This window comes from Canis lupus, chromosome 31 (assembly GCF_048164855.1).
Source record: "Canis lupus baileyi chromosome 31, mCanLup2.hap1, whole genome shotgun sequence".
Classification (NCBI taxonomy): Eukaryota; Metazoa; Chordata; class Mammalia; order Carnivora; family Canidae; genus Canis; species Canis lupus.
Window position 1 is genome coordinate 20,967,176 of NC_132868.1, and position 288,358 is coordinate 21,255,533.

Here is a 288,358-nt window from a genome sequence, read left to right on the forward strand (position 1 = left end):
ATGAACAGCACAATACGCAGTAAAGGAAATACATATAACTAATAAATATATAAAAATATAACCTCATGCATAATCAAGAGATACAAATTAAAATAAGATACATAAAAATCTAATAGAATGTCAAATATTTATTTATTTTTTATTTTTTTAAGGAGGGAGAGAGAAAGAGAGAGTTAAGATGTGCGTACATCTTGATCCTGCAATTCCACATCTACATGTTTATCATAAGTATTTACTTACACTAATGAGCAAAGATATATATGTACAAGTTTTTATGTGTAGGTATTTTGGGGGGATGAATGCATGGGAGTGTGGCTGCTGTTTAATTTCTTAAGAAACTGCTTAACTATTTTCCAGAGTGGCTGTACCATTTTCCATTTCTACTGGCAGATTATGAGTGATCTATTTTTATCATGTTCTTTTCCAAATTTAGTATTTCACTATTTTTTTATGTTAAAAAAATTTGTGCTCTTTATTTTTCCGACCTTTAAAAAAAAAATCATTCAGTGATACTTAGGTGGCTCAGTTGGTTAAGCATCTGCCTTTGGCTCAGGTCATGATCCCAGGGTCCTGGGATCAAGGCCTGCATCAGGCTCCGTGCTTAGCTTCTCCCTCTCCCTCTGCCTGACACTCTCCCTGTTTGTGCTCTCTCTGTAAGATAAATAAATAAAATATTTTTTAAAAAATCATCCAAAGTCCATAGCTTATATTAGAATTCACTCCTTGTGTTTTTTGATCAAAGAGAAACCACTTTTTCATGGTTTTTGATAAATGCATAATATCTATCCACCATTATAATATTTAATATTTTTAATTTTAGCCATCCTAGTTGGTGTGTAGTGATATCTCATTGGTGGTTTCAATTTGCTTTTTCTTAATGGTTAATAAGGTTGAACATCTTTGCATGTGCTTATTTGCCATCCATATATCTTATTTTATGAAATATTTTTCATATATGTTGGGTCCATTTTCTAATTGGATTTTTTAAAAAAAGATTTTATTTATTTATTCATGAGAGACACAGAGAGAGAGAGAGAGAGAGAGGCAGAGACACAGGCAGAGGGAGAAGCAGGCTCCATGCGGGGAGCCTGACGTAGGACTCGATCCGACGTCTCCAGGATCACGCCCTGGGCTGAAGGCAGCACTAAACCCCTGAGCCACCCAGGCTGCCCTCTAACTGGGTTTTTTGGTTTATTTTGAGAGTTCTTTATACAATCTAGATACAAATGCTTTTTCAGATATATGGTTTGCAAATATTTCATCCCAGTTTGCAGCTTGCTTTTTTAATCCTCTGAACAGGGTCTTTAACAGAGCAAAAGTTTTAATTTTGGAGGCATCTCAATTTCCATTGTTTTCTTTAATGGATCATGGCTTTGGTGTCATATGTAAGAAATCTTTCCCTAGCTCTATTCCCTGTATTATTTTCCTAGCATTGCCATAACAAATCACCACAAACTTGATGACTTGAGGAAGAGAAAATTATTTTCATCTCCTATTGTGGGAGGATATTCATTTAAATTATTTTTATCTATGCCATGGCATAGGAATAGATATATTCCTAAATATAACAATTATTCTTAAGTTTTGCCCCCTTTTTTAGGCAATTAGCTTTGATTTCTTGGTGTAAATTCTTCTGTTTGTTGAAATTGTGGCCTATGTCAGATTATGTCTGTTGGTACTTAGCCCCATATCCACTTTTAAATAATCCCCTTTATTCCTGAAGCTGTGTGTCTGAAATAACATATTCTAGTCTCCCTTGCCGGATGAGCTCCAATTAGATTCTGCAAAGGCAAGACTGTTGTGTAAGATTGACAGGGAGTAAAAGGGAGAAGCTATTGTGTTTCTGGCCATATCCCTGGCAGTGTCAGTGGCCCTGGCTGCCATTCAGTACAGTCATGGAGGCTCTAGCACTACAGACTGAGTGTAGGCTAATAGGCTATGTCCTATGGACAGAGGCACTTCTGGATCTCTGGGCATCTCCTTTCCTTTGCTTCTCCAGCATTTCCAAAATTATTGTGGGAAATTCTTTGACTGATATTGGGTGTGGTCCCAGGACACAGGTTCTCAAAGATACGAATCTAGGGTTGCTTATTGGAAGTGCATTACTATTAGTCCACAGCCTGAGTGGCAAAACATATACTTAAATTAGTATCTGAGGTTGCCTTAGGTGAAGTGCAGTTATAGCCAAATCTTTTTCCTTTTATAGCCAAGATTTTTTTTCCCTTTCTTGCCATTTCTAGGGATTTGGGGATGGAGCAGAAGTTTCCAGGGTGTGCTTACTCTGCTGTCATGCTCCAATATTCTGGATTCTTTTTCAAAACACAGTAATGATGCTTTATTATTTCAATTAAGATTATGTTTTAGAAATCACAATTAAGCAAAAAATGTATGGCAATATTTAGCCATACTTATGGGAAACTTAATCATGTGCCCTGTTGTTTCAATATCCCAATTCACAAGCTGATGGGAAATTGAACTGCAGACATCATACCCTAGAGGAAATGATCACATTTATTTGATTATTTCACTCTAGGTAGTAACAGTTCCGTCCTGGGAAAAAGAGTAGCCTCGAGGCATTCCTGGCTGAATGCTTTTCAGTTACGGTCTCTAAGCCAGTATGCCACAGAATTGCCTCTTTCCACACAGTGACCTTTGTGGTGGATGGCATTTTTCCCTGAGGTTTCAAAATGACAGGCTTTCACAATGTCATTGGCTGACAACCAGACCCAGCCCAGTCCTGGTGTGTTTTTGGGGCTAGAGGCATTCCACCTTGTGCAACAGTTAAAGCCTGCTGTAACCAGCTGCATTCCCATAAAGCCGGGAGAAAATACTTTTTTTTTTTGCCAAAGCTACACTGAAGTACAAATGGGGATCTTAGGGTCTCACGGTCCATCAGGAGGAGTGAGGAACATGAGTTATTAGAAAGCATACTGGTTTTCGACTCAGATCTGGGTTCAAATCCTAGATCTATGCCTTGGACAAGTCACTTAACCTCACTGAACTCTAGAGGCTTTTTTTTGTAAAATATGAGACAGCCATAGCAATCCTTAAAGGGAGATTAAATATGATCACTTACCTATCCATTGATTCAACACTTTGTATTGCCTACCTTGTACCAGATCATATTCTAGGGGCCAGGGGATACAACACTGGACAGGTAAAGCGCCTGTTCTCATGAAGTTCCCAACGTAGTGAGAGACAGAGAGACAGATAGTAACACAACCAAAAGTAAATAAGCAAATGCCACAATAAAAACAAAAACAGTGATTCAATTGAGAGTAACTGCAGCTTCTCTGTTTTCTGCTTGGTCCTACCTACCTGGTAAACTCTATTAAACCTTGTTTCCCCTGGTCCCTATCTAAGCCAGTGGGCCCTTGGAAAGGGATTCATGACTCCAATCCCAATGGCCTAAAGTGACCTCTCCAGAAAATATGTATATTAGCCAAAGGCAAAGGCCTGAGATCAGACTTTTACTTGACTTTGCTGTGTACTTTTAGGATCTGTGGGGCCAGCAGAGATGGTGTTTGGGGGCAGGCAGACACTTGCCCAGCCTCTGCCTGAGAACATTGTTTCCTTTTTTTCTTTTAAAGATTTTATTTATTTATTTTTTTATGAGTGACGCAGAGAAAGAGGCAGAGACATAGACAGAGGGAGAAGCAGGCTCCCTGCGAGGAGCCCGATGCGGGACTCAATCCCACGACCTGAACTAAAGGCAGATGCTCAACCATTGAGGCACCCAGATATCCTGAGAACATCCTGTTTCTGACTGTCTTGTAGAAGTTGTTACTGGGATCTTGAGCCCTTGCTGGGGTCACGATTTAGTGCCCCAGAATTTGTGGCTTGCAGGAACCACTCTGATCTTGAGTTTCAAAAACAGAACATGAGTTTGCCAAGAAAGAGTCCAAGGTGATGAATGTTGCCATTTCAAGCCTAAGCCTTCTAGGAACACCTACATGGGTGGCAGCTGGTGGTCCTCCAGGCTGCTCCCAGCCTAGAGCTGGGTTCCCCAATAGGTAAAGTCAGAAATATGCTTAAGGGACTGGCAAAATAAGGGCTCACATACCCACAAAAACTTAGTTTTCAAAATTTATTCGGAATTTTGGAACCAGAAAATCTTGAGAGATTGTATTCTATTATCACATTTTAGGAAAGTTTTCTGTTATGTTGAATTTGAGTTACATCAGGTTCAGAGCTCTATAACCTTTTGCAATGCGGAGCCTCTAAAGGGCTTACTCTGGCTCTGCCCCACACCGTTCCAGAAACTTCCCTTCACCTTGGTTCTCAGAATTAACCCACAAAGTTTTCCCCAAATTTGGGGTCTAGCCCAGAGAGGGGAGGATGTGTTCTATTTCTTGTTTTATTGTAACCCCTCTGACTATTCCCCCTTCTGAAGTGCTCCATGTGCACCACACAATCTCACACTTTGTCATGCACAGTGGGCAGGAGTGAGGTGGTGGTAATTGGTGTCCCTGACTTATTACGGCAAATTGATGGGGGAAAGGGGCATCTCCTGGATCACCGGGCAGTTCACTTTATAGGAGGAAGTTTCTCCCTCAGATGTCGAGATAGCTTATTTTCCTTTTTCTGGTCTTGAACCTTGCCCTACCTTCTGTTGAGGTTGTAGGAAGCAAACATAAGAGCCAAGAGAATCTGAGTGTTGTGACTGAGGATCCACTTGGCTTCCCAAACCCGAGAAGGTTTGCAGCAGGTTCCCCAGAGTGGAGACCTGAAGCAGTTGCCAGGGGCAGGGTGCCCTCCCATTGGCCTCTACCCTGACAGGGCTGGCCAATGGGAAGGGACAACTTTGGGGTGGGGATTGCCTTCCCCCTTGAGTACCAGACTGCTGAGGCTGGATCATTTCCTCATTTCCATCCCGACTGCAGTTTGTGGGTCTGATTCTACACCTGAGGGTAAGAACAAGTCGACTACAGTTCCCAACTGGGTCGGGAGGTGTGTGTAGGGGGGCTGCCTTGCAATGGAGCCTCTGGCTGGGGTTTCCGCAGGCTCTCTTGTCATAGCAGGGCACAGATGGGTACAGGCAAAACTCTGGCCAGGGCAGCACTGGCGGAGGCAGATAGGCCTTGGGCTTCTTCCTTGGTTCTCCCACATCTGTAAGAGAAAAGGAACTGTTCTTCTGATCAGAATGCCTGGGGCCATCTTGAATTTTGCCCAATTCACTCTGTGGCAAGATGCTTACCCAGAGAAAAGGTTGGGGTCAGTGAGGAAGGAGGGATGGCCCGGTGATAGAGTTCAGTCAAATAAGAAGGGAAGGAAATGACGAACTTCTCAGGTTGACCAGGTAGGCAACGAAAGAAGCACATGGAAAGGCAGCTTGGGGAAAGCCAGCGCTCAGGCTGAGTCTGGAACCCAGCTCCGCCACTTGATTCTTCTCAGCAGATACTGATTGAGCAGATTCTATAAGGCCAGACACCGGGTAGAGTTAGTGAAGAACAAAGATGAGTGAGACATAATCACTCCTTGGATTTGAGGGAATCTGTAAATATGGAGATACCTACACAGATGTGGAGATAGTTCACAGGATGATTGAGACACTCAAATGAGATACAGTGCGCTTGGTATATACTGAAAACCTATGACAATCTTATAGAAGACATTTTCTGACAGAAACCAGTGGGTCAGCCTGGCCTTTGCCAAGCCCAATCCTGCTGGCCCCCACGAGCGCTGCATCTGAGGCATCTGGTTGTTTTCAATGTCAAGGCAGAGGTCAGAGCGGGAGGGATTTTAGAGATCAGCCCAGCCCTCTTGTGTCAGTGGGTGCGGGCCCCGAGTCTGGAGAGGTTCTGGGTTTCAGATCCAACCTCAGAGGGGCTGCAGCGCCTCACTCCCGGTGACTCCTCCCATTAGGTGTAAGGCTGGCTCCTCCACGCAAGGTAGGTGAGTGACGGGGCCCTTGTTGGTAGAATGTGCCCAAAGGAATGTGCCCAAAGGACCAGGAGGGGGTCAGCTTTGTTCTGGAAACACAGAAGCAGAGAGAGAGCCCTGCAGTTTAATGGGCAGTCCTTGCAGTCTCCCTCCCTTAATTCTTGAGGAGTTGTACAGAGATACACAGGACTTGCTTCTTGTCCTTTCTAAGGTGGTTAAGGGGACAGACTTTCCATGGACTCCTTGTCAGGACAGGAGATTAGTGTCCCCACTTAGCTGAAGTCAGGAGGTAGAAACTTTGGAGAGCAGACGTTTTCAATCAGGAATTTTTTCACGTGGAGAGTGACTGGATCCTAAAAATGCATTGGAGGGATGTGCTGCTATGCTAGTTCCTGGAGGGTGTGTGTGTGTGTGTGTGTGTGTGTGTGTGTGTGTGTGTGTGTTGGGCGTGGAGATGCGGTTTCCAAGTAATCCTCCTAGGAGCCAGCCTGAACTGAGTTGGTTCCTGCTTCTGTCATTCATCCTTAGGTTGTAGCAGGCGAAACCATTTTTAACCTTTAAAAATGGAAGTTTCTTTTTTTCTTTTGGATTTTTTTTTAACCTATGAAAGACGCAGAAGGAGAGGCAGAGACATGGGCAGAGGGAGAAGCAGGCTCCCCACGGGGAACCTAATGCGGACTCAATCCCAGGACCCTGGGATCATGACCTAAAAGCCAAAAGGCAGATGCTCAACCACTGAGCCACTCAGGTTCCCCTAAAAATGGCAATTTCACAGAACCCACAAGAGTTGCTCACATGATCTTTTTTCTTTATTTTTTTTCCCCTCCCAGCTGTTCAGCACTTTTACTAAGAGTTGTGTGATCTTAAAGGCAGCATCTTGGTCTCTTCAAGTCTCCGATTCTTCTCTATAGTGGAAGCAAGAGCAGGGCTATGGGGGAAGTTACATGAAATAAAAGTTCCTTATCCAATTTCTACTCCAATGTACCCTTGCCGATTTTAAAGTATTCTCATGTCCCTCATCTTATGTGATCACAGTTTAGCAGGTTAGGAAGCTGAGTCTGAGAAGGCTTTTTAGAGGCCTTGTAGCATGATGGGAAGCTCACTGGTTTGGAAGTCAGAACAGGAATGTCTGAGGGATCATGTCCTTAATCTCTTGGTTTCCCCATCTCTAAAGTTGGGATTATTTTCCTTGCTTCATGGACCTCTTGTAAAGATCAAAATACATAATAGATAAAATAAATAATGGGTAAAAGCTACTAGTGTGGGAGCTGGCCTCTATGAAGATCTAATAAATGCACCCTTTCCCTTCTCGTTAACCTCCCGTTTGTAAAAGGAGGACAGGGGTGAGATGATTCTGGGGTTCATTTAGGCTCTCAGTGATCTGTGCTTTAGTGCCCTTTCCTACTGGAAGAGTTGGCACCAGATTTGGTGGCCTTTCCCCCCTCTACTATTTCCTGTCAGTCCCAAAGGAAACCCCATCCTGCATTTCACAAGATTCTGCTGTTGTTATTGAAGTTTCAGCAGGTCAAAGTGGAATTTCTTATATATTCTAAATATGAAAAGAAGAGATCATAATATGGCCCTTTAGGATCCAGAAAACATCGTGGCCATCCCCTCATATAGTTTTAAAAATGAAGAGATCCATGCCTATACACGGTATACTGTGAAAGCCAGGGCCACTGAAAGAACCCAGGCTTTGGGTTTTAAATTGCACCCCTGTACTCTTTCCCTTTTCATGCATGGGCAGAAGTTACTAATCTTCTCTGGTCCTGGGAGTTCTCTTGTGGCAGTTGTGTCCTACCTCCTGGAGTAGTAGGGATGGAAAGAGATGAAGAACAGGTGGCCGTACAGTGGTGGTCTATAGCAGGTGGTCCATAAATATTTGCTAGTTTCCCTTCTCTTCACTTATATGTGTGGAAGCTTATAAAATACCTCATACTTTTAGTCAACTGATACAATAAGATTGTGAAATAGGATAGGTAAGGATTAATATCATTAATAATCACATTTGCAGGCAACGAGCATGAGATCTGGGAGGTGAGGTCACCCAGTGTGTTAATGGTGGAGCCTAGGCTAGAAGCCAGGGCGCTTGCATTATAATCTGGAGGGCTTTTCAAGCCATTTTCTCTTATGTCCTCCATCCCATGGAGTGGAATATAAAAAGGCAGAAATGTGATCCTGATGCTTTTTTTTTCTCCTCTGAAGTATGCCCAGGGGTCCATTTTTGGGGTTTGGAAGACCAGAATTCAATTTCCAGCTCTTTTTGCATTTAAAAGCTCTAAGATCTTGGACAAGTCACTTAACTTTCCTGAAACTCACTTTCCTCATCTCTAAAATGGGTACAGTCATAGCCAACATTTATTAAGCACTGACACGTGCCATGTGCCATTCTAGGTACTTTATATGGATTTTATGCCCTTAATCCTCCAACAAATATATGACTAATACATGTTACAGGTAAGAACAAATCATTCTCACCCAAGCCCCAAGATCATAGAGCGTGTGATCCTGTTCTATTTCATACTGTTTCTCAAAATAGTTGTGAGGATTAAATGAGACATTAAGTGACACATGGAGTTCTGTAGAAACAGAATTATAAGTGAAACTTGGGGTCCAGCTTCATGATCCACATAAATGCTTTCTTTACAGGCACCATTGGGTCTTATTTTATGGTTTCATTAATTAATGTTTTCCCCTGTGGAATTAGAAGTCTTTCCAAATGTAAGTGTAACAACTGCCATATCTAAACAAAGAACACAAATAATTTTGGAATACATTTTTTTTGAGAGTAGTGTCTCTGCCCTGACCTTCAATTGTTATCAACTGGTGACTTTTCCACCCAGAACTAAGGTTAGAAGACAACTTTCTTCTGCAATCAGAGTCTGTTCTAGCATCAGAAATTCCTGAGGATCACGTACCGATCTTCACCCCACTTCTCTTCTCAGTACCTCCTCCTCATGCCACTGTCATGGTATCCGGACTGCTTGTCCCTGTTAGTGGAGAAATCCACCCATAATACTGAAATGTTGAGAACAGAATGCCTTCCCTTGGGCTGAGAGAAGAGAATCTTAAACCAGAGAACTCCAGAGGCCTTCTGACTTTACATTCCCCCCAACAGTTTGGAAAAGCCAATCTTCTCCTATCTTTGGGTCCTCTGTAGCTGTCCCCCACCAGTTCTCATGTTCTGAGCTCTCTCTTCCTATTTCTTTGTGGAAAAGAGCACAGCCTCCTTGTTTCAGGAGAAAGCAAGCACACAACCTTTCAGAGGTCTTCTCGGGACTTGGAATGCTAATTCCAGAAGAAGAAAGGATGAAAATGACAAATAGTGGGAAACTTTGAATGCATATTAAGTCTTATTCATATGAGGTGTTCTTCCTAAATACGAAAGCGGGCTTGGCTGGTCTCTCCTCCCTGCCTTCTAATCTAACTCACCTTTTCTTATTTTGGGACCAGCCAAGCCTAGGCTGTATCTCATTTCATTTCCAGCAGCTATGGACTACACTCGCCTGAGCCCTTGAAATCCAGTAGAGGGCGACAAAGGTGTACATAGATGGTAAGGGGCGCGTCGGCTAGAGATTCACAGCTACAGAGGACCCAAGGGGCAGTGCCTGCTGCTGTGTGGTCTCTCTCGGCCCCTTTTTCTATCAATCTATCTCCTTCTCAATTCTCACTTACTTATAAGATCATAGTAAAACTTGATATTTACTAAATAAATGATGCAGCAGCTTAATAAAGAGTGGAAAGATGAACTAAAGTTGTCTTTAAACAGCTAGTCTTCAAATAGAAATCATTTGAGTTTTTTTAGATCACAAAACAAAATATTGAAGATGAATTAAAGAATGAAATTAAAATATATCAAACAATAGAAGACAAAAAGTAGAATATTTTCCAAGACCTACAAGGGCTAAGAACTGTTTACAACTTAGAAGCAAAGAAAAATAAGAGTTGACTCTAAAAATGAAAACTTCCATCACTTAGAAATCAGGGTAGACAAAAGAATAATCTACAGAATAATCACCAGAGAAAACAGGTGTGGCATATATGATAAAGTGTCTGTAAAAAGAGGCCACACAAATTGATTCAAAAGCACAGTGTGGGGAGCTTGGGTGGCTCAGTTAGTTAAGCATTTGCCTTTGGCTCTGGTCATGGTCCTAGGGTCCTGGGATCAAGTCCCACATCGGGCTCCCTGCAGAGCTCTCTTTCTTCCTCTCCCTCTCCCCCTGCCACTTCCATTGCTTGTGTGTGCACTCTCTGTCAAATAAATAAATAAAATCTTAAAAAAAAAAGAAAAAAGCACATTGTGTCCCTAATAAATTAAGTAACCCAAAACACTAAAGGGTGTATCATGAATGAGGAAATTAAGTTAGGAAATAGGCCTTTAATAAAATGTGCAACTCACTATTGATCAAAGTAGCAAGATGCCATTTCTTTTGTTCATTAAACTAGCAATAACAGAAATAGGTTTTTAAAATTTTGCTGGTGAGAGTAGTTAATAGGCTTTCTTAATAGCACACTAACACACTACCTAGTAACAGTGTAACGAACTGCAGTTTGGAAATACACATCAAGAGCCTTAAAAATGTTCATAGATTTGGGCCAGTAATTTTACTTCTGGGAATAGGTCATAACTATATAACTTGGGGATAAGCTATATGACCAAGGATAGTAGTTATGGATTTTAAAATAATACTTTGAAATGGAGGTAAGTTAAAAGTTCAACAAAATAGGAATGGTTAAGTATATTTTAACTGTTTCCATTTGATGAACTAGCACACACACATTTAAAATGAAGATTATGAAAAAAAATAAAATGAAGATTATGGGCACCTGGGTGGCTCAGCTCAGGTCATGATCTCAGGGGCCTCAGATCGAGTCCTGCTTTGGGCTGGCTTCTTGCTCAGCTGGGAGTCTACTTCTCCCTCTCCCACTGCCCTTCCCTCCTGCTCATGCTTTCTCTCTTTCTAATAAATAAATAAAAACCTTTAAAAAATGGTGATTATGAGAACCAGAAAGTGACAAGGCAAAAATGGGGGAATAAAATTTTTATGTAAAATGTGTTTTTCATTATGTTTAAAAATAAACGGAGAAAGCCTTGGGACTGGGGATCGTTTTGTTTTCTGTAGTTTCCAAAGTGTTTATATTACCAATTTTTAGTGAATACATGTGTGTGTATGTGTGTCTATATCTACATCTACATCTACATCTATCTATCTATCATCTATCTATCTATATGAAAGGTGAATTCATATATATATAGATATAGATATATAGACATATATAGATATATATAGATTCATGTTTATATGAATGAATGAATGAATGATGAGTTGGTGCGTTGCATTGAGGGCACTATAGAGCCTAGGTGATGGGGCATAGAGGTAGGATTCTAGACACCATGCATATCTTGGAGGGTAAAATTGTCAATCAGAGACTTTCTTGCCTCCTGCACACAGGAGCTGTCCCCTGAACCCAAGCCCAATTCTGGAGACTTTGGATAACTCTTAAGAGACAAGCAAACTGATGAAAATTGGTTAAGTCCTTGGTGTAAAAAAATACACGTGGACTGTGTTTAACTCAGAATCAGGTTCATGGGATTAAGCACCTCTCAAACTCCACAGAAGGTTTTAGGGCTGCCTTAATCCAGGATCCTAGGACTTATTCCCCTTTCTGTGGTGCCTTCTCTCAACTCCCTGGTGAAAGAGGGCTGAGGAGACTAAGACGTATATATATAAAGGACCATCTTCTGCGGTGGGGGTGGGATATGGAGGAACGGTGTTGAGACAGGATGTCCCCGGCCACCTGTGCCACTTGAGCTTTTTGCTAGGGCTCCCAGAACACATATTTCAAATATACTCCCCTCTCCATCCTTCTTTCCGTCTTCCTTTCTCCTCCCTCACTCCCTCCTTTCTCTGACTCTCTTGCTCTCTCTTTTCTTCCTTAGAAAGACATTTATTGGGGATCCCTGGGTGGCGCAGCGGTTTGGCGCCTGCCTTTGGCCCAGGGCACGATCCTGGAGACCCGGGATCGAATCCCACATCAGGCTCCCGGTGCATGGAGCCTGCTTCTCCCTCTGCCTGTGTCTCTGCCTCTCTCTCTCTCTCTCTCTATTTATCATAAATAAATAAAAATTAAAAAAAATAAAGTTCGAAAGACATTTATTTAGTCCCTACTAAAAAGTAGATAGTGTGTTAGGCTTTGCCTCCTGGTACCTGTAGTTTAATGGGTGAAATGAATGAGCAGATCGGGGAATCACTGGATCGTGCAGGAAGTGCAATACCAGTGGTAAGCGAGGGCAGAGTGTGTGCAGGGGAGGAATGAACAACCCCGACTGGGGAGAGAGGACTTCCTGAAAGAGAAGACATCCTAACTGTGTCCTGAAGGCTGCAGAGGGATCCGGCAGGTGAGGAGGTGCAGTTAAGAATGGCCCAGGCAAAGGGTCAGCAGCGGAGGGTCATCCTCATGGGACAGTGTGGCTCTGGTTGTCTGACTAACACAGGGAGAGGCTGTGTGTGTGTGCACTGTGCGACTGTGTATATGTGTGTGCAAGCATGTGGATGTATGCCTGTGTGTGCACGTGTGCGGGCGCATGTACAATAAACCAAATGGTCTAATATGTGATTCAGGAGATGGGCAGAGGCAGAAGAGAAAGAGAGAGAGAGGGGGGAAGGGAGAGAGAGAGAGAGGGAGAAAGGAGGAGGAACAGACATAGAAATGAGGGAGAGATGGGCAGCCCAGGTGGCTCAGCGGTTTAGCGCCACCTTCGGCCCAGGGCCTGATCCTGGAGACCCAGGATCGAGTCCCATGTCAGGGTCCCTGCATGGAGCCTGCTTCTTCCTCTGCCTGTGTCTCTGCCTCTCTCTGTTTCTCTCTGTGTCCTTCATGAATGAATAAAATCTAAAAAAAAAAAAGAAAAAAGAAAAAAAGAAATGAGGGAGAGAAGTAAAGAAGAAAAAGGAAGGAGCCAGAGAGAGAGAGAGAGAAGTTGGTTAGAGTCGTCATCCTTGGAAAACTCAAGAGGTAGATTCTTGACAAATGGACTCTTGGAACTTGGTCCAAGGAGCCTGGCCCTGTGCCTATGAGGCAATTGGAAGAGTGTCGTTCTGCCCTCATTGAACTCACAATCTGTTGAGGAAAGGAGATTACACACGAAGAATAATGCTAAAATTGCAAATTTCAGGGCAGAAAGAGATCAAGCTAGGTGGAAATAGTCAAACAAGTCTTCTAGAATAGGTGAGTGTTGAGAGAGCAGGTCTCAGAAGTGGACACTGCTGAGATGGCCCGAATCCTGCTTAGGTCCTGATGGGGTGTGCTGTATGAGGTCTCCTTGCGTGGCTGACAATGCAGATCTGGGTTCCAGGGCTCAGGATGCTGTTGCTACGAGCTGTTCTACTGCTACTAGTCCTGCCCGCTCACGGCCAGGACTCCGTGGCAGAAGGGCCTGGAGTCCTGCTTCCCCTGCCGAAGGGGGCCTGCCCAGGTTGGATGGCAGGCATCCCAGGGCATCCTGGCCACAATGGGACCCCAGGCCGTGATGGCAGAGATGGCACCCCTGGTGAAAAGGGTGAGAAAGGAGATCCAGGTAAGAACAAGTTTTTTGGCTTCCTCCATCATAGACTTCTTCTGGATAGAAGAGGGCTTCTGGAACTATACAAAGTCATTAGCTATTGACAAAGGCCTAGACACAGGAAGGGAGCAATTTTTTCTGTGACCCATAAGCAACCTATAAAACCAGCACCTCCGACTCTGCTCTATCCACATCACGTTCCCTGTACTCTTTCCCACCCCCACACTATCCATCACTATTCCCAATCTGTTCACATTCATGTCTCCCTTCATTTCCACTTAATTCTCATTCCACTGATTTCCACTTAATTCCCATTCCACCCAGTGGCATTCATACTTAATGCATTCTTATAGCTCACAGTCCTCCTCCTGGGGAACTCTTGTTTCAGTTAAGAAGATAAATTTAGGGATCCCCGGGTGGCTCAGTGGTTTAGGGCCTGCCTTCGTCCCAGGGCATGATTCTGGAGTCCCGGGATTGAGTCCCATATCAGGCTCCCTGCATGGAGCCTGCTTCTCCCTCTGCCTGTGTCTCTGCCTCTTTCTCTCTCTCTGTGTCTCTCATGAATAAATAAACAACATCTTTTAAAAAAAAGTCTAATGCATGAGGCTGTTAAAGATTACTACAAGGAAGTCTATTCCAAATATGCCAGATTGAATGTGGACAAATGCCCAAAGTATGGAACAGAGAGAAAATGCAACGCTCTTAATGAAGATCTGGATTAACAAGGAAGGCTTTCAGGAGGAGGCGGGGCTTGAGTCAGGCCTTGAAGGATGGGTACACAGAATAAAGGATGGAGTGCATCCCAGATAGAAGGGATAGAAGAGCAAATGTATGGTTGGTTGAGCCAGCATATAAAGGGTTCGCAGGGTGGAGGGTCTAGGATGCAAACTTATAGGAAACAAGGCTGGAGATGAATTTATGGAAGTCTGCTGGGGGATGTAGAAAGTATAACTCACCTCTTTGGGAGCTCCCATTGGTCCCTTGCTCTGTAAGTCAGGCAGGCTGTGGGTAAGGGCCAAAGAGACAGTGTTTCAGGCTAGAATTCACCTAGGCAGGAGTGTTCTGTTCCTTATGGTCACTGAGGTCTTTTCATTCTCTAGGTCTTGTTGGTCCTAAGGGTGACACTGGTGAAACTGGAGTAACTGGGGTTGAAGGTCCCCGAGGCTTTCCAGGAACCCCAGGAAGGAAAGGAGAACCTGGGGAAAGTGCCTATGTACACCGTTCGGCATTCAGTGTGGGGTTGGAGAGCCGGATCACTGTCCCCAATGTTCCCATTCGCTTTACCAAAATCTTCTACAATCTTCAAAACCACTACGATGGCACCACTGGAAAATTTCACTGCAATATTCCTGGGCTGTACTACTTCTCCTACCATATCACAGTCTACTTGAAGGATGTCAAGGTCAGCCTCTACAAGAAAGACAAGGCCATGCTCTTCACCTATGACCAGTACCAGGAGAAGAACGTGGACCAGGCCTCTGGCTCTGTGCTCCTTCATCTGGAAGTGGGCGACCAAGTCTGGCTCCAGGTGTACGGGGATGGGGACTCCTATGGGATCTACGCAGATAACGTCAATGACTCCACCTTTACGGGCTTCCTTCTCTACCATGACACCAACTGATCACAACTAACTTAGAGCCTCCATCTGGCCAAACAACCCCAAAGTGAAAAAACAGTCAACAGGTGTTCAGTGGAGTTAGAAGACTAATTTTGAAAAAGACGACGATGACGAAGAAGAAGAAGAAGAAGAAGAAGAAGAAGAAGAAGAAGAAGAAGAAGAAGAAGAAGAAAGAAGAAGAAGAAGATTAATTTTTGTGTCTAGTTGGAGAGCTCTGAACATTACTCATTATTTACTCATTCATTCAGCAAGTACCTTTTCAAAAAAAATCACATACTATATTCCCTGTCCTAAAGAAAACATAGTTCTTGGCCTCAAGGATCTGTTATGTAGTAGCAACGAAAAGTTAATAATATTTCTGGGGGTGCTTCACATATATGGTGAGATAGTGGACTACCAGAAAGTATTTGGCAGTGCTATTCTGTGTCCACCCTTTTTCCTCATGTTCATGCCAATCCTGGAAGGTGCACAGGAAAGATATTATTCTTCTCATTCTACTCTTGGGTCCTGAGCCTGAGAGAGTAAGGGAATGCCTAAGCTCACACAGGTATTAAGTGGCAGAGTTAGTAACCAAACCCAGGTCTGTAGGCCTTCTCCACTAGACCCTGGCCTTTTTTTAGGAGTATACGGCCTCTTGAGAGTGTTGGTAGGGGGTCTATCACCCACCTCACCTGAGGGCCTCTAAGTTGGTCTTCATGGTGAGTTAAGCCTTTCCCCAGTAGAGCTCCCTCAGAGAAGGTGATTCTATGACTAGGTCCCATCCCGGCTGGACCACTAATTACTCTGTACTTCTGCTTCTGTGTCTTTCCTCATGCTCTTCTCTCTAGCTCAGAAAGCTACTTCCATCTCCACATGGTGAAATCCTCCCTGTTCCTCCAAACCACCTAGTCAGGAAGCTTCTCTGATGTGATAGCTCTTTCCTGCAAATTTTCCTCACAACACCGTGCCCCTGTGTCCCTCTACATATTAAGCTGGATGAGAATCCTGGGTTGACATTTTCTACCAGCCTGGAGACAACTGCCTGGAAAGGACTGTGCTTCTTTCACCTCTGAGTCCCTTTACAGGTCCTTGATAAATGCCTCATGAAGACCAAATCTCTTGAATCTCACCTCTACCCAGAATTAACTCCAGTTTAGTCTCTTCATATAACTGATCCTTATCTACAAACTGATCCTTATCTTAAAACATTTTCATTTTAGGAACTCCCTGAATTTAATCCTTTCCATTGAGTAGTTTGAATTTTTTCCACTAAGGTTTGGGTGTATTTTCCAGAATACTTAAAGAATTCTCCCTCAAGGGGGTAGCTTGAGCCTGCAATGCAAAACCCACAAAGGAATTTGGAGACGATTCTTTCCTTGAGTACCAACAAGGTCTGGAAAGACCTGGGCCTTCTGAATCTATTCTTGTTCTTTAAGAATTATAAAAGGAAGAAGAGTAAAGAAAAGAACTATCTGAGGTGATGGGTATGTGAACTAGCTTGATTGTGGTGATTATTTTACCATGTTTATCTATAATACATCACATTGTACATCTAATTATATACAATTTTTAGTTGTCAAATATTTCTCAAAAAAATAAAGAAGTATAGAAGTAGTCGATAATGATAAATATCCTCCCAGGAGACAACAGCTTGAGTAACATTTTTCAAAGTCTTTAGCAAAAGCAGAGTTAGTAGCATTCTGTATAAACAGACAGGGGAAGCTTTTTTTTATTCTCCTCCCAGTTTTATCATTCTGAATGATTCCTTTCTGTTTGTGTATTGCTTATCATTAAGGGATTATTATTTCTACATACAAAGCTTCATTTTTTAAAATGTTTGCGCATCGGGGCACCTGGGTGGCTCAGTGGTTGAACATCTGCCTTTGGCTCAGGGCATGATCCCGGGGTCCTGGGTTTGAGTTCCACATCGGGCTCCCCGCAGGGAGCCTGCTTCTTCCTCTGCCTGTGTCTCTGCCTCTCTCTGTCTCATGAATAAATAAAATATTTTTTAAACATAAAGTAAAAAAATAAAATGTTTTCACATCATCATGTTATACAAATAAAAATACTGTTTAGCATTAAAAGTAGAAGCACTTGAATCATATGGCTTTTGTTTTCATTTTTGGAGAAAGACATGGGGCTCAGAGGAGGGTGAAGGGGTAAGGGGACATTGCATGTTAGGCCTCTGTGTTATAAATGATGGAAAACAACTCTCAGTCAAGATGGGGGGAAAAAAGGATTCCTTTGCATGATGGAAACTACCAGAGCAGCTATTTTGTCATTGGGTAAGGCTTGAACCAGAGGCTCAAGTGATATCCAAGACTCTTTTCTATCTGTCCTTCTCTGCCATCAGCAGTGTGGACTTAACTCTCAGGCTCTACACAGTATACTTCTAGGCCTTTCCTCACGATATCAAATAGACTGACTGGCAGCCTGCCAGCTCTGGCACCCGCCCACCACATCATGTGGCTAAAGGGACATTCTCTTTTCTGGTGATTCCCACGGAGGCGGGAGGAAGTTCTCTTTTCCAGAAGCCCCAGCAAGTATGTTCTTGCATCTCATTGGCTCTCACTGGGTTGTTTGGCTGTCTCTGACCAATTACTTCAGTCAGGAGGATGGAGTATACTTATCGACTTAAGTTGATTATGGCTCAAGCTGGAGAAAGGGTATTTTCTCTAAGGCAAAACTGGACACAGTTGCCAGAAGTGGGAGAGTGGATAATGGATGCGAAAGCACCTGTTCACCATAAACTCTTAATGTTATGTTTGAATTTTCTTAGGTTTCTTAGATATTGCTGGAAGATTACTATTGGTTTTCTCTAAAATTTCAACAAGTGGTTGATATCTGGTCATGCTCACAGTCCCACGTCTGGGTGGGGGTGGGAGGATCTTCACAGCACTGGACATGGAGTCAATCTCACTTTAAGCTCTCTGGAGCATGGCCAATTCTTTGTGGAAACAGAGAGACCCAAACTGCATAGCCCCTCCTGAGAGGAATTGTGGCCAAGATTAATGGTCCCATGACATCTTCATGGTCACATCATATCTTCAAACATAATTATGGATTTATTCCTTTTTAGTTCTGCCAGCTTTTGCTTCCTGTATTTTGGAGTTCTCCTGTTAAGTACATACTCATTTAATATTATGTCTTCTCAATGATTTTACTCTTTCATCATTATCTAATGTCTTTCTTTATCCCTGGTCATTTTCCTTATTCTGAAGCCTACTTTGTCCGAAGTTTATATAGGCAGTCTAACTTTCCTTTGATTACTGTTTGCATCATTTATCTTTTCCCACTGTGTTGCTTTAAATCTATCTATATAGTTGACTCTTGAACAATGTGGGGTTTAGGGGCACACACCTTCCACATAGTCAAAAATCTGTGTATAACTTTTGACTCTCCAAAAACTTTTCTACTATTGAGCGGAATCCTGAATGATAACATAGTCAACTAACATGTACTTTGTATATTACATGTATTATATATTTTATAATATATTCATATAAATATTATATAATATTCTATTATTTATATTATATTTATATTTAAATATATTTTATTCTCTTTTGTATTACTTGAATATTCCATAATATTTCAACTTAATTTATTTATTGGATTTTGGCTGTGGTATTTTTAGTATTTTTTAGTAGTTGCTCTAGGAATTTCAATGTGTATACCTAACTTTTCAGAGTATACTTAGAATTAATATTTTACCACTTCAAATAAAATATGCATGCCTTAGGATTCTGTGTCCTGATCCTTTTATGTTGTGGTTGCTGTGTATCTTATATCTATATCCATTTAAACATTACAGATAATGCTATAATTTTTGCTTTCAACAGTCTTCCATATTTTAAAGAATTTAAGAGGCCCCAAATACTCTATTTAGCTAGATATTCATCATTTCTCTTGTTCTTTCTTCATTCCTAAAGTTTTATGTTTCCCTCTGGTATAGTCTCCCCTCATCCTGAAGAACTTTCCTTGCCATTTCTTTCGGAACAAGTCTGCAAGTCATGAATTCTCTTAGTTTCCCTCATCTGAGAATATCTTTATCCTGCCTACATTCTTGAAGGATATTTTTGTTGGCTATAGAATTCTGAGTTGGCAGTTCTTTCCTCCCAGCACTTTTTATTTTTAAGTAATCTCTATATCCAATGGAGGCTTGACCTCACAACACTAAGCTCAAGAGTCACATGCTCTACTGACAGATCCAGCCAGGACTTTTTATGATTATTTATTTATTATTTTTTCTTCCAACACTTTAAAAATATTCTCTCTCTGTCTTCAGGCTCTGAGGTTTTTGATAAGAAGCCTGTAGTCATAGTTTCCCTTACTTGTAACTTATCACCTTTTGCTTCCAGGTGCTTTTAAGGTATTTTCTTTACTTTGGCTTTGAATAGTTTATGATATGTCATAAACTATATACATATATACATATACATATAACTATATACATATTTTTAACCTAAGCTGATGGGATTCATTGAGCTTCTTGAGACTGTAAATAGGTGCTTTTCACCAAATATGGACTGTTTTATGCCATTATTTCTTCAAATATATATTCTGAGTAATCTTTCGCTTTTTCTGAGATCCCAATGACATGAATGTTAGATTGATAAGCACCTAAGGTTGCACTAATTTTTTTCTATCTTTTTCTCTTTGATCTTCTTATTTCTCTTGATCTATCTTCAGGTTTTCTTTCCTCTGTCATTTCCATTCTGCTATTGAGTGCATTTGGTAGAACTATGAATTCCAGATATTGTATCTTCTAGTTTAAATTTTTCCATTTAGGTTAAAATTTATTTTTCTTTCTCTGCTAAGAACTCTATCCTCTCATTTATTTCAAGAATGTTCATCTTTACCTCATTGCTACAGTGGGTATTATAAAGTCTGTGTCTGGTAATTTAACTGGGGTCACCTGTTGATTATCTTTTCTTCCAAGTTATTCTGAATTCTGGTCAGATTTTTCTGGTTCTTTATACATTCAGTAATTTTGACTTGTATCCAGAATATTTTTAATATTATATTATGAGATTCTGGCTTCTGTTAAAATCCTCTAGAGAATGTTGATTTGTTTGTTTGTTTGCTTTTGTTAGCAGGTAATCAGTTGGCTTAGGTTCAGACTACAAGTTGTGTCTCACCTTTTGTGGGTTATGATTCCAATGTCAGTTCAGTTTTCAAACCTTTGCTATGGTATTTGGGTCTATCTATCACATGCACAGCTCTGAGTTTAGCCTCGGACTTTGGTAGTTCAGTTCTTGAAGCTTTACTACACTTCTTTGGGTCTGCCATGCATGTGTACAACTAGGGTATTTTAGTTATTTGTTTTTTTGCATTTTGCCTAGAAGTTTTGGTTGTAATCAGTGGGAAAGATAGACTGTTGTTGACTCATTGCATCTTGGCTGGCACTGAATATCTTATGTCCCATGATACTCCTGAAGAAGGAAAAGGAGAAGGCATTGAGAGATTGCAGGAACTCCAGGAAGGCATGTAATTTACTTTGAAGTTGATGGAGGTCAAAGAAAAAGTCCAATCTTGAGACAGACTTTTGTTAGAGGGAGAATCTTGGAAGGTACCAAAAATTCCTCGGGGCCAAGTAAAGTCTTGATTATAACCCGAGTCTCTGAATTTTACTGTACATGGAGTGGTTGATAAGAATACATTAAATGATGTGCAGACACTAAAGAAGTCAGCGTGACCCCAGCAACAGGGACCAAAGCAGAAATATTTACCTCCAAATTCAGAAATTTTATTCTACATATAGTGGTTTACTTAGGAATGTTTGGAAATATCCAAGCTTTTAAGAACATTTAGAAAGAACTAGATTTTTTTCTTTTAATTTTTTAGTTTTCACTCAGGTATTTTACAGTAAGTAAACATGATTTCGAATAAAATCTATTATATAAAAACCACATTTTCCCAAAAGTAAGTGAAGCAAGCTCTCTTCACTTTATCAGCTATGTGTGTGTCACAAGCTCAGTTAAGCAGAATTCCTGGACCAAGAATAAGGTTAATGTGCAGTTCAGTTTGTGGTTTGAGTTAGGGCTGCGAGATGTTAAGGGTCAGTGTGTGGTAGGTGCTAGGTGTTGGGGACACCTAGTGGATGTTCTGCTATTTCTCCACTCAAGGTGGGTTACCCCTGGCCCTTCACTTCAAGCAGTGAAGGTGGTCCATTCTGTGGTGCATTCTGACCCCTTTCTCCTGGAGGCTACTGAATGGATGAGTGTAAGTGCTTGATCTAAGCCGAGCCAACCAGAGTCCTTCCAGGAATATGAATTAGGATGGATGCAAAACACGGAGATTCAAGACTCATAGGTGGCCTTCTGCCGTGCAGTCCAGAGAGAGAAGAGACTCACCTTGGAGAAAGAAATGGAGAGAAATAGAACTGAAAGTCAAAAAGGAGAAAGAGAACTCTACTTCCAAAATCTTGCCACTTTTTGGTTCCATTCCTTCTCAACACTCAGCTATATCCCTGTCCTTGGGTCCCCTGAGACACCAGTTCCTAGATCTTTGTACAATTTCTCTTTTAACTTAAACTAGCTTGAGTTAGTTTCCACTACTTGCATCCAAAGAGTACAAGAGGTCAAGAATTGGTTTGTGAATGTGCTCAGGGACCAGGCTGAGATCAACTTAGGAAGAATACTTAGTAACAGAATTAAGTCACAAGACTGGAATTTAAAATAATCTTTTTTTCAGATAAAAAAGTCATTAGGCCCCATGAAATCAAACTTAGAAGTCCAGCTTTATTTAGATTTATTTTATTTGCAATGAATTTCCTAGCTGGCAAATCTCCTGTGGGCATAGACTTTCTATTTCATCTCTGAATTTTTCAAAATTTTGTTTATTTATTCATGAGAGATACACAGAGAGAAAGAGAGAGACGGGGAGGGGGAGGGCAGAGACATAGGCAGAGGGAGAAGCAGGCTCCCCACAGGGAGCCTGACATGGGCCTCGATCCCAGGTCTCCAGGATCACACCCTGGGCCAAAGGCGTTGCTAAACCACTGGGCCACTGGGGCTGCCCATCTCTGAATTTTTTATAGAGATCATTTAATCACTCAATAAATATTTACTGAATATCTATTATGTGTCAGGCATGTAATAATTTTTTTAAAAAATAACAATGATAATAGCATAAATAATCATTTTGAGGTACCTGCTTGAAATGTATCATTTTATTTAATTTTTGCAACACCCTGTAAATTAAGTATCATAGACCCAACCATTACGTGAGAAAATTGGTGCTTTTTGTGAAAGCTAAATTGTGGTTCAAAGCCATGACTAGTAAATTGCAGGGCAGGGGTTTATACTCAGAGCTGCTGAACTCCAAAGCTCACGTTTGTAGAAGGAACGAACCCCAATCCCACCAGCTTTTCCATCTTTCTAGTTTCAAGATGTTTGGGGGATAGGGCGTTTATACAACCTGTATCCCTGACGTCAGCAATCCTGTAAATACTAATGATGGAAAAACTTGCCTTTGTAAAATGAGTCATTAAATTTGCTGTATGACAGAAAGTCTGGTTGTTAAAAGGAAAGATGATGAAATGTCTCACTCATCATTTATATGGACAAGTTCTGAGGACTGCACTGAGGTTCTTTGTAAGTGTGGTGCAAGAAAAAAAGCACCTTGCAAAATAGCTTCTTTATGCCAGCTGAAATAGGTTGAGTCAGCGTTCAACCATCGGTTACTGAAACATTTTGTGAATTAGAAATAGAATGCTATTTCCTTAACATGATAAAGAATAACACGCTCGAAACAGTGTCTACACTATAATAAATAATGCACACCAAATATGTCCTTATCAAAATTGGGTACAAAACAAGGACAACCACTTTTTCCAGTCTTACTTAACAATGTTCTGGAAGTTCTGTTGCTCTATCTTTTTGTCATTGAGCTCCCTCCTATTTTATTCAGGTTTTCATCACAGTCTTCCATAGAACACATACTCTTGGGAAGTTTTGTTTTGTTTTTACTTTTTGCTCGGCTTATATTGTTTTCTCCCAGCCTGGGTCCTTGGCTCCTCCTTGGCATGTTGTACCAGTTTCTTTTTGTTCTTCCAAAGTATATCTGATGAATTGTAGCTTGTTTGTGTTGAATGTGGGCAGCTCTTTCCAGACCTTCAGCTCTCCCTGAGACAGTGAGGATGAGTTCTCTATGACCTCCATCCCTGACATGCATGTCTCACCTTCAGGCTACAGGGCGGAGCTAAAGTCTTGGGTTCTATCTGCTCTTCTGAGATTGAGGACAGAAAGGGTAGAAATAGCGTTCTGCCGGGGCTGCGTGCACCCTTTGTTAAGTAATCTGGATTTTAATCTCTCTTCTGAAATGATGTTAAATATCTGGTACCAGGAATTAATCTGTCACGTTGGCCATGCGTGCTGTCCTCATGGTAGGATACCTCTGTGTTCCTGATGGTTTCCTGTATCCAGCGAGAGCTGGAGTTGGGGCCTTCACTCTGATGAGTGTTTCCTTGGGCTGCTTACTTACCTCTGAGTCTATTTTTCTCTGGGTTGGGCAGCATTAGTGAGAATTCTCAGGAATCTGTCCAGCTCTCTCTCTCCTCAGTACCATCATGGTGGGTAGCAGGCTGCAGTGGGACTAGAAGCCAGGCTTTGCTCTGATAGAATGTTTCGTTTCTTTCCTCAATAGCCACATTTTGAAGCTTGTGACTTGTAGTTATACCCCTTTTCTTATTCTGTGGCTGCTGGTGAATTTTCAGAGGTGTCAGTTTTTTCCTTTTGTGGTGATCATCTGAAAGAGCAGACAGATGAGATGATATAAGAATAAAACTTTAAAAATAAAAACTTACAAGTGGGAATGGCAGCTAGCCTTACTAGTTGTTGGAGCACATTACAAAATCATAGCAATTAAAGCAGAGTATTCCTGGCATAAGAAGAGACAGATTAATGGAAGATAAGATTGCTCAGAATTAGACCTTAAGATATATGAAAGTTTAACATGTGATCAAAGAAGCTTTATGCATTTCAGTTGTTTACAACAAAAGAGAAATCCTGGCCTTTTCTTCATACGTGCTTGAAAAAGATTGCACACAGATTAGATAGTTAAATGCACTTAAAGTAGAAAGTAAAACTATTAAAGATACTCTGAAAGTCTACAAAAGTGACTACCAAGTCTCTAAATGGGAGAGAGGAGACTCTTGAGTTTAAAATGAGAGGAACAGGGGTGCCTGGTTGGCTCAGTCAGCAGACTGCTGGACTTTTGATCCCTGGGTTGTGAGTTAAAGTCCCATGTTGGGTGTAGAGATTATAAATAAATACATACATAAATAAACAAATTTTTAAAAGAGAGAGCGGTCAAATTGATAAGAAAAACACAATGTCCCCAGTAGACATTTCGGTAGGGATGTGAAGAGACAAGCAACAGAAAGGAAAAAATAAATGACTTAAGTTTATGCAAATGCAATGCTCTCTAATAAGTACAAATTAAAACAACAAAGTCATGCCATGTTATTTTCAGCCATATAACTAAGGAAAGATTGTCTTAAGTGGTAGCACTTAAAGTGGTCATAAATTTAGCATCTTCATGCACCTTTGCTGAGGTTATAAATTATACAACTCTTTGGATATAAATTTGTCACATTTTATCGTGGACATTTAGGATGTTCACATGTTTTGCCCAGTAATTGAATTCCTGAGATTAAATATGAAGGAAATAGTCCTAAATTCAAGGGGAAAAGAATCTCTGGGTACCAAGATATTTATTATAGTATAATCCATAATGGAGAAACATTGGAAACAAGTTAAGTATCCAATAATGGAGGGATGGTTATAGTTAAAGCATGGTTGCATGATAAGATACCTATGAACAATGATATTTGCAAATAATTTTGAATTACCTGAGCAAAGCTTACATAATTACATTAAGTTTTTAAAAAAAGGATAGAAGGGTGCCTAGGTGACTCAGTGGTTGAGCATCTGCCTTCAGCTCAGGGCATGATCCCAGGATCCTGGGATCAAGTTCCGCATCAGGCTCCCTGTGGGGAGGCTGCTTCTCCCTCTGCCTCTGCCTCTGTCTCTCTCTGTGTCTCATATGAATAAATAAATAACATCTCTTAAAAAAATAAAATTTAAATTTAAAAAGGGTATAGAATTGTGGTATATGATTGTAAGTATGCAGAGAAAACAACTGGAATAAAAACTTATAAAAATGCTACAAAAATCCAGTTGTCTTTGGGGGGTGGGATTAACAGTACTTGTTTTTTCCTTTTATACTTCTGTTTTATTGTCAACTCTCGGTTACAAGTAACAGAAACCCAACTCCAAACAGTATGAGCAAAAATAAAAGTTTATCAGTCAAGTAATCAAAAATCTCAGGGATAGAGCACATTTCAGTCTAGATCCAGAGGCTCCAATGACATGGTGATGAGTCTAACTGTCCTATTATTTCATCCCTCATCCCTGCTGCTTTTAGTGCATCAATAACATTTTTCCTTGATACAGATGGCTTCTTTTGTGAGACCAGAGAAGGCGGCTGAAAAAGACTTCTACTTCTGTCATTCTGTATCCCAGAACTGAAGAAATTTTCACTCTTCTGATGTCTGTATTTCAAACCCTCCTGAGGACAAACTGGTGGTTGCCAGAGGGAAGGGGGTGGAAGGATGGGCAAAATGAGGGAAAAGGGTGGGAGGTAGAGCCTTCCAGTTATGGAATGAATAAGTCATGGGATGAAAGGCACAGCGCAAGGGATATAGTCAACTATATTGTAATCCTGTTGTATGGTGACAGATGGTAGCTACACTTGTGGTGAGCACAGCATAACATAGAGTTGTGGAATCACTATGCGTTACACCTCAAATTAATGTAACATTGTGTGCCAACTAGATTTCGTTTAAAACAAAAACAGTCGGGGAGCGCCTGGGTAGCTCAGTCAGTTAAGCATCTGCCTTCGGTTCAGGTCATGATCTTGGGGTCCTGGGATCAAGCCCTGTGTCAGGCTCCCTTCTCAGTGGGGAGTCTGCTTCTCCCTCTCCTCCCCACTCATGCTCTCTCTCACTGTCTCTGTTGCTTTCTCTCTCTCTCTCAAATAAAAAAATAAATAAAATCTTAAAACAAAAAGAAAACCCCAGAAAGTCTGGCAGTCTGTGGTTAGCCTTGTCAGGTCACGTGGTGACCTTGATCTAATAAGCACACCCCCCCCCCCCGTTCTGTTGCTAGTTATTAAGGAGTGGGGGAAATGCATGCATGGAGTTAGTCCTACCTGAATCACTTTCGATGGGAAATCTGCAGGAAAGCATGCTTCCAAAATGTGGAGAAAGAGGGAAATACAGCAATCTTCTATAACAAACAGGTATTGCATATAAACTGAAAAAAAAAAAAACTTATTTTTTTTAAGGGGAAGGGAAAGGACAGAGGAAAAGAGAGAATCTTAAGCAGGCTCCATGCCCAGTGTGGAGCCTGACCCAGGGCTTAATCTTACAACCCTGAGATCATGACTTGAGCTGAAATCAATTCAGACGCTTAAATGAGCCCCGCAGGGGCACAAACATTATTATTATTTATTTATTTATTCATTTATTCATTTATTTATTTATTTTAGGGGGGATGCAAGCAGGGGGAGAGGCAGAGGGAAAGGAAGAGAAGAATCCTCAGACAGACTGCCCACTTAGCTTGGGGCTAGATCTCAGGACCCTGAGATCATGATCTGAGCCGAAATCAAGTGCCAGAAACTTAACTGAGTTTCCCAGGTGCCCCTTCCAAACCGTATTATTTTTTGAAGATTTTATTTTTTAAGTAATCTCTACCCTCAATGTAGAGCTTGAAGTCACAACCCTGAGATGAAGCATCACATGCTCTACAGACTGAGCCACCCAGGCCCCCCCACAACCATTTGTTAAGAAAAATACACTATTTTGCTAGCAATAGTAATGCCTGTTAAGTGTTAGGTTTGCCAAATATTTGGTGGTGACATGTAATTATTAATGGTGTGTAATATATGTGGATGATGGGGCCATCAGGGAAATAGATTCTTTACAAGACCAAACCTTATTTTTAAGAGCAAATTGCTACCATCCACCCACCTCTCCCCAACCCTTCACCAAGAAAGGAAAAAACCCAGCATTCTTCAAATTTGACTGGTTAAAGTGTGTCATTTCATTTAGATACTAAACCAATGAATTAAATAACCAAAAAGAAATAATTCTTAAAATTGAAGGTGATACACAGTTATAAATTATTAGAAGCATCAAACCTAGGAATAAAGTGAAAAGCTATTTTGAGAGGAAGGAAGCTCATACTATTGGAGAAACATATTAAGTCCTGAGTTATGACATCGAAAATCAAGTTTTGAGTTAAAATGTTGACCCATCCCTCAAAAGACCCCAAAAATCAAAACCTAAAAAACAAGTAAAACAAAACTAATAAAGACATGAGAATGGGCTTCTCTCTAGCTGCAAAGAGTTAGAGACTACAATGAGAATTCGATGACCAAACCACTCATAAGGCTTTCCTCATAACATTTTCTTGCAAAGGCAACTATTCTCATGGGAACAATAGCTGAGGGCTTCTTAGGGAAATAAGCAGAGCTGAGGCTAAGACTCAGGATCTTACAAAATGTTGTTTTGTGCATCGGCAGCTTGTCTTCATGGCTCAGTAAGACCCCATTGTATCGATGGAACACAATTTGTTTAGCCATTGATGGACATTTGGGGATTTTCCAGTACTTGGTTATTATGAAAAAATCTGCCATGAGCATTTTGTACAGCTCTTTTTTGTGGGCATATGTTGTTATTTTTCTTGAATCAATACCTAGAAGTAGAATTTACGGGCCAAATGGTAAAATTTAAAAGAAGCTGTCAAACTCCTTTCCAAAGTAACTGTACCATTTTATATTTCCACTGGCAGCATATGAGAGTTCCAGATGCTTCACATCCTTGCCAACACTTATTATTTTCAATCCGTTTTACTTTTAGCTATTTTAGTGCATGTGAAGTGAGATTTCATGCTGGTTTTGATGTCTATTTCTCTGATGACAAATGAGGTTAAATTTTTTTAATGGGTATTTCTTTTTTTCCCCCCCAAGATTTTATTTATTTATTCATGACAGACACAGAGCGAGAGGCAGAGACAAAGGCAGAGGGAGAAGCAGGCTCCTTGAATGGAGCCGGATGTGGGACTGGATCTCAGGATCCTGAGGTCAAGTCCTGAGCCGAAGGCAGAGGCTCAACCACTGGGCCACCAAGGTGTCCCTTTAATGAGTATTTCTATATATTCCTTTGTGAAGTTCCTGCTCAAATCTTTTGTTCGTTAAAAAAAATTGAGAGGAAGGTGCAGAGAATTTCCATGTACTCCCTGCCACAATATTACACGGCTTCCCACATTATCAACATCCTCCACCAGATGGTACATTTGTTACAATTGATGTACCTATGTTGATATATTAGGTTAGGGCTCACTCTTGGTGTTGCATATTCTGTGGGTTTGGATAACAAATCTATAACTATATTTGCTATAATCCTTTTACAAACAAGTCACATTTGGGATGTCTGGGTGGTTGAACTGGCTGGCTCAGTGGCTGAACATCTGCCTTGGGCTCAGGTTGTGATCCTGGAGTCCTGGGATCGAGTCCCACATTGGGCTTCCCCATAGGGAGCCTGCTTCTCCCTCTGCCTGTGTCTCTGCCTCTCTCTCTGTGTCTCTCATGAATAAGTAAATAAAAACTTAAAAACAAAAGAAAACAAAATGCAAGTCATATTTGTTATGTATCATTATAGTATCCTACAGAGTGTTTTCACTACCTTGAAAATCCTCTGTGCTCCACCTATCCATCCCTTCACTCGAATCCTGGCAGTCACTGTTTTACTGTCTCCATCATTTTACCATGTCCAGAACGCCATATAGCTGGAATCATCCAGTATCAGGCAGCCATCTCATATTGGCTTCTTCTACTTAATAATATGCAAACCGTTAACCAGTTACTTTTTTATCCTTTATTGCAAAATTGCCTTATGGCCATTAGTTATGTGGCGAAAATGCTTGCAGCAAAAATGTCTGTGGCAAAGATGCTTGTGGCAAAAATACCTACGACCAAATTTTCATTTCAGATATTGTGCTTTCCAATTTCTAGATATTCATTTGCTTTTTATACTTTGCGGTTCCTATCTCATTGTGTTGTTTTCCTTTATGTCCTTGAGAATATAAAGCTTATGTATAATGGCTGTTTTCATGTCCTTGTCATCTTGCTCCACCATCTCTGGCATTTCAGCATCATTTTATATTGACTAATTTTTCCTCTGGTTATGAATCATGTTTTCCTTCTTCTTCATAGACCTACTAATGCTTGGTTGAATACTGGACATTCTAAAATTTAGATTGTTGAGCTTTGGCTTTTGTCGTGTGTCTTTAAAGAATGGTTCCTTGTGCTTTTTATGGGTTTGTGTGTGTGTGTGTGTGTGTGTGTGTGTTTTGTTTTTGTTTGTTTTTGCTGTGCAGTTAAGTTTGAGGACTCATCTCCTAGGGAGAGTCTAGAGTAGGCTATACTGTGAGGTTAATTTATCCCCACTGTTAAGCCTGGACTTTCTGGAGTCTCTCATTAAGGTTCTGTGTGTACAATACTGCCTCTCTACTCTGACTAGCTGGGATTTGAACAATTCCTGGTGCTCTCTGAATTTTTTGGTTTCTGTCTCTGGAAATCATTCTTTGATATTGTGGGATTTCAGCCTGCCATGTACAGACTGGTTTGTAGTCAAACATGAAAAGGGATCCATATTCAGATTTCTGGAATTCCTTCTTTGCTCTGTTCTCCTTTTCAGGAATTATGCCCTATAAATTCAGCCTCCTTAGTATTCTTCAAATCCAATCTTTATCTCCTCAGCTCAGTTTGTATGCCCCCATCTGTCCCATAGCTTGGACATTGCATCTAGGCAGAAAGGTTGGGAAAGTGTAGGGCTCACATCATTTTTTTCCCATTTTCTCATAAATCATGAGCCTCAACTACCTATTGTCCAATATCCAAAATTTGTTTTTCCTACATTTCCTCCAATTTTCTAGTTGCTTGTGGTGGGAAGATAATTGCAGACTCCATTACTCTGGCATGGCTGGAAATACAACCCCAGAGTTTAATGATACTGGAGAATTATCAGTTACAGTTCCAGCTTATAAATTTGGGGCTCTTTTGTCTTCTCTGTTTTATGAATCAGCAGACTTTGGGGCACCTGGGTGGCTCAGTGGTTGAGTGTCTGCTTGGGCTTGGGTAGTGATCCTGGAGTTCTGGGATCGAGTCCCACATTGGGCTTCCCTGTGGAGAGCTTGCTTCTCCCTCTGCCTGTGTCTCTGCCTCTCTCTGTGTGTCTCTCATGGATAAATAAATAAAATCTTTTTAAAAATCAGAAGACTTTAAAGACTTTAAAAGGTTAGTAATGTTATTATATATTATATATTTGGTATTTCTTTGTTAAGGAAGTATAAAGGCACTTGCTTTTATGTAAGTTGCTGATCAAATGATCAGTGGCCAAAGCATTTAACAACATATTTGGATGTTTTTCTTCCTGATTACAAAGACAATGAATTTTCATTGCAAAAAAATTGAAAAGCACAAAACAGCTTAAAGAAAAAAAAATCATAGTTCCAGTTCTCAGAGACTATTACAGTAAATATGATTCTACCAGTAATTTTGTGTGTGTGTGTGTATATATATATATATATATATATATATATATATATATATGTTGATAGTGATCTCTTAAGCTCCAGTACTGGGGAACAGGGTAGGGTGTCACAGATAACCTCCAAATTATAATTTAAACAAAAATTGTCACAATATTTTAGAATATAATTTGGAGGTAAAATAATTTGGTTTGAAGTGTATTTAACATTTAAACAACCTATGCAACCTACACATATAGCAAATCAGGTTGTACTCGTGAAACTAGTATAATGTCATATGTCAGTTATATTTCGATTAAAATAGAACATTGCAATAGAAGAATGAGTGTTAGCTTTTATGCTGATACAGAGGTTGATAATCTTTCCTAAGGACACGTTGAGTTTTCATTGGTTCACTTGCTCAAAAACTGAAATAATTGTGGGCTTTCTTTGTTCTCAAGAAATTTAACTACGTGTGCTGAAAAGATAGCTGATTCTTTTTATAGTGAGCTTCGTCCCTCTGAATTGAATGTCAGCACATCTAATAATAAAAGAAATTCACATTAAGATGGCGAAAAGGAACTGCACCCTAGGCTGTGTTCTCAACGTTTTTGGATTTATCACATACGTTTTATTCTGGGAATTTGGCAGCACTCCAGAAGGGCTTGATAAACAAGTCAGAAAGCTCCTGCAGTAAGAGTGCCTCCCAAAAATAAATAAATAAATAAATAAATAAATAAATAAATAAATAAATAAGTAAGTAAATAAATAAATAAATAAATAAATAAAAAAGAGTGGCTCCCACTGTGTATGAAAGCACCTTGGGTAGCATGCTAGTTTGGTTACCTTCCACACTGTTTGACAGTTTGAGAACTCTGAGTTCCATGACTTTGCTCTCACATATAGTTTCCAGTAAATGGATCTTTGGTTAGGCAGTGGTATTTTCCAAAATGCATAATTTTTACAGCAGAGACAAAAGGGAGAACTTTAGGACAAGGGAGTCAGGTTAAGAATGGAGTTATTCCTGCAAAGGGATTCCTGTGCTGGGATTAACTTTGGAGGCTTGCTTTTGGACTCTGGCAAAAGTCGTATTGTGAGCATTTCTTTAGGTTTGTTCTTCCTACAGTGTTATAATTTCCTTAAATTTCTTGAACCCTTCGTTACAGTCTTGTGGTGGGGATGGGGATCAAGGAATAGGAGAATCAAATAAGGCAAGGCTTGCCCCACATCAACCACTGGTTTTCATGGAGAGGAAACAGGGAACTGTGGGAATGGTTTTCAGCAGAGTCTGGTAGGAAACAGGTGGTCTGTGGCAAAGCTGGGAGAAGCTGTAGAGCTGCTCCACTCATACAAGGGCCACCCGGAGTGACCAAAGACAGAACCTTTGATTTTGCAGTATTTTTCCTGGAAGAAAGAGACACTCTAAAAGAGATAGGAGGAGGGGCATCTGGATAGCTCAGGGGTTGAGCATTTGCTTTTGACTGAGGTCAGGATCCTGGGGTCCTGGGAGTCTCACATCAGGCTCCCCACTTGGAGCTTTCTTTTCCCTCTCCCTGTGTTTCTGCCTCTCTCTTTGTGTGTCTCTCATGAATAAATAAATAAAATAAAATAAAAAAAAGAGAGAGGAGGAATAGAAAGTTGGGATACACAACACATTTGTTAAAAAATTGGTATCATAATGATACCAATATTAAAATCCATATTCAGTGTTTGCTCTGCTTTTTCGGATAAACTGAATGTCATAAAATATAGTTCATAAGTGCAATTTTTTCCTTAGAGACAGCAAGAGCACGAGGGGTGGGGGTGGGGTAGAGGGAGAAGGAGAGAATTCTAAGTGGGCTCCATGCTGAGTGGGATTCAATCTCATTACCCTGAGATCATGACCTAAGCAGAAATCAAGAATTGGTCACTTAAACGACTGAGCCACCCAGGCACCCCTGTAAATGTGATTTTCATATGGATGCATAATATTCTGTAATATGGATGTTCCTTTGTCAATCTGGGCTGCTCTACTAGAATACCATAGACTGGGTGACTACCACAATAGAAATTTATTTCCCAATTCTGGAGGCAGGGAATTCTTAGATCAGGGTACCAGCACAGTCGGGTTCTGGTGAGGACCCTCTTCCTAGTTTGCAGATGGCCTCTTCTGGCTGGGTCTTACTTGGACAGAGAGTGATCAAGAGACCTTGGGTCTCTTCTTATAAGGGCACCGATCCCATTCACGAGGGCTCTAATTATCTTCCAAAGGCCTCACCTCCAAATACCAACACATTAGCCATTAGGCTTCAATAATAAATAAAATTTCTGAGTGAAATCAATCAATCAATCAATTGGGGAAAGACAATTATCATATGGTTTCACTCATATACGGAATATAAGAAATAGTGAAAGGGACCATAAGGGAAGGGGGGGGAAACTGAGTGGGCAAAAATTAGAGAGGGAGATAAACCATGAGAGACTCCTGACTGGGAAACAAAGCGTTGTGTAGGGGGATGGGGTCACTGGGTGATGGGGACTAAGGAGGGCACTTGATGGGATGAGTACTGGGTGTTATACTATATGTCAGCAAATTGAATCTAAATAAAATATTTTAAAAAATAATAAATGAAGTTTGAGGAGGGGATACAGCCGGGTGTTATGGTGATTTGTTTCAATAATGTTTACACCTAGAAATGAAACATGTTGGCAGATATATATAAAGACAGGGCGAAAGAAATGCCTGACTACTGACTATTTTGGAGAATGGTGTCAGAGCCCAGGAAACTTGGAAATCTCCACGCTGGGCTAGTTGGCTGAGTATTAATGATGGCTGGAGGATGGAGATGAGAAGGCCTCACAGACTCACACATGAGTTTGAACAATGTTGCTAACAGGGTAAAACCCAGGCTTTTGAAAGCATAATTGTTTTCTGTAATTTGAGTTTGTAGAAAACTTTCTTAATATACCAGTCCTGTGTGCTGAGGTCTAGCAAAGGGTAAGCCAGGGCTCAGTTAAAAGGTGAAGTAGAAAAAAAAAAAAGTTGAAGTAGCAGCTCTTTCTCAGATTCACACATTCCTTTTGACTTATTGGCAGTAAGATATCATCTGGTTCATAGTCTTGTTTCCTAGGCACATTTATTTTGGTAAATAGGAATACATTACATCTGAATCCTGAAGACAAAGATCTTACTGTCTTCCTTACTCATGACACAATCATAGCCACAAAAAAGGAAGAATGAATCCTGGTATTCAAATGAAGAAAAGTTCTATTCAGCTGCTTTCCCACCCTGGAAAACTTTCTCTCTGAGAATAATTTCATGATGGGTAATTCTGTGAGGAATGATACAATGCTGGAAATGTCCACATGCCAAACTGCTTTCAACAAGTGACTGTTTTCTCTGGAAACTGGAAATTGTGATGCATCCCAGTCAAGAGCATACTCCCTGTCTTCAGTAATAAAGAGAAGGAGCATTGAGGGGATCTCAGGTATAACAGAGATTTAAGATATTTATAAGTAGTAACCTGATCAAAAATAAGATAAATGTATGTTAGGTTGCCTGAGTGACTCAGTGGTTGAGCATTTGCCTTCAGCTCAGGGCCTGATTCTGGGATCCTGGGATCTAGTTCCGCATTGGGCTCCCCACAGGGAGCCTGCTTCTCCCTCTGCCTATGCCTCTGCCTCTCTCTCTGTGTCTTTCATGAATAAACAGATAAAAAATCTTAAAAAAGAGATAAAGATATGTCTTGATTTCCCATATTTAACAAAAGAACCTATCATTCCACCCCATCTTTTCCTACAATAGAGTAGTCTCACAAAATAAAATCCACATTTATTGAGAGAGATGTTTTCAGAATGTGTAGGGAATCATGGTCCCTGCAGTGAACACAAGAACTGAAATGTGAACCTGTTGTTTCCTTCACTGTTCACTTACCTTTCTTAGATGTGGGTTTCTCCCAAGGCTGAGTATTATCCGTTCCATAAAAATAGATATTTTTCATTCAACATATCTACTAATGGCAACTGTTTTATGTATGCTCAAAATTCTTAAGAAGGATTGTTAAGGGCAATTCTAATAAATTCTAATGGATTCTATTGCCTTAAGTATTGTGACATAGACTACTGGAACTCCCTGCTATTTGCATGCTCCTCTATATTTCCCTGTAGTTAGGTTGGCCCCATAACTAGGTCTGGCCAAAAGAGCAGAGATGGGTATCACTTCCAGGCTGAAGTAATGAAATATCTGATGTGCCTTCCCACACACTGTACTCTCCTTCCACGTGGGAAGCCAAATGATGGGCAATGAGAGTCACAGGATGAAAGGACCCTGCATCCCTGAGCCACCTTTGGAGGAGAGCTTCCTTAGGGAACTCCCCAACTGACATCAGACTATATAACATGTGCAAGAATTAAGCCTTTGTTTTGTTAAGTTTATTGTGTTGTGCAATGTCTGGGGTCATTTATTATTGCTGCTAACATTTCTTACCCTTTAGAAACCATCTTCCCACCTCCACTGTCAACTGTCAGATGAACTCAGTTCTCCACTCAGGTTTTCTTAGGACAGAGCACAGCAGTCCTTGCAATAAATATGTGTTTGTTGAAAAATACATCTGATATCAAGCTTTTTCATTCAAACTCAGTTTCAAGTTTTTCATAATTTTGTAAGAGGGTTTATCCTGATAAAAAGTGATCTTTAAAATACTTCATGTATGAGTTAGGGATATAATATGATAACATTTCCTAGTTCTTGAGTTATATAGTTAAATTAAATACAGCCATTTCACTGGGTTCTGAAATGAGTACTATGACTTTAAGGTGCTCCTAGATACATTTGGGAAACCTTATATACTTCTAAGCTACAAGGAATATATAATAATGAGATGGCCTTGAAATGTAAAATATTGATATTGTTTCCATCCATTCATTTAGCCATTCAACAAAAAGGTATTGATCACCTACTGTTAGGCAGGATCTGTGGGGGGTAGAGTAGAACTATGTTATCCAATTTTGTAGCCATTAGCCACATGTGGCTTTTTAAATTTAAATTCAAATTAATGTAAAAAAAATAAAATAGTTTTGTTCTTCTGTCACACTAACCACATTGCAAGTACCCAATAGCTAACATGTAGCTCATAGTTACCTTATTGGACAAAATGAAAGAACATTACCATCATCCAGAAAGTTTTACTGGAGAGCACTTACCTAGAGGGAAGATAGACGTGTAAGCTCATAATTTCCCTTTATCTTAATAATTGTTTCCATAAAAAATAATAAAATATGGTTCCAGGTTAAGAAAGAAGATGCTTTAGACCTCCAGAAAGGTCAGGAAGTCTGTGCATTGGGGATAACATTTGAACTAGGTCTTAAATAATGAGTAGGAATCTACTAAATTGAGGAACAAGGGAGGACACCTTCCAAGAAAAGTGAAGAGCAGATACAAAGCCAAAAAAAGCATAAATAGGCTGATAAGGCAAGATGAGAAATTCAATATGACTGGAAAGAAACATACGTAAGAGAAAAGACCAGAGATGAGGTTGAGTATAGCAAACTCAGGAAAAGAGACTAGTAGGGTAGAAAGGGTTTGGACTTTATCTTTGGCGATGGGAAGCCAACAAAAGTCTTTTAAGCAAGAGCATAACATGATCAGATTGGCACTGTATTAAGGTCACTTGCTGGCATTACTGCTGTCCAAAGACTACATTAGAGGCTCTTTGTTATGAGGCCTAGCAAGTAAAGACAAAAGCAGTAGTGATTGTGTTGAGGAGCAAAGACTCAATTCTAGAGATATTTCTACATTAGAATTATAAATTTAGGATATAATCATAACCTAATTTTTGCTATTTCATTCAGTTGGAGTATATGATGAGCCAGGTAAAAGGAGAAGTGGGAGTGTGTGTTACGTGGGTGTCTCAGCCCCTGCTCACAGAGAATAAACAGACATAAGGTTAACACGCATCTCTATCCTATCACATTAAGGCTCTATTTCTTCAATAGAGAAAATCATTTGTGACCTTCTTCACAATTGGACACTTGAAGTTATCAGAAGCTCACTTCTCCCTATGAAATCTGTTTCATTGAAGGGATTCTGAATGTTACCTCCATATTGAAAATTGTTGCCTTTTAATGAATTTATTTTGTCAGCTTGTATTTCCATAATGTACTCTGAGTTATTTTAACACAGGGTTATCTATATATTGAGGGATGATGTTATGGTTAGTGGGTGGTGAGGTATCTGGAATTTATATAAGTATGAGCCTTATGAAAATATGTTCTAGGAGCACCTGGGTGCCTCAGTTGGTTAAGCATCTGCCTTCGACTCAGGTCATGCCTAGGATTGAGCCCTCATCGGGCCTCAGCGGGGAGTCTGCTTCTTCCTCTACTCCTCACCTTGCTCATGCTAGCTCTCTCTCTCAAATAGATAAATAAAATCTTTAAAAAATATCTTCTAAGGCTGATAGGTGCCTGTTTGTGAGGAGCATTTAGGAGTGGATCACAGTTGATACGAGCCTGATTTTTCCATTATAAGGAGATTTCTGATTTGTTTTTTAGTTTATCCAAGTAAAATTTCAGGTGACTTTTAGTTTCTCAGAAAGGAACAGGAAGTATTTATGATAGAGTCAGTTGGCCAGATTAACCAGAGGCACCACTTCCCTTTGTCCGTTAATCACTGAGCCTGGTTTCCTTCTCTGTTGGGTCAACGTCCTTTTTATATCCCTGTTTTCCCTCCAAGTCAGCACTTGCTTCATGATTTCCTGTTTCTGAGCAAAATAATCTTCCTGAAACCAAACATGGAATCAAGCAGAAAAAAATTGGTAAGCCTGCCATGATGAGAGAATTTGAAGTCCTAGAATTTGGGTTATAGGATGTTCAAGAATTAGAGGGTGGAATGTTTGGGGTCCTCAGCCTGCTTTCCATGCCCTTCCCAAGGGGCTGTCTGCTGTGATAGAAGGCACTGAGGGACCCAGGGCTCCCTATGAAAGCTTCCTTATGTAGCTCTGTGGTAAAACAGCATTTAAGCCCCTCTTTTTTTTTTTTTTTTAAGATTTTATTTATTTGAGAAAGAGCAAGTGAGTGAGCATGAACTGGGGAAGGGGCAGATGCAGAGGGTAGAAGCAGACTCCCTACTAGGGAGTAGTAGGGAGGCCGATGTGAGGCTGTATCCAGGGACCTCGAGATCATGGGACTCCAAACCAGGGCCCCAGTATCACGACCCAAGCCAAAGACAGACGCTTAACAGACTGAGCCACCCAGGCATCCCTTAAGCCTCTCTTCTTAAATGTAAAAGGATTAAGTGAGAAATAAATGTTTCTGAAGCTTCTAATGTCCTGAAGCTTCTAATTAGTGTAATGCTTATCTCTAAGGTTGAAGGTTAAAAATGCCTGGAAGGGAATATATTTCTGTTGTCTCCTCCTTTTTTAAACATTTTATTTATTCATGAGAGACACAGAGAGAGAAGCAGAGACAGAGGCAGAGGGAGAAGCAGGCTTCCCACAGGAAGCCGGATGTGGGACTTGATCCCGAGATCTTGGGATCACGCCCCGAGCCAAAGGCAGATGCCCAACAGCTGAGCCACCCAGGGGCCCCTTTTTGTTGCCTTCTTTTATGCTGTGGTAATTTTTTCTGAGCCATTAACAATGTTATTAGGGGAAAGAACCTTCTCTTAAGTGATCATAAATTTGATAGCTTATTTTTCTGATATGCAAAAAAGAAGTCTTTTTTATTTTTGAATGCTTTTGTTACATTGTTTATATTATTATGCCACAAATCAGTGTCTAGTAGGAAAACTGATGATGAATTCACACTATATTCATCTATGTAAAATGCTACAGGATAACTTTGCTAACCCTTTCTTAAAGCTGCCGTGTATTAAAACCTATAAAAGCTCAATTTGTCATAGGGTTCAGATGAATACTTTACTTGGTCACCTTCTAACAGGGGAAACAAAAGTGATTCTGGTAGCTTCCCTGAATATTATATGCAATGGAAAACCTTTGTTTTGTTTAAATTGTTTTGACAGCCCACAAACCATTCTTTCCTCAATTCCTATAAGACACAGTAACTGAACTGGTCTGCTTGCTGAGACAGGCTTGTTACATGGGTAATGCACAAAGGCTGGCTAGTGTAGGCAACATAGATGCTGTGTTGCAAGAAGCTCCTGTGGGCATCATCTGGAAACCTTTACCCTTTCTTCATGCTCTCTATCTGCTCACTGAGCTACTATATACCCTTGTTGGGAATCCTGGAGATGTTGCACTGCAAACCACCGGGTAGCAATGCAGTGGTGAAGACCAATCAGAGATTTTAGGCATATTTACCTCCATTCTTTAATAATCAATCTATTCAACAAAATATATTGAGTTTTGGGACAACTGGATGGCTCAGTGTTTGAGCATCTGCCTTTGGCTCAGGGTGTGCACGATCCCAGGATCCTGGGATCGAGTTCTGCATCGAGATCCCCACAGGGAACCAGCTTCTCTCTCTGCTTATGTCTCTGCCTCTCTCTCTGTGTCTTTCATGAATAAATAAATAAATAAAACCTTTATTTTATTTATTTATTTAAAAGGATTTATTTATTTATGATAGACATAGAGAGAGAGAGAGAGGCAGAGACATAAGCAGAGAAGGAGGAGGGAGGAGGGAGAGCAGGCTCCATGCCAGGAGCCTGACATGGGACTCAATCCTCGGACCCCAGGATCGCGCCCTGGGCCAAAGGCAGGCGCCAAACCACTGAGCCAGCCAGGGATCCCCTAAATAAAACCTTTAAAAAATATTGAATTTCTCCTCTGGGTCTGGCATTGGGTTGCTTGATAGAAATCAAAAGACGAGATTCAAAATAAGACATGGTTCATGCACAGAAAGATAGTATTATAAAGATCAAAATTATAAAAAATTTATTTATAAGGTCTCAAATTGATGTATAGAATCAAGGCTATTTCAATCCCAGTAAGGTTTTCAGGGAACTTGACAGGCTGATTCCAACATTTTTATGGAAGAGCAAAGGGCTGAGAAGAGTCAGAATTCTCTGAAAAAAGAACATAGTTGGAGAATTTGTCCTTCCAGATAATAATACTTATTATAAAGCTATAGTAATTAAGACAATAGGGTTTAATTTAGGAACAAAGAAATAGAATCAGATATGAACCCATGCATATATGAAAATTTCACTCATAATGAAGGCTGCTTCACAGATCAATGGGATAATAATGGATAATTCAATAAGTGATGCTGGGATACTTGGTTATATATATTTTAAAAACCATGACATTGAATCCCTTCCTTGCATCATGCACATAAACTTATTGCAACAAAGTTAAAGACTTAAATATGAAAGAGAAAACTTCAAATTTTTAGAAAAAATATATGGATAAAAAAGGATTGTATAAACAAAACTCAAAAGGCATAACCAATGAAGAAAAACATTTCTAATCTTATTATAGTAACATCAAAATCTTCTATTAATCAGAAAATACCCCTAAAGAAAGTGAAAGGGACTAGCCACATATTGGAAGAACTTACACCACATATCTCCGATGACAAAGAATTAGTATTCAGAAGATATAAAGAACTAAAAAAGAGTCCTATAAAAATTGAACAAAAGTATGAAAGAATACATTGTTGGTTAATTCATGAAAATTATTAATAGATTATATTATCAATTATTTGTATTAATAAAATCAACTTATATAAAAATACAAAATTATTAATATATTAACATATGAGAATTATTTTATTAATAATCTAGGAGATTAAACTAAAATCACAATGAGATTCCATTTTAAAAATACAATTTGTAATACATCAAGCTATTTAAAGCCTCTATGTTTAAAATCATAAAACATATTGGAGCGCTTGGGTGGCTCAGTTAAGTGAGAGACTCTTGGTTTTGGCTCAGGTTATGATCTCATGGGTCATGGGTTCAAGCCCCATGTTGGACTCCCCACTCAAGTAGGGAGTCTACTTGAAAGATTCTCTCTCTCTGCCCCTCTCCAACTTGTGTGTGTGGACACATGCTCTCTTTATATAAAATAAATAAATCAATCTTTAAAATTATAAAACTTGTGTGCATTTTGTTGCATATAAGTTATACCTCATTAAGCTTGATTAAAAATGTTATACTTCAATAAACACTGTGAAGGTACTTAATGCCACTTAACTGTATCACTTAAAAATAATAAAAATGGTCACTTTTATGTTATATATATTTTTCCAAATTAAATAGTACAAGGTATATTTTTTCTAAAATTATAATATTTAAAATTTCAAACACACACAAAATAGAACAGTATAATCAGTCCCTCTATATCCTTCGTGCATTATCTAGATATAACCATCATTACCACAAATATGGCAGATTTTAGGGCATTTGGGTGGCTCAGTGGTTGAGCATCTGCCTTTGGCTCAGGTCGTGATCCAGGGTCCTGGGATGATGCAGAACTCAATCCACATCAGGCTCCCCGGAGGGAGCTTGCTTCTCCCTCTGCCTATGTCTCTGCCTCTCTCTGGGTGTCTCTGATGAAAATAAAGCAAATATGGCAAATTTTAGCTACATTTGTTTATATATAAGCACCCTAAAGTAAGCTTAAATTTATAATCACATCATTATTATATTTATTAATATTATATTTATTCTACCTGAGTAAATTAACAAGAATTCATTAATATCATTTTTCATCTAGTCAAGTTTCAAATTTTCCCAATCATTCCAAAATTCATCCCCAAATTTCTCTTTTGTCCCAATTAAGATTTAATCAAGGTGTATGTTTTGGTTTGTAACTTTAGTCTCATTTAATTAAAAATGAGACTAAAGTTAAAGTTCCTCTTCCATGATGCTGACTCGCTAAAGGCACCCAGCCAGAGAGGGAGAGTCCCATATTCTGGATTTGTCTATTTCTTCAGAGTATCACTCCCTTTGTCATTCAATTCCCTTTACTTCTTGTAAGGTGGAAGTTTTGCCAAGGGCTTGATTAGATTCAGGTTAATATCTTTGATAAGAATTATTTATAGATAAATTTATATATAGTTAATACTGCATCGTATCATGGGACTCATAATATCAGATGGTACTGCTGTTAGTGATGCCAAATTTGGTCACTTAGCTAAGGCAGTGACAGCCAAATCCTCCATTGTAAAGACGTGTTTTTTCTTTTTACAATTTACAAGGAGTGGTGTTAGTATGCACTAATAGTCTCTGGTGATTCAATTTGTTCAAATAGTATCATACTATTTGAAATCCATTATATTGGCAACATTTAAAAATCTGGTATTGCCAAAGGTTAGTGGGAGTGCAAAGGCACTGGCGCTCTTACCCACTCTTGATGGGAGGGAGTATCCACATTGATATAACCACTTTAGAAATCAAGTTGGCATTATCTGATAAAGCTGAAGAGGTTGATGATTTATAAACTATACTCTTTTCCTGTTTGTCTTTCTTAGGAGAAATCCTTATCTTGGTGTACAAAGAGACATATGCAAGACTTTCCACAGCTGTATTGTTCTGTAAGAGCAAAACTTGGGAGCAATCCAAACATTCATTAAAAAAGAATGGATAAATAAAGTGTTGCATAGTCAAAGAATAGAGTAGCATCAAACAGTGATAATGAATCACGTAATGCTATGAGTATCAGTCTGATGTATCTCACAATCATTACACACACATACACACAAACACACACACATTTTCGGAGAAAACACGCAGTACTTTTTATTAAAGGTGGTAGATTAGCATATATATTTATCTCTGCTATTTCTCCAAAATCCATTAAAACAATAGCAAACATTTTTTGAAAATATTTTATTTATTTATTCATGAGAGATACAGAGAGAGAGAGGCAGAGACATAGGCAGAGGAAGAAGCAGGGAGCCCAATGTGGCACTCGATCCTGGGACTCCAGGATCACACCCTGAGACGAAGGCAGATGCTCAACCACTCAGCCACCCAGGCATCCCTAGCTAACATTTTTATTATTTATTTATTATTTTTTTTTTTTCCTAGCGAACATTTTTAAAGCCAAGTTTGCACAAGGACAAGTAGGAGTGTAGACAGTAGCAATAAAATCCATAAGGCATAAAAAGAATGGTAACTGATTTATCAAACTGGAAAACTTACTCTTAAGCTGGTGGAGAACACAAAGGAGCATTTGACTATGTGCTCCCAGTGGGTTAGAAATTGGTGGAACCAAGTATCTTTTCAAGTCTGACATGGCACTGCCATGCTGACGAGGCCAGGTGTAGGGCTTCTGGTAGACAGTCCCAGCTAAGCCCAGCTTTCTAGCTATCCCAGCCAACTGGCTAGACATATATGTTGAGAAACCATACTGCAAGTGAATTCTCCAACCCAATATGTTGCAGTGCTCAGCCATTTGAGTCACTCCCAGATGTCCAAGTCATCTCAGCTGAAGCCCTAGACCTTGTGGAGCAGAGCAGAGCCCTTCTGGCTATACACCCATTTTAAACTCATGATCTACAGCATCTGCAAGCATAATAAAATGTTTTATGCCAGCCACTAAGCTTTGGGGAGGTATGTTATACAGCACTGGCTAACTTGAACAACCATCTGGCCTGCAAGAGATTTAATACAACAAATGACTACTAAATTTCCATGGTGGGACTCCATGCAAATCCAGTGGAGAGCTGGTCCAATAGGAGAGGCAGGCTGTGAAAGTGAACAGAAGGGTCTCCAGAGTACAGGGAAATCAAGCCAAGGCAGAAACTACCTTTTGTTCCTTGTAGGTCAGAACTGACTCTTAGGAGCTTTTTTGAAGTGACTGACACTTTGAGAAGGGTGGCTGTACATGAAACCTTGAGAATCAGATGTCATGAGAATCAGAATTGCATATCCTTTGGTAGTCTCTCATTTTTCCTAAGCCCACCTTCCTGAAGTCTTTGCATGATTATAATATGAGGTACAAAGGAGAAGGTGAATTCCAGCCCAATCAAGGTAGGGAGATCTGCTGAGTAGAGGGAAGGGTGACAGAGACAGGCAATTAAGATATGGACACGGTGATCTGAGGACAGGGTACTGAAGAGAAGAGTCTGGGGAACCTGAAACCTTGCAGATGTAACCAGAGACAGGATTCAGGGTAAAATTTCCTCCTCGTAAATAGGCTGAGGCTTCCTTTCTCTGGCTACCTCTGACCTCTTTAACATCTATCTCCTTAGGGCTCCTATCTACTGTGCTTATTGTCATGATTACTCAAGATGTCCTTGGAATACTCCTGCCACTGTGGTCCTGAGCTGTTGTTGGGGTAATAAATTGTTGCTTTGGTATCCCACTAAGTCATAAGAAGATTGCCTTCCAGTAATATGCTCATTCATTCATTTGGCTTAGTCCATTCATCAGTACAGCCTTAAGTGCAGTAGACACCTCAGAAATCTTCTTGCCTAGCCTTCTTATTTTACAAATAAGGAAGTTGAGGCTCAATTTATGATGACATACAGTAGGGCCTACAGGGGTAGATCTGGTACTCTGCAAAATGTCAATTACTGATGACATCGAGTAGACTCAATGTCCTTATTGACTAGATGAAATAATCAGTGTAACTTTTTCCAATGACAAGAATCTACAGGACAACAGAGTAACTTCACATACACACTGCAGTCACTTACGTGGAGTAGCAGATGAAAGGGGTGTTTTATAATGTACACCAAACCTGGAGGGAAGCCTTAAGTCTTTGGGGACTCAAGAGGAAAGGTCTACATTTCAAAGAAAGAGCCCAAGGGAAACCTTTCAGACCCTAACTTCACATAAACTCAGAGAGGCCAGGAAACATTAGCAATGATCTTCTTAGCAACGTCCCCATTTTTACCCACTGGGGGGTGGGGGGTGCTGTCCATTCTGCATGAGACAAACCTGGGAGATTTGGGGATGAGGATGATATGAGGAATAAGTTCCTTAAATTGAAAATCGTGCCAGAAAGGAGGGAGGCAAATGGGTTTAAGGCAATGACTAGAAATTGTCCTTTTGCGAGAAGACTTGGTCAGCCTGAGGTCAGTCCAATAGCAACTGATCAAGCAAAAATATCATTACACCAAAAATATAATAATCTTGATGTACATAAATAGACAAGGTTGTTCAATGTAGCAAAGTTTGTATAATAGCTTAAGTGCCCATAAAAGAAAATTAGTCGATGAATTCTGGTAGCTGTAATAGAATAAAATACCGTGCAGGCAGTAATCAGGAAGATGTAGTTCTATGTTCATTGGCATGAAAAATTTCCATAATCATTTAGTGAAAAATGTTATATAATTTATATGAAATATATATAGTCAACCTTATATGTGTGTGTGGGATGTGTGTGTGTTTGTGTCTGTATGTGTATCTGTGTTTAGGGAGACCTCTACAAAGATGTCCCACAAAACTTCTGGGAGTTAGTATTTTTGTTCTTTTTTAAAAATATTTTATTTATTTATTCATAAGAAACAGAGAGAGAGAGAGAAAGAGAGAGAGAGAGGCAGAGACACAGGCAGAGGGAGAAGCAGGCTCCATGCAGGGAGCTCAACATAGGACTCAATCTGGGGTCTCCAGGATCAGGCCCTGGGCTGAAGGCAGGCGCTAAACTGCTGAGCCACCCATGCTGCCCAGTATTTTTGTTCTTTAAATTTTTTTTTCATATTGTTCTGTATTCCTTGAATTGGCTACGTAAGATTTTCTACTGTAATCAGAAAAAATGACACAGGTATTTTAAAATTATGAGAGCAGGTTGCTTGGAGAGAGGAAACTCAGGAGAGGAAGTGGAGTGGAGTGGAATTAGAGGCTCCTGTGGATGCCAGTGAGCAGCCTCAGCTCTAAACCATGGTAGGTGTGGTTATTCGCATTCACAAACCTGCACAAGGGAGAGGAGGCCATTCAACCATGTTCTTCTTTACTTTGTGTTAGATGTCTTACCAGAATACTTGATGTTCCAAGTATGCAGCCTCTTTATTTGCCTAGAATGGCTTTTTTAAAAAATTATTTATTGATGAGAGACACAGAGAGAGGCAGAGACACAGGCAGAGGGGGAAGCAGGCTCCATGCAGGGACCCTGATGTGGAACTCATTCCCAGGACCCGGGGATCACAACCTGAGCCAAAGGCAAAAACGCTCAACCACTGAGCAGCCCAGGTGTCCCAACCTAGAAGGCTTCCTACATGGCTGACTTTCGTAAGTCCTTCAAGTATCACTTTGAAACTGTCCTGGGTTCCTCCAGGTAGCTATGGAATTGTAAATATTTGTTTATATGTCATCTGACTGAGCTAGATTGCGGGTATCTAGTGACAACCACGGTGATAGTGATCATCCTTTGTGATGTGCCCTGTGGTATTAAGAATGGTAAATGCTACAGGGAAACAGGATTTGAAATACCAGAGTCATAAACACCTGGGGCCAGATTAGTGGTTATGGTACCCAGACTTCCATGCAGAGTGGGAGAAGAAAAATGCTGAAATGTTCAATTCTTAAGTTAAATAAAATATCTAAACATGTGAAAAGTCATTTAACTTGTTCTATAATAAGAACAAGATACTGTTTTTCATCCATTACGTTGGCAACAATCAAATAGTTTTATGACACCACATATGGATGGTGTTATGGAGAAACAGAAACGTTTGCTGATTGGAGGGCACATTCATAATTTTGGAAGATAATTTGGCAATATCTGCCAAAATTTTAAATTCATTTATTTTCAGCCAAGTGGTTCTACTTCTAAGAATCTATCCTACTTATATTATATACAAGTATAAAATGACATTGTATACAAAGTTACTCATTGTGGCACTTTTTGTAAGAGCAAAAGTTTTTAAACAATTTGAATGTCTATTAATAAAAAATGGTTAAATTAATCTATGCTTGGGCACCTGGCTGGCTCAGTTGGTAGAGCATGTGACTCTTGATCTCAGGGTTGTGAGTTCAAACCCTACATTGGGATTAGAGCCTACTTAAAAAAAATCCATGTGGTGGAAAACTTTGGAGTCTTTAAAAAGAATAAAGCAGTTCTACATATACTGGTCTGGTGTGATCTCTAAGATGAAGTTTTATTTTTTAAAAGATTTTATCTATCTACTGAGAGAGTGCTTGCACACGTGTGCGCACACACACACACACACACGAATGGTGGGGGGAGGGTCAGAGAGAGAGGGAGAGAGATAATCCCAGACTCTGGGCTGAGCAGAGCGTAACGTGGGGCCTTATCCCACTACCCCGAGATCATGACTTGAGCTGAAATCGAGAGTCAGACGCTCAACTGACTGAGCCACCCAGGTGTCCCTAAAATGCAGCTTTAAATGAAAAAAAGCAAAGTGCATAATAGTATACATAATCTCTTAAAATTGTGGAAAAAATACATAGTTTAGTCAATTTGGACTGCTATAACAAAGCACCATAGATTGGGAGGCTTATAAGAAACAGAAATGTGTGGGATGCCTGGCTGGCTCAGTGGTTGAGTGCCTGCCTTTAGCCCAGGGCGTGATCCCGGAGTTCTGGGATCGAGTCCCACATCGGTCTCCTCATGAGGAGCCTGCTTCTCCCTCTGCCTATGTCTCTGCCTTCTCTTTGTGTCTCTCATGAATAAAATAAAACCTTAAAAGAAAAAAAGAAACAGAAATGTGTGATTCACAGTTCTGGAGGCTAGAAGTCTGATATCAGGGTGCCAGCATGGTCATGTTCTAAGAACACTGTTCCAAGTTGCAGACTACTGACCTCTCATTGTGTCCTCACACAGTCGAAAAGAGTGAGCTAGCTCTTTGGTCTCTTCTTATAAGGACACTGATCCCATTCATGAGGGTTCCACCCTCATTTTTGACCAATCACCTCCCAAAGGCTCCACTTCTTCCTAATACCATCACCTTGGGGGTTAGATTTCAACATACAAAATTTGGGGAGAAACTATATATATGTGTCTCCCCAAGATATACAGAAGTGTATTATTTTGCTAGGGCTATGGTAAAAAGTACCATAAACTGACTACCTAAACAGTAGGAATTTGTTTCTCACAGTTCTGGAGGCTCCAAGTGTGAGGTCAAGATGTCACAGGATTAGTTTCCCCGGAGGCCTCTCTCCTTGGCTTGCTGATGGCCACCTTTCCCCTATGTTTTTTCCTGGTCTTTCTGCCTGTCTGTCTGTGTCCCAATCTCCTGTTCTTATAAGGTCACCAATAGGAGTGCATTAGGGCCCACCCTAATGACCTCATTTAATCTTGGTTACCTCTTAAAGATCCTATCTCCAAATGCGATCATGTCCTGCGGTACTGGGGTTGGGACTCTAACATATGAAATCGGGGAGGGGGATGCCCCAGTTCGGTCCCTAACAATGAGGTACATGCAGGTACCTCTAGGAGGCTATGCAGCCAACGCTGATTGTGTTTGCTTCTGTGGGAAGGAAGTGTTGGACAGACAACAGGTAAAGGAAAAGACACTTCCATCCTTTTTAACTTTGAAGCATCCTATGCAGGTAATACCTATTTAAAAATTTAATTATGTAACAACAAAGGAAAAGTTTGCCTCTCAATCTTTCTTATCTGCATTTTCTTTTCTTTGCTGAAGATGAATAGTTCATGCATTAAAATAAGCCTGAAAAGTCTGGATCTGCGTCCTTTGGAGTTTCTGGAACCGAGGGAAGCACTAGCTTTGTGCAGTCTCAGCCACCACCTGCTGGGACTTGTCCTACATAAACTATGTAATCTATCTGGAAACCGATTCCTTTACATCAACCGTATAGAACTGTTGTCGTAGAAATTCCTCTTATGGCTCTCCCCCCACAGCCGGTATAATCCCTCTAAAGTTAGATACTGTCACTCTTCTGTTCAAAACCCTGCAAAGGCTCCCATTTCACTTGGAGCAACAGCCAAGTCCCGAGAGCAGCTGCAAAGCCAGTGAGCTCTGCGTCTCATCCTTCAAAGTGACCCCTCCGTGCTCTCTGCCCCTTGCTCCCCGGCCCTGCTCTGGAAGGCTCTATTCCCATGACCTCCAGGGGTCCTGGCCTTCGAAGGTTTCGCTCTGGCCCACTTCCTCCAGCATCCCGCCTACCTTGCCCAATGTATTTACCTTCACAACCTGCTTCTACTCCCTCTACTCCTCAGTCCTGATTTCCCATCATGCTTGATTCTTTTTCTCTAGAGCATTCATCAGCTCTTTATATACTCTTTTTTTTTTTTTTTTTTTTTAATGGTCTGCCTCCTCCGCTGGAATGTAAGCTTCAGGAGGACTAGAATCTTTGCCTGTCTTGTTCACAAATGAATCCCAAGCACCTGGAATCCACTGGCACTCAGTAACTGTCGTGAAGGAATGACTGAATAAGTGACTGGTAACCACGTGCCTTTCTTTTGTGCCTGAGGAAAGGACCTCTCTGTTCTAGACTCCTCGCCCCTCCTCCCCTGCCTTTCCTCCTCTGTGGAGAAACACCAACCTCTGTTCTGATGAACAACTAGAGCCACCTCACCTCGAGGGTCAGGCTGGCCAGGCACTTCACCTATCACCTCGATCCTTACCACACTTTGTAATTTAGGTATTAAGAATGTGCTTGGGTGGCTCAGTGGGTTGAGTGTCTCCCTTTGGCTCAGGGCATGATCCTGAGGTCTTGGGTTCGAGTCCCCCATCCGACTCCCCACAGGAAGCCTGCTTCTCCCCCGCCTATGTCTCAGGCTCTCTCTCTGGGTCTCTCATGAATGAATAAATAAAATCTTAAAAGAAAAGAACGTGCTCCTTTTGCACACTTATAAATGATAAGTCACTAGCTCAGGGTTATCAACAAGGAAACAAGAGCCCCAGAGCTTCTACGTAAGCCTTTCTGTCATAAAGTGGGATCAGAAGCTATCTTTCTGGAAACGCCTCTGTTCTTCCCCCGTCCTCTCTCAGTTACCAATTGGTCGCCTATCCATCTTCCTGAAAATAGAATCTGCTTTCCCTTTAACAGGAATTTAATGAGTGAGGGCAGCAGAACAGTTGACTGAGAGCTGTGTCCATCCCAAATACATTTCACGGTAGACTCACATTCGTGAAAAAGTTCCCTCCCACAAACATCCCGGGGCTCCTGCCTGGCACCCGGCAACATGCCAGACTCTGGATTCTTAAAACGACCCTCAAAGTGACTTGCAGGTAATCATACAAATTGCTCCTCAGACTCTGTCTCTAGTTTAATGCACAGTTTCCTGGGCAAGGGCACACCTGGTCAGTTCAAGTTCCAAATCCACATGAGCAAGGGCATGTCCAAGGCTCCAGAAGCTGCCATCTTCCTGATGCTCAGTACTCCTGGTTTTAGATTATCTTAGGTGAGGGTGGGAGTCAGATACGATTTAGCACAGCAGAAAAATCCCTAAAATACCTCTTACCAAGGAACTGCCAATCCATTTCTATAGAAGTAAGTTTGCCTTCCTAACTACGGGTGCCTGGGGCTACAGGTACAGGTAAAGAGCCTTTCCAGAACTTAGAGTCCTTCCTGCTTCCTTCTGCAAAGCCTTGCTGGCAAACTTCCTGGGCTGTCAGATTCTGCAGAGGTGGGAAAGGCCGGCTGGAAGGTGGCGGCCTGACCCAAAGCCCTGAAGCCCCAAAGCCAGAGGGCAGTGAGGGGGGCTGTCGTGGAGATGCACTGTCTTATAGGTGTTGATTCCTAAGAAACACAATGCACCCTCCAACTCCATTACAGTGTCTACTAGAAAACCCAAGCTGTGATGATGCGTCAGAGGATGAGGGTAGGCCCAGCTGCAGACACAGACAGAGGAAGGTTCATGACCAGGTGAGTCCACCATTGGACCTTCTCTGAGGAAGGGGTGTTCCAACTGGTGGGCAGAGCATAGCAGTGGTACACAGACATGGCCTCAGTGCCCTGAGCCCCCAAGGCCTGTCCCTCCCACATCTTTACTCCATGAGTGCAATTCCTTTCACCATCACTCTGAGGACACACTCTTGCCATCTCTCCCCGGATTCCTTGTGTGGGCTCCTAATTCCTGACCTCCCACCAGATTGATTGCTCTGAACCCTATATCTGATCATGCTAGTTCCTTGCATGAAACTCTTCAAAGGCTCTCCATCCACCTCAGCACCAGGATCACTTGAATCAGCAGTGCTTGGAGGTCTGGCCCGGTGGGCCTCCCTAGGCTCATCTAGCGTAGCTCCCAGCTGAGCCAGCACCTCTCCTACTTCCCACCAGGCTGAGGGGGCTTCCCTGCTGCTTCAGGCCCCAGGGCCCAGAACTGAGAACAACAGGCAGTAGAATCTCCCCTTGTAAAGAGAGCCACCAGTGTGCGTATAGCCACCTCCCTACAGAGCCAGCTCCACCCCAACCCCCAGCGATCACCACCATCCCCTAAACACTTGCTCACGCTTGCGGAGGAGGGAGGGCATTGGGGACCTCAGGGGATTGTCACAGGCAAACAGCAGAGTATCCTGCTCCTGATGGTGACGGTCAAGGGGACGCACCTTGCTGACACCTGGCCTTGGAGGGCAGAGTGTAGGGCCAGATCACCCAGCAGAGGGGCAGGCTACTGGGTACGAGCAGTGGAGGGGTGGAGAAGTCGAACAAGCTCCGAGCTGGGGTCCCTCAGAAGTTCCCACATGAGCCCGTGGCTGACTCAGCCCTTGGACATAGGCCGAAAAGGACAAGTAGGCCGGCCAGTGTTAGCCAGAGACGCAGCTACCACCGGAGAGGATCAAGACAAGGGTGGGATGGGGAGAATGACATTCCCTCTCCTTCTTCTCCCTCCTGGATGCCCCTCATTGGAAGTGCCCATCGTCGCAATCCCAGCTCCAGCCTATAGTGGCAAGTTTCAAGTATTTTTTTTAAGATTTTATTTATTTATTTATTCATGAGAGACAGACACACAGAGAGAGGCAGAGACACAGGCAGAGACACAGGCAGAGACACAGGCAGAGGGAGAAGCAGACTCCATGCAGGGACCCTGACACGGGACTCGATCCCAGGACCTCGGGATCATGACCTGAACCAAAGGCAGCTGCTCAGCCACTGAGCCACCCAGGAGCCCTGGTGAGGTTGAAGTTTTAAACTACCTTTTAAGAAACTGGAAAGGAGGATTTGAAAGACTGTGGTTGAAGACAGTAATTGAAAAAGAAAGCAATTTTGTGTTTATGTCCCATTGAATCATATTTCAGAACTCTGCTGCCCTCCTTACACTCGGACTAGACCATCTGCTGCCTCCTAAGTGCTCCAGAAATGAGGAGAGTTATTGGGCAGGAGCCATCTCTGCTCCCACCCTCCAACCTATGGACTTTGACGGACCACAGACATGGTCATTGCCTCACCCCCTCTGTCTCAGCAGTAGCAGTGATTGGTTAAGTAAATTCCATTTGGTAAGCAGGATTTTAAACTTTTTTTTTTTTTTTAAGATTTTGTTTATTTATTCATGAGAAACAGAGGCAGAGGGAGAAGCAGGCTCCACACAGGGAGCCCGATGTGAGACTCGATCCCAGGACCCCGGGATCACAACCTGAGCCGAAGGCAGGTGCTTAACCGCTGAGCCACCCAGGCACCCCAAATTTTAAACTCTTGATGTGTGTTAACTCATGCTGCTTTGTAAACAGCTCTTTGAGGTATATACTATTGCTTTCTATATTTCTGATAGAGGAAATTAAGGCACAGAGAAGTTAAGCAGCTTGTTGATCTCTTATCTAGTGGCTCAGCCCCTACTGCTAGAACAAAATACCATAGACTGGGTGGCTTACATAAACAAATGTTTATTTCTAGCCAATCTGAGGCTAGGAAGGCCAGGAGCAGCGTACTGGAAGATTCGGTGTCTGGTGAGAATCTGTTTCTTGGTTTGCAGACAGCTGGTCTTTTCATTGTATCTTCACCTGGTGGTGGGAGCGATAGGGAAAGAGAGAGAGAGAAGCCAACTCCCTGGCCTCTTCTTTAAAAGGCACTAGTCCCATTCAAGAAGGTTTTGCTCTCCCTCACCATCTAATTCCCCCCAAAGGCCCATCCCCAAATACCATCCCACTGGGGACTCGAAGGGGTCAGAGTTTCCAGGCACGCCTTTTGGGAGGTCACAGACACCCAGGCCCTCGCCTGTAAGACCTGAATCAGTCTGGTTCAGAAGCCTTCCTGGGCTTGCCTGCTCCACCCCACTGTCTCCTGAGCTCTAGAAAGTCCCATCCTCTGGACTTCCTGGGGAATCTTGTGCTACTGTCTATGCTTCCCCTTTCTGAACTTTGAATTGCTACATGTCCTCTGGCCTTCTCCTCACTCACCATAAGCTATGACTCTTTTTACTTTTGCCTGATTTCTGGCTTGTCACTTATGAACAGACCATCCCAGCTGCTTCCTTGACTTCCCTTCTTCCTCTAGAACTGCTCTCAGCTCATCAGGAATGACGCTGCTGAATTCCTTTAGAGCTTTTGCTGCTACTGACCCCTTCCCTTCTTGAAAATTCTACCTTGCTTGGCTTCTGTGACATCCTTCCCTGCAAAGTTTCTCTCCCCACCTCCCCCATACCCTTTTTCTGAGTCAGACTGGTCTCTAGCCTGCGCTCCTGCTCTGCCTTCATGCAGGTGTAACCCTAGAGTCCATCCTGAGCACTCTTCTTAGGACAATTCTCTCCCTTCACAGTAGCGTTCTGGAGGCATTCCTTAGACAACCTACACTCAACATTTGCCCGACTGAAACACCTCCTCTCCTTTAAAGCCTATTCTTGACATAATCCCCATCAGGAGGATAGTTCTGGAACTAGACCAAGACTGCTCACTTCATCTCCCCCAAACGTTTGCTAAATCCTGCTGTTTTTACCTTGTAAACTAATAAAATTTGGGGGTCTCTGGATTCTTTGAGACTCTTAAAAATCATCATGGATCCCCCAAAGCTTCTATCTACATGAGTTATATTTAAAGATATCTATTCAATTTGAAATTAAAAGAGATTTTTGAAATATTTAAAATAATAACAGACCCATCACATATTAGTATGAATACAATATTTTGTGAAAATGATTCCATTTCCAAAGTAAAAAGAGAGAGAGAGAGAGAGAGAGAGAGAGAGAAGAGTTGCATCGTTTTACATCTTTTTGCGAATCTAATGACTGGCTTAATGGAAGACAGGTAATTATCATATCTGTTTCTGCACTCAATCAGCTGCAATATATTATTTTGGTTGAACTATATTAGGAAAATCCAGCCTTAGACTGGTAAGTAGTTGGAAGAAGGAGGGAGGTTTCAGCAGCCTTTCCAACTAATTGTAGATGGTTTCCTTTGATGCTACATCAAAGCACAAGTGATAGTTTCTTAAAGGTTAGCTGCAACATGAATTCTGAAACCTGACACTGAATTCTTTGTATTCTGATATATTATGATGTATCAGTCTACTTCACGCTTGGAATGGCTCTCTTACATGCATGATTTTAGGACATACATTGGGCTTTTGGAAATACTGGTTTACTGCACATCTTTCAAACGCTGACACACTTTCCTTTACAGTATCAAGTAGCTACATGTGGGGTGATCATCACTGTATTAGTTTCCTAGGGCTGTTCTAACAAAGCACCACCCACAGCACAGCTTAAAATCTTTGTTTTTACCAAGGTGATATATCTTATACAGAAACTTATTCTCTCATCTCTCTGGAGGCTCAAAGTCTGAAGTTAAGGTTTTGGCAGAGTTGGTTTTTTTCTTAGGGCACTGAGGGAGATTCTCCTTCATGCCCATCTCCCAGCTTTTGGTAGTTGCCGGCATTCCTCGACATTTCTTAACTTGACTTGACCTCAATGTCAACGCCATCTTTACATGACACCATTCCCTGTGTGTGGTTGTGTTTATGTATATAAAACTCTTTTTACTTATAAGAACACCGGTGATTAGAGTTGGGGCCCAATCTAATCCAGCATGATCTCTTTCAAGTTGATTACATTTACAAAGAGCCTATTTTCAAGTAAGGTTATATTTACAGACACCAGGCATCAAGACTTCAACATGTCTTTTCTGGGGACATGATTCAACCCATAGCTATGACCTCATCTGAGAAATCTCTAAGAACTGATAAATATAGGGGCACCTGGCTGGCTCAGTTGGTAGAGCACGTGACTCTTGATTTTGGTATCATGAGTTTGAGCCCCACATTGGGTGTAGACCTACAAAAAAAAATCAGTAAGTACAGTGGTGGGCAAATTTTCCAAAATTCTATTTTTTTAATTTTTAAAATATTCATCTATTTTTAGAGAGAGAGTGTGTGTGTGAATGCAGAGGAAAGGGGCAGAGGGCAGGGAGAGTTTCTCAAGTAGACTCCATGCTGAGCTCAGAGCCCAATGTGGGGCTTGATCTCATGACCCTGAGATCATGACCTGAGTCGAAGCCAAGAGTAAGATGTTTTAATCAACTGTAACCAGGCATCCCCCAAAATTCTAATTCTTTTAAAGATTTTATTTTTAGGGCAGCCCCGGCGGCCCAGCAGTTTAATGCCGCCTTCAGCCCAGGGCGTGATCCTGGAGACCCAGGATCGAGTCCCACGTTGGGCTCCCTGCATGGAGCCTGCTTCTCCCTCTGCCCCCTCTCTCTCTGTGCCTCTCTGAATAAATAAAATAAAATCTTAAAAAAAAAATAAAGATTTTATTTTTAAAGAATCTCTACACCTAATATAGGGCTTGAACTCACAACCCTGAGATCAAGAGTCACATGTTCTATCAACTGAGCCAGCCAGGCACCCCTCAAATTCTAATTTTTGCCTGAAAACTCAAATTTCATTACTGGTAACAGATATAACTCTTAACAAATACCACAACAAAGATAAGAAAAAGTTGTTTTCCTTCAAGTGGTAGATTCAGTTTGTTCATTTTTAAGAAAATGTCTCCTAAATATTCAGATGTGAATAACCTTAATCAGTCCTTTTTATTAAGGTAAAGATGGAAAAAAAAAAAAGGTAAAGATGGTGTTCTGCGAAAAAAGTGGTCAGTGCAGCTCATAACTCATTGCAAATGTATTTTTCTTTGAGACAACAATTGTACTTCTCTCTGTGAGTAAAATGCTTTATGTATCTTTCATATAGAGCATTAAAAAGAGGTGTTCTCAAGGCCAAGTTTCAATGAAATTAATCCTCTTTATTCCTTCATCAAGGACGTTTTGAAAAGGAATTGATTTTTTTTTTTTTTAATGAATGGATGGAGGTGAAGAATGCAAGACTATTAATGGACTTTAGTGGCTTCTTAATTGAGCTAAGGCACCAGCAGTTCTATCCGCCTTAATATTATTGCAAAAATAATTTTGACCTTGCAGCCCACCTGAAAGAACTTCAGGGACCCCTTGGGGTCTGTGGAGCACACTTTGAGAACCACAATACTAGTCAGCTCTCCACCGAGACTCTCTTTGCCTTAGGGCCCATCAGTTCTTGGGAGGACTATGACAATAACCAGAACGGGTAGGCCATCTCCAGAGTCATTCCTCCCAACCAGTTCTCCACATAGCAGCCAGTGGGCTCTCAAAAGGACTACGTTCCCAGGACACTAGGTGCTTCAAACAAACCCTTCAGTGGGTTCCCATTGACTTTAAAGAGCCAACTCCATGTATATAGCACAGCATGGCACAGGAGGTAATCTCAGATCTAACAATGACTTACCTTTCCCCCCTCTTCCCCAGCCGCATTTCCATATGGCATTCAATCTAGTTATTTTAATCCATCACGCTTTCTTTTGCCTGGAATGCCCTACTCTTCTTGCCTCTTACCTGGCTAAACTTTATTCTTTAAAAAGTCAACTTCTCTCCCCTCTTCCAGGAAGCCTTCTTTGTTTTTTTTTGTTTTTTGTTTTTTGTTTTTTTCAGGAAGCCTTCTTTGACTGTCTGTTTGAATTAGCAGGATTTTCTCCTCTATGTTCCCATGCCATCATATACTTAGTTCTATGGTAATATTTCTAATAATATACTGTAGTATCAGTGATTAATAATACTATTTTTTTAATCACAAATACTTATTTCCTACTTATATTTGCTGGATGTGATGTTGGCACTTTAAAGGCACCATAATTTCTAGCATATGCAGCTATTACTCACATTAAGACTTGGAGTTCATTAGCCCTACCCAGGGTATAGGAGGTAAGAGAGTAAAGTGGGTATGTGCCTGGTTCTTTTTTTTTTTTTTTTAAGATTTTTTTTTTATTTATTTGAGAGAGAGCATGTGCACAAGAGATCACAAGCAAGGAGAGAGAGAAGCAGGCTCCCTGCTGAGTAGGGAGTCCACGTGGGGCTGGATCTGGGACCCCAGGATCATGACCTGAGCCGAAGGCAGACACTTAACCTACAGAGCCACCCAACAACAAGTGCATGGTTCTTAAAGTCTATGAGACTTGAGTTCATATCGCAGCTTCAAACTATGTGAACTTAAACAAGTTTCTCATTTTTTTTCTCGAAAAATCTTTGTTTTTACCAAAGTGATATAGGTTATACAGAAAAGCACAAGTGAGAAAGCAAAGATGACCCCCATATCTCACCATTCGGAAATAAAATTATTATTTGTAAGCATGGTTATAGATATTTCCAAGTGGATCAGGATGTTAGGATGATACATCAACAAACAAAAAATGATAACCATTGGATGATAGTCCATATTCTGTTGTTTCGAAGAGGAAAAATACAACAAACAACAACAGACTAGTGAAATTCAAGGTATTGGGGCAGCCCAGGTGGCTCAGTGGTTTAGTGCCGCCTTCAGCCCAGGGCCTGATCCTGGAGACCCGGGATCGAGTCCCACGTTGGGTTTCCCGCATGGAGCCTGCTTCTCCCTCTGCCTGTGTCTCAACCTCAGTCTCTCTCTCTCTCTCTCTCTCTCTCTGTGTGTCTCTCATGAATAAATAAATAAAATCTTAAAGAAAAAAAAGAAATTCAAGGGATTGATGAAATTGAGAAGTGATTCTTTACCACAAGGAATACTGGGGTACAGGGAGTTCCTTTAAACCCCTCATAGAGCAGAACCCTCTCCTGGGCCCAGCAAGCTGCACACTGACCCACACAGGTGCTCTGTTTGCATGCACTCAGTTTATTTAGAGAAATAGAAGCTAAATATCTTGGCCTGGCCACCTCACATGCTCACTGGGCAGTAAGTACATGGGCTGGGGAGCCAGACTATCAGGGTTTAAATTCTGATTCCATGACTTGTTAGCTTCGGGTGGTTAGTTAACTTCTCTGTGTCCTATTTCCTCTTATGTAAGATGAGGCTAGTAATAGACTTAACCCTACGGACAGGATTAAATAAATTAATCTCTAAAGAGTTTAGGGCAATAAGCATATGGTAAACATCAATAAATGTTTGCTATTTTTACTTGCTATCTGGCTCCTGTGCTCAGATTAGGGGGAAAAGAGGATGATAAAAACCATTAGAAGCTGGAGTTTTTATGCTTTCAAAACTGTCATATTTTAATTTTAGATACCACCAACTGATGGCTTCCTAGAAGATATGAGACCAGCACCATAGCACTTCTTCCTGTCTCTTTTTCCCCTCCTACTAGGTCTTGCTTGTCTGTATTATTTCTTTGTAAAGGTTATGACCATTCTGTTCCATTCCATTCTGTTCTATCACTTCTCTGTTATTTAACTTCGCTTTTATACCTAAATGGATTTCATGGGGCACCTGGATGGCTCAGTGGTTGAGCATCTGCCTTTAGTGCAGGTCATGATCCCGGGGTCCTGGGATTGAGTCCCACATCGGGCTCCCTGCATGGAGCCTGCTTCTCCCTCTGCCTGTGTCTCTACCTCTCTCTGTATGTGTCTCTCATGAATAAATAAACAAAATCTTTAAAAAATGGATTTCTTGCTCACCACCAGGGTTTTTGCCCCCCCCACCCCGCCCCAAGTTGTTTAATGCTTATTCAACTCTTGATTAGGTAAAGCTTGTGTTTCCAAGAAGGGCTCAAGTATGCATGCTTCTTTCCCTGAGTTCTTGCATGTTTGAGAATGTGTGCCTTTTGCATTTATAGTTGAATGACATTTCAATGGGATGTAATATTTTGGGGATACTTCTTTCTCTTGGAAGTTTGCAGATGTTATTCCACTGTCCTCTTCCATTGAACACTGCCGTGGAAAATCTGAAATTTCACCCTTCTAGGTGATTGGATTTTTTTCCTGGATATCTAAATACTTCTTTTTTTTTAAAATCCTTCAACTTAACAAGCGTATATCTAAAAATCTCTTTTTTTCCACATGTTATTGGAACACAGCATATCTTTTTTAAAAATTTTATTTATTTATTCATGAGAGACACAGAGAGAGAGAGAGGCAGAGACACAGGCAGAGGGAGAAGCAGGCTCCATGCAGGACGCCCGATGTGGGACTTGATTACCGGACTCTAGGATCATGCCCTGAGCCAAATGCAGATGCTCAACTGCCGAGCCACCCAGCCGTCCCCACGGTATATCTTTTTGATTAAAAACTTAAATTCTTACACTTTGGAGAAGTTTTTCTCCATCACACTTTCCTATATTACAGTTTCTTCCCTTAATTATTGCAAATCTTCACCTCTGGAACATCAGTAATTTTTATGTTAGATTGTCTTTGTCACCTATTCTTTAATTGCTTCAAATTTCATGTCCTTTCCCTCGGTATTCACTATGATTATCTCAAGTCTTCTGTCCAGTAAAATAATTTGCTATCCTGCTGTATCTCTTCTGCTATATGTTTATTATTATTATTATTATTTTTTAGATTTGCTAGAGCTGAATGCAGATTTGGCTATACACTTTGCCGCTGTAGCACTATAATCTCTTTTTTAATCTCCCACTGTTACTTAATCCTTTTGTCTTTGTGCTCTGATTTTGTTATAGTCATATTCTTGGGGCACGTGGGTGGCTCAGTCTGTTAAGCCTCTGACTCTTGGTTTTGGCTCAGGTCCTGGGCTGGAGTCCTGAGTTTGGCTTAATGCTCAACAGAGAATCGGTTCGAGATTCTCTTTCCCTCTCTGCCTCTTCCCTGGCCCATGTGCATGTGCGTGTACTTGCTCCCTCCCTCTTTCTCTCTCTCATAAATAAATAAATAAATAAATAAATAAATAAATAAATAAATAAAACCTTAAAGAAAATAAAATCATATTCTTTATTAGAATATGTACGTCTGGGGGCACCCAGGTGGCTCAGCAGTTGAGCATCTGCCTTGGGCTCAGGTCATGATCTTGGGGTCCTGGGATCGAGTATCACATCGAGCTCCCTGCAGGGAGCCTGCTTCTCCCTCTGCTTATGTCTCTGCCTCTCTCTGTGACTCTCATGAATAAATAAATAAAATCTTAGAAAAAAAAAAGAATATGTATGTCTGAAGAGTGATGAATCCACAGAGTATTCTGTTGCTTGGTTTTGGCTAGGTTTTCTTGCAGACTGGATTGATTTTTTTTTCTCTATATGGAATATTTTCAGTTTCTGTCCTGTTTCTTTTTTATTTAGCCTGAGAACTAACATGAATTATTTGGTTCGATATAAAAATATGGGTGAGTTCTTAAAACTCTTCCTCTGTTATTTAAAACTCAGTTGCTTTGCCATCAGAGCTCTGGCTTGAGGGCTGCGGCGAGTTGCCTGCTGCATCTACTTTTCTGTAGTTGCAGGACCTGGGGAGTGGACGGGGCTGCATGTGGCTCTGCTGCGGGGCCGGGGACCTGTGCTGTTCTGAGACCCATTAGAATGTCCAGTTGCAGGATGCATGCCAGCCCTCTGGCTGTGTCTACCACTCCTGTGGGCATGCCTCCAACCTAGCACCATGATCTGGGAACTGTCGAGCCCGGGGCACCTGTCCTCACTCCCTCATGGTCCTGCAGTGGAATACAGGGGCTTCTGCTCCCAAGTGTTTTCTTGCCATGTTTCTCCAAGCTGACTTTTCATTTGCTCAGTCCTATTCTCTCCCGATGGCTACAGGGGTGGGCCAGTGCCTGAATGTTACCAGGATTTTGCCCTCTCACCTTTTCCCTCCATGCTGCTTCTTGGGAGGGAAGTAAGAGATCGCGATGCATGAGGCACCACCTCCAAACTCCTTCCTTTGTTCTTTCTTTTCAACATTCCGGGCATCAACGTGAATCTCTTTCCTTGTTGCTGCTGGTGGATTTTTTTTTTAAATGTCTTTATTTTGGGCAGCCCAGGTGGCTCAGTGGTTTGGCACTGCCTTTGGCCTAGGGTGTGATCCTGGGGACCTGGGATTGAGTCCCCACATCAGGCTCCCTGCATGGAGCCTGCTTCTCCCTCTGCCTGTGTCTCTGCCTCTCTCTCTCTCTGTGTCTCTAATGAATAAATAAAATCTTTAAAAAAAATTTAAAAAATGCCTTTATTTTGCCTCTGTTTTGGAAGGATATTTTCAATGAATATAGAATTCTTGGTTGCTACGGGCTGCTTTTCTCCTTCCCCTCGATGCTCCACTGTCTTTCTGGTCTCCAGTATTTATAATATGAATTCAACAGGGGCTCACATGATTCTTCCACAATGGGATGTATCTTTCCCCCTTGCTCTGGCTGCTTTCAAAAACTTTAGTTTCTTGACTTGGATACCCCTCTGTGTGTCTTTATTTATACTTAATGCTGTTTGGGGTTCACTGAATCTATAAATGTATGTCTTTCTACAAATTGGGAAAAATGGAAACCATTATTTCCTCAAATATGTATTTTCTGGCCTCATTCTCTCTTTCTTCCACTTTTAGAATTAAAATTACATATATGTAGACATTTTTACATTATTCTACAGGTCCCTGAGGGTCTGTTCATATTTTTCAATGTTTTTTTTCTTTCTCTTCTTCAGCTTAGAACATTTCTATTGAGCTAACTTCAAGTTCTTTGACTTTTTGTGAAGTTTATCCAGAAATTTTAAATTTCAAACATTGTATTGTTAAGTTCTAGCATTTCCATTGGTTCTTTTAAAATATAGTTTCTAATTCTCATCTGTGATTTCCTGCCTTTCATTCATTAAGTGTATTCTCCTGGGAGTGCAGCGCCTGGGTGGCTCAGTCAGTTAAGTGTCTGACTCTTGATTTTGGATTAGGTCATGATCTCAAGATTATGAGATAGAGCCCACCCTCCCCTTCCACGCTGCCTCCTGGCCCTATGGATCTCTGTGTTGAGCATGGAGCCTGCTTAAGATTGTCTCTTTCCCTCCCTCTCCCTCTGCCCTTTCCTCATACCCTGCTTGCACAAACACACACTCTCTCTTTAAAAAAAAAAAAAAAGATATATTTTCCTTGATTTCACTGAGCATAATGGTAATAGCTGCTTGACACTCCTTATCTAATTGCAACATCTGGATCATATTGGGGTTGGTGTCAGTTGGTGGTCTTTTCCTTTCAGCCTGAATTATATTCCCTGGTTCTTTGTATGTTGTCTCATTTTGAATTATATCTTAGACATTATGAATTTGATGTTATGGAGAGTCTAGGCCCTATTGTAGTTCTCTGAGAGAATTGATGCTTTGGTTTAGGAAGCAAATAAACTCAGGTGGATCCAAACTGCAAAGCTGCCCTTTGGGGAAGCAGCTCAACCCAGTTCCTCTCCCCTTGGCGTGGTTACTTTCAGTCTGCTTTGTGCTTGAGTGGTTTGGGATCTCACAGCAGCCTGGTCAGAGTTTACACACAGACTTTGGGGCTCTCTGTCTTTGGATCATTCATTTCCCATATTTCCTCCTTTCTCCTTGCTTTCCAGCATATTCTGGCCTCTGGTTCCTTAGGCCAGAAAGAGTGTGGACTTTTTAAAATTCAAGTTTTAGCTGCTGCATGTGGTGCTGATTTCAGCCTGTTTGCAGGCTGTTCATTCTCTTATGCCTTCAGGTTGTTGTTATTCATAGTTTATCCGGAGCACACAGCCGTTATCTGTGGGAGAGCATGGTCTGGCAGGTGCTTATTAGTAGAAATTACTGATAATTTCTTTTGCTATTTTGCTGTTTTGACTTTTGTTGTTCATTGTGTTAACTGTTGGGAGAGAGAGATGTTCTCATCTACAGTTATTTTACCACCTTTACCCAGAAGTTCTTCTGTGCAAGTGTCTTATTCTTCTTGAGCCTCAGCTCTGTAATCTGTAAAATGGGGGAACAGTCCCTTCCTTGTGGAGTTGTTATAAGGGTTAAACGGGATCATGCAGGTAAAGATTTTAAGCACAGTGCTTGGCAGTTTATAAGATTATCGCCATTACCTTTGTTAGCAGTATCTCATGCCTAACATAGTCCCTGGTGTATGAAAGAGGTGAATAATGATTGTTGAATAAATGAATTAGACTCATGAAAACAGCAGAGGAAGAGAATGGATGTAAAAGGTGGTGGAATTATAGGGAAACCGAGGAGCAATTTCAAGACAAGCATTTTCCCGTTGGACGTGGGCACGTCGCCGACACACAGGCCTGAGGCCAGGAAGCTCTTCCCTCTGGCCAGGCTTCTATTTCCCAAGGTATTCTAACTCTGGTGGTGATTCATTATGCAAGCTGCAGCATGAGGCCAACCCTTGAGAAGTAGGCGAAGAGGCTCCATATCCCCACCTTGTATCCTTTCCAGGAGACACAAAGGAACTTTTGGGGATTCTGGAGCCTGAGGGGAACCTCCCCCCACCCCATATGGGTGCATTGGAGGAAATGGCTGAAAGTTGCATTCGTGTGGAGCAGTATCAGAGACAAAATGAAGAGGCCTGGGGATGGGGGAGGCCGCTTGTTGTCCAGACATGACCAGCCTGTGAACACCCTGACTTTAGGGAGGAATAATTCCCCACACAGGAGACCCAAAGTGCCAACTCTCAGCAGGCAGTTACATGTTCCAGAATCATAATGTTGTTTTCCAGGGCAAAGGGGTCCGTTGGGGTGTTGGGGCACGAGCGCTGGCCATGTTTTTCCTTTGGCATCTGGGGAGGCCACTCTGACGTGATGGCAGTGTGAACATGGCCCTGGGCCTGGGACTCTTGTTCACCTGGGAAAAATACAAGTCTTCAAAAACATTATTAATTGAACTGGACACATAAAAATGGTTAAAATGGCAAATTTTATATTTTACCACAACTAAAACTAAACACAATTATTAAAATAATACCTGCTTATTGTAGGCAGTTTGAAAAGCTAGGAAAGATTTAACAAAATTATCCATATTCCTCTCTTCTAACATTTTGATAATTATCTGTCTTTCCTTTTATATGCAAATGTATATTTTTATTTAGTTGAGATTATACTGTGTATGGTGTGTGGTGGGTTTTTTTTGAGTTTTATAATATGAACATATTTGTTATTCACTATTGTTTGAAAATATTTTAATGGATTAAAAGAAATTTATTTTATAGGCTTATCAAATTTTATTTTTCTCAGTGGCTATTTAGGCTGTTTCCAAACTTTACAGAAAAAAAATAACACTTTAGTAAACATCTTTAGATGTTAAGTCTTTGCCTAAGAGATCTTCTGGAAATGTAAGAGTTTTTCTTCTCTTTCTGTTTCATCCTGCCCAGATCCTACACTTTCTTAAATGCCTGGCTCAAGTCAGGCTTCTGCTAGGACACCTTCCCCAAGCACTTCAGTCTGCAAAAATTCCTTCCTTCTCTGATTTCAATTGCATTCATTCACTTCATCCCATCATTCATTTATTCATCAAGTATCACTTGATAGCACAAGTATGCTTATATATAGATCTTCCCTAATAATGTGATTGCTTAGAATAATAATTATAGTTAATATCCTTTGAATATTTACCCTTTGCTGGCACTTATTTATTTATATATATATTTTAAATTATTTATTTATTTATTTGAGAGAGAAAGATTGAACACAAGCATGGGGTGTGGTAGGGTAGGGGATGAGCAGAGAGAGGAGAAGCTCAGCAGGGAGCCCAACATGGGGCTCGGGCCCAGGACCCTGGGATCAGGATCCAAGCTGAAGCATCCAAGATGCTTAACCGGCTGAGCCACCCAGGCGCCCCACCTGTCCTGGCACTTTTAAAAGTACTTTATGTAGATTATTGCATTTCATCTTTATAGTACTATTCATGCTTTACTTTGGGAAAGTTGAGGCTCAGAGAGATTAAGTCACTCACCCAAAATTGCTCAGCTATTCCTTGGGTGATGTGGGAATCAACTCCAGCCCCCGCAGCTCCAGAGTCCATTAACTGCATTAACAATTATATGTGCTGCCTCAGTTGAACTATTCTAGGGACTAGGGATGGAACAGTGAACAAAACAAATATCTTCCTGCACCATGGAGTTTGCTTAGGCCTGGGTGCCCCACTTAGCTCTCGATCATAAAAGTCTTGAGCTGTTCCCTCATGGCCGTGACTCTTTTTTTCTTCATCCTGTGAGCTCATGCAGGGCTGGAGTCCTGGCCCCTGCTGCCTGGCACCCCTAAGAGCTAGTGTGCAAGGAGTACTCAGTAATGTCTTCAAACCGATGGTTGGAAGGGCGAAAGAAATCTGATTTTGCTTGGGGCTCTGTCACTGTGCAACACAGGAGAGGTTTCTCTACCACTCTGGTGCTTGTTTCCTCATGAGAAAAATGAGAGGGCAGCCTGGGTAGCTCAGGGGTTTAGCACTGCCTTCAGCCCAGGGTGTGATCCTGGAGACCCAGGATCGAGTCCCACGTCGGGCTTCCTGCATGGAGCCTGCTTCTCCCTCTGCCTGTGTCTCTGCCTCTCTTTCTCTCTGTGTTTCTCATGCATAAATAGATAAAATCTTAGAAAAAAGAAAAAAGAAAAATGAGATAATCCTTGACATTCTATGAATGTAGGAAAATCTCCAGTAATACCTGAGGTTTTTCTCACATGATGATGAGCAACTACTAGCACAAGAGTTCCTGTGGCCTCTAGCTCTCTGATTCAGTCCAAGGCCTATCATTGTAGGATTGAACATGAGAATGTTGTCTCCATATTGTTTCTTTTTCAATATGTCAGATATGAGCAATGAGCAGCAATCTTTTAGAAACTAAAATGTAATGCTAATTTTCTCATGGACATGTGTCCATCTCATAAAGTAGGTATCTTAATCTGTTCAGGCTGCTATAACTAAAATACCAGAGGCTGGGTGGCTTATAAAGAACAGAAATGTATTTATCACAGTTCCGGAGACAGAAGAGTCCACAATTAAGGCGCCAGCAGGCTCAGTGTCAGCAAGGGCCAGCCTCCCGGTTGATAGATGGGTCATCTTTTTTGCTGTGTCCTCACAAAGTAGAAGGGGCAAGGGAGCGTCCTCAGGCAGCTTTTATAAGGGCACGTATCCCGTTCATGAGGGCTTCAACCTCATGACCTCATTACCTCTCAAGGGCCCACCTCCAAATACCATCACCTGGGGCATTAAGTTTTCAACATGTGAATTTTGTTTTTTATTTATTTTTTATTTATTTATTTATTTATTTTTATTTATGATAGTCACAGAGAGAGAGAGAGAGAGAGGCAGAGACACAGGCAGAGGGAGAAGCAGGCTCCATGCACTGGGAGCCCGATGTGGGATTCGATCCCGGGTCTCCAGGATCGCGCCCTGGGCCAAAGGCAGGCGCCAAACCGCTGCGCCACCCAGAGATCCCCCCCAACATGTGAATTTTGGAGAGACACAAACAGTAGGTAATTGCAGTGACAGTGTTTAATTTTCAGTGGGATTAGAAGAAAAGAGAAGAAGGAAGCATTTTAGGCAAGACCAAAAACATTTAAGGTTTTTTCTGGATTGGCCCTAGGGAAATTAGTTGTTTCTCTCCATTTGATTGGGGTCACATCTAATAATCGTAATAGCTGCCATCTTTTGAGTACCCATTTGATGCACATAATCGTATTATTACTGATCCTGACTCTGATCTTTCCAATGCTATAGTGCTCCCAATTTATAGATTCAGCGTGGTTAAGGGTCTTTCCTGAAGCCACCCAACCAGTAAAAAGCAATGCAGGGGCCATACTCCATTTTGCTTGACCCCAAAGCCTGCTGAAGTGCCATTACCAAACAGTTTGCTCCTGTCTCATTAGTTATTTAGGGAATGAGCTGTGAGTAGCCTGCTGGAGAGGCACACTGCAGAGGCATGGCCTTCCTGGAATTTTATTAAAGACCTTGGAGAGGATCAGAGAGGAAACTGTCAACTAAGTGGAGTAAGTCTGTTTCCTGGCCATGGATGAAGCCAGAAGGGACCCCCACTTTCACACCTCTGTGGTTCTGGGTCCAAATTTGGGGAAAAGCTTAGAAGAAGATTCTGAACTGAATCAATTCACGTCTCTGAATCTGTTAAAGCAAATTTTGTCCTAATTTGTGGATTTACTTATATAAATAGATATTTCCATAAAATATCTAATGCATATTTATTTGAAAATATATAAAAACCCAAATCTCATTTAGTTATACATTTAATGAATGAAAAAAAATACAGTCCTGAGAAATTCTGCAAGTGTTTCTAAGACTTTAGAGAAGGAAGAAATGATTTTGGACCCAAGGCTTCCTGCAGAAGCTCAGGGTTGAATTAGACATTAGAGGAGGGCTTGTGTTCATGCAGGCAGAGTGAGGTGAAGAGGGCAGTTCAGAGAACTGAAAAAGCATAAGCAAAGCCCAGTGGCAGAGATAATTGGGGATATGAGTCAGACCAATCTCACATCACTTTGCCTCCAAGGAAAAACTGAAGATGAGCACAGTTGTTAAAGAATGGCTTTGAAGTCATGCACAGGTTGGTTCAATCCCCAGCTCTGCTGGTTACAAGACCTGTGGCCTTTGGTCAATTTTTCAAACTCCTTAAGCCTTAGTTAGTGCCTCTGTAAATGCTTTAATGACGCACACGTACAGGGTCTCTGCGAGGATTAACTATGGCACAGTTCAGTTGCCGGTTCAGTAATTTGCGGAAGTGATACTTATCTCTCAGATCATTCTGGAATATCCAGATCCTAATCTTAACATGCTCTATTTCACCTCAGTAATCAATAACTGAGAATTATTATTTCTTCCAGCTCACCAGATCTCAGAAGCAGTAACGCCGCCTCATCTTCTGTGCCAAAAACACTGAGGTGAAGGAAATGAACCATCAGGGGTCTAGGCTCACACAAAGCTATCTCAGATGGAGTGACTTCCTCCTTCCCAGCAGAAACAATAACATTCCACCAGGCATCTGGCTATTCTCTACCATCTCCATTTATCACTTTCTATGTTTTTCTTAGCCCTTTGAAGAGACAGGCTGAAAACCCAGCCTAATGATCCCTGACCACTCTGTAAAGTCAGAAAATAATGAGCAGGGCCTGATTCCTCTCAAGGGTCTCATTATGGGAGGCTAGCCCACAACAGTTTCTGCTTTTTAAGTCTCTGGTTCTCTCTCTACTTTCTGGGCTGCCCTGCAGCCCCTTATTAACATTTTAACAGAGTCAGAAGATGGAGGTTGTAGTCCAAACTTTGCCACTTATTAGCTAGGTAATCTATGGCAGGCCATTTGAGTTTCTAGGCCTCAGTGGATTTATCTGTAAAATTGAAAGATGTATAGGAAAGCGCCTTGGGTGGGAGTCCTCTAAGTGAGGAATACATTTTATTTTATTTTAATTTATTTATTTAAAAATATTTTATTTATTTATTCATGAGAGACACACAGAGAGAGGCAGAGATATAGGCAGAGGGAGAAGCAGGCTCCCTGTGGAGAGCCCGATGCGAGATTCGATCCCAGGCCCCCGGGATCATGACCTGAGCCAAAGGCAGACGCTCAACCACTGATCCACCCAGGTGTCCCCTCCCTTTTTTTTTTTTTTTAAAGATTTTATTTATTGAGGAACACATTTTAAAGGGGATAGATTAAAATGAAGCGGGTGTACTGTGCCCCCTTCTTAACCCAACCATCAGATGAGTTTCAGATTCTACAAATAAAAATCTCTCCTGTATAGTTCACTCTCGGTGTGGACTTAGGAGCTTTGGATCTGTAAAGGGCAAGGGCAAGGAAATGAGTTTCCTACCCTCTATCCTTTCTGTGAGTTTGAGAAAGGCCTCACAGAGGAACTGGCCAAAGAGGTATGATGGTATCCCAAGCACCCTGGAATTATAGCTCATTTGATAGGACCCCAGGCCAACTTGATATCACCCTTTTAATACAATGGTATATATTTAACACAAACGCCTGCACTCCCACTCCTCCCTCAGGGACACAAAAATCTTTGGGCTAAGTGGCCCTGCCCTGATGTCCCTGCTTTCTGGATGGAGTTATTCTGAGGCCTTCAGGTCATGACTCTGTAGTGCTCTGAGCCATTTAGGTTGAGAGATACAGACTGTTATTCTCATTATAGACCACCTACTTGCTAATTGAACTTGACAGTTGAGTGCTTTATGATATCAGCGAAGGAAGACTGTAATGGATAATGCGGCATTGTTCAGGGGCTACTTCCTGTATGAGGCTTGTCGGTGCTCCTCAAATGCCTATCTGTGCACATACTTAGACCTTAGCGGAGCTGGTTATAGATTAAATTAAATCACCAATCCCCATACCAACTCATGACAGGGTAATGCTGCAGCTGTACATTTCAGGTTTCTCCTGGGAAGCTACCAAAGGTTTTGTGTTGTACCCTACACAAGAAGGGCTGGAAAGTTGATGCAGCTCTCCGGGAGACATTTGACCCTTAGGAGCTATGCCAGTGATGGGAAAATATGACCTTTTCCAAAGGTTATCGTCCAGCTGTTGGAGGCCCATTAACTATTGGGGACGATGGTCAACAAGAATGTGGCTGAGGCTGCAGCCATGTCTAAGCCATTCAAAGTTCACAATCCCTTGGCAAAGGGTCCCTCACTCAGGATGCTGTTGGGAGAGAGGGCTCTTCTGGTCATGGGGTGGCGCCATGCTTAGGCATTGTTGGTGGCTTTTTATCCTGTTGGAGGAACTTCTCTGGGACAAGTTGGAAAGAGCCTTGGGTGAAACCTCGTTGACTCATCTGCCAATCCCACTGATCATCAACACTGCCTGGGGACCCATGTTAACAGCTACAGATACCCAAGGTCCAACCCCGGAACCACTGAAATGTTGGGTGGAGAATAGAACTTGTATTTTAAATGATTTCTGCATGTGATTTGAAAGGTCCACTAGGTTGGGAAACAACTAATTTAGTCCAACTGTCCTCATTTCACAAAGTAGCAAAGAGGAAGTGCTTTGTCTGGTTTCTGCAGTCTGGAACGTGAATGTTGAAGATAGAATTCAGGCCAGCTGACTGACAGGTTGGGGCACTCTGTGCTGTGCAGCTTTCCTCATGAAATGTCAGCTCTCTTTGGGGAGACGTGTAAAATACACATAGGTAAAGCACAGTAAGCAATGGCATGATCCTTTGAATGCCTTAACCACCAGAATTAGCCCTGGCTATTAGCTTGCCCTAATTTAATCAAATACCTTGGTTAAGGATCCAGCTTCACCACTTTTTCCTTGTGTGACCCTGATTAGGTCCCTAACTTCTTTGTTTCCTCATCTATAAAATATGAGCAATAAAATTGGTAGTCTCTGCCTAATGGGGTTGTGGTAAGTGTTCCGTGATGGAATGTTTGGAGAATACTTAACGCAGTGCCTGGCACTTGGCAAGTGCTCAGGAACGAACAGCTATTACTTTTTTTGTTTTTAAGATTTATTTATTTATTTATTTATTTATTTATTTATTTATTTATTTATTTATTTATTTATGAGAGACACAGAGAGAGGCAGAGACACAGGCAGAGGGAGAAGCAGGCTCCATGCAGGGAGCCCGACATGGTATTCGATCCGGGGTCTCCAGGATCACACCCTGGGCCGAAGGCAGGCGCTAAACTGTTGGGCCACCCAGGGATCCCTATCCCGAATTTCTTAATTCGTAATGCCTTATCTTGGCATTCAAATATTTTCACAGCAGACTTTCAATCTGCCTTTTCTTCCCTGATGCATGCAGTCAATGGTTTATAGGACTATTTATAATAGTGGAAAAATTGAAAGCAGCCTTAATGTCCAGCTGCAGGAGAAGAGTTGAATAATTTATGACGCTACCACATACAGCATATATTGCTAATAGCTCCTACTTAGTGCTTACTGTGACATCTCTTATTCTAAGCACTTTTCATGTAATTAACTCATTTCATCTTTAGAACCACTTGGTGAGGTAGATACCACTATCCTCATTTTATAGGTTAGGAGGTGGAGCCAGAGAGGTTAATGAACCTGTCCGAGGCCACGCAACTAGGATGTAGCAGAATCAGGATTCAAACCCAGGCAGCCTGACTCCAGAGTCAGTAACTACTCTGAGTCCCTAACTTGTCCCTCCGACAGCCAACAAATGGTGCAACAAACCGTAACAACTTGCCTGAGAGTGTTTGCCTGGCATCTAATAAGGGCTGACGTGAATGAAAAAATTTATTACGACATACATATAGGAAATGCTTATGCTATCCTCTGCATGGGGGAGAGAAGCTGGATATCATTAAACATCTTATGATCTCCACTACGGAAAATTGTAGGAAAACATATAGCAAATAACTAGAAGAAAACAGGCCAAAGGTTAATTCTACCTGTAGCAGCTGGGCTGACGGTATTTCCCCCTTGCTTCTTTAGACTTGTCTGACTTTCCTAAATTTCCTAAGGCAAACTTAATCTGTAAAATTAGAAAACAACTATTAAAAATAGCCTTTTAAAAACCGGAGGCCCTACAGAGGCAGGTTTGGGCAAAATCACCAACAGGCATCAGACACTGATTCTTTTCCCCTCAAAACATTTGTTCGTTTCAGAGACCTTTCCTTGGCCCACACAGCGTCTTGCACAAAGCCTGACCATCACTGTGGGTGGTTCTGAAGGTCATCCTCAAGTAATAAATACTCAGGAGGCAGCTTCCACTTTGGTTTTGATAGGAGTCCCTCGAGAGAAGCCAATTTCCTAGATCTTTTTGAGAGAATTTATGACAAGCATCTTTGGTTTCTGAGTCCCTTTGCCCCTGCACTTCCTTGCATTGCTGGGGAATGTGGTCTCCTGGGCATAGCTTCTGAGTCCTGCCCCGGAGCACCAGGGCAGCAGTTCCCAGCAGCCTGTGAATTATTACTGACAGCTTGATGCGCTCCTTCAGGCTTTTGCAGCCTTGAGCCACATGTGGTATGAAGGAGGCCTTGGTTTCAGGACATGGCTCAATACCCAGTGATGGAAGTTAGGCAACTTGCTTTACCTTTGAGTCTCAGTTTTGTCATCTGTGGGTGGGGATGATAAGGAGCCATACCCACACCTCACAGGCTGCTGTGAGTCCGAAAAGACCTCGAGTGGGGTAATGCCTATGCAAGCCACTTGTAAATGTAAAGATCTATATTCATGTGCATTGTCTTATTGTTTTGTAGCTTCCCACTCTTTTTTTTCATACCTTTTGGAATCACTGAGAGAGGCTGGTTCAAACTAAGGGAGACCTCCAGAGGGTAGGACTTGAGAGGTGGGAGGCAGCTGGAGAAACAACGGGAGGGTGAGGGATGCTGAGGAGGCAGGTGGAGAACTCTGAAGGTGATGTCGGGAGTAGAACATCAAAGAAAGGGATGTTGTAAGCAGATATCTAGGAAGCCTTGCGTCTTGACGTTTGGTGTGACACCATGCGGTCTCCTTAAGAAACCTGCAGGAAAGACCTCTCTCACTTTTTAATGTTCTTGCAGTGAGATTTGTAGCCATCCCCTTGCCTCCCGTACATTAATTTCATGCTAAGATTGGCCTTGAGGCAAGAACAAGAGGGGTAGCATAAGAGGACTTAGGTGCACCAGGGTTCTAGAATGATACCCCCTTCCCCAAGTGAGGATTAAATGAGAACACGCACATAGATTGTCTTGCACATAGAAGATGTTCAGTACATGGCAATTATTACTCTTTATGAGCCAAAAGATATTTTACCAAAACAGAAATGATTTGTGAATTGAGACTTGGTTTCTCCTCATATCTCCTAGGACAGGGCTGGACAGTGAAGTTGTTTGGGTGAAGCGCAGTCCAACGACACCTGTGCCCACACAATATGTCCATTTCTCTGACCATGCCTGCTCACACTATGCCCGGATCATACTCTGAGGTCTTGGGGCCACAAGGTCACTGCTTGCTGTACCAGGCGCAGTTGGGGCAGCCATTTCCCTACCACCTTGTGGCTGTGGTCCTCCCAGGAGGCCTCTCTCTAGTGTCCAGCCTCTGCCCCCTAGTGTGGTTCTTTTAGAGATGGTGCTGCTCTATTCCTGTTTTCTGACTTGGGTTCCATAGACTTGGCTTCTGTTTGGTATCTTTATCCTTGAAGCTGAGGGCACTGAGACCCAAGGTAGGGGGTGCAGACAGACCACAGGGCAGTTCCTGTCACCCTGAGCCCACCCTTATCTTGGACAATGGGTACTGAAGGTGTGCAGAAAAGAACCGTGGGGGCCGCTGAAGGTTCTATGTGAGCATCTAGAGTGGGATGAGGAAGAAGGGTTTGGGAGGATATTTTCAACCGCCTGTGCTTTCTTTGGTCTCTACAAGACTGCGTAATAGCACCACCTCCAATTCAGGAGTGCTATGAAAATACTGTCTGTGAGTGGATTGTTGCAAATGAAGGTTATAAAGTAGGGCGTTTTTTGTTTTAGCTGGTCATCTGCCTAAAACAATGACCAAGAAAGGCATTACCTAAAGTATTATTCATAAGCAGAGACTGAGTTCATGGGGGGGGGGGGGAGCTGGAGATAGTGTCCAGAGGGAAGTTAGATTCCTGTACTTTAAAGAAAAATAGTCTGTCAAGGTAGGAGCGCCAGAGACAATATCTGGGGAAGCCTTCCAGACAGGACCACGTGCCTCCTGCTTCTCGCTGACAGGTTGGAAGGCCCCAGCTGCAACCTGGAGGGAGTGGCCCCCAAGGGGAATGGCTCCACAGATGCTCCCACCCTGGACATCTCCCAGAGCTACCTCCCCACCTGCCTGCCCATCTGCCTCATAGCCCCAGAAACTTCTTGGGCTTTTCATGTCCTTTCTGGTCACCAGGATTCTGTAAGAATCCAGAGTGAGCTTCTTCCATCATTTGGCTGTAATTCTCCTTGTAAAGAGTACTGTGGGGTGGGCCCTGGAGAACCTTCTAGAAAAAAGCCTCTCCCCTGTTTCTTGTTCTTCGTTTCTTTTTTTCTTTTTAAGTTTATTTATTTATTTTTAGTAATCTCTATAGTCTATACTCGCGGGGCTCAAACTCACCAGCTCCCCGCTCAAGAGTCGCATGTTCTTTTGACTGAGACTATGAAGGGCTCAGTTGTTGTTGGTACTTAAGTTGTGTTGACACAAAAGTGATACGGAGGAAGGAAATGATTAAGGCTTTCCATTAATGTGGAAGAGGATTCAAATTCTAGCTCTTCAATTTTTCTTGGACTTCAATTTTCTCATGCATACAATGGGGCTAACACCATCGCATATCTTACAACAAGGAGAGATGATATAATAAGGCAAAGCGCTTTTACTCCCCAAATGGTGGGTATTATTTGCATGTCTTTTGTTCATTCCTGCTGTCATTGCCTCAGCTCCTATTATGTCTCCCCTGATGGCAGCTTGCAAGCTGGTCCCTGTGCTCTGTGCTCGCAGTCTCTGCTCCTGCCATCCATTTTCCAGTAAGCTGTCAGAAAAATCAGCATAAAACACAAGGATGCATGCCATGCCCCTGCATAAAATCTTTTTAAGAGTTTCCAATTTTCTGAGAATAAAGTCTGAAATCTTCAATATGGCATCCTCCCAGAAACAGTCTTCTGAGTTTGCCTATTTGCACTTATTCACTCATACATTATACTGTTATGAGCACCTTCTATATGCCAGATACTAGGCTAAATGCTTCCTAGTGATGGTTTCACATAATCGTGAGAACAACACTGTCATTAATATCTCCATGATACAGAAGAGGAAAGGGGTTCAAAGGGATTCAGAGGTTGAGGAACTGCAACCAATACACAGCGAGTGGGTCATGGAGATTTGAATTCACCCTGCTTGACACCTCCTCCACCTGGAGCTCTGTACTGAGCAGTAACGCTCCTCAGCAGCCGAGAAGGGGGCAGGGATCTGGGAAAGAGGGAAGCAAGCAAGCAAGCAAGCAAGCAAATTTGGAAGAAGGGTGATGGGGTTGAGAGGAGGATGTGAGCTCCCCTTTCTCAAGTTGGTGGTGGGGAGTGGTCACCTCGATCTGGAGAGAGAGGGAGTTCTGTGTCTGGGCTTCACCCACGGTACATCGTGTCCCCAGGGGACCCAGCCTACCTTCCACTCCTCCCTTCCCTCCAGCACAGAGCCTGGTGCCAAGTGGGTGCCCAGAATCCACTTGGGTGATGATGACTGCTGTTGGGAGTCACACCCTTCTTTCTAGGGGACTGGAGAGGCGGCAGGGATGGTTAGTGTGTATAGAGCGGCGACGCTTGCTCAACCTGCGGTTTCCTCTGGCCTTCCCCGCGCAGCCCCAGATCAGCCTCTGTGAAAGGAAAGCACCCCGCGGCCTCCCCCCGCCCCCCGACCTCAGGCCTCGCGCCCCAGCCCGCAGGCAGCTCCCGGCCCACGTTCCCTTCTGTCTGCGGGGTTCCACAGCACCTGGGGCGCGCCACGCCCGACGTCGGCAGGTTCTTGTCAAACCCCGTGAAAGGGATCTCGTGGCTTCATATTCTACGTGACAATAGTTCCGAGAGGTAAAGCGACTCGCTCAGGGTCACGCAGCCGGTCGGTAGCAGAGCCAGGATTTATAGTTCGCGCTGGTTAGGACCAACCCGTCGGGGACCCGCGGGGCGCGGCGGGGAGCGAGCCCCGGGGTCCCCGCGCAGGCCTCGCCCCTCCCCCGTCCCTGCGCCGACCTCCCCAGCCCGAGGCAGGGTCCCGGCACCCCGCGCTGCGCTCACCCGGCACCCCTAGCCCCGAGGCCCGCTTCCTAGCCCCCCCCCAGGGCCACGCCAGGGGGCTCGCGGCGCCGTGTGACCGGGGACCCACCCCGTCGGCCCGACTATTTGCATAACGGAGGCCGCCGCTTCCCCCGCCCCTCCGCCGCGCTCTTCCCCCTCCCTCGCGGGCCCCTCCACCCTCCGCCCCGGCCCCCCCCGTCCCAGCAGCCCCTCCCGCCGGACCCGGCGCCCGGCTCGCAGCTGCCCGGCTCCCCTGCGGCCGCGGGGCGCGAGTCGGGCGGCACCTGGGGGAGGGGAGCGCGGGGCCGGGCCGGGCTGGCGAGGACGCCTGGGGCACTGCCCGGCGCTAACAAAAGGAGCGGCCGCCGGCCGGCGAGGGCGAGGGCGCGGAGCGGGCGGAGCGGCCGCAGCGGGTGAGTCGGGGTGCGCAGGGCGGCCGCGGGGCCCGGGCCGGGCGGGGGCGGGCGGCGGGGCGCGGGAGGGGAGCGGAGCCCGGGACGCGGGGAGGCGCGGGGTGGCGGGGCGCGGGGCGCGGGAGGGGAGCGGAGCCCGGGGCGCGGGGAGGCGCGGGGAGGCGCGGGGAGGCGCGGGGCCCGGGGCGCGGGAGGGGAGCGGAGCCCTGGGCGCGGGGGGGGGGAGGGCGCGGCGTGGCGGGGCGCGGGGCGCGGGAGGGGAGCGGAGCCCTGGGCGCGGGGAGGCGCGGGGAGGCGCGGGGAGGCGCGGGGTGGCGGGGCGCGGGGCGCGCCCGGGGCGCTCGGAACCGGTGCCCAGCGCCGCCTGAGCGGTCTCGCTGGCGGGCCGGGGTGTGCGTGCGTGTGCGCGCGTGTGTGTCCCGGCCGGGGACCGCCCTGCTTCCCCCCGGCTCCGCCAGCCTGCGGACCCACAACAAACCCACGTGCGCTCGGCCCCCGGGAGCCCCGCTTCTCCGCCGCGCCCCGGGTCAGGTGTGGGACGCCTCGCAGACTCCGCCCCCCGCGGCTTCCGGCTCTGGCCTTACAGACCGGGAAACTGAGGCCTGCGGCGGGGGCGGGGGCGGGGGCTCAGGCGCCACAAGTCGCACGTGCGCCCAGGCCGGGGACCCCCCGGGGGTCCCCCTGCGAGGGCCGCCCTGCGGAGCCCGGGGCAGCGAGCCGCGCTGGGGGCGCCGCTTGCGGGAGGGCCGCGGAGACACCGGAGAGGCGCCCTCGGCCCTCCAAAGAAAGGGGAAGCGAAACGCGAAAGCAGTTACGGAAAGCTCACCCCAGGCCAAGACCTGCCCCGGCCGCGACGCGTCCCTTGATGTGACCCGGACCGCCCGTCGCCCCCACCGCGCGTCGGGACCAGGGTCGAATTAAGGGTCCGCAGGTCCCGCCCGGAGGCAGGACGGAGCCCAGCGCCGCCTTGGCCCTGCCCTCGGGCGACGGCCCCGGGGGGAGACCGCGAGCCTCGGCCCGCGGAGGGAGAGAGCGAGCGCCCCGGGAGGCAGCGGCGGCGGCGGCGCGGGCTCGTCTCCTCGGCCTTGTGCTTGCGCTGAGCCTCGTTGGTCCCTTCCTTGCGAAGAGCCAGCCCGGGTGTCCTCGGCCCCTTTAGGCTCGGGGCTTCTTAGGTGTTTTTACAAGCGAGGCTCGCCGAGGCCTCCTGTTCTGGGTAGGGACGCTCGCATCTTTCAGTTCTATCAGTTTGAGCGAAATTCTGAGGTCCTGATAAGAGAGGGCTCTTGCTGGTTTTGCTTTTTCTTTGCTTACACACATGCTCTGCTCAGCTTGGCAGGTTTAGTTCATCAGACCTGTTCTGGCAGTGGGGACGTGGGAGGGAGGGCGAACTGGCCTCTTAGGTGAGGGTGTTGGTGCAGAGGTGAGCCCCTCGGGTTGTGGGAGTGGGGGAGTGGGGGTGGTGGGTGTGCGGGAGTGGAGGCACCCCTGCCAGACGGTGCTCCGTGCTCGGTGGGGCTGCCGGTACCTATGGGGGTTCAGCCCGGCCCTGGGGAGAACCCGAGGGCCATCATCCCTAACCCACTGTTCCTGCGGATCTAGAGGGGCATCTGGTGAACCCTCTTGTTTTACAAGCAGGAAATGGAGACCTGGAAGGTGCAGCCGCTTATCTGAGTTTAAGACAAGTGAAATCGGAAACAGGGTTTGAGTATGGGTCTCCCAACTCCCATACTGCCCCTCCCAGCCTTGCCAGCCACGGAAGGCAAAACCAGGATTCTGTGGTCAAAAGTCAGTGGCCATAGGCAGAACAGAGTTAAACAAAGAAAGTAATTCAGATTGAAAGCTGCACCCTTCCATTATCCCTTTCAAGAGTGTTTTATTCATTTGAGAAAAAATAGATTTAATAATTCTTGACTCTCCTCCTAGCCTTTCATAAGGTTAGTTATTTTTCTCTACCCGCTGCCCCTTTGCCCTCAGATTGGAATGGGGCCAACTGTGGAGACTTAGATGTTTTCGCCTCTCATCCCTGTGCCAGGAGGTCTTTGTTTGGGTCTAAGCATGGGGCTGTTGACATCAGCCCCGCAGGGAAGAAAGTGTTTCTTAAGGGGGCTACTCCTGAGCCACTTGTGGGAGAACAAAGCATTGTTTTCATTGATTTTATTTAATTAAATTCTTTTTGAGAGTTCTGTGGAAGTTAGCTGCCTATTTTTATATTTGGCAGTGGGAAAGTTGGAAAACCAAAAAAAAAAAAAAAAAAAAAAAAACCCAAACCAAAAAACCACTTCGAGTCCGGGTTTCCCCAGAGCTCATGTCCTGTCCCTGTTATCTCCTGGTTACACTTGTTTCTTTTCTTAGGGGTTCTGGAGGGTTTCGTGTTTGTGGTCATTCCACAGGGCCTGGGAGTATAGTTTTCTTATCAGGATGCTCGCCTAAGGAACTTCAGAAATCATTTGGCCAGACCCTTTTCTTTTCCAGATGGGAAAAGTGAGCCCCAAAGAGGAGAAATCACTTGCCCCAGGACATGCAGCCAGGTGTCTGCTTTTAGTGTTTCTTTTTGTGTAAAAGGAAAACTGTTGCATCAAATGAGTTGTTGGCACCCCAGAGTAAAGTCAAAGTTATGATGGTTGTTATAACAACACCCTCTAAGTCAGAGAATGAGTTCCTTAAGGATTTAAATAGGTATTGGTTATTAAACAAAGCCCTGGATCCCTGTGGTAGCTATGGTAAAGAAGATTATGGTTATCATCACGTTATCATCATAGTTAGCATTTACTTTACCCTGGTCCTGGCCTCCTCCGTGTTTCCCTGTCTATTGCTTGCTTTCCCAGCAGGGAGCTGCCTTGAGCATAATCCTAAAGCAAAAGACAACAAGAAGCCAGAAAACAGAGACCCCACTTAGCGGCTGCAGTTTCCTTCCTTAGGAAGTGCACTGATCGTCCTTCCTGCCCAGTCTCTGCACAGACTGTGCTAGTGGGATGGAAGATGCTTACGCCTTAGAATCAGAGGAGCGGGTTTGAGTCAACCCTTCTCTCCTGTGTTCTGTGAGGATATGATTGGATAATGTGAGGGGAAGATTGGGTCTGTGTCTCCTGGACTTGTTTTGGGTATCAAGTCATGTGACGCATGCTTATAACCGCTCAGACCTCTTGGCAGGCTTGGGTACTCACCGGCTTTGTAGGTGGTAGAGAATGTTGGTGGGAGAGTAACCCCACAGGGTAAAATAGGAGACCCTGCTTAAAATAGGAGGCCCTACCTAGTTAGCAAAGAGGTATGAATGTCTGCCAAATTGTAAAGGGGCCGTGAGTGGTTGTGAGGCATATGTGATTCTAAGGTAAATAAACCTAGTAAAAAAACAAACAAAAAAGAAAACTATAACGTTCATGCCCAGGTTGTGCAATCTGAAGTGATTCCATTCATCCATTTCGTATTTACTGGTAAGCAGGCAGGCTAGGGGTGGGGTCCTTTGCTGACCCGGAGTTACAAAGAGGCAGATCCATTCTGTGCCCTGTCACTCTTGCTCAGAACACATTTGGATCTCCCTTTTAGAGATTGTCCTCAGAAACCCACAGAAAATAGATCTAATTCATCTCAATATTGACCTGTGGGGGTGGGGAGGGGTTGCCCTTTTCTTCATGAGTCAAACCAAGAGCAGGTGGTAAATGAGCCAGTAGAAGAGGGAAGGCTTCAAAGAGAATGTAACTTTCTACCAGTGTGAGGATGTGGTTTCATTAAAAAATGACAAGAATAGTTCATTAGTGACATTTGTAGTAATCTTCTGGAACATTATAATACTGAGAATTTGCTTAGACCTGGTATCAGTGATTTGTTCAGTAAAAGCCGAGTTGGGGAAAAACACCTTTTTCTCGCTTGTATGCATGTATACTGAAACTACATGATGTCGTTCTGGTTCCAATTGATGGATTCTTTCTAATCTTAGCTGTAACAGTAACATAGCGATTCAGTTTCAAGTCATTACTACGGTAATGGGTAGGGTTCAGGGTAGCCTTCAGAATCCATTTGGTGACTTAAATTTTATTTATTGTTCAGATTATGAAAATCAGGTATGCCCATGGAGGACAATTTGGAAAGTACAAAAAAGTATAGAGAAACAGAAAAAGATTCCATTATTCAAAGGTAACCACTGTTAACATTTGGCAATTTTCCCTCTGTTCTTTTTTTTTTTCCTAATGGATTTGTTTTCTCTAAATGGTTGAGAACATGCTGTATGCGCATTATCACTTGCCTTTCTTGCTCAACCTTCTCAGATACACATGTCATGGTTGACATCAGCATCAAAGCTACATTTTTCATTCATCACCCGTATCCGCTGCTCAGCACATCTGAGGTCACGTGGCCCAAGGGCTCTGATCACTTCAGTGATATTTCAGCGAGTGCCTGTGGAGGGAGGAGCCTCCAACATCCTCCTTCTATCTCAATCTGCTTCGAGCATTCAAACTCCAGCTATTTTTTTTTTAAGAGAGCGAGCGAGCACATGTGGGGGTAGAGGGAGAGAGAATCTTAAGCAGGCTTCACATCCAGCCTGATGTGGGTACCACCCTGAAATCATGACCTGAGCCAAAACCAAGAGTCGGCCAATTAACTGACTGAGCCACCGAGGCGCCCCCAAACTCCAGCCATTTTTATGTTACTTGTTATTTTAGAAAAAGTTTAAAGTCTAAGGTGGAGGGAGAAGGGCCCTGCATGTGACTTTGGGTTCTAGTCCTACTCTTGTGACCTCCAAACAACTTGAACAGTTTCTGTGGGTATTAAGTAAGCAACTCCATGGTCATTTACTAATTCAGTCCTCATGTATTCTAGTGCTCATTCTAAACCAAAGATATATGAGAAGAACTCAGCTTTAAAGAAACTCATGGTCCAGGGGAGGACACTGGGGAGCAAGAGACTGGTTCAGGGTACTACGGGAGCACAGAGGAAGCATTAGGAAGGTTTCTGGGATGGGGTTACCCCAGCCACTTCTAATTTGCCGTATGGTAATTGATGCTGTGATTAACATGCTTGTGAATAAATCTCTGTTTATATTTCAAGGTACTTTCCATAGGATAAAATGCTAAGGTTAAAATAACTGGGTCACATTTTAAAGGATATGATCATTTAAAAACTTTATAGGGATGCCTATGTGGTTCAGTTGGTTAAGCATTTGACTTTGGCCTCAGGTCTTGATCTCAGGACCCTGAGATCAAAAGAGCTCAGCTCCATGCTCCCTGCTTGGTGAGGAGTCTACTTGTCCTTCTGCCCCTATCCCCTCAAACAAATAAAATCTTAAAAAAAAAAAACCCTTCATAGGTTCAGTCCCAATTACATATGAAGTCTTCCAAGTGCTAAAGTATTACGTATTGGGGGAGCAGTAGAAGTTTAGAGCACAAGTAATTCAGGATTTGATTCGTTTTTACTGAGGTGTAACTGATATACAACATTGTATTAGTTTCATGCATACAACTTAGTGATTTGATATTTGTGTATATTGTGAGATGATCACCACAATAAGTCTAGTTAAGGAGTACCTGGGTGACTCCGTCAGCTAAGCATCTGACTCTTGGTCTCAGCTCAGGTCATGATCGCAAGGTCATGAGATCGAGGCTGGAGTCAGGTTCTATGCTCAGCACAGACTCTGTTTGTCCCTTTCCCTCTGCTTCTCCCCCTCCCCCACTCTCTCTCATACATAAATTAAAAAAAATTTTTTAAAGATTTTATTTATTTATTCCTGACACACACACACACAGAGAGAGAGAGAGAGAGAGAGAGAAAGAGAGAGAGGCAGAAACATAGGCAGAAGGAGAAGCAGGCTCCACACGGGGAGCCCGACATGGGACTCAATTCCCAGTCTCCAGGTTCAGGCCCCAGGCGGAAGGCGGTGCTAAACCTCTGAGCCACCTGGGCTGCCCTAAATTTAAAAATCTTAAAAAAAAAAAAAAATCCACCACCACACGTATAGAATTTTTTTTTCTTGTGATGAAGGATTTGAATTCTTGCTCATCATTTATCACGGGTGTAGACCTGGACAAGCTAGTTAAGCTCACTGAACTTCAGTGTCCTTCTCTATAAAATGGGCAGCACAGCCCTTACTTCACTGGGCCGCTGTAAGGATTAAATGAAATCATAGCTAAAGGGTCCAGTGCAGTGACAGGTACACAGGAAGGACTCACTAAGTGATGGCTATTATTGTCGAGATTTTTCACAACTTGCAGAAACCGTGGCCGTATTTTTTCTTAACATGAGAGCAGGCCATTGTGTGGTTTTCTGTGCTGAGGGAAGCAGAAAGTTCATTGAAATGGAACGCCTACTAGGTGACAAATTGAGAAGGAAATGATCACTTGCATGATGCATTATAAAAAAGTCTCCTTCTTCCTCTTCTTCTTCTTCTTCTTCTTCTTTTATTTTTTTTTTTATTTTTATTTTTTTTTTAAGTAGGCACTATGCCCGGTGTGAAGCCCAATTTGAAGTTCAAACTCATGACCAAGATCAAGATCTTGGAGATCAAGAGTCAGACACTTAACGGACTGAGCCACCCTGGCACCCCAAAAAGTCTTCTTATGGACAATTTCAAATATGCCAAAGTAGAAAGAATGGTGTAATAAACCCCTGTAAACAATCACTTATCTTCAACAATTATCACAACTTAGAGCTGATCTATAGCCCCACATGACTTTGAAGCACATCGCAGATACCTTATCAGCATGATGCATATTTGAGGCATTGAGTGGTGCTGCTCTTAGAGCCAGTGTCTGCTGTGACTGTTATGGGACTCTGTGTGTGTGTGTGTGTGTGTGTGTGTGTGTGTGTGTGTGACGGGGGGGGGGGGGTGCCAACTGTAGAACTTCTGGAGTTTTACTGCTCAAGTGAGGACGCCCTGGCTGCTTCATCCCACACTGACAGGATAGAAAGAACGCTGAATTTAGAGTCGGGAGGCCTAATTTTGCAGAGTGTCCCCACCTTTTGCCAATTGTCTGCGCTTGGCATGTGACTTGTGAATTTCCTCGAGCACACTCACAAACGTTTGGCAAGTACTGAATGAGGTAATCCATATGATAGCCCAAGCAGCTCCACGTTAGGTCACGGAGTCAGGCTTGAACCAGCCTTCCCTTCCCGAGAGGCAGTTTCCCTGTGGCAGCGAGGTCACAGCCTGGTGGCCCCACCACCAGAGACGCATTCAGGGAGTGTTGCTGCCAGTCTCATCCTGAGGAGGTGGCGACTGCTTCAGGGGAGCCCCTGCCGCACACTGCACCCCATGCCCGTGAATCTCTCCTTGTTCCCTTCCGCTCAGCTTTTCCCTCTGACTCACAGATGGGTGCACGGAGGCCCGGGAAAGGTAGGGCCTGCTGGCTGTGCCTGAGTGACGGGCCCTGTCTGGGACCCCTTTTCCTCCAGGTGTGATGAGCTTGGTTTCTTCTATCTGGCTGTTCCTCCAAGTAGGAATTTCTGACTCAACTAAAAGAAGAAAGTTGATTTGTTTTAGTAATTAAGTTGAAGCCCTCTCTTTAATCCTCTTGGGGTGCCACTATGTCAGCACTATGCCTAGTGCTTTGGCTTGTGGTCTCCGGCTGTCACTAGCTAGCTATATGTTAGGCAAGGTGCATGTCACCCCTCCTGAGGGACCCAACTCTGAGCTCTCCAGGCCACTTCCAGCTCTGAGATGCTCGATGACAAAAGGAGAAATATATCCCTAAGGTCAGGGGGCTTCTTCATACACACAGTAAATGAAACCTGTTTCCTCTTAGAATATTCAAACAGGGTAAAACATTAACCCCCTCACCTTTTGCCATATTCCACAATCCCACTTCTCTCTGAAGTGACTACTCTTTGTATTTTGTGGGTCCTTCAGCCCCTTTGGTATGTACATTTATGTGTGTATTCATGGTTATGAATAGAATCCGTGTGGGGGATCCCTGGGTGGCTCAGCGGTTTAGCGCCTGCCTTTGGCCCAGGGTATGACCCTGGAGTCCTGGGATCGAATCCCACATCGAGCTCCCTGTGTGGAGTCTGTTTCTCTCTCTCTCTCTCTCTCTCTGTGTGCCTCTCATGAATAAATAAATAAAATCTTTAAAAAAAGAAAAAGAATCAGTGAATAGATTCCATCTCATTCCGCCCATCCATGACAAACCTGCCTTTTCCACTGTACTATATGTACTGAAGATCTTTCCCTATCAGCGTATACAGATGCTTTTTCTTTTTCATAGCTACATTATGCTCTATATTGGGATGTTTACTGAACCATAAAAATGTTCCATAAAAACGTATTTCGAACTGTATTTAGACCCTCAACTTATGGGACAAAGGTTGGAGATGTCACTGGTTAAATGAAGCCAATCCATTAAGCTCTGGAAAGGGTGGTGAGGGAAATGGGCACAGGGATACTGGGGACCACACCCTGGAAAGCTGGAACGAAGGGCTCCCGGGAAATTACTAAGAGGTTGACTGTTTGGATGGGGTTATTTTTGGAGATAGCCTGGCTGTTTGGGTGCCCTAGGCTGCAAGGGCAAGACACTGAGCTGCGTCATCACCGTCTCCTCCTCCTTGCACTGTCCCTGGCACTGCCAAGTTTGTTTCTGTTCCCAGGGCCCGAGGAGACCCCGTGTGTGTGTGTGTGTGTGTGTGTGTGTGTGTGTGTGTGTGTGTGTGTAGGGGGTGGGGGCATGCAGGGAGTGGGGAGGGCGACTAGAACTGGAGGGATGGGGATCGAGGGGGGAGAGGGAAGGAGGGGGCATTTGATGCCAGGCCTAGAGGAGGGAGTGCACCGGGGCTCTCTGCCCTTTCTGCTTGATCAGACCCTTCTGGAGTGTTCCTTGGCTCCGATGCAGATCGTGGGAAAATGCAGCGCACCCGGAGACGGGCCACTTAGAAGACAGAGGTGTCTTCTGTATCGGAGGTGGGATAAATGTGGAAACTGGATGTTCTTGGCTGCAGGAGATAATTAAAGGCACCTTCTTCCTATGGAAAAAGGCTACCAAGCACGCAGAGCGGTTGTTGGGGAGGGGAGGACCAGCGCAGGTTGGGGCAGATGTTGCAGGGTGGCAGACTGGAAGGACCCTACAGAGCCCACTTGGCCAGCTGTGGAGCAGGCAACGTCCCGGGGCAGGTCGTGGGAGTACTGGAGCCAACGTCGCACATGACCTTGTTGGCCATCAGAGGATTGGGGCTTGGCTGGTGAGTTGACCTAGATGCCTGCGAAGCCCCTTCCAACTTTGGGAGTCTAGGACCGTGGGGCAAGAAGCAGAAAGAGGCAAAGTAGGGCTGCAGGGTTGGGGCAAGTTCCATAGGAAGGACCCGGAGCAGGTCTCACCTGTTTTGTGCAGGTGGCATCGAACAGACGCCTTCCAGGGAGGCTTACACGTTGTTTCCCTGGATCTTGGCAACCCTCCTCCTGTTCTGTCCTTGGCTGCAGCTCTACCTGACTTTATATTCATAAATTATTTCCACAGTAATAAATATATCACATACACTTTAGATGACCAGGAAATCTGGCAACCAGAAAAGAACTACATGTCCCAGGAGGTTGATTGTAAATTTTTTTTTTTATTACAGTCTTTCTAAATTTGCATCCATCTCCTGGTTTCCCTAGCAGTGCTGAGACGTCATTCAGCTTTAATTTTAGCAACACTCTACCCTTTGCAACCTCTTGAAGGTCCTCCGGGCTAGAGTTGACAGTACCAGCCATATATAATGCTCGTCGTCCTTTTCCGTCGGCGGAAAAGGAAGAGCCTCTTGGAGTTAAGCTTTAGTGGAGTCTTGTGAGGGCGACCTGGCAAGTTCACTGTGTTCTGGGCTTTTGCTGTGCTCTTGGCCCTGATGAAACACTATATGTTCTCTCATACATGCAGTCCTCACAGCCACACTCCATGTCTGGGTATCAGTAGCTCCATTTTGCAGATGAGAAGGCTGAGCTTCAGAGAGGGGTAGAGACTCACCCAAAGGTTCACTGCTGCTAAGGACTGAGGCTGGCATGGGGCATAGCTTTTTCTCTGTGTTAAGTTACAGGATTTTTCTACTGCTAATAATTCTAAGTCCTTTGAATCTGAGAAGTGGTCTCACCCTTAGTTTCACTGGGAGCTTGGCTGAAATTCTCCCTAGAGGGGCTGATGGAAGTTTTCTATCATTCCCCTGAGAACATATGAGGGAAAGAATTCGTGGGACAGTCATGTGTGGATAGCATTTGCTCATTCCCCTTTTTGGTAAAAGTTGTTTGCGTCAAGCCTGGTTTGGCCTTTATTTATTTATTTTTTGCTTGCCTTTTAAAGCTAGGATACCCACCTGATTCATTATCTGTTATGACTGGGAATAAACACACTAGTGGTGAGTATGGCCACAGATTGGTGGGTGCCTTCCATGCTTTTAGCTTTTAAATGCAACTCAATAAAGACATTGTTAAGGGCTTATCTTGCACCTGTTGTTCTTAAACAATTTCTTCTCTTTTAAAGTTTATTCAACATTAATTTATTCATCAAATATTTTTTGAGTGCCTATTATGTGCTAGTTGTTGTGCTAGGCATTGGGAATATTTACATAAAGAGCATGTGTTGTAGATAACGTGCCCACATGTATTCAGTGTAACAAGCAGGGCCTTGGAAATTAGTGGCAGACAGACCTCCCATGTCACCCTCTTCCTCTTTTCGGAGGCCTTGCTTTGTTCGTTCATTCAACAAACATTGAATGCCTGCCATAGCCCTTGTACAATGTACATTTTTAGAACAGAGACCCAGACATTCCCACAGTTCTGTTCTTCAGGAGCTTAGTTGGAGGAGGGCATGCAGATGATAGTTACAAAACTGTATGAAAAATATCATGAAGCAAGGAAGAAGGTACAGCATGGTTGGGAAAGCTTTCTGGAGTAGGTGACCCCCTAAGCTGGGTCTCGGAGGGCAGTAGCTTTTAGCCCTCCAGGGAAAGGGTATTTGGAGGAGAAGGAGCTGTGGGAGCAAAGGTGTGGGGGGACCACTAGCAGGTTGGTGTTCCTGGAGGAGAGCACATAAGGCAGGAAGTGGTGGGCCTGGGTTGGGCCATCACTTGCATTCCCTATGATTTTCACAACTTCCCCATGTGGCAGATACCATTATCACCTCCGTTTAGCAGGTAAGGAAGGCATCAAAGGCTGAAGCAGGTTCCTCGACTTGCTCAGAGTCAGCCAGGAAATGAATTTCGGTGCTTGTACTTGGACTAATCCCACAGCAGTGCCTGCAGAGGCAGGGTGGGGAGGTCTAGCTTGCTGGCTAAGGTGCTTGTGCCTTCCCTTTTGATCTTTTAAGGGTAATATCCTACTGAATCTTCTTCCTTCCACCCGCATCATGGTGTCTTCCAACATAGAGTTAAATTGGGATTAGTGGGTTTGGTGTTGAAGGCATCTCTTCTGAGTATTGGTTCTAGTTTTTGCCCTCCTTTTCATTCAGAAAATCAGGACTCCAGAGGCCTTCCGAGAAAACCTTTATGTGCCTAACCATGTGTGACAGGGGAGAAGAAGACTCTTGCCCTTTCTCTTAAGTTCCAGGGTCACTTAGAAGCCCATGTGTTACCTGTGAATGTTTAGTTCAGAGAAACTGTTGGGGGCTGGAGAGGGTGCCATCAATCTAGGCTGGCAGAGATTTGAACAGGTGGGTCTTGAGCTGTTCCTTTAAGAATGAGGATCAGGATGGTGGATGACCACAGATGACCTATGAGTAAAATTATTCCATCTTTCCCAATGAAAAGTGGGATCCCTTTGGCCTGTTCTCCCCATCTCCCAAGCTAGTTTCGGGCTTGGAGTCGGCTCTTGGGTTGGAGAGACAGTATCCATTTGAGCATTCAAATACAGTTTTTTGAAAAATAATCAGTGGAGAGCTCAGAGACAAGATGAGCAAACTGTGGAATGAAACAGAGAATAAGGAAACAAATGATACGGACATCACCGTGGAGAAGTTAATAAAGGAACAGAGCTGTACGTACTGAAAACCAAGTTGTTAGGGAAGGCTCGAGGAGAATCACACTATATGCTGGGAACAATGATAAGGAAATTAATCAGGGAAAATCAGAGATCTAAAAGGCCTGCAGAGGTGATCTCTCAGAATGGCCATTGGGGCATCTGTAGAGACACATGTCACTTCTGCGCACCGTCAACTGACCAAAACACAGACACACCTGACTGTAAAGGAGGCTGGGAGAGCATCTCCAGCTGGGGGGGGCTGAGCACCCTTTTAGAACTCAGGCTTGGGGAAGGCCTCCTATAACAAAAAGGAAAAGGAGGAAGGTGTATATTGGGAGCACTTCAGCTCTGCCCAGAGCAGAAGCCTGGGCCTCAGGCTTGATCAGCAGCAGGGGAACACTTGAGAACGCAGAGAAGAAATACTCAGAGGGTTCTGAGGGAAAGGCAGTGTGACCGAAGACTTCAACACTGATGCGACTCACTCTGCAGGGATAAGGCAGGTGGCCAGTTGTCACGAGAGCAAGAATTCTAAGGTAGGACAGAGGAGCCCTTCTTGGGAAAACCTACTTGCCAACGAAAAGGATGAACCCAAGGTGTACCTAGGAAGGCAGGGTTAAGGGTCATTTGGTGAATACCCCCTCCTTTAAAGATTTGTTTATTTATTTGAGAGACAGAGAGAGTGGTGAGCCCTTAATCCACTCAAATAGAAGTGAAGCAAGGGTGGGCAGGAAGGCTAAGGAATAGAATGTGAGAAGTACCAAGAAGGTCAGGGAAGTGGAAGACTGGGCGAGGACATGGGAGGATGCGGATGTTGCTAACTTTCCCGCTCCCGTCCTGTCTAAAGAGAAAAAGTCATGGTTCCAACCTTTCAACTCCTTCTTTTCTTAAGCTCGGAGGCATCTTTAAGGAAATAATATCTGTTTTGGTGGAGAAACATTCATGAAAAGTTCAGCTCTTTAAAAACTTAACCTTTATGTAGAATGGAGATAAAATAACATTCAAAACTAAAAAATAACTATTTTATTTAGTAGTTCCAGCCATCCTTGTTTCTTGCAGTCTTCCCTCTTCCACCTTTCTATCCACATGCAAATGTAGAGACATGTGAAGAATGATACTCATCTATTTTTTTTTTTTTTCTGGGTGGTGGGATCTTGGGTGGCTTTTAGTTCTGTATAATTTTGTATGAGGTTGTCAAAAGGTGTTGTTGGGGCGCTTGGGTGGTTCAGTTGGTTAAAGGTCCGACTCTTGGTTTCAGCTCTGGTCGTGATCTCAGGGTGTTGAGATGGAGCCCTGCGTGGGGCTCCTCGTTCAGTGCGGAGTCTGCTTGTCCCTCTCCCTCTGGCCCTCCCCCCACACCCCATGCTGCCTCTCTTCCTCTCAAACAAATAAATAGAAAAAAAAAAGTATTGTTAAGTACTGATGCTCAGGGTATGGAAAGCAGATGGGAGATAAAATAGATGAATAAAACATTGTCTTTTCATGGGAAAGTTGGTGAGTCAGTTCTGTGAACTCTGAACTCTAGGCAGGCTGAGATGCTGTAAACCAGATGATCCAGTGGGTGCTGGGGCGCAGAGGATGAAGGGGAAGGTTTCACCAAAGAGATAGGGTTTGAACTGGGTGCTGAAGAACGGGAAGAGTTCTGATAGGTCTTGAACGGGAGAAGGGCATCCCTGGCCTACGGGGGAGCAGGAGCACAAGCTTGGAGCAGTGAAGGTTTGGCATGTCTGGGTAGCCGTGAGTACTACTTTGCGATGGTTGGAGAACAAAGGATGGATGAAAGCGTAGACACTGTTCATTAAGCGTGCACCGTGTGCCAGGTGTGACACACCGTATCTCCACTCCAGGCTGCCCATCAACCCTAGAGGATGGGTATAATTATCCCTCTGGTACAGATGGGAACCTGAGGTTGAGAGACAGATTTATTTGCCTGCACTTCGGCTTGAATCCCCCGAGCTGCCAGCACGCCAAAGGCCACGGTTTTCTACTGCTCTGTGATTTGTGGTGCACGGAAGACCTTCAGTGGCCACCTTTGTGAAACATAAAAACACAAATAGATATAAAAGACATTTTTTATAGGTAAAGACTTTCTAGGTAACTGTACATAATTTACCTACATACAGACTGATGAAATATAAATCTATCTTACATGTAAATTTTAGGTAAATATAAAAACCTAATTGTGGTCCAGACTGTAGCTGTGTGTAGCCTCAAGCTACTTAATCTTACCCCTAATTTCCTTACCCATAAAAGGAAATGATAATTGTGGGGCTGCCTACCCTCAGATTTGTTTTTATGTTCAAATTAGATCATTGATGTGAAAAGATGACAAAGTATAAAAGAGCTACACAGAAGGGTTTGTTATTGCTGGCACACCCCTTGCCCTTCTGAGAACTTAGAGACATGTGTTAGAGCACCCACAGGGGGCCATAAAACCCGCCACAGTCCCGGACTTGCTCCCTGCAGGCCTGCAACACGCAACTTGGTCACCAGGCAAGGAGCTGTGCCGCCCTGACTCAGACAGGCAGCTGGAGGCTGTGATGGGAGGTAGCGGAGAGGGAGGGAGGCAGGTCCTCTGTCTGGGTGTCTCCCGTCGCCGGGCGGGCGAGAGGAGGCCCCTGCCTTCCTGGTTGCTGGCAACGTCTGGGCCAGTGTCGAGGCGGGAGGGACAGCTGTGAACAGCTTGGTGAGTTACACAGGGCAGAGGAGGGTGTTCCAGACGTGCCAGGCTACGGGAAGGAATGTCGGAGCTGCCAGGCAAGCAGGCCCCCCCGATGTCTGTCTGGTGGAGGCTCGCGGTCTGGAGGAGGGACAGGAAGGACAGATGCCAGGGGCCTCTGGAGCGGTCTTTACTTTTCAGGAGTGCTGCTGAGAACAAGGCAGGGCCCTGGCCTCTAAGACATCGGTCTCTAACACAGCACACCAGGGTGGGCTGGCAGCCAGACCTCAGGACTCCGCTAGTGTGGTCTGGAGGCAACTCTCATTTGCCCCAGGAAGGATTGGGATTGTTCTAGGGTCTGGAGTGGGGCCTAGCATGCCACTGGCAGTTGGTGGTGGTGGTGGTGGTGGGGTTCCAAAAGCCCTGTTGTGTGTGGGGGTGATGGGGTGGTTTTAGAGAGCCAAGCTACTCTGTACTGCTGAAGGAACCAGTTCCTCATCCTGCTGGTCTCTCTGCTATTCTGAGACAGGCCTTATAGCTCAGCATTAAGTCAGGATGGGCCCCTCAAATTGCTGGCACCTACAGCAAAGAGAAGAACCTTCATCTCGTACACACCATACTCCCGCTATGTGTTAGCTCTGTGAGACAGCGGCCCCCTGGATGGCAGGATGCTGACCCGGTTCTCAGCACAGTGCCCCCCACTCCCCCACTATGCTTGCCCTCTGCTTCCTGAGACCAGGATGCAGTCATTCCCAGTGAGCATGAGCAGGTGCTTTCCAGGTAAGGTCAAGGCAGTGGGAGATGCAGCAGCCCAGGGTAGGGAACACTCGGGGCAGTCCCTTTCCACTCGTCACTTCTGGCCTTCGAGGTGAAACACAAGCAGCAAGATGAGTAGGGAAAGTTCTCTGGGCTGATGCATGGAGCTGGGCCCTAGGGTGGGTGGAGTCAGGTTCAGGACCTTGCTCTTCTTTTCCTTCTATTGGGAACCAGGGTCATAGGAATTTGTCCCAGGTGAGAGAGGGAGCAGGGCAATAAGGGAACTCTGACAAAAGCAGTGGGGTTGGACCTTCACTTACCCAAGCATGCTGCTGGGACAGCCTTTGTCAATTGTATGGTGTTGGGAGGATGCTGGCCCAGGGCCCGAGTTGGGGGTGGTTAATGACAGTGTTAGGAATAAATCCCCAGAAGATGCTTCCTGCCAGAGGGCTTGTGGCGGTTCCTTTTTTGCTCTACACAATGAACATTTTATTCTGGCCTATAAATCCGGAGGAGAGGAAAGATCAGGTAAGCAGGAGAGGGATGAAAGGCACCTCCCGGGGACGTGCTTCTGCATTTGGAGAGTCCTACTCTTGTCCCCCAGGCCTTCCAGGTGACGCCCAGAGTGGGGGCTGGGAGGCAACTCCCTGGCTTCCCCTCACCATCTGCAGGGTCATCTTTCTCCGAGAGCCTATCACACTGGGAAAAACACCACATGCTTTGCAGCCACATAGACTCGGGTTTAATTCCAGATGTGCCACTTCTTGTTCTTATTGTTGTTGTGTTGGCCACTTCTTCACTGTATGAACTTGGGAACTTATCTTCTCTGACCCTCAATTTGTCATCTGTAGCAATTAATCATTGCTACCTCATGGCATTGGTGCGAGTCCTGTGCAGTGCTTAACCCAGTGCCAGCATGTAATTGGTGATAATAAATGGTAACTATTTTTTTTAATGGTAACTATTTTTCACGTCATAGTTATTTTCAGTTATTGGCCACCTGATGGGCCTGACACTCTGCGAGGCACTGTAGGTATGAGGTTATGTGAGGTCCAGCCTCTCCCTGGAGGAGCCTCTGTCTAGGAGGGGAGGTGGGTCTATAATCAGGACGCAGATGAATGTGGGTTGCACAAATTGCTGCTAGAGCACGAGGCAGGGGTGGGGCCGGGTAGGGTCAGAGTAGAAGAGGTGAGATCCCCGTGGAGGCGTTTGCCTGGGCGGTTAGGGTAGGGTAGAAGGAAGTTCACAAGCGGGATTTGGCATGCGATCCACTGATAAGGGAGGGCAGGAGCTGACCATAGGGGACACTGGGGGGCCAGCAGGGGACCCCACAGGGCTTCTGCCCTCTGCTAGCATTCGAGCTCACACAGTTTAGGCTCAGGATAGCACCTGCAGTCTTTCTCTGGCAGTTGGGTAGATGTGGACAGGGACCTAGCCAACAGTGGCTCGGGGAGGGAGTCTTGAGATGGCACTTATCACCACAGAGATCTCTCCAGGCTCAGGGCTGGGATCAAGGGTGGACGTTCCCAGAGGGAGTAGTACAGGTCACCAGACAGACATCGCAAATGTGGAACCCTGAAAGTGCAGGCTCCCAGGGTTGTGGCCTGGAGACGGGCTTCACAAAACTTTGGCGCAGAACTATTGTTATCAAATTGGGACTCGAGGAGGGTGGGTGGGAGAGATGACCTGTGAATTCCCGTGATCCCATATGTAGTGTTCAGTGTCACAAAAGAGAACCACAGGACACTTTCATGTTTAAGGATATACATTTGTGATTTTAGTTACTTGCAAATGACTTCGAAACCCTGTGATAGACACAAATTGAGTGAATCATTTGGGTGAGATAAAAACAAAGTTATATTTCATATTGGCTACAAGGAGCCTATATGTCATCTAGCAGGTGATAGAAATACGGCAGCTTTCATTTACTGGACTCTAACCATGTGCACTTTACAGGAATCTCACGTAATCCCGGTTAACACAGGCTCACTCTCCCCACCATGCCTGCCCCCACAGCTCAGTGTGACGGTAGAGAAGCAGACCACTGTCCTGACTGCTCCCACTCTAGTTCATGACCATGATCCTTAAGTGGACTTCGGTGTTGTCAGGTCATGTCTCTATTCCCTGGGCCCAGTGGTTCTCAACTCTGGTTTCCAGTAGCATTACCTGGGGAGATCATAAAAGGTAGTGCTGCCTGAATTCCATCTAGAACAAATGAAACCAGAGTCTTTATGGAGTGGACCTGGACATTAGTACGCTTTTTTATTTATTTTATTTTATTTTATTTTATTTTATTTTATTTTATTTTATTTTATTTATTATTTTTTAGTACCCTTTTTTAAAGCCAAGCTTTAAAAATTGATTCCAATGGACAGTCTTGGCAGAGAACCACTGCCATTCTCTCTAATCCAGGTGACTGTTCACACCTCTTTCTGTCTGCAAACCTTTAACACCTCCTCTCCCATCCTTACTCGCCATCAGAATCTTGTTTCCCACTTACCTGAGAAAGTAATGGTAATCAGAGAACTTTCACACCCTTCTGCCACCAAATGCATGCCCATTAATTCTACTTTCTGCCTGTTACTGTGGATGATGAATTATTTCTGCTCCTATTTCCGACCAACCCCTCCACTCGTGTGCTGCATCCTGTTCCCTTACTTAATTAAGGACACGACTCCGGCAATAGTCCCTTCTCTTCCCAATGTTTCTGTCTCTCTGCTGGACCATTCCCATCTGCCTGCCCCATCTGTCGATCTATGGCTGTTGTTTTTCTCCCACTGAAACCCACCCACACGCATATGCACATGCACTTCTTCCCCTGACCTCATCTACCCCTCCAGCTGCTGCCTCATTTCTTTGTTCCTTGAAAGAATCATTTGCTCCCTGTAGTCCTCTTCTCTCATGACTTAAGCCCACGCGAATCAGTACTTTGCCTCCATGGCTCCACAGAAACCACACCTGTCAGGTTCACCAGTACCTCCATGTTGTCAATTCCAATGGTTAAATCTCAGGCCTTATATTGATTTACCAGCAGCATTCGATATGGTTGGTTATTCCATTTCCCTTGGAAATGTGTTTTCTCTTGGCTTCTGGACTATCACACCCTTTGGTTCTCCTCTTCTGTCACTGGCTTCTCAGTTTCTTTTGTTGGCTCATCTTCACTTGTTCACTTTGTAGCACCTCAGGGAGCAGCCCTTGGACTTGACCTCTTCTCTGTCTCCTCATTCCCTGGTGATCTCCTGCCATTCGTATGCCAACAATCCTCCAGTTAGAACTCCATTGCAGACCTTTCCCTGCACGCCATATTCATATATTCAATCATCTACTCACCACGTTTCCTTGGGTGTCGAATAAACATCACAGTGATGACCGGTCCAAGACTAAACTGCTTTTTCCTTCAAAACTGCCATCCCCACTTCAGGAGACGACAACTTCCATCTTTCTAGTTGCTAGGGCTTCAAACTCTGGAGTCAGTCTTGACTCATTTTCTCATGCTGCATCCAGGCTATCAGCAAATCATGTCAACTGTCCTTGCAAAGTAAGTCAAAGAGCTGACTACTTGTTCGATCCTCTAAATTCACACCAGTCCAGGACAGATCAATCACTGCTTTTAATTTTTAGAATAGCTTTGTCACTGGGTCTTCTACTTACATTCCTGCTCCTATGGTCTCCTCAAAATAGCAACTAGAGTGATCAACTATGTTAAAAGATGTACCATTTCATTTCTTTTCTGCTCAGAAACCAACAAGGGCTTCCCATTTCACTCAGAGCCAAAGTTCTTAGAAGGGTCTGCAAGGTTCTGCATGACCTGGTCTTCAGGTCCTCACAGACTTTAGCTTCTACAATTTTCTGCCACTTCATTCTGTTACTTCATGTCCCTTAAACATAAAGCACATATTTATATATTTTTTTACTCAGAGCCTTTGCACTGCTGTTCCACTCAGTTGGAACACCCTTCCTTCTTACACTTTCATTATGTTCCTCTTCTTTTCCTTCAGGTTTCTAACTAAACATCACCTTATTGGAAAGGCCTTTCTGACCATTTTATATAAGATAATTCTGGTCCCAGCCTCCTGCCTCATCCCCCTGGCTCTCTCCCCTTTATCCTGACTATTGTCTTTAGTGGCATATAGGGCCATCTGATTTATTTACTTTATGTCTCTTCTCACTAGGAAGTTGTTTCTATGAGGGCAGGGACTTTATCTCTTTTGTTATGATTATTTTCCTAGGACCCAGAGCAATGCCTTAGGAATAGTGGGCACGATACATAGTTGTTGGCTGAATTTACCTTAATCCTCACAAAAACACTTCAGAATTAGTTGAAATTACCTCAATTTATAGATGAGGAAATCGAGGTTCAAGGAGCTTAAATAACTTATTCAGAGTCACAGAGCTTGCTGGCACAGAAGTGGGACACACACTTTCTAAGTGACTATGCCCCTAGACACTCTTTCTGTTGAAGCGGGCCTCCCCCCAACCCCCACATCCTAACTTGCCTCATTTTGTTCCACATCTCATTGCAAGCAAGCAGACCCACAGAGTGACAAAATCCGTGTGAAAATGCCCCAAGTGTGACTGGAGGTGTAGGAGGTGCCTAGGAAAAATGCATGCACCATCTCTTATCTGCAATTTCCAAATCCAAAAATCTGTGAAAACCAAGTTTTATTTTTAACCTGCTAGGTGGCAAAACCTGTCCTGGACTAGAATGAGCCTATTTATAAATCTTTAACCTACTTAGTATAAACATTCATTTGTCCTGCTGCAGAAATATTAATCCGTATCATTAGAAAGAGCTGCCTTGAGCTGGCTGCAGGTGTTACGCAATATATAGTTTGGGCCACATGTCACTTTTCCAAAAGATGAAGTATTCTAAATTCTGACACTTAACAGGCCTCGGCGATCCCTGATAAGTGATCCTGAGCCTGTGTTAATGCTTTCCTAAATGTCTGGCCTTTGAAACTATGCCTGGAAAACAAGTTTTTTTTTTTTTTTTTTTTCTTTTCCTGGTAACTAAAACTTCTTTTAGGGATCTTTCCAGGAACAAACTCGATTTTAAGACCTGATTAAGATCAGGCACAGCAGGCGTGCTGAGAAGGGCATGCGTGAGATGCCTTTCTAAAACAGAGGGAATGATCTTGGCTAATAGCCCTTTATCTGATATGTCATTTGCAAATATCTTCTCCCATTCTGTAGGTTGTCTTTTAGTTTTGTTGACTGTTTCTTTTGCTGTGCAGAGCGTTTTATCTTGATTAAGTCCCAATAATTCATTTTTGCTTTTGTTTCCCTTGCCTTCATGGATGTATCTTGCAAGAAGTTACTGTGGCCGAGTTCAAAAAGGGTGTTGCCTGTGTTCTCCTCTAGGATTTTGATGGAATCCTGTCTCACATTTAGATCTTTCATCCATTTTGAGTTTATCTTTGTGTATGGTGCAAGAGAGTGGCCTAGTTTCATTCTTCTGCATGTGGATGTCCAATTTTCCCAGCACCATTTATTGAAGAAACTGTCCTTTTTCCAGTGGATAGTCTTTCCTGCTTTGTCAAATATTAGTTGACCATAGAGTTGAGGGCCCATTTCTGGATTCTCTATTCTGTCCCATTGGTCTACGTGTCTGTTTTTGTGACAGTTCTACACTGTCTTGACCACAGCTTTGTAGTACAACCTGAAATCCGGCATTGTGATGCCCCGGCTCTGGTTTTCTTTTTCAATCCCTGGCTCTGGTTTTCTTTTTCAATATTCCTCTGGCTATTCTTTTTTTTTTTTTTCTGATTCCATACAAATCTTAAGATTGTTCCAACTCTGTGAAGAAAGTCCATGGTATTTTGATAGGGATTGCACTGAATGTATAAATTGCCCTGGGTAGCATTGACATTTTCACAATATTTGTTCTTCCAATCCACAAGCATGGAACGTTTTTCCATCTCTTTATGTCTTCCTCAATTTCTTTTTTTTCTCTTCCTCAATTTCTTTAGAAGTGTTCTGTAGTTTTTCGGGTGTAGATCCTTTACCTCTTTGGTTAGGTTTATTCCTGGGTATCTTACGGTTTTGGGTGCAATTGTAAATGGGATTGACTCCTTATTTTCTCTTTTTTCAGTCTCATTGTTAGTGTATAGATTTCTGTGCATTGATTTTGTATCCTGCCACATTGCTGGATTGCCATATGAGTTTTAGCAATCTTGGGGTGACTTATTAAAACTCAACACCTGAGAAACAAAAATCCAATTATGAAATGGGCAGAAGACATGAACAGAAATTTCTCCAAAGAAGACATACACATGGCCAACAGGCACATGAGAAAATGCTCTGCATCACTGGCCATCAGGGAAATACAAATCAAAACCATGATGAGATACCCCCTCACACCAGTGAGAATGGTGAAAATTAGCAAGACAGGAGACAACAAATGTTGGAGAGGATGTGGAGAAAGGGGAACCCTCTTGCACTGTTGGTGGGAATGTGAACTGGTGCAGCCATTCTGGAAAACCGTGTGGAGGTTCCTCAAGAAGTTAAAAATAGACCTGCCCTACGACCCAACAATTGCACTACTGGGTACTTACCCCAAAGATACTGATTTAGTAAAACGCTGGGACACCTGCACCCCAATGTTCATAGCAGCAATGTCCCCAATAGCCAAACTGTGGAAGGAGCCTTGGTGTCCATCGACAGATGAATGGATAAAGAAGATGTGGTCTATATATATATGTACAATGTAATATTACTCAGCCATCAGAAGAGATGAATACCTACCATTTGCTTTGATGTGGATGGAACTAGAGGGTATTATGCTGGGTGAAGTAAGTCAATCAGAGAAGGACAAACATTATATAGTTTCACTCATACGTGGAATGTAAGAAATAGTGAAAGGGATTATAAGGGAAAGGAGGGGAACTGAGTGGAAAAAATTAGAGAGGAAGACAAACCATGAGAGACTCATAACTCCAGGAAACAAAGGGTTGTGGAAGGTGAGGAGGTTGGGGGGTTGAGGTGACTGGGTGACTGGCACTGAGGAGGCTACTTGAGGGGATGAGCACTGGGTGTTATACTATATGTTGGCAAATTGAACTTAAATAGAAAAAAATAAAATAAAACAGAGGGAATGAATAGAATTCAACATACTGAACAGTGAGACCATCCCAGCTTTCTTTTTTTGACAGTTCCTACAATCCTGGGAGCTAGGGTTAGATCCCCTTTTCCCTAGTAGTGAAATTAGAAGGGACTCTGCATAAATTTAACAGTCCAAAAGAAAAGGCCTATAGATATTGATATTTGGAGTTCTTTAAATAAAATGGGGAGATCACTCTCAACCCTCCTCTCCTAAGATCCACTGGTCCAGCAGCTCTGCCCCTGTACGTCAAGCTTCTGGTCAGCCTTTGTTGTCTTGCTTTTAAATTTTATTTTATTTATTTAGTTTATTTATTCATGAGAGACAAAGAGAGAGAGGCAGAGATATAGGCAGAGGGAGGAGCAGGCTCCATGCAGAGAGCCTGATGTGGGACTCAATCCCGGGACCCCAGGATCATGCCCTGAGCTGAAGGCAGACACTCAACCACTGAGCCACCCAGACACCCCTCACTTTTAAATTTTAAAAGACCTCTAAGTATCTCCAGATATTTGAGAAAAGTTCGAAACATAAAACATAGAAACCAAGAGACAAACGACCACCACATAAAAAGAAACTCTCAAGAAATAGAGACAGTGTGGGAAGAAAAGCAAACTTCACAAAAACTATAATTACTGGTGTCCTAGAGGCCAGACAAGATAGCACAGTAATAAAATAAAGACAACGTGCAACAAAAGGGGTATTCAAAGAATAAGAAAGAACCCTTGGAAATTAAAAGTATGATAGAAATCAATGACTCAATAGAAGATTTGGAATATAAAATTGGAAAAATCTTGGAGAAAGACTAGAAACCCAGAAAAAAAGAAAGAAATAAAAGGGCTATGCAATGAAAAATAAAAAGGATCATTCTAAGAAGTTCAACATCTGAATAGGAGGATGTACAAAAAGAAAAAGAAAATAGAGACAATGGGAAGAGTTATCAAAGAAATAATACAAGGAAAATTCTGAGCACTGAGGAACATAGGCTTCTAGGTGAAAAAACTCACTTGAGTGCCCAATGCCATGAATGAAAAAAGATACGCATCAAAGCACATCACTGTAAAAAACCCCACACAAATCAGAAGCAAAGCTTGAAGACACAAGAGAAAAAAAAAATCCTAAACTGATTACATGGAAATCTGATTTTACAGCAGCACTGGAAGCAAGAAGGCAATGGAACCATACCTTTAAAGTTCTGAGAGGGATTTATTGCCAACTGAGAATTTATATTCAAACAAATTATTAATTAAATGTGAGGGAAGAATGATGGCATTTTCAGATAAGAGCAATCTCAATTATTCTATTCCCTGTATGTCCTTTCTGAGGAAGCTACTCTAGATATGTTCCTTCAAAATTAGAGGAGTTAATTAACGACAGAAGAAAAGAAGTCTTCTTTAAGCCCAGAGAGCAACCAGCTTAGGTTGGAGTAGGAGGACAAAAGATTCCAGAAGGGAGAGCTTCCAAGAAAAAAAAAAAAAAAAAAAGGAAAAGTTGGAAAGTTGAGGGCTGAGTTAGTGGTAGGTATATAGCATATTAAGCAAATAAACAAGAGAGACACTAATGGACTCCAGAAATGAAAACGAAGGAATATACACGAAAGGAATGAACCGTGGCACACCACAGAGCTTGGCTGTGAACCGTCACTTATGTGGATGTAACATCTAGTGTTGACTTAATAAAAAAAAAAAATGGTTTAACTATGTTAGCAGAAGTAGAAGAGGGACGTGGGATGGTGGTAAAAGCAAGCTAAATGCTCATTTTCTGTGGTAGGAAGTAATGAATAAAAGCCATATAAGTATGCTATTTAGATACACTGAGATCATTCTAGAATTAGACCAGAGAGCTGAAAGTCCTTGCATTTGGGCGGCAGAGATCAGAGGTCTGTAGGACGGGGGCAGGGCCTGAAACCATGTCTGTGTATGGCTCGGACTGTAGGAAGGGCTTATGTGTCTCTGTGCATATCCAGATTGGCAGCTCACATAGGCACAGTCAAAACTGAGGGATTGTTTGCCTACAACAACATGTTAACAATGCAAAGAAATGAACAGGAGCTCCCTTATTTTGGGTGTTGTGCATACGGCCGAGGCAGAAGGGCTTCCTTTTTCTGGTTGTCTGGAAATAAATTCTTTACACCATTTCTTTTCTTGTCCGAACCTTTGTATTCAGGGTTGAACTCATCTTTATTTTTTTATTTTATTTTATTTTTTTTTGAACTCATCTTTAATTTCAGCTTTTGTTGAGAGCACTTGGCGGAGCTCTGTCCTAACACTGGGGGAAGAAGACCTGGGGGAGGCAGGCCGGTGTAGAGAATTCCGGCTTTGTCATTTATCTGTCAGCTTTGGGCCCTGGCTGGTTACTAAAGTCCTTTTCCTTGTCTGAAAATGGAGAAAACACTCCTTGCCTCATAGGATCGTGTGAGGAATAAATGAATAATTTAGTATATTAAGTGCCTGGCACATAGTAGTTGCCCAAAACATTTAAATAAAAAAAAATATGCAAAGGAACATTGTGGTTAGCCCTTGGTCGAGCACAGGAACCCTATAATGTTGGGTCTGGGCCATACAGATGAACCGTCCAGAAGAAACAAGAGCTTGGAGGGAAGGGGAAGGCAGAAATAATCCAGGAAGTCATCCGATTTTAGCAGAAATTCTTATTGCATTTTGGGTACAGTGTCTTCTGATCTGACTGTAGAGCTCAGCAAATTTGTGGAGACCTAGATCCTGGAAAGTTTTGTATACCAGGATCGATAAGAGCTCTTAGCTAATTTAGCTTCCATATCTAAACAATCAGAAAAGTCACTCATATTCCAGATAATGTGGAATAATGGATGCAGGGTTAACAGGGCTATTTTTTACCCACGGCTCCTGTGTGCCTTATGGTGATTGCTCATTTAAGCCAGGGAGCTGGGGCCTGGGCCCTACCCCTGGGATAAGCTAACCCATTCTCTCACCAAGCCCATTAGTAATGGCCCTTGTTTGGAGGATGCTTGTATCAGCAGATGCTGGGCTCCGAAATTCTTATGTTCTTGGCTCATTTCATGAACTTCTTTGGGTTCTTTGGTTCTTTGTGGGCTCTCTACCTCCTGGCTGTGGTCTATGGCCAGTGTGCACACATTGCATATGTGAAGGTAATGCCTGTATGAGGTATGAGGGAGTTAATGAGGCCAAGGCAGCCTCTCATTTATCTGCTCTCTTCCTTAGATGATTCATCTTCTGTGGGCACCTGGGTGGCTCAGTGGTTGAGCTTCGCCTTTAGCTCAGGGCATGATGGGTCCTGGGATCGAGTCCTACATCAGGCTCCCTGAAGGAAGCCTGCTCCTCCCTCTGCCTATGTCTCTGCCTCTCTCTGTGTGTCTCTCATGGGTAAATAAATAAAATCTTTAAAAAAAAAAAAAGAATCCTCTTCTGCTGCCCCTGGGGCTGACTGAGAGCCTTAGCTGAGGAGCTGCCAGGGGCTGTAAGGTGGGAAAATAGTGCAGGCAGGAGTGAGGGCAGGAGCCGCAAATAGGCCCCAAGCATGAGGAAGGCACGGAGTTAAACTTTGGCTGATTAGCCCTCAGGAGAAAAGTAGTGAAGCCAAATCTAGATGTCAAGCCAGTGACCCTTGTGGAATTGGAGCAGAAGACACACAGATTATGGGAGGCTTCAGTTCGGTGGGTGCTATATTAAAACTGCAAGGAAGCACATGAGTCTATATAGGTGACTTAGGGGCAAGGGAATGCAAGAGGATTCTGTGGTCAGCTGAATGGATCACACTGGTAAGGTGACAGGAGGAGTAAGGATAGGCCACTTAATAGTAAAACCATATACTAGAAACATCTACTGTCTGTTATTATTGCTCTATTATTTTTTATTTCCCATGTTTCTGCAAAGTACAAGTTGTACTTGCAATCCAAGACTGTCCCATCAGGTTGCCTCATCTGGCAAAAATCCAGCCATAAACTTGAGAAGGAAGTTAAAAAAAAAAAGTCTTTTGAGTAGCCACAATGGATGACTAAAGCCTAACCACACAGCCATGCACTGGGTGTTGGTGGGAGAGCTTCTCTGCTCTCAGACCAGGCCCTGGAAGACTTTGGTGAGCTGGAGCCATCTGGGACCCCAGAGCCGGTCTACACCCAGCTCTTCAAGGGCTTCTGGAAGGGATTCAGGGGATGCTTATAGGAAGAAAAAGGAGGAAGTACCGATGATCTTTGCACTTTCTAGAATATCACTAAGCATCTGTTCTCTCTGGGGCTGCACAGTTTCCTGTCTGCTTCAGCTCTGTTTTCTTTGTGAGGCAGCTTCCTCTCCTGCAGGGCCACATGCCCCCATCACTTGATCTTGCACAAGCCATTCACCTCTTCTAGAGCCCTGGCTACCTTCCCTTTAAGCTCTGGGTCTACCACTAGCTGACTGTAGTCTTTCTTCAGAGTTGCAATTCACAGAGTATCTAATTAGCCCAGCTCCCTCATTGAGGTGAATTGCTTTTTTTATTTTTATTTTTATTTTTATTTTTTATTTTTTTGAGGTGAATTGCTTTTAAATGCAAGTTCCACCCTTTGTCCATCAGAGAGGGCTCAGGTGTGAGTGCGGGTTGGGTAGCAGGGAGACAGGTAGGATGACTTGCCTATTGGAGCAATTGGAGGTCTGCAAGCCATCTGCCAAAGGATTTGTTAAGCACAAATGGAACCCCACCTTTCCTCACCAGTCTGCAGATTGCTATGGCTGGAGTGCAGGGTGCAGGGGGTGGAGTGGCAGGGGGCACTTGTCAGCTGGGAAGGGGCACAAGGCTTGGCTTCCCAGGGTCTTTGCCTGGGTCACAGGGCCACAGAAATCCAGTAAGTCTGTTTAGACAGATTATGCGGTGAACTATGTCTCACTGAAGGTTTGGCCTGGAGCAAAAGAGAGGCTAGATAGAGAGAGATGGATAGAGGGGGCCTCCCCCCGCTGTTAGGGGGGCAAGTGAGTCAGTGGCTCCAGAACCCCAAACCCAGGAGCACCTTGCTTCCGGGGGAAGGCAGCTTGCTGGCAGGCTCCCAGGTGGCCACCAGTTCAGCTGCATTTGTGAGTAGCCATCTCTTTCCAGCCTGCCTCGGTCTCCCCACCGTGACTTTGGCCCCTGGTATTTTGTCACTATTAATTATAGACAGCAGCAAAGTGCCCAAATGCTTCAAGTGATTTTTTCGTTTTCCATGTCACCAGATGCCTTTGTCCTTTGCTCTGCTCTCCCTGAATCATTGCAAGACCTTGACATTTCCACCCCCTCTTCACTTTCATCTGGTGACACTCCGTCTCAGTGTCTGCACTCTCCTGGCCTGGCTTTTGTTTCTCTTGGCATCTCAGAGTCTCTTCCTCCCGGACACCGCACTTGTGCATTACTGCTCTCGTCTTATCTATTCCTCCTAACCAGCTCCTTCTCGTGCACCGCACCCCAAGCTTGACTAGGGAAGCTCATTTAATCATCAGGTCTTAGACTTGGGCTGAGCTGATTGTGAACATAAAAAGTGACAACCCAGACGGCTGGCTCTGCACGCTCATTTGCAGAGAAATGTTTCACGCGGTGAGCAAGGGTGTGGGTGAGAGAGGGGCCAGGTGGAGGAGAGCAGGGGTAGAGACCCCAAGCACCTCTCTCCATTGCTGGGAGCAGTTGATAGGGCACAGAGGCTCCGGAGGTAGCATGCCAAGACTGAGACATTTGGAAATTCCTTGCTGGGTCTTAAGGAAATAACCATGGATTTTCCCAAAGATTTAGTTTGAAGGACTATTTGTCATTAACAACAACAAAAAACAACATTGGAAATGGCCAGTTACCATGGGGTAACTGTTCTGGTATGGCCACACAGGGGCAATTTATGTAGCCACTGCAGGACAACACTGGTGACCCAGCACTAAGCCATGCCTTGCTTTACTGCATCTTTGTAAAAAAAAATTAAAAAAAAAATCCAATAACCAAATAAAACCAGGAAGGGTGTGTTATCTGTAGTTATCTTGGGGGAGAAAAGAATAGGTAATTTTTTGCCCCTTCTGTGGACTTAATTATATTTTCTAAAATTTCTAGATTGAACATAAATTTCTTTGACACTTGGAAAAAACAGTTACTTTAAAAACAAATGCTGTCCACCCAGACAGCCATAACAATATATGGGTTGGAAATTCAGTTTCCGTTAAAAATGCTCCCAAAATAAATTAGGGATTGAATTCACATTTGTAACATTACAAACAATACACCGTAGGTCAAAGGGAGACTGAGCGAGTGTGATGTGTTTGTTCACTGAAATCAGCTCTCCATAGCCTTATTTAAACATGAAACTTGAGACCAGAACTCTCGTTTACTTTTTCTTGGATTTCTTACTCATAGCAGCAAGTAGCACAGGATTAGGTGACTGTGGTAGAGTCTGCTTTGCTTCATCTACAGCGCACCGAAATGGCAGAAGGGGTAGGTCTGGGGGAACAGATGGGCAGCTAGAGTCCTGGGAGAGGGCCGGCTCTTTCAGGTGGCGCTGTCGTTCTGGAAGGGGGCCCTGAAGTGTCAGGAGTGACCAGGGCCGGGAGTGGGAAGGAGGCAGGGTGCTAACCCGCTTGCATGTATTAACAGAGTGCTTTCTGGGGCTCTGTTGGCAACTCTGGTTTGTATGTGTGGTTGTTTTTTTTTTTTTTTTTTTCCATCTCTGCAGGCGAGGTAGAGCCAGCTGTGCAGAGCTCTGCAGCGAGCAGCCCCGAGATAAGCAGTGAAGTCCTGGAGCCCAGCTGAGATGAACTGGCCTCCTTGAGCGTGCCCAAGCCCTGGCGCCAGGCCTCTGTCCCAGCCCTGAGGTAAGACCGCCCGAATGCCAGCTCGGGGACCAAGAGGGCAGAAAACGCCCTCTCATCCATGGAAACCTCTTCCTCTAAAGGCTCAAGGGAGAAGGAGCAGTTGTTTCTGGTACAAACCATCTGCTTCCACCTTTGGCCATTTGATGGCCAAGGAGGCTTTGATTTTTCAGAGTGCGACTTTTGGAATCTTAACAGGGAGTTGTGTTTTCTCAGCCGCTTGTGAAATTTGAACTGCAAAGGGGTTGAATTTAACCTCCACATCAGACTGCACCAGGTTCAGGTGAACACCTGCTCTGTCCTGCGGGGGAAGTTGAGTTCCTTGGAGACTCTCTCTCACACCCAAGGGAGACAGGCGGACAGAAATTATGTGGGGGCGGGGGGGAGAGGGCCGTGATTGCAAAGCATTCCACTAAGCTCCCTAAAAAAATGACTCATTACCTAGATATGTTCTGATTGTAAAGGTAATATGTGCTCCAGGATATTTGGAAAAATACTGACATGGAAGAAAATAAAACCTGCCTGAAATGCAACCCCTGTTAACAATCCTTCTGGGTGGGTTTCATTAAGGTTCCTCAGTCAGCCCCCAGTTAGCAGGTCAACGTCCTCCTGCCTGGAGGTAGAGAGGTGAGGCAGGAAAACCCCCCAACCAGGAGCCAGGAGAATTGGCTTCTAGTCTGCGGGCTTTCAGAGAGCAGATTTTGTAATCTCCAGGAATTTTGCGAGCTGCTTGTTAAAAATTGTTGACAGCCGGAAATTGGCCACGGTGGGGAAGTTTACAGCATGGGCAATTAGCCAGGGCTACAAACAGGGCCTTTGGTTTGGGAGATTCAAGTTGCCAGCTCGCTCTGCCACCGACAGGGACAGGCCGGGACACTTGAAGCAAGTGGCTTCCCCTGCGCACCCCTCTCCCTCTGTGAGGAGCAGGGGCTCAGGCAGCATTAGCCAAGTGGCCAAAGGAGTGAGACCTCTGTTCTTATCCAGTAAGACGGTTGTGAGGCTCCCTGCCCGCGGGGTTTGGGGGGGGTGGACTTGGTAGATGGGTAAACCCCAGGCTTGTCAGTGGAGACGGTCGGCTGGCCCTTCCCGCCTTGGCGCTCGCTTCTTGGGAAATCTGTGAATTACTGACACCCTTTTATAAGGGCAGAGAAAAACTCTCCTTTTCCTGACAGACATCTGGGGCATGTTTCCTTCCTGGAAAAATCGAGGAGTCGGTCAGAGAAGTGTGAAAAGGAAGCCCGGGCGCTGCTAGATGGGAGAGCCAGGACTGAAATGGGAGCTTTTGACTCTGGAACTCTCCTGGGGGGTGTGGGGGGTGGAGAGGGAAGGAGCACTTCCTGCCAAATGTGAAATTTAAACAAAAGCCTCTTTCTTCAAGGCCCTGCTGTGGGCAGATTAGAGCTAATTAAATTAGCATAATGGAACCCCAGCCTCTGCCCTTCCCCCTCCACTTTCAGAACCTTTGGGTTCCCTACCCCTCCCTCCTTTTTGTATCCTGGAGAGGGGGATGGGGAGAAGGTGGGGCATCATCAGTTCAGCACCCCCTCACTTTGTAGAAGTGTAGTTCAGAAGGTGATAAAGGTGGGAGGGAGGCCATTTGGTCCCACACCCTCATTTTAAGCCAGGTCACACCACTGGTGACAACTGTGGCTGAGGGGATAATAAGCACATGCTCCCGGGGAGGCAAAGAATGAGGCTGGTGGGATGGGGCACTGCTCAGGAAGCCTCAGGATCCTGGAGCCCTTTATGTGACTGGCCCAGGGACCTGGTGGATGGTCTCAGGGGCTGGCCCCGCCTCCACGCTCCCCCAGTAGCTGCCGCCACAGCTCCAGTGCCCTGGTCCCCGGGCCTGCTTGCAGTTAAGACCCCTTCCTCATCGGGGCTTCAGTCTTCCAGGTCGGTGAAACCAGCTGGACAGATCTAATTCTGAAGACTTTTAGGTGTGTGTATAAGGAAGGGCAGGGAAGGGTAGGGAAGACTCAGTGATGGCTCTAGGCCTGTGCTTTGTGCTCTGTTTGCAGGACCTCCTTGAACTCTGCAAAGGCCTAACGGGGTAGGTTTTTCTATTCTTAACGAGGCAGATGTGGAAGTGGGGTCTCTCACAGAGGTAAAGAGACTTGTCCAAGATTGGACAGCCCACAGGCAACAGAGCTGTAAACGGAGCCTGGCTGTGACTCCTTGGCTTCTCAGAGGTAGTGGGTGCTCTTCACAGCAAGTACCGCCTACACGGGTGGGAGTTCCCAAATGCAGTTCCAGCCAGCAGGGTCCCTTCCCTCGGGGTACCTCATTCTATCTCTGCAGCTCTGTGAACAGTGGCAGCTGTAGTGCTTGGAGCTTCACAAAAGGCCACATTGTTCCTTTCAGATACCAAGGACTCTTCACTCTACAGTAAGATAGTGTCAGAGCCGGGAGCATCCATAAGTTCTTTAGCATAGTCCCCTCACTCGCGTGACACCTGGGGGTAGTGAGTTGGGGTGCTGCTAGCCCCCGGTCTCTGAGTCATCTGGAAGCAGAAACCTCAGCCTCTGGACTCTCGGCGTTCTTGTCAGGGGGATACCGAGATGGACCTGTTTGGTTTTCGTGATTGTTCCTCTGGCAAGAGGGATTTAATTCAGTTTCACAGATGCTGTGTACCCAGCCACATAACCTGGCATGTTCGGGCAAGAAATCCTGGCTTGATCTTGAGCATACAGGTATGCCAAGGGACAAGGGGAGGTGCGCTCCAGTATTGAGACTGTGTATGACATATATTAGCCCATAACCATACATCATCTCCAATAATTCTAATGGGGGAAACTGTCTGTGTGTCCCAAAGCTCCCAGAGCCCTGAGAAACAGAATTTTCAGTGCTTACCCTGATAACTAGGGAGCAAATCAGCGAAGGCTGGGTTGGGGTCTTTGGAAGATTCTTGCAGAGGGGTGGGGCTGAGGGGAGGAGACAGAGTGGCAGAGGGAGAGATTTGGGCAGGCCCTGCTAAGTGGGGCAGGTGCCTCTGCCTGTGGAGCTGGGGCTGGCGGGGGTAGTGGGCTGTATGGTTTTGTAGATAATCAAGAATCCTTTTCCTCTCTGGCACCCATCAGCTTCAGAAGGAGGAAAAGCTCATTTCAGCTGAGCATTTGGAATGTGAGTCCCGGCTGAAAGAGGTCCTTGGAAAGCTGCTTGGTTGGCTTTCACATCTTCCATCTGAGGAAATGGAGGCTCAGAAAGGGGAAGGGCCTTGTCTATGACACCAGTGGACCTGGAATCTCTTCTGAATGTCTGGCCAAGGTCCTTCCCCCCACGCCAGGGAAGAATGTTCCCAGAGCCAGGTACAGCCCACTTCCTGCCTTGGCCTATCTGGCCCAAAGCCTGTGATGGGCTGGGTTTGGCTGTCAGAGGAGTTTGTGGCCATGGCAACCCAGAAGGGAGAGGGTGTCGTCTCACTGATGCCACACATCCCCTGGCATCTCAGTGATGCCAGCCCATCCTTCTCCTCTGTTCACATCCTTCTTAGAAGTCTGTTGACGCCAAGGGGTATCATTCCTTCCGGCTTCTTCCTGGACGTTCACCATTGTCGTAAGACCTCACAATACAGAGGAAAGTGCCCCAGCTTTGAGAACATTTAAAGCGGGTTTGAGCCTTGCTTGATCATAGTTGCACGACTACCTGGCCTTTCCTCATATGTAAAATGGGCTAAATAACCTCTACTCCGAGTGAAGACTAATAATTATTTATATGATGCTCTTCCCACAAAATAGGTGCCTATTGAATGGTCCCCCTTATTTTTTCTTTCTTTTTTTTAAAGATTTTTATTTATTTATTCATGAGAGACACACAGAGAGGGGCGGCGGGCAGAGACACAGGCAGAGGGAAAAGCAGGCTCCATGCAGGGAGCCCAACTTGGGACTCGATCCCTGGTCCCCAGGATCAGGCCCTGGGCCGAAGGCAGCACTAAACCGCTGAGCCACCCAGGCTGCCCCAAACTAACTTTAAATTTCCTTTACAACTCAATTCACATACCTTCACCACCTAGAAGTTTCCCTGACATCCTGACCTAAGATTACTGACCTTTCAGGGCACCCGGGTGGTGTAGTTGGTTGGGCATCCAACTCACAGTTTTGGCTCAGGTGGTGATCTGGCCATGGTGAGACTGAGCCCCACATCTAGCTCCAGGTACAGAGTCTGCTTGGGATTCTCTCTTCCCTCTGCCCCTCCCTCTATACTTGCTCACACATGTGCTCTCTCTCATACTCTCTCTAAAAAATAAATAAATCTTTAAAAAAAAAAAGATTACTGATCTTTCCTTGTATTTCCCTATATATATACTTGCTCAGCTGAATTGTAATGATTAGTTTACGTGCTATTATCTCTCACCACATGCAAGCCTCCGAATCGGAAAATATATTTTCAAACCTCTCCGATAAAGGACTTATTTATAGAATATATAAAAAAATACCCGCTTAATCATAAGAAGACAAACAAATCTTTTTTTTTTTTTTTTTTTACGTGAGCCTTTAAGGAAATTCAAATAAAACCACAAGATACCACCACATACCTATTAAAATAGCTAAAATGTAAAAGACCGACTATACCAAGTGTTGGCAAGGAACTGGGGCAACCAGAACTCTCATGTAGTGCTGGGGACAATGTAAAATGATACAACAACTCTAGAAAACAATTTGGCAAGCTTCTTAAAATGCTAAACATACGCCTACCATAAGACCCAGCCATTGCACTCTTAGGTGATGATGCAGGAAAAAGAATTCATAGGTCCTCACAAAAAAAATGTTCACAAATGCTTAAATCAGCTTTTTGTTTGTTTGTTTTGTTTTATTTTGTTTTCAGCTTTATTTTAATAGCTAAAAACTGGGGACAACCCAAACCTCTGTTAATAGATAAAATAAATAAATAGAGAGATAGTTTTGTTGCTGCGTGGTATTTCATGATACGGGTACACCAGTTTCGCCATTGACCTTTTGAAGGGTGTTTTGCGTGTTTCCAGTTTTTGACTCTTACAAATAAAGCTGCTATGAACAATTTTGTACAGGTTTTTGTGTAGACGTACATTTTTGTTTTTCCGGGATAAATGCCGAGCTGCGCAATTGCTGAGTTGTGTGGCAAGCATATTTTTAATTTTTTAAGAAACCGCCAAACTGTTTTTTAGAGTGCCTGTACCATTTAACATTCCTACCAGAAGTGTGGGAGAGATCCACTCCCTTGCCAGCATTGGGTAGGGTCATAGTTTTATGTTAGCTCATCTGATTGGCAGGCAGTGGTGTCTCATTATGGTCTTTTTTTTTTTTTTTTTTAAGATTTTATTCATGAGAGGCAGAGACATAGGCAGAGGAAGAAGTAGGCTCCCTGTGTGGAGCCTGATGCAGGACTCGATCCCAGGACCCCGGGATCATGCATTGAGCCAAAGGCAGATGCTCAACCACTGACCCAGGCACCCCTCATTATGGCCTTAATTTGCATTTCTCTGATGGCTAGGTGTGTGGCTCTTACCCTTTCTGCTCCTTTGGGTCTGGCCATATGAATCTAGACCTCAGCCCGAACTTTTTAAATCTGAGAAGCCAGAAGACCTAATGCTCATCACCCCCTCCCACATTTCTGGAGCTGTCCTGAAGCAGCTTTTGAAGCTGTCTCACTCATTTCTGTCTCACTTCTCTGTCCTTTGACCCAGTTAGGCACTTACAGGAGATCCTTTTTCATTGTTCTGAGTGTCTCCAGGAAAGTGATATTTTTTAGAGCTGTGTATTTTTCCAGGGAGGTTTTTTTTTCTTTGAGCAAACAACCTGTGAGTGTTGATTTTTTTAATTATTATTTTTTTTTATTACTGTGCCGTGAGGTAAGTTCTCTCTCTCCACCCTGTCCCTCCCTGGTGCCAGTATGCCAACATCTGTACTTACTGGCAGCTGAGATAAAGAAGCCTCTGGAGTTAGGCCAGGATGGCTATTTTCTCAGTGTTTGGAGGCCTGAAATGCCAAGGGAATCTGTCATGGCCTCAGGCCTTCCTTGTGCTCAGCATCTTCTGTTCTTTCACTTATAGAGAGGCAGCTTTAATGTGCTGGGAAAAATCATCATGGCAGCTAACAGTTCGATAGCATTTATTATGTACCAGGTACTACGTGCTTTATATGTATTAACTCATTTGATGCCCACAACAACCCAAAGAGTTGTCAATACTGTTAATACTCCACTTGACACGTGAGGAGACTAGGGTCTGGGAGGTCTTATAGCTAGTAAGCTGTGAGTAAGTTGGGACTTGAGCCCAGATGGTCTGACACCAAGTCCATCCCCAACGTCAGTGTGCTATACTATCCCTCCGCGAGGACGGGTGCGCCTTGTGCAGTATACGCCTGGCCTCAGGCTCTCCCTTTGGCAGCAAGTGGGAGGGGGAGGGCATGGCATGGGTGTTCTCTGGGGCTCGTCAGCACTTCATGATGGCAGTGGAAAACAGAATAGATGGGAAGTGCTTTCTCAGGAGAAAGGGGAGTTCCTTGGAGGCCTGCACTGGGCATGGGCCGTTGTCCAGGCCTGACTGAGGCTCGGGCTCTGCACCTCAGTCTCGTGAATACATGATTCTGTACCATGAGCCTGCTGTGCACCCAGGACTGGCTCACGCACACTGTGGGCAGAGGCCCCGACCTTGGGAAAAGTAGCAACCTCATTGGCCCTCAGACTCACAGCCACCTGCCTGTGCAGTAATAACCTCGAGGTTGCACCAAAGGGGCACTCCCCACCCCAGAGGTGACTTGGCCTTCCTGGCCTGACAGATCTGGATTCTGGTTGTAAAACCCCCATTTCTACCTATTGACAGGGCAATAACCATATCTGGTGTCTAGATTGTGGTGAGTTGAAGTGGGGACAGTGTGGTGCATTGCCCTAGGGAACATTGGTCCCCTCTTCTCCTCTCCATGGGGCCCTTCCCAGTCTTAAATATCAGCTGCATGGCAGTGCTGCCCTGAAAGAAAATGGGTTTGTGTCCCTTGTCCTGATTCACTAGGTGAAGAGTGTCCATCCACTCGTTCAGCATTCAGTTAACTTCTAAATGACCCTCTACCATACGCTTGCTTCTGTAATAGGCCCTGGGAGCCTACGAGCCAGATCCTTGACCTCATGTAGCATATGGTCTACAGAGAGAGACAAATGTTAATTAAATAATAGCACAGCTGAGTGTGACATCATGACCTGTGGGATTGCTGTGGAGGAAGTTCACTGGTACTGTGCGAGCCGGAGGACACTTCCTCGGGGGAGTGATTCTGATCTGGGTCAGATTCTTTAGGCCTAATCCACCGGAGGAGCCCACATAGAATGTTCTGTAGGATCAGTTCACTTGACCCTGTGTCCTGACTGTAGACTGACCTGAAGCCTGGCCACCCTGGTGTTCTCTCCACCCCAACAAACCACAACTGTTCTGGGAGGTTCCCCAGACCCCACCGTTGACAGCTGATCCTGACCCATGGGAGCTAAGGCTGAGCTCAGAGCCACACCTTACAGGGCCTGGTTGCGTTTTTGTTGTTAAGTGTGCTTGTGACTCAGCTTATTACTCAGCGGAGCATAGTTTGCCACCATCAAATCTCACAGACTTTTTTGAAACAACTTTACTGAAGTATAATTTAGATTTCATGAACTTCCTTTGTGTGTAAATTCAGTGACTTTTAGTAAAAGTTGTGCAACCATCACCACAATCGTTTTATTTATTTTATTTTTTTAATTTTTAAATTTTTATTTATTTATTTACTTATTTACAATCCAGTTTTAGAGCATTTTCATCATTGGAGGGGTTGTTCATCTTCACATGGATAAGGCAAGAAAATTATTTTTGTATGGAAATCGCTCCATAATTATATTTTCTGGACTTAGTTCTGTGCTTCCCGCAGATCTCGTTAATTAATTCACTGAGTATTTACCAAGTGCCCGCTGGAGCCCACAGCCGGGCTAGGTGCAAAGGGGGAATAGAATAGAGAAACAGTGGAGAGGGCGGTTTCTCTGTGGTCGACAAGCTTCCTACTGAAGACCCGCTGTTCAGTGTAGCCTGCCTGCAGCCATGGGTCTCAGGGCAGGCCAGGTGTTTGCTTTCCACCCAGTGGCTCTTCACTGAGGACAAGGCAAGGGCCTTGCTTGCTTTTGCAATATTGACATTTTGAAAATACTGGCCGAGCAGAAAGAGGAAAGTGTACTCTCCAATATCTGCAAACAGCTCTGGGCTTTGGCAAACCTGGATGCAGGACCTGCAAAGAGAGGAGAGTGGGCGTGTTGTTTACTGTGCAAAGATTCCACAGGTGGAATTAGGGTGAGCGGCGAGAGTGCCTGGAGGAAGATAGGAGCAGGAGCAAAGTCAGGACAGGAGGCTCAGGTGAATTCAGGGAGTCATGGTGCATTAGGTCACCTACAATTTAAGGGTGCATTTGCATATGGTGGGGTGTTGCTTGGCGGCCTGAGGGTGGGGTGGGGGTGAGGACTTAGTGAACATGGAAGATGCCATTTTTGTCTCCAAGGGGATGGGGGCATAATTGTCCAGAGCTGGACTTGGGGCATAGTCTTGCTTGTGGAGATGTGGAGAAAGATGGGAGGCAGGTATGGTTCAGGAGGCTCCTTCAGGGCTCTAAGATCAGGTGGTGTGGGCCTGACCTTGGGTGGGTCAGTGAGGTGAGGAAGGGAGAAGTAGATGGGAGAGAAGATTCTCTCAGGTGAGAGAAATCTCTCTGTTCCAGCTTCTCTTGGGGGCCAGACTTACCCTGCCCACCCGCCTCTTGCACCTCAGTGAACCCCTCACACTCAGCTTGTTCACAACCAGACTCAACAGCCCCTCCCCACACTGTGTCCTCTCCTTGCCTCCCACGCTCCTTTTCTCCCCTCCAGTGCCCATTCTTCTTGCCCAAGAAGGAGAGGAGCCAGAAAGCAGATCACTACCCACAGAAGGCAGTGCTGTAGAAGGTAATGGTGAGAGATTTCCAGAGAGAGAAGTGCCACATACCCAAGAAGGGGACTGAGGGCTGGTAGCAGCCAGGCAAGGCAGGTGCCTCAGGTGCTGAATTTCAGGAGGCATTCCCACTTGGATGCCAACCCTGTCCTCACATGACCCCGAGGGGGGTGGGCTTCCTTAAGTATTGCACTCCAGGTGCCTCTGTTGCCTTACCCTAGTCCTGGGTTAGGAGCCTGGAGAAAACTGGTCTTTAGGACACTGGTGACCTTGGACAAAGCAGTGACTTTCAACAGGCTCAAGATGGAGTGTGGAACTGTTTCTTCAGAAGGAAGCCTTCTGTGGGAAGTTTCCCGAAGCCACACGAGTCCACGTGTCTCTCTCTCCCCACTCTAAGACAGCCCCTCGGGCTCCACGGACTCTTTAGGGTTCCTGGAGCACGGTTTGAAGAACACCAATCAACTCCAATCCCCAACACACACAGTTCTGAGACCACAGGTGTGACCCTAGAGGTATCCCTGTACTTTCCTTTGGTTCATCATCTTCAGTTTTATAGCTTCTTTTTATTATCCCCCCTTCCAGAAGAATTAGAAACAGTTGATACTGAAGGTCTTAAGATATCTGAAGACCGCAGTCTGAGAAGTCCATTTATTGAGTGCCTGCTACCTACCAAGCACTATTTTAGGGGCTTTCACATTCATCATTTTAACTCTTACAAGAACCTTTCCAGGTCCATGTCATCATCCCATTTACCTGATGAGGAGACTGAGGCTCAGAGGAACAAGCTCTTGCTTAAGTCTGCAGAGTTGCTGACAGGTGCTCCTGTGTCCAAAGCCTGTGTTCTTCCTCCAACCACAGCTTTACTCAGTTTTCTTTTTTAAGATTTTATTCATTTATTCATGAGACACACACACACACACACACACACACACACACACACACAGGCAGAGGGAGAAGCAGGCTCCACGCAGGGAGCCCGACGTGGGACTCGATCCCGGGTCTCCAGGATCAGGCCCTGGGCTGGAGGCGACGCTAAACCTGAGCCACCCGGGCTGCCCTTTATTCTGTTTTCTAGACTGACTGTGCCTGGCTACCAGGCACCGAGTTTGGTGCTGCCAGAGTACAAAGGAGATGAAATCACGTTAAGCCCACCCACTTGTCCCCTGCTCTGGAGGGGTGAGGGCTGGCTCTTCATAAGGGTTCCTGCCTCTGTCTCTCATGAGTAAATAAGTAAAATCTTAAAAAATAAAGGGGGGGGGGGGCTCCTGTGGTGGTCGCAGTGATTTCTGGCAACTGTGGAGATGAAATCCATGGCCCCATTCCCTCCCCAGCCAGCAGGTCACAGGGCCCCCTCCTCTGTGCCCCTGGGGTTCTGAAACCTTCCAGTGAGGCGGCCCTGGGGCAGTAGGGGCGGTTTGTCCTGCGTGGAGCTTGACGACCCCGCCTCCCCCTCCCCGGGTCCCCTCCCTCTCTTGGCATCTATCACCCCTAGTTTCCTTCAGCTGCCACCGGGCCACCGAGCTCTGATTCACTTCCCAGATAGAGGCGAGGTATTTTGGCCTCTTCTGCCCTCAGCCCCAGTGAGGGTGAGAGTTGGGGCCCAGTGTTTTCACCTGTCACTTCAGACTGTTTGCCAGAGTTTGCGGAAAAAGGCCTGTATTATTCAGGTCGGTGCCAGGAACAGCTGCGCCCTGCCAGGTTGTCATGTGAGCCCGTGAGCCCCCGGCTGCAAGCCCACAGCTCTCCAGGGCCCCGGCTCAGGTGGCAAAGAAGCAGCCAGTGGCCCAGGAGGCCGGGAAGCAGCCGGGAGGACGGTCGGCCTCTAGGAACTGGCGCAGCCTGGCCCCATCCTGCGCCCCCGTCCCCCTCCTCCACAAGGTAATGCGGGGCTGTTACTCAGCGTAGTAATGTCCGGAGGGTCCCTCGTTGCTCACAGAGGATGCTGTGCTGGCCCCTGGAGACAGACCCTCAGAATGTTCTCGAAGCGGGGCTGATCTCCACTTACTGGATGAGCAAACAGCCTCAGAGAGCTCAAGGGAAGGACGGGAGGCCACGCAGGCAGGACGGGGTGGCGGCTGGTCTGTCGCGCTCCTTTCAGGAGGCCGAGGGCCACCACACACGGAAGGACATCTTCCCGGCGCACCTGCGTTACACCTGCAGCCCGTCCCCGCTGGGTCTCTTACCCTCCTCTCCTCCCATCGCTCTGCAAACATGGAAATCTGATTTCTGGAGCTGAGTGTTCCTGGGGGGACCTGACTGGAGTTTGGGATCTGCTGGGTCAGCGGTTGGTGGGACTGAAGGACAGGCCGGGGGTGATAAAAGATGGTCTCTGGCACTTTCTCTATCAGTGGAAATGGCTTCTCTTCACACCCCATCAAAGCCCTTTTTAGTGGCAGGAGCTCAACACTAAATTTAAAGAAAATAATATCACGTGCTTAGAAAACCTCCACCAGTCCCAGTTTCTTGCAGGATGAATTGAGACTTAGAAATACTTGTCTGGAGCAGATAATCCTGTTGAATCTCATTTCCCATCACTGCAGCCCTCATACCCTCACCTCTCATAACTTCTCACCATTCTCTGGCTACTATGGGCCCTATTTCATGGCTAAACCTTTGGGCTACTGTTAAGTATGCCTTTTTCTGCCTGTTAAACTCCTATTCACCCTTCGGAACCCAGGAGGCATGTTACCTTTCCTGACTTGCTCTAGTGGAGTTGGTACCAGCCTAGCCTTTAGTTCTGAATGCCTTACACGGGTTTACACCCACCATTTTATGGGTCTTTCTCTTCCTCTAAGGGCCGAAGGGGCTGGGGCTGGACCGTTTATCTCTCACCTGTACTTGGTGCATATTTGTGCGAGCAAATGAATGGGGGCTCATTAATGAATTACGTGCTAAAGTGTGAGTCGCAGGTGGCTCCACTTTAAGTACAAGGTCTCAGGTGCTATTGATTGACAGATGAGCCAGGTACTGTGCTGAGAGCACTATTGCAGATGAGCCCTGCAGCAGAGAGAGGGTCTCCCAGGGGTGAAGAGACATTACAAAACCTCGAAGTCATGGAGTCAAGCATAGCCTGCCCTGTTCCTCAGGCCAGCCTCTCAAACTCTACACCCAGCCTGCCTCCCAAGAGCGGAGCTCCTTAGGGCTGGGTGGGTGTAGACCTGGAGCAAGAGTAGGGATTCTGAAGGGTCCCAAAAGGAAGAGGAATGGGGGCGCTACTCAGGAGAGGAGCAGAAGCAGAGGCAGGAGGAAGTACAAGGCAAACTTTATTTCCTTACTGTGATGCCAGGGGCATCTTGCTGGCCAGAGCTCCTGCCTGACGGCTGCTCCTGAGGATGCAGTATGAGCTGGATCCAAGCAAGAATTTGGAGCCAGACCTGGATATGTAGGTCATTCTGTGCCCCTAGGGCTCCCGCCTGTTTACTTCCTCCTTCCCCCACTGCTGGATGTAGGCACTTAGGCTTTAACCATGGTTAAGCTCTGAGTTTAAATCCTGATCGCAGATACTTTAACTGCGAATTGTGTAGCACTGAGCAAAAATACTAGGGTTGCTATTTTTATTTTTTAATTTTAAATTTTTTAAAAATTTTACTTCCACTACTGTTAACATAGTATTATTAGTTTCAGGTTTATAGTGATTCAACAGTTCTCTACATTACTCAGGGCTCAATACCATAAGTGTACTCTTAATCCCCTCCACCTATTTCCCCCATCTCCCCTCTGATAACCATCAGCTTGTTCTCTGTGGTTAAAAGTCTGCTTCTTAGTTTGTTTCTTTTTTTGTTTTGTTCTGTTTCTTAAATTCCTCATATGAGTGAAGTTGTATGGTATTGATCTTTCTCCAACTGACTTATTTCACTTAGCATAATGCCCTCTAGGTCTATGAGGGTTGCAATTTTATAGGGTCATTAGGACAAGTGATGATGCCACTATGGAGAGGTTGTGTACTAAGACATCTAATTTATTCCTCTGAATACCCTGCAGATACATGCTGTTATCCTTCTGAAATCACGGATCTTTGAGGTTCAGAGAGGCTCCACAAGCTGCCTAAGGTCCCATTGTGAGTAAATGATAGAATCAGATAGTGGACTCAGGTGTCCTACATCTGATCCACTACATCACCAGTCTCTAATCTGCATGATCCTAAGAATCGCCAGGGGCTCTTGCTGAAGGAGCAGTTCCCAGGCTCTGTATCAGATTTTGATTCAGCCCACTTTATTGGCAGGGGGCAGGCGGCAGGCGTGGGGAGCAGAGGCTGTAACAGGTACCCAGGATGATGTCAGGATTGGACAGGTTTAGGAAACATAGTATTGTAAGTTCCTGCCTATAAAGTGTGGCACTGGGTTGGCCCTCAATAAACACTGGCTGTGAGTATTATGACCTGAACTGATTGAAAGGACATCTTACTGTGAAAAGCGTTTCATCTTTTAAAAGCTCATTAGTCCTACAACTAGATCTTGAAGATAGAAGTTAAGGGAAGTAGATCCAGGATCAGGGAGTCTGCATTCTGAAACTCTAAACTCAGAACTACCTGCCAGTGGAATGAGCTGCCTACAAAGGTCCCTATTGTTCGTGATCAAGCAGTCTGTGACACCATGTGTCAGGTGTGCTGGTCGAGAGGACCCAGTGCTCGGTCAGTGTCTGTCCCGTGAATGCATGCACTGAGGAGCTGTTCATGGGTTTGGCATTTTGATATTCCGGTGGAGGTGGAGTGGTGCAGCTATGCGCAGTCTGGAGGGATCCCAACTCCGGCAGGGAAAGCCGGAAGGTAGGCATGGCAGAGATGGTGAGTAGGTATTTCAGGGCCATCACTCCCTGCTTTGTGTCTCAGGAAGCCTGTACTGCACTTTCCTCTTTAGCTTCTGAGTCTCCAGACTCTCATTCCCTGGCCATGAGGACACATTTTCCTTGGGGATTGGTGGTGAGCCAATGTCTCGCTCTTCTCGTATGTCTGGGTCTTGCCTTTATTTTTTAAGTTCTTAAGGCCCATCTTATGGGCATATAAATTATAGAACATAGGGAATATTGTCCTTTCAGAGCCTGGAGAAAAGCTTGACCTCTATCCCGTTTTCAACCTCAGTCTTGATGACAAAATTTGGTGATGGCTTTCCTACAGATCAAGAGCATCTAAACGACCTTGCTTGAAAGCTGATGGAAACCTACCAAATAATTGCTGTGGATACTTTCATTTCTAAGATCCATGATAAGTGCTGCCACTTTACACCCTGGTTGTGTGTTGGTGCTTTATATTATCTACTCTTATTTAATCCTTGCAGCAGCCTTGTGATATAGGTAACACTATCGCTCTTTTACAGTTGAATAAACAAGGCTCAGAGAATTCAGCCCAGTTGCCCTAGGTGACAGAGCTAGTAAGAAATGGGCTGGGGCTTCAGACCTATGTGTGATGCACAAATTAGAACTTATTATGCTTATAACATTTTGTCTCATTGGAATGATAAGTTTTGCTTCTCTCGATGAGGAGGAAAGTTAGGGATAGGTTCCCCAAACTGGTGATAGAGCACAAAGCTACATTCAGAATGCATCAAAAGGATAACTGACTCCTACATTCATGTTTGAAGTTATCCCTAATGTTTGTGAATGTGGATAACCATGATCTTCCTCTAGTCATGTCTTGGTGATGGCAGCACAGCAAGATTTCCAGTCCCTTGTGACCCTCAGGAAGACTCCATCCCTGCCAAGCTTGTTGGAGAGTATGTGTCTACACCTTGGTGGGCTCTGAGGCAAGGATGTTGAGGGCCAGAAACTGACTTCTCATGAGGGATGTCAGCTGGAAGATGAAATGAGAGCAAGAGAGCATGAGTTGTGCATCATTTAATCAGTCTGCAGTGGAGTACCTGGGTGGCTCAGTTGGTTGAGCAACTGCCTTTGGCTCGGGTTGTGATCTTGGAGTCCTGGGATTGGGCCCTGAGTCAGGCTCTCTGTTCAGCAGGGAGTCTGCTTCTCTCTCTCTCAAATAAATAAAATCTTTTAAAAAAAAATCAACCTGGAGCTTGAAACCAAAGGATACCTGTGTGTATTAACTTGAATAAGGAGACCATCTGAGCCCCCAAGTTTGTCTGCCAAACACCAGGAGATGGCTTCTTCTAGTATATAGATCTATATACTATACTATATACTATAACACATCTATAGATGTGTTAGAGAAACAAAAATCCCCCAAGAAAGGTGAGGGAATTTGAGTGCTTTCTTCAACTCAAGCTGTTTTCCTTGAACAGATTTTACTTTTTGGCTCTACATCACGTACATACTCATGTCAAGATGGAGGGTCCTCCACCACACTCCCCTTTTTGACTGCCTATTGGCCGTCTTTTTTCCCAGCAGCTTCTTTGACTTCCATCTTGAGGTTAGTGCTCTCACACACTGCCACTTTGTTCTCCTATTATCTCTCTGACCCCTGGCCAGCCTCCCGTCCCCACCTTCTGTTTAAAAACCTTGCTCCCATCATTCCTTTTTGAAGGCTTCAGGCCATAGCCAGCCATTCCAATACTACTGTCTATCTTCATTTCTAATCTAGCCAAGATGGTATCTTTTTCTTGGAGTTCCTTATGTAAAGTCAGTATTTTCTTTCTTTCTTTCTTTCTTTCTTTCTTTCTTTCTTTCTTTCTTTCTTTCTTTCTTTCTTTCTTTCTTTCTTTTTCTTTTTTTAAAGTCAGTATTGTACAGCTTGCCCTTTCATTATAGTGGTCTCATTCCATTTATTCAGCTGTTTTATTTTCTGCCTCAGGTGTACCAAGTTTACCTCTCAAAACTCCTTACAGGCAGGGACTGTAGTTTATGTGGAAGTGGTGGTGATTTTATTTTAATTTCTGTGTTTAGCAGGTAAGAGTGGCCAATAAAATTGTTTTTTGTCATTTGATCAACTGATGGACACTTACCACGGTCTGTGCACTGGACACAAGGCACTAGGGATATGGAGCTAATTATGACTTGGTGGTTGAAATGCTTATGGTTTTAAGGGAAGAGAGACATGCACGCAAATTAAAATTATATTTTGAGCTATAATTGAAGTTTAGTAAAATTTCTTGGGAGCTCAGATGAGAAATGAGAAAAGAGAGATGGAGACAGATTTAAGAAATGTTTTAAGAATAGAAATAGAACTTTGTTTCTTACTTAGATTCAGTACCGTTTAAGGGCTCATTCTAGGGGCAGTGAGGTAGCAGGATGAACACGTGATCCAGGAGCACTTGGGGAGAGGAATGGGTTGACTATGGGGTAAGAAAGAAGGAAAAGTCGAAGATACTAGACTTAGCAAGACAGTAAGAGCTGGAGAGAGGGACAGTGAGAGTTTTAACTGCCAACATTTATTGTGTGTCGATTACTGTGTGTGGGGTAGTTAACATGAATTGCTTGTTTTTCATCCATAAAACCCCAATGAGGTAGATACTTTCATTTTTCCCATTTTACAGAGGAGGAGACATCCTCAGAGCATTTGAGCTCATTTAAGATCACACAGCTGAAAAGTACTAGAATCAGGTTTAAACCCAGGAACTCTTGCTTCAGAGCAAACACCCTAGGACGACTCGACCAACTGCTCCAGAGCCTCCAGAGGCCTTCACTGCCCATAGCTCCCACATTTACACCTCCAGCCTGGACTTTTCTCCAGACCTTTGACTTGCCATCAGGCTGCCTATTTACACGCCACTTGACAGTCTGATCTCAAACTCAGACTGAACCCCAACTGAACTTCTGCTCTTCACTTCTCTCCCCTTTTCTCCTCAGAGTAGCACCATCATTCTGGCTGCTTTGGCCCCAAACCTTGGAATCACCCTTGACTTTTCTCTCACACCCGCACCCAAGCCATCGAACTTGAGTTTCAAAGCACACCTGAAACACATTCCTTCTCACCACCCCCCACTGCAACTTCCCACTCCAGGCTGTAGGCATCTGGCACTGGGATCTCTCCAGTGATCTCCTGATGCTCTGCCTGATTTTACCCTTGACCCCTCTCCCTGTCCCGACATGGCAGCCTGAGCAATCCTGGCAACATTGAGTCTAACCACATTGTTCTTTTGCCAAACCCTTGCAGTGGCTCTTACTTTTACTCAGAATAACAGCCAGAGTCCTTACCATGAGCTGTAAGGTACTAGCTCATCTCTTCCACCCCCACCCAGTTGTCTCTGTCCCTCTGGGATCCCCTTTGTCTGTCCCCTTTGCTTGTACCTTGCCTTCTGGCCTGTACACACCCAGGCACTCCTGCCTCGGGCCTCTGTCTCAAATGCTCTTCCTGAGATATTGTGGGGCTTACTCCTTCACTAGCTATAATTTGCTGGAATGTTCTCTTCTCAGTGAGGCTTCTTCTGACCTTTTAAACCTGGAAACTTGCCTCATCCCAGCACTTCTGATCCTCCCCTTCCCTGCTCTGCTCTACTTTGTTTCCCATAGCACTTAGTATCCTCTGAGAAACTAAATAATTTATTACATTTATGGGTTTTTTAGTGTTTCACTCTGCCCTCTTAAGGGCAGTGATCTTCATCTGGTTTATTCACTCTTGTGTCCTAAGCACTAAGATTTTTGCTGAGGACATCGTGGCTTGTGCATTTAAGAAAATGAGTCCGTGTAGAGTCCAAAGATTCTGGACAGGTGTTCAGTTGAAAAATATTTTTAAAAAGATGTGGTCTGGTGTCTGAGGGAGATGCCAGAATGGGGGTGGCCCACAGGGATGCAGGACCTGCCTCTGTGTAAGGCAGTAGGGAGTGAGCGGAGCTCTTGCTGAGGCTGGCTTCCCTGGTGATGTCAGGGCTGCTCTGGAAGCTGGCCACCAGAGGATACAGAGATGGAAAGGGAGGAGGGAAACGGGAAGTATGCTTGTTAGACTTTATTTTATTATTTTATAGTTTTAAAGATTTTATTTTTTTATGAGAGCCACACAGAAAGAGGCAGAGACATAGAGGGAGGAGCCAAAGGCAGACGCTCAACCACTGAGCCACCCAGGTGTCCCTCCTGTTAGACTTTAATAGGAGGGAGTTTGAAGAAGGAGACCCAGAGAGGCCTCACAAGGCCTGGAGAGGGATCTTCAGATTTTGCGATTAGAAATGCAACCTTAGTTGGATGATCTGTGCCAACTTCAATTATTTGAGGAACAAGTAGAAAGTGGGGAAGCGTAAGTAACTCAAGAAGCCCTGTGATGGGGAAGGCGAGATTAGGTGGTGGCATGAGGAAGTGATTTGTTTGAAGGACTTGTTTTTAGCTCTAAAAACCAGTCTTTTGGGTGTGGGTGGGGAAGTGACACACAGTAAGCTAATACCAACCAGACTGAAAGAACATGGTCCAGATTATATCTTGTCCCTGCCAGAGAGCCGCTACTCAATCTGAGCCCCACCCCCAGCACCCTGCCTGGCCCACAGTGGGTCCATAGTAAATAGTTTTTGAATACAGTAGAAACAACTATAGACCTTCCTGACCAGTCACTGTGTCCACAGCAACAACAAAATAACAGGAGTGTCCCACTGAGTGTTGGTTCATGGCATTTCTCTCCTCTAAGCTACACAGGTCTTAGCACTTCGAGCAGCCCACTCTTTGGTTATACTTTGGGTTCCTTTACTGCACAGGGGCTGTGTTTTTAAGAGGTAAATCTTCAGGTGACTCAGTTGAGTAACTAGAATGACAAGTTAACAGTTTTACATGGATGTGAAGGATATGGTGGGTCTTTGTCCATTCAGGCTGCTATAACAAAATACCAGCTTAAACAACAGAAATTTATTTTTCCCAGTTCCTGGAGACAGGAAGTCTGAGCTCAAGGCGCCAGCACCGTGACATTCCAGTGAGCGCTCACTTCCTGGTTGGGAGCTGGTGCCTTCTCTCTGTGTCCTCATGCATCAGAGGGGACAGTGGGGCTCTTGGGGCCTCTTTTATAAGAATACCAATCCCATTCATGAAGACTTCACCCTCAGGACCTCATCACCTCCTAATACCTTTGCCTCTGGGGGTTATGATTTCAACATATGAATTCCAGTGTTGCAGGGGAGGTGGATACATACATTCAGGCCAACTCTGATAGTAATTCCAGGGAAATAAGAGGAACAAAAGGGTTGGCTAAGGGTGGCAGATCTCTTGACTGTTGGGCAGAGCCTGGCATTGAGCCAGCTTCCTCTCATACCAAGTTGTACCACCTCTCTGGGAGTTGATTTTATTTATTTATTTATTATTTTTTAAAAAAGATTTTTTTTCATGAGACAGAGAGAGAGAGAGAGAGAGAGAGAGAGAGAGAGAGGCAGAGACAAAGGCAGAGGGAGAAGCAGGCTCCATGCAGGGAGCCCGATGTGGGACTCCATCCCTGGTCTCCAGGATCAGGCTCTGGACTGAAGGTGGCGCTAAACTGCTAAGCCACCTGGGCTGCCCTGGGAGTTGGATTTTAATGTTATGAGTTTGCTTCCTGTGGATTTTATAAAAAGAATAGTGTCAGGAAAAGAACCATGACTTGAAATATATCCAGAGCCAAAGTCTGTCTGCTTTTTCTTCCTTTTAAAAATGTGATATGCAAAGCATGTCGGCTTAATTCCCTGGTGGTGGCAAATGCCATAAAGTTCAGAGATGTCCTGGGAGAGAGGAGGACTCCTTCCTCTTTTACTCCTGTCTTCTCTGAAAAGAGACAGCTTGGCAGGCTGCATAGAAAAGAATGAAAGAGAGAAGAAATCTCTAATATTTATTAAGTATCCGATGTGCCTGGAGCTATGCTAGGCCTGTGTGCACCTTTCATCTATCCTTATTAGGTGAAGGGCATTGAATCAGTCTTTTCTGTAACCTACCCAAGGTCTCACAGCCAACAAAGAGGAGAGACGCTAGAACAAGCCCCAGGGAAAGAAAATTGAAGCCTGTGGCTAAAAAGAGACCAAGAAACTTCTGTTTGAAGTCAGCCAGAGTTCCTAGTGCCCAGTCTTATTGTCAGGAAAATGTTGAGAAATATTTATCAGAGGGGTGGTTGAATGAATTACTAGGGCCCTGAGAAAACTCGTAAATATTTTTGCAGAAGTGCTATTGGAAGTCTAGAGACTGGGAAGAATCAAGGGAGAGAGAAATAGAATTTAAATTTTCAAAAAGGCATAATTATGAACCATGAGCATCAGGCAATGACTGAAATGTCCTATGTCCATGCACAGCATGTGGTACTACTTGATAAATGATAACTGTATACTTCAAGGCATTACAAATTATTAAGTCTATCCCCATGCTTCTCCTCACTCTGGAACATGAGGCATAGGGTTCCATGACTTGAGACTTTTCAATTTGGGGCACATATTGGAAATGATAGCTCCTCTCGATTCGTAATATCTTATTGCAAATGATAATGTCTTTCCCAGTTGGCAGTCCCGTGCCACCTCTTGTGCCTTAGTTTAGCTGCTCCTTGTGGCGTCTGTACCATGAAACTTGTGTCTGGTCCCATAGTCTATATTTTAAAGACCATCCCAAGTATCCTTACCCCTCAAGGGCAGACGTGTGATGTCATATCAAAAGATACGCCGATTATTATGATCGTTAACTTAGAACTCTTCTATCAGACAGTGGACATCTTTGTATCCTCATTAACTGAGGGTTTACCTTCTGAGGAACAACATGGAAGATGTGGATTGGATGGTGTTTCAGTTGGCGCAGATGTGCTGCTTCTATTATCATCACTAACGAATGCTCATTTGTGTCAGGAGATAATGCCTGTCTTCAGCTCTTAACTTGTGCTTTATACGAATACACAGAGAAGGCTCACTGATTTATGGATGATTTCCAGCCATCATTTGTGGTAGCAAATGCTGTATGTGCCAGGGTCAAAGTTCTGAATAAGGTCCACAGGCTAAGAGAGGGACTAAGTGTGAAAGAAAGAATGCACCAGAATAAATGTGAGCTCCAAATACCGAAGGTACCAGTAAGGCAGCCCAGCTGGGTGTGGCTAGACAGGAGGGCTTGGAAAAAAGGCGAGTGAGCTTGATTTCAGTAGTACTCAACTGAGAGTCATTAGCATAAGACTGCTAAAAACTAACCAGAAATTTTTAACATTTGCATTGGTATAGTCAGCTTCCTGTTCTATACTAGTTGGGTCACACCTGGAAGTTGTTGAGTTCTAGTCAGAGTGATGTGAACAAATGAGAATGAGTCCAAAGATGAGTAAGTGGAAAGGTGAAGAGTTCAGAGGCCATGTTATTGAAGGAATGGCTCAAAGAAGGGGAATCTTTAGCCTGAATAAGAGAAGGTTTAGGGGAGTGTAACGGTCTTAAAGGATTGGCCTATGGAAAAAAGAACAGACATGTGTTTTCCTCTAGAGAGTAGAATTAGAAGCAGGTGGAAGGTAAGGGGTACGGGGAGGACTGCAGTCCAATGTAAGTAAAAGGTTTTTCAGAATTAATGTTTGGCTACCTGTGGCTGGGCTGCCTTGGAAGAAGAGATTATCATTATTACATTATTATCATTATTACAGGTACGGACGAAGGTGCTCACTGACCAGGCATTTGTTGTTGCTATTGAGGGGGGAGTTCGTTCATCAGGGGGCAGGTTGGCCAACCTGACTGTCCACTGAGGTCATTTCTAATTGTGATGGTGTGCGGTAGGCCACAGAGAACATTTAGGCCCTGTGCACTATGTTCCTAATGGTGATGATTTGATAGGAAGCGGTAGTGCAGAATGCTTGAGCTTTTGATGAAGAGCTAACGACTGAAGTCTTCCTGTACGTATTCGACTTTCTCTGTGATGAATAAAAGTTGGAATCCCCAAATGCTCATCAGGTAGCATTTGCTATTGGAAAAATAGTGGCATGACGGCAGGGTTCTTCTCACATAGGATCTCAGGCACCGTCAGGATCTCCTGGATGTCCTTCCAGTACTGTTCTAGGTGTCCACATCCTACACCTCCTTCCAGGTCCAGCCTTATTTCTTCACAGGAAACCTTTCCCTTCCCTACCCTTACTTGTAGGGGTGATCTTTCCTCTGTGTGCTCTAAACATGGGCTTTGGAGTTGGGTTTGAATTCTAGCCTTGATCTAGCTGGATGCATGACCTTGGGCAAGGGTCTTCCTATAAAGATATTCATCTATGAATGTGGGTGACTTGCATTTACTTTACAATAATTGGAGAGAGACAAACTGCCTCACGTAGCACCTGGCACATAATTCATGTTAAGTCAGTGGTGTTGGTATTTATGATGCTGTAGTTTTTTAAAGATTTTTTTTATTTACTAGAGAGAGAGTATATGTGGATGGGGGAAGGGGCAGAGGAAGAGAGAGAATCTTACTTAAGTAGACTCCACACTGAGCATGGAACCCAACACAGGGCTCGATCCCCAGGATCCCGAGATGATGACCTGAGCTGAAATCAAGAGTCAGCTGCCCAACCCACTGAACCACCCAGGCGCCCCTATGATGATGTATTGATTGGCATCAGGATTGACCGCTGTGTTCAACTACCCCGTGAGTGGCTACCTGGAATGAAGAACCAAGTCCCTCTCTGTTAAACCAGTCCTTTCCTCTAAAAATTCCAATTAATAATACAGACCAGGTTCTGGCTTTATCTGGCACCAGCTGACTCAGGTACTTGAGCCAGCGAGTTCTCCATCACTGCCCGTCATGGTTGCCTGCCTCGCTACCTTCTCCGCCCTTGCTTTTACGTCATCTGCAAATATCTGGGCAGAGTTTCACAGTCTTGGTATGAATCTTCATGCCAGGCTCCTACCCCGTGCACCTGGTGGTAACTGACTTTTTTTTCTCGTGTGATCTAGACCTTTCCATCGAAACTGTTAGTTTATAATACGGGGGAGGCAGGTTGAATGCGGTCAGTTGCCCTCTCCTGGACTTGTTTTGATTTGGCTTTTCAGTCAGGCCCGACCTCTATTTTTCTCTTAGGCAGAGTGTGATTCTTCTATAGGTAAATCATTCACAGTTCTTGCATTCAGAGTCTGCAGAAGTCATTGCCCAGGACCCAGCCTGGACCTAGCAGCGTGGTAGAAAAGTCTGGAATGGTTTCTGTGCTCCAGAAGGTCACACCCTAGTGGAGGAGATGGACAGAGAAACTGTGAGAGGGATGCTGTGGGACACAATGGGGGGGGGGCTCCTAACTCAGACTGGGGAGCAGGGAGACATGGCTTCTGTTCTCAGTTGCCTCATATTCAACAGGCTCTTTACATCAGACCCACTGGTTCTTCCCACATGCTAAGTCAAAGAAAACCTTCAAGTCCTCTCTGGGGTGCCCTGATAGAGACTTAAGGATTATGTCATCTGGCCTCCCCAGGTCTCACCTGTGAAGATGTGTGTTCTTGTGACCCGGCTCCCTTGGAAGCAGGAGTTACTTGCCTGATGGCCTCATCCCATACTGGACAGGGGTATGAGCTGCTCTGGGCCTTCTGTGATGATCCATACTCAACTTGCTGCCTTTGTTCCCATGATTCCACTGCTCCCAGGGCTGGGGGACATTGAATTTATGGGAAGAAGTGAATTCCACTGAGTCACGGAGCTTGGCCTCTTACTCATAATAGAAGCCAGAGGGGGCTTCCATCCCTAGCCACCTCCCCTTCCTCCTGAGGACAGAGGGTGGCCTGCCCATAATCTTTTAGGGTATCTGTGCTTCCCACCCTTTGAGAGGCCTGTGGGTATCATCTCCCTCATCTCCAGCTGACCACTGATATGGCCAAATTGACTCTGAGGGCAGGAATCTTGTTCCTCAAACTGAACCCTTTAGATTCTGTTCTGGCACCTGAGAACAGTTTCGGTATCTTTTAAAATTGTAAATATAGTACCTGACCATGATCGGAAAAAAACCCCACAACAAATATTTGGGGCCTACTTTGTGAAAATGCAGAGGCAAATTAGGCATGGTCCTTGCCCTTAAAGTACCCACAGTCCACTATTATTCTCTGTTGGATGGTTCTCACTGCTGGTCAGTACTTGTGAGACAAGTCCTTTACTAGCCCCTCCAAAACCACCCATTCCTTCTAATCTGGGTATGGCAGAGGATAGGCTCCTGTGGCAGCAGATGACTGTTTGGCTGCCTACCCACTCCCCACAATGCCTGGAGCTACCTATGGCCTGGGATGGTGACTTGAGTGTCCATGTACCCCACAACCCTTCGCCAGGGATGGGCACTTCCCTTTGTAGGCACTTGATAAACTCCTGCATGAGGAATTGCAGTAGCAAGTACATAAAGGGATCTATTCTGGGGTCAGACTCCCTGTGGGGTGCCTAAGTCACCACTTGGCTGGCCTTTAGGACAGAGCATGCCCTTTGTCAGTTCACTTCCGTGAATGGCCAGTCTGACTCACTATTAAGTGGCCATGACAACCGAATGGATTTGAAGTTTAAAGAAAAAAAATCCTCCTAAGGAACATCTTATTTTGAGGGAGTGGGGGATGGGATCCTGGGATCACTTGAATATCTGTCATTCCAAACGGAAGAGTTATTTCCTGTTCTGTTCTCTCAAGTGTGTCAGGTGGATCCATCATAATGGCAGCCAGAGAAATCAGAAGTGAGACAGAATGGGACTGGAAATGTGCAGAAGTCATCCTGTGGATCGCAGAGTAGGGTTTTCTCCACTTTTCAGTTGGACGACTCAACAGGATTTTGCTTTTGTTTTTGTTTTTTCGTTTTTAGGTGTTTTAGAAAATAAAGGGGTCTAGTTAAAGTAACTGTGCTCAAAGGCCTCATGTAGCACTGTGCTAGAAGGGGCTGGGCTGGGGAGCAAGACTTGCATCTTGGTTATGTCCCCTTCTCGCTGTCTGTGGCCTTTGGGAAATCACTCACTCACTCTGAGCTTCAGCTTCCTCACCTGTGAAATAACCCACCTACAGAGTTATTCAGAAGATTTAAGATTAAATGGAAAGCCCCGCACCTAGACTAAGGGCTTCAGGGACGCTCAGGAGGATGATAGTGACATGCTAATCACAATAACGGAATGCTAGGCTCTCTGCTTGCCCTGCTGCTGCCTCACCAGGGACTGTCTGCGTCACCCAAACACTGCATGGCTCCCTACTGTCTGTATCTTTCTGTGTGTTCAGATGTGATTATCTTCTCCCCAGTAGCAGTTCTAATGCTGGCGGCAGCCTCAGAGAAGTGACATACAGCATGGAGACTGGCATGTCATTAACTCCATCCACTTAGCACATTCATAAAAAGGCGGTAGGGGGAGGGATTCAAGAAGAAAGAATAATTGAAATAGTGCCCACCATTCTGATAGCCACTCAGTCATATTCCGGTCCGGCCGGCACAAGGGCAGGGTCGGGAGCGCGACTCTAACTTCCTCTCCGGCTCTGTTAGGCTGAGCATCTTCTCGCAGGGTCTGATCCCAGCATTTGTGTCTTTTGTGCTACCTGGAGCTAAAGTCAAGATAATTATTTCTTCTGTTACCCAGAGGAAAGATTGTAATCTGCTCCAGGGCAGGATGAGAACCCAGCAGAGTTGGGTTCATGGAAGGAACTTTTGTGTGAGCATTCGGGGCTGTATCAGACTGTGTGTTCTGTAGCAGACTGTGTTCTATTCTATGGGTGATTTAAGGTAGGAGGACTTTTCATTCAACTTTCCTTTACTGCACGTGCTTATCCATACCAGATGAGATCTTATTTTGCCTGACTTCTCATACAGCCACTTATTTTTTCATTTTTGTCTGTATACATAAATGTTTCAGTGTATGTTTAAAAGATCCTAGGGACTTTTGGAGGGCATCTGGCTGGCTCAGTTGGTAGAGACTGGGACTCTTGATTTCAGGGTCATGAGTTTGAGCCCCATATTAGCTGTAGAGATTATTTTATTTTATTAATTAATTTTTAAAATATTTCATTCACTTGTGAGAGACAGAGAGAGGCACAGACATAGGCAGAGGGAGAAGCAGGCTCCCTGCGGGAAACCTGATGCAGGACTTGATCCCAGAACCCCAGGATCATGACTTAAGCCGAAGGGAGATGCTCAGCCACTGAGCCACCCAGGTGTCCCTGGAGAGATTACTGTGAAGAAAAAAAAAAAAAAAAAAAAAAGGCTGTTTTTTCCAATCAGGATTCAATTACAGTCCTTACGTTGTCATAGGTTGATCTGACTTTTAGAATTCTTAGAATGCTTGTAATCAGTAGTTTCCCAAGGGAGGAGGATTTTCGGCCCTGGTACTGATTTTGTAGCTAGCCATTGGTAAGGCATGGCTTTATTCTCCATATAAGCAGAGGTGGACACAGATGCTTCCCCTTCACGGTGCTTATCTGCTCTCACTGCTCAACCCTCCCTCTTAGAATCACCCACTTCCTGATCTTTCATCTTTTCATTCTTAAACAAAAATATGATCATTTGAGATTATTTTACTTCTTTATATGTTTGAAGACCAAGCTGAAGGACAAGTTCAGCTTCAGAAATTTCACCTTTAGATCTTCAGCCAAGAAGCCTTCTGTGTTTGCTTTAACTGGACCATGCAAGTGGAACACTGTGTTTTTTGATAGAGCTTGCTGCCTAACTTTCCTAGAAATAATCTGGATCCTATTTGGGAACCAGGAAGAAACACTTGAGCACGTAGAGAAGCCCACCCAGCCACGCACATGATGGGGTAAGTTTGTGCTTCTCACGCCTGTTGGCCTTGGGAGGAGGTAGATGGAGCATAGATGGTGAGGAGGTATTTCCTGGCTAAAAATAGGAACAGGATGTTTTGAGACAGGGGCTTTTGCTCCCATAAGGCTCTGTGCACAACGCTGCAGTTAATGCAGTTACCACAGGTGGTAGTTCAGCTCATAATGGCAGGTTTTGCACATGTCCCTAAGTGGACTGCAGGGTGAGCTAGGAGAAGCTGAAGTAGCAAAGTCAGAAAGGCAGTCATGTTCCGTCTGCAGGAAGGACCTTTCAACCAGGGACCTCTCGTGATAAGATTTATATTGTTAGGTGGCCCGTTGTACATCACATGCCAGTGTTTACCTTGGATTGAGGGCCGCAGCATTCCATGCTCATTCAGGCTTTCATACTGTTCTGTTTTGTGCATGTCAGAGTCCTTCCTGTTGGCCGTTGCCTACCTCTCCCTGCCACCACACTTCTCTGCTTCTCCCAGGTAGGGAGCATGCTGCTCTTGGCCCCTGGTGCACTTACATGTATTCAATTCCTCTGTTACAAGCACGTCCCATGCTGTGTTGTCAGGTTTCTTGCCAGACCCCCCCTACCACTAAGCTTAATGCCTGGTACATAAGGGCACACCCCATTTGTGTGGAGGTTTGAGGGGTCTGCCTGTAGCACTCTGCGTTGGTTATGTTGGGGGACTTGTGAGGAGGAGGAGGTGTGTTCTTGGGGATACTTGTTTTTAGAGACAGGAGATGTGGAAAATAGGTAAGTAATAGTATAAGATGGAAGGCAGAGAATATCAGAGGAGGTGGGTATGGCCACCCCACCTCCTTGCTGCTGTGCAAATCATACTACTTAATCTTTACCTCTACAGTCCTTGACAGTTTATCGAGCACCTTCCACCTGCAATCTCTCATGCCATGAACATGATATCATTACCCTCTGTTTTGTAAATGACAAAACTGTGGCTCAGTGGAGTGAAATGGCATGCTAAGGGCTACTTAATTAGTGATGGTAGAGCTAGGACCGCAGTGCAGTTTTCTGATACTAAGGTTAGTTTCCTTTCTCCTTTTTGTCACTTGTCTCAGGTTGGTAACCTGGGACCTGAGGAGGAGAAAGGACTCCACCTGGAACCACAGATGTAATTAATGACTTGATACAGGTGTGAGCCAGGTGTGAGCTTCTATGTGGCCAGTGAGTGGGGAGGGAGAAGTAGGGAGAGCACAAACATCGAACAGTGTTCAGTGGAAATAGAAAGCAAGACACAAGCTCGGGCTGTGTTTATAATTTTAAATTTGATAATAGTCACATTACAAAAGTAAAAATAGAAGATGGAGTTAAGGGGCACCTGGGTAGCTCAGTTGGTTAAGCGTCTGCCTTCAGCTCAGGTCATAATCCCAGGGTCTCGGGATCGAGCCCCATGTTGAGTTCCCTGCTTGGCATGGAGTCTGTTTCTCCCTCTCCTTCTGCTGTTCCTCCTTCTGTGCTCTGTCTCTGTCAAATAGATAATAAAATCTTAAAAACAAAAAAAGTTAACCATTTAAAAAAAAGATGGTTGATTTTAATATATTTTATTTAACCCAGTATCTACAAAATATTATTTTATTATGCAATTGACATTAAAGTTATCAGTCCAACATTCTTACATTCTGTTTTTCTGTGTAATTTAAATTTATAAAGTATCTCAGTATGGATTAGTCACACTGCTAGGGCTCCATGGCCGCCTGTGGCTAGTGACTCCTGTACCAGGTGAAGTTGGGTTGTATGGATTTTATATATTTCAACCATTACATGAAGCATTTATTATCATATTGCCTAATGGCTTAGGAAATGAAGACCAGAGAGGTTACGTAACTTGCCTGAGATCACAAAGCTGGAAAGTGAGAGCTGGTTTGTGACCCAGGTCTGTCCCTCCTCTTCCCCTGTGCTTGATCTGAGCCTGGAAGGATGGTGGAATTGAATAGGTGGAAATGAGCAATGGCCTTGAGGTTGTGATATTACCCCCGAGGGTGTGACTTGCTGCTGGTGTTGATACTACTGTGTGCAGTGGACAAGGGGCGGGGTGTCTGGGGACAGAGCAGGGGTAGCTAGTTTCCAAACCATTGTTAGACTTTGTTAACCATTGTTAGACTTTTGAGGATGTGGCTGAGGGATCACAGGAGAGTGAAGAGAAGGCTTGTCTTCAAATGTCAGAGCAGAAGTTAAGGGAGCCCGTTCACTATGTGGTGAGCCTGTTATATATGTGAAGGTTCAGGTTATAACTCGCAGAGAGAACTCAGCCAGGGCCAGGTTGTAAGGGCCAAGTACACATGTTTGCCCTCCCTATGCTAAGGCAGGAGGGCCTACAGTTTGTCTGAGTTTTATCCCTTTCCTAGAAGATGATAGTTTCCTGGAGGGGAAACTGGCTTAGGTGGACCATGTGCCTGCCCCTTGGGCAACCAAGTGGGTTCTAAATTTGTTTTTCTTGTTTTATTCACAAACATCACAATAGCAATAACAATAAACTCTTTAAATTCCTGGCATTCTGGCCCATTAGTGTTCATTTTACAACGTTCTCTTGCAATCATCTATTTTTCCATTTGTGGTGGGGGGCAAAAAGGTTTTTGCTAGAATTATAATTTTAGCGTGGATGGAGTTTATTTTGTTTCTGCCTTTACCATAAACATTTTTCTATTTTTATAGTGTGTGTGCTATGTTAATGGCCTCAGAGGATATCACTGAATTCTACATATAATTTCTTTGTTTCTATGGATGGATGTTTAGATGGTTTCAAAATTGACATGGTTAATACTCCAGTCTACGACCTCATGCCTAGGTTTCTTTTCTATCTTTTGTAATTAGATTATAAAATCAGGTCACTAAGATTTATAAATATATTTATGAATTACTTTAATTACTTTTAAACATAATTTAATTACATTTAAATGGGATATAATTAAATATAATTGTATTTATAAGCAATATGCAATTATAATTATACATTAAAAACTAATTTTTAAAGATTTATTTATTTATTTGAGAGAAAGTGAGTGCAAATACAAGCAGGAAGGGGTAAAGAGGGAGGGAGAGAGAGAATTTCACACTGAGTGCGGATCCTGATGCGGGGTTTGATCCCAGGACTCTGAAATCATGACCTGAGCCAAAACCAAGAGTCAGACCCTTAACTGGCTGCATCCCTAAAAGGTGTCCCTAAATCTTCTAGGTGTCCTTAAAATTATTTCTTTATAATAAAAACCCCAGCCTTTGAATTCTAAGCCAGAAAGCTACAAACATTTTAAAATGTGTTGGTTGTTCTGAGATCTTGCTTTCATTTTCTTGATGTATTGCTTCTGCTGTTGACCCCTGCCAGCTTTATTGAGATATAATTGACATACAGCACTGTATAATAAATTTAAGGTAGACAGTACATACTTCCACTTTCCCAGCATCAAGTGTTAATGCGAGCTCACCGTTTTTGTCACAAAAATCACGAGATTCAAAGTTTTGCTAAACTTAACAAAGGTAAAGATATGCCAAGTGTTTGTGTGTACTTACTTCCTCATATACCTCTTGGGACATCACTGATGTCACCATCCAGAGGAATGGGTGAGGCCACCATCAGTGTTGGGGTGCCTTCCTAGAGGAAGGGTGGTTCAACAGTTCCTTACCTGATGGTGAGGGCCAAGCCCCAATACCCACTGCCTTCAAGTCTGGGCATAGCACTCCCCGAAATTCAGCCTCAGTTTCCCACAGTGGCACAAAAGGAGAATAGAACTCCATCCTGAACTGAACACAGCCCGCATGAAAGGGATGACTTTCCCACTTCCTTCCACATTTCCTATTGCATGTGGATCTGTCCCAGGCTTTGGAGGCAGAGAGATGTGTGGTGGTGGGCATGTGATTTAGTCTCTCGTTGGCTCATTTTTCATCTAAAATGAGAACAACGGCAGTCTCCTTGTGAGGTCTCCAGGAGGGTGAAATGTGTTCATCCTTGAAAAGTAGAAAGAACAGTGCTTGGCACATAATTAGTACTCCATGAAGCTTATAAATGTGGGTCTGAATCTCAGTCCCAACACTTCCTAGATGCTACTTTGTGCAAATCTCTTAACCTTTCTCTTCTTGAGCTTCCTCTTCTGTAAAATGGGATTATAACACCTGCCTCACAAAGGTGCTAGGGGGTTTTAGTGAGATGGTGTGTAGCACAGAGCGCTGCACATCAAAGGGAGCCGAAAGTGAAACATTGTTATTATTATTATTTTTAAGATTTTACGTATTTATTTGACATAGAGGACAAGCAGGGGGAGCAGCAGGCAGAGGGAGAAGCAGACTCTCCACTGAGCAAGGAACCTTATACAGGCTCGATCGCAGGACCCTGGGATCACGACCTGAACCAAAGGCAGACACCCAACTGACTGAACCACCCAGGCGACCCAAAATATTGTCTTTAAAAATTTTTATTTTCTACTCTACAGAAGGGAGAGCTTTGTCCCTTTACACTGGTCTAAGCAGCACTTCTATTGTAATGAGCTCTTAGGTTTTGATCATTCTTGTTACGGTGTATTTGTATGTCTCTATGTTGTAGGTTTGAGGCCATCCTGAAACAAAGAGGGAAGCAAAGCAACATTTTCGTGTCCCTGAAGCTGTTGACAGGTTTTAGTGAAATCTTGTTTTGAAGGTTAGTAAGTGCATAATTTCACAGAGAGAGGGTGATATTTCATATACTTAGTAATTTAGTGGCTTCTCCTCCCAGTTGGCATCAAAAGAAACTGGCAGGTGTATGGAAGGTATCACGTGTTTCATTATGCTCCGATGATATTTGTCTGAATGAAGAGATAAAGGGCACAATCTTTTGGAAATGCAAAGAAAGAATGGAAGAGGCACTAGAGCACAGCCTACCCATCCCCTCCTCCTGTCTCTCCAGCTCGTCCTCATCTTCCTGTTGGAGATGAGGTGTCTCCCCGAGGCTGCCTCCCCGGACCATCTGGACTGGATGACTGGCCTTTCTCTATGGTGGCATACTGGACCACTGTGGTTCTCTCGTACCAGTCTTTCTCCCTCCGGAGGCAGAGACCTGCCGTAGTCACCCATGTATCCTTCTTACCTAGCCCGGGGCCTGAACAGCATAGGACTCCATAAGTGTGTTGGCTTAATGGATGAACTTGCAGAAATCTGCCCATGATGCTAGAAGGTACATGCTAGAAGGACAATGACAGGTGGATTTGCAAAAGAAAGGCAAGTGGAAGGTAAATGCCATTTTCTGCATGGGCAGAGGATGAATGAAAACCATAGTGTTTGTTTGGAAAACACGTAGGACATCCCTTTGCTTCTGCTGCCCTTGTACCTTGTGAGACATTGTCTGTCCTCTCATCCCAGCTGTTTCTTATCCCTAAGCATCCTCTTTCTTTCAGCCTCTCACCAGTTCCCAACTGTGCCATCAACCTGTGCCTAAGATTTGGGGTGAGGATAGTTCTGTGGCATGTTCATGTCTAATTTGTTAGCCTCCCTGTGTTATGGGAAAAACCTGAACTCTGGGTGTGTTACAGAAAGGATGAATATTTCCTTTAATCCTCATGCCTTGTGAGTTAGACAAGAGCCAGAGAGAGCCTCACTGGCTTTCCTTGAACAGCAGTAACTGGTGGAAGGTGTAGGAATAAGTTGGTGTGAAATGCACTTTGCTCTAGAAATGTTGGCTGTGGGGCCTCTGGTTTGTCACTGCTCACCTGGGAAGTCCAACCTACCTTAACAATCGTCTTCTCTACTGAACACATATTGTATGCTGAGCAGTGTACTGGGAGCTTCACAGATATCATCTCAGATACTCACATTTAAGGACCAACGTGAATCCCCTACATCTTCCAGGAAGCCCGGCCAGACTGAAGTCAGCAGCATGACACAGTGCTAAGAGGAGGATTTGAGAGGGAGCCAAGAAGTTGGAGTTCTAGTTTGGCTCTGTTGGAAACCAGTGATGTGGCCTTCTCTCTGCCAGTGGTCCTGCTTTCTTATGTATGAAAATGGGATGGGGAGAAGCAATCAGATTTCTCAGTTCCCCATTTCGTGTCCTCAATGTATCTACTCCAACCCAACCTGCTCTCTTCTTTGCCTGAGTTATTTTAGATTGCAGGTCAGAATTACATCTTTTAGTAGTGCTATGTGCTCTGAGTGAGTCTTATCTCCTAGCGATACTCTGATCTTCCTGTGACAAAGACTTTATCTTGTTCTCTTAAATGCTTAACTCTGGGCCTACCACATTGGTGAAATATGATTCTGTTACCCTTGCGTGAGGCCTTGGCACATCTTGGGTATGTGTTGTCCTGAGACAGTTGTTTCTGGGCCTCTTCAGTCTTTCTCACGTTATGAACTGAGGTTAAGTTGTCAGGGCCACTTTCAAATAAATTGGACTTTAAATGTGATGAACTTCTACTTAACCATTGTTTTTCCGCTGGTTGGTTAGTGCCTTTTGTGTCCTAAGACATCTTTGCCTGCTCCAAGTTCATGAAGATACTCTCCTATATTTGCTTCTAGAAGTGTTATCGTTTGAACTTTCACACACAGGTTTAAGATCCTTCTCAAATTAATTGTATGGATAAAGTGAAGTAGAGGTCAAAGGTCATTTTTTTTTTTTTTCCTGTGTTGATATCCAGACATTTTGGAACAGTTTATTAAGAAGATTTTTCTTTCTCCATTGAATTTCATTGGTACCGCTGTAAAAAATTGATACTGTATATGTGTGGGCCTATTTAGGGATTTTGTGGTTTTTTTCCTTGATCTACTTGTTTGTCCCTACACCAATTACACAGTGTCTTGATTACTTTGGTTATAATAAATTGTTAATATAAGTCCTTTAACTTTGTTCTTCTAATATTGCTTTTGCTATTCTAGGTCCTTTGTATTTCCTTATAAATTTTAGACTTAGCTTGTTAGTGTCTACAAAATAACTGGGAATTTTGACTAAGAATGCATTGAGGCTGTATCAATGTGGAAGAGTTCTCCAGAGAGGTAGAACTTCCTCTCTCACACACACACATGCACATGTGTGCGTGCACAGACACAGTGTATTCTAATTTTAGAAAGCTGGTAGTGGGGATCCCTGGGTGGCTCAGCGGTTTGGCGCCTGCCTTTGGCCCAGGGTGCGATCCTGGAGTCCCGAGATTGAGTTCCGCGTCGGGCTCCCAGCATGGAGCCTGCTTTTCCCTCCTCCTGTGTCTCTGCCTCTCTCTCTCTATCATGAATAAATAAATACATCTTTAAAAAAAAAAAAAAGAAAGCTGGTAGTGATGCTCTGAGTTGATTTTTGAGACCAATAATGTAAAATACATATTTTTAAAATTTATTTGACATAGACAGAGTGCAAAAGCACAAGCAGGGGGAGCACGAGAGGGAGAAGCAGCAGGGAGCCCCATGCAAGGCTGGATCCCAAGAATCCAGGATCATGGCCTGAGTTGGAGGCAGTTGCTTAACCAACTGAGTCACCCAGGAGCCCCTGTAATGTGCATATTTTTGATAAACACTGGTGCAGTTAAGGAGAGAAGGACCTATAAAATAAGTGATTACCATCTACTGGAAAGTGCCACCAAGATGTGTACAGAGAGCTCTAGGACACAAGGGTAGAGAGCCAAACCAAGGAGTGTCCTGGAGAGTCTGGGAAAGCCTCCCAGAAGTCCTTGAAGAGTTGGCATAGAAAAGGAAGCATTTAACATATTTGACAAGAGGGTTGGGAGAGGTATTTGAGCTTGAGGATGACAGCAGTGGTGCGAGTGGGAAATGGTGAGGTAGGATGGGTGTACTCTAGTTAATTTAGTCCAGATGAAATGTGAGGGCTGAGGGAGTGGCAGAAGGTGAGGTTACAGATAACAACAGAAGGAACAAAAATCATAAAAGCTCCCCTGCAACAGTCTAAAAAAAAGTTCACATTTTATCTCTACCCTGTGTGGTCATGATTTCGAACAGAACAACCAGACCCAAAGGAGACCCAGTTCTGGAAGCCAGATCTTCTAACCCACTGATGCAGTTATCCTTCCATTCATGTGGCTTCTCAGAAGATCTACCCAGACACATAAATTGTGCTCTTTGAACCATTTACCGAAGTGAAAATGCTAGTCCCTTACAGGACATTGTACAAGGTGGAGAGTGAGCTCACTCCATCTGTTTTTCCTCATTCCCTGTGTAGGCTTGCCTCATCTGCCAGGCAAAGTCATGGGAACCTGTGAGAGAGTGATAACCTCCTACATCTCCAACATGGCATTATTCTAGATGCCTTCTGACTATTGACCCAATGAATCTTCACAACAGTTCTTTGTGATGTTATTATTTCCATTCCATAGATAAGGAAACTGAGGTACCTAGAATTAAGTGACCTACCTAAAGTCACACATCAAGCAATTAGCAAAGCTGCGTTTTAGGTGAAATCTCTTCTCCTAATCACCACAAGCCTTCTTGTTTGGGTTCAATTTCATCTCTGCTGTGTCCTCAAACCTGGACCTTTGAACAGAGATGTTCATAAAAAGATTTGGCTTTGAGTCTCAATATTGCCAAATCTGATTCTTCCCTAATATAGAGGAAAAGGAAAAGTTTTTCTAGCTAGGAGAAAAAGGATGGCTTCTGGAAGGAGATGGTGTTTTGATGGAGCTTTGGAGAGATGAGTGAAACTTTGCAAAGTAAAAATTGCTGAGAAGGAAGGGCAGCAGTGCCAGCCAAGATGATGTCATTCAACTTTGACCTCCTTCTGTTTACAACTAAAAAACTGGACAGAATGCAAAAGTAACTATTGCAAGAGCCCCAGGAAGTGATAGCAGACAGAAAGGAGATGGGACCTAAAACTTGGACAATGACCCGAAATGGCCTTTGTCACAGAGAGTTGCACGATGGTGTGGGAGGCTAAAACTCTGAGATAGCCCCACCTTTCAGGCAGAGGAACATGGCAAAGGAGCCTCCAGAGAGTGGGAGGAAATCTCTGAGAGGAGAGAGCTGGGAAAAAGGCCATACTCCCTCTGTGTATGGACTAATATAAGTCATGGGCATGCTCCAAGGTGTGTATGGATGGAATAGACCTGAAGAAGCATGGCAAAGGTTTGGAGTACTTAACTATGAAATCAACACTACCCAGGTCCTGGAGAAACCCAGAGTTACCTATATGACAGGCAGACCCAATTAGCCTAGCAAAGGCTTTGAAACCCAAACTGGCATAAAGCCACCAAAGTTGAGACAGAATTTTCAATCTGAACCTACCTGGGTTAATTGTACATAAAATAAATAAAAATATCAACATTTTTTCCAGAGAATTTAAGCAGGATTCAGTCTCATAACATGTTATCCAAAAGGCCAGGATACAATCCAAATTTTCTCAATGTAAAAGAGCCAGGAAATTCTGAATGATACTCAAGGGAAAAGACCATAATAGGTGCTAACCCTGAAATGACTCAATGGTGGAATTATGAGACAGACTTACAGTAGCTATTATAAAAATTCTTCACTCTTGAAATGAACAAGATAGAAATTATCAGCAGAAAAATAGAAACTATGCAAAACAACCTGATGGAAATTTTAGAACTGAAAAGATGGCATCAGAAAGTAATAAATTCATTGCAATGGGCTTAGTGACAGAAAAGAGATAACAGAGGAAAAAGATCTGTGAATTTGAAGATAGATCAATAGAAATAATACAGTATTTTATATTTGTAAATATATGCTTTTATCGGGGGAAAAATGAACAGCATCTTAGGATACCATGGGACATCAACAAGTTGAAAATTCATGTGGTTGGAGTCCCAGCCCAGAAGGTGGGGGGAAAAAAGGTAATGGTACAGAAAAATTTGAAGGTAAAATGGCTAAAAATGTCCCAAATTTGGGGAAAGACATAAGCTAACAAGTTAAAGAATCTCAGTGTGGGGCACCTGGGTGGCTTAGTTGGTTAAGTGTCTGACTCTTGCTTTTGGCTCAGGGTCTTAGGATCAAGCCCCATGTCCAGCTCTGTGATCAGTGGGGAGTCTGCTTGAGATTCTTTCTCTCCCTATGCCCCTCCTCCAACTCATGGGTGCACTTTCATTCTCTCTCAAATAAATAAGCAAATCTTTAAGGAAAAAAATAAAAAGAATCTCAGTAAATCCTAAATAGGATAAACTCAGTGGCAACTACTCAGCCACATCATAAACTGCTAAACATGAAAGATAAAAAATCTGGGAGCAACCAGAAAAAGACACATACGTCAGGCAAACCTATTAAAACAACCATAGACTTCTCATTTCTAACCATGTGAGCCAGGGACAGTGAAATAACATCTTGAATGTACAAAAAGAAAAGGTGTGTCAACTTAGAATTTTATATCCAGAAAAAATATCCTTTAGGAGTGAAGGAAAGATTGGGATCCCTGGGTGGCGCAGCAGTTTGGCGCCTGCCTTTGGCCCAGGGCGCGATCCTGGAGACCCGGGATCGAGTCCCACGTCGGGCTCCCTGCATGGAGCCTGCTTCTCCCTCTGCCTGTGTCTCTGCCTCTCTCTCTCTCTCTCTCTCTCTCTCTCTCACTATCATAAATAAATAAAAAATAAAAAAAATATATTAGGAGTGAAGGAAAGATAAAGATCTCAGATGAAGGAAAATCAAGAAATTTCATTTTTAGCAGACCTGCTCTAGAACTGCTTTTTTTTTTTTTCTAGAACTGTTAATGGAAGTTTTTCAGGCTGAAGGAAGGTGATACCAGTGGGAAACTGCTTTTATTCTAAAGATTTTATTTATTCATGAGAGACACAGAGAGACAGAGACATAGGCAGAGGGAGAAGCAGGCTCCCTTGCTGGGAGCCCAATGTGGGGACTTGATCCCAGGACCCCCGGGATCACGACCTGAGCCAAAGGCAGAGATGCTCAACCACTGAGCCACCCAGGTGCCCCTCAGTGGGAAACTTTGAACTTGAATGAAAGAAGAATAAAAAAAATGATACATAAATATATAACACTGCAGATTCCTGTTAGTAAACCTACAGACAAAAATACAAAAGTAAGCAAACATCCTCTCTAATGCCATGACATGGGGGTAACTATAGATAACTGGCAATATTTTGGATATGATTCCTTCAAGTTGTTTTCTCTGTGAATAGCATTTCTTTTTCTCTTCCCTCCCTCTCTTCCAATTAAGATTATATATAGAATATATGGTTTTATAATATTCCTTACCAGTTCACATTGTATTATACTTTTTTTGTTTAGAAACCTTAGTTACTGACAGTTTTATTAGGTTTGATAATGGTATTTTTGTTGTGTTTTTAAAAAGAATACATTTTAGAAACACACACTGACATATTTATGGATGCAATGCTATGGTGTCTGTGATTTGCTTCAAATACCCAAGGTGGGGAGCTGGCTGGATATGGATGAGCTAAGATTGGCCATAAAAAGGGGCGCCTTGGGTGGCTCAGTGGTTGAGCGTTTGCCTTCAGCTCAGGGTGGGATCCTGGAGTCTTGGGATCAAGTCCCATATTGGGCTCCTTGCATGGAGCCTGCTTTTCCTGTCTCTGCCTCTCACTCTCTGCCTCTGTGTCTCTCATGAATAAGTAAATAAAATCTTTAAAAAAGTGGCAGGGGCATCTGGGTGGCTCAGTTGGTTAAGTACCTGACTCTTAGTTTTGGCTCAGGTCATGTCTCAGAGTTGTGTGATCGAGCCCTGTGGCCGGCTGCTCACTCAGTGGGGAGTCGGCTTAAAGATTCTCTCCCTTTTCCCCTCCCCGAACTCATGCTGTCTCTCAAGTGAATAACTATATCTTAAAAAAACAAACAAACAAATTGGCCATAAATTGATCATTGCAGACAATGGGTAATGGGTACTTGATGGTTCAATGTACTACTTTCTGTAGTATTCTATATGTATGCAATTCTTCATTAAAAAGCTTTAAGAAATCTTCATGAACGTGATTTTAATTATTTAATCATATCCCATCCTGTGGACATCCCATATTTAAGTATTCCTCTGTTGTGAATTGAGGTGTCTTTAGGTTATATGTGGGCTGAGATGAGACTGCAGTCTTTGAGAGCTTCTTTGATTATTAACTTTTTGGAGATGTGATTACTGAATTAAAGAAGAATGGACAAGGGCACCTGGGTGGCTCAGTGGTTGAGCATCTGCCTTTGGCTCAGGTCTTGATCCCAGTGTCCTGGGATCGAGTCGCACATCAGACTCTTTGCATGGAGCCTGCTTTTCCCTCTGCCTGTGTCTCTGCCTCTCTCTATGTGTCTCTTATGAATAAATAAATAAAATCTTAAAAACAAAAGTAAAAAGTGCCAAGTTTCCTGAAGTAGATGGCACTTAAAAAAAAAAAAAAAAGGGACGGGGGGGAGAATGGATATTTTAATGCTTGGCTGTGTTTTGCCAAATCACCGTTCGGAAGACATGTTGTATGTAGTCTCCATACGAGAGGTATCTAAGAGTGCTCTCATCAGCTCTACGTTATATATATTTTCAGCCTCGTTAATTTGATAGAGGGGGAGGGTGGTATCTTATAGTTTTCATGTGACTTTCCTTGGTTTCCAGGGACATTGACTTCCCCAGCCTCACACTGAATTGGTTCCCATCCTTTCAGGGAGGGAGCAAGGGAGGAGAGTAGGAAAAGGGAAGAGATTTGTTGCTCCTTCCCCATTCCCCACTTTGAAGATGAGAGGCAAACAGACACAGGGAGCCCTGGGTTCAAATCCTGGCTCTGTCACCTACCAGCTACTGACTGTACACCGTCAGCCTCTCCCTGTCTCAGATGTCTTCGGGGAAGAGCTAGGGCAGTCATGCCGGCCTCATGAGGCCGAGGAGACAGAGACTCACCGGGGCCAGCTGGTGCACAGCGCTCCACCACAGGATGGTAGCTGTTGTTGCTCTTGGGAAGCTGAGGATTAGAGTGTCTCAGAAGGACCTCCTGCTTTCTTGCACGCAGGCAGGAGGGAACTCCAGACTGGGTGTCATTGTCTCCCCCAAGCCCAACCCCAGCCCTGATCCTAACCACACCTGCCCCACTCCCTGCACAGGGAAGGGCCCGGGCAGGAATTCCTACTCCTGTTTGTATCACTGTCCCTTCACCCTTCATTCTTCGAAGTCTCCCCAGCCTTTCAGCCTCCCGTTGCTGAGAGAGAAAGGCAGGTATCCCCAGCCGGGAAATCCAGCTTGGGGAGCTGGGTGAGCCTGAGGAAGGAATCGAGGAAGGGATTCAGACTTGCCTGCTCCCAGGATTTGTCTGGCTGGGTGGGAATGCATGTTGTGGTGCTTGGGCCAGAGGACTGGGGTGAGCTTCAGGGGCCTGTGTGTGGCACTGTCTCACCTTATTCCTGGGAGCAGAATTCACACCTGGAATGTGATCTTTCCACAGTGGCCCAGCCAAGTGGGCATCGCTGCCTCAACTCACTGGGCCCCTCCCTGGCCCTTCACCTTCCTTGTGCTGTTTCTCTCTGCCCAGGCCCAGACCCCCTCCGTTGGACTTGTTCTTACTACATACACACACACCCCTTACAGAAGGTTGAACCCCTGAAACAGAAAAGAGGACTATGGCTCTAAATAACCTGCCTGTTTGCAGACTAGGAGAGAACCCAAAGTACTCTTCCTCTATTTACAGCTTTTGATTGGTGGGAGGTGGGGGTCGTGAGGACCCTTTAGGTTATTGCAACACCAAGCAAGAAGGCTAGAAAACCCTACAATGCTCAGCTCAGAGCGTGGATGCAGTTGGCTGGGTAGAGAAGCATTTCTCCTGACATCAAGGTTGGGTGCCCAGACCTCAGGGCTACCTACTTTACCCTGTTTACACTCTGGGACCACGTCACTGACTTCCTGTTTTCTTCTCAGGGCACCAGATAGTTGCAAGAGACCTAAGGGTAAAGCTGGGAGGGGGAGTGAGTTTGGCCTGTTTTCTAAATTAAGGGAAAATCCTGAGAAAGGACGGTGGGCTTTCCTGTGAGAATTTGGATCTACCAGCTTTTCCTGCTCTGGGCAGTGAGCCCTCTGCTCCATGAGAAAACTACCCCCCCACCCCCTTCTGGGGTCTGCAGAGGGCTCTCGGAGGGTACAAACTCTGAGGGAACTGAACAGCTTTATGTTTTCATGCATACGATCACAGAGAAGTGATTCTTTTTTTAAAAGATTTTATTTATTCATGAGGGACACACAGAGGCAGAGACATAGGCAGAGGGAGAAGGAGGCTCCCTGCGGGGAGCCCAATGTGGTACTTGATCCCAGAACCTCAGGATCACACCCTGAGCCCAAGGCAGACACTTAACCACTGAGCCACCCAGGCACCCCAAGAAGGGATTCTTCTAATGGTTATAAATCACCTCAATTCACAATAGAAGGATACTTTGATTTAAGAAGAAATCTTCAATGTCTTAAGTAGGAGTTCCTTAAACAGTGTTTCTTTTCGTCTCTGAAATGGGAAGGTGCTTTACCCACCAGCTTTATTTCCGATGTCTTGATAGAGGGACCACTCGGCTAGGACCTGGTTTCAGACTTTACCTGAAATTATGGCCTTCCTAGTCCCACTCCCTTGGCTCTGGCTTCCTGAGGGTCCCAAATTCTGCTTCTCTTGGCTGTGCAGAGGTGTTTGAAAGAGTTAACACTGAAAGCAGCAGATACCGGATTTGTTGAGATGAACATCAAGGTCCTGTATTTATTTAGCCAAAGACAAATACTGACTCATGACACTCCCAGAAAGTTCATCTCCTCTCACAAGTGAAGACTTCCTCGACCCACAGTGGCAAAGCCAGGCCCCCGTCTCCTGTGCCCTCTTCCGACCCCTGCCAGGTGCAGGTTTATAAGTCACCAGCTACTAAGCACTTGCCACATGCCCAGCACCGCACGGTCCTCACTTCCAACCCTTACAGCAGTCCTGCGAGGTAGGTTGTTTTGCCTCCGATTTACAAAGGAGGACGCTGAAACCCAGGGTGTTCCTATCACATTTGCCTAAGATCACACAGGGCTGAGTAATGCAGCTGGGACCCAAGGCTAGGTTCATCTGACTGCAAAACTGGGTTCCCATGAAGTTTTGTACCACTCTCCCAAACTGGATCTCATCTGATCATCTTCCTCATCTCAGGCCCTCATCTCGTCTGCACTGGGGGTTGCACCCAGGTTTTCCTGGCCTCTGTGCCCTGAGTCGAATCTGAGTTGAGATCTTGGCTCTGCCTGCTGACAGTGGGATGCTTGTGGGCATGTCCCGCTGCCTCTCTGAGCCTTGGTTTCTGGGTTCGACGGTTACCTGCCTTAGTGCGGGTTATTTTGAAGATTCAGTAGGTGTTCGGCCCCAGACCTGGCACATAGCAGGTGGCTAAGAAGTACCTGCTGTGGCTAGTTTATAGGCTGCTTACTTGCAGGGAATGGAAGAGGGTGTTGTGAGCTGCAGCACCCTCCTCCTGCTGCTGACCTTGGACTATCCCCTCTGGCTCATCACTTCCCCTCGCCTGCTCTGAAGCTTTCTATCTGCTCTCTGCTACATGCTTGAAAATTGCCAGGCTCTTCCATGGCTACTCACAAAGCCATAGGCTGAGGTCAGGGACTCCCTTGAAAGGACCCCTCCCTCTGCTCAGCTTCGTGCACCTACTTGGGCTGACTCCACCCTCTCTCTGGTGCCCTGCCCTTGCCTGCCTCATGCACATGCTCCCAGAGCACACAATTTCCCCATATACGCATTCATGCATAATTGAACAATTGAGGCAACTTCTGTCTCTTATTGATTGCATGAATATAGGGCTATAGGCATTTATAAATCTGTTAGCAGCAATTCATCATGGAGTATAAACTTTTCATCACATGGACTAGCGGTCTTTCTTATTTTTTTGGGAGCTGTAGATCACAAGGAGTTATTTGTACCGTGTTCTGGTGCATGGAGAGCACAGAGACCCTCTCTTCCCTCTTGTCCTGGGTCGTGGCCTGGGGATGAGCTCTCCCATATACTAGCTTTCTGTGCACATGCTTCATATTCATTCATGAGCACAGATCAGGCTGCTTTTTGGTTTAGGACCTTTGGGGTCGTTCTCTAGTAGTCAACATTTCAAAGTTGACTCTGTACATGCCAAAGCCCTCCAGGGCTGCTGAAATATCCAGTTCACCATATCAAGCATCCTAACTGTGCTCTGGACTTTGAACTCAATACTATTGGTTCCTTTATAACTGAAACCATTTGCTTCTGCGGTTCGGTGGGCATGGCTGTGGCCAAGAGAGTCACAGGTCAAACAAGATGACCATTGTAGTACAGGGATTAAGAGCATGGCCTTTGGATTCAGACAGTTCTGGATTCCAGTTTGGGCACTTCCATTTACTAGTCAAAGCTCTTCAGTGTCTTTAAAATTCAGCTTCCCTATCTGAGAAATGGAAGCAGTACCCATGCCAATCTCAGAGGATGGCTCTTAGATTTGAATGAACTCTCCTATGTGTATGTAGGAAGCCCCCAGAAGCAGTCACAGTAACTTCTCTCTCCCTCTCTCTCTCTACAGGGATACACACCCAGTAGGTGTTTCATGTTTGTTGATGATTTCAGTTCAAGTCTGAAATCATTTTCCAAATAGGAAAATTAACCACCGGGACTCCTGGGTGGCTCAGCAGTTGAGCATCTGTCTTTGGCTCAGGGCATGATCCCAGAGTTCCGGGATCGAGTCCCATATCAGACTTCCTGGGAGGCACCTGCTTCTCCCTCTCCCTATGTCTCTGCCTTCTCTCTGTGTCTCTCATAACTAAATAAATAAAATATTTTTTAAAGAAATAAAATAAATAAAAATTAACCACCTTACACCCCCAACATTCACATTACAAGCCCTGGCAATGGGCCCTCTCTGATATTGAGTACCACTTGTATACCTTGTGTTTGGCAGTGCTGAAGCAGCAGAATGGGTGTTGGTGAACTCTGTCCACATGGAACCCTATCAGATGGGAAAAATAAGATCCCCACTCCTTCCACAGCCCCTGGTGGAGCATACAAGAGAACATTCACTTAGGCCAGGAGTGTGGTGGGACTCCTCATAGGAGGAGGACCCCACCCTGGGGGGGTCTAGGGAGCTTCCTCTGTGGAGATGGGCTGGTAATGGGGATGCCCTTGGATCCCTGAAATGAAAGGAGGGAATGATGAGTAGGGATACTTGAGGGTTAACTAGTAAATGCTAAGATGTGTGGATCTGGCCCCTAAAGAAAATATCTAAGCCTTCCACTGGTCAACATGCTCCATTAAGCACCAGCTAGGTGCGATATAAAGTGGTCTTTGTGCATGGGTGATGGCGAGGCAAGTAAATGTAGAACACTTCAGAAAACCAGCCCTTGCCATCTAAGGGGGAAGGACCATTCACCAGGAGTGGAAGTTATGTGCGAGCCCTCGTCTGAGACTGCCCAGAATGGAGCACACTCCTGCGCCTATGAGATTAGTCTTCAGTCCCATTTCTGCCTCTGCCAGCTGGCGACTGAAATCCGGATCACAACCAAGGGGAGAGAAAGCTGAAAGACACCCCTTGATGCAAGGGCAGTTAGCACTCTCTCTGGTAGTCCTGACTCCCCCTGACCTTATAACCGACATGAATTATCTACATCTCCCTTTGAAGTGGGCAGCCCAGAATTGACAACAGTTGGGCCTGAAATTCTCAAAGACCTGGACTGAGGTGGAGGCCCTGCCACCTCCTCAGGAACTCTGGGTCATGAAGAGGCACAGACTCCCCGGGTAGTGGAGGAGCCTGTGCTAAGCAAGGACTTAACGTGCTTGAGGTCACGTTATTGGCTGACCCTGCCATGTTCACACTGTGCTGAGCCAGCATGGACCCTCCCACTCTGCCTGAGGCCACCCTCCTGTGGATGTTCACATTCTTCAAGGACTCTATTGTTGATTGGTCCAGACCAATTAGATCAGAATCTACTAAGGACAGTATTGGGCATCTATATTTTTCCATGGTTCCTAGGTGATGTTAATGCCCAGGTAATATAGAGAAGTGGTTCCTTTCACCTACACTGACCTTAATGGCTATGGGACTAGGGGTAGGATGCTCCTCTGAGAACAGACTTGATCAAACCTTTTCTCCTCTACATTCTCTTTGCTTTTCTCTTTGGATGGTGGCCCAGTTGGGCTTGGGTTGGACTTAGGAAAGAGGTCAATTTGCTAAGTAAGCGAGGTAAACAGTTGTCACTTTGGTGGCCATAAGGAGTGGTCAGTGACTCTGACCTTTGGGCAATATTAAGAACTCTGGTCCTGGCATCCTCCTGTCCAGTCGGGTAAAACCAAGATGCGAGGGAAGAACAAACAGTCCTTGGCATGATCTCTGGCCCAGGAATTCCTGGAGAAAATTTATGTTTAAGACAACATCATTGTTCTCACTAAAGACATAGTTAAACTGGATTTGAAGAGGAACGTAGGTCGTCAGGCCCTCATTATTAGGATTTAAGAGAAAAGTCTTAATCTTCCATCTTTCATCCGAACTCTTTTCCTCTTGGGTTGTTATTTGGTCTTCCTCTGCTCTTCAGCGAAAATTCTGGACCACCTCGTTACTCTGCTGGGCTGTAGGAGCTCTGCTGTGCAGTCCCAGAGGGGGCATCTTTCTGATATAACTGCTGCCCGCCTCAGCTGCTGAGCTCTGAGATGATGGGCAGGGCACCTGTGTCTGTTTGATCTGGCTGTCAATAAAATTCTGGTTTTTACATTGCTGTGCCCTTGAGCTTTATGCACTTGGGGGCCAGATTCTTCCAGATAAGCACAGAATGCCTTATTTCTGCCTCGTTGGGGGCAGTTGTGCGTAGTTTTTTTTAAGTACCCTACATATCTAGCCAACCAGTAAAACCTGTTTTCAGGAGGCCAGCTGGGATCAGAAAGTTATGATTTTTATTGGGGGCAAGTTTCAGGCCATACAAACCAGAATGCCTTGCCCAGGGTCTCCAGAGACCCACCAGACACTCGGAGTATTTTAAAAAGCCAGATGGCAGAAGCACATTTATTCACAAAAAAAGCCCTGCGTGGGCCAAGGAAATTATCCAGTTTCTTTGTGTCATGCTGGAATGTTACCAACAGATTGTGATAACAATGACAATCTCATGCTGATCAGAGTCTCTTATTGGCAGCAGTATCTCTGTTCATTTGAGAACAAATAAGAACTCAAAATCTTAATTAAATCTGGCTGATGGCATCTTTTAGAACCTGGCAGTCGTAGCAGGGGGAAACAAATACAACAGGTATTTGGTGCCGAAGAATTTAGGAACCTCTGGCTTTGACTAAATTAAGGGGAGCTCCTATTATTTCCCTGTGCTAGGGAAGTACTGAGATAAGGAGAGATCTGTGCAGATGATGGAAGACTCTACCGCTGAGAATTCTGCAGAAATTCCTAGACTGGTACAAATAGAAATTCAGGAAGTTTCTACTAAGAACCCTGTTGATATAATGCTAGCTGCACTTCCTAGTGGTCTTGGTCTAGAAATGACACTTGTTATTTTTGCTCAGTTTTGATAGTCTACTGGTTTCATGTAGATGCAGGGTGTGTATGTGTGTGCGTGCGTACTTGCTGGAAAATGTCATCCCTGGATGAGCCCACCCTTTCAGCCAGAACTCTGTAATGACAGAAGGATCACAGTTTTGGTGGGGCAGCCTGTCATCCTTGACATGAGAAACAGGAAGAGGAGTCATTATGGGATTAAGTGGCAGCTCAACTGGCACAAGTTAGGAAAGGTGAGCCCATCGTGGTGAAGGTTTCTGGAAGTCAGGGCAAGTGGACTGTTTCTCAAAGGCATTGTGGTTAGTTAAGGTATCCTTTGGGGATAGTTGGGGATCAGGGTCTCTAGGCACAGAAAATGTAGGTTCTAAGATACAGACGAACGATGGGGTTTCCACACCGAGGGGTTAAGGAGGTGGTGATCAGGGCAGAGTAAAAAGATGTCACCAGAAGGTCAAAGATGGTGACCAGCCACTGCACTGGACCTGGTAAAGCCCTTTGAAGGACTCTGAGTAGACAGACATATGTTGGATAGCATGAGCACTTTGGGCGGTGGGGGGCGGTTAGGATAGTCTAGTTTGACCATTGGCAATGACATCTTGAGCAAATGGCTTAAACTCTTGGAGCTTCCTTTTTGTTTATAAAAGAAGATAATTAAAAGCCAACCCCATAAGGTGCTGATAAGGATTAAATTTGGTAACATCTCTAAATTGCTAGCACCCAGGAAGAAGCTTAGTAGATGGCTCACAGGCCTCTTTTCACCTGAATTGTTGCAATAGCCTTTTGAAAGGTCTTCCTTCTTCTTCTTTTTTTTTTTTAACCTCCTTCAACCTGCTATGAACAACACTTGATTCTCAGTGCGGCAGCCAGAATGATCATTTCAAACCTAAGTCAGCTGGGTCTTCTTTGGAGCGAAAGCGAGAATCCTACACCAGTCTAAGGCCCAAGGTGATCTGGCTCTAAGGCTTCCCAACCTCACCCTCTGCTACCCTTCTCCTCACCTGCTCTGTTCCTGGCCTTGATGCTATTCTTGAAACAGGTCAGGCCTGCCCCTGCCCAGATATTTTGCTTTTGCATCCATCTGGAACCCTCCTCCTTCAGAAATCTGCATGAACCCTCTTTCACCTCCCTCCAGTCTCTGCTCAAATGCCTTCTCAGTGAGGCTGACTATCCAGTGTGACCCTGAGCTCCACCCTTCCCCCATACACCCGCTGTTTGTAGCCTGTCTTCCCTGCTTTAATTTTCCACCTGGCAGTTATCCACTTCCAAAACATCACATACATATGTATTTTGTTTTACTCTTCCCTTATCCCCTCCCTGGAAGGCAAGTTCCGGGGTGGGGGTGGGGTGTGGGATTTCTGGCTGGTTTCTACACTGCCGTATCTCCAGGTGGATCACAGTAGGCAATGAGCATTGGCAGAATGAACGCACCTATCTATAAGTACGTGTGTGTGTTGTCCTCATGGACTCTGGGACTGCTGCAGAGTGGAGGAGCTCCGGCCTCTCTGCTCATGTCTCTCACCCTGAACTCCCCTAGTCAACCACGACTGAGACCCTCCTACGTATAAAACACTTGGGGGAACCATCAAACTTGAGACCATCGAATCTCAACAAGCCTTGAAATCTAACACTCCATTTACAGGAAGCACAGAGCAGAGAGGAGTAAGTTAAACAATACCGTAAGGAGGTCCTCCGCCAGATTCAGTACTAGGAACATTCCATGGGTCAGAGGACTTAGTTTCTCCCACAAACAGAAGTCCTGAAAAAGGAAAATAAGGGCTCTATTATAAATTAAAAGAGAGTTTAGAATGGTATATTATCCACACATGACATTTGGATCCTCTTTAAGGAATTAGTGCAAAAGACACTTTTAAGAGAACTGGTGAAAATTTGAAATTGAGTATCGATGGCACTGTGGTTCTATATATATATATCCTCATATATTCTCTGGCAGAACTGACTGTGTGTGTGTGTGGCATATTCTAGAGAAAGAAACTCCCTAGAAAATTATTTGAGGGCCTCTGGTCCTACATCTCCCAAGGATGGCACATAGCTAATACCATCCTAGATGCCAGCAAGGTGAGTTCATTTATGACATAAATGGGTGTTGGAAGACATTAGGGCTTAATTTTCCTAAGGAACGCCAATGGAGAAGAGATGGTGGCAGAGACTGATCCGAGGGCTGACATTTGCTTTAAATTACTTCAGAGGAAAAAAGGGAAGGGGAAATAGATTAAGTTGACAAAGGGCACCTGGGTGGGTCAGTGGTTGAGCATCTATCTGCCTTTGGCTCAGGTCATGATCCTGGGGTCCTGGGATTGAGTTCCGCATTGGGCTCCCCTCGGGGAGCTGGCTTCTCCCTCCACCTGTGTCTCTTCCTCTCTCTGTGTGTCTCTTATGCATAAATAAATAAAATCTTAAAAAAAAAGATAAAGTTGGCAAGATGTTGGTACTCTTTGGAGCTGGGTTCTGAAAACAGGCTCATTGTGTTACTTCCGTACCTATTTGTATGTGTAAAAACTTCTATCGTATAAATGAAATTCTTTTTTAAATATTGGGAGGAGGTGAAACAGTCCCACTTCCTGGTGGGGAGGGAGGCCCATTTTCTTTTCTCTGCTTCTCTGTTGGGTGTGGGTTGAAGTGTGGAGGCAAAGGGGATGGGCCTACTGCCCGGGAGGCATGCCGTGCTTATTCACCTCTCCTTATAGGCCCTTTGCTCCTTCTTCCTTGGCTCTACTCTGACTGATGCAGTGGAGTGCGCAGTGGTTCACAGTGTGGTAAGATCGGGCAAGATGCCAGCTGGGACTGGGTGGTGGGCATCAGCTAGAGAGGGAGCCAATGGGGGCAAAGTTCCTTGTTCAGCCGATACCTGTCAAATGGGAAGGTACATATTCCTTCAAAGATACAACTTGGGAAGGCACGAAGTTGAAGACCGTAGCAAATGGCCTGTGATTTCCCTTTGCTGTGGTTCTGGAAATCCTGTGTTCAGAGCTCTCCCCACCTGGTCCAAGTGGCTAGCTCTGGGCAGAAACCCCAGAGGGGCTGCTCTGTCCATGGTGGGCACTCAGTACCCCCACAAAGTCCTGTCCTCAGGCTTTCCAGAAACCTCAGGGAAATGTATGCAGGTGTTTCTTCTCTATCAGTGGCTGCCCGGCTGGGAAAAGATCTAATTTCTGTTAAGAGACACTTTTTGCCACCTGGGTCTGGAACAGGTGGGGCAAGCTGGGATGAAAGCCCCTTTATCTTCAGGGCTTTGATCTGGGCAGGATATCCCTCTCCCCACCATTAGCTCGGAGGCTGGGCTTGCCCTCAGGTAAACATTGGCAAACACTGCCACTCAGACACCCCGTGAAATCTCTTGTGGCTTCCTTTTTCCTTTTACTCTCTTCTCAGATTTACTCACTGCAGGTTGGTTTCCTGTTGCTTAATGTGTGTGATCTGAACAAAATTGTGACTTGTCAGAAATATTTTGACATTAACTATTCCCTTTTTTGACCTGTGCCAGTGCCCACTGATGAAACTCGGGGGCCCAGGGACTGGGAGTGAGTCAGCAGCCAGGCCCACATCTCTGGGGACTCTGGAAGCAAGTGACAGCAGTACCTGCCTCAGGCAGTCGTTCCTGCAGGAATTAAATGAGCTTCACTGACTTACAGGAGCTTTACCGTATGTAAAGCACTTAGCACATGGTAAAAGTTCAATAATTATTTGCTGCAATAAAGTCCTAAGGTCTGTCATTAAATTGTTGCCACCACCCTGCAGGGGCAAATTTTAAAATTTTATTAGCCATCCTTTACAGATGAAGACACCAGGTTTGTAAAAGTTGACCAACTGGCCTATCTTCCCACAATGGACGGATAGAAAAGTTGGGATTTGAATCTGGGCTTTTGAAATGACAGAGTGTGAACTCTTTCTCTGAAGCCAGGGCTTCTCAAACTGTCCCTGAAGGATCAGGTTCCCCCACCCCCCCCCCCCAACCTGTCACACACATCAGTAGTTTCTAAAATACAATGAAGAGGATTTATTGGAATAATTCAAAGAAGGACATTTAAAATACAAGCCTTATTTTTAAAGTTACTGTTAGATTCAATAGGCATAAATTTCCTCTTCCAAATTAGTATAAGAAATGATTACATTCGCTATCTGTACTCTTCTCATCCTGGATCTGGAGAAAGCTTTCTCAAACTAGCCCTTCCTTATGTGCAAATCTCACTGGAGTAATGGTGCCCTCTGCTTCTCAGAGCATGGTGGGCAGGTGGGACCACTCATGTCAGAGTTGCTTGGGTGCTTGTTAAATGCCCATCTCTGAGCTCCATCCCAGACTGCTTGGATCAGAATGACTGAGGAAGAATTCAGAAATCTGCATTTCAGCAAGTCATTTCATAATTGCAACGAGCTCAGAGTTTGACCATCCGCGCTCTGCGTGGTGCTGCTTCCCCTTGTGGTTAATAGATGATAGGGAAATGGTCAAGTGAGTATAGGTGTTTTATTCTCACCCCTATTCCCACCTGGCTTTGTAATTGTTGTTTTTAAGTTCTTAAGAAGTTCCTTTCCGTAGAAACTCACCGACAGAACCTGCTTTCTCAATTCATCTTAGTGCATGTCAGCAAATGTGTATTGGGTGCAAACTACAGGCCGGGTAGAGGGGAAACAGACCAGGAGGTGCTCACAACCAGTGGACAAGTGTTGTTGATTGAGTACAGAATCAAGGGGCGCTTCAGTGTGCAGAGGTGGGGGAAGAGGATGAGAAGGATCTAGCATTGGAGACTTCTGAGAGATGATCAGTAAAGTGAAGAAAAACCAGAACAGCGAGTTGTAGATTTGAGAAGCCAGAAGGGGGAAATGACCAACTTTGGGAAATGCTGCTGCTGAGCCGAACGCGATGAAGACTGAGTGAGCTCTGACCGTTCATTTACTTAGCAACACAGTGGTCATGAAGGTCTTTGGTGACGTTGACAAGAACAGTTTCCTGGAGCTGGGGGAGGCCTGCTGGGGGGCATTCAAGTGAGAATGGAAAGAGGGAAATCAGAAACACTGACTCTACACAGTTCTTTCAAGGAGTTTTACCGCAAAAGAAAGCAGGTAGGAGGTGGGAGGTGAGATGAGGTCAAGAAGTTACACAGGTGGAACAGGGAAATGGAGGTTATTTAGAACTCGTGCCAGGGCTAAATATGTGACTATTGTCAAGTCCAATATCTTTTTCAGCGAATTCCTTCAGTAAAACAGAAAGATTGTCTCCCATATTCTCCTTTCAAGCTCTTTCAAACTCTCCCACTCCCAAATGATAGTGTTCGGAAAGAGTCTGCAAATAACTCTTACTCCTTACATGGCTTAATTTGAACACATTTTTTCATATGACATTGCATTTTTTTGGTGTTTTCCTCCTCTATTTTTGGCTGAAGTGTTCTAAAGGAGATTTCATCTCTATATCACCTGAAAAAGACTTAAAAAAAAAAAAGAAACAAGCACATTATGTAATCATAATAAAAGAATACTTACTGTTATATGCCTAACAAAAGTAAGGATGATTTCTTAATATCATATAATAGCAAATCTATATGCAAATATCCCTATTTGCTCCCAACGGTGTTTTGTTCAAATCAGGATTCAAGCCAAGTCTGCATGTTGGATATGATGTTTTTGTCTTTTAGCCATTTGTTTTTCCCACCCATTGACCTGTTGATGAAGCTTGTTCAGTTCTGTAGAATGCCCTGCTTTCTGGGTCTGATAACTTCTCTCTTGTGTCAGGTACCTTGTTCTTCTTGCTCCTGTGTTTTCTAAAACCTGGAATTACATATAAAGGCTTGAGTATATACCAACTAAACATTTCAGGTGAGAATTTTTCAGAGGTGGCACCGTGTGCTTCACACCAGAAGGCACATACTGTTGAGGTGCCCTACTCTTAGTGATGCTAAGACCGATCAGGGTCAGGTGGTGGCTGCCTTAATCAAGAGACTTTTGTTTTTTTAAGATAGGAGAAGCAATAGCATGTCTGTGTGCTGATAAGCATGATCTTTGAGAGAGGGCTACAAATGATGCAGAAGAAAAGGGAGATTTTGTAGAAGAGTATCCTTAAGTAGACAAGAATATACAGGATCTATTGGAACAGATGTTGGGTATTCCAAGGGTTGGGTGCCACCAATTCATCCATAGGAACACGAGATCATTTGGGCGTAAATGCAAGTAAGGTGAGGAGCTGTGGTACAAAGGTGTGTTGTGTCTGTGGTAATTCTATTCTGATAGCTTCCTTTCTCTCTATGAATAAGTAGCAAATTCATCAAGGGAAGTGGAAGAGGGGACTTTTCATGGGGAGGAAGTCAGATAGTTCTCTAGGAGAGTGGCGGGTGAATTGACCAAAAAAGTAGCATGTGATTGCTAGGAAGGATGAAGGCGCTACTTGAAGTTAGTGATCATGAACTTGAAGTGAAATCCCTAAGTTTTACTTTGTGATTTTCTTTAGCCCTGCAGCTGCACTCTGGCAGGTGTGGAGGAAGACAGAGAGTTGGATTTAACCAGAATTGGGGTTTATCCAACGTTGTGTGACGAGAGAGGCCAATTTAATGCCTGACCACGGAGTTGAAGCTGGGTAGAAAGGGAAGTGAGAATATGAATGAAGTGAGAGATAGTGAGAAGGTGGTAGGAATAGCTAGAGAAGATAGTCGAAGGTCGGTATTCGTTTGACTAAGCTACAAAGATAGGAGTGGTGATTGGTGGTGGTGGTGCCTGAAATCAGGACTGTGGAGTATTTTTTGAAAATGATAAGATCAGAGATATGACCTTGGGGGTGAGTGGCTAAAGTCACAGTCTTTGGAGTAGAGGAGCTCAAAGAACTGTGAGACCAGGGAGCTAGAATGGTTCTGTAGGTAGACGTTTATATCCCCAAGAGGAAGGACAGAAGTAGTGCGGGGAGGATTATGGTGGGCCAAGTGCAAAAATATTCAAGGAACGAAGAAGAGTGTCCTGGTGGAGGGGAAATGACTTCACCAAGGTGGGTCGCAGGCAGCCTGGTCTGCATGGGTTTGTCTGAGGATGAAACAAGTTGGTGTGTGTGAAGTTCTCAGCACCAGGCACAGGCTCTACACGCTTCAGTGGCTCCAAAAGGCAGAGCTGAACCCACTGGATTAGTTCTTACAAGGGAGTTGATTTCTCTTCATTTTAAGACCTTCTAAGGGGCAGAGCTGTTCACATCACTCTGAGTGCCCCCCCCCGGGGGGGGGGGTGAATTCCCTGTCACTCGTGTCTCCAATAGACAAAATGGACTTCTGCGGTGACAATGCTGCCGAGGTGATTCTAGCCACTGGCAGTGATGGGTGGCTGAGCGAGTGCCGGTCTAGCAGTCGAAGGACATGGGAAATGGGGAAGGGTGGTATTGGAGCCAGCTTCATTCTTTCATTCAGACATGACTGAACACGTCCCACTTATGGCTCAGACCTGGCTAGAAGTGGAGGGGCCAGAAATAAACCTTTAAAGGAACCTCAGTCTGGGTGGGATAGACCTGCCACCAGATTAATGTCATGTAGTCTCTGGAGCGCCAGAACAGGCACCATGGAGTCTTGATCTCTGTGGGGTCAAGAAAACTCTTCAGGGTCCAGGGGCACCTAAGCTGGTATGGAGGAGTGGGAAGGGAGTGGGAGATGGGGCTGAGTGGCTGTGGCCTTGTGTGAACAGGGTAGGAAAGGACATTTCATCAGAAGGAACTTGCCTTGCGAGGTAACAAAGGACAAAGGACGAAAGAGTAGGACATCTGGAGGGTCACAAGTGAGTTAGTCTGAGAAAATTACGCCTCTTCCTTATTTTAGTTTCCCTATTTGTAGTTGGGACAGTAATGGTTTGCACTGGGTAGGGCCTGGTGAGGAGTCAATGAAATAATGTGTATAATCTCTGTCATGTGCCCTATTGTAATCCCTTTGAGTGTAATCCCTTACTTGTTTATTTAAATAATGCTATGAGAGTGGCTTTTTAATTTTTTTAAGATTTTATTTTATATTTTTTATTCATGAAACACACAGAGAGAGGCAGAGACATAGGCAGAGGGAGAAGCAGGCTCCACACAGGGAGCCCGATGTGGGACTCGATCCCAGGACCCTGGGACCACGACCCCAGCCAAAGACAGACGCCCAACCAGAGCTACCCAGGTGCTTCTGGCTCTTTTATTAGTATTCTCATTTTATAGATAAAGAAGCTGAGTCTTTGAGGGTTGAGTAGCTTGCCGGAGGTCATATAACTGGTGCAAGATGGTTTGAACTCTTGCCCTGATCTTTAACCACCACCACTACCAACACCCCCACCCAGAGTTCTAACCCTTAACCCCTAATCAGTGCTGAGCACATAGCTGGTGCTAAGTAAGTGGTAACTGTTATTGTCATTGATTGCTCAAATTTCTCACCTGGAGAATTGAGGCCTCTGTAGAACTTATGCAGCTGGTTGAAGTTCACCATGGCTGCAATCTCATGAGCAGCAGTGAAGATTTCTGGAAGACTTTCATCACGTATGATAGATGTACATCAACAATTGCTCTACTTTGTTTCAGTTAGTCGGTTTTTAGAAATCAAGAGCAGGAAGTGGTTGTTATCTCCTAAGAGACGAAGTTGTTCTGAGCAGATGTGATTGATAAGGGGAGGAAGATCTGCGTTAGCTGCACTCTTCTGCTGTCTGTGTCCTGAATTCAAACTGAAGTCACCTGCCCCACAGCTTACTGGCTGGGGGTGTGGGGGGAATGGCAGCAAACCACATTCATAAGCTAGAGGCATCATCTAAAGGGCAGGGGGCCTACCTGCAGTGTTCCTCAGGAGGGTGCCAAGAAAGAAAGGGTTCCATCAGTGATGCCTGAGGAAAGCGTAGACCTCTTAAGAGCTGGTGATACTTCGTTCAACAAATACTGATTATTTACCATGTGCCAGACACTCGTCTAGGCATTGAAGATAGTAGCGATGAAGGCTGGCAAGGTTTCTACCGAAGGAGTTTACATTTTTAGTAGCGGAGCCAGATGGTAATCATATAATAATATGAATGCATGCATAATTACTAGACTCGCACCACGAAGGACACATATGTGACATGAAAAGAGGTAGAGCTATCAGAGATATTCTAGGACTCAACCAGGAGCCAGTTCTTTGAACTAATGAGAGCCCTGGGTTTTTGACAAGATCACCCCAACACCTCTCACTTTTGCCCCATCAGACCTGCCCGGTGACCACACCTGCCCACCTGCCAGTCTGAACCCCAGGCCTGCCAGGTAGGGGCTTCCCCTTAGGTCATGGGAGGGAGCCACTTGTGGCCACTGTGACTTCCTCTGAGCTCTTCGTGCTGCGTCTCCTAGGACGGGCTTTGAGATCAGCCCAGGAGTGGGTATGGAGTTGATATACTGGGTCAATATTGTTCCTAACATGTTGTTTTGCCTAATTATTCTGGTAACATAATAAGCATAATAAAAGAAGTCAAACTGAGAGAGGACTCCTTGCTCAGCTTGCTCCTCAGCTGTTTTCAGGTCTCAATCTTGTACCTTTCTTCTAGTTATTTGAACATGAGTAACTTTTCATCACAATGATTTTTGCAGAGATAACATTCTCTGTTTTACTTCCTTTGTTTTAATATATGAAGAATTTTCCCCCTTATTGCTACAGAAATTCACATGCAATTATATATATTATGTTATCACATATTACCTTATATATTTTAAATTAATATTGCTAATACATAATATATATGTGTATAGTCTGTCAGGTAGAGGTACCCTGGTTTAACTATTTCCCTTTTGCTGAAAGCCTAGCTGTTAGCCTTAGATTTTCACCATTAGAAATCACTTTGTAATTGAAAACTGCTTTTTTTCTTGCATGTACATATTGCTTTATAAAACTCTTTCTTTATCCCACTGATCCTCTTCTGAATCTCACCACTACTGTGGAAGGTAGGGAGTCATTTATGTGCAAAGAAACCAGAATATGTCGGCTTGATCTTCTTTCAATCATTTGTTGTCTTATTTCCTACAAGTATGGTAACTTGGTTGATGGTCATAAGCTCTTAATTCTATGACCTGGTACCTTCTAATTTTTACTGCTCCCTCAGAATATACCAATTCTATTACAACCTGTTCAGTAATGATATTAATGATTTTGAAAACTGATATAAATTCTATAAACCAGCATTTTTTTTTTATTTTTATAAACCAGCATCTTAACATGCCAGTTGTCGCTTTTGGGTTTCTATCAAGATTCATCATCATTTTATATGCTTGTTAATTATGTTTCCTGTTTTGTGATTTGTCCATTCATGTGGAGTGCCTGTTTATTTTGAGGAGCTTTGACTCTCTTTACCCTTTGCACAGCTGGACTCTTTATTTCCTTTTAATTACAGCATTTTCTTGGAGACAAGTGAGAGTTTTCATGCAAGTGACTATTAAAGTTGTCTTTTATTATTTTTCTATATTCTGTCAGAAGAAAGAGCTAACAAATATAGAAGTCTATTTTTAGCATTTTCAAATTATATTTTTATAATAATTTTTCCAACTCTAAGAGTAATGCATATACATTTTAGAAATTTTGGAATATACAAAAAATTGTAAAACATGAAAACCCATTCATTATTCTACCGTCCAGGGTTATCTTGTTCTGTTTCTAGTCCTTTCTCTTTTTACAGGTACCTTAAAGAACAATTTTCATGGATTTGATTAGAATATGATATACAGTTTTACAATCTCTTTTTTCTAGTTAGCATTATACTGATTGAAATTTCAAAGAAAGTATTCTTTGATAATAAATAAAAGAAAATCTGTCTAGAGTGTATTTAGGGATGATCCGAATCTTCTCTCACCAAATTACTATTTATATATCCCCAAACCAGTGACTGAATAATCCTTCCTTCCTACATTGGTCTGTGGGGACTGCTTTATCCTTCTAGCATGTTCTTATCTAGTATCAGTCTATTTCTAGGCCTTCTCTGCTACTCACGACTCTGAGCACAGCACCTATAATGGGCTCTTGTCTCTGTGTTTCTTTTTCTGAGCTCTCCAGGCTTCCTGGATCAAGCTGTAGCGGAGGCCAGGAAACTAGCTGAGGGGCCTGTCCACCTTGTTAATATTTAACCCTGCCCCTGCTGGAAACCAGCCCCTAACCTCCTCTTTGTTGTTTTTTCCCTTTTCTTTTCTTTTTTTTTCATTTTGGCCTTTGCAGATGTTTTTTGATCATCCAGAGAAAAATGCGCCTTGGCCTCCAGATCCAATAAAGCATACATTCCTCCCATGGAGAAGAGCACTGATTCCTGAGGACCTGCAGGGCCTGCAGCCCCAGGGGGATTAGCCAAAAGCAGGTAAGGAACACCTGAAGGCATGGGCTATGGGAGCAGCAAAGGGGTACATTCCTAATTGAAGAATGGGGCGATGGAGTGTGTGGCCGGGATTCAAGAGTCTCAATGTCTGACTATGGCTTTGCTGTTTTCTTCATCTTTTTTTTTTTTTTTTTTTAGTTCTGATTTGGTGAGGGGTGGGGATAGATGGTTTTCCTGTGTCTATAACTGGTAAGTGTTAGACTTGAAGTTATTCTGGGGTTCAGTCCACCATTTTTGAGCACCTACTTTGTGCCAAGCCCACCTTTGGTACTCATGTAGTGATGAGTAAATCAGGGCAGGAACCTTACTTTGAGATTTTCTCTTGGTTCAGTGTTGGCTTGTTCTCTATAGGTGACAATGTGGGCTCTTACCATATTCTTCTAGAAGCCTGGTGGGGATTGTTAAGGATTTATTGATATAGTCCCATCAGTTCAGTAATCCTTTATTGAGTACCCAGTCAGTTTCAGGTACAGTGCCGGACACTGGGGTTTCAGGAATGAGCCAGGAGGGGTTCCCCTCTAGCAGGCGGTCAGCAGGAATAGCGAGCATTGCTAAACACTTAAAACGAGTGGGAGGGGGCTTCATGGGAGGTCAGAAGCAGAAAGGTAACACTGTCTAGTTGCCAGGCAAATGGGCAGGGAGAGACTACAGCAGTGAAAAGGCCCAGAGGCTAAGACATCTGGAAAATCCAAAGCTTGATGTGTTTTCCCAAAGAAATAGGGGAGAAAAATATACTACTCCTTTCCTTCAGCTTGGGATGAAGGAAACTGCTTCCATCGTGCCTCTTTAGAGCAGCTGGAGAGGGAAACAAGGGTCTTGAAGCTCTCTGTGTCTTATGAGCAGAAGCTCCAGCCAGCCATTGGACTAGGAGCCCCAAGAGAGGGTGGTGTCAGGACACCTGGGGAGCCCTGAGGTGAGCTTTCAGATGAGAGTCCTGGTGCCGTGACCCTGAAGCCTCGGGCTGTCTCAAAGTTGCAGGACTATTGTGCCTGGCATTTTGGAGGAGCTCTTCTGAGACCCTCAACCTTCTAGAGTCGGTCTTAGCAGGAAGGTGACCACCGGCCCCTTCCGAGCCTGAGTTCCTATGCAGTGAATCAGGGCCTGCCTACCTACGTCTTGTCTCACTTTCCTTATACACATAAAAGTTAAATCCCAGCTCTCAACTGTGCCACTTCCAAATCACTCATGCATCTGTGGAGATTAAATAAATAATAAACGTGGATATATAAAACCACAGCTTTTTCGACTCTAAATGGAGCCAAGACGATTTGCTCTGCTTACATGACAGGGTTATTCTGGGTCTCAAAAGCCTAATTACTGTGAAGGAGCTGCCTGAGGGTAACCTGGTGCATGCAGACGGGTCAGGGCTGGGACATGCTGATGGCAGAGGTGGTTTTCCTGTGATCATCTGACAGATTGGCTTGTCCCTCTTAGAGCCCCTGATTTCTAAGTCCTGTTTGGTCAACACTTTTCTCTGTCTTTTAATATAGATGCCTGTCTTTGAGCACGCAGACCGTGAACTTTTAGAGTCAGACAGACCTGGGTTGGAATTCCGGTTCTGGCTCCGAACACCTGTTGACTTTGGAGAAGCCTTAGAGCTTTACTAAGCCTCAGTGTTTTCATCTTCTCCAGGGGGGCCGTGAATATCTGTTCCATTGTGTCACAGTAAATATTAAATTAGACCTTGCAACTAAAGTGTCTACGATATGGGAAGCACCCTTCTCTTTCTTCTTGAGTTCCATTCCCTTCTTCTTGAGCGCCTTAGCTACCCTAGCCATGTGATCAGCTGAGCGAGTGTCTGAGGAAATTGAGTTCCTTTGTTTTCTGACCTGTAAGCAGCACCCCCCTCAACCCATTTCATGATCCCAGGTTTGAGGTTTTTTTCCTTCTATGTACATTGTATCACTTCTCAGACTTCCACGGCTCCAGGCAAGCACCCATTCTCCCCAGATCCACTGGCTCCTGAGGTCTGGGGTGATGGGAAGCACGGTATCACCGGTACTGCCCATGGATTCCAGAAACAGCCTGGATGTCACTTACATTAAAGAGTCCAGAGGAGGACCTGAAACTCAGATTGAGGAATCATGCCAGTGTTCTACTCTGCCATCTTTCCGGGTCCCACATGGCCTCCATGTGGCCCTCAGCCAAGGGGCTGCCCTCTGGTCTGTGTTCAGAACACTTCCTGTGCCTTTGCAATGATGATCTAGATCAAACACCATTTCTGCTGGTCCTCCCAGCGCACCTGAGTGAGAGAGAGATTACTCACAGAAAACCCAGGTAGAGACAGGTTTAGTGACTTGCCCAAAGTCACCAATAATGGGGAGAGAACTCAGGTTTTGTGAATATCTAGTCCAGGACTCCTACCCCTTGTCCTGGATATCCTTAGCACTGGGCTCCAAGGGAAGAAACTATGGATCCCTAGTGGGTTAGCAAAACCCCACAGGTGATTGCTTAGACTCATTACGGTAAATAGACCCAGTTATTTAGGAAAGAACTTAATGTTTTCCAAAAGATACAGACATTGTTTGAGTTCAAAGTACTTCCATCTTCCGTTCAGTTACACAATAAATTCTGGGAAAACAAAGTAGGGCTTTACCCAGATATGAAAGGGACCATTAGGCTCTATTTGTATAAAGAAAATCCATTTGCCAGAACTTTCAGCAGTTTCGTGCATGTTTATGCTTAAAAGGACATGGATTATGGAATCAAGTGCACTTGGATTTGAACTTCATCACTACCATTTACTCAGCTTTGTGATGCTAGGCACTTCTCTTAACCTCCCAGAGCCTCAGGCTTCTAATCTATAAATACGGAGATTATGACACCCTCCTGGCCAGGGATGGTCAGGGCCTCTCCACACAGCACAGAGGATGCCCTTCCTGCTGGACTGTCATGTGCGTGGTACTGGCTGGAGCCGTACATGACAGAGCCCTGGTTTATGGCAAAATAACATGAAAGAACACCTGACGTGCTTGAGGCACCTCTCTTTTTATCTCTTTAATTGGTTATGTGTCTGCTGTCTTCCCAGGATGTCCTCTCCTTTACCACGAGGTGAGGCTGCTTCCTTGCCACTTGATAGTGCTCTCGCAGGGCACTCCATGAAACGGAGTTTACATTGTAAGCTAACTGGTGGTCTTCTTGTCAAGCAGGAGTCCAACACCACAGCCCCTAAAGAGATGCGTCCCAGGTCTCTGGCACGGTTTCTGGACAGAGGTCTCTTTTTTGCAATTTTTTTTATTTACTTTATTTAAAAAAATTTTTTTAAAGATTTTATTTATTCATGAGAGAGAGAGAGAGAGAGAGACAGAGACAGAGACACAGACAGGCAGAGGGAGAAGCAGGCTCCCTGCAGGGAGCCCAATGTGGAACTGGATCCCGGGACTCTGGGATCACGACCTGAGCTGAAAGCAGATGCTCAACCACTGAGCCACCCAGGCGTCCCTCTTTCTGGCAATTTTATTTTTTATTTTACTTACTTTTTTTTAAAAGATTTTATTTATTCATGATAGACATAGGGAGAGAGGCAGAGACACAGGCAGAGGGAGAAGCAGGCTCCATGCAGGGAGCCCGACACAGGACTCCATCCCAGGACTCCAGGATCACGCCCTGGGCCAAAGGCAGGCGCTGAACCACTGAGCCACCCAGGGATCCCCTTTTTCTGGCAATTTTAAAAGGATGGTGGGCCTCTACGCATTTTTGGGAGTTTGGATTCTTGTCAGGTAGACCAGTCATCCTCCTCTTCCTTTTTTTTCCTCCTGTTTTCCAAGCATATGTGCCTTTGTTGAACAGATAGTATAAGGCCCCAGGAGACCAGTGATGAGTAGATGGTTCCTGACCTCACCAAGCTCAGGTAGTCAGGGAGCTAGTGTGTGAGAAGGAATGGTCGGAGAATACAGAAAGTGTTCATGGCTTAGAGAGGAAAAAGGGAGTGTCTTTTTTTTTTTTTTTTTTTTTTTTAAAGGGAGTGTCTGAGGCCCGTGGTCTACATTCAAAGCTCAGACTGAGGCTGAATGTTGGCTCCAAGGAGCTGCAGGCTGCGAGCCTGGTGGGAGGTAGACGGGCTGGAAATGAGTCCCTTCACTCTGAATCCATTGCCCAGCTCATTGCCCCCCCTCCTGCCGGTCACTAGATTTTGGTCACATCTTTTTTTTTTTTTTTTTTTTTTCCCTCCTCTTACCTTTTTTAGGCTTGTTTTCTACTCAGCACAGAGTGGCTCCCCTGAACACATCTTTCATTATGATTCACACCAACTTGAAGAAAAAGTTCAGCTGCTGCGTGTTGGCCTTTCTCCTGTTTGCAGTCATCTGTGTGTGGAAGGAGAAGAAGAAAGGGAGTTACTATGATTCCCTCAAGTTGCAAACCAAGGAATTCCAGATGGTGAGAGGGCTGGAGAAACAGGCTGCGACTTTGAGCAGCACTCAGAACCCCCCCAGGGCCAGCCAGGCCCTCGGCAGTCCCCGGGGCCCAGTCAAGGCCAAGTCCGAGGCCTCCTTCCAGGTGTGGAACAAGGACAGCTCTTCCAAAAACCTCATCCCCAGGCTACAGAAGATCTGGAGAAATTATCTGAACATGAATAAGTATAAAGTGTCCTACAAGGGGCCAGGGCCGGGGGTCAAGTTCAGTGCGGAGGCCCTGCACTGCCATCTCCGGGACCATGTGAACGTCTCCATGGTAGAGGCCACAGATTTTCCCTTCAACACCTCCGAATGGGAGGGTTTCCTACCCAAGGAGAACATTAGGACCAAGGCTGGGCCATGGGGCAGGTGCGCTGTTGTCTCCTCAGCCGGATCCCTGAAGTCCTCCCAGCTGGGCCGAGAAATAGGTGGGTTCTGGAGTGTGAAGACTCCTCTTATGGAGCTGGGTGTGTGGACAGGACTGGCAAGGCCCCACTCTGGTCCCGTGAGCTAGTGCTGCGCTCCCCGCAGCATCCTCTGGCCTTCTCGTGGACTCAGAGGGAGCAGGGGGCGGCCAAAAGGGTGAGGATCCATCCAGGCCCCCAGCGCCCTTATCAATAGGAACAGCTTTGCTTTTCTCTGTTTTCTCTGTTTTTTTCCCCCCCTTTGGAAAATATATTTATTATTGGTAGTGAGTGTAGTAAAGATGTCAGTATTCATGATCGAGAAGAGGTTGTATAAGCCAAGGTTGCCTTTATGTTGATAAAAAATGCCTTATTTCACTTGTAATCATAAACATTATTCCAGTAAAAGAGGTACATTTTTCTTTCCTTTTTGTCTTACTTACATGATCACCATAATAAGTTAAAATGAAGTAGCTCTTATATAGTCAAGGGAGAAGAGAAAAAGAGAAAACCAACATGCCAGAGCCTAGACGATCGCACCCAGCATTTCTGGGTATAATATTGCTGTTCTACAGACGATACCGTTGGAAAAGTGAAATCTGCCCTGAGTGATAAGCACAACTCTATAATTGACTTGAAAACAGTAGAAGCACTGATTTCTCCTGTATCTTCAGGTTCTGAAGTTCTGTACTTGTACTGGCTAGTCGGGGACTAATTGCCTCTTTTGGCCTCAGCTGTCTGAGTAATTTTCAGCCTTTCTGTTTGAAAATCACTAATTAGAGTGGGAATTCTTAACTTGGGGGCTGTGGACCAAACTTAGGGGGTTCACGAGTCCCTAAAATTGTGTGGAAAATACCTATGGATTAGGTGTGTATAAAGTGTGTGTGTGTGTGTGTGTGTGTGTAAGTCGTCCGTACATTGTTCCAGAGAGAAAGTCCATAGCTTCTCATCGATTTTTCTGAGAGTTCTCTGTGACTTGGCTAAAAGCCACTGGTCAGAATATATCAACTTGCTTTTTTTTCTTTCTTTCTGAAATCCTCACAGTTTCATAAAGATGGAGAGTCTGTCCATGTTTGTAAACATGTGTACAGCACAAAGCAATGGCCTTGCTTAAGGCTCCCTAGTTGTGTTTTCCATTATTGTGAAATGAATCAGGCTAAAGGAAGCAAAAAGCACAGGAAGCCTTGCTCTTCTGTCCGGCTCTGGAAGGTACTGGAGCAGGTGAGGTCATATGTCTCCTTTTTTATTCCCTCCTTAAGACTGCCAGGAAAAATGGTCTGAAACCACAGGCTCTCAAAAGCAGAAAGGTAGACCCAAATTGGATTCCCTGGAGCAGAAAGAAGTGATGAGGTCACATCTTGTGCTTCCCCAAATAGGCAGCGCTCACTAATCAAGGCTGCCAAGATAATCCGCCCCACCCCAACTTTGGCGTTTGCCTTTTTGATTTCTTCTGGGTTTTGTTTTCTAGAAGCTCCGTGTGATTGCTTTTTGTTCACCCATAATGGAACTAAATTCCTTTCTTTCTTCCTGACTTTTGCTCTACAATGGTAATGTCTCCAATATCCCAGGTGCTAACTGATCCTCCTCTCTGTGTTAGCTCATCACTGACGGCCTGGCTGGAACTGGCTGAGTTTGAGGCAGAGCCTGATACTTCTATGAATTGGAACTACAGTCTTTATGCACTCCATGAAAGTTTGCAAGTGACTTACATACACAGTAAAATAATTTTTTTCTGTAGACTACAGTTATAATTTCAGGTATGAATTACCCTGAGAAGACTTTGCTCTTGGGATGTAACAAACATTGCATGTTGGACTTCCAGCCTCCTCCCTTTTCTTAGGGCATTACCCTGGGCATTTAGTCTAACAAATGTTTTAAGGAGTTCATTCATTCTTTTATTCATTTGTGGATCTTTCAACAACACAGAGCGGGTCTCAGAAGACAAAGGGGAAAGCTCTTTGCTGAAGGCCTGGGAGTATCAGACAGCGTGTCAGGCCCACGGCCTTCCCACTTTACCTGGAATTTGTTCTGCTTATTGCTGGGTATTGAGTGTACCGAATGGTTTTGAATTGTTTGCTCTTACAAATTGTACTGTTGACAGGGTTTTTGTGCAGGCAACTTAAGGGACCAAAGGGAAAATATCCACAGTCATGGGGCTAGAAGACCAAAGTAAGATAAGTTTTATGGCTCTTTTTTCGTCCATTGCAAGATAGTTTACCAGAGGGATTGTAATAATGTACTGTTATCTCCAGTAGCCCCTGAAACCAGCCAACGGTGGTGGGCACAGACATTTTCAATTATTTTTGTTACATGTATATGTAAGGTGACTTAGATTTGTTTGAGTTTTCATTTCAAAGAATAAGCTATTTCTCAAACATTGTAACGCTTATTGTGCACCTGCTGTGCACCCAGCATGTTTTGCTTTCAAATCCTCCTCGGTAATCCTGTGATGTAGTGATGATTATTGTTCCCATTTAACTGATGATTATTGTTCCCTTTTAACTTACTAGCTGACTGTTGAGGCTCAAAGAGATTATGTAATGGATAAATAGTGGACTGGGACTTGAAACTGGGTCCTTCGACTCCAAGGCCTGCATGCTCACTCGCTCTGCTCTTGTGCCTGCAGGGGTTGTAGCTTTTATTTTATTTTATTTTATTTTATTTTATTTTATTTTATTTTTTATTTTATTTTATTTTATTTTATTTTATTTTTTATTTATTTTATTATTTTTTAGATTTTATTTATTCACAAGAGACACACAGAGACAGAGACATTGGCAGAGAGAGAAGCAGGTTCCCTGCGGGGAGCCTGATGCAGGACTCAATCCCATGGCCCCAGGGATCACTCCCTGAGCTGAGGGCAGATGCTAAACCACTGAGCCACGCAGGTGCCCCAGTTGTAGCTTTATAATAAAGTTTTTGGTGTGATGAATCCCTTGTCAGGTGAAAAAAAGCAATCCCGTGATATTCTTGCTTAGTTGCTCTCCCACGGGAAGGAGAAGCACACTCTGAGTTGAGGCAAAAGCAAGAGGCAAAGGCTGCCTGGGACAAAATGCAGAGCATGTTGGGGGGCCCTGTAGGGTGAAGGGGCTGAGGAGCCAGGCCAGAAAGATAGGCAAGGGACAGCCCCCACAGGATGTTGACGGTCACAGAAAAGACTCTGGGTTTCGTTCTTTAAGCCATAGAGTCCTAGAAGGGTTTTCAGCAAGCTAGTGATGAGATCATGTGCATTTTGGAGGGATTTCTCATTTCTCTGAACCCCCTTGTCTAGGGGGAGTGCTATGTGATCTATTCTCAGGGATTATTGCCACTTCCAGATGAGAAGTGCCAGGCCTGCTGGAGCAGTGATCGTGGTGGTGGTGGAAAGAACAGGTCTGATTTGAGAAGAGACAGAAATTATTTAACTAGAAATGACCTTGAGGGACAGATGGGAGCCAGAGTCTCTAACTTGGGAGGGTATCTCGAATTATAGGGGAGCATGCTTTTGGAGGAGGGTAGGTGCTGTCTGGGAGGGGCTGAATCTGAAGTGTTTGTGGATTTCTCTGAGTAGATATCTATGCAGTTAGGCTTTTGATTCTGGGGGAAGGGTCAGGTGGGGGGGGAGGTTGTGGGCAGGGAGATCAGATTCAGGCAGGGGTCATTTGTCCCTAGGAAACAGTTGTAGTCAGGAGAGAGGGCTCAGGAGAGAGCCTACGGAAAGTGTAGAGATGTAAGGGACAAGATGTAAGGGAAAGAACAGGGAAGGCAGGCTTTCTGAAGGCCAGAGAGAAGGAACAGGGAGAAGCAGGTGTATGCCTTGCGATGGGAGGCAAGGGGAGCAGAGTTTGGGTAGATTTGGGGCAGATGGGGTTCTGTGCAGAGTGAGGTCTGAGAAGACATCCTTGGATTGTATAGCTCAGAAAATAGGATTGCTTCTATCAGGGGTCAGCAAACACTTCCTGTAAAGGGCCGGACGGCAAATATTTTTGGTGTTGAGTTCATACAGTGTCTCTCGCAGCTACTCCACTCTGCTGTCGTAGTGCAAAAGCAAACTAGACAGTAGTAAATGAACGGGCCTGGCTATGTTCCAGTAAAACTTTGTTAACCAAAATGGAGAACAGGCCAGATTTTTGCCTTCAGGCCATAATTGTCCGGCCCTGATGTGTATTATATCTAATTTTCCTAACCGGGAGCAGAATATAGCCTCCCAAATGTGATTACCTGATTCATGAAGCTAACTTGAAAATCTTAAAAAAAGCTTGGTCTAAATTGTGATAAAATTCCTTTCATTCCAATTTCCAGCTATTTAGAGCTACTATACCTGCAGACCGTGGATTTTGGTGTATTGATGAATTTACTAAGGAGCTGACTCTGTTGAATATTCTAGACACGCACATGGTGGTGCATTTATTTCCGCATTTTCTAATTTGTGTCTTTTTCTGTCCTCTCATTCTAAGCTCAACAGCAGTGGTGGCCGCTGTGTTCTGCAGCCTCCCCCTGGCAAAGGCTCATTTGTGGGGGTCCCGGTAGCTGTGGATTTCTCTGCTGGTGATTTCCTAGAGGCCTGTCTGACTTGAGGACTTCTTCAGCCTCCGATAGCAAAAGATAGTTTGGTGAACAAGGCTGCCGTCCTCTTTCTTTAGGAGCCCAATTTAGTAGTCAATTTTAGAGTTATCTTCTTTGACTGATATATATTTTTTTCTCCTTAGAATAAAATCCAGACTTCGTACCTGGCCTCCACACCCTGTGCGGCCTGGTTCATGCCAGCTTCTTTAGCTGCATTTTTCTTTTTCTTCCCCTCACTCACTCGTCTCCAGCCAAGTACTTACTGTCCTTGGGGCCCCGATGACACTGCCTCCTCTGGCTGGAACGTGCTTCCCGGGACCCTCCCCGTGGGTGGCCCTCCTTTGGGTTCAGCTCAAAGGCATGCTCCTGAATCCTCCCTCTGTCCACAGGAGATTCCCGCAGGATCTCTGTCACACCACCTAGTTTATTCGTGCCATGGTATTAATCACAGACTGTAACCGTCCCACGTGCAGCTGGTTGTGCTTCTTTGTTGGCTCCCTCCTTGCTGTGGATGGCAAGAGCTCTGAGGGCAAGGACCTTGTCTTTCTTGCTTACAGCCATTGTCTCCAGTGCCCAGAACTGTGCCTGACGGGAGTAGGTGCTTAATCAGTATTTGTTAAGTGAACAAATACATTTTTCTTTTCTTATGGTCAGTACCAGGGATGGCTCCTAAGCCTCCCCTATGCTGGATGCTCTCCATTTACCCCTCGGCCCCATGCTCTTCCCTTTTTTGGCTCACTTTGGGCCCTGAGAGGTTAAATTTGGGATTGTGTCACTTGGGCTTCCATGCTCTCTGGATTTTATTTGGGACCAGACAGTAGAAGTCCTGCTCCAAAGCTGAGAAGGAAGAGAGTGAAGTTGGGGTGTCTGTCCCTCACTCCCTCCACCCCCCCCACCAGCTCTCTCACTGCAGAATGCTCACAGGCTGCTTCTTTCTCAGCTCACAGTCTGGCCCCTTTCAAGTGCCTCTCTGCCTCTGAGTCTCTCTCTCTTCTTTTCCCTCAGGCCAAGAAGCCAAGGGAAGGAGGAGAGAGAGGTTGGGGTACCGATTCCATCCTCGCTGGCTGGACATCACCCATAGCCGTGTTTCCCTACGGGCCACCATTGCGCACAAGTGGCCTTCTTCAGCTCGGGCCTCTACTCTTCTTGCCACATCTGGGGCAGGCCAGTAGTGGCCCCTGCTGCAGCCAACCCTGGGGTATTGGCCATTTCCTGTGGATTTCTTTAAATTCTGCCTACAACTTTGTAAATAATCCTTTTATCCAGTTCTCAGTGACTCCGTCGGAGTTGGTCCTGTTTGGGTACCGGGATGCTCAGATTAGTCATTTGCTCACCTGTGAAATGGAGAAGCTGACCAAGCGAAGCTTCTGATGGATCTTCTTTTCTGGTGTGATTACTGCCAGTCATTTTCGAAGCCAGCGGCTGATACTGACAAGCGTGTTGCAATCTGAGTTGTGTAAAGGTGTGCCTTCTGCCCTATTTGCAGTTCAGGGGGTCTGCCCTGGAGGCTGATAAAGTTTGGACTATGTACATCTCATGGAATTTTCAAACCGTTTTGATGAGTTTTGTCCCAGGATGGAGATAGGGTTGTTTTTGTGACTAGATGATATGTCTAGTCCCCTGAGGCTTAAAGACTATGTTAGAATTTAAGTAAAGAGGGAGGCTTTCATCTCTTAATTCCGTGGGCATTGTTTTTACAGATCATTTTGTGTTGAGCCAAGTTCCTCCCAGCCCCTCACCTTCTGGTGTCACCTTTGTGGATGAAGAACCACTCCAAATAAATTTCCTGCGAGGAGGGAAATAAAACAACAGAAAATTGGGTTGTCCTCCAAACCTTGTGCAGATTGCAGTGGTGAACCCTAAACTTGCTTGAATCAAGTAAGGTTAGGATGAGCTCATGGGAGGTTGGCTCAGGATTGGGATAGAGCTTAAAAGTCATTAGTCCTCTCCCTCAGAAGATTGGTCAAAGCCAAATAGAAAAAATTCTCCAAGTCTTCCAATCTCTGCTGAAACACCTACAAGGGACAGGGAACTAGAGCCAGGGAATTTTTAAAAACATAATCTGTCTGATTTTGCCTGGATTTAGGACACTATTTCTGACAAAAAAAAATAGAAAATGTGGGATTTAGTTTCGATCTCTGACCTTCTGTTCCATCTCTACCACCACTCAGGTTTGTGAGCCTTCCTGGGCCTCAGGTTCATAATGGAACACTCGGGGAGTTGTCTTGGATACCATAGTAAATCTCTCCAATTTACTGAGCATTGCAAGCTTTTCAGAGTGCTATGCGGACTTTGCACTTGTGGGTTACACTGAGCTTAGGGAAGCGTCTTCATTTTTCTGATGGAGGTGGAAGTGTGACCTACTGGTAACACCAAGAGAATATCTGGTTTGCTCCTTTGGTAACTGGGATAGTGATTACATCTGAGGTAGCACGCTGGCCCTATTCACCTTTCTGTTGTGCCCAGGCCTACTGGAGTCATGGAATGCATTTCAGGGATGCAACAATACGAGCCTCGTTAGGTTTTGCCAGGCAGGTGGGTGGTCATCTCTGTCTACAAACTGTACCAGAATGCCCCATATAAATATGATCCTTTTCTCTTGTGATGGGGATCATGATGGGATAAAGATTAGGAAGTAGTATTCTCTTGCCCCTCCCCTTCTTCCTGCCCTCTCTCCCTCCAGACCTTCCTCTGTTTCTGCATGTTGCTGGTGCTCATCACCTCTTTTCTCTTTCCTTGTGGTTTATAGATGATCATGACGCAGTCCTGAGGTTTAATGGGGCACCCACAGCCAGTTTCCAACAAGATGTGGGCACGAAAACCACCATTCGCCTGATGAACTCTCAGGTAAAATTTCTTCTGTGTGGATCTGGAGTGAGAGAAGGATCACAGTATAGATCCTAATGTAGAACCCACCTACTGGGAGCATAGCAGAACTGCCAAATTAAGTCCCATGACCTTCCTGAGGTCATTCTAAGACCCAGCGTGGTGATGTGTTCATGAAAAAGCACCAGTGGCATCAGATGGCATTAACAGAGGTGTCCAGTGCCCTGAGAAAGCAGAGTTCTGCTGTCTCCATAGCTGCCCGGTTGTATGTGAGTATTGCACGAGGGACAACATGGCAGAGAATATCAGAGTGAGGGATACTCTGAAACGTAAGGGGAGCAATAAATGTGGGTGTGTTTGATAAGCTATAAAATAGTTTACAAGTAACATAAGACATCAGCACCAGATGATGATGTGTTTTATGGCACTAGAAGTGTTGCATTGCCCTCATGAATTCTGCAAGAGAATTAGTTTCCTGAAGTATTTCCAGGTAGCACATACTGATTTCTCAAAACTAATGGGGACTTGAGAAATACTCTTGCCACAAAGTTCTGTTAAAAAATTTAATGAGTGGTAAAAAACAAAAACAAAAACAAAAAACAAAAAAACAAAACGATGACCCGTATACCAAAACTAGCGTGAGAGGTCTACAAACACATTCACCTTGCTCACAACCATCAATGTTTGTTGTTCTCTGTGTAAGCACATAAACCTTGGGGTTTTTATGTTTTTACGTTTTTATGTCAGTGTGTAGACTCTACGTTGCCTGGGACTCTGTGGCTGTGGAGCACATCCTGGGAGTGATCATAAGTGCCCTTTGAACTGTTCCAGTTCTCCACCCCTCTGGCACAAGGCCCTACTTCTGTTTCCCTCAGACAGCAGTCTCTTCGCTGTTTGCCCCTCAGGAACTCACCAGCTGGGCAGAAGCTGCCTCTTGCATGGCCCACTTTCCATCTGAGGCCCACAGTCATAGGAACCTTTCTATGAAGGGACTGGGATTGACGAACTTAACTTCTTTGCAAGTGGCTGCCATTTTGTTTTCTTTTCTTTCTCAAATCCCTTGGTGATAATGTCACTCTTTGTCACTGTAATATCCTCAGTAGACTCTATGCGTTTTCAGTTCCTATTTATTATTTAACCTCATATTTGGGTTTTATATGACTTGTATTATAAACTAGAAGAGGGCAGAATAAAAGAACTAGATTGGTGAACAGGAGACTATGGAGCTCTGGAGCATGTGGCACCAGAGTAGGCTTTGAAAGATGGGTAGGATTTGGAGAAAGAGTAATAGGCATTCTTAAAAGTGGTATCGGCAGGACAGAGATACATAGGCAATGAAGGAGACATCCAAACAGGTCTCACTGGCAAGGGGGTGGGGATGGCTTTGTGTTGCCCTCGAGAGGAGATGAGGCTGGAGCTTCATGGCTGCTTGGACCTGGCAAGTCTAGAAAATCAGGCAGAGAAGGTGGGATGAGCTTTCCCTTCTTTCTCCTTTTCCTTCTCATGCCCCAGTCAAAGAAATCCTAGAGTGGGAGAGCTCAGGTAGTGCCTATAGCTTGACCTCTACTTCTGTATAAGGTGGTACCCAAAGATCCACCTTTGCCTCCCTCTATCCCTCCCTTCCCCGTTTCACAAATATGGACAGTACCGAGTGAAATGCAGTAGTCAGCACATCGGTTTGCAGTTAGCCTGCCTAGGGCTGAGACCCTGGCTCTACTTCTTAATAGCTAAATGATCGTGCATAAGTTACTTATGCCTCCATCTGTTCAGGCGTGGAGGGGAGAATAGTAGTACCTTCTTCATGGCACAAGGTTGTTAGGAGGAATAAGCGAGAAGACCACGGAGAGCCCCTAGTACCTGGCATATACATTAGTGGATGATAGCTACTCTTACATTCATGTGGGGCGGCGCTGAGATGGGTTTGGGGGATACAGTGGTGAGCCCAGAAGGCTGGGTGCCTTCACCTGCCACCTATGGCTGCGATCAGTTGCTATGCAGAGACAGATGGTTGCAACAGAGAACTACAAAGGACAGGATCAAGGTGCTCCCAGAGCCCATTCAAGGAAACTCTCCCTGGTCAGGGACATCAGGAGTCGTGAGGAGGTGAGTCAGCTGTGTGGGTATAGAGGTTGAGAAGAGCGAGGGCCTTGCCTAAAGAGACAACAGCCTATGTGAGGCCATGTATGGACAGGGCAAGGGAAGATAAGGGCCCAGGGGGTGGGGAGCACGTGTGGGGGTGTGTTGAGCACTGAGGCTGAAGGTGAGGGGGAGCCATGCCCTGGTGCTGCAGCCAGGGCTAATCTCTGTGGCATGACCAGACGTGCTCTCTGCAAAGGTTGCTGGCATCCATCTGATAGCCCTGCGGTGCATAGAGACACAGTTAGGAGGCTCTTGCAGGGCAATGCTAACAGTTGCAGCAGAGGAGAAATGAGGGTAAGCATGAGAATGGAATGGAATGGATTTGAGATGGATTGGCATGTGTGGTCCTGAGGCATTAGTGGGTCAGCAGCGGGGGGTGAAGGGAGAGGGGCTGCAGGTGCTACTGGATTTCTGGCTCGTGTTGTTGACCAGCTGGAAGTCACTGGGATTGCAAGTGCTTGAAGACGTTTTGGGTTGTGTGGGCTAGGGTCAGAGAGGAGGGTAGGATTAAAAACTCTGGTTCTGGATGGGGTTAATCTGAGCTGCCTCATAGAGACCTGTGAAGAGATGTCAAGTAGGAAGCTCTACAGAGGGGGTTGGAGCTCAATGGTGACCTCTGGGCTGGAGGTGAGAATTTGCCTTTTTTTTAAAAAAAAAAAAAAGATTTTATTTACTTATTCATGAGAGATACAGAGAGAGAGGCAGAGACACAGGCAGAGGGAGAAGCAGGCTGCCTGGGGGGAGCCTGATGTGGGACTCGATTCCAGGACCCCGGGATCACACCCTGAGGCGAAGGCCGATGCTCAACCACTGAGCCACAGGTGTCCCTTTGCCAGTCATTTTTATATGTGAGGCAATGAAACAGTGGGGCCAAATAAAAGCATGAGGGACAGGGTGTAGACAGAAGTTCTATGCAGGGGCTTTGGGTAATGAAAACAAAAAGAGAGGGTAGTCAGCAATGTCCAATGCTGCCAAGGCCCACTGAGGTGAGGCCTGAAAAGCATTGTTTTCTCTCTGCCCAAAGGGAGGCCACTGGTGACCTTCGTCAGCAGCTGTTTGGGAGAGCAGGGAAGCCAGATGCCAATTGGAGCCTAGGGTCAGGAGTGAGTGGGGAAGGCCAATGTGTACAGTTCTTTCAGAAAGGCTAGCTCTGTAGGGCAGAAGAGAAGCAGGGCAGGGAGTCCTAGAGAGTCAAGAGTTCCAGCACCAGTTTCTGTTCTTTTCTTTTCTTTTTTTTTTTTTTTTTTTTTTTTTTTTTAGATTGGAGAGAACTGAGTAAGTTTACAAGTCACTGGGAAGACAGTCACAAGAGAGCATGTGCTGTGTGGGTGCACTTACATGAGCTTCCCAGAGTCATCAGATTCATAAAGACAGAGTGTAGAATGGTGGTTTCTGGGGGTGGCGAGGAATTATTGTTTAATAGGTAGAAAGTTTTGTTTTGGGACAATGAAGAAGTTCTAGAGACGGATGGTGTAATGGTTGTATGACAGCATGGATGCACTTAATGCCACTGAGCGGTACACTTAAAAATGGTGGAAATGGTACATTTTATGGTAGGTATATTTTACCACCATCATTTTCTTTTAGGTCAATGAGGAGAAACCAAATGATGGAGGGAGAAACTGAATATACTAAAAAGAGGGGATAATACCTAAGTGATGGGGTGGAGGGATTGATCCAAAGCCCAGCTGAGAATCAAGCCCCCCACAGGAGGGAGTCAGAAGAGAAGAAGGCTAGGAAAGATGTAGCAAGAGGCCATTTGGAGTGGAAGGATGAAAGGGCTGCTATTTTCTCCAAAAAAGTAGGATGTAGAGAAGTTGTTGTTGTTTGTTTTTGTTTTTGTTTGTTTTTTTTTTGTAAGGAGACTGAGGGGAAGTGAGGTTTCAGTAGAGGAGGTTTGAGCAAAGAAGGCCTGAAGCGAGCAGAGGAAGGAGCCAGACAGAGGAATGGAACAGGATTTCCAGGCCATGCTGGCCACTTTGGGGCTGGAGACTGTGACTTCAGAGAGAATGGGTATGATCTCCAGATCGGTAGGGGCAGCGATCAAGAAGAGGGAGCTTGGAGGAGCCCTGAAATTCTCTTGGATTTGGGAGGCTGCCCCTCCTTAGGCATTTCTTCCAGGTGGTTAGTGGAGAGGTAAGTCTCCATCCTGCGAAGATTTCCTTTAAAGCTGTGGTAGGTTTGCCTAAGAAGCCCTCTTCCAGGTTAGGGAGAGAAAGCCTATGTCGTACGTGGCAACGGGGCGTCCTGATTGGACTTCAACCGGGACATTCCCAGATCACTTACTGAGGCTTAGCCTGAGACCACAGCTGGTGCCACTTCTTTAATACTTCTTCTGTCTGAGGCCCATACATATCTTATCTCACTTGATCTTGGGATCACTGCTGTGAAGCGTGATCAGCAACCACTATTTTATATGAGGATATCTAGGTTCAAAGAGTCTGAGTGAATTCCTCAGGGGAGGGCAGAAAAGATGTGATAGAGGAGGGATTTGGATCAAAGTTTGTTTGCCAGTTTTCTGGAAGAGTTTGTGTAGAGTTGGTATTTTTCTTTCTTTTCTTTTTCTTTTTTTTTTGCATGTTGTAGAGTTTGCCAGTAAAGCCTAATTTACCTTGTGGGAAGTTTTTAGCTATAAACTCAATTTCTTTAATAGATTTAGGGCTATTCGGGGCTTCTGAGTGGCTCAGTCAGTTAAGCGTCTGGGTTCAGCTCAGATCCTGATCCTGGGGTCCTGGGATCGAGCCCCACATCAGGCTCCTTGTCAGCAGGGAGCCTGCTTCACCTTCTGCCTGCCTCTCCCTCTGCTTGTGTTCTCTCACTCTCTCTGTCAAATAAATAAATATAATCTTTAAAAAAAAGGAAAAGATTTAGGGCTATTCATGTTACCTGTTCCTTCTTGACTAACCTTTGGAAGTTTGTATCTTTCAAGAAATTTGTTCATTTCTTCTAAGTTATTGAATTTATTGGCATGAAGTTGTTCATAATATTACCTCATTATTCTCTTGTAAAAGATTTACTGTATTTCTCTCATTATCCTTTTAATGTCTGTAGAAAATGATGTGATGTCTGATGTGATAGGAGACATCCTTTGGGGTGATTCAGGCAGTATTGGAATTCACAGAGCTTAAAAGGACTTTGAAGATCAACGAGCCATGAATTCATTCCAGAAGTTCTTATTTGATCACCTGCCCTGTGCCAGCCTCTGTGAAGGGAGCTGGAATTGAGCAGCCCACAATAGCAGTAAAACAGACAGACATGCTCCCTGCCCTTGTGGAGCTCAGGGTCTTACTGGGTCATTTCATTTTCCAAACAAGATGACCCAGGCCCGGGAAGAGAAGGTGGCCTGCACAACACAGAAGGTAATGGCAGGCCTGGACAGGATGAAGGCCTCCTCACAGCTGGGTCAGACTCCTCACTGGCTCTCTTCTGGAACCTTCCCAGTCCACGCCTCTCACTCCCTCCTTGGAGTTACCCATCTCACCTGTTGCCTGGCTCTCCCACCATGATGTTCTGTCTCCGAGAGGAGATGTGTTTGTCTGTTTTGTTCACTGTATATACCCAAGTACCAGGACCAGTGCCCAATACGTGGTAGGCATGCAATAAATATTTGTTGAATGAAGCATAGTCTAGAGAACCTTCTGCTCACTCAATGGACTGCCTCCAAACTTCTCTAAGTTCTTAAAAAAATTTTTTTTGAACTTGTGATTTGGAAGTACTTTAAAACTTGCAAAAAAAGTTGCAATAATATGTCTAATAGGAAGAATGCCTGTATACTGTTTATCCAGAGGCACTCACTATTTCTTTGTTTTACCTCATTGCTGTATCATCTGCTCTGTTCATTCTTTGTAATATTTTTTTTCATTTGAGAGGAAGTTGTATATATTGTAGACATCAATCCCTAAATACTTGGTGTGGGCAGAAAGTTTATGCCCTCCCCCATTCATATAGTGAAGCTCTAATCTTCAGTGTGATTATATCCGGAAATAGGGTCTTTGGGAGACAAATCTATTTAGATGGAGTCTTGAGCGTGGGCCCCCACCCCCGCCATAATATCTGCCATGTGAGGAAGGCAGCCATTTACAAGTCAAGACGAGCATCCTCACTAAGAACCAAATCTACTAGCACCTTGACCTTGGACTTCCCATCATCCAGAACCATGAGAAGTAAATGTCTGTTGTTTAAGCCTCCCAGTCTATGGTATTTTGTCATAGCAGCCTGAGCTAAGAGTTTTTGGTGCCGAGAGGTAGAATTTTGCTATTACAAAAACCTAACAATGTGGAGTGGCTCTGGAACTGGGTAATTGGTAGAAGCTGGAGGAGTTTTGAAGGGCATGCTAGAAATATAGATACTAAGGGAAATTCTGGTGAGGGTTCAAAAAGAGGAGAGGAGGGCGGGAGAGAGAGTTTCCATCTTTTAAAAGAAGATGTAAATAATCACAAACAGAATGTTGGAGGAAATGCAGATAACAGAGGCCCTTCTGGTGAGGTCTCAGATGGAAATAAGGAACATGTTCTCGAACAATGGAGAAAGAGTGATCCTTGTTAGAAAGTGGCAGAGATTTTGGCTGAACTGAGTTCTAGTGTTTTGTGGAAGGTAGAACTTGTGAGCAAAGAAATTGGATGATTTACTTGAGGTGATTTCCAAGCAAAGTGTTGAAGGACTGGCTTGGTTTCCCCTGACTTCATTTAGTGAAATGTGAGAAGAGAGAAATGAATTAAAAAAGGAATTGTTTAGCAAAAATGAAACAGAGCTTAAAGGTTTGGAAAATTCTTGGCATATCTGTATGGCAAAAGAAAGAAAAAGAAAAAATTGTTCTGAAGAGAAAATGAAGGGGTGGCCCCAAAACCATTTGATAAGGAGATCAGCAAGTGTGTGAACCACAGACCTACTCAGCCACCACAGCAGAAACTCTGCCAGCTTGAGCTGAAGGAGACGGGACCAAGTGGAGGAAGGCTGTGGGCCTCTTAGGTCCTATGAGCCAGAACTATATTCTTGGGCTGCGAATGGGCATTGTTCTTCATGAAAGGAAAAGCATGATCCCAAAGGTGATGCAGAAATCATCAAGGTTGCATCCTTGGTTTCAAAGGTGGGAGGGAGGCCTTGGTTTTAATAGGCCAGATGGTAGCTGCTCAGAGCCCTGGGTGTGTGATTGTGGCCTGGCAGAGCCACACAGATGGGACCGCTGCCCTGGTGGGTCCATAGGGCACAGCACTGAACCAAAGAGGGTTCTTCTCAAGCCTTAACATCTAGTGGTATTTCCTTTGCTAGGTTTTGGACTTTCTTGGGACCTGGCACCTCTTTTTTCCTTCTGATTTCTCCCTTTTGGAATGGGAATGTCTATCCTGTGCCATCCCACCACTGTACTTTGTACATGATTTTTCTGGTTTCATAGGTTCACAGCTGGGGAAGAGTTTTGCTTCAGGATGAACTGTCTCACCCTTATCTGATTTGCATAATATTCACATGAGACTTCAGACTTTAGAGTTGGTGTAGGAATGAATTGAGACATCTAGGAGGTTGGGTGGAATTCATCTGTTTTGCATGTGAGAAAGATGTGATTTTGGAGGATCCAGGGGCAGAGTGTTCTAGACTGAATGTGTCTCTCCTGAATTTATATGTTGAAGCCCTAACCTCCAGTGCAATGGTGCTTGGCTATGGGGCCTTTGGAAGATAACCAGATGAAAAAGAAGTCTTGAGGGTGGGGCCTCTATGATGGGATTAATTCCCTCAGAAGAGAGAAATCTCTACTACATGAGGACATGGAGAAGGCAGCCATCTGCAAGCCAGGAGGTGGGCTCCCACTGGGGAACCAGATATGCTGGTACCTTGACCTTGGACTTCCCAGCCTCTGGAACTACGAGAACTAAATGTCTGCTATTTAAGGCACTCAGCTTCTGGTATTTTATTATAGTAGTTCCTGAATGGACTAAGTTAATACACCACCTTAGGCTTTGTTTCCTAAGAACGAGAATATTGTTTTATGCAATCAAAGTACAGTTATCAACTTTTTATGTTTACACTGATAATACACTTTAATCTGAGTTCCAGATAGGTTTGTTTGCTGATTGACCTAATACTGTCTTTTATGGCATATATTAATTTATTTTGGTACAGGATCCTGTCCATGATCTGGTAGTGCATTTAGTTGTTGTGCCTCTTCAGTCTTCTTTCGTCTGGAATATTTCCATAGCCTTTCTTCTTCATTTAAGGCACTGACATTTTTGAAGAATGAAGTCCTTCTTCAAAAAAATAAATTATTTGAGGTTTTTCTGATGCCTTCTCTATCTTAGATTCGGTTCATATATTCCTGGCTGGAAAAGCACACACATGATGTTGGGTCCTCCTAAGAGCATCACACCAGGAGGCATCCAAAGTCTATCTGCCCTTCAGCTGATTTTAATTCTGATCACCTGGATAAGGTATTGTCTGATTTCTCCACTGTATAGCTATTACCTTTCCCTTATAGTCTATGGCTGAACACTTTAACACTGTGCCACTATTCTGCTCCTCATCAAAATTTCCTCCTATATTTAGCATTCCTGGCTCACTTTTGCCTGAACCAGTCTTTCCTTTGATGCTTGCAAAATGGTAGTCTTCTAACTATAGCTCTCTCTGTTCTGCATCATTAGGTTGGCACTTGGAATTCTACTGTGAGTGAGAGCCCTCCCTTCTCCTCCTCCATGTATCTTCTCCCTCTCTCCTCTCCTTTCTCTATTTATGATTGGTAAGAACTCATGGATTCCTCTTTTTCCAGTGGTTTGTAATTCATCATTGTTCTGAATTACTTTGGCGTTCAAATAGTCTTAGATTTGGCCGGTGGGAGTTCCTTGAAGCTGGCCCCTATTTCCCTGTGACATGCATGCCCTCCTTAGTATTTTTTTTTTAAAGTTCGGTATCTTCTGGCATAACAAGGTAGTCCAACTAATTGTACTTATCTGTTGTGTTTTAAATGTTTCATCTTTATTAGTTTTATGCTGAATGTATATATACACATGTATTCTGGATCAGAGATAGATTTCTGATCTAATACTTTACAACAGATAATGAACGTACTAGTTCTTCCTTGCTCAAGCTCTGACTTCTAGGGCAATGCAATGAGAGCCACATTAGTTGTCCTACATGACTAGCAAGGTACTTCATAGGCAAGGGACAAAAAGTGGGTAGTTCTGCCCTCCCTCCAACACACCACTTGTAAGAGGCAGGAGGTAGCTGTCCCCTCCCTCAAAGGGAACCCTTCTTACTCCAGTCCTTTAGAATATAAACTGGCTCAGATGTGAAACCAGAGACGTCTATAAGTTCCTGGACCTTTTTCCTCTTGCACCAGGTTTCCTGGCCTCTTAGTATATCTCTGTATTAACCTAGATATATCGTCTGAGCTATAACCATTTGCCTTCTTGGGGAGATAAGAGATTTAATTCTGTTTTGAACCAGAGCAGACCAACTAATTAGACAAATAGCTATAGAGTTCATTCTGATGGTATAGAAGAGTATAGGCGTCTAGGGCTTGTAGCAGGAGCACTGAGGTATTGAGGAAAGTTTTATTTCCTCATACTAACCTACCTTAGCTCTGGAATATGTCATTTTTCCAAGGAATCTTGGCTCTTTTAAGTAAACATTGATATTAGAAACCAAGATCTGGGTGCTAGGTGGTTCATGCCTACTGAAGTATCTTTGCTTCTTGGCTCTTATAGCACAAAGAACTAGGAAATAGTACATGTATACACGCATTCCTGTATTTACTGGCATATATGGACCTGCGTGTGTTCATGGACACATCTGCATAGACACATGCATGTTCACACAGATATGCCTGTTTTAGAAATGATAGACCCTGACTGAATTCAGTCTATCCACATAAAGTATCCCTTGCCTTCCGCATTCTATATTTGCATTTCCCCCTCCTTTCACAGTGAGGATCCTGCATCTAACACATGTGCCCATTTATTTATTTGCTCGCATTGGTAATACCCCTAAGATAGTTTGAAAATTACTTTGCACATCTCTCCGTACTCCAAATCTACCGGAGGGAGTTCAGGATGGATTTGCAGTTTTCCTCCACATGCTGCCCAAGCCTGGGGTCGCACAGTCACATGATGCATCTTATACCTAAGTCACCTGGATTCCTCCCTCCGAAGTGTTTCTCTTCGCTGCGATTGTCGAATTCATTTGAAATTCTGTTGTATCCATTTTGTTTCAGTTTTGGGGTTTTCTTTTCCTTCTTTTTAAATCATGCACAATATTAACATGCTCTCCAAATTCAAAACTATCCGAAAAGCTACAGAGAAGTGTTAACCACCCCTGTAACATTCCTCCCACCCTGCTCTACCCCCACCCTTTGTTGGCAGCCAACTGTACTGTGTTCAGATGTGTCCTTCTGAGTTTGTGTTTGTCAAGACAAACAGGTGTATAGGGTTTCTGAAGTCCCTGTGGCTCTTACACAGAAGGTAGTGCAGTGGGCTCTGTGTGCTCTTTTACACTGCTTCTCTCCGAGTGTCTTCTCAAAATCACTCCATTAGCTTGTAGAAATTTTCCTCCTCCTTTGTTATAGTGGCATAGTAGTCCTTTGTGGCTGAATTTCGTAGCTTTATTCTTGTAACCTCTTCAGCTTGGACAGTGAAGTACTTTCCAACATCAATTCTTCTTATACTTGCTGATTCTTTCAATGACTTTCTGGGGTGCCAGGGGGAATTACAGGCACCTCTGATTTGGGATTTGCGGTGGCCTTCCACTTGAGGTGCCCTTCTCTCTGTGAGAGCACCTGCTTCTTGTCCAGGTCCAGTTTACCATGGTCAGGCCTTCAGTTTTCGTATCTGCTCAGGACCTCTACCACCACCCGGTGTGTCTTCCCAGAGTGCTGACTACTTCTGTAACTCTGGCAAAGTTGCCAGTCTGGCAGCTGGAACACAGACTTTTTACTGTCTTGAATGAAGGTTGTCTGGTACAGTGGGAAAAGATGAGACAGTCCTTAATTTGTACCCTAGCTCCAGCCTTTCTTAGCTGTGCGATCCTGGGCCAGTTATATGACCCCTGATAGCTTCCTTTTCAGGCCCTGTTTGGGGCTGAGAAATACTGTGAGGGAGGATTAAGAAGACATGGACTTTGATTGTTGTATGAGTTTAACAAGACAGTAAGTCTAGACTCTATAGTTAAGATATCAGTATCTACACACACACACAAACACACACACACACACACACACACACACACACACAGGGTCTATCAGTGTCCTAGGCCTGCCATCAAAATACCACAGATGGGAGTGCTTGTACAACAGAGATTTATTTTCTCACAATTCTGGAGGTCAGAGGTACAAGATCAGGGTGCCATAAAGCCTGGTCTCTGATAAGGGCTCTCTTCATGGCTTGTGGAGGGCCACATCTCTGCCTCTTCACGTGGCCTTTCCTCGGTGCACATGTGGAGAGAGAGAGAGAGAGAGAGAGATCTTTAGGGTCTCTTCCTTTTCTTATAAGGATATCAGTCTTATCAGATGGAGGACCTGTCCTTGTGACCTCATTAAACCTTAATTATCTCCTCGAAGGCCCCACCTCCAATATAGTCACATCGGGGGTTAGGGTTTCAACATAAGAATTTTGGTGGGGGGCAGGAAGACGCTGAGGGGAAAAAAGATTTGGGGAGAAAAAAGGCCAACATATTCATACAGATATTGTCTGTTGTTTTCTTACCTTATGCAGTCGTGTGTATTCTTCTCTCACTTTCTGCAGTGAGCATTTCTTACTTTGTGACTGGAGAGATGACTTTAAACAGGTTTCCATGGGCAGCCCCGGTGGCACAGCGGTTTAGCGCCGCCTGCAGCCCGGGGTGTTATCCTGGAAACCCGGATCGAGTCCCACATCGGGCTCCCTGCATGGAGCCTGCTGCTCTCTCTGCCTGTGTCTCTGCCTCTCTCTCTCTCTGTGTCTCTCGTGAATAAATAAATAAAATCTTAAAAAAAATAAAAATAAAAATAAATAGGTTTCCATAATAGCACCTCTCCGTCTCCCTGCGTGGCCTTTTCCTGGCAGGTGTCCCTGGGGGCTCTGTCGCTGTGGCGATGACTCACGTCCCTCATCACGAGGCTCCTGGGATCCCGGACCCCAGTCGGACTCTGCACCAGGCTAAGGGCAGGGGCACCTGAGAAGATGCGCATTCTGTCCCCAGCGCCTTGGCTGGCAGAGATGCTCCCGGCACGGCTGGTGCCCCGGCTGGTCCCCCTGCACCTGAGCCCCGCGAGGGGAAATGGCCCTCCCCGGCCCCGGAGCACTGCCCGCCTCCCCGAGCCGCTCGGAGGCCCCTCGGGTAGGGGGACATCTCTCAACGTCACGTTAGGGCCGCCAGAATGCGGGCGGGCAGGTCAGGGCCAGGTCCGTTTCCACTTGCGGGGTGCTTGCCAGCCGCTCCCCGTCCCCGCCCGGGGCCTGGCTGCCGTCACCTCTGCTCCTGCTCTGGAAAACGAGCCCTTACCTTCCTCTCTTCTCAGTTTCTTGCTTAGTGCTTCCCGCGCAGCAGCTGGGGGGGGGGGGTGGGGGGCAGCGTGCGCATGCGCGTGAGGACCGAGGCTGCGGAGCCAGGGCGCTCCTTATGCGCAGTGGGGGGGGACAGCCTCTGGGCTCCCCTTCTGGCTCTGTCCCCAGCTCGCCCACAGGTCTCTCTGCTCTCTGGACCTCAGTTTACCCATCTAAACTGACGGATTGGGTCCAGCCCCTCGAGGATCTTCCAGCTTTGACTTGCTACGACTCAGACGAAGCAACATTCTCGCGCCGTGTCTGTCTCCTCCCACACCCCGCGCCGACCCCCCCCCCCCCCACCTTGCGGGAGGCAGTGCGGGTCGGTCAGCAGGGCGGACCCTGGAGCCAGGCAGCAGGGCTCCCGTCCAGACCCCCTGCTACTAGCTGTAAGCTGGGGCGAGTTTCTTGGCATCTCTCACTTTATCTCCTTATTTATAAAAAGAGCGTCTTAAAAACAATTACCTCCTGGGGCTGTTGCGAAGATGAACTGAGACAGTGTATGGAAGTACGTGGCTTGGGATGAACCGCACCAGATGGCATCGGTTGCTATCGTTGTTCGCCTTTGTGGCAAAGGGGAAGAGACTTTTGAGCAGCTCCCTTGGGACTTGAGGCCCGCGAAGCCCCAGATCCCAGGAAAGCCTTAGGATGCCAGAACCGGCTGCCAGTGGCCTCCTCCTTGTGCAGAGATTACTGGGAGGAGCAGGAGACGGTTTAAGAATCCCAGTCGTCTCTGTCCTCCTGAGCGCACCTGCATCACCTGGCTGATGGCAGAGAAAGAAGCGGGGCTCAGGAAAAGACTTGGGCTCTCAATACACCAGCTGCTCCGAGGGGGGTGGAGCAGGGTGGGAATAGGAATGAAGTTGTGGAATTCTGTTCCCGAAGTATAGAATAGTGGGAGGTCGCCCGCTGCTCCCTGGGCCTTCCTGTCGCCAGCTCCAGCTCCGTGGCGTCTGCCTTGCAAAGCCCCACCTGCCGGGATGCCTGGCCCACCTTTGGACCACAGCACTGCATGCCTGTGCCAGGGGTTACAATACTCCCCGGGGACACAGGACTGCACTTAAAGTCAGAAGACGTTCCTAGATCCAGTGGCCCCTCGCTGTGGGACTTGAGGCCAACTGCCTCATCCTTGAACTTCAGACCCCCACCTCACCCACCCCTGGCACATTTGCTTTTCTTTCCACATTCTCATTGTAGGAAACGGCCTGAGGTCTAGGAGTCCCCTTGAACCGCTTTCCTTCACTCTCAGCACGCAGTGAGTCTACAAGTCTCCAGTTGCAAGTTGTAGCTCCTTGTCCTTCCCCATCATTTTTTTTGGCTGAAACCTGGTCTCCCCTTCTCTCTAACTCTCGAGACTCCAGAACACTAGTCAATTTACATCCTTCTCACTGAAAAGCCTTCACCAGTTCCATAATCTACTGAAGAAACCCCGAGCTCTCTGGCGTGGCCCCTGCCTATGTTTTTCTAATACCTTCTAGCTCTCCCCCTGTATCCTAGCTGCACTGGACAACCTGCGTATTCCCAGATAAGCTCCTCATGGTAGTGAGTAGAATTAGGTTTGTCTGTTAGTGACAGGAACATGCTGCCCACCCCTCAGCACTAGGTTAACAAGATAAAAATGTATTTCTATGTCATGTAAAAGAAGGCCAAGGGTGGACATTCCAGAACTGCTATGGTGTTCCAGTGTGTCAGGAACCCAGGCTCCTGCTACCTTGTGCATTTGCCCTTCAGTCATGGGACTTCAGCTTCATGGTCCAAGATGACTGCTCCAGCTCCAGCCATCACATCCACTCTTAGCTGGCAGGAAGGAGGAATGAACAAAGAAAGGCATGAATTTGCCTCTAAGGACACTTTCTGGAAGTCACACTTGCTCACATACCCTTGGCCAGAATTTTATCATGGGGCCAGACTTAGCTGTAAGAGAAGTTGGGAAATTTTTATTTCAGGTCATCTTTATTTTAGGTGGCCATGTGTTGAGGTAAACAGAACTGTTTGTTTCCAAGGAAGAAAGAATGAATGGATATTGGGTGATACCTAGCAGTCTCTGCCACATGTCACAGCTGGGACATCCTCTGTCTCCTCACACCCCATTCTCCTGGCTTGGCCAGCTATGATTTGTCCCTGAACACTCACCTCACGGCCAGACTCATGCTGGCACCCTGTAACCCCCTGGGGACTCCTTTTTCTTTCTTTTTTTTTTTTTTTTTTTGAAAGATTTTATTTATTTATTTTAAAGATTTTATTTATTTATTCATGATAGACATAGAAAGAGAGAGGGGCAGAGACATAGGCAGAGGGAGAATCAGGCTCCATGCTAGGAGCCGGACTCAGGACTTGATCCCAGGACTTCAGGACTGCGCCCTGGGCCAAAGGCAGGCGCCAAATCGCTGAGCCACCCAGGGATCCCCATAAAGATTTTATTTAAGAGAGAGAGAGAGAGTGTGCACAAGCAAGGGGAGCGAGAGGCAGAGGGAGACAGAGATGCAGGGAACCTGATGCAGGATCCAGTCCCAGGACCCTGAGATCATAACCTGAGCCAAAGGCAGACGCTTAACTGACTGAGCCACCCCTCCCTGGGGACTCCTTAGCACCCAGTAGAACCCAGCCAAGGTGGGCCCACTGCTAATAGTTCTTATCTCAATGATATACTGAGGAAGTGGGATTGTAGTCTTCAGGCTTCCAGGCCGTTCTTACCTTTGCGGGGGGGGCGGGGGGGGGGTGACGAGGTAGCTGAATGACTTCAGAGGCTCGTGGCAAGTTGCCGCTCTCTGGGTTGACACCTTCCCGTAGTCATTCTTGGGCTATTACAGTGACACTGATTAGCTCTCCGCCTCGTGATGGTGAGCAGTCGGGGTGCGGAGGGATTGTGGTGATTCTTGCTCTTCGTTTCAGGGCAGCTCTTGATTTGATTTCTGCCACTTGTTCCTCTCAGTTTCCACCTGGGGCATGTGTGCTTTTGAAGGTGAACGTCCGACGGCTGATCTCACAAATCGCTGAAATTAAGTGCTACACCAAGACAGAAGCCTCACGGGCCCTGGGGCCTCTGGTGGTGCTTGTGACCTGCCAGTCAGTACTACGAGGCAAGCGTTTACATGTCAGCATCCAGGTGACAGTTGGTCTGTTTCTTCCTTGCAGCTGGTCACCACTGAAGGGCGCTTCCTCAAGGACAGTCTGTACAACGAAGGAATCCTAATTGTATGGGACCCGTCTGTTTACCATTCAGATATCCCAAAGGTAGGTGGGCGTCCGTGGGAAAGAGAGATTGAGTCTTCCGTTTGCCTAGAGATGCTCCCAAGTTCCTGGGTTTTGAAAGTCACGGCTGACCTGGGCCAGCCCTGAAGACTGGCTCCTTCGTCATCCGGACGAGCAGCGCAGAAGTATTCCTGTCCTGCAGCCTCGCTGCTGTGCTCGGCCCCACAGGGCCGTGTTTCTCTCTTAACTCTGGCGCGGGTCAGGAGTCGGGGTGGCTGGATTTCTCACTGTCGGGTGGGGCCGTCCAGTACAGTCATTTCGGGTGCGGATCAGCAGGAGTAGACAGTGATTACACATTCCTGGGACAGAATCACCATTTCACTTTCCAGAATTCTTCCCATTTCAACTCATAACAACAGAGGGAAGTAGATAGAGGCATGGCTGTTTCCCTTGTACAGGTGAGGAGACTAGAGTACGGAGAGGGGAAGTCGCCTGCCCAGGACTTTGTTTACCAAGCGGAGGGCTCTGTTTTGGGGTTGGGAGTCTCAGGCCCCCTTGCTCTGCAGCTCCTCCAGAGTGGCACACTTGCTGTCCGTCGGGCGTGTCAACCAGCCTCTCCCTACGTGCCGCAGTGCCACAGGACAACGGTGTCAGGGCGCAAGGCTGGAGGCTGCTGTCCTGGGGACACTGGATTCTGAAGTCAGACCCCCTGGGAGCTGACGGCTCTGGTCATCCATCCCCGGCGCCCTCGCCACCTCAGCCTCCACAGTCTTGCTCTGGTCTCACTTAGAACTGAAGTTTGCCTGGGGCGGGACAGGGGCTCGGGACCGACAGTGTGGCAAGCTGTGCCCCAGTTTTCGCCCCTTTAAAAATAAGAAGTGGGATTAGATGGTGCCAAGGGCCCCTTTGGGCCCTGATAGCATTCCCTGAGTCATGATCCCAAAGTTTGAGGCTGTGCTGGGGTGGCCAAGCTCAAAACTCCCTGTGAGCACCGGCTGTGTGCTGGGTCCGCTGTGCTGTCAAGTGAGAGCTGTGATGCGGAGAAATCTGGAGTCAGCTCCAAGGAAGGGGCTCTGAGGCACATCCCTCTTCTTGAGAAGACCCTCTCCTTCCCTTTCAGTGGTACCAGAGCCCCGACTACAGCTTCTTTGAGAACTACAAGAGCTATCGCAAGCTGCATCCCGACCAGCCTTTTTACATTCTCAAGCCCCAGATGCCTTGGGAGCTATGGGACATCATTCAAGAAGTCTCCCCAGAGGAGATCCAGCCCAACCCCCCATCCTCCGGGATGCTCGGTGAGTCCGTATCTGGGGAAAGACCTCTCATGTTTGTTTCTAGAAGAGATTAGAAAATGAGATCTCATTCATTCATTCATTCATCCAATTCTTTGCTTACCAAACAATTGCTAGGTTTTTGCTGTGTGTGTAGGCTGTGCCAAGTTCTAGGTAAGATCCAGACACCAATAAGAGAGAATCCTTTTTCTTTAGGGTGTTTGTGGGGGAGTTCAATCAGGGGTCAGAAAGCCAGGAGGGAGCACCCCTTCTGTCAGCGAGCTTGGTGAAGGAGTGGCATTGGGCCAGGCCCGGGTAAGGGGTGGATTTGGTGTGGGGAGGGGGCAGGAAAACAGGAAGGGCAGCACTGGGATTTGGAAGAGGAGGGGAGGCAGGCATTGGCCTCCCAATTTAAGGGGGCACCAAAAAATTCAGTGACTGGGTAAATACTATGCATACGGTATCTTTTAAAAATCACAATTAATGTAAGATTTTAAGCTGAGTGAAATATCAACATTTTAAATAAGGACAGGATCAGTGATCATGTTATGCTGAGCCATACTGGAATCCGAGGACAAACAAGAATCAATAATATTTTATTCAAAATTTTAAAAATCGGCCTTAACCCGGTGAGTACCCTAGTCATGGCCCTGAGAAGAATGAGAGGCAAAGCTTTATGGGGTTTGAGGGTCGTGAATGGAGCTGAGGGAGCTGGTGTAGGTGGGCTGCGGTCTGAGGCCAGAGGGTCCTAAATGCGGGCTTCAGACTTTCTTCTTGGACACATGGAAGGGCAGCTCTTTCCTCTGCCCCCCCCGCCCCCCCCGCAGGATGGCTCTTCTCCTCCAGATAGCTCCAGGACACCACCCTGTGTGATGTGCTTGCTCTCCTGGAATGCAGACTCCCTCAGGGTGGGAGGTGAGACTGAAGCATTCTTTTTTTTTTTTTTTAATTTTACATTTTTTTCCTCAAAACTTTATTTAGATTCTAGTTAGTTAATACATGGTATAATATCGGTGTCAGGAGTAGAATTCAGTGATTCATCACTTACATACAAGCCCCCGTGCTCCTCATCACCAGTGCCCTCCTAATCCCCACCACCCTTCCAGCCCTTCCCCTGCCCACCTGCCCTCCAGCAACCCTCAGTTCTCTGTCTTTAAGAGTCTCTTAGTTTGATGGGTTCTTCTGGGTGCAGAACAGGGTAGCCCCGTGGGAACTGTCCTCTGAGCTCATGAACAACTGAGTGTTCAATGTCACACGCACTCCTTGGAGAAAGGGATGGGGGCCATCTCAGGACCATATCTTCATACCTTTTTCTTCAACTTCTGTATGTATGCATTTGGGGCTCTTCTGGGAGACCTTATGAGCAGGAATAGTTGGAAAAGCATCTGGGGAACACTCTCCCATCGCCCCAGTGGCTGGTGTTTATCCATGCAGTCCCCTCCACTGCCAGCCCTGCCCTCATCCATCCCTCCTGGTCATGGCCCCTACCGGGCCCCATACCACTGCTGCTGGGAGATTTACTTGAGACCCATAGGAGGTGCTCCCTCCCATAATTTCCAGAAGCCACTTCTGTTGCGCCTTCCCCAGCTTGGTTGCAGAAGTATCTTTTCTCCCCCACTGGACCAGGGGCAGCCAGAGAGGGCTTTTCCCATATCTGATTCCTCTGGAACATAGTTGCTGCTAGCAGTTCACAGTTTGGCTATTAGTGAGAACTGCTTCATCCTAAGGGGTCAGAAGGGGTTGTTAGGAGGAGTCTGAGAGCCATGATCTCACTGTATGCTAGCAACAACCTGTGTGGTAGGAGAAGCGGTTGGATCACCCCTCGGGGCAGATGGAGACCCTGAGGCCCAGGGAGAGACGTGTCCTGCATGAGACACTTGAGCCAGGTGGGGACGAGCGTGGGTGTAGCAGGAGTCTCCTGCCTCTCGTTGGGTTGTGTCTCCAGCACAGTGTTCTGTGCCACCTCCCCGAGAGCGCCAACCTGGCCTCACCCCCTCCGCTCTATCTCCTGTCGGAATGAATGGAGCCCGTCAATATGGGCTACGCAAGTTCCTGTTCCCACCACCCCCCTGGCAGCTGAGGGAAGGACAGCCTCCCCACCCACACTCTTTCTCTGAAGTACCGTTAAGAAACAACTCCCCCCAGTCAGCGCCACCTGCGAGGCTCCCGCTGGATACACAAGTGCTAGAAAGTACTATCTACGTGTGATGGTACTGTCTCCTCTGTCCTCTTGTCCTCCCTCTTCATGTTCACACCGATACACTCAGTGACTGATGAACGGAGCACTTCAGTCCTCTAGTGTTTAGGGATTCACAGGTCATAAGCTCAGCAGCCTGCACCCTGAGGAAGCCTGCTGGACTGGCTTACTGGCAGAGCTCGGGCTGAGAATCAGAGTTGTCAACAGAAACTCTAGATCGACATCTCCCCAGGTTTGGGTTTCTGAGCTGCTGGACTCACGGGGCAGACCTCTAGGGTGCTGGAGTGGGTTGTCGGGCAGGACTTACCTCTGCTCTCCTCTTCAGGTATCATCATCATGATGACACTGTGTGACCAGGTGGATATTTACGAGTTCCTCCCATCTAAGCGTAAGACTGATGTGTGCTACTACTACCAGAAGTTCTTTGACAGTGCCTGCACGATGGGCGCCTACCACCCACTCCTCTTCGAGAAGAATCTGGTGAAGCACCTCAACCAGGGCACAGATGAGGACATCTACCTGCTGGGGAAAGCTACACTGCCTGGCTTCCGGAGGATTCGCTGCTGAGCATGGGCTCCCTGGTCAGGTCCCCCTCGCCATTCTCCACCAAGTCTGGGCAGATCACGCTCCTAAACAATTGCGGCCCGCACTGTGGGCCTTCTGTGAGCGAGAACCACAGGCTGTAGGAGTCCCAACAGCAAGCAGCCAGGTCCAGCCTGCCCCGTAGCTGCAGAGGTGTGCGAGCCCAAAGCCTCCTGCCACACACATGTACACACACACCTAGCATTCTTTCCATACCACCTTCCCACCAGGGCTGCCAAAGCTGGGCTGTTTTCTCCTTATTTTCACAAACCAGCACTCTCCATTGCTTCAAACCTGCACTTTTACACCGATGTCACATTTTAAAGAAATTCTCCCAAATTATGATTGGGCCAGTATTATAGGGTGGCTCTGGGGGCCAATGAGTGGTACTGGGCATAGGAAACATGTCGATTCCTCCAGAACAAAGTTTCTCCCAAAGCCCATGCCCCTGGGAGAGGTGGCATTCCTGTCTCTCTGGCTGGTTTGGTGGGTCCTTAGCCTGGGTGCTTCTGAGCAGAGGGTCTTGATGAACCCACACCTTCTCCATATGGAGAAGAGAGGCACAGAAGGGCACGGTCTCCATCCTCCGGCTGTCCACAGTTCAGTGGGAGAGAGACAGGGAGGATTCAGTGTGCTCAGTGCTCAGGGCGTTCGTGGCGAGGCCGACTCCGTGCTGTCCGCTCTCATGCTCAGAGGGGCCACGCATTTGCCGTGACTGTGGTCGGAGAGGGCTTCGCTGAGCTGCGCGGTGGAGGAGCTTTTAGAGGAAGTGGAGAAACACGTCAAGCAGATGTTTGAGTCATTTGAGTTGTGTTTTCCCTTCTGCCTTTACTGCCCATGTTTATTCTCTAAGGTCTGCCCAAACTTCAAGGCTCAAGTTATTTTTTAAGGAAACCGCTCCCTCTGAGTGCAGCCCCATGGCAGACACCTGGCAAGCCAAATGCCAAAAACCTGACTTGTCCACGCTCGGCCTGGCCTGACCCTTCGCTGCAGCTGGGTTCGCACACCGTGTCCGCTGCTTCCCTGTCAATGCCTGCCCCACCCCCTCCTGCCTGCCACCTTGTTTTTCCCCTCTAAAACAGTAGATTGTTTCCCTCTCTCAAATTACTTTTAAGGCATTTTGTACTTTAAAAGCCTCCCGATCCGATGATTTCTTTGACCTTCATGGGCTTTTTTGCAGAATGTGTCTCAGGGAGTTAGGGATGTGGTTCCCTAGAATTTAAAGTTGCTCTCAGAAGTCAGAACCTTAGGGCAGCCTGGGTGGCTCAGCGGTTTAGCGCCACCTTCAGTCCAGGGCGTGATCCTGGAGACCCAGGATCGAGTCCCACATTGGGCTCCCTGCATGGAGCCTGCTTCTCCCTCTTCCTGTGTCTCTGCCTCTCTCACTCTCTGTCTCAAATAAATTTTTAAAAAAAATCTTAAAAAAAAAAAATACAGAACCTTAGAGATAATGGTTTATCAGACGGCTATGCCCTCCACCTCTCCGGCAAGGGGCAACGTCAGAGTCTCCAGATAGAGCCCCTCCCACCGTGGTGTGCAAATAAGCTTCCTGGGGAGTTTTGCTACCCCCTTCCCAGGTGAAGAACCACACTGGACTGGTCTGGCCCCGGTGAGGAGAAGGTAAAGGACTCACTCAGGGTTACAAAGTAATGCTGTAGAGCCAGGGCTCCTAGACCCAGGCTTGTGGACTCCTGGCTCCATGTGCTCAAGGGCCTCTTCAGCTTGAGTTCTAGACCAGCGGTCTGGGAGCTGGAGTGCTCTCATGCTGCCAGACCCTTGGGTTATATGGGCAGTAGAAGGAGTCCTGGAGAGAGAAGCCCTGGGTTTTCAAATTGATGTTCCCCTGTTTACTAGCCATGCCACCATGGGCTAATTCTCCTGAGGCTCTGTTTCCACATTTGCTAAATGGAGGTAATGAGCCTACCTCACAGGGTTGTTGTTAAGCTTACATGAAACACCTGTCCCGGGTCTGTACTTGGCACATAGCAGGTGCTTAGTACATAGTGGCTTCTTTGCCTCTCTCCCTCCTTCTTCCAATAAGAACCTGCTCCAAGCTCACACCTGGGCAGGACCTTGCTTTGAGGGAAGCCAGAGAGGGAATCCCATCATCAGGGAATTAACTATGCTACTGGGAGACGACAACTGCCCTGGCTGGAGCACCCAGGAAACCATCCAAGGCAGCGGGGGTGCAAGTGCAGAAGTGTCCCTCCTCCTCCTGCTCCCTCCTTGCAGCTCTGGTCTTTTGGCTTGGGAATAGGCAGAGCATTTGGGCTGCTTCCTGCTGTGTAGAGGGAGTCTTCTCCACCTCTGTGCGCCCAGGAATTCTCAGCTTGCTTTAGGTTCTCTTTCGATGCACTCATTGCAATCTTTGAATCATAAACAGAGGAAGGTGGCATTCCACCAGTGGGAGATAGGCGTTGGTGTGGACACTGAGACTACACTGGGTAGATGCTAGCTTTTAATTGTTATTATTAATATAAGGGATCAAATTAATTTAAGTGTGATTCTGGGTCTATGGAACTTTTAATTCTGTGTTCTCTATGGAAACTAGTAAAATGCAAATAAGACAGGGGTATTATTGTTGGTCTGGTGAGATGTTTAATATTTGCGACAGGTAACTTAAAAATGGTGACTGTGTGCTGCAGGGAAGTCCCCGTCCCAAGGGGTTTGTGTCTTTGTCAGTAGGTGTCTCTTCATCCTTTGTCATGTGTTCCCCCAGTCCTTCAATCACGTAAGCTATTCATTTTGGTTTGGAGACCTCCATCTCAGAAGTGTCTGAAACATGCCTAATCTCATTCTGAATTACCCAAAGATTATGTAAAAATTTAAAATAAACATGTTTTTAAAAAGCTTCTCCCTCTCTTCTTACTCGCTAAGGGAACCACTGCTGCTTATCACCTTTTGTCTCCAAGGAGGACATGACTGGAATCCCAAAGCCACGAAGCCTCCCCCACTAGCTTCTCTTCAGTACTCCAGGAGTAAGAATGGTCTCTTTATGTGGCAGCTTGATTGGTTTTTCTCCCTTTTGCTCTTGCTTGGATTCAGATGACTGAGTTGTCTGCCCCCAGGGAAGGGATGAAGGAGGACAGAAAGCAGAAGGAAGGTGTTCACCTTGGTTTCCAAAGGCCTAAGGACCCTAAGGGAATGATGTCTCAAGGGGATAGCTAAAATGCTTGGATAAAAACCGTGAGAAGCAGGAATAGGAGAGAAAGGAAAGTTCCTTTTCTCTGCGAACTGCATACACCTGCCATTCTGGCTTGAATGTGTCCCCCTAAACCACACTCCATTGCAGTCTGTTTAAGTATGCAAGAGCAGGGACGCCTGGGTGGCTCAGTGGTTGAACGTCTGCCTTTGGCTCAGGTTATGATCCCGGGATCCTGGGATCGAGTCCCGCATCAGGCTTCCCACAGGGAGCCTGCTTCTCCCTCTGCCTATGTCTCTGCCTCTCTCTCTGTGTGTCTCTCATGAATAAATAAATAATATCTTTTTTTTAAAAAAAGTGTGCAAGGGCATTGTGTCTACAAAAACTATGCACAGACCTTAATAAAAAATTTCTTATTGGTAAAAAAAAAAAAAAAAATACTACCCATCATCTGAGCTTCCAATGAGTCATAAGTAGAGGGTCTTGCCCAGGTGTTGCTGGCTGCTGACTGATCAGGGTGGTGGTTGCCGAAGGCTGGGGTAGCGGTGGTGATTACTTAAAATAAGAGAACGATATGGGGTGCCTCGGTGGCTCAGTTGATCAAGTGTCTGACTCTTGATTTTGGCTCAGGTCATGATCTCAGCATCATGGGATCCAGCCCTGCATCAGGCTCTGCGCTCACACTCAGCATGGAGTCTAATTATGATTCTCTCCCTCCCCCCCTGCCCCTCACCGCCCCTCACTTGTACTCTCTCTCTCTCAAACAAAACAAAACAAAACCAAAACAAAACAAAACAAAACAAAAAAACAACGAAGTTTGCCACATTGACTCTTCCTTTCATGAACAATCTCTCTGTAGCATGCAATCTTGTTTGATACATTTTACCCACAGTGGAACTTCTTTCAAATTGGGGATCAGTCTTCTCAAACCCTGCCACCGCTTTTTTTTTTTAATGTATTCATGAGAGACACACAGAGAGAGGCAGAGACACAGGCAGAGGGAGAAGCAGGCTCCATGCAGGGAGCCGGATGAGGAACTCGATCCCAGGACCCTGGGATCACGCCCTGACCAAAGGCAGACGCTTAACGGCTGAGCCACCCAGGCGTCCCTCCTGCCACTGCTTAATCAACTAAATTGATATAATATTCTAAATCCTTTGTTGTCATTTCAACAATTTTTACAGCATCTTTACCAGGAGAGTTCCATCTCAAGAAACCACTTTCTTTGCTCCTCCGTGAGAAGCAACTCCTCATCCATTCAAGTTTTATCTGAAATTGCAGCAATTCAAATATAATAATAATGAAAAACTTGGATATATGGCAACAATTATTAAAATGTGACATAGAGGAACTGAGCAAGTGCTGTTGGACAAAGCATGCCAGTAGGTTTGCTTGACACAGGGTTGCCACAAACTTTCTTAAAAAATGCAGTATCCACAAAGTGCAATAAAGTGAAGTACAACGAAACAAGATATGCCCGTATTTACTTCTGGCACCTGCACCCAGTGCTTTAGTGCTGTAAGCTTCCTGGAACTCAGCTGTAATGCCCTATCAACGCAGACTGGGTTTCTGTCCAGACCCCAGTGGAAAGGGAGCTCAGGATAGAAGTGACAGAAAAATAGACTTCTGGGAACTGAGGTTTGTTCTCGCCACATTTACAGTGGCCCTAAATCTGTCAGGTCCTCTTAGCTGGTGAGCTAGGTGGCCTGGGCCCCTCTATCTGCGTCTGGAGGGGAACTCTGCAGCCTCCTCAGGCTGCCTTTCCCCTACTTCCCACTCTAGTTAATCTGCTGCTTTTTAAAAAGGTGTTTATGTTGGACATGAGGGAGAAAGAACGAGTCCCTGGCTCCTCCTCACCTCACCAACCACTTGGGAGAGCCAGCCCACAAAGGGAAAGGCCATTCCAGCGAGAGATTCGTCGGCCACCCCAGTAGCTCTCCTCACTGACCAAAGCCCAACTCTTAGGCTCTTTGTTCTTACAGAAACCTTTGCACCCTGACAGCGTGCTGAGCCCACACCCCTAGGGTACCAGTTCTGTAGCCGGAAATGGGAGGGGAGAGGGGCACACCTGGACGCCCCAACTGCCACCCCCACCAGTCCTAGCTCCGGCCTCCTGTGTGATCTTGGTTTCTTCTTTCCTTGTGATGCGCTGGGCAGCCCTCTGGGATGTGCTGTGATTTAATAGGGAGTGCATTATTGTCCAGGGTCACTTTCCACTTTTCCAGGCCAGAAAATTCCTCCCCGTGGCCGGGATAATGACATCAGTTGCAGGAAAGAGGAAAAGGCCTGGGGCACCCATAAAAATCCCACCACCTGACTCATTTATACCACCAGCCAGTCCTTTTCAGCACTGACTGGATAACAAGTTTCTAATAGGAAGAGGACTTCAGTCCAATGGGTGGTAGTGGGAGACAGTGACAAATGGCCACAGTGCCTGCCCTCCAAGAAATCAGAGCCTGGGAGAACGGGCCTGCCTTGCCTGTGTGTGGTGTCAGGCTTAGGTGAGAGCAGCAAGGCCATTTTCTGGAGCGCCAGACCTAGGTGGTACACTCACGCTGCTAGGCAGGCATTTATAACTGGAGAAGAGTACCATACAAATGCCAAATAATAAGAAATGGGATTGTACAAGGAAAAGAACGATAATGAAATTATAGAAAAAAAAGAGATTGACTTGACAGGGATTTGGGTAGTCTTAATGGGTGACAGTCTTGAGGGATGGGCAGGATTCCTTTTTTTTTTTTTTTAATGCTTTTTCTGATGATAATAGTAGTACATATTCACTGTTAAAAGCATGAAATCATAAAGGGGAAAAAGTCATCTGCATCCTATCATCCAAAGATAATCTCTGCTAGCAGTTCCCAATTCTATTTTAAAATACTATATATCCATACATACACACACGTACATAAGATCACATCCCACTTTTTAAAATTTAAAAATACATCACAAAAATGTCTCCAGAACAGTAGGGATGTCTTTGTAATTACACTTTTGTGGGGGGAAACAAGTATAAAAAACCGCATGTCCAATTCTAAGGAAAATTGTATAAATTATAACATATTTTTTTTGTAGAATATCTGCAGTGACACAGGCAGAGAGAGAAGCAGGCTCCATGCCAAGAGCCTGACGCGGGACTTGACCCCGGGACTCCAGGACCGCACCCTGGGCCAAAGGCAGGCGCTAAACCGCTGAGCCACCCAGGGATCCCCCGCCATCTGAGGTCTGAGGAGCAAGAAGGATTTGGAAGCAGTGAATATATTTTGTATGTGGCAGGGTTAGGGTCAATAAGGCAGATTGTTGTAGCCAGGCTTCAAAATGAACCCCACTGACCCTCACCTCCTGGTTTCATGTCTTTATGAAATTCCTTCCCATGCTGGAGAGTACTGATCAGTGTTACCAGTAGGATACTGAGGAAATGACAGTTTATTATTTCTGAGGTTAGGTCACAAAGACATTGTAGCTTCCACCTTGCTTTCATCTGGATCACTTGCTCTAGGGCAAGCCAACCATCATGTCATGAGGACACTCCAGCAGTCCTGCAGAAAAGTCCTGAGAACTGAAGCCTCTTGGGAACAGCCAACAGAAACTTGCCAGCCATGTAAAAGCAAGGTTGCTGGCCAGGTCCTGTGGTCAGAAGGGGCCTCCAGCTGTATCCTGCAGTTGGGTGGGGCTAGAGACTGTGCTCTCCGGCCAGGCAGCGCTGACGTCTGGGTTCCTTCATCAGGTTGGGCCCACTATACTCTGCAATCGAGTCCAGTCACCATCAGGGCTCCCTGCCTGTGCAAGGCCAAAGGTTGTGTTCAGCAAGCAGGCAGGATCACAGGCTGGGCTCTGAGCCTGCCAGGGTCACTGTTCAGGCTCCCTGTTTTTGCAGGTTTTGCAGAGGTTATGCTTAACAGTTGGACAGGGGGGCTGGTGTGGCTCTCTGCCTAATCAGGGCTGTAGGATGTGTCAGGCTCTGTTCTGAGGGTTCGATGAGTATTAACTCATGTAATCCTCACAACAAGGAGATCGACAATTTTGTTATTCCCATTTTACGGACGAGGCAACAGAGGCCTGAACAGGTCGGGTACGAACGGAAGTAACAAGTAGGTATTAGTGGAAAGAGCCTGCTCTAGTGGTACGAGCAGGGTACAGTCCAGCTCTGGAGCCCACGCTCGAAAGCACTATGCACATCAAAGCTTTCCACACGTTTCTGGATTTTTCAAGTAGGCATATGTAACTGGGGAAATCCAAAGGACCAATCACCAAGACTGAAAGGGGAGTTTCGTGTTTAATACAAAGAGGAAGCAAAATAACCCTCAGGGTAAATTCCTACCTTTTGAAAATGTTTCCTGGAGTAGAACCAAACCTCACTGCCATTACCAATGGCCTCTCCACATGGGGACGACTTCTTGGGGCTTCTGCTGTGTCCTGTGCTCCCTGCCATATCATTCAAGGTGATCTGCACCACCGGCCCGCTGGTCTGCCACTTGCCAGGTGGCCTGCTGACATTTTCATCGCCAAAGTGTCTGTCCAAGTGGATGGTGGAATGAAACACGCAAGCTGCCTCTTCTCTTCCCTTCTTTTTATTTTTTATTTTTTATTTTTTTTAAAAAAGATTTTATTTATTTATTCATGAGAGAGATATATAGAGAGGCAGAGACACAGGCAGAGGGAGAAGCAGGCTCCATGCAGGGAGCCTGACATGGGACTCAATCCTGGGACTCCAGGATCATGCCCTGAGCCCAAGGCAGACGCTCAACCACTGAGCCAACCAGGCGTCCCTCTCTTCCCTTCTTTTTAAATATTTTTTTTTATTTGAGAGAGAGAAAAAGAGAGAGCATGAGCTGGAAGAAGAGAGAATATAAAGCTCAGCACAGACTCCAACTTGGGGCTTGATCCAACGATCACGAGATCATGACCTGAGCCCAATCCAAGAGTCTGACACAGCCAACTGAGCCACCCATGCACCCCAACTCTTCTAACCCTTCTAATGTAGTCGTCCGTCTGGGTCTCTGTGGCCCCAAGGAGTTCCTCAGTCTCACCCCTGGGTTACGGGATTTTCACAATAGTATCTTGTCTATGAATAGTTGCTAGTTGGTGTTCTTGTGAGGGAGGCTGAAATAAGGAATGACCTATGCTGCCATCATGATGATATCACCCAGTATATCTTTTCAAGTGCTTATCAGCCATTTGTATATCCTTTTGAAGAAATATCTATTCAAAACCTTTGCCCATTAAAAAAAATGGGTTAATTTTGTCTTTTTATAATTGAGTTTTTTAGGAGTCCTTTATAAATTCTGGATAAAAGTCCCTTTTTGGATATATGATTTGCCAATATTTCTCCCATTCTGTGGGCTTTCACTTTTTCAATGGTATCATTCAAAGCACACAAATTTTTAATTTTTATGAAGTTTATTTTTCTTTTGTTCCTTATTCTTTTGGTATCATATCTAATAAAACTTTGCCTAAGGTCATTAAGATTATTTCTGTTTTCTTGTAAGATCTTTATAGCTTTATTCTCATATTTGGGTCAATGATCCATTTTGAATTAGTTCTGGGATAGGTATAAGACAAGGAGTCCAACTTCATTTTTTGGAGTATGTGGATATTCAGTTGCCTCAGTACTATTTGTTAAGAAGATCTGATATACTCATGACCATCCTTTTGCATATAAGGCTTTTTGGAGTCTCATTTGGTTTTAAGTGCATTTCTTAAAACCAATACATTATTAGATTTTGTTTTCTGACTCAGAATGCTAGCCTTTTATGTTTTTATTTTTATTTTTTAAAAGATTTTATTTATTTGAGAGAGAGAACACAAGCAAGAGGAGGGGCTGAGGGAGAGGGAGAAACAGACTCCCCACTGAGTGTGCAGCCTGATGCAGGGCTCGATCTCAGGATGCTGAGATCATGACCTGAGCTGAAGTCAGATGCTTAACCAACTGAGCCACCCAGGTGCCCAAGAATGTTAGCCTTTTAATAGGGAGATTTTAATTTATTTTAAAATCATTTTAATGTACCATCATAATTATCTTTAACTGTTACCTTTTTTCATTCTGTTTTATACTTCCAACTATTTTTTGTTTTCTCCTTTTATTATATAGGTTTTCCTTTTATCATTTTCAGAGCTTTGTATAATATACATTTGATATAGCATAGTATATATATCCCATATGTCATTCTACTCAAAGCTTTGCAAAAGTACTTTACCCTATATTTCACTCCTTGTCAGAGTCAAAAATGAAACGATATCTTATATTTCTATAAGTAAAACAAATCTTATATTTCTATAAGTCAAACAAAGTAAGTTTGACAAACTTTTATTCTCTATTCCCTATCCTTAACCTTTGTTACTATTAGGATTTTAGTCCTATGACCCAGCAGTTGCACTACTAGGCATTTACCCAAAAGATACAAATGCGGTGATCCAAAGGGGCACCTGTACCCCAATACTTATAGCAATAATGTCCACAATAGCCAAATTATGGAAAGAGCCCAGATGTCCATTGACAGATGAATGGATAAAGAAGATGTAGTATATATAAACAATGGAGTATTACTCAGCCCCAAAAAACAAAATTGTACCATTTTCAATGATGTGGATGAAACTAGAGTGAAATATTATGCTAAGCGAGAGAAGTCACTCAGAGAAAGATAATTATCATGTGATTTCACTCATATATGGAATTAAAGAAACAAAACAAATGAATGTAGGGGAAAGGGGGGAAAAATAAAATGAAATCAAAGAGGGAGACAAACCATAAGATACTCTTAACACTAGGAAACAAACTGAGGGTTGCTGAAGGGGAAGGGGAATAGGGTAACTGGGTGATGGGCATTAAAGAGGGCACCTGATATAATGAGCACTGGGTGTTATATATAACTGATGAATCACTGAACTCCACCTCTGAAACTAATAATACACTACATGTTCATTAATTGAATTTATATATATATTTTTTTTAATTAGAGGATTTCAGATTCAGAATATTGTATGGAGAATAATTTTTGATGATATCATTCAGTTTAATAACCAGTTACAGCATATTTTAAGGAATATTTCTATTTTAAATAGATTAATTACTCAGCAATAATCATTTTATACTGTAATATCCCCAATCTTGATGCTCTTAATTTGCTCCATTTATCATTCTGTTGCAATACATCTTCAAAAACTTGTTTCAAGGGTACACAAGTCCTTACATATCTGAAAATGTCTTTCTGTTTTCATGAAAAACAAATTGCCTGGCTATAAAATTCTAGTTTCTTTATAAAACTGCACAGTGGAATCATATTCCTATCTAGTTGTAAGGTTCAAAAGTCAGTATAGGGGCACCTGGATGGCTCAGCAGTTGAGTGTCTGCCTTCGGCTCAGGTCATGATCCCAGGGTCCTGAGATAGAGTCCCTCACATTGGGCTCCCCACATGGAGCCTGCTTCTCCCTCTGCCTGTGTCTCTGCCTCTCTGTGTGTCTCTCATGAATGAATAAATAAAATCTTTAAAAAAAAAAAAAGTCAATATAGAAGGCAAAAAGCAAAAAACAAACAAAAAACAAAAAACAAATGAAGGCAAAAAGCACACATAGTGAAACCTTCTCCTAAAATTTTTTTTAAAGCACACTAACCCCAGATCTGGACCCTTGAAAATACAAAAGTCCAAGATTATCTTCTGTGTCTTTCTTTGCTTTTGGCTCAAGTCCCCTTTTCCCTAAAGCAGTGAAGGCCCAACATCTGCTAGCCAAACAGATTGAAAGTGGACTCTGATAGGCAAACCATAAATTATTTTATACAGTCATACAGATTGCTGCCAAAGGCCCAGGCTTAGGGGAGCAGTCTGCCCTTCTAGGCTTAGCAGGCCTGGCTCAAGTTCAGGGGGTCACAAAAGGAGAGGAAAGGGACACAGATTGTTCTATTGCTCTGTTATAGAATTAGGACGAGAGGAACTGTGGGGCAAGTCTGAGGAAAGTCTCTAAATTCAGATTCCCTGCAACACTTACGGAAGACTGAGAATTCAGTGTGGCAGGAGCAGCCTGTGGCTCTCGCAGCAGTGAGGATGGTGGTAAGGAGAGGCAGTGAGAGTGGCTGGTGCCTGGCACTGGTGTTCAAAGAAGAAACAAGAAGAGGAAGACAGTGATGGCTGCCATGGAGGCAGGTCCACTTCACACCAAGGCCTCGCTGTCCTATTCGGGTCAAGGTTCGAGGGAGATGGAGCTTCCAGTAAAGGGCCAAGGCCAAAGCATGAAGCAAGGTCTGGGGAAACAAGATGCCCTCTGACAGAGAAGTCCCTCGTGGAGGGAGTGCATGCATGTAGCTAGGTCAGCCAGGAAGGGGAGTAGAGGCAGCAAGATAGCAGAGGCGGCACAGTAGTGTAGTTGCTTTGAGTAACTGAATCGGTCAAGTCTGTCGCTACAGAAGTGACCCACTCTTTCCAGACATGAGATCTGGTCTGTCCTTCTGTGGCGAGGAGGTGTGTGTGTGTCTCTAATGACAACATCTCTGCTCTGGGGCAGCCTACAGGTGGGCCGCACAGCTGAACAAACAGAGCCAGAACTGCAGCCTCAGACCCTGGCACTGCCCAGAGCTCTCACTGTGCTGCCTCAGATGTTTGTTTCTACCTCTTTCCAAAGACAGATGGAAGGAGCCTAAAAATAAGTGGGGGAAAGTTTCACAAGTTTCTTTATTGGGACGCTCTGAAACCCACTTGCCAAAGGTCTATCGGAGGCATGATTAGATGAATGGAAAGGACCAGTCCCAGGCACAGACATGAACATGGCTGCATGTCTTAAACCCTGCAGCTCACGCTGACACAGAGGCTGTAAGCCCTTATGAATCTCTGCGGAGGGAGAGCAAGGGGGAAGTATCCACTAGGGCTTTACATGAGTACCTCTTTTCCAAATAGGAAACCTCCTGTTCCTGGAACATATTGCACAGGGAAAGTGTATGGCCCTGGGAACTGAGTAATAAAGTAATATTCAACTGAGAGTTCTAGATGAAAGTAAAAACATGGAGAAACCCTGAGTAGCCACTTTTACAATAAAATAATCCAACCATAGTTGATTCTAATGCTCCAGGCAGTGCTTACTTACCAAGAGAAGGGAGTTAGTGGTTTGGCCTGTGGTGACCATGCTGATCTCACTGTCTGCTCTACTTGGCCAGCAGTTAGTAATCTCAGCTTTTTTCCCTTCGGTTTTGCTCATGTGAATTATTTCCTATCAGACCATGGTAAATTCCATCAGAAGCCACATAGCAATATTCCATGTTTACTAGCTGGAAGGACACCAGCACTGCCGGGCCACTACTCAAGAGTAGGAACACTTTCTAAGTTTATCCTTATGCTGAAGTTTCTACTATTGCCTAACTCAGCAATCTTCACTTGGGACAGACTCTCTAGTGCAGACGTTAAAGTTCATTTTAAACTCTGAATCTAGTGTGCACTAATCCTGCCAGCCATTTCTTTGCAACTTTCTTTTAGAACTTCTAAAAAATATTTGTTTAACTTTGTTTAAGTAAATTTGTTCCTCCATTCACCTATCCAACCACGTGTTCATCCAACTGATAAATGCTGATGTACATACATTTTGCCCAATCCTGGTGCCATGTGATCAAGTTACAAAGATTATAATGATAATGATAATGATAATGATAATGATGAGGAGAGTGATATCATCAAAATGGTGACACAGGAGACCCCAGCTCCTGTCCCCACATAAAGAGCAATAATTAGATAGCTAGCTATGAACAAAAACAGCTCTGGGGTCCACTTAAGAAATTTTAGCAACACAGTGGAACAACAACAACAACAAAACTCAGCATAACTGCACGAGGAGGAGGACAGCTTCATTCTGTCTGCATCACCCTGCCTTGCCAAGCGGTATGCTCAGGGCCAAGTGGGAACTTCCCAGTTAGAAAGAGCTCCTCTGCTCAGGAAAGGAAAAGCAGGCTAAGCAACTAGCTTCTCCAGCCTGTCATGGCACCACAGAAAAGACCTGCTTCAGTTCTGCCCCACCCGGACAGGCAAAACTGAGATGTATAGAGATAGCTAGGAACAAAAAGGAAAGCAGGGGCTACTGAGAGCAGCCATGCAGCAGGACCAATTGTGGTTCACAGTGACCTGCTACACAGACAGACCCAGCAGCTTTCACCCTAAAGAAAGAACAAATGGCCAGCACAGCTGCCAGACCCCTCTGCATGGTTCACCAGCTTTGGCTCTATGGGTATCTGTGTTCACTGATGCCAGCCACCTGAGTCCCTGTTGCTCCATCACCACCCCCACCACTCTGCCCCTGCCAGAGCCTGGGATCCACACTGGCAGCTAACTCGGACCTCTGTGACTGCATCAGCCTAGATGTTCACTGTTGACCATCCCCCCCACTGACTGCTATGTGTGTACTCAGGGCTAGACCCTCCAGCTGTTCCCTTGCATGCTGCTGACCAGACAGCCATCACAAGCCTTTACTGTAGTGCACACCCCCCGGTGCACACACCACAGAGACTGTGCAGCCATGGGCCCCCATAGCTGCTTATGTGCCCAGATCAGGCCTTGCATTTTATAACTGGCCTGTACCACTGTACTAATGTATAGCTAGCCCCTCCATCTGTGATCTGTAATCCTCTGACCCAACTCCTGATACCAGTCTCTACTGAAGTACACACATGCAGTGGGAGATTGCACTACAGAAAATCCTATTGACACTTAGGGCCTCTGTAGCTGTCAGTGAACCCAGAGTTGTCCCTGGCCCTTGCTGCCTGCCCTGGATATGTGTATCTGCAACTGGTTCCTGCCATTACATAGGCACCTGCAGCTGGCTCCCACAGCTCAGAGTGTACACACCACCAGCTCTGACCCCTAGGTGCTGGACCTGGAGGTACCACTGAATATCACAACAGCTGTTACAACCATTGCTAACTCCTCTCCCCATCCTCACCATGCACACATAGTTGTTGATGCTGGGGACTCCAGCGGCCTGAGCCGAAGAGATATCATGCCTCCCCCGGACCTGGTATTGCCACATGCTCCCATAGTTGGAGCCCTCTACTACTAGACCTGGGGTCACAGCACACTTCAGCATGCCCCCACCTGCAAGTGAATGTCTTCCCTTACCAAAGTCAGTTCCTAAAGTCTAGTTCTTCTAATGCACAGGCACCTACATGGGCCTCAGGAATCATTAAGAATAAGGGGAACATAACTCCACTTAAGGAATACAGACATTAAGCTGCTAGTAACTGGTCCAAAAGAATGGATATCCAAGAACTGTCTGACAAAGAATTCAAAATAATTGTTCTAAAAATGCTCAAAGAGCTGAAAGTGAACACAGATAAACAATTTAATGATATCAGGAAAACAATACAAAAATAAGTTCAACAACGAGATAGAAAATATGAAAAAACAAAGAAACATGGATTTGAAGAATACAATAACTGAAGAATTCAATAGAGAGCTTCAACGATAGACTTGACTGAGCAAAAGAAAGAATCAGTGTGCTAGAAGGCAGACCAATTGAAGTATCAATCAGAGGAACAAAAGGAAAAAAACATGAAAAGAGCCCATGAGACTCGGTGGGCCATGAGACTTGGTGGGACTATGAGAAACCACCAAGGGAAATAATGCACATCATTGGAGTCCCACCAGAAGAGAGAGAAATGTGGTAGAAAACTTATTTAAAGAAGTAATGGCTAAGAATTTCCCAAATTTGAGGAGAGATTTAAACATGCAATTTCATGAAGCTAATAGGTCACCCCAAAATGTCAGGCCAAGGAGGTCTTACCCTCGACATAATATAATAAAACAGTCTAAACTCAAAGACAAAGAATTTAAAAAGAAGTAAAAGGAAAAACATTCCCTCAACAAGGAAATCCCCATAACACTATTGGTGAACCTTTCAGTAGAGATCTTGCTGGCTGGGCAAGAATGGGATGATACATTCCAAGGACTGAATGAAAAAACTGCCAACCAAGAATACTCTATCCAGCAAAATTGTCCTTTAGAAATGAAGGTGAAATAAAGACCTTGCCCAATAAGTAAAAGCTGAAGGAATTCATCACTGCTGAACCTGCTTAACAAGAAATGATAAAAGAAGTTCTTTAAGCTTAAACAAAAGGACGCTAATTAGTAATGAGAAAATATACACCAAGGTAGATACAAACATAGATTCAGAATACTCTAATACTAATGTAGTGTGTTAACTACTTAATTCTGGCATCGGGGTTAAAAGACAAAATATTAAAAATAACTATAGCTACAAGTTTGTTAATGGATACACAATATAAAAAGATGTAAATTATGACATCAAAAACATAAAAGCAGGGAGTCAAAGTTTAGAGTTTTTTAATGTGATTTGAGTTAAACTTTTATCAGCATAAAATAGAGTGTTATTCATATAAAAATTTTTATAAATGTCTCACAGGAATTGCAAAACAAAAACCTAGAGTAGAATCACAAAAGATAAAAGGAAGAAAATCAGAGCCACTAAGGAAAATCAATAATTCACAAAGGAAGGCAGAAATGAAGAAAGGGAAAAAAGAACTACAAAACCAGCCAAAAAAGAATACAATGACATTAGTAAGTCCTTATCTATCAATAATCATTCTAAAGGTAAATGGACTGAATTCTTCAATCAAAAGATATCAAGTAGTGGATGGGTAAAAAGAAAAAAAACCAAACATGCTACCTACATGCTACCTAGAAGGTATACAATAGGGAAAGGATAGTCTTCAATAAAGGAGCAGGGAAAACTGGATTATCACATGTAGAAGAATGAAATTGGACCCCTGCCTTACACCACTCACAAAACTAACTTGAAATGGACCACAGACTTAAACATAAGAACTGAAATCACTAAACTCATAGGAAAAAACCCATATGAATAAAACTCTTTCACATTGGTCTTGGGAATGATATTTTTGGATATGATACCAAAAGCACAACAACAAAAGCCAAAAAAAAGACGTAGAACTATATCAAACTAAAAAGCTTCTGCATAGCAAAGAAACAATCAACAAAATAAAAAGGCAACCTATAGGGTAGATATAGGATGCAAATCTTATATCTGATAGTTACAAATCAAAGATACATAAAGAACTCCTACAACTCAATAGCAAACAAACAGATAATCCAATTAAAAACTGGTTGGAGGGAGAAGGAACCAAATAGACAGTTTCCAATGAAAACATACAAATGGCCAACAGGTACATCAAGAAGTGCTCAACATCACTAATCATCAGGAAATGCAAATCAAAGGAAAAAAGACATTATTTCACAGAAACTTAAAAAGGCTATCATCAAAAAGACAAGAGCTAACAAGTGTTGGCAAGGATGTGGAGAAAAAGGTACCTTTGGCCCAGGTTTCTGGGGGTAAGTTATGAGAGGTATGTTCATGAGAGAAGCCATAGCCCTCACTACTGCAGTTAGTCCTGAGATTGTAATGTTTGTCATTTTTCTCTGCTACTATCTGCTCTAGATTCCCCTCTTGCCCTTGACTACAATTTCTGGTAGGCTACGTGGCTAGCCTGGTGAGATGATCTAGACCTTCAACCTCAGGGTTCTGAGCTTCTGGTTACCATGCCTTTATTAGGCCATGGCTCTGCAGCTACCCATTCACACTTAATATTGGCCATAGAAGTACCAAGAAATATCCCAGTGAGCCACCTGAGCACCAAACATACACCCCCCACCTTCATTATGAAGCACAGTTCTACTTCCTCAGAGTCAATTCCCCTGATAGTATGGCAACCTCTTTTTGTATCTTTTGGTTTACTGGCAGTAACCAGATGGTAGCCATAGCTTTAAGTTTAATTGAATTCTTAATATATCCTCTGGTGGAAGCATACCTCCCCTGGGTACCAGGACCTTCAGACCCACAGAGCCTAAGTTTGCAGGAACAAGAAGTACAAATTATTCAAGTGGGAGTGAAGGTAATGGGGTCATTTCCTACTTCTGCTGGTTGATTGCCAAATTTCTATGTTCTATCCATTGATTACACAGATTCCATCCTCACAGGGTATAACCTCCAAGCTGGCACTTCAGCTGTGCCTTTAAGAGGCTGTCAACGCTCTATTAGGCCACCAGCCTCTGGATGATGTAGTATGTGGTAGAACTAATGGATCCTAGAGTTTTGTGCCCACGGACACACATTCAAAGCATTGTTGTGCAACATTTCATGCTGGTAAATCAGATGCTCTGTGGGTCTTGGCTAGTGAAATGAGGCTGTGGGAAGGAAAGGCAAGCCCATTCCTGGAATATACATCAAACTGCAATCAGGAAAAATGCTTTCCTTTTCAGAGTGAACAGGGTCCAATGTAATCAACTTTTCACTTAGTGAAAAGTGACTCATTGTTCTTAAGGGCTAACGCTATATTTGGACTCAGTGTTGGTTTCTGTTTCTGATGGGTCAGATGTTCAGCAATACCAGCAGTTAGGTTCACCTGGGTGAAAGGGAGCTATGGGCTCATAAATAGTGTGTCTTCATCTCTGCCTTCGTGGCTGGCTTTGTTCATGGGCTTGCTAGTCAGTGATATGGCCAAGAATGAGGCAAACTGACATCCATTGGAATGTCCGGCTTGTGGTATGTCTCTTCTGCAGGAATACTTACTGGTGGGCGTGAAACACGTGGTACTGGTGGGCATGGAACATATTCACACTTTGAGCCCACTCTCATAGGTTCATCTGTATGCTTCTTCTCCAGATGGCTTTAATCCTTCTCCTTCCAGGTCCCTAATCAATCCCTAAGACATTCACTGCTGTCCATGAATCTCTATATGCACATCCTTACCACAGGCCACTTCTCTCCCCATATAAGGTAGATGACCAGATGCAATGTCCAAACTCTGTCCAGCTGGGGAACTTCCCCTCTCCACTGTCTTTCAGGGCCACCCCTGAGTGAGGATATATATATAGTCCATGGTTGATTTGGGGCTTATACCAACATATTCAATCCATCCATGAATCAGACCTGGTTATTTTCCTCCTTTGTTGGTAGATCAAAGGAACTCTGCCATGAGAGGGGAGAGTTCACTTCATGCTAGCAGAGAAGTTACTGGTGCATGGGTGATGAGTAATGAGTGAAAACAGAGCTGACCTTCCACACAGATTATCTGTGTCCTCTGCACCAGCTCCAGCCACATCCAGAATATACCACTTCTGGATGGCTTCTTGTTGGGCCTGCCCAACATTATGACTTAGGAATTCAGACAGCTCTCAGCTCAAGATGGGGCAGCTCTGGTCCCAGTTACTTGAGTTCCTAAGATCGGATTCTCTGTCTCTATCAGGGCTCAGTATCATGCTAGGAGCCGTTTTTTGTTTTGTCTTTGTTTTAATGGTGTATAATTCTATGCTGCAGATGGCAGGCCTTTCTTGATGTATCAGGAAGACCCAGTGAAAGTTACCAAATTCTGTGGTAGTCATAATTATGAGTTCCCTTGTATCTCTCAAATGCTGCTGATAATGAATAAGTTCATGCATTCCCGTCTACCTCCGTACTGTCTCAGTGAAAGTTTTAGTAATTGCAACGCTAGTGTGTCAGGGCCTATTACCACTAGCAGGGAGTCATTTCCTTCTGGCCAACCTACGATCCAACTCCAGAATCTTATCCTTAGAGGGTACTTCCTAGGACCGTTTCTGGTACCAACTATCTTAAATTGGATCCTCCCAGAATCAGATCCTGAGTCAAGGATTCAGGTGCTAGTGATACATTAAGGAAGAAACTAGTAAGGAAACGCAGCAGCAGGATAGGGGAGAAAGGTTAAGCAAGGCTGCAGTTTCTGATGAAGTGTCAGCTTTCACCTGAATTGTAGATACCTCTGGGAGTAACTGACTCCTGAAAGTTTGTTTCACCTGTTTGTTTGATAACATAGGAGCTATGTGTCTGTGTGTGTGTGTGTGGGGGGGATTGGGGGGGCAGCGAGGGGTAGAAGGTAGATGTAAAACACACAGGCACCTCCCACTCTCAATAAGGATAAGCAGCCCTACTGCCTGGGAGAGAAAGCCTGCGAAGGTCACAGGTATTGGCTGTTAACTACAAAGCAGGCAGAAGCTGGAAGGATGGAGACAGGCTGCGATAAAGGGCCTCGGAGGGCATCTGGGCCGGGGTCTCCTTCTGTCTACTCCAAGGTGATCCAGAAAGAAATGCTCTGAGGTCAGAAAATCAAGAGATCATGAGTGAGATGGAGGGGCTGCATGAGGTCAGACTTTGAGTAAGCTTATGAAGGGGAAGTAAACTTGTGAATCCAATTATTGTATTAACAAGGGCATCGCCATTACATTTGGTGGGGCTATCAGTAGTGCCTGACACACAGAAGGCCCCAACAAATTAGATTAGCACTGTAGATTAGACAAATTACATTAACACTGTAGTTGCTGTTGAGATTCTTTAGTAATTTTCTCTTGAACCATTGTTAGAATGGTTGTCTGGAGGAAAAAATACATAGCAAAAACACAAATATCTCAAATATCAATTCTTGCTCACTCCTCTCTCCATGTCTGTTTCAGGGCCTCTTCTAGGAAACTTATTTTGAAGGGGTGATGCCAAACACCTTGGCCTTATTTCTCTGCTCCCCAGCCCTTATCAGCACCTTTTTTCCCCTGCCTCATTCTATTCTAAGTAGGCAAGTGAGTATAGTAAGTATGGTAAGTAAGACACTGCATCCTCTCTTGGATGTCTGTACCTATTGAACATTTATTATTCTCCTGCCTCCTCTGAGGGCTCAGCATTTGCTGCAAATTGCAAATTACTGCTATCTACTAATATAAAACAAAATATGAACACAAAAATAGACACATAGATCAATGGAACAGAATAGAGAACCCAGAAGTGGACCCTGAACTTTATGGTCAACTAATATTCGATAAAGGAGGAGGAAAGACTATCCATTGGAAGAAAGACAGTCTCTTCAATAAATGGTGCTGGGAAAATTGGACATCCACATGCAGAAGAATGAAACTAGACCACTCTCTTGCACCATACACAAAGATAAACTCAAAATGGATGAAAGATCTAAATGTGAGACAAGATTCCATCAAAATCCTAGAGGAGAACACAGGCAACACCCTTTTTGAACTTGGCCACAGTAACTTCTTGCAAGATACATCCACGAAGGCAAAAGAAACAAAAGCAAAAATGAACTATTGGGACTTCATCAAGATAAGAAGCTTTTGCACAGCAAAGGATACAGTCAACAAAACTAAAAGACAACCTACAGAATGCGAGAAGATATTTGCAAATGACGTATCAGATAAAGGGCTAGTTTCCAAGATCTATAAAGAACTTATTAAACTCAACACCAAAGAAACAAACAATCCAATCATGAAATGGGCAAAAGACATGAAGAGAAATCTCACAGAGGAAGACATAGACATGGCCAACATGCACATGAGAAAATGCTCTGCATCACTTGCCATCAGGGAAATACAAATCAAAACCACAATGAGATACCACCTCACACCAGTGAGAATGGGGAAAATTAACAAGGCAGGAAACCACAAATGTTGGAGAGGATGCGGAGAAAAGGGAACCCTCTTACACTGTTGGTGGGAATGTGAACTGGTGCAGCCACTCTGGAAAACTGTGTGGAGGTTCCTCAAAGAGTTAAAAATAGACCTGCCCTACGACCCAGCAATTGCACTGTTGGGGATTTACCCCAAAGATACAGATGCAATGAAATGCCGGGACACCTGCACCCCGATGTTTCTAGCAGCAATGTCCACAATAGCCAAACTGTGGAAGGAGCCTCGGTGTCCATCGACAGATGAATGGATAAAGAAGATGTGGTTTATGTATACAATGGAATATTACTCAGCCATTAGAAACGACAAATACCCACCATTTGCTTCAACGTGTATGGAACTGGAGGGTATTATGCTGAGTGAAATAAGTCAATCGGAGAAGGACAAACATTATATGGTCTCATTCATTTGGGGAATATAAATAATAGTGAAAGGGAATAGAAGGGAAGGGAGAAGAAATGGGTAGGAAATATCAGAAAGGGAGACAGAACATAAAGACTCCTAACTCTGGGAAATGAACTAGGGGTGGTGGAAGGGGAGGAGGCCGGTGTGTGGGGGTGAATGGGTGACGGGCACTGAGGGGGGCAGTTGACGGGATGAGCACTGGGTGTTATTCTGTATGTTGGCAAATTGAACACCAATAAAAATAAATTTATTATAAAAAAATATGAGATGCCAGAAAAGTGTAATCAATTATGAATATGAGAGCTCGAGGCCCAATTTTGTTCAAGTAAACAGGGGTGACTTGCAGAAGAATATGGGACCTGATTTGAGCTTTAGAGTACAGTGTGATGTAGAGAAGGTGAGGGGAATTGCCTTCAAGGGAGCTGAGGTGTATGAGCGAAGGCATCTAGTATGGAGGACAGGAGAGGGAGAATGTGACCTTTGTGCTTCCTAAGCTTGATCCAGATTTTTATTTTTCAGTTTTTGGAAATTATTTTCTACAATGGAAGATGAAAACTTAGCTATCTTACAATTCACCCTTCACCCACACACACTTCTATATTCCACTCCTAATTCAATCCTAATAATATTATGTTTGGTTAAATCAATATTCAATCATTGTATTTTTTACTATATAAATGTTATTAGGTGAGCCATATTTCATGGTTACATTTTCTTTTAAATTCTTCCTACCCCAGACAGAGTTAATGATTTTTTTTTTAAGTAGGCTCCATGCCCAGCATGGAGTCCAATGTAGGGTTTGAACTCACATCCCCGAGATCAAGACCTGCGCTGAGATCAAGAGTTGGATGCTTAAGCAACTGGGCCACCCAGGTGCCCCACATTTTTTTTGTTATTGTTATTGTTGCTTGCTTAGTGTTCTTTGGTAACATCCATAGTTTATCCCCAAATTCTGAGGGAACTATAAAAAAAACTTTCTCAATATACTTACTTATAAATATTAGATCCTACCTTCATGTTTTGAGGGAGGCTGTAGGGGAACTGTACCTCCAGAGCTGGCCATCTCTAATCCTACACCACAATATTGTTTCCTTTCAGGAACTCCCTTTGCCCCTCTCCTCTTTGAATTCTGTTCCTCCTTCTTGCCCCTAGCTGGTTCCTTCTTGGTTTACATGTCCTTGTTTTTGTGGGAAGTACCCAAACAGTGGTTGCTAGAAAGAGAGGGCACACAAAGAAAGAGAAGCAAGTAGTGAAGGTGGGGATGGTGCCAAAAAAGCGTCCCATATAAGGAAATGTGAAGTGAGCAAGGATGTCTTATGCTTTTGGAAGCTCTTCCTGAGAAGGCAACAGGTTTCAACCATACAGAATTGGAAAGGTGAGTGCCTACAGATAAAATTATATTCTTCAGCCCACATCACAGGCTTGGATCTTATATGGAGGACAATCCCTCCCCAACCACCAAAAACAAATATTTAAAAAACTGTACTTAAATTGAACTTAAATAAAATATTTTTTTAAAAAGCTCTACTTTGCCACATACTGACAGAAGATGGCACCATTAAACTAAGAATCTTCTAAACCATTCCAAATCCACAGAAAGAATTGAAGAAAATGAAATAAATCTAGGCAAATTTACCTAAAGGTAAAGAAAGAGAGAATCAATACACCTCAAGTGATAAAATCCTCCACTATTCTAAGGGTGATAGGAAAGAAACAAAACAAAACAAAACAAAACAAAACAAATCCAAACAACATAAAACCACCATGAAGCAGAAGAAAACTAAATGACAACATTCTAGATTGAACTAACTAAATAACCTCAAAAAGTATTATATAAAAAACTGCCTATAATCAGAAATTAAAAACAAAAGTGGATTTGGAAAAAGAACAGGAAGAGATTAAAAGACAGTTGCCAAAGGGTGCCTGGGCAGTCAGTCAGTTAAGCATCTGCCTTCCGCTCAGGTCAGGATCCTGTGGTCCTGGGATGAAGCCCCACGTCAGGCTCCCTGCTCGGTGGGGAATCTGCTTCTCCCTCTCCTCTGCCCCCCCACTCGTGTTCTCTCTCTTTCTCTCTCTCAAATAAATAAATAAAATCTTAAAAAAAATAAAAGAGTTGCTTGGACTCAAGAAATAAATAGAACAAAAGAAAAATCATCTCAGGACTGAAGAGTAAAATTTTTTTTTTTTTTTTTTTTTTAGAAAAAGAGAAAGTGGGGGTAGGGGCAGAGGGAGAAGGAATCTTACAGCTGGCTTCATGTCCAGTGTGGAGCTCGATGTGGGTGGGGCTGGACATGGGGCTGGACGCAGGGCTGGATCTCATGACCCTGATATGACCTGAGCCAAAATCTAGAGTCAGACACTTAATGGACTGGGCCACCCAGGCGTCCCTGAAGAGTCAATTTTAAGAAGTTAAGTGCATTAGTTTGCTAGGGCTGCCTCAACAATGCACCACAGGCTGAGTGACTAGAAATAACAGAAATGGATTCTCTGGCAGTTCTAGAGACTGGAAGTCTGCCATCAAGGTGGCAGCAGAGTAGCTTCCTCTGGGGACTCCCTCCTTGCTTCTGGTGGCTGCCAGCAATTCCTGGGCTTTTTGGTTTGTATCTGCAGGACTGTAATCTCTCCCTCCAACTTCACATTCCCTTCTTTTCTACATCTGCTCGCCTTCTTTGCTAAGGACACTTGCCATTGGAATTAGGGCCCACCCGCGTATCTGGGATGATCTCATCTCAAGATCCACAATGTAATTACATCTGCAAAAACTCCCTTTCCAAAAAAAGTCACACTGACAGTTTTTGAGTGGACATATCTATTGGGGAACCGCCATTCGATCCACTACAGCACCCGAGGCAGAACAGCCTCAAATGTAAATTTAGTACGTGGCACTAAAGAAAGGTAAGCAAACAGCTAAGAAATGAGATAGCAAAGTAAAAAGGGTCAGGAAGGAAACGGTTGACACAGAAGACAAGCAAAAAAGCAACATGGGTAAACTTGGAATCCTTAAAGAAGAAATATAAATATGGAACAGCTAGGGTTGCAGAAGGGGAGGAGAGTGGGGGGATGGGGTGACTGGGTGATGGGCTCTAAGGAGGGCACTTGATGGGATGAGCACTGGGTGTTATACTATATGTCGGCAAATTGAATTTAAATAAAGTATTAAAAAATTTAAAATATATATGGAACATCTATACCTGAAGAAATAAACACCAATCTACAAATTGAAAGGATCAAGCAGCTGAAAAAGATGAATCTGAAATGATCAACTCCAAAATAAGCTAATAAAACTATCTCGTTTCTGCCCTTTACATGTCTGTGCTTTCACTGAGCCCACAACAGCTTAATTCCCACGGCTTCACAGTAAGCATCAAAATCAGGCCGTTTGAGGGCTTCAACACTGTTGTTCTTTTTCAGAATTGTTCCGGGGATTCTGGGTCCTGTGCATTTCCATATAAAGCTTATATGGAAACTTGTCTATTTGTACAACAAAGCCTATAATGTTTCTGATTAGAATTGTGTTCAACCTTTAGATCAATTTGTAGAGCAAAGACATTTCAGCAACATTGAGTTTTCCAATCTAAGAACATAGCGTCTCTCTCCATTTGCTTAGGGTTTTACTTTTTTAAATCTATTTTGTAGTTTTCAGCATATAATCCTATGCATATTTTGTTAGATTTATACTCAAGTATTTCATGTTTTTTAGTGTATTATAAATGGTATTATTTACAATAATTTCCAATCACTGACTTTTACAATATAGAACTCAATTTTGTTTTCAATTGATTTTTTTTATATTGACCGTATATTTTGTGGCTGATAACTTCACTTATGAGTCTCAGTATCTGTTTTGTAGAATTTGGGGGTTTTCTACATAGAAGATCATTCATCTATGAATAGAAACAGTTTTATTTCTTCCTTTCCAATAAGTATAAAGTCACTTTTTCTTATCTTACTGAACTCAGTTTGATGTTGAATAGGGTTTTGGGAGTAAACACCCTTCCTTTGTTTCTGACTTATCAGCAAAGCAGTCCATCTTTCATCAGTTAAGTATGATGCTATGGATTTTCTGCAGATATCTTTATCACAGAAGAAGGAGCATTCTTCTATACCTACCTTGCAATATTATTACCACAAGTGCATTTTGTCTATTATCATATTATTTCTATTTGGCACTTTTCTATAGTTTCCATATCTCTGCTAAAATTCCCTCGTTCATGTATATTGTCCACCGTTTCCACCAGAGCCTTTAGCATATTATAGTTATTTAAGTTATAGTTCCAACATGTGAATCATATAAGAGTCTTGTTCTGCTGCTTACTTTGGCATATATTTTTATCTCTTCTTTTTTTTTCTGTGTATTTTTTATTTTGGTTGAAAGGCAGACATTGTGTGTAGGACAGTAAGGACTGAGGTAAATAGTATTTATGCCCGGAATTGGGCACTTTTCTGCTAGGCCGTAAGTATGTGGGAGGTTGAGTCAATTTAGGCAGGAACTAAGATGGGTTGTTTTTGTTTTCTTTTTTTCTATATTTACTTTCAGTTCACCAATAGCTTCCAATTCTAGTGCTTCCCTCTACTTACGGTGGGACAGGTTTACCTTTTTCTCCATGTTTCTGCTCCACTCTCGGCTTTAGGCCTTTACTGTTTACCTTTGCCTGAGTTTCAGAGAGGATGTCTCTCCACCCTCTTGATCCTCTCCTAGAGGTAGGTTGCAAGTGCTTCTTACTACCAGTATTTGCTTGCCTAGTTGGGACAGGATGCCTTGATCCCACCGGTCTTAGGCAGGCCCTATATCCCTGAATTTCAGGGGTGAGACCTCAGTGACCCTGTCCTTCCCCAGCAGACCACCTTTGTTGGTCTGAGCCCATGAGGACTTTTTTTTCTTTCTGCTCCTCCCAGCCATAATCAGTCTTCACCTATGCCCTGAGAGTAACAGGGATTGCTGCCCTTGGTTCAGTGGCTACATTTCCAGACAAGGCTTCCTGCCTTTCCTGCAACGGAGTCTGCTCCCCTCCTCTAGGCCTGTGCCTCACGGATGTTTTCTCCTCTAGCCCCTTGCTCTGCCAATCACACTTATTTGTGAATGAATACCTTGTGGGGTCCATTGAGAAAAGCCTGCAAGTATGAAATCCCTTATTTCTGTGGCTCCTTGGGGATCCTGTTCTTTCAGATTATACCACTTCATATCCAGACTTTAGCAGCTGAAGAAATGTGTTAGCTGGGGATCCCTGGGTGGCTCAGTGGTTTAGTGCCTGCCTTTGGCCTAGGACATGATCTTGGAGTCCTGGGATCAAGTCCCACATCGGGCTCCCTGCATGGAGCCTGCTTCTCCCTCTGTCTGTGTCTCTGCCTCTCTCTCTCATGAATAAATAAAATCTTAAAAAAAAAAAAATGTGTTAGCTGAAACCTTCTTCCCTACTTCCCTACTTCTGATCTGACCCTATAGTCTTCCTGTGCTTTTCTACAAGTGAGTCATGAGTCAGTTTTTGTGTCTGGTCTCTTTTTAGAGACCTCTATATTTCATTAGAGTTAGGATAACCAGCTATCCTGTAACCTTACCTAATTAGTTCAAGTTGTGATTTTGTAGACTGTCCTCTGGCTTCTTTCAGGATTTTTTATCTTTGATTTTCTGTAATTTGAAAATGATATCCCTAGGTATAGTATTTTTAAAAAATGTATTCTACTTAGTATTCTCTAGACTTTGTGGATCTGTGTTTAGTGTCTGACATTTATTTGAGGGAAATTCTCAGTCATTATTTCATATATTCCTTTTGTTTCTATTTTTTCCTGACATGTCTGTTACATGTACGTTCTACCTTTTGTACTAACCCATAGATCTTGGATATTCTATTGTTTTTTCAGCTTTTGTTCTCTTTGCTTTGCAGTTTTAGAGATTTCTATTGGTATATCCTCAAGTTCAGGGAAACTTCATCTGTGTCCAATCTACTAATAAGCCTATCAAAGGCATTTTTTCATTTCTGTTATAGTGTTTTTGATTGCAAGTATTTCTTTTTGATTCTTAGGATTTCCATCTCTCTGCTTACATTGCCCATCTCTTCTTGCATGCCAGTTTCCCTCTTAGAGCCCTTGTCATCTTAATCATAATCATTTTAAATTCCCTGGGTCGACGGTTGTTCTCAGTATTGCAATTACAAACAGTGCCACAGTGAATATTCTCATGATACACATTGTCATATTATTAGAGGTATAGAGTCCCACAAGTGGGTACATTCCCAGAAGTGGAATTGCTGTACCAAAAGGTAAATGATTGTCATTTTGTGAAATATTGTTATATTTCATCCACAATGATTTTATTCATTTGCATTTTTACCCACAACATATGAGGGTTAGGGGTCTCCTTATAACGTTGCATCAAAATATTATACTATGCAATTTTTCCCAGTCTGAAAGGTAAGAAATGGTATTTCATTGTGATTTTAATTTTCATTTCTCTGAGTAAGATTGGATATCTTTTCATATGTTTATGGACTGCTTTTACATCTTTTGTGTTTGTGATCTGTTCACACCTTTTGCATATTTTTTTTGTCATATTTGTGCTCTGGGCATCAGAGAAGCCTGTGAAAATGAGGAACTTGATCTGATACAAGAAGAAGGTCTCCACGAAATAGAGAAAGTGGTCATTCATGAGACTCAAGATCGTTTTTGGTTTGGAGACAAAGAAACCGCCCTGTGTGTCCTCACAAAGACACAGATATATTTTCCATTTGGCATTGCTTTCAAGGATCTTTTTGTAGTTATGGTCCAGTTCTGGCCTCGTGATAACCACCTTGCTACATGAATGCCCACGTGCAGTGGTGTCACTAGCCTTCTGCTATACTTGTTCATTGTGGAGGACACGTTTCCTCTCACTCTGCCAATTTGTTGACCTTTGTAATGTCCTCACACAAACTGAACTCAACACCCTTTTGGATGGGTGTGGATTGAACACTGGACTTCTGTCTTAACTTGGAAAGAGGGGAAGGCAATTTTCCTATATATGTGGTAAGATGCATTGAAATGCCTTATAGGTTCTTGCTCTAGTTGGTCTGAGCCCCCCAACTTTTCAGAAGTTGGAGTAAACTGCATTTTGGCTGCTATTCAGTAATGATCACCAGAGAGAGAGAGAGAGAAAAAAAAAGGCTGATATAGATATTTTACTTACCTTTGCCACTGTTTTCTATGATCCTCAGTAGCTCAAAATAACTGTCAGAGAAAGAGGGCAAGTGAGGGCCTGAGTCTGGGAAGGGGAAGCAGTGAAATAGTCCTGTAGGCTGCAATGCCCAACAAACTAGCAACTGAGGGGAGAGGAGCTCTCTAATGCATCTGTTAAGGGTGGTGCTGGTGCCTGAAAGTTAACCTCAATTTTACAACACCCATTAAAGGAGAAAAGATCTTGACCACAGATTCCATTAAAAGATAGATGTCCTGTGGTCAGAACACAACTTGTCCGAACCAGGAAACTACCTATTGTATTGGGTCTGTATGACAAATTTAAATGTTTTCAATCATCAATGCTAGAGCGTAATCAACACCTTTGACACGTCCAGAAGACAGATGAGCCCAGACTCACCTTCAGAAATGGATCACTCCAAAGCAGAAGTTTAGCCAACCGGGTCAGCTCAACCCAACTCAGGGTCAGGCCTCTGACACTTTGAAACTTGGCGTTTCATGACAAAAAGCATGCTTTCAGTTTACAAAGTTTTATCTCAATATCTTCTAAGACCTGTAACCCAATGAAGAAGGCAGCTTCCTGTTTTCACATGAAACAATTAAGCCTCAGAGAAGTTTACTCCACCTGTCCAAGATCATACAACCAGTGGGAAGAGTCAGGACTTAAAGATACCTGGCTCCTGGTCTTTTGCCTTTTCTTTCTGGTTTTATTCTGGCAGGATTCCTCCCAGAAGCAGAGCCACTCCCATAAGCTAAGAGTCTGTGATTTCAAAATGGAGACTAAAATGTTAATATTATAGGAGTAAAGTTCTGTTTAACTAGCCAGGCTCAGCATCCAGAAACCAATACATGATTTTATAGATGCATCCCCTTCCTCCACCACAGCATTCCCCAGTGTGATGCCACACATCCTATCACCCCGTACAACCACCTTTCCTCATGCACAACCAGGGATTTCCTCCACTGTCCTGCTGCTAGGTTGTCTTTATCCATTCTGTCTTAGCTCTGTGTAACATTGCTCTAAGTCCTGCAGATGCAGAACCTGTTTTGAAAAATTATGCCCTAAAAATATCTATGTCCTAGGCCTTCTTTATACTCCATTTTTCTTAGCTTAAAATTATATCCACTCATGCTTAGGACATTCACCTTGGATACTTTTCTGTGCCTAAGGCAGCTACACATTTACAAGCTTGACCTGCCATTCCATCTTAAGAATAAGGAATTCCCTTCTAATATTACAGGCAGAGAAGTGCTGACCTATAGGACACGTTGCTGCAAAAGAAACAGGTAGGTACTTTTCCTTCCTCTGGGCAGTTGTACCCTTGCACGAGGGTATGGGTAGACAAGGTGAATTCTGGCAGAGTTTTTGACCCTGTTAGCTCCCTTGGCCAGGCATCTCTGTGCAACACTCAAACTGCACAATTATATCAGGTAGCCCTGGGTCTGGGAATCATGAAGTGTGCTACCTTTTGTTAGTGGCGAACAAGACAGGTAGACATGATCATCTCATGGTTTGTAATCACATTTGTAAGATTTAATCTGTGCTCCCAATCCAGTAAGTTCCATGAGAGTAAGGGCTCTTTTTACTCTATATGCCAGTGCCTACTACACTGCCTGCCTCATACTAAGCACCCATTATTTGTTCAGTCCTTTTCATAACTGTGGCTTCAATACATTGGGAAGAGCAAAGAATTTACCTCATAACTCAGACATGACCACTACCCAAAAGTTTATCTATGGCAAACGTGGGAACCCATATAGGGAAGAATGAAGATGGGCAACCATCTCAAAAGCAGAAAATGCTAACTAGTAGTTAGCCAAGGTTACAAACTCTCAGCCAAAGTCCGAAATTGCCTCATTTACATAAGGTAGCTATAGAAATGACTGGTCCCTTCCTGGTCATTGTTCTTTCCAGTTCTTCTCGTCTCTTCCTCCAATCCATTTCCTATACCAGAGCCAGTGTGAAAACTAATCTGATTCAGCTATTTTTCAGCTCAAAACCTTTCAGTGTTGTGACTTAGGAAAAAAAAGACAAAATTCTATCCTAAGTCCCAAAGCCCTGTGTGATATGGCCTCTGCTTAGCTCTGCAAACTTATCTAGCCATTCTCTGCTTTCTCTAGCCACCATCCTCTCCCTTCCCCAGAACAATAAGGTCCATTGTGTCTTGGGGTCTTCAAGTATGCTGTTTCCTCTGCCCAAAATACTTGTTCCCCTCACTGTAACTGTCATGTATCTGCTCTTCCCCTGCAGTTCTCATTGTAGGTGGGAGTTCTGAATGCTCAGTGTAATGAGGGTCTCCCCATTTGCCCAAAAACTTGACCTCCTAGAAGCCTATTCTTTCATAGTCCTTATCCCATTCTATATGTTGGTATGATCTGATTAGCATCTATCCCCCCTACTATAGACTAATTCCATGAAGGTCTGTTTGGCTTCACTGGTATGTTCTCAGCATTACTCAGGGGTTTGGCATATAACTCAAATTCTATTGTTTATTTTGTAAATGAAAGCACACTTTTTAAGCATCAGAGAGACATGTTAACATGGGAGGGGGCAAGGCACCATGAGGAAGTAAAGGCAGATGAGAGAGAGCATCTCTGGCATTACAGCCAGGGCTCATGGCCCCTCAGGTCCTGCAAGAGGTCAAGGAGCAGCTCATGAGCAGTCTGGGTTGTTGACCGTGGTGTCTCAGTAGCAATAGCATGCATCCCTTGGTTCCTGCTGCTCCTGAATGCTCTTCATTTCTCAGCAACAGTCTTCCATTTCTTTTGTTAAATGTCCATCAAGAGGATGTCTTTTCATTTAAAAAAATGCTTTGTTTTTAAAGATTTTATTTATTTACTCATGAGAAACACAGAGAGGAGAGAGAGAGGCAGAGACACAGGCAGAGACACACAGATACAGGACACCTGACATGGGACTCGATCCCCGGTCTCCAGGATCACGCCCTGGGCCGAAGGCTGCGCTAAACCGCTGAGCCACCAGGGCTGCCCTAAAAAAATGTTCTTATGAAAAAGTTAATACCAGCTCATTACAGAAAAAAATAGAACCCTAAAAGCTTGATTATATATATATATATATATATATATATATATATATATATACACACATATATATACACATACAGACAGAGATGATCTTTTTATAAATTGAGGCATTTGTAGATTCTATTTGTGGACCACATGGAAGTAATACATAACTTTTTTGGAACTTTGTTAAGTTGTTGCAAATAACCATTTGTATTTGTAGGTCTTAAACCTGTTCTGTTACAAATAATACACTATTATTACAAACAATACAAAGCTGGAATGACTGGCTGAAAATAAATAGGAATCTAAAAAGAGAGTATTAATCTCCACAAAACTTAAAATATGGATCTAAACATTTAAAATGGGTAATGTGTTGTAAACCATATCATGGTATGTTTATATTACTACTATTTCAAAAGCCAGTTTCTGTGGATATTAATTTTTAAAATCTAATTGTCAAAATTAACCAACTTGCTGTCAACTGAATCTGGAGTTTTCAAATTGTATCATCTAGCCATTACTCCATTGGAGGATCTTAGGTCTTCCATTCATAAAAAAATGTCAAGTTTTGAATGGGGGCAAACAGGTATGAACAGTTATTTTTAAAGGATTTAGGTGTAAAAAAGTGTCTAAGTCTCAGATGGTGAGAGTAACTAATAGCAGTGCAGTTCTTCTGCAAACAGTATTAGATATATACGAGCAGTATAGGTCCGTGTGACAAAGGGATTTTTTACAACCAAAGGTGGCAGGGATGGTGGTAGTGTGCAAAAATTATGCAGTGTGAGTTCACACACAGCACCTACCTGCCATATAACCCCGCCTTTTCAAACGTAATGCAGGCTTTTCACTTGGCTTTTCTCACATGGTCATATTGTTTTTGTTTTTTTAAAGATTTATTTATTTATTTATTTATTTATTTATTTATTTATTTATGAGAGACACAGAACAAGAGAGACAAAAGACACAGGCAGAGGGAGAAGTAGGCTCCCTGCAGGGAGCCCGATGTGGGTGGGACTCCATCTCAGGACTCCAGGATTATGCCCTGGGCCGAAGGCAGATGCTCAGCCACTGAGCCACTCTGGCATCCCCCATTCTCACATGGTCATATTGTTGCAAGATGCCAGTTCTATGTCATCATCTCCCCTAAGATATACGCAGGAAGAAGGGTAAGAAAGAAAAGCAAAAGGGCACATGCCCTGAAGTTACCCCCTTTTAAGAAGCTTTATGAGAAACCCTTCTCAACACATTCAGTCACCCCTCAACGGTGTCACACGGTGTCATCCTTACTGGTAGCAGAGGATGGACAATGTTGTTTTTTTTAGCTGAGCGCATTGCAAATGTGCTCTATTAAAATCAAGGTTCTGTTAATAAAGAAGAAAAGAAGAATGAAGAAAGGGGTAGATAACTAGCAATCTTTCCTATGCACAATTTTGGAAAAGATGCTTAAAGACTTCTGGGAATTTCAGCTCCCCCCCTAAAAAAACAAAAAACAAAAAAGGCGGCGGGGGGGGGGGGAGGGGAATGAAATGTAAAAAGAGGAAAAAGGAGAGGCTCTCAGTAGAAAGACCTATTGGTCTAGCTTGAAAAAAAGCCCAAAATGATGGGCAACCCATTAATGGTCACAGGAAGGAAATACCAAGAGAAATAATAGAGCTTGTCAACCATAATGTCTGCCCTTCAATCCTGTATCCAAGCTTCAGAGGACTGAGACAAATGCCCCTAGAGGAGAGGCCCATGACCCCAAATAAGGACACTTCCTCCACTGGGAACACATGGAAACAGGAGGCTTTTTGTGCAAGTAATAGACCTGTGGGTCTGGAGGGTGGGGTAGATTGGGGTGTGGCTGAGACACAAATGTTTCATAAACACCAAGTCACAAGTACCCTTGCAGGAATCTATAGGCCAACAGAGGTAACAGGACTAAAAACAACTGAATAGGTTATAAAAATAGGAAGGATACGCTATCTCTGCCCCATCCTCTCGTTTCTTTCCTCCTCATACAAAAAAGAACCTTTAGCCACCTATTACAGTTCATCCTAGGTTGACTAAATGATAACTTTAGCTACCTACAGAAAGCATCTAGCTGACCCTGTTCTACTCTATATATAGGGCTTCACCATTCTTTCTATAACAATTTCTACCAGGGGCTATTTGGCTCCAACTACTCCAGAAACAAGCTTGGGAAGATGCAGGGGAAGAACTGGACTGGGTTGCTGCCAAACCAATCTCCCTTGAGGTATATAGACTGTTGTACTGGCTACATTCATGAAGTCATCTTCATTGAAAGTCTTCTCAAAGAAAACTTTATTGTAGTAAGACAAAGAAGTTCAGTAAGTCAAAGATGTATATTATACTATTCCAGGTATTGGTTCCCCTAATAAGGTAAGGAAGGTATGTAGAGTGCTCTCTTGTGGGGGGGACTCTTTGACTTGGAGCTGGCATTGCCCAAAAGTTCAATGCCAATCACATATTGCTATAGCTGGAGGTAACTCTGCTTTTTGAAAGAAACTTTTTTTTAAATTTTATTTATTAATGAGAGACAGAGAGAGAGAGAGAAAAGCAGGATCCTTGCAGGGAGCCCAACATGGGACTCGATCTCAGGTCTCCAGGATCACATCCCAGGTGAAAGCAGCGCTAAACCGCTGAGCCACCGGGGCTGCCCAAGAAGAAACTTTTTGAAAGAAACTCAAAGAGGTCTCTCCTACCTACACTGAAGATGAATTATGGAAGGACTAGCTTACAGCCAATAAGCCAATAGTCCTCATTTTAGTACAAAAAATACTGATAATGTGTTTTACCTTGAAGGAATGATCACAGTCATTGCCCTAGACATCGCAGGTGATTCACAGCACCTGCAGTAATTGACTCTTCTCAGGAAAATACTAAATTATTTGTTTGGATCTATGCCAAGTTACCTAAATGGTCTAGAGGCTGCAGATACAGAATAATACATATCCCAATTGTTGGAGATACATACTTTCCTCTAGAACAATTGAGGGATGAGAAATCATGGTACCCAGTAAAAAACCATGCAAAATTCAGAACTTGGATAGCCTATGCAAAAGCTAAGCTTAAAAGTAATAATAGAAGGCTTTACTGCAGTTAAGAGAGAAAATATATGTGGGGATGGGCAACATTAGACTTACCAAATATCTAACAGCTGGAACAGGGTTGATTGTACCTGACCATTTGAGTGGACCCATGAGAGATGGTCCATTTTCAAACCCTGAGACAGCCTGGCTCCTGTTGTCCTAAGACATAGTCCCAATCCTATCTAAGTATGTTTTCTCTGAGTCTGAGCTAAAGGGAATAGGCACAAGCACTTGTAACATCAAGAATGCTCATAAAAGTCCTATATTATAACATCTATATTAAGTACCAAAAATTGAACTCTGGGTTTTGGCAAAAAGTGTAGGTCCACTCCTAATTCTCCCACCTACTGGATATGAGGACCAAATGTACACCAGTGACTGACTGCCTGAGGAATATAGGGGGAGACGCTATTTGGAACTAACTAGACCAGCACTGAGAGCCATCCAATGGCTCCCCAAAATCCCTATTGGGCTCAGGAACAGAATTTACTATATAATTTACTATAAATATAGTATATTTACTATATACTATATTTCCAAGTTCAGAATGACAAGGATACTTCAAAGATCTGTGATACAGCTACAGATGACCAGCTATACAACATTATTGCTGAAGAAATTGTAGCCATAAGATATATGGTAGTTTCCTACTGCATGTCCTTAAGATTATACTCTAGCTGGAAAGGAAGGAGGACCACGTGCTATTAAAAAGGAAAAATGCCTACATCTTGGACAACTCCCTGAACACATGGGATTCAGTAAGTTATGTTCATATGGAATGGTTAAACTGAGTGGACTTCATGTGATCCTAGTTCACACCTTTTAGTAAAGAAGAAATTTATAATAAGGAAGTTTATTATTTGTGAAAGTGCTATTTCTATTAAGGGATGAATTCTGTGAAAATAATGATGGCATCAAGTTGGTCTGGAGATCAGTGTGTTGGTCCACACAAAAGTTACCAACTAAGGGGTGGATTGTGCTGGGTCAGGACTTTATAAGTATTGTAACCTAAGAAATGTCATGGTTGGAAAGCCCCTGTGTTATATGGAAAGCACCCTCCTCCCACCCCTACACCCGTTATTTGTTATTCTAAAATGGAGAGTTCCTACATCCTGGGGTACAGTTTGAAAGTCTATATTCAAACCATGAACTTTAGATCCAGAAACAAGGTAGCTAGAATTCCAGGTTTACTGATTTAGATATTGATGACATCGTCCTCTTGACTGATAAAGAAAAAAACAGACTGAGGAGACTCAGTGTTCCTCTGACCTGGTAGGACTCTGACTCCCATCCTGCACTAGTGACATAGCCCACGGATTGTGGGCACATTTCACGGAGAAAAAAGGAAGGTAAAGAAAGGTACTGGGGAGCAGCATGCTCTTCACTGTCTTAAGGCTTTCTATGCTCTAACTAGCTGAGTCATAGTCTTTATTTGAGATAAACTAATGATTGTTACCATCAGGAGAAATTCTGGCATTTATCTTGACACACAACATATGGGGGTCGTGGGCTCCACTACAACCAACCCTTACCACACCTTCAGGGGATCCTGTCATTCATCAAATGACTGTCAAGAATCCTTAAAGGACTCTACAGATAGCTCACTCCTACCCCTAGCCCAGCCTACACAGATTGCTACATATCTTAATTATCAAGCATCAGTGAGAGTATTTAAGATAAAGTGTCTCACCAAATTCCTAACAATCTCTGACATCTAGAAAGTGTATCAGATTACCTTCCAAATGCACATATGTAGCATTAATGTATTTCCATGTCCAATCCCCTTCAAAAGATACCTAAAGATAAATATAACAGACTCATTTCTATCCAGAAACGATGAATTTTGATTTATCAGCAAGGTTGGGAAGGGGTATTTTCTCTTTGAGAATCTTGCCTATCTCAAAGGAGCAACATGAGACAGGAGTCAAACAGGAAAAAAGATGATATGACATACTATTTGGGGGCGGGGGAGGAGGAGATAGTCAAAATATCATCTATCAAGTGCTTAGAACCTGACAGTAAATAAAATCTGGGGCATTCCACATGCTATCTCAGACAGAAACCATCTTAGGGATAAAAGTGTAAGCCATCTATGCTTCCTAAATTTGGTGTGTCCAGACTGGTTAAAGCTATGGGCAAAAATAAACCTTATAGAAAGTGCCATAAGCTGCAAAATGGATACTGTACTAGGCACATCTTTGCATTTTGTGAGGCTTTCTGAAGTCGTGGGAAGCATTCCTTGGAACCCACCAGAAATATCAAAGCATTTTGGCATGGTTAAAGGTCATAAATATGCAACCCTAGGAATCTTTTCATAAGGAGAGTTTGTATAACAAAACCATATTGTTTCCCCCATGTTTGGGTGAAGTTATAAGCTAAAAACAAAATTTTTTTAAGGATATAAATATCCATAGATTTTTAATGTTTTGAAAAACCATAGTATTTTGAAAAAATGTTGTGCATTAATAATTTATTTTCCAGATTTCCTTTCTGGTAAAGGTGGTTCAGGTTGTTCATATCAGTCCTATAACAAGACAACTAAAAAAACTGGATAAAATATATTTAAAATGATCTTTTCAAAAGCATCAAAGAGATTATAAAATAGTCTGGAATCATCAGGACAAAAGTAAAGAGAAGTCAAGAATCTAGAGACGAGAACAAGCTTGAAGCTACTTTTTCCCCTGATAGTACTAGCTAACCCCTGAAATGTAAGACTATCCATTTTCATGGCCTTTCAGAGTAAAGCAGTGGACAAACTCTGGATCCATTCAAGTTGGGGAACCTGACAGGAGGCCCTCCCCTACAACAGTCTGGGTTCTAGGATCTAAGAGTGAAGGGAACAAGAGTTGGAATAATCTAAAGAGAATTAAAACAGTAAGAATCCCTTGAGTTGTCCAGGAAATATCAAACTTTGAACAGGCAATCACAGACTGATAGTGCCCTCCGGTGCCTGGCAGAAGCAAATGCAAATACTCTTTGGAGCAAAGTACTTTCATTATAGGCCTCACAGTTATTCCAGCAAAATAACATTTCAAGTCCAATGACTAGCACAAGTCAAACATACCCAGCACATAAGAAAATTAAAATCAGTGAATAAAACAACCGGAAAGAGATCATCAAAAACTCTAGGTGTAGGCCCCAGCATCTCTGTTTTAATAGGTCATCCAAGTCATTCTCATACCTGTTAAAGCTTGAGAATCCCTGCTTTATACTTTAATCACATAAGTATACATCCCACACACAAAAATGTGTAAGTGTGTCAGGTCTTGGGAAGGGCCCAAGAATTTGCATTTCTAACAAGTTCCCAGATGATGCTCATGCCAGACCATACTTTGAGGAACACTAGTATTCAAAAAGGACTACTCTACAGATCAGAATACTGGTTACCTGTGGGGAGAGGGCTGCAATTTGGAAGTAACATGTGGAAGGTTGGCAACCTTCCCTTCCTTGATCTCAGCGGTGGTTACACACTGTAATCATTATATTATAGGTTTATATTTGAATGCATAATGAGATCAATGGTTGTTGTCCTTTTTCCATTCAATCATTTAAGTCAAATGCCACTGCACTAATCCTATCTACCACCATCCCACCACCCTCATTTATCATCAACTCCCAAAGCAGAAAGTGTAAAAGATTGCAAAGTTCCAAGATATAGCTTCCAGCACTTTAGTTCCTAATGTAGTTAGCTCACAAAATCAAACAGCTTTAAAACTCAAGACAAGAAAAATTTAGTCTAAGTTTCTAAAAACCCTATTTAAAAAGTTGTTTAAAACCCAGAGATATGAGAGATCCCTGGGTGGCTCAGCGGTTTGGCGCCTGCCTTTGGCCCAGGGTGTGATCCGGCAGTCCTGAGATCGAGTCCCACATGAGGCTCCTTGCATGGAGCCTGCTTCTCCCTCTGTCTGTGTCCCTGCCCACCCCTCCATGTCTCTCATGAATAAATGAATAAAATCTTTTTAAAAATCCCAGAGATATGATACTATTTATAGTCTTAGTTCTTTGACCCCAATGTAAAAATACCTGCAAAAGTAAGTAATCATCTTAAACTTTTAACAAGAAAAAGTACCCAAATTTTTCTCCCAAGTTACAATAAAGGGAGAAGACCCTACCTTTTACCAGTCTGAACTTAATATTCCAAAGATGCTTCTCTCCAAATACAACCTGAAAATAAAATACCTAGTACCGCTTGTAGTAACAATATGTTCCTACTCTTTTCATTACTCCTCACCTATGGAGCAAAGCTATATTCATCAACTATTACATCATCTGTAAACTCTGTAAGAGAAAATACTGAAAATCTCTTTGGGGAAAGGGAGAAATGAGAAAAAAAGATTGAAGAGCACCATATTAAATTGATCAGTGCAAATTGTACTTATAAGTTTGCACTTGACGTATTTATACAAAATAGTTTTTCTGGAGGTCACATTCTTCGGTACACTTCAAAAAACAGTTAATACTTGGCATTTTTGATTCACAGTACCAACATATCCTATTACACCAGCCCTCACCAATTACTCTGTGAGGAAACAATGATAACAGCGATTATAGTTTCTGACTCTGGCAACTAGTCAGTAGCTGTCTAAACCTTGTGTGTTCCAGACAGGTATCAGAACAACCAAATGGTTCCTACAGCTAGGTCTGGAGATAATACCTTATCTTCGGCAAACTACTAAGGCTATGGCAAAAACACATACAGTTGGGTTTTGTTATGTCCAGAAGCACCATGAGAGTGGTTACAGACACCTTCAACACCCAGACATACCTTCCCATTTATGTGGTAGGAACTGACCAGAGTGCTTGGCTTAGCTCCCACTATACATTTGACCACTGCAGACCCAAATTAATATGCCCCTCACAGCTTCCTCTAGAATAATGTCTAATCATTATTATATCAATTGTAGGCAATGTAGCAAGATAATGTTGGTAGCTTAGCAAGGATCGTTCCTGGATCCTGAAGGTTAGATCCAGATGATCTGGCTTCTGAAAGGCAGTTTTTGTAATCATATAATATGCTAGAATTTCAGGACAATGTAGGCTTGGAAAGCTTCTCCATCCTGGGCAGGCAGACCTGAGTATCACCAGCCTTAATTCCTGTCCTGGGAGGAGTTGGGGAGACTTGAAAAGCCACATTCGCTAAACACTCCAACCCATTATTCTCTGTGCCCATTATCTACAAGGCATCCTTCACTAAGTCTCGAACCAACTATTTTGTGAGGTCATTTCAATTTAAAAAGTAATTCTCATTAAAAAAAAAAAAAGGCATAACCATAGTTTTGGAGTAGAGCTGATCCTAGTAAAGCAACGCTCCCATTTCTACTCATTATTGATATTGCCTTAAATACTGAATTGCCCTTCAAAAGGCCATCTTCCTTCAATTCTTTTGAGCAGAAAATTCTGGATTATTATGTGTAGCTGAGCTTGTTATATTAAGTTCTTGCACTTGTCTTGAAGACAAGTACTATAGTAAAGCAAATACAGCATCCTTTATTAAGGACCACAAGCTATACTGGATTACCAATACTCTAAACGTTTTAGACTCTGGTCAAGATTAGCTTTAAGAAAACATCCTCCAGAACTTCCACATTATTATACCCTTCAACACAATCTGAGTACTCTCTCCTTATGCCCAGATTGTTTTTGCCTTTATGAGAATATCAAATTCGTATGTAAATGAGTGTCAGTCTAAGAGCTGTATAAAGTCATGTAGGTCATCTAGTAGGTAATAGAGAGGATTTTGGTGATTGCTCTCAGGTTAGGTTAAAGATTTCATCCCATGCATAGTTATAGACAATATTTTCTTATAATAACCACTTGACTTGAAAAACCAATCACAAGCCCTCAAAGTATCCTACTTTTTCAAGAAAGAGTCCCTGCCAATAGACTTCATCAAAATTGTAGGCGTACCTGTTGACTGTCCTGCCCCCCATATGTCGTCTGATTACAAGGATTGGTTGGGAGAGTTGTTGAATTTTCTAGTCATTTGTAAATCTGTTTCATGTGGGTTGATAATGTCCATATTGTTACCTTTAAACCAAAGTTCTTTTACATACCATTCACTGGTTTTATTCTCAACCACGAAATCATACATGGAACTGATAAAACTTTTCAGCCTTAATTTCTTCTGTGTGGCAAGTAGCCTTTAAGTAATCTTCAATTTTGAAACTGAAAGTATTCAAGTATCTCCTGAAGAGAAGTAGAGATCTTCTTGCAGGTTGTTTTTGCAGCATTTCTGCCATTACTGGGTTATCTGTGTTACATGAAGTTTAAATCAAATATTTGACCAAACTTGTCAGTGTAATTCATATTTTGTTGTTTGTTGACTTGTAGTGAGTACATAACATCACTTTTATCATTTTTTGAATCCTCTTCCTTAGCATGTCCTCTTTTAGCTTTCCTTTCATCAATGTGTGATACACAACCTAAAATCAAAATGTTATTTGAAAGGCTTTTTTGTTCACATATACACAACTCCCACTACTATCAACCCTCCTGAAAGTTGAAATCATTACCTCTTCTTTATCCTTGTCATAGTGGTTAAAAGAACTCTAGAAACAGACTACATGAGCTTTAGCATCATTTGTTCAGTGCGACCTTGAACACATTACCAAAACTCTTTGTCCTTCATTTTCCTAATCTGTAATATGTGGATAATACCTAATGTCATAGGATTGTTATGAAGTTTCTATGTGTAAGGATTCAATATGTTAATAGATGTAAAACTCTTAGGAAAATGCTGGACACATGATCAACACTATACATCTTAGTTATTATATCTACAGCCATATAGATCCCACAGCTGTTGAGATTATACATGCTCCTGTCTTACAATTTCCGTTCTTATTTATTCTATTAATCAAATACTGGCAATTTTAGAAGGAAGATATTATATACAGAGCCTACAAGCTCATTGAACGGCTGTAAGTATTTCTCTTGGTTGCTCAAAGATACTCCAAGGAGGGCAGCCCCAGTGGCCCAGCAGTTTAGTGCCACCTTCAGCCTCGGATGTGATCCTGGAGACCCAGGATCGAGTCCCATGTCAGGCTCCCTTCATGAAGCCTGCTTCTCCTTCTGCCTGTGTCTCTGCCTCTCTCTCTCTCTGTGTCTGTCATGAATAAATACATAAAATTAAAAAAAAAAAGATACTCCAACAAATAACTGGGCAAATGATAGAGCCTTCATCATCACACAAAATATAAAGCATTGCCTTGAGGCTGCCTACCTCATTACCCTTAGTGTTGCCTGGAGGGGTCACAAACTCTCCCAGGCTCCCATGACATCTGAAATAAAAAGCATAAGACCAGATGCATCACCAGTGGCAATATAAATCAAGTATGTTCCCAGACAGTTGATAGCAAAATTATACACACGTGTACATACACATACACATTTACCCAGAGGTGATCAATATTCTTGTTGAAAGCATATTGCTGTACTCAGCCTTCTTATTCCACAAAAGGGCTTTAATTTTTTTTTTTATTTCACTAAAAAATGTATAGGAGTTGCTCTCATGCTAGAAGTAAAGTCCAAATCTGGTGCTAGCTGAATATTGAATAGAGTTATAGGAAGAGTAAGTGAGAATCTATCTCTTCATCTAGAGTTTATTTACGTAATGAGATAAATCTGTTGTTGACAGACAAAAGAATGGAAGAGACTGAACTAATTTTGCTTATTCTCTATTTTAGGGATTTCACAAAAAACCCATCTGCCTTAGTAAGAAACAGATGTTTACCAAATATGGCTTTTTACTATCTCAAGAACCATTTTTGTTCACTTTCAACATGTGTAATTATTTCACCAATTTGGCTTCTACCTAGGATGTAGAAACCTAGAAAGAACATCACTCTCACCTAAACGACTAGAAAAACTATAGAAAAGCTTCTCTTGAACCTGTTGGAGAGCTGAGGCTAGGGTGACCTACTGGACTTTTCCCAGTTTTAGTTCTTTAAGTCCCATGTCCTGGGAAACTCCTCAGTACCACAGAAGTTGGGATAGTTGGACATCACAGCAAGGGTCGCAGACCAAGCAAGTAACTTGAGATTCAAGGAAAGGCTGGCCCCACCAAGAAGAGATAGGATGTGAGCACTGAAGAGGAGACATCAGGTAGCATACAGAATGCTAAGAATTCAGCTAAAATTGTTAACAGATGCTAAAGGCCAAATGTGGACCAGGAGGAAAGTTCACAATCTCTGTAAGCCTCAGACAAAAAAAAGGAGCTTGCTTCCACTTCTCCATGTTCTCACTGGGTGCTGATGAGGAAAACTGGGAACAAAGCAGGACACCAGAGAGTGAGTGCCTCCTTTGGAGGTGAAGTTCTTGCTGGAGGAGAGTAACCTCCCACTGTGGAAAGAACAAAAGTCTGGTTGTCATACCCTTTCTATGAATGATAAGGCTTCAAGCCACTGGGAAAGGGGCAGCAAACTCTGTTGCCTCCAGGGCTCAGGTAAAGGGCTCTCAGTATTGGGTAAGAATAGCAATAAGAGAAGACTACGAAGAGCTTCAATCCCTGGATAGGGAGGGACAGGAAACGAATATGTAACCCAGAATATAGTGGAGTAATAACTATAAAACACTAAAGGAAAAATACTGTAAACCCAGAATATTGTGCCCAGGGAAAGTATCTTTCAGATATGATGGAAAAATTGACTTCAAAAGACAGACAAAAAACCAACCAAACCAAGAAAATTTATTATCAACAGACCTGCAATAAAATAAAGGTCAAAACAACTTCCTCTAACAGAAAGAACATGTTACTAAACAGAATTTGCATCTATACAAAAAAATGAAGATTTCCAGAAATAGTTAAAATGAAAGTAAAATACAAAAGATATATTTTCTCTTATTTTTTGAATTGCTCTAAAAGATAATTGGTAGCTTAAAGCAGTGGTTCTCAACTAGGAGCAATTCTGCTTCTCAGGAGACATTTGTCAATGTTGAGACATTTTTTACTGTTGCAGTTGAGGTGTGGGTAGGGATGGAGAGGCAGTGCTACTGGCATCTGATGGGTATAGAGGTCAGGAATGTTGCTAGACATCCTACATCCTAGAAAGGTGAGCCCTATACAGTAAAAAAGTATTCAGCCCAAAATGTCAACAGTACCAGACTGTTGTAGCCTGCCTGATAAAAAAGAGAAAAAGACATAAAATACCAAAGCAATGAAATGAAAAAGGGGCCATTACTACAGGTCTTGGACATTAATATGACAGTATCATAAACAACTGTATGCCCATAAATTTGAAACTTAGATGAAATAGATGAATTCCTTTCTAGACACAAACGACTTAGACTCACTTAAGTACATAACTTGAATAGTCCTAGGTCTATTAAGATATTGAATTTGTAGTTAAAAAATTTTCTAACATGGAAGACTATAGGTCAAGATGCCTTCACTACCAAAAGTCAAGATCAGGACAAGACCAAGCTAGCTCTTCTTAGTACACATCTATTTGATATATGTCTTATTAGGTCCCAGGAGAAATGCTTGAGCTTCAACCTACTGGCAATTGCAGAAAGTCTAGAATTCCAAGTTATTCCAAGGCACCAGTCCTTCCTCCTCCCTGCCCCACCCCCCCAGCCTCCACCCACATTCCCACACTAGGGCCACTTTCCTCTAGGAAACTAGAGGCTCTAGAAGGACTGGGTTAGGACTACGTTCCAATAAACAGCGGACCTCTTCACTTACCACATTGCTTTTTTTTTTTTAAGATTTTAATTTATTTATGAGACACAGAGAGAGAGAGAGAGAGAGAGAGAGAGAGGCGAGAGGCAGAGACACAGGCAGAGGGAGAAGCAGGCTCCATGCAGGGAGCCCGATGTAGGACTCGATCCCAGGCCCTCAGGATCATGACCCGGGCTGAAGGCAGCACTAAACCACTGAGCCACCGGGCTGCCCTAACACATTGCTTTTAAGAGACATTCAAAACACTGAATATTAAGATATTGGAGCCCACCCATTGTTATTTTCCATAATGAAAAGAAGCTGCTTAAGTGAGAGCGTAAATATAATTTTCTGCTGCATCTATACTTCTGAGCAGTGCACCAGGCAATTTCTTCACTAGAGCTAATTACTTTTTAAGATAGCATGACTGAAAAAAGGGGAGTCAGGCCAAGGCTGCCATAATCCCATAATTTGTAATAACACAATAATTTAGAGCTAAGGTTGGTGAAGTGACCTTCCCTTGCTTAATTCTTCCTTCCCTTATCTATATTCTCTATAGTTTACTTCTACAAAACTAGACAGTAGAAACAGTCCTGCTGGCATCTGAATTGGTTTTAGTGGCAATTGGTGACCGAAATTTGAGACTTTCCTTTATGAGTGACTATAAGTCTTTCATTCTAGACTACACCAGAGTACTTTCGGAGAGAAGAAGGGCGATGTGAGATTTTTGGGGAGAGGCAGGTTTTCTGAACATTTTTTAAGTTAAGCAGTTTTCAATACTCAGAAATCTTTAGAAAAGTGCTCTCCAAAAGAAATGATGTGAACTACATATATAAAATTTTCTAGTAGTTCCATTAAAAAGTAAAAATTAACAAGTGAAACTAATTTTTTTATTTAACCCAATATATCCAAAATATTTCGCATGTAATCACTATAAAAATATTTTCCTGTAACCAGACATTAAAATCTGGTGGACATTTTACACTTATAACACATTTTATTTTTTAAAACTGTTAACATCTATTTTTTAAGTCTTATTTAAATTTGTTATTTAATATACAGTGTAATATTAGTTTCGGGTATATAATATAGTAATTCAACACTTCCGTACATTACCTGGTGCTCATCACAAGTGCATTCCTTAAACCCCATCATCTATTTCACCCATCCCCGCACCCACCTTCCCTCTGGTAACCATCAGTTTGTTCCCTATAGTTAAGAGTCTGTTTCTTGGGACGCCTGGGTGGCCCAGCAGTTGAGTGTCTGCCTTTGGCTAAGGGCATGATCCCAGGGTCCTGGGATCAAGTCCCACATCAGGCTCCCTGCATGGAGCCTGCTTCTCCCTCTCCCTGTGTCTGTGTCTCTAATGAATAAATAAAATCTTTAAAAAAAAAAAAAAAAGCCTGTTTCTTGGTTTGCCTTTTTTCCCCCTTAGCTCATTTGTTTCCTAAATTCCACATGTGAGTGTAATCATATATTTGTCTTTCTCTGACTTATTTCACTTAGCAAAATACTCTCTAGTTCTTTCCATATCATTGCAAATGGTGAGACTTCCTACTTTTTATAGCTGAATAATATTCCATTGTATATATATGCCATATCTTCTTATATATTCATCAGTTGATGGACACCTAGGCTGTTTACATAATTTGTTTATTTTAGATAACGCTGCTATAAACATTGGGGTGCATGTATCCCTTTGAATTAGTATTTTTGTATTCTTTGGGTAAATACATAGTAGTGCAATGGCTGGGTCATAGAGTAATTCTACTTTTGACTTTTTCAGGCACCTCCATACTATTTTCCACAGTGTCTGTAACAGTTTGCATTCCTACCAACAATGCAAGAGGGTTCCCCTTTCTGCACAACCTCACCAACACCTGTTGTTTCTTGTGTTGTTGATTTTAGCCATTCTGACAGGTGCGAGGTGGTATCTCATTATAGTTCTGATTTGCATTTTCTGATGACGAGCGATGCAAATCTTATTTTAGACTTGCTTCATTTAAGTGTGCAACAGCCACTTGTAGTTTGCGACTACCGTGTTGGACAGCCCAGCTGTGGAGCCTCTCAGTTTCCTTCCTGAAGTGTCCTCCCCTCCCCCCTTCACAGACACACACCTGCACCAACCCTTCCAGGACATCTGTGAAAGTAATCCCAGAGCACCCATTAACACATCTCATTTCTCACCTGCCTCCACCTTGGGCAAGAAACCAAACATTGTTGCCTTCAGAAGTGTGGCACTTTCACATTCTGTATATTCTTCAAAGGCCCTGAAATATAATGAGGGGTGGGAGGTGAGCTCTGGAACAGAAAGGTCGTCATGATTCCAACAACGGTATATTTAATCAATAGAACCAGCCCTTCTGTGTCTCTTGATGTCTTAGGAGCTGCTAAGAGGTCTAGAGAAGTATCCTTTTTAACTCCATTTTTTATACAATTGACCTTTATCAAAGAAGGCCTTCAAGAAAAGAGGAGAGCTGGGGCCGGTACCACAGGTTGACAATTTGCTGGGCCCAGTGGAAAAGAGAAAATATGGGGCCTTTTGCTCAAAAATTAAGAACTTTGAACTGTGACTGCAGAGCACTAAAACAAGTGCAAGGGGCAGCCCGGGTGGCTCAGTGGTTTAGCACCGCCTGCGGCCCAGGGCGTGATCCTGGAGACCCCGGTGGAGTCCTGCATGGGGCTCCCTGCATGGAGCCTGCTTCTCCCTCTGCCTGTGTCTCTGCATCTCTCTCTGTCATGAATAAATAAAATCTTGAAAAGAAAAAAAAGTGCAAGGCCCTCCTCCTGAGCATGGAGACTTGTGTGACTGCACATTGGACCTCTGTGCAGCTGGTGCCAGTTGAGGCTTATGCTCCCCGAGGAAGCCAGGAAGTGGTGAGACGACCTGGACTATCCTCGAGGACCCCAACCTTCGAGGAGACTCCCCCAAATCATGTGTGCTAGAACTCCCCGAGGAAGAGGTTTTGAGGCCAGTGGGAACGCTTTGGAGAAAAGCAAGCAAGGAGTCGAAGGAGGTGGGTAAGACTCGCCTTTGCTGATTAAACCACTGGGTATCCCGGGCACCCCAAGGTCAAGCTGCTGTGACCCCAGGCTGGGCGACCACGGGCTGACACCTGCAGCGGGACTCGCGGGCCTGAGCAGGGGCCCCTTCCCGGAGACTCCAGGGTCGACGCTGCGCTCTCCGAGCCACGAAGGGGCGCTGCCGGCAGGGAGTTCCGGAGCTGCCCGGCGGGAGCCGCGGGTGACCCTGCGGGGGCGACCCGGTCACCGCCGGGCGAGGGGGCTCGGCTGCACCCGCGCCCCCAGGCCCCGCCCCCCCGCGGCGCGGACGCCCACGGCCAGCTGCAGGGCGGGGCGGGGCGCGCGGCCCCGGGACCCACGGCCCTCCAGGACCCGCCGCCACCGCCACCGCCACCGCCACCGACCCAACCACCGCCACCGTCGCTGGAGCCGCGGCGCCGTCGCAAAGGGCGGCCAGGGGCTCGCCACTGACTGGCCGCGGCCGCGACCGAGGTCGCAGGGGCCTCGGTGCCCTGAGCCTCAGAGACCCCTCGCCCGCCACTGGCGTCCGGGAGCCGCAACCGGTCGGGGCGTCTACCAGCAGCAGCTTAACGGAAACCCCGGGGCAGCGCGCGGGGCTCCGCAGGCGGTGGCTTCCCGGGCGGACAGGCCCCGCCCCCGGCGACAGGCCCCGCCCCCGACGACAGGCCCCGCCCCCGGCGACAGCCCCCGCCCCTGATGACAGGCCCCGCCCCCGGCGACAGCCCCCGCCCCTGATGACAGGCCCCGCCCCCGACGACAGGCCCCGCCCCCGGCGACAGGCCCCGCCCCTGATGACAGGCCCCGCCCCCGGCGACAGGCCCCGCCCCCGGGACAGGCCCCGCCCCCTGGCCGCGCCCCCGGGGAGATGCTCCTGGAGGAGCGGCGCGGGGAGCTGCGGGTTAGGGCGGAACCCGGGCTGGCGTGTCCCTGCGCCCGCTTTGGGGTCTGGACGCTCCCTTAGCACCTGTGCTGCCGCGGCGCGCAGCTGGAGCCTGGCGCGCCGCAGGGCGTCGTAGTCGTGGTGGATAAACGGGAGCAAGATACGCTCCTTGGCGGGTGGAGGCACCGACCCGCAGCTCAGGCTCCTGGGCGCCGCCGGGCGAGGGCTGCCGCCGCCTCCAGGGGGCGCACCCCCACGAACACCCGCCGGGTGCTCGGGTTCTCGGGTTCTCGGGTTCTCGGAGCGGCTGTCCTGTGGCCCCCTGTCTTCCTTGCTCTCCATTCACTGATGTCCCAACCCAGAGTCAAGATGCCAGTTTCAGGTCACAGATTTCCTGCGCAGCAAAACTCTAAATGACTCACTTGATTTAAAAAAAAAAATATATATATATATATATTTATATTTTTAATATTTTATTCATATATATATTCAATATATATATATATTTTAAAATATTTTATTCATTCATTCATTCATGAGAGACACAGAAAGAAGCAGAGACACAGGAGGACAGACGGGCTCCCCACGAGGAGCCGAGCGGGGGACCCGATGCCAGGACCTTTGGGACACGACGGGGACAAAGGCAGATGCTCAACCACCGAGCCACCCAGGCGCCCTCTTGAAAATAATATTGGCAAGAAGATTCCTGTGAATGTAACATCTATGCTAATCGAGTTCTAAATTGAAAAGAATGTCAAATCTCCTGTAACATATTAGCAGTTTACTTCACCTTTGCAGTAACTGCAATTGAAATCTGTCTCAAAACAAATATGTAGTTGGAGATACTGTAATAGAAGTGGTCCTTCTTTCCAAATAAGTGGATCTAAAAGTTTGGATTGGGTCTAAAATGTTTCCTATTTATACCGATTAAATCATGCAACAGTGAAACCTTTCATTATCCTGGTGCTGTTTTACATAATCACAAATGAATTAATCGTAAAGATCTTTAAATCTAACCATCATACTCAATGTCAGTAGATTTCCAAATCTGTCTTTAAGCCTGTGTTATTTAACTCATGCAAAGATGGAAATTTTGAAAGGTGTTGGTACCTGGGGTTAACACAATACAAATTTGTTGATAAATATCACCATAGGGAGATTTATTTTATTTTCTTCCCCTATATCCATTGTCAGTTATTATCAGCTCTGCTATATCCATTGTAAGTATCAATTTAAGAAGGGCTTTAACTTTCAAATATATTTGAAATATGTTAATTTCACAGCATTTACACTTTTTACTTCTTTGATGGAAACAAGCACTCCCCAGTCATTTCAAATAGCGAACGTAGTCAAATGGTGATTTTTAAGAATATTTTTTTAGAAGTTTTAATTTAGAGAGAGAGTATGTGAGCTGGGGGAGCAGCAGAAGGAGAGAGACTCTCAAGCAGACTCCCCATTGAGCATGGAGCCCAATGTTGGACTAGATCCCTCCACCCTGAGATAGTGACCTGAGCTGAGTTGTTTTATAGTTTCATTTAAGTTTTTGACCTATTTGAGCTAATTTCTGTTTAAGATATGAGACTTAGTATTCATTTTTGTTTGTTTATGGATATGCAATTACTCCAGCAGCAATTAGACTCCTGTCATCTTTTTAAAAAACTTTAAAAGGAAGAACTGTTCGTGGGGAACCTGGTGCTAAAGCATTCGTAGACGACCTGCTTCTAGGTCGGGGTTTCCTACGTAGCAGAGCAGCTCCCTTGCTGCGATCTATTGAAAGTCAGCCCTCCACACAAGGGTTTGTATTTTAAAGGTTTTAAAAAAATTAAAAAATAAATAAATAAAAGGAAAAATTGTAAATTTGGCAAAACTACAAGATTAGCTGAAGATTTGGAAATTAAATTTTATTAAGAAAACAGTAGTTGTAGAAAAAGTAATACTCCTTTTGCCAACAGAAGACTTATTTTCTTCAATAAAAATCAAGATTTCTTTGAGCCAATTACAATGTATCCTTTGTAATTAATCCAAAAGGAAGAGGATGCTCTTTATAACATTATTTTTTTAGACATTTATTTATTCATTTGAGAGAGAGAGAGAGAGCATGTGAAAGCAGGGGAAGGGGGAGGGAGAGAGAATCTCAGCAGATTTCCTACTGAGCATGGAGCCCAACATGGGGCTTGATCTCACAACCCTGAGATCATGATAATCCAGTCAGATGCTTAACCAACTGAGCCACCCAGCTGCCTCAATAGCATTATTTATCCTAATGAACTTATATATCCTTATCCTTATTCCCAAAGTGTAACATTTTAGATATCTTCTCTGCTATTTTATGCAATTATTAAAAGGAGTATATGTGGAATTTCTATAGCAACATGAGTCATGTAAAATGTTTATTTTTATTGAGACATAATGACATGTAACATTGTATTAGTTTCATATAATCTATCATCTTTGAATGCCTTACACACTTAAAGGGTGAGCAGCAAAGCTTCATTGTCATGTATTATCATTCAGGATGCATTCATGCATAGTAATGAAAATTAGTTTGACTCCAGTTTATTTGTGGACATCTCTCACCCTGTCATGGGTTCTTCTCAAAAAATATAATTACTCAAGACAATACAATAAAATACTCATATTTCTTTTCATTGTTACCTTGATATACTACTGTACAGATTGTAAGATGAAATTTTATCCAGTACTATGGGATTTACATTTGTATCTTACTGATTTTAATGAAGATATTTCTAATCTACCTTCATTTCACATAAAGATTAGTTTGGAGATTGAGATAAATGTGCTTTTTTGTGTTAATGATGTACCTACTGCTTACAGTTGAAAAGTTTTTATCCAGACCAGGTATTGAACTTTTTCTAATACTTGTCAGTGTCTAAGGGAGTGACAATATATTTATATACTGAAATATGATGTGGCAATTTATTTAAACAGATTTTCTGATATTGAACCAGTCTTTTATTCCTAGAATGAACCATGTTTGGTCATGTCATGTTGGTCTCTTAATATGCTGCTTTGTTTGCTACTATTTTATTTAGAATTTATGCCTATTGATGTTTTCTAGAGGGTTTTTTTTTTTTTCTCTATGGTGTCTTTTCTTAGGGGAAATAGTTCCAAAATAGTTCTTAGGGGAAATAGTTCCAAAACCTCCTCTTTTTTAATATTCTAGAACACTACAAATAACGTTGGGACCAAGCGTGGGTTTAAAAGTCCCATGTGAAACTGCCTTGACAGTATTTTGGAGAAGACAGATCTTTGACAATTTTTAAATATATTCCATAGTGGGGCACCTGAGTGGCTCAGTCGGTTAAGCATCTAACTCTTGATTTCAGCTCAGGTCATGATCTCAGGGTTGTGAGATCCAGCCCCGCCCAGTGGGGAGCCTGCTTGGGATTCTCTCTCCCTCTGCCCCTTCCCCCTCTTCTCCCTGTCTCTAAAAATAAATAAGTAAATAAGTAATAAATAAGTATATTCCATAATAACTGATCTATTTAGACCAATTTTGGTGAGTTACATTTTAATAAAACTAATTTTATTAGGACATTATATATTTCATCCAGGTTGGCTCAGGGACAAACCTTGTAAGGTCAAAAACCCCCCTCCCAACCTGTGGGAAGAGTCCCCCAAATGATTGGAAGCGGCCTCCAATTAGAGACCACCCCACTCACTGTATGTCACAGCTCCTCTCAGCCCAGAGAGATGCAGCAAATATCCAATCCCAAAACAACCTCTGGGAATGTGTCTGCTGCTGTCTCCTTGAGAGGATACTTTCACTTTAATAAAATGCTTTGTGTTTCTACTTTCCTTCTGGCTGTTTTTATTCCAGTTTGGGTCCCCATGTAAATCTCACAGGGAACCCAAGTGAGGGAACCTGAGACCTCCATTCATACAAAGCAGACTCTCCCTTCCGTAGCAGTGGGAGTGTGCACACCATGGAAATCAGCAAAAGCTACAAGTTACCTGTTTTGCTTTGTTTTCCCAAGGATAGTTGTTAAGCACTTGCTAGCACACCGCTGGCTCTCAGTGATACGTTTAGCTTGAGTCTGTCATCCTATTTTACCTTGTGTTTTGTATTTTATATCTATTATGCAATATGTTTTGTACTTTTTTGGAGTATGCCTGTTTATTCTAATACTTTGGAAAGTATCTTTGATCTAAAGATTATTGTTTATAAACATAATTTAGGAAAAAAACTTTTATTTGTTTTTCTTTTTTTTTCATTGGAGTTCAATTTGCCAACATATAGCATAACACCTAGTGCTCATCCCATCAAGTGCCCCCCTCAGTGCCCGTCACCCAGTCACCCCCACCCTTCACCCACCTCCCTTTCCACCACCCCTTGTTCGTTTCCCAGAGTTAGGAGTCTCTCATGTTCTGTCTCCCTCTCTGATATTTCCCACTCATTTTTTCCCCTTTCCCCTTTATTCCCTTTCACTATTTTTTATATTCCCCAAATGAATGAGGCCAAATAATGTTTGTCCTTCTCCGATTGACTTCCTTCACTCAGCATAATACCCTCCAGTTCCATCCACGTCGAAGCAAATGGTGGGTATTTGTCATTTCTAATGGCTGAGGAATATTCCATTGTATACATAGGCCACATCTTCTTTATCCACTCATCTGTCGATGGACACCGAGGCTCCTTTCACAGTTTGGCTATTGTGGACATTGCTGCTATAAACATCGGGGTGCAGGTGTCCCGGTGGGAAAAAAACTTTTAATCCTATATCTGCTTAGACAGAGTCTATTAACTCCCCACTGTGAGCAGTCACAAATTAGTATATTTGCTTTTTCTTCCCTTTCACCCTTCCATTCAACTTGAACTGCTATCTCTCTTAGCATTTATCTTTCTATTGCTAGATACATTTCCATTATTTTTTACTTGATTTCTCAGTTTCCAGTGATATCTTTTGACCCCCTACTATAAAGGATGAATGAACTCAGTGTTCACGAGTACCCACTTATTCTCCATATTCTTATCTTTCCATCTGGTAAGAATTACCGAAACCGCTATAGAAATGTAAAGATAGATGGAAATGAAGGTGGACGCACTAGTGCTTTAGCAACTGACTTTAAAGTGAGCACATTTCTCTCTTCCTCATTCTTGAAGGCTCCCCTTCCCAGCTTCACCTGTTTTTCTGTAGAATCCTTTGTTTCTGGAGCTCGGTGTTGGTAATGACATCTTGCTGACCTCAACGTATAGTCAGTTGGGAGACTCAGGTGGCTGACTCTGGTGCTAGTCCAGAGACCACCTTTGAAGACATGACAGACCGGGCTGGCCCACTACCAGATCCCTACTGAGGCCACTCAGGTCTGCATTTCCCTGTAAAATTCCTCAGCCTTTCACCCTACGTGGGCTTGTACTCTTGGAGGCAAGCAGCCTGCTGCGGCCTCCTTTGCCTGGCAAAGTAATAAACTATCTTCCTTTTTTATACTCAGACTCTGTCTTCACATCATGTATTTTGACTCAGAAGCACAGAGGTCAGTTCTCCACATTCTGCGTTTTTACCATAATCCCTGCATTTACCCTCATCTTTATCCTACAGCAAACTATCTTCAATCTCAGTGGTAAGCCTGTTGGTTTTTTTCATTTATCTCTTGCCTGAGGGAACCTCATCTTCCAGTGTTTTCTACAAGAAAGGCTCATCAGATATTCAAAATGTTCATTTCTGGCTTTCAACTGGAATGGTATTTTGAGTGAGGAAAATATTCCTTGGTTACAACTTATCTTCCTGAGCATGTTATGATCACTGCTCCACTATTTTTTTGGTACGGGAATTTGCCTTGGGGAAATCTGAGGTCAGCTTTATTTTTTCCCCTTGTAAAGGAATTAATATTTGTGCTTAGCTCCTCAAAGGATTCTTTGTCTTTGAAGTCTAGTAGCTTTGTGACACAGTATGTCTCTGTACTATTTTGTCCTGGGACATTGTGTGTCCTTTCAATTTTCCAAATCAAATCTTCTTATAAAGGATTTTTAAAAAATTAAATAATTTCAAGTTGTTCAAAGCCACTTTTCTTTTCCTGATAAATGTTTTCCATATTGTTTGTTTTTCTTTTCCACATTTGTTTTTCCAAGATCTTTGCACAGATCTTTTGCAGTTCCTATTGGTGGCCTCATTTTTGAGTTGGTGGTAAGTTTTTCCCATATCAGATATTTTCAGGAAGTTCACATGGAGGTGAGGCCACACCTGTTTTAAGTGAGCAGAAATTTTCTTTTGCATCTGGGATTTATTTATTTATTTATTTATTTATTTATTTATTTATTTATTTTAAAGATTTTATTTATTTATTCATGAGAGACACACAGAGAGAGGCAGAGACACAGGCAGAGGAAGAAGCAGGCTCCATGCAGGGAGCTGGATGCAGGACTCGAACCCTAGAATCCGGGATCATGCCCTGAGCCAAAGGCAGGCACTCAATGGCTGAGCCACGGCTGAGCCACTCAGGTGTCCCAGAATCTGGGTTTTAGATATGAGTTTTCATAGGCTTTCGTTCTCCCCAGTAATGGAAAATGGCTACTATAAGGCTTTTCACTTTGCATGTCTCTCTTCTCCCCCAACTACATGGGTAGACTATTACCTAAAATTATTTCTTGTCTGTGTAATTCAACCTTGCCTCATCCACTTTTCACATCAAAACCAGGGCCAAGAAACCTGCCATTGTGTGTACACTCTATCTCTTGGTTACAAACAAAAGATTTTGGTTTTGTACTCAGAGTGCTCTTGTCCTCGGAAAATACACTTGATGATCTCTTTCTGAGCTGTGTAGCCTTCTTTTCACTGTCTGCCTTCATATAGTTCCATTGCTTTTCCTAACCTTTCCTGCTTTTTCCAGTTTTGTGACCAGACTTTTCAGCAATCTCCTTGTTTCTTTTAAGGAAGAGTTTGCATTTCTTCTTCTCATTCTTCTGGTTGCTGCAGAATGATTTCCAAGAAAAGAGAGAAATGGAAACCTCAAGCCCCATCTTCAAGCTAGAGATCCTCTAACTAAATTTTTCATTGGCTGGAGTTTTGTCAGTTGTGGTTTCCATCTTCTAGCCATGAGAACTTGCCGGGGCTTTTTTTTTCTTTTTTTCTTTTTTGGATGCATGTAGAGACAGAAGTATGTGGGGGAGATGTGGCCAGAGAGAATTTCCAGCAGTGGATATTTATCTTACTGAATATTGCCTCTTGAATATCTGGTATGGTGACACTTCCTTGACCTTTGTCCTAGCAATGAGCCCTTCTAGCCAGATAAATAGTCATAGTCCTAGCCTAACTAGATAGAAGGTGATTTTTCCCAGGTCCCCTCCTCTGTATGTGATACATCTCAACCTTTAGTGTCTCCCCATCTCCTTTGTGAACCCCCTTAAAATTCCCCATTGTCAGAAATGCATTTGATGTACCCAAATCTTCTACCTCCTGAAAATACCTGAAATGAAACCTTGCAAAGACACTTTATGTATGTATGTATAAGATTTTATTTATTTATTTGATAGAGTGAGCACTAGCAGGGGAAGCAGCAGACAGAGGATGAAGGGGAAGCAGACTCCCCACTGAGCAGGGAGCCTGTTTCAGGACTGGATCTCAGGACCCTGAGATCATTATCTGAACCAAAGGCAGACAGACACTTAACCAACTGAGCCACTCAGGAGCCCCAGAAATCATAAAAGGGCACTTTAGATTCTGACATAGGAAGCAAAACCCCACAATCTGCTTATTCTGAAGAGATTTATCCTCTTCAGAATCCTTCCTTGGCTGCTTTTTAGGGCAACGGATTTTCCTGTGTCATCAAGCTTAAGAATTCTCTTCCTCTTTCTTCTGTGTCAGATCCTCTGTTTACCATGTGCTCAGACTTTCCTCTTTGATTTATTCTTTTATTTTGGTGTAACAACACTTCCCCTAGTAGCTTGCTAAGAATGAGTGCAGGAGAGGAAAGCAGTATTTTGAGCCATTATATGCCTGAAAATATCTCTATTCTTCCCTTATTTTAATTAGAATATTGGCTGGGTAAACACATCTAGGTTGGAAATAATTTTATTTCAGAATGTTGATGGCCTTCCCGCATCTGCTAGCTTCTAGAGCTGTTGTGGAGAAATCTGATGCCTATTTGATTCTTGAACTTGTGTATGTAACCTTCCTTTCCCCATCTCTGGGAAATTTTATTATCTTTTCTTTATTATAGCTGTTCTGAAATTTCACAACAAGGTCTCATTGTGGTTCCTTTTATAGTTAACGAGCCACAATTTGGTGGGTTGCTTAAATTAAGAAATTCATGTTTTTCAGTTCTGGGAAATTATTTCTTTTTATAATTTTCTCTTTAGGGAATTTTTATTAATCGAATATTGAATCTTTTGAATTAAATTGATTTTACTGTGGTAAGAACACAGCATTAGAACACTGGAGCTTGTTCATCTTGCTTAACTGAAACTTTTTGCCTTTTGATTAGTAACTCCCCCATTTCCCCCTCCCAGCTCCTGGCAACCACCATTCCCTCTTTGATTCTATGAATTTGACTATTTTAGATACTTCAAATAAGTGGAATCAGACAGTGTTTGTTTTTCTGTAATGGGTTTATTTCTCTTATCATGATGTTCCTAAGATTCATCCATGTCGCATATTGCAGATTTTCCATTTTTTTTTAAGGTTGAGTGGTATTTCATACACCACATTTTCTTTGTTCATTCATCCACCAGTGGATTTTAAGGTCATTTCCACTTCTTGGCTATCGTAAATAGTGTGACAGTGAACGTAGAAGTGCTAATATGTCTTTGAGATCCTGATTTCTTTCTTTTCTTTTCTTTTTTTTTTTTTTTAAGATTTGATTTATTTATTCATGAGAGTCACAGAGAGAAAGGCAGAGACATAGACAGAGGGAGAAGCAGGCTCCCACTGGGGAGCCTGATGCAGGACTCAATCCCAGGACACGGGGATCACATCCTGAGCCAAAGGTAGATGCTTAACCCCTGAGCCACCCAGGCATCCCAAGATCCTGATTTCAATTCTTTTGAATAAATACTCAGAAGTGGAGCTGGTGTATCACATGGTAATTAAGGGGTGAATCTTTAAACTATATAAGGAACTCCTATATTTCAGTTAGCAAAATGCCCCTAGTAATCTTTTTTTTTTTAACTGTCAAGTACTTTATTTTTAAAAAATTTAAATTCAATTTACCAACATATAAAACCTGGTGTTCATTCCGTCAAGTGCCCTCCTTAGTGCCCATCACCCGGTCACCCCATCCCCTCACTCACCTCCCCTTATGCAACCCTTTATTTGTCCCAGAGTTGGGAGTCTCTCATGGTTTATTCTCCTCCCTAATTTTACCCCACTCAGTTCCCCTCTTTTCTCTTATAATCCCTTTCACTATTTCTTATATTCCCCCTATGAGTGAAACTGTATGATAATTGTTTTTCTCCGATTGACTTACTTCACTCAGCATAGTACCCTCCAGTTCCATCCAAGTCGAAGCAAATGGTGGGTATTCGTCCTTTCTGATGGCTGAGTCATATTCTATTGTATATGTAGGCCATGTCTTCTTTATCCATTCATCTGTCGAAGGACATCATAGTTCCTTCCACAGTTTGGCTATTGTGGACATTGCTGCTATGAACATTGGGGTGCAGGTGCCCCTTCAGATCACTACATCTGTATATTTGGGGTAAATATCCAGTAATGCAATTGCTGGGTTGTAGGGTAGCTCTATTTTAACTTCTTGAGGAACCTCCACACGGTTTTCCAGAGTGGCTGTACCAGCTTGTATTCCCACCAACAGTGCAAGAGAGTTCCCCTTTCTCCATATCCTCTGCAACATTTGTTGTTTCCTGTCTTATTCATTTTAGTCATTCTCACTGGCGTGAGGTGGTATCTCCTTGTGATTTTGATTTGTATTTCCCTGATGACAAGTTTGCCCCTGAATTTAATCTGATTAAATATAGGCTGAGGTCTTGAATAGATATTTTGCCAAAGAAGACAAAGTTGGCCAACAAATATATTTTTTAAAAAGTTTAGCATCATTAATTATCTGGAAAATGCAAATTAAAAACACAACGTGACACTATTTTAAACCTATTGGGATGGCGGTTATTAAAAAAAAAGAGGCAACAAGCATTGGCGAGAAATTAGAGTCCTTGCATACTGTTGGTGGAAATGCAAAATGGTATAGCTGGTATGAAAAACAGTATGGAGGTGAGTTAGGGACAGGCTAGGTAGGGAACCACGGAATCAGGCTCACAAAAATCCCAAAAATATGGAAATGAAGGGAAACCAGAGATAAACAAACCAGACATCCTGTCCTAGATGTCAGAGGTTCTGTCTTGTTCTAACAGTTACTTGTGATCAACAAAGAATTACCAAACCCAGAGAGGAAGTGAGCCATCAAAGGTGTTTTCACCGGTCCTTACTCAATGGTGATATTAATAGATATGTTAAAAGGACTTAAGTTTCCTGGTTGGCTTTCAATAAAAGACCAACCCTTCAAGCCCCAGAGGCAACCCTTTTGGGACCTCTCTCACTGCTGAGAGCTTTCTCCTCATTCTTGCTTAATAAACTTCCATGGCTTTACTCACTCTTCTTTGTCCATGAGATTCATTCTTTGACTCCGTGAGACAAGAACCTCGCTCCCCCGCTTCATTTGTTCTTCAAGAAATTGAATCTTTTGGATTGATCCCCCGATTTCTTTGTCTTTTCTGTGTTCTCTTTGCCTGTTTGTTGTTGTTGGTCTGATTTCTTAGAAATCTCAACTTTATCTTTCAGTTCTTTTCTTCCCATTTTTATTTCTCCTAGACTCTTAAATTTTTCTTCTTTTTCTTCTGGGTACTCTTTTTACAGTTTTCTTGTTTCATGTATGGAGTAGTTTTTCTTAGTTTTCACAGGGCATTAATTGTGGGCCAACCTGATAGGTAGAGGTGGTGAAGGGATTCACCCAAGGCAGAACAAGGGAGATAGAAGTTTGTTGAATATGCTGCAAGGGAGCTGAGAGCAGGATGGGAGGGAGAATCTGCCTGCCAGGAGGTGGTGGTCTGGTGGTCTGGTTGTTTTTCTCTCTAGTGAGGCGTATTAACATGAACACAGTTGGGAGCTTCCTGGAGGAACATTATACTCTGCCTGCCTCAAGTATTTGTCAGTGGGCTGATTATAAAGATGTTTAATTGTATCTACATTTCCTTCTGGAAGTTAGGTCATTGATAAGAATGGTTTTTCCTGTAAATCACCAAGATATTTATAGACCTAGGGAGACTCTGCTCTTGCAGGACTGTGATCTCTGTAAGTTATGCTTCCGCCTCAGTTTGCCTTCTGCTCCCCCTCATCACTTAGAGTTCCTTTTCTTTTTCTTTTTGGTTTGCTTTTGTTTCTTTGGCATTATATTCTTTTTTTTTTTTTATCGAAATACAGTAGACAACCAATGTTACATTACCATTATATTCTTTCTTCAAATGTCAGTGAAACCCAGTGATGGTGGCCTTCACTGCAGGGTAGATGGGCAGAAAGGGACCCAATCATTTTTTAAGGTGGGAGAGGGGGTTACCCCACCCTGTTGAGAGGAAGCGGAAGGCTAGCTGAGGACAAAGCAGAAGATGACACTCTATAAACCCCACCCCATCCCCCACTCCTGGGTGGGCTAGCTGTGACATTGCTCCAGGAAGCTCCCAACTGTCTTCTTGTTAATGCCTTGCTAGAGGGGAAAACAACCTTAGCCTAAGAGAAGCAAGGTCTTCAGTACCTTGTCCTCTACAGCAAAGGAAATTTCTTTTGAAACCTCCTTTTTCCTTACCTCCTCCCAACTCCCAAGTATATAATGGGCTGTCCCTCATAGGCCCTGGGCAGCCCGTCCATGGGTCCTGTCTCCATGTGTTAACAAAACAACCATTTTGCACCAAAGATGTCCCAAGAATTCTTTCTTGGCTCTGAACCTCACCCCACCCAACCTCATCTATATTCCCAAACTACATCAATATCAATGTCTGTAGGCTACTCAGTCTACCTACAGAGGAGTGCTCCCAAATGTGTGGGCAGGGAGATAATGACAATCTTGATTTCCAACGCTTTGGAAGCCAAGAAGCAGAAGGAGCTATTTCAATAAGTAGGCTTTTTAATAATCTCCTTGTTTGGAGTATATGGACTCAATTCTTATTCTGAGCCATTCCTGATCCATCTGCTTCAAGCCTACCGGCTACATCATTCCAAAAGCAAGCCTCTTGTTTGTATGGTCATCTGGCTGATTGAACTGAAAGAAAAAGTTAGGGGTTCTGACCTCTCTTCCAGCAGACTTTAGGTTATTCTTTTGAGGTTTAGCCGCTGAAACCCTGTCCTATAAGCGATAGCAAGTGCTTATAGTTCCTCAAACTCTGGGTTTTACCACCCTGCTTATTGCGGTGCCTTTCAGACTCAGCATGTATAAAAATCACCTGAAAGACCTACTGAATCACAGATACCTGGGGCCCACCCTCAGAGCCTCATCTGTGGTAGGTCTGTGGTGGGGCCAAAAAATTTGCATTTCTGACAAACTTCCAGGAAATGCTGATACCTCAGGTGAGTGATGCAGTCTGCTTTTATTTGCAGGCATTTTACCTTCAGACAATTTAATTTCTTTTAATATTCATCCAACTAATTCTATTTTCCCAAACTGTATTAAAATCTCCTGCCATCTGTAGTCTCACTTCCCATCACTTCTGTCCTTATGGATTTACATATTTTTAAAAGCTGCTTTGTCTTCTATTTCTGTGGTGTGGGCAGGAAGTGGAAATAAAAGCAAGTATTCAGACTGCTGCCTTTTCAAACCAGAAGTCTAATTTGATTATATGGAAGCTTGGGGCATGTCCTGCTGGTGGCCTCCTCACCCTTTCCCAGATGGCTATTCCTTCATTCCCGACAAGGTTCTTTCCAAACATCATTACTTCTCCCCAAACTTCCATCCTCCCTTTCCGTAGAACTTTCTCATAAACTTAACTCAAACTTTAATTTCCTGCCTATCTGAAACTTTAGTTATCATCTCCTTTTTTTCTAGGACAAAGAACTTATTCTCCTGTTCAAAAAAATCCCTTTATTTTATACCATCAGTCACTCCCTTAGAATTCTGTTTTCAACTGCTCCCTCTCTATGGGTGGTGGAAGCTTATGCATGTCTCGCTCATCTATATATAGTAAATAAATTTAAAAAAAAACCTCACCTTCCCCCAACAAATTATCCCTGGAATGTAGGTCTACTTCTTTCTTATTTTAGCTCCTTCTCTCTTGGGTCTGAACTCTAGGGAGTCTTATGCTTGAGGTATTTTGGGATGGAGGGTGATAGATGGTCACTGATACCAACAGGGTCAATAGCTGACAGAGGATCCAGTAAAAAGAAGCATGAAGATGGGTTGAGGTTTGTGGGGTCTAAGAAGGGGTACATGTAGTAGCTATATGTTCTAAGGTATAATTCAGTTATTTTCAAGGGTGAAAATAACATGCTTTTAATTGTAGTGTAAACTAGTTCAGCACAGGCTTAAAGAAACTGGAATTAATTTTCTCACATAGAAGCCATGGCTCAGTCATGTCAGGGTAAGCAGCTGTCTGATGTTTTTGGCCTTTTCTTCATGGTTGCAGGTTGGCTCCAACTCCTGACCAGCGCAGAGGGTAGATCTCAAGAAGTGATAAGCACAGGCAGGGGCAGCCGTGTCTCCCAAAGACTGTCCTCTCCCTGGCCATTCTGGGGATTCCAGTATTGTCTTAATAAGGGAACTGCGTCCTGACAATCATCTCTGGGAACTGTCAGGGCAGCTGTGTTTTTCCTGCTTCTGTCCTGGTTCTCTGCGGTGGGGCAATGCTCTGTCTGCCAACCACAGGCTCTGCTGACACTCATTTTAGTTGTGTTCATTTCATTAAATTCATGATTCTGTATTACCTCACACCAGAATCAATGGCGCACCATACTCCTTGCTGGTTACCTTAGCTACTTGCTTTCTTCAGGACACTACTACCTATTAGCTACCCCTAGGATTGGTAATTATTGAAGCAAGAGCTAGATTCTTGTCTCATGGAGTTGAAGAATGAATCTCGTGGACAAAGGAGAATGAGTAAAGCATAGAGTTTTATTGAGCAAGGATATAGAAAAAGCTTTCAGGAGTGAGATGGGTCCTGACAGGGTTGTCACTGAGGGTTGGTAGGGTTGGTCTTTTATTGGAAGCTAACCAGGGAACTTAAATCTTTTTAATTTCTCTACTGACGGTAACTTTGTGTAAGCAAGACTGGTGATAACATCTTTAGTGGCTTACTTCTTTTTAGGGTCTGTTTATTTTCTGTTGACCACAGGAGACTGTCATAAATGCCCCCCTTCCCCAGCTTGGGACACCTAGGACAGGGTGGTCTGGTATGTTCCCTTATTTCTGGTTTCCTTACACCTCTGCATTTTTTGGGATTTCTGTGAGCCTGATCACATAGCCCCCTATCTATCTCTCCCTACCTAGTCCTGCCTGTCCCTTACCCATTATGATGCAGTGAAGCGCTCATGTGCATTCCATGGGGGACAGCAACCCTCTCCTTTGTGTGTTACATTTGGTCATTGGATACCATGACTGTGATGCTTTGCCCAGAATTTAACATGATACCTAGTGAAATAATGTTTTTATTTTCATTCCACCTTCCATTCCACCCCATTTCCCCAGGACGCATGACAAATGTACTCAGAATGGTCCTTCCCTACCTGATGCCGCTGGTAATCAGGTTGTTCTGTCCAAACTTTTCCCCATTTTCCATGCTCATTGCTTTTAATGAGCTAGTTTAGCCCATTCGCCATTTGCCTGGATATCTATTAATCCAAAGTATAGGTTCTAAAGTCAAACCCCACATTTAGTTCATCAAGGCAGTGGGCTCCCAAAGGTTCCCTTGGGAGGAGATAATATCCAGATGTGCCGCAGGAAGGGCATGAAAGGGACTGGTCCGTTGATGCATTCATTAATCAATCCTACCTACTTAAACTGTACCTTGAGGCAAACTTCTTTATCCAACTGAGCCTTCACTAATCCTGTGTTTCACAATCTACTCAAGGGAGCCAGGGCTGAGATCTCTGATGCCCAAGCAGTGTGATGGTATGGCTGTGACAAGCAGAGTTTATTGACTAGGAATAACACCCTGAAATTAGATGCAGCTCAAAGACGTTAGGGTGGGCTCAGGAGGGTTTTTATTAAGTTCCCAAAGGTGATAGATGTTCATGAGCTCTTCAGTCCACAACACGCCCCTGTGATCCTTCTCAAAGTTGCCTCCTGCCTCATCACTCACTGTAGTGCCATGTCTCAACCATGACTTAGCCTGGCAGTTTATAGCTTCTGAGGTCTATGGAACTGCCAGTCTCACTGCTGGGCGGCAGCTGCTGGCCTGAGTTGCCCAGTTGTCATCAAGGTAAGTTCTTTGCTTTCTCTTTCTCCTTCTTCCACATTGATTCTCTTCCTCCATTTTTTCTTTTTGGTTTTATTTACTTGCTTTTGTTTCTTTCTTGTCCCCATTTTTCTTTTCCTGTATCTATCTTCTTTGCTTCCAAGAATTCCATACCTTTCTTTCTCTGGCAGTCTTTGTTCGGCTTATTTGAGTGCATACAAGTAGGCTATGTGTCAGGGCATGTGTTAGGTGGTAAGGATACAAAGATGAATGAAACCAGGTGAGTTTTTCTGAAACTTGGTTCATTGTTGGCATTAGAACTGTCATCCACAAAATTAAAAAAAATCATTAAGTGACTACAGTATTTCAGGTAGCTTATACACATCATCGTATTCAGTTGTCATAAAAATTAGTCAAGTGAGCATTCCATTTTACAGTTGAGAAAACTGAGACACACATGATTTGAGTTAAATATCTGTGTTCTGTTTCTGATTCAACCCTTTCTCTTTGCTCCCATTGTTCTTCTATTTATGTCACCCTTCACTTCCTTCTTTTGCTTCTTGCCTTCCTAGCTATACTTTGCTTCCCTCCCCAGTTCTTTCTCTCTGTGCTATTGCTCTTCTTCAGCCTTTCCTCTTCCTGGTCCAGTTCCCCTCCTAGTTTGCTCTTTTTCCTCATCTGCTCTTCTCCCTCGCTCTCTCTGGTGCCTTCCGGCCATTCTGATGCTGCCTTCCTTCATTCTCTGCTCCCTTCATCATCTCTGCATCTCAGGGCTCCCCTCCCCCTTCCTCCTGTCTCTGCCTCTCAGGCCCTGTGTGCCCTTCTACCTCTGCTTCCCTAGTTTCCTTCTTGCTGTTCCACCCCTTGGTCTTTCCTGTCCAATCTTTGTTCTTTTTGTCCTCCCTCCTCTGTTTTCTCCTGTTATTCTTGTCTCTGACTCTTTCCTTTGCTTCTCTTCCTCGTCATCTATGTTAATTGCTATCTCTCCCTCTGAGTCTCTGATTAACTTTTTCTAAAGATTCCTTTTTACCCTCCTTTCTTTGTCCTTCCTCCTCCCTCCCTCTTCTTTCCCTTCTCCTTCCTCTGTGCTGCCCATTTATCACTACCACATTTTTTTCTTCCTTTCTATCCACTCTCAGCTTTTCATTTTCTTTTCTTATTCTCTCCCCTGCTATGGCCCTGTTATTCTCCCAGTTGTCCTAGCTTAGGGGCAGAAGGATGCCTTGTGGCTGGTCTCTCTCTCCCTTTGGCTGTGGGTTGGTGAAGCTGGGGCTTCCTCCTGACCTGGAGGATCTCCCTCCTGCTGCCCCCTCTGGGCAGTGTTGAGAGGTCTCTGGCTAGCAAGGGCATGACCTTGGCTACCAAATTCACAATGCTGAGAGAGTCTAAAGGAGTCAGAACCCCATTCCCAGGGAGAAGCATCACTTTTTGGAGCATCCAGAATGGGACCTGAATGCTGGGTGAGGTTATAGGGTCAATATGGAGCAGCAAGCTTCTTTTCCTTGACCACTCCCCTCTTGTCCCATTCATGTGCTCAGAACACCCCCGTGAGCAGTCATGGTATTGGTGAATTCTGTGAGAGGCAGTTGCCCCAGTCATGCCCTCTTGAGGCTCTGGAACTTTGTGTTACCTGGTCCTGGCAATGATGGGGCAGCCTCTCAGAAACCTTCAGTCTGGCTTTATGAAAGCATTAAGACTTGAGCCTGCCTGTACATGCCTTATGCAGTGGTCCCTCATTACCCTTGTTTGCACCTTCTTCTGGAGAATGGACTACACATGTGGCCAGTGGGTGTCCTACATTCAGAATGCACCCTCCACTGAGGCTGAGCCAAGGCTCTGCACTGGGTGGATCCTCTTTTGTGTGTCCCACTTGACCATGTCACAGATGAGGGGTCTCCTTTGGATATCTGCTTCTTGGGTTAGGTGCATATTAATGAGCCAGGGAATATGTGTTATGATTATTAATGTGAGCCCATTAGGATGGGCAGAGTGCTGAGGTCGGAACCAGATGAGTGACACACCAAGAGCTGGGTATGCACCTAGATCCAGCTTTCCCCAATAGGCTCTGTGCATGCTGCTGGCATCATGGGATACTATGCCCCTATCAATGAGGGCTACAGGAGAAAACCATGAAGTGACCCTTGGGGTCAGAGGATAGAGAAACTGTGACTGGGACAATGATGGAAAGCTTCTCGAAAAGACAACATCTGAGGGAGGCCCTGCAGAATGGATTTGCTTTGATAGGTAAAGATAGAGAGAGCAGCAGTGAAGTTCTTTTGGAGATAACTTTAAAGCTGCTCAGTAGACTCTAAGCTTCACGATCAAATGCCTTAGTGGGTAGAAGATCCAGATCCCTGAAATGAAACAGGTGCTGCAGAATGAGGTGGGGATGAAGTACAAGGGGGTTTTCTGGGCTTATGACTTGGTGTGAGCAGTCTATAGTGCTTGTCACTCACTGGTGAGGCTGTGCCTTGTCTATGAGCCCTCTGAGTCCCTGGCTGCCTCCTAGCTTGGAGCACACAGCCCTGGGCTTGGCTCACTCCAAGGGCCGTCCTGGTCCTGGGGTGGAGAGCTTTCAAGGGCTTTGTCACCTGACTTGCATCTTGTCCCTTCATCTTTCCCTTTGACTGAGACACTAGGGAGATGCCAATGTAGGGGATGGAGCTTTATCTGAAACTGTTGGATGTGAGGGTAACACTTTCCAAGGACTTTGGGGGGAAAAAAGTGTTTTTTTTTAAAAAAGATTTTATTTATTTATTCATGAGAGGCACAGAGAGACAGGCAGAGACATAGGCAGAGGGAGAAGCAGGCTCTCTGTGGAAAGCCAGATGTTGGACTCGATCCCAGGATCCCGGGATCACAACCTGAGCCAAAGGCAGATACTCATCCACTGAGTCATCCAGGTGCCCCTCCAAGGACACTTTTCTAACTGTACTTGCATGCTGGCTCTGAAAGGCTCCAAATGGAAAAGACCTAATTGAGAATAATCTGTGGTCGTGATCTAATAGCGCTTTCTTGTTCACCGTCATCCAACTGTGAACCTTTAAAAAAGCAACAAAACAAAAACCTGTAATATTGCACCTGAAAGAGTCTCCAGGCGGCCACAAATTATCTGAGATGGAGGGGATTTTAAAGAACATGTGCTCTAGTCACACCAGGTTTTCATGTAGAAAAACCAAGAACAATATCACATGGTGCGTTTCAGTCAAGGTTGTTAATAAAACCCAGGTCTCCTACCATATACTCTGCCCATGTCATGTCCTCACTCATTTTTATTGGAATTACATGAGAGGAAACATTCTGTAGTGATTTAAATCCTGGGCTACAGGGTCAGACCAGCCTGGGTAACATTTTGGTGTCATATAGTTTTGGTCAGGTTCTCTTTAAGCTTTGGTTTCTTTATCCTTTAAATTCATAGAAGTCTGAGATCTGCTATGTTGGTGTTATATCAGGATTGAATGAGATAATGCATGAAAAGCCCCTCGCACAGAGTCTGTAGATGTTACTCAGTAAAGCTCATCTGGGATCGTTAAATTATACAGATTATTAATTTTTTGCATTGCGTACCTTATCTCCCAAGAATTATTAAATAAACTTACGGTGTTTTATAACCATGTTTGCAGTGAGTAGCTCTTTGCTTGCCATGACTTCTTTTCTATTTCATCTTTCCGCGTCAGACCCCCAGTGGCCCCCCTGCACTTGGTGACTTTGCAGATCTTGGCAGGGTTCCAACTTATTCACTTTTCCCTAGCATTTCCAGATTTTCACAGCTGACTGGTTGGTTGAGATGTTTCTTGATCTCATCCTGCCCGTGCCATCCCCTGAAAAAAATATCTTCAGGTTTCTGCTCTGCTGACAATGCCATGCCTTGTGGCCCAGGGCTGTTACAGATGATAACTTGATCTTTATATACCTTCCTGTGTTTCTGTGAAGTTGGAGTGGGAGGGATGCTAAGAGTGTGGACCCCAAAGAGTACTCGGCCAGGATTCCCGGTCCTGTGTGTAGGCCTCAGCAGATGGTAGTTGGGTTCAAGTTTCTCCCAATTTTGGTTCCAACAGAAGCCCCACTTCCTGCTCAGGACAGTACGTCCTCCTCTGGCACCTCACAAAGCTCCAGATGGCCCTAGAGAGCACATAGGCTGTCTCCCTCTGGGAGTACCTATGCTCTCACTCCTTGGCCAATCTGTTCCTTCACGACTGAAGCCAAGGTTTGAATTTCAGCTAAAATTATAATTAGATTCCTCTAGGAGAAAGGCCTCTCCAAACAAATCAGAGTTGGGATTTGGGTACCCAGAATTGTGCCTTTAGTTAAATTCCCTGTATGGGGAAGGCACGATTCAGCTAAGAAGAGGAGGCAGGGTTAGATAAGAAGTAAAAATGGCAGTTTCAGACTCTAATTCCTGAGAACACTTGAATTTTTCCAAACCAGAGAGATCTTTGTTGCTGAGAAAGCAAATAGGGCTAAGGAGCTGAGGAGGGTTACTGAAGTTCCTGCTTAACTCATCAGTTTACCTACTCATGGTATAATTTTGAGTGAACTTCTTTCTCTGAGCAGTCGGATGGAATGTGCCATGGCCTGTCCCATCTGTTACCCCAACACGGAGACCATGGGTGTCTCTAGAATATCAGCAGTGCGTCCATCGTGTTCGTTGAGGTCCAGGTCTCCTGTAAGCAGGGACAGGAGAAGCGAGGTTACAGATGAAATCTGAAAATAGTCAGGCAAAGAGAGCACTGGTGGAGCTTACATAGAAGTCCCAGTAAGATGAGTACTTTGAAGTCTTGAGTCCATACTTTTGATGGTCATCGAAGATCGGGCTTGGGTGCCGGCCCTGCCTTTCATGTTCCCTTTGAGACGTGATGAGGAACTCTTCCTGACACTGAGGGTCTCCTGGCATCTTTCTTGGGCATCATTGTGTTCTAGTTGCTGTCCATGCAAGATGGGGCCTCCCTAAGGTCCCGGGGCCAATGCCAACCTCTAACCTGGCCAGAGTGTGTGTCCCCTTTCCTTCCTGATAGACTGTTTGAATTGTCCTCTCCATAACTCTTTTAAAAAGATTTTATTTACTTATTCATGAGAGGCATATATAGAGAGAGACAGAGATATAGGCAGAGGGAGAAGTAGGCTCCTTGCAGGGAGCCCGATGTGGGACTCGATCCCAGGACCTGGGGTTCACCATTTGAGCCGAAGGCAGATGCTCAACCACTGAGCCACCCAGGTGCCCCCTCCCTATAATTCTTTCTGCATCTTTTCCCTTTTTCTGTCTGTAACCCTCTTCACTGCCTGTTTCTCCCCTCATCTTTGATCTCTTTCTTTTTTCCCTCTTCCCCCTTTCTGACCTTCATTACTTTCTTATTCTCCCTCACGTGTTTTCCTTTAAATATTTCTTTCTGGATGTACCTCGTTCTTTCTCTTTCTCCCCATCTCTCCCTCTTTCTCTTCCCCTCCCCCTTCTGGGCATATCTCTTCTTATCTAATCAAACTTTTCTTTGCTGCTCTATCTCTTAATCTCTCTATTTGTGCCCCATCGCTGTGCATCTCTCTCTTTCCCCTTTTTTCCCTAACTTTCTTTCCCTTTCCTTTTCTTGAAAGCACCTTTAATATGAAATGTAAACATATGTTCAAAGAAGGCACGGACCATTAATGTAAAGCTTAGCAAATAATTACAAATTGGGCACCAATGCAACTCCTGCAAAGGTGAAAGAAACAAATTATTGCCAGGACCAGGAGCCTCCAGTATGTGCTGCTCTGACCATGGGCACCTATCCTCAGTCTTACTTTTGTGACTATAATTTCCTTGATTTTTTTTTTTACAGCTGGACTGTCCATGTATGCTTCCTAAACAACGTGGCTTAGTTTTGCCTATTTTTGAGTGTTAAGTACATGGAATCAGGCCATCTATATTTTTCTGTGTCTTGCTTCTTTCACAGAGTATCGTGTTTGTAAGATTCATCCATGCTTATTCATTTTCATTGCTGCCTAGCACTCAGTGTAGGCACGTGCTGACATTTGTCCTATCTGTTGAACAACAAATTGTAGTTATCATCAGAACACCTGTTTCTCCTTTAGAACTAAGAGCTGGATTTGCTGCCCCCTGGTGTCTTACTGCCAGCATCACAGGATCATCAGGTATCCCCTTTCTTACTCTTTGGAATCCATCAAGGGGCTCCAAAAACCAGCTGGAGTTTCACCAGACCAGCTTGCTCAAATTACACCTGGGAGCTGAGGAGACCACTCATCTCAGTTGCAAAGAGCTCTAATGAGGGAGAGGCTTTTCTTACCTGCAGCAGGGTGAGCTCTGACTTGAGATTTGTGTCACAATAGACTTGGAAGGGCTCAGAAGGCCTAAAAGAATGGTTTTTTAAAATATCTAGTGGGAAATATCATAGAGGGAGACAGAACATGAGAGACTCCTAACTCTTGGAAACGAACAAGGGGTAGTGGAAGGGGAGGTGGGCAGGGGGTTGGGGTGACTGGGTGACGGGCACTGAGGGGGCACTTGACAGGATGAGCACTGGGTGTTATACTATATGTTGGCAAATCGAACTCCAATAAAAAAAATACAAAAAAATAAAAAAGAATAAAAGAATATCTTTTACAATATTATTATTCAGACATCAAGTCCTACTGTGAAAACAGGCTGGGGACATTCATTTCAATGGGTGTTTCATTTACCTGATGTTTGCTGAGCCCCAGATTGTTCTAGGCACTAGATCACAAAACTAAATAAATCCAATAAACAAATAATGAAATAACTATTGTATACACTGGCAGTTAGAGATAAACACTAAAAAGAAGATAAATGAAAGGTAAAGAAATAGAGGGAAATGGGGATGGCCCATGGAAAGCCACTGAGAGCCGGTGACAGGCAAAGAAAGACATGTATGAAGTAACAGAGCAAGCTATGTGAAGGTCCAGAGGAAGAGCATGGGGAAAGAAAGGAGCAGGGGCAGAAATGTTGAGGTGGATAAGAGTTTGGTGTGTTTGAAGCAGTGAGGAGGTGGGTGTGACAGGGGCGCAGAGGAGAAAGACGAGAGCAGCAGGAGGCGAGATGGAGACATTGGTAGGGCATTGTAGGTGTGGTAAGAAAACTGGACTTCCCTCTGAGAGGGGTGGGAATCCATTGGAGAGTTTGAGTGCTATCTATGATGTAATTTATATTTTGAAATTGTCTGTTTGCCTGCTGGGCAGAAAACTGATTCTAAGGGGATGAACATAGAAGCAAGGTGGTAAAACAGAAAACCACTACAAAAATCCCAGCCAGAAATGGTATAGCTTTGGACTGGGTGCAATGGTGGGGATTGTGAGAAGTGATCATATGCAAACTGTATTTTGATGACAGAGCCTCCAGGACATGTGGATGCAGAATGAGGGAGATAGGAGTTCAGGAAGACTCCTGGCTTGGGCTTAACTTGAAGTGGAGGAGTGGAGGTGAGAGTAGTGAGGGAAGGAACACCTCTCAAGTTCTACTGGGGTGCATTAACTTGGAGATGCTTATTGCACATCTAACTGATCAAGTCCATCTAACTGGATGTGATCATGCACATCTAACTGATCAGTGGACGGTATATAAGCCTTGGAGTGAGATTGAGGCTGGTGGTATCCATGTGGAATCATCATGGAAGAAATCGAACTGAGCAAGATTGCATAAGGAGTGAGAGTAGAAGAGAAGGCTGAGGCCTGGTCTCTGGGACACTCACCATTTAGACAGCTGGAAGAGGAGGGGGAGCCAGCAAAGGAAATAGCAGGAATGATCATTGTGGTGGAAGAGAAACCAAGAAAGTTTAGTTCTCAGAAGACTATTTTAAAAAATAATTAAAGGGGCGCCTGGGTGGCTCAGTCAGTTAAGCATCTGACTCTTGGTTTTGGCCAAGATCTTCATCTCAGGGTCATGAGATCCAGCCCTGCAGAGGGCTCCGTGCTCAGTGCAGAGTTGGCTTCAGATTTTTTCTCCTTCTCCCCCCTGCCCCTCCCTCTAGTGCTCACTCATATGCTCTCCCTCTCTCTCTCAAATAAATAAATCTTTAAAAAAAGTTAAAGAAGAAAAGTAATAAACTTCCCCCAAAAATGCTATTGAGAAGCCACATAAAATGAGAATTGAGAATTAACCACTGGCTTTTCCTGGTTGGAAGTTATTGAGGACCTTGGCAAGAATGATCTTAGTAGGGATGATGGGATGGAAGTTTGGTTGGGAAAGACTGCATTAAGAACAGGGAGGGGAGATGTAGAAATTGTGACTAAAGACGGTCAAGAAATTTTCAAGAAATGTAATCCATGCTCACAGGAAGCTGATCTTACTAAAGATTGATTAATATTTCAGGGGGCTTCTGTGCCTTTTGAGTTTATATCTGCCAACACTGAAGATAGACCTCCTCAAAAGATTTAAAAATGCCTCTGTGGTTTCCTGGGAGGAAATCACTGAAAAGTTTTAAAGGAATCTGTGTTGCATCAAAATGGCTTAAAGGTTAAATAAAAACACCAAACCCCCCAAGATTATGCACCGTTAGAAGATGGAGTACTAACCAGGTATACAGTATCATCCAGAGTGCTGGCTTGGCTCAAGGAGACTATACCAATGGCTGCGATTTTGTGCACAATCTCCTTTTTAAAACAAAAGTTACTAACCTTACAGATCCATTTTTCATTTTTTTATTTTTTTTATTTTTAAAATGATTTTATTTACTCATGAGAGACAGAAAGAGAGAGGCAGAGACACAGGCAGAGGGAGAAGCAGGCTCCATGCAAGGAGCCCGACGTGGGACTTGATCCCAGGATTCCAGGACCATGCCCTGAGCCAAAGGCAGACGCCACCCAGGTGTCCCATCTTTTCATTCTTAATTATTTTTTGACCACATTGTCTCACCTATTTGATGTAACTTTTTTCCTGTTTAATTATTGAATTATTTATTCTTAGAAACTGCTTTACTATGTTTTGGAATGAGGCTTAGCTGACCAGTGTAGTTATCGAAATGTTTGTAGATTTTCATCCAAATTGAATTCAGAGGGATGCCTGAGTGGCTCAGTCAGTTATGTGCTGGCTCTTGATCTTGGCTCAAGTTTGATCTCATTGTTGTGGGGTTGAGCCCTGTGTTAGGCTCTGTACTGGGAGTGGAGCCTACTTAAAAAAAAAAAAAAGAAAAAACAAAAAAACAAATGGCATTTCAGAAATAACTGACGTATAGAAAACATTATCCCACATCCTATGGATTCCAACATTATAAATAAGCTTCATATGAATGTTTATAGCTTCATGTTATAAAGCAATGAATAGACACTCCTTAATTACAGACTTTATTAGTCAGGTACTCCAGAGGAATAGAATATATGCACATTTATATATATATAAGATTTATTATAAGGAGTTGGATCGTACAGTTATGGAGGCCAGCAAGTCCCCCATCAGGGTGAGTTAGAAAGCTGGAGACCCAGGAGAGCCACTGGTGTTGTTCTGGACTGAAGACTAGTAGGTCCAAAATCCATGAAGGGTTAATGGATTTGAAGGTGGGAAAAAGCCTGTCCTAGTTTGAATGCTGTTTGGCAGGAAGAAGTTTCTCATTCAGGGGAGGGTCTGCCTTTTTTTCTTTCAGACCTTCAACTAATTGGATGAGGCCCACCGACATGAGGGAGAGCAGTCTGCTTTACTGAGTCTACTGATTTAAATGTTGGTGTCATCCAAAAGCACCTTCACAGAAATCTCCAGAATAATATTTGACCAAATATTTAGATATTCGGTTAATCATTGCAGTGAATTAACTGTTACTTAAATAATTAACAAAAAATTAACTGTCACATAAATAATGCCATTTTATCTTAGGGTGTTGAGGTTGAGGATGATGAAACTATTTAGTTGATGCAGGCTGTAATATATAAGTGGCCCTGGAAATGATGAAGGCTTTTGAATATTTGTGCCCAATTCCCTAAATAAATACAATAGGCTAAGGATTTCTTTCTTTTTTTAAAAAAATATTTTATTTATTTATTCAGCAGAGAGATATTATAAGCAGGGGGAACAGCACAGGGAGAGGGAGAAGCAGGCTCCCTGCTGAGCAGAGAGCCAGACATGGGGCTTGATCCCAGACCCAGGATCATGACCTGAGTCGAAGGCAGATGCTTAGCCAACTGAACCACCCAGGTGCCCCAGGCTAGGGATTTCTAAGTGCGTTGTTCAGTCATATGTGTAACTGCATCTAAAATCTGATCAGAGTGAGGATGACCTGGGATCTCACTCAAGGGCTGTGGCAGAGACTGCTGATTATCCCCTGCTGGTCTGTCTCCTGGTATACACTGTCCAGAGCCCTCAGTCAACTCTAGAGAATGAGAATGCTCTGGATGGATTCTGTGGTGGCGGATATACAAAAGTGCCAAGCCCTCAGCTGCCTCAGCCCATCCATCCCGCAGAATGCCAATGACAGGTGGATTCAGGACTGATATGGGAAAAAGTAGGCAAGGCAGGTGGCATCATTGGGTCCAAATTAGGGAGTTGGAGTAGCCTTACCTTATGCTACTCTTCTTTCTGGCCCTTTCCCTACCCCCTCTGGAGCATCCCTGATCCCAATCCATGGGGAATGTTGCTGAGGCTTTTTCACAGCTTGGCACTTGGCAAAGTATAGGATGTCCCCAGCCTCTTCTTCTACCTTGTACAGCCTTTTCCCCCTCTCCTGACTTTTATTGTTTTGCATGCCCTCTCTTCCCAGCACTGTCTTGGTTTCATGCAGGGTATGAAACCCTGTTTAAAGTCCAAGAAACAGGGTCTGCATCCTGCATCCCAGTTCTGCCCAGTAGTGGCTGTGACATTGTCTGGTCACTCTACCTGTCAGGATGCCAGGTACGTCTAAGAAAACAATGAAGGAGTCAAAGGCATGGTGTGGGCATGGAGGTCAGATTCAGGAAGTGGATCCAGCTGCCTTCTCCAGCGTTGTCCTGAAGCAGACATAGCCTTGCTCCCACGTTGCTCTTGTAGTTTTGAGTGAAGCCTCTGCTTTCTCTGTTGGAGTCTTTGCATGTATGACATGTCTCTCCAGATTAATATTCATCGTGGCCTTTCAATGTCACCGTACTCCTGCTTCAGCCACCTTGAAGGATGATTATTCCTTCCCTCTATCACTCAGGGCCCTTTGTAACTTTTATACAGCTTCTGACTCAGATCAGACTGTTCCAAACATACCATCCAAGTTGGGTGAAAATGTATCCATTTTGATTTGAATTCCTTAGTGACAAATAAAAATCTTAATTTTATTTTCAAAGATAGAAAAATCTGGCTGGTCAAGTTACTGGAGGTCAGGAGCCTGTTCAACTGATTTCAAACAGAGCTCAGTGTGGAAATCATAGCAAATCAATAGCACGGAGCAGCGAAGCCCCTCTTGGGGTGCCATAGTAATGCGGTCCTCCTGTATTCTTTCAGAGGATGTGCAGAGGACTAGCTATGAGCTCTGCAAGGACCTCCCAGTGGAGAAGAACAAACAGAGTAATCCTCAGTCCAGAGCATTTCAGAGCACAGGGAGGGGAATGAGTAGGAGATAAGTCTACACTGCTTCCCTGGCCTGAGCTGGACGCTGTCCTGAGGGGCAGAGTCTCAGAGAACAGAGAGCTAGATGGTGAAGTGCAGGCCCGGGAGGTCAGTCACGGCCCCAGGGAAGCCTTCCTGGGTTTGTTTTGAACGTGTTGTTGAGGACGGTGCTTTTCAGGGCACCTCTCAGTGGCTCTCTAATGAAGACCCATAGGAGAGGCTTTGCTTAGGACTCGGCCTCGGCAGTGGTGCTGCACCTGAAAGTCTTGTTTGTTTTTGCTGTATAGACACTGAGAACCGTCTCCCTACTCTTTCCTTTTTCACATTGGGGGCTACCACTTTTGTGGCCACTCCCGTAACACGTGTAATAGGAGCACATGGGATTCATTTGTGCATGAACTCCAGCTTCGGATCCACCCTATTTATTTATTCACTTTTTAAAATATTTTATTTATTTATTCATGAGAGACACAGAGAGAGGGAGGCAGAGACATAGGCAGAGGGAGAAGCAGGCTCCCTGTGGGGAGCCCGGTGTGGGACTCGATTCCAGGACCCCGGGATCATGCCCTGAGCCAAAGGCAGATGCCACCTAGATACCCCTCATGTGAAGAATTTTAATCAAGAAAGGATGCTGTACTTTATAAAATGCTTTTTCTGCATCTATTGAGAGGATCACATGGTTCTTGTCCTTTCTTTTATTAATGTCTTGTATCACGTTGACTGATTTGCAGATGTTGAACCGCCCTTGCAGCCCAGGAATAAATCCCACTTGGTCATAGTGAATAGTCTTTTTAATGTACTGTTGGATCTATTGGCTAGTTTTTGGTGAGAATTTTGACATTCATGTTCATCACGGATCTTGGTCTGTAATTCTCCTTTTTGGTGGTGTTTTTGTCTGGTTTTGGGATCAAGGTAATACTGGCCTCCGAGAAAGAGTTTGGAAGTTTTCCTTCCATTTCTATTTTTTGAAATAGTTTCAGAAGAATAGGTATTACTTCTTCTTTAAACATTTGGCGAATTCCCCTGGGAAGCCATCTGGCCCTGGACTCTTGTTTGTTGGGAGATTTTTGATGACTGCTTCAATTCTCCTGCTGGTTATGGGTCTGTTCAGATTTTCTATTTTTTCCTGTTTCAGTTTTGGTAGTTTATACATTTCTAGGAATGCATCCATTTCTTTCAGATTGCCTAATTTGTTGGCATATAGTTGCTCATAATGTTCTTATATTTGCTTGTATTTCTTTGGTGTTGGTTGTGATCTCCTCTTTCATTCATGATTTTATTTATTTGGATCCTTTCTCTTTTCTTTTTGATAATCTGGCCAGCAGTTTATCAATCTTATTAATTCTTCCAAAGAACCAGCTCTTAGTTTTGTTGATCTGTTGTACTGTTCTTTTGGTTTCTATTTGTTGATTTCTGCACTAATCTTTATTATTTCTCTTCTCCTGCTGGGTTTAGGATTTATTTGCTGTTCTTTCTCCATCTCCTTTAGTTTATATATTTGAAACCTTTCTTGTTTCTTGAGAAAGGCTTGTATTGCTATATACTTCCCTCTCAGGGCTGCCTTTGCAGCATCCCAAAGGTTTTGAACAGTTGTGTTGTGACATTCATCTGTTTCCATGAATTTTTAACATTCTTCTTTAATTTCCTGGTTGATCCATTCATTCTTTAGTAGGATGTTCTCTAGTCTCCATGTATTTGAGTTTTATCCAAATTTCCTCTTTTGATTGAGTTCAAGTTTTAAAGCATTGTGATCTGAAAATATACAGGGAATGATCCCAGTCTTTTGGTACTGGTTGAGACCTGATTTGTGACCCAGTATGTGATCTGTTCTGGAGAACATTCCATGTACACTAGAGAAGAATGTACATTTTGTTGCTTTAGGATGGAATGCTCTGAATATATCTGTGAAGTCCATCTGGTCCAGTGTGTCATTCAAAGTCTTTGTTTCCTTGTTGATCTGCTTAGGTGATCTGTCCAGTGCAGTGAGTGGGGTGTTAAAGTCCCCTACTATTATTATATTATTATTGATGTGTTTCTTTAATTTCATTATTAATTGGTTTATATATTTGGCTGCTCCCATGTTAGGGGCATAACTATTTATAATTGTTAGATCTTGTTGGATAGACTCTTTAAATTTTTTTTTAATTTTTATTTATTTATGATAGTCACAGAGAGAGAGAGAGAGGCAGAGACACAGGCAGAGGGAGAAGCAGGCTCCATGCAGGGAGCCCGACGTGGGACTCGATCCCGGGTCTCCAGGATCGCGCCCTGGGCCAAAGGCAGGCGCCAAACCGCTGCGCCACCCAGGGATCCCGGATAGACTCTTTAATTATGATATAGTGTCCTTCCTCATCTCTTACTACAGTCTTTGGTTTAAAATCTAATTGGTCTGATACAAGGATTGCCACCCAGCTTTCTTTCGATGTCCATTAACGTGATAAATGGTTTTCCACTTTCTCACTTTAAATCTGGAGGCATCTTTGGGTCTAAAATGAGTCTCTTGCAGACAGCATATCGATGGGTCTTGCTTTTTTTAATCTATCCTGATACCCTGTTTCTTTTGATTGGGGCATTTAGCCTTTTTACGTTCAGAGTGACTATTGAAAGATATGAATTTATGGTGCCGGGGTGGTTTAGTTGGTTAAGTGGCCACCCTTGGCTCAGGTCATTATCCTTTGGTCCTAGATCAAGCCTCTTTCAGGCTCTCTGCTCAGAGGGGAGCCTGTTTCTCCCATTCCCTCTGCTGCTCCCCTTGCTTGTGCTCTCTCTTTCAAATAACTAAATAAAATCTTAAAAAAAGAGAAAGATATGAATTTAGTGCCATTGTGGTACCTATAAAGTCCCTGTTTCTATATATTGTCTCTGTTCCTTTCTGGTCTGTGTTACCTTTGGACTCTCTCTTTGCTTAAAGGATTCCCTTTAATATTTTTGGAAGGGCTAGTTTAGTGATCACAAATTCTTTTAGTTTCTGTTTGTCCTGGAAGCTTTTTATTCTTCCTTCTATTTTGAAAAACAGCCTTGCTGGATAAAGTATTCTTGGCTGCATATTTTTCTCATTTAGTACCCTGAATATATCATGTCAGTCCTTTATGGCCTGCTAGGTCTCTGTGGCTAGGTTTGCTGCCAGTTTAATATTTCTACTCTTTTTTTTTAGATTTTATTTATTTATTCATGAGAGACACAGAGACAGAGGCAGAGGAGCCTGATGCAAGACTCAATCTCAGGACCCTGGGATTATGACCTGAGTCAAAGGCAGATTCTCAACCACTGAATCACCCAGGTGTCTCTAATATTTCTATTAGAGGTTATGGACTTTGTACATTATGAACCTCCTTTCTCGAGCTGCTTTCAGGATTTTCTCTTTGTCCCTGAAATTTGCAAGTTTCACTATTATATGTTGAGGTGTTGACCTATTTTTATTGATTTTGAGGAGGGGTTCTCTGTACCTCCTGGATTGAATACCTTTTCCTTCCCCAGATTAAGGAAATTCTCCAGTATAATTTGCTCCAATATACCTTCTGCCCACCCCACCTTTTCTCTTCTTCTGGGAACCCAATTATTCTTTTTTTTTTTTTTAAGATTTATTTATTTATTCATAGAGAGCGAGAGAGAGGCAGAGACACAGGCAGAGGGAGAAGCAGGCTCCATGCAGGAAGCCCGATGTGGGACTCGATCCCGGGTCTCCAGGATCACACCCCGGGCTGCAGACGGCGCTAAACCGCTGGCCACCAGGGCTGCCCCGAACCCAATTATTCTAATATTGTTTCATTTTATGGTATCACTTAACTCTTGAATTCTCCCCTCATGATCCAGTAGTTGTTCATCTCTCTTTTTCTCACTTCTTATTCTCCATAATTTTTCCTGTATCACTAATTCTTTCTTCTGCTTCATTTATCCTTGCAATTAGAACCTCCATTTTCTATTGAATCTCATTAATAGCCTTTTTTTTTATTTTGACTTGATTAGATTTTAGTTTTTTTTATTTCTCCTAAAAGGGATTCTCTAGTGTCTTCTGTTCTTTTTTCAAGCCCAGCTAGTGTCTTCATAATTGTTAATCTGAGCTCTAGTTCTGACATTTTATTTATATCCATACTGATTAGGTTCGTGGCAGTCAGTACTGCCTCTTTTTCTCTTTTTTCGAGATGAGTTTTTCTGTATTGTTGTTTTGCAGAAAGTGGTCACTTTTCTATTTGTAGAATTGCGACTATTTTCTTAGAGCTTCTGTTGAGTTCGCAAGTATTCAGAATGATTTGATAGCTATCTAGCTGAATTCCTAGGACCAGACAAAACTAAGATCTCCTACTTCTCTGCCATCTTGGACTCCTCTGTCAGCTCAAGGTTTTAAAAGTAAATGTAGAACTTCCATATACAGTGGACCCTTAAGTGACATGGGTTTGAACTGTGTGGGTCCACTTACAGGCAGAATTTTTGTTTTTGATAAATAGAGCACAGTATTGTAAATATATTTTCTCTTCCTTATGATTTTCTTAATATATTCTTTTCTCTACCTTACTTTATTGTCAGGACACAGTGTATAGTACATGTAACATACCAAATATGTGTTAATTGACATGTTTAAGTTATTGGCAAGACTTCCAATCAACAGTAGGCTATTAGTAGTTAAGTTTTAGGGGAGTCAAAATTATATGCAAATTTTTGACCATGCAGACATTAGTGCCTCTATCCCTTGCATCATTCAAGTGCCTACTGTATTAATGTCATTCATCCTTACCAGTACCTTGTGAAGCAGGAACACTTATTCCTCTTGTCCCCACCCCAAATCAGCCAAATGAGGAAACAAGGCTTTGGAGGATACAAACCTCTCCAAAGTTATACTCCTAATAAGCAGTAGAACCTTGATTTCAGCCTTGTCTCTGATTCTAAGGTGCATGCTCTTAACCATTGTGTTTTGGCCACCCTGGTCTTAACCATTGGCCACTCTGTTGTTTCTCATTTCAAACTACACCTCCTAAAATATTGCTATCTAAGATAGCATCAGTCTACCCATCCCTGATATGACATCCCCCTACTACCTACCAAAATGTGCCAATAACACACAAAGGACACAACTGCCATAGCACTGGGAATTAAGGATGGTGATTCACCATTTGCCAGTGTCTGGGAAATATCCAATGGAGAGAGATGTGAAGGACTTAAAATGACAAACTTTTCACTTTGACCTCTGAAACGACAGTGAAGTGAGTCATAATGATGCCAGAGAGCAGGTTTGACACTCCTATATCCAATTCCTCTCTCCAGGCCACACAAACTTGCCATCTCTAAGTTACCACATCCATGACCACAGCAATTCTCTGAGGGAATCGGGAGGAGGTGGGGAGGAGGAAAATAGTGGAAGAGTTTGTGCTGTTTTTTCCTGGTACAAGATATAAAATCAGCCAGACAGAAAATCAAAGCCTAGAGGCAGTGCACTCCTGGGCTTGGTTTCCTGAGACAGCTCTGTCCTACTCCTCCCTCCTACACCTTGCTTGAGTAAAGGATAAGGAGAATTAGCAAGTCAACAGGTTTTGGGGGGAGGTACTTAGGAAAGCCAGCAAGGGATGGGTTTCCGTGTGGTTTGTGAGAAAAAAAAAGAAAAAGGTTTTAGAGAAATAGCTGTTATGATAGTGGGAAGTGAATGGTGGTGAGTTTGTTTTGTGTCACAAAATAATTCCCCATCTAGCACCTCTCAGAAAGATGTCAATGAAAATAGACATTAACTTTCAATGCCTTTCTTAACGGTGCATCTTTTTACTGTGGCTCTGTTTAATGAATGATTATAAGGTGATCCAAATTCGTCTCCTCTTCCCAAGCAGGCAGTGGAAGAAATGAAAGAGTCCTTCTTAGTCTGGGTGAGTCACCCCCTGATGCATGTCTATAGGGTAATCACCTCCATCCATGGTATGATCTGAATGGTGGGAATCCATGCCACCTGCCTGATGGAAGACATTGAACCTTCATGGATTTCTTTCAAATTTAAGCAATGAGGAAAACAAACCAAATTAAGCCAAAGGAAAATATAAGCCCAATCCTGATGGAATCTATAAAAAAAGCCACAGAAAAATCACAGTAATATTCTAAAGATGTAAAAAGAGCATAAATTTATTTTTTAAAAAGATTTTATTTACTTATTTATTCATGAGAGACACAGAGAGAGGCAGAGACAGGCAGAGGGAGAAGCAGTCTCCCTGTGGTGGGAGCCCGATGTGGGACTCGAACCCAGGACCCCAGGATCACAACCCGAGCCAAAGGCAAATGCTCAACCACTGAGCCACCCAGGCATCCCAAGAGCATACATTTAAAAGAAGTTACTATAGGAATCAGAATCATGCTTTAGAAGAATGTGCTTTCCTTCTTTTCTCTCCAACTCTTGCTTTCTTCTTGTGGCTCCCTTGTCTCTCTCTTCAGTCCTTCACTGATCCATACTCTCTCCTCTTTCTTCCCCTCTGCTTTCCCTTCCTCCCTCTGCATCTTACTCTCCCTCTTTCCCCTTACCCTTCTCAGTTTATGTAGCCCCTGCTGAGGATGACATGGTGGACATCTTTAAATCTCTTCCCCTTGTTCTCTATCTCCTGTTATGGAGGGTCTGTTGGGTTCTGAAATTCTAGGTCCTCTTTGTCCTAGAGCCTTTTGGGGGAAAGCTCTTCCTGCAGCTCCTTTCTTGGCAGCATTTACTTGATGTTTTACATCAGATTCCCTTGGATTCATGCTCACCTGTTGAGGCTTGTTAAAGAAGGCAGGATGCACCAGGTGTGGGGCAGCAGTGACTCTGTGTTGAGTCTAAGGGTGCCTCAGATTGAGTTTCCTGGAAACAGGCTCAGAGATGGGAGAGCTGCAGGCAGAGTTTACTGGGAAGTGCTCTTGGAAGTTAACCCTGTTGGGAGGTGAGGAAGGGGAGATTGGATAGACAAGATACTGTTATACCATGTGGTTGCAAATGAGACTCAGCTGGTCCTAAGGGGAGCTCGGGAACTGAGATAGCCTTTCAGAGTTGTCACAAATCAAGCAAGGAGGGCAAGACTTTGGATCCTTGAATCAGGCAGTCATTGGCATTGGGGAGTCTACTGTGAAGGACAATTCCCAGTGAGCCATCAACATTTTTAATATCTTCAGCTGAGAGATGGGAGCATCCACAGAAAGCGGGAGAATCTGGGGTGGGAGGTCTAGAGTCATATCTGGGGATGTACCTATTATGGTTGTTTTAGGAGCACCTGGTGGCTCAGTTGATTAAGTGTCTGACTCTTGATCTCAGCTCAGGTCTTGGTTTCTTGAGTTCAAGCCCCACATTGGGTATGGGGCCTACTTAAAAAAAAAGGGGAGACATTTTAGAACCATCCCCTCAATACACTCCATTCTCTAGCCATAGTGACGAATAAGACAGAGGGTCAAACATGGATTTGTTTTTCATACAAGGTACAAAGTAATAATGACCAAAATAAAGAGGGATCAAGAAAAAGATTAAGAAGGGAGACATTATCCTCAGAGGAGGATCTGGGAAGTCTCTCCAGGGGTGCAGGTAGCTTTGAACTGGGCCTGGGAGAGACCAGATTTGATAGGTAGATGTGAGGTATAGGGCAGCAAGAATGTAGACAAAGAGAGTCATTAGGAAGTACAGTTCACCCTTGGACAGTAGGGGGGCTCAGGGTGCTGATCCCCTGCCCAGTCAAAAATTCATATATAACTTTTGACTCCTTCAGAACTTAGCTACTGATAGACTACCATTGGCCAGAAGCATTACTGATAACATAGTCAGTTAACACATATTTTGTATGTTATGTGTTTTATATACTGTATTCTTATGAGAAAGTAAACTAGAGAAGAGAAAATGTTATAAGAAAATCACAAGGAAGAGAAAATGCATACTTATATTTATCAAAAAAATTTGTGGGGCGCCTGGATGGCCCAGTCAGTTAATCTCTTGATTTCAGCTCAGGTCACAGGGTCCTGAGATCAAGACCTGCATCAGGCTCCCTGCTTACTGGGATGTCTGCTCCAGATTCTCTCTCCTTCTCCCTCTGCCTTTCCCCTCCCACCCTATGTGTGCACACTTTCTCTCTCTCTCAAATAAATAAATCTTTAATTTTTAAAAAGATTTTATTTATTCATTGTGAGAGACACAGAGGGAGGCAGAGACATAGGGAGAGGGAGAAGCAGGCTCTCTGTGGGGAGCCCGATGAGGGACTCCATCCTGGGACCCCGGGATCACTCCCTGAGCTGAAGGCAGACGTTCAACCACTGAGCCACCCAGGCATCCCTCAAACAAATCTTTAAAAAATTTGGACGTAAGTGGACCTACACAGTTTGAACCTGTGTTGTTCAGGGGTCAGCTGTACTTTAAAGTCTGTGCAGGTCTTCAAGCCCCGGAGTATTGTGAATAAAGAAGTGCAATTTCTCAAAGTAAAGGTCTTTTAAGGACTTGGGATAAAGCATAGAAGGGATAGAATGGAGTGGAAGGGAAGCCCAAGAGGCCTTTCCCCAGAGATGTTTTCATGAATTAATACCTCGAAGATGGCAGGAAGCTACAGATATGGAGGTGTTCCCTGGAGACCCTATAACTTTAGCATCCTGTGTTTAATGGAAGTTAGTCATAAAGCCATTTCTGAGGCTTGTGCCTTGAGATGAGGTTGGGAAAGCTCCGAGGATTGTAATAGCTGCTGCCTTTAAGTATCCAAAGAGTGTCATGAAGTGTGGGGTGGGGTGTAGCATTTATTTAATATGGACCCAGAAGGCAAACCTAAGGTCACTGTATGGATGAAACAGGAAACAAATGGCTCTCACCTCACTGAAACAAAGAGTTTTTTTAATATTTTATTTATTTATTAATGAGAGACACCAAGAGAGTGGGGGGGGGGGGGCAGAGACACAGGCAGAGGGAGAAGCAGGCTCCATGCAGGGAGCCCGACGTGGGACTCGATCCTGGATCTCCAGGATCAGGCCCTGGGCTGAAGGCAGCGCTAAACAGCTGAGCCACCTGGGCTGCCCCTGAAACAAAGAGTTTAATGAAAGACATTGCTTTGTCAAAATCAAGCAGGTTAGGAAGTAGTCAGTTGACTGCAGGAGGAGGAATTCAAGCAGAAGCTGTAAATGCAGACAAGGTTGGAGAGAAGATTCTTTCTTTAGGACTCACAGTTGATCTAGATGATATAGATCATTTCAACTCAGAGGTGGTATCAGAAGGACTAACAGTTATTCAACATTTACTATTATATAACATAGTGGTTGAAAGAGCAGGCAAGGCCATCAGACTGCTCAGGTTCAAATCCCTCCTTTACTACCTGCTGGCTAAGTGACCCCCGGCAAGTTGTTAAATCATTTCAAAGGAATATTTGACTCACCCACCAAAGGCAGTGAAACAAAAGCCTACCTTATAGGGCTGATGTGAGGATAAAATGGAAGCCTTTAACAGGGTGCCTGCTTGGCCTATGGTAAGTGCCCAGCAAATGCTAGCAGTCCTTATAAATGCTGTGGTATGGAAATGTGGGTGGCTATAGAGAACCTAGAGACTCCGTGCCTGGGCCCCAGCATAGGTGAGTAAGCACACCAGGCTGAGTGAAATGGTGCCCTGTGAAGACAGGAGTAAGGCATTTTAGGTGGAAGAGGCATCAAGAACAAAGGAAGAGGTGGGGTTCCAGAGCCTGTTCTGAGTGAAGAGAGGCATCAGTCAGGTGGTTTGAGAAAGGGTAAGGTAGTGGGAACCAGGCTTGGTGAGTAAGATTGAGACCAGATCACGGGGGACCTTGAGTGCCACACTAAGCCATTAACCCAGTGGGGTGGCCTTAAAGTGTGAACACAGGGGTGGATTTCCACATTTATGCATCTTTCTTTTGTAGGCCCTGCTGGGTTTACTTGGAGTCAGAAAAAACTTGGAAGACACATTGCCTGGCAGAGATATAACCTAGAGCTGTCTGGACCAGGAGGTGGTTATTTTAGAGCTCTGGTCATTTAAAAATTTGAGAAGGATTCTAGATAATAATCAGTCTTTATTTATTTCAAAAATCTTTAGTAAGGAAAAATTATGGGCTCCTTGCATATGTTTCTGAGGCTCTAGGGGGGTTTTGGAGAGGGAAATCTTTACCAGAGATACGGTGTGTCATTAATTGGGGGCTCGTAAATTGTTGGGGCAGAGAAGAAGCCCAGACATGTGGTACAATTCTATCAATTTTAGGGACATAGAAATCTAAGACCAGAGAGGCCAAGTCACGTAGCAAGTCAGTGACAGAATGAAGATCTAACATTTATCTTTTTTTTTTCTCTCACATTTCTCTTTTTTGTTCCCATTCTTTCTACACAGTTCTTGCTAACACTATTTCTCTCCTGTAGTTTTGGAGAGTTTCTGTATGTAGATATGTACTGAATATCATATTTACAACTAAGATGTGGATATATGTGTGGCACCGCATCATACCAGATGCCGATTGCTTTCATAAGCACGGGTCCCAGCTGTCTGAAATGCAGTTCAGTCAAAGAATGGCAAAGAATCTGCAGAAAATAGTAAAGGTTTCCCCTAAACTGAAAAGTCTATGGATGTCAAAGCCCTAAGACTAGCCAGGCATGGGTGGCTGCCATGTAAGAGGAAGTGTGGGTCACTATGACCCATGAGCTCACTCTGGTGCAGACTTGGCCAGTTCTGGGCTGCAGTGTTCATGCTCTTGGGCCTTCTGCACCTGTCCCCCAAGGGCATGCAGATAAGGCCCCTTGGCCTTCTACCTGGTGTGAAAGCCATCTCGCTTCTGGTGGGGCTTCTCTGGCTCCTGGAGCAGGGGCATTGCTCCTGGAAACTAAAAAATGTAGCTTCTGGTGGCAGTGCCCAGGAAGACCTCCCAGTGAGGTCATTTGGTAAAGACCATAGGGTTATTGGTCTCAACAGAAACATTATTTTATTAGAGAAAGCATTCTGCGATACAGAAGGATATATTATACTGGCCTCTTCATAGCAAGCTCAAGTTCTAAATTAAACTTAATTTGTGCCAATGGGGATTGCATCAGCTGGTTACATACACACATGGGCACATGCACACACACACACACACAACTCGGGTGATTCTTACCTTCTGTGTTCTTGTTTTTCATCATGATGTTTATTGTAGCAACACCTGCAAAATACTTCTGGAGAATTCATTCCTGGTATTGGGTATATGCTTTGGTTCCGGGGCAAGGTTTATAAGCTTTTCTCAGCTTCACATACCTTCTGAGATAGCTCCCAATATGCCTCCAAGACTGGTTAAATCCGTTTACTTCTCTGAGTATTGATGCCTTAAATCAGAGGCAAGAATACAGACTTGAAGGATAAAAAGTTTAATGAATTTAAAAATCATTTCCTGTGTTAACATTCAGTGGCTCTGATTTAATTTCTGCCCTTCTTACTGTGTCCAGTACAAAACTAGTGCAGTGACAGCTCTCCAGCATTCTTCAGCTATGTAGTGGCCCCTAAGGAAACAGACCCTGACTCCAGACACTACCCAAAATGCCTCATTAAGAGCTTCCCTCCTCCAGCCAATGACCTCTATCTTACCTCTTCTCCTTCCAAGGATTCAGATTTCTTCTTCTTCTTTTTTTTTAAGATTTTATTATTTATTTGAGAGAGAGAGCGAGCACACAAGCAAGGGGAGTGGCGGCGGGGAAGGGGGAGCCTGATGGGGGCTTGATCCCTGGACTGGAGATAATTACCTGAGTGGAAGGCAGATAGATAACTGACTGAGCCCCCAAGTGCCCCAGGATTCAGATTTCTAGCTATAAATGTCTTTGGAACCACAAATGGCTATAGTCGCAGGGGACCTTAGTGTTGCCATCTACTCTAATGCTCCACTGAATAAAAGCACAAACTGAGGCCAAGAGATGTGACTTGTCCAAGGAAACAAAGCCATCCAGTAGCAAAACTTGGATATATATTTCTATATCTTGACTTTCAGTTCTGCGCTCTTTCCACCAAACCTGGGTACCTGTCATCAAATGATCATAGCTTCACAGGAGTGGCATGCGCAGAGATAGCTTTTTGCACTATATCTTCTTTGGTACGATTTCAAGATGAATATCTTTTTTTGATGGAAGATTTTATTTATTTATTCATTAGAGACACAGAGAGAGAAGAAGAGACACCAGCAGACAGAGAAGCAGGCTCCCTTTGGGGAGCCCCGATGTGGGACTCCATCCCTGGACCCGGGATCATGACCTGAGCTGAAGGCAGATGCTCAAGCACTGAGCCACCCAGGTGCCCCTCAAGATGAATTTCTCTTCCAGCTTTAAAATATTGACACTGAGCATCAGGGATCTGTGGGCACTGCTGCTCCATTAAGTTCAGCAGCAGAGTGGCACCTGCAATAGTAACGGAGCCTGGCAGGTCAGTACTACTCACTTCTCTTCCTGGGGTTGGGGCCTCAGTAGGGCCACAGAAGCTTTGGTGGAAGGATGTGAATGTCATTTCTCAGAGTCTGGAATGGCCATATCGAGAGATGAGAAGGTAGAAAGACATTTATTTGGCAAATATTTTGTTCTAGATTCCATGCTAGGCAAAGCTGATCAAAGTTGGGGCTTTGGAGACTGTCATATGGACTCAAATCCCAGTTCTACTAATTATTAGCTGTTGAATTTTGGGCAAGTTATCTAACCTCTCTGCTTTAGCTTACATATTTGCAAAATGGAGCTGCTGCTGCTGTTAGGTACCTACAGAGGTTGTTATTAGGATGAAATAAATTAATATGTATAAAGCACTTAGGATAATGCCTGATACCTAGAGTAAGTGGTATATAATGATTGCTGTTTCTACGCAAATTAAAAATATATTTACATAAAATATCAACACTTATTTTGCCAGAATGAAATGATACACATTAAATATATTAGAATAGCTACTTATGAGAATATAAGAGAATTACAAAAGCGCATAAGAACAAAACCCAAGCAAGTGATTTCAGAGCCCTTGCTTTTATCACTACAGATATTGCTGCTTCCTCATTATCCCATTGTCAAGATAAATAAACTGAGGCTAAAATGAAGTACTTCAAGGCATCAAGCATTCATGCAGAATCAGGAGGAGCACTTGGAAGATGGTCTCCAGCACCAGATGGGAGATTTAGGCTTGCTTTTTCATCTGTACATTTCAGGATCTGCAGGCTTATCTGATTCATAAGTCACACTGAAGAGCCTGCTCAGATTCTTCTAGCCGCCCTAAGCTCCTGTGGAGAGCGTAGTCAGGAGATGTGTTTACCAAATGCAGGAGGCATCATCTCTGATACCTAGAATGCAGGACCATGAGCTTCATCAGTAAGTTTTATACAAATAGGTGGCAAGAGTGAAATTATAAAAGACTGAAAAAAACCTATAGTACCCCAAAGTAGAGGATTAGTTAAATAAATTATGCCCAACCAGATCAAAGAATATAGGCAGCCTATAAGGTGGAATAATATTATTTTCCTAAAAAATATTAATTATATATTTTAACAATTTAAAAGCAGATTACAGTGGGGTATGTATGTGTGTATGTATATTATATATGTATATGTGTGTATACACAATACACATGTACAGATTAGTGGCAGTCAGGGTGCATATATCATAGTACTGGTAATTATTTTGAGCATGGGTATTAGGAAGAGTATTACTTTTGCTCTATTTTATTTCTATTTTCCAATTTTTCTAAATAAACACGTATAGCTTTCTTTCTTTCTTTTTTTTTTTGGAAGATCTTATTTGTTTATTTGAGGAAGATAGCGAGAGAGAACATGAGTGAGGAGGAGGAGCAGAGGGAGAGGGAGAAGCAAACTTCCCGTGGAGCAGGGTCCTTCATCCCCGACCCTGTGATCATGGCCTGAGCTGAAGGCAGATGCTTAACCCACTGAGCCACCCAGGAACCCCAAACCTGTATGACTTTCATAAAGGAAAAATAATTTATTAAAAAGTAGCAGAAGAGGCATCTAGAATAAAGTCTGTTTTCCCCATGGATATTGCCCTCCTCTTCTGTAATCAAGTTGAAAATCCTCTTTTCTGCTCCTGCCAGGCTGATGCAACGGCTCCCACCTTGTGCACAGGTGGCTGTTCCGACAAGGTTGTCAAAGCACAGATCCCGTTGCATTCTGGTTATTGGGTACATATCCAGTTACAACCACCTGGCATAGAGCCTGGCACATGGGTATATTTGATATGAATGACTTAATGAATTAGTATGGACTCAATAGCTTGGATTTAGATACGAGCTCTGCCATTTATAAGCTAGATGAGTACCAGTCTCCCGATCTGTACGGAGACAATAACAATCATGGGTCAAAAGACTTCCAATAGTTTTTGTGAATGGCACAGTGCCAGTCACAAATCAGTGGGAGTGCAGAGAGTTTATTATTATTGCTGCATCTATTAACAGGTCCACATCTTCCCATCCCTTATGCCTCTTTGGCTCCCTAAGGCATCATGGTTACCATAGCAGCCAGATGCTGAAGATGCCTCCAGGGGCAGCAAGGTGAAGCTGAGCCAGCTCCTGGGTCCTCCTTCTGTGCGCCCTTCGCAGGCCAGAGTGAGATGGTCTGAAGCTCAGGCTTTTTTCAAGCCCCCCACCTGTCTCAGGTCATTTAGCCACAAACCCTGCCTCCACAGCCTCGGTTCAGGGCCCCGAAACACCCCTTTGGAGACTCCCTCCTCCCCGCACTCTGTCTCTTGGCGCCCTGCCTGGTTGCTGTGGAAACAGGTTCCACTGCGGACAAAGGAGGGAGCTGGGTCCTGCTTCCTCCTTGTCCTGTCGATGAGGATTTTTAGACCGTGGAGAGTGCGCTGCCCTACCCTGCACCTGCCCTCTCTCCCTGTATTCTCGCTCAGGTGGAGCTTGCCCTCCCTCGCCACTGACGAGACCATGTGTAAAAGCGTGACAACAGGTGAATGGAAGAAAGTCTTCTATGAGAAGATGGAGGAGGCCAAGCCGGCCGACAGCTGGGACCTCATCATAGATCCCAACCTCAAACACAATGTCCTGGCCCCTGGCTGGAAGCAGTACCTGGAATTGCATGCCTCTGGCAGGTGAGTAGCCCAGTAAGAAGGGGCCCTGCAGGCAGCTCTGGGGCACCTTCCAAGAAAAGAAGTATGGAGAACCCAGGTGCTTAGGGTCAGTCTCATTGCTGGGCTGGCGTAGCCTGGGAGGCAGAGAAAGAGTCCTTACCTGGGAGATGGGACACCTGAGTTTGATTCCAGTTCTTCCGCTGAACTCCTGGGTAACTTTCCCTCTCTGAATCTTAGTTTCTGCTTCTGACAAAGAGGTGGGATATATTTATTAGTTGTAAACTCTGACATTTTACATCTTTTCAGATTTTAACAACTTAAAATGGTTGAAAACCAAGAGAAGGTGGGGCACTTAAGATCAATGGGGGTTGAATTCTGTGATCTGGTCCTGGGATAGTTCAATGTCAATCTATTTAATTCAGCCTGACTTAACATAAAGTACTAAACACATGAGGTGTGCTAGAAACTGGCTCTACTATTAGTGCCATAGAGCTTGAGCAATTCAGTTTCCTTCTTGAACCTCACTTATCCCATTTGCAAAAGGAGGGGTTGGTCTAGGTCCTTGCCTTGTGGGTCATGGACCAGCAGCATCGGCATCACCTAGAACTTGTGAAAGATGCAGAACCTCCAGCCCCATTCTAGACCTACAGAATCAGAACCTGCATTTCAGCCTGTCTCTCAGTGATTCGGATGTACAATATCTGAGATGATTTTCCAGCATTCTTGTCCGTGGGCCTGTTATGTAAAGACTTCCCTTTGGGACAGGAGATGGGGAGGCTCTGTGGTGCAGTGTGGGGGTCAGAAGCAAGGCCTTCCTTCCCGCCCTGGCTTGATCCATTCCATTCAGGAAACATCTGTTGGGCACCTGGTATGTGCTGGGTACTGGCTCTGACTCTAGCTGTGTGTACATGGATCATTTTCTCATTCTCTGTGTCTGAGAGTAAAAGAAAACATTCATTAGGTGACTTCCAAGGTCTCTCCAGTTCTGACATTCCCCAATGCAAGTTTTATAATCCAATCTCAGAGAGGGAAAATAGTCCTCAAAGGATGTAAGTAGAAGAGAAGAGAATGAGGACATGAAGCCCCTAACCTGGTTGATGGGAGGGGTACCAAGAGCTGGACATTTGCTGGCAGGGCCCACGAGCTTCTTGGAGACCTGGAAGGCTTGTGGCATCTCCAGTCACGTAGGTGACACGTGGTCCCCCGCTGACCTTAGTAACCCACTCTGGCCAGAGACTGCCTCCAATTCTAGGCCTTGGGAAGCATCAAGTCGGGCACTGATTTGGAGGCTGAGAAGTACTAACAGTGTCATTTTTTTCTCCTGATTTGGGTCTATCCTGCTCACAGTCAGCGTTAGCAGGAAAGATGTGTGGATGGATGGCGCATTTCCCAAATGTTCGGGCCAACTGCGCTGTGAGACCTCAAGGAGGTCTGAGCAGGAAGGACTCATTTAGTGCCCCGCGAACATTTTGCAGATGGGGAAATATGCCCAGAGCCAAAGCCCTGAAGGCGAGGCCTGAGGGCACTGGGATGGAGGAAGCTGAGGCCTCTGCAGAGCCCAGGTGAGGTGGGTGCCAGGTGCACCTTGACGCGCCGGCTTGGTGCTAAGGCGCACGGCGGCCAGGCGCCCCGGGAGCGCTCAGGACGCCCGTAAGCACCCCGCCTTTCCGAGGCTGTTTGCACCATCTCCACCCGGTCCCTTCCTCTTGCCTCCGCCCCTCCCGCAGGTTCCACTGCTCCTGGTGCTGGCACACCTGGCAGTCGCCGCACGTGGTCATCCTCTTCCACATGTACCTGGACCGCGCGCAGCGGGCGGGCTCGGTGCGCATGCGCGTGTTCAAGCAGCTGTGCTACGAGTGCGGCACGGCGCGGCTGGACGAGTCGAGCATGCTGGAGGAGAACATCGAGGGCCTGGTGGACAACCTCATCACCAGCCTGCGCGAGCAGTGCTACGGGGAGCGCGGCGGCCAGTACCGCATCCACGTGGCCGGCCGCCAGGACACGCGGCGCCACCGCGGCGAGTTCTGCGAGGCCTGCCAGGAGGGCATCGTGCACTGGAAGCCCAGCGAGAAGCTGCTGGAAGAGGAGGCCTCCACCTACACCTTCTCCCGGGCGCCCAGCCCCGCCAAGCCGCAGGCCGAGGCCGGCTCTGGCTGCAACTTCTGCTCCATCCCCTGGTGCTTGTTCTGGGCCACGGTCTTGCTGCTGATCATCTACCTGCAGTTCTCCTTCCGCAGCGCCGTCTGAGAGCCCCGCGGGAACTCTTGGGGCCCACGGCCTGCGGGGGGGGGGGGGGGGCGGCCAGCTGGGAGGAGGGGGGCATGAGGGACCTGGGTTGGGAGTGGGGTTAAATTCTAGTGCGGTGCCGCCACTGACAACGTGGGGATCCTGGACAAAACACCCATCTTTACCGTCTGTAAAATTAAGGGTTTGGCTTGGATCGTTGGTCTTGCCAGTGAAAGCCAGGGCCCCGAAGGTCTGCATAGGTGCCTCAGCACTTTTGGATTTGGAAGGTAGGCTGAGTGAGCAGGTTTCCCATCCCGGCCGAAGGGCCCATTCCCAGCTCCTACTTCCTCCTCTTGCCTGAATCAGAACAGTTCCATCTTGGGGTTTCATTTAAGAGTTGTGGATGCAAATAGGTTCAACTGCTTTAAAAAAAAAAAAAAATGAAAACTACAGGGCTTGGTGATCGCAAAAAGCCTTTCCACAGGAATGAGCTCATTCTTGCTTTCTTGTTAACTCCCTACCCCTGCCCCTCATTAGCTCCCACATCTGAGGCTGCTGCGTTAAATTAGCCCGTGCCTAGTGTAGACGCCTCATCCACAGCTGGGCCTTCATGCACATAGCAGAGTTCCTTTTGGAGAGAGAGGTGGAGGCCCGAGGCTCTCCTTTTGCTGCTGGGTACACAGGGTCCCTTGCTTTTTTTTCCCAGATCCCCAGCTTCGAGCCGCCCTCTACTCAGGATGGATTCTGAGACCTGCCTTCACTCGGGGAGAAGTCCCATAGAGCTAGGCTTCCCATCCATTGCATATGAACTGACAGATAACTTAGGGGAAGTTTAGAAGGTAGAGTGTTAGATACAAAGCACAAAATCCTTATGAAACGAACAAATATATGATTCTCCATTATTATAATGAAGGGTCTGCAGAGTTCAGGGACCCAGCCTGCTTGATTCTTAGCTGTTCTGATGGCCACGATGTAGGGGCAGGAGCCTGGGCTCCTGGGCTCCTTGTTGAAACTCTACTTGAGACGTTTTCCCACACTGGCCATGCATAGGCTCTCTCTCATCAGCCATCTCCTGTCCACCTAGAACCACAGGGATGGGGTGTTGTTAGCAAGAGAGACAGCATTAAAGGCATGAAGTGCTTTGCCTCTAGGGAAGTGCATAGATATGTGGGAGAACCTTACATCAGTTTAGAATGGGATGCAGTCTGGTTTGGGATAGGAAGAGAGACTTTGATAGTAGGAGTATGGTTGGGGTATGGAGGGAGCCAGAAGGCAGGAGGTGGGATGCCATCCTGCACTTTCAAGGGTCCTCATTCACCTCACATCTGTTAATAATGACTCCTCCCACTCCCCCCACCACTCCCCTTTTTCATGGAACGTCACCACCATCTGTAGTGGTGGAGGGAGGAGGGTCACTTATATAAAGGTGGGATGCTTTAATAAAGACGAGATATCTTCAATCAGGCTTAGTGGTCATTAATGTGTGCTTGAGATTCACCACAGTGTCCCTGATGTGATGGGCTGTTACACCCCCTGTATGTCCACTCCCTCTCTCCCCTTCCTGGGGCTCCCACATAAGGCTTTATCTAGCTTCACTTTTAAGGTCTGGGCCAATCACATCCACGGTCAGGAAGGATGCAGGCAGCCCTTGGTCAGTCATCTAGGGGACTCAGCCTAAGGCCAATCTTATCCCTGTCCTTGCTGCAATTCTAGCACTTGGCTGGTGACTTCCTTTACTTTATGCATGCAGTGCTCCTCCCTTTATCCAGGCCACATGTCCTGAACACCTTCTGTCTGGCAAATCCAGATTTGGGTGCTGGGATCCAGTGGGTTCTAAGGAGCAGACCCTGCCTCTCAGAGATATCTGCTTATTGCAGAACTTTTTGGCCTTGGCTGAGATTTAGAAATCCTGGGGAGCTTTTAGAGAAATACCAGTGCCCAGCCTCCACCTCAGACCAAGAGAATCAGAATTTCTGGGCGCGAGAAATTTGATGAATTTTGAATTTGAATAAGACTCTTGCGTGATCCAAGAAATTTGAGAATTTAAATTCGAATAAGACTCTTGCGTGATCCACCTGTGCTGTCTAGTATAATCCTTCTAGCTGAGGAACAGGTTTGCTTTCGCACTTAGTCTTGTTGTAATGAGCCCTGAGGTCTTCCTTGATGACCTGCCTTGGATTTTCTAGGGCTAGGATTCAGCTTCCCTCTTACTCCCTCTCCCTGTCCTGGGGACTTGACTGTCCTTCAAAACTCCCTATTCCTGCTTGTCCCCTGCTACAATGGCTTTGTTGTGCTCTGAGAATCTCCATTATTGAGCTCTGCCACCCTTGCCAGATGCTTATCAACTTTTGTTATAATTACTTGCCTTTGACTATAAGCCCCCTCCACCACCA

At 44.1% G+C, this 288,358-nt stretch overlaps 3 protein-coding genes and 6 long non-coding RNA genes across 21 annotated transcripts; 4 read left to right on the forward strand and 5 right to left on the reverse strand.

Annotated features, from left to right (window-relative positions):
* The first annotated feature begins 4,752 nt into the window (after positions 1–4,752).
* ADIPOQ (adiponectin, C1Q and collagen domain containing) lies at positions 4,753–17,143 on the forward strand. 4 transcript variants are annotated; one of them, XM_072807768.1, is made up of 3 exons: positions 4,753–4,910; positions 13,241–13,462; positions 14,548–17,143. In XM_072807768.1, exons 2-3 carry the CDS (start codon positions 13,249–13,251, stop codon positions 15,066–15,068), a joined length of 735 nt encoding a protein of 244 aa, XP_072663869.1. In that variant the 5' UTR covers positions 4,753–4,910; positions 13,241–13,248; the 3' UTR covers positions 15,069–17,143. The 4 variants fall into 4 exon arrangements, with proteins under 4 accessions (XP_072663869.1, XP_072663868.1, XP_072663870.1 ...); XM_072807767.1 differs by having other exon boundaries at positions 4,789–4,910; positions 13,177–13,462; XM_072807769.1 differs by lacking the exon at positions 4,753–4,910 and adding an exon at positions 5,748–5,891.
* Positions 17,144–22,800: 5,657 nt separating this feature from the next.
* On the reverse strand, positions 22,801–34,698 carry LOC140622157 (uncharacterized). Its single transcript, XR_012021858.1, has 2 exons — positions 34,557–34,698; positions 22,801–23,795 (listed from the first exon to the last, which is right to left on the reverse strand). It is a non-coding gene; the product is annotated as an uncharacterized lncRNA (long non-coding RNA).
* A 37,528-nt stretch (positions 34,699–72,226) lies between these two features.
* LOC140622160 (uncharacterized) lies at positions 72,227–76,670 on the reverse strand. Of its 2 annotated transcripts, XR_012021861.1 has the most exons (3): positions 76,486–76,670; positions 74,621–74,730; positions 72,227–74,428 (listed from the first exon to the last, which is right to left on the reverse strand). It is a non-coding gene; the product is annotated as an uncharacterized lncRNA (long non-coding RNA). The 2 variants fall into 2 exon arrangements; XR_012021860.1 differs by lacking the exon at positions 76,486–76,670 and having other exon boundaries at positions 74,621–75,175.
* Positions 74,899–196,872, forward strand: ST6GAL1 (ST6 beta-galactoside alpha-2,6-sialyltransferase 1). Of its 7 annotated transcripts, XM_072807775.1 has the most exons (9): positions 75,502–75,659; positions 104,725–104,863; positions 153,359–153,427; positions 161,816–161,951; positions 166,156–166,791; positions 174,062–174,159; positions 189,915–190,013; positions 191,092–191,266; positions 193,765–196,872. In XM_072807775.1, the coding sequence occupies exons 5-9, from the start codon at positions 166,206–166,208 to the stop codon at positions 194,004–194,006; spliced, it is 1,200 nt and encodes a 399-aa protein (XP_072663876.1). In that variant the 5' UTR covers positions 75,502–75,659; positions 104,725–104,863; positions 153,359–153,427; positions 161,816–161,951; positions 166,156–166,205; the 3' UTR covers positions 194,007–196,872. The 7 variants fall into 7 exon arrangements, with proteins under 7 accessions (XP_072663874.1, XP_072663876.1, XP_072663872.1 ...); XM_072807773.1 differs by lacking the exons at positions 75,502–75,659; positions 153,359–153,427 and adding an exon at positions 74,899–75,039; XM_072807771.1 differs by lacking the exon at positions 153,359–153,427.
* LOC140622162 (uncharacterized) lies at positions 127,968–144,286 on the reverse strand. The gene is made up of 4 exons (XR_012021862.1): positions 144,046–144,286; positions 132,619–132,764; positions 129,914–130,063; positions 127,968–128,157 (listed from the first exon to the last, which is right to left on the reverse strand). It is a non-coding gene; the product is annotated as an uncharacterized lncRNA (long non-coding RNA).
* Positions 185,360–188,954, reverse strand: LOC140622159 (uncharacterized). The gene is made up of 3 exons (XR_012021859.1): positions 188,491–188,954; positions 187,245–187,543; positions 185,360–186,219 (listed from the first exon to the last, which is right to left on the reverse strand). It is a non-coding gene; the product is annotated as an uncharacterized lncRNA (long non-coding RNA).
* Positions 196,873–226,551: 29,679 nt separating the features above from the next.
* On the reverse strand, positions 226,552–241,706 carry LOC140622163 (uncharacterized). 2 transcript variants are annotated; one of them, XR_012021863.1, is made up of 5 exons: positions 241,594–241,706; positions 241,025–241,242; positions 240,180–240,262; positions 235,557–235,614; positions 226,552–234,756 (listed from the first exon to the last, which is right to left on the reverse strand). It is a non-coding gene; the product is annotated as an uncharacterized lncRNA (long non-coding RNA). The 2 variants fall into 2 exon arrangements; XR_012021864.1 differs by having other exon boundaries at positions 241,421–241,646.
* On the forward strand, positions 240,315–242,869 carry LOC140622164 (uncharacterized). Its single transcript, XR_012021865.1, has 2 exons — positions 240,315–241,009; positions 242,460–242,869. It is a non-coding gene; the product is annotated as an uncharacterized lncRNA (long non-coding RNA).
* Positions 242,870–280,846: 37,977 nt separating this feature from the next.
* On the forward strand, positions 280,847–286,002 carry RTP1 (receptor transporter protein 1). 2 transcript variants are annotated; one of them, XM_072808147.1, is made up of 4 exons: positions 280,847–281,097; positions 281,695–282,020; positions 283,563–283,760; positions 285,467–286,002. In XM_072808147.1, the coding sequence occupies exons 2-4, from the start codon at positions 281,968–281,970 to the stop codon at positions 285,984–285,986; spliced, it is 771 nt and encodes a 256-aa protein (XP_072664248.1). In that variant the 5' UTR covers positions 280,847–281,097; positions 281,695–281,967; the 3' UTR covers positions 285,987–286,002. The 2 variants fall into 2 exon arrangements, with proteins under 2 accessions (XP_072664248.1, XP_072664247.1); XM_072808146.1 differs by lacking the exons at positions 280,847–281,097; positions 281,695–282,020 and having other exon boundaries at positions 283,447–283,760.
* Positions 286,003–288,358: the final 2,356 nt, after the last annotated feature.

Bases quoted from the DNA above. Each gene is read 5' to 3' on its own strand.
- ADIPOQ (XM_072807767.1), top strand. From the start codon at position 13,222: ATGCAGATCTGGGTTCCAGGGCTCAGGATGCTGTTGCTACGAGCTGTT. The intron at 13,463-14,547 runs GTAAGAACAAGT...TTCATTCTCTAG, and splicing joins GGGTGAGAAAGGAGATCCAG to GTCTTGTTGGTCCTAAGGGT.
- RTP1 (XM_072808146.1), top strand. From the start codon at position 283,489: ATGAGGATTTTTAGACCGTGGAGAGTGCGCTGCCCTACCCTGCACCTG. The intron at 283,761-285,466 runs GTGAGTAGCCCA...CCCCTCCCGCAG, and splicing joins GAATTGCATGCCTCTGGCAG to GTTCCACTGCTCCTGGTGCT.
- ST6GAL1 (XM_072807773.1), top strand. From the start codon at position 166,206: ATGATTCACACCAACTTGAAGAAAAAGTTCAGCTGCTGCGTGTTGGCC. The intron at 166,792-174,061 runs GTGGGTTCTGGA...TGTGGTTTATAG, and splicing joins CCAGCTGGGCCGAGAAATAG to ATGATCATGACGCAGTCCTG. The intron at 174,160-189,914 runs GTAAAATTTCTT...TCTTCCTTGCAG, and splicing joins TTCGCCTGATGAACTCTCAG to CTGGTCACCACTGAAGGGCG.